Here is a 288358-nt window from a genome sequence, read left to right as displayed (position 1 = left end):
AGTCTGAAAATATAGGATGTTACTTCCAAATGCATCTATTTCTATGTATCCCAAGTGAACAACAAATATGAGTGTATACACACGACCTACATACACATGTGTTTACATGTTTATATATACATTGTGTATAAATATGTAAAAACATTTTGTTTAGTCATTTTTCAGTCATCTCCAACTCTTCATGATCCCTTTTTGGGGTTTTCCATGCAAAGATATCTGAGTAGTTCGACATTTTCTTCTCTAATTTATTTTCTAGATAAAGAAACTGAAACAAACAGAATAAGGTGGATGATAGTTTTGTTAACTCTCTGTCGAGGTCGGATTTGAACTAAGGTCTCCATCATTCCACTTAGCCGTCCCATACTCATTCATACATACAAGTATTGGGGCTACAAATACAGGCAAACCAGATAATTTTTGCTTTCTAGAAACTCACATTCTATTAGGGAAAGGAAACAGTTTTAGGGAAGATTCTTGCTCTGTGATATTTCAAGAACACTAAGTGAAGCCGTAGGACAAATAAATGACTCCCAGAATGGGAGTGTCTGGGAGTCAGGGCTAATCCTATAGGTCAAATGGTGATCATTGTTATTTCTGCCTATAGGCCCATTAGTTCTAATGTGGACATTTTTTGTTGCATCCGTAGGTTCATAGACTCACAGATTTAGAGCTGGTGTGTTCCATCCATTCCATTCTTCTTCATTTTATAAATTTAAGAAAGATGGCCACAAAGTGGTAAAATAATGGACTCAAGGTCATATATGTAATAAGCCACAGAAACCCAGGTCCTCTAGCTCCACCTTCATTGTTTTTTTCCATGGGGAGCTGGTAAATGATGGCATCTGATCAGCCTGTGCTGCAACTTGCAGAAGCAGAAAGATATAGGGAGCAGGCTTGCTTCTTCTCATTCCGTTTTGTCTAAAATTTTCCCTAATGGCAGAAAATGGGGTGGGGGTGGAAGGGGATTGCTAAATGGACCCTTGGGGAAGTTTTAAATATTAAAAACCAGACCTGGCTAGAGCCCTGCCTAGATGATGAGAGCCTGAGAGGAAACAAAAGTGCTTGTATTAATAAAATGTCACTCCCCAAGATGATTTAGACCCCAGTGTTGAAGCAAGGGGGAAAAAAGAGCAAATGCCTTCCCATTCATCACATCGGACACAGCTATTTTTGGCTAACCACAGCTCAGGGCTGGACTGTTAGAGCTGCCCCCCTGCCTGGAAGGAAATGAGGCCATGCCGAGAAAGTCAGTCAACAGAAGAAATCTTGCCGTTTCTAAGGCCAGAGGGAGAAGGGGAGGAAGCTTTGCTCCCAGGTCCCTGCACATTCCGAAGTCTGAGGTCTGTCTCTGAGTGAACACATCAAGAGTGGGGCAGAGAACAGAAGCAGCTGTTCCCACAATTAAAGGGTAGGGGTGAGGGTGGGCACGGAAGGGAAAAAAAGGAAGAGGCATCTGTGCCCGAAATAGCCAGAGGATAATTGGGGAAGGCATTCTGACTTTGGGGACAGCCCAACCCTTTATTTACACTTGTCCAATGGCATGAATGCAAGGATACTTCCTGGGGCTCAGACATTCTTTACAGGACAGAGCTTGAAAATCCTTGGCCCTCTCAGACTCTCATCCAAGAAGCAGAATTCAAATAACCACACAGATTGGGTGGTAGGCCCTTCCTAGGAAGTTCTGGATTAAAAAAAATAATTGTGATCAGGTCCCAGATCTTGAGCTCCAGCTCCTAGGGAAATGGAAATGGAGTGGAAGGTTCAGGGGAAAATTAATGACTTTGTATAGAAATTAAATTTTCCTCTTTTTTGATTTTTTTTCTCTCCTTTCCTTTCTTTATTTCCCATCTTCCTTCTTTTTCCTCCCTCCCTTCTTCTTTCCTTCCTTCCTTCCTTGCTCTCTCCCTCCCTCTCTTCCTTACTTCTTTTTTTATTTCTCTTTTTTCTTTCTTTCTTCCTTTCTTCCTTTTCCCTCTCTCCCTCCCTCCTTTTCTTCCTTCTTTCCTTCCTTCTTTCCTTCCTCCCTCACTCCCTCCCTCCATCCCTTTCTTTCTTCTCCCTCTTCCTCCCTCTTTTCCTCCCTCCTTCCCTCTTCTCTTTTTTCTTTCTTTCTTCCTTCCTTCTTTCTTTCTTTCTTTCTTTCTTTCTTTCTTTCTTTCTTTCTTTCTTTTTTCCTTCCTTCCTTCCCTTCTTTCTTTTCTTTCTATAACAATTCTTTATATGATCAATTATAGAAATGACAATAATTTGAATTTCTTCAGCAATCAAGATGGGGTATGTGACCTTCAATCCATTAACACTTTAACCTTAATTCTATCTCATTCCTATATCCCAGATTCTTTTCTAGAAGAATAACTCATTCAATCTCTGACTCTGTCCCCACCTAATTGTATATGTGTCCCATCTGCTTGTATATATACCTAACTTTACTTTGAATTCAGGTTGCTTCATTTATCTGTCTCAAAATTATAATTTAAACACAGCTTAACTAAATCTGTCATTGCTTAGTAAAAGCAGAAGTATTAATTACATATGGAATAAACAGTATTTTCCATTCAATTCCTAGATCAAGACTCTATCAAGAAAAAGAACACTTTTAAGTTGGAGTGTGCTTCCCATTTCTTTAATCTTCCAGTCACCTTGAAAGAGAGAAAGAGAGGAGAGTGAGGGAGAGAGGGATGGAGGGAGGAGAGAGAAAGGGAAGGAGAGAGAAAGGGAAGGAAAAACAAAATTAGGAGGAGGAGGGAAAGGGGAAAGGATGAGAAGAAAAAAGAGGAAAAGAATGAGAACAAGAAGAGAAAAAGTTAACACTGTTAAAAGGGCATCTAGATAGAGCTCTGGGCCTGGAATCAGGAAAATATCTTATTGAGTTCAAATCTGGCCTCTCTGAGCAAGTCACTTAACCCTGTTTGCTTCAGTTTCCTCACCTGTAAAATGAGTTAGAAAGCCAAGAAAATCACAAATGGGGTCACAAAAGAGTTTGATATGACTGATAACAAGTGAACAACAACAAAAAATTCAGTAATAAAAAAGAAAACCAATGTAACTTAGTAGATGAGAGTTCAGTACTAGGAAACAGGAACAAACTGGGTTCAAAACTATCTCAGATGCTAACTGGCTATGTGCTGTGCAAATCTTTAGTACCTTTGAACTTCAGTTTCTGTAAGTGGAAAATGAAAATAATAATAGTACCTACCTCAAGGAATTCTTGTGAAAATCAAATAAAATTATATGGAAAATACAATAAACTATTCTTCTATAGCCCTTCTATCTCCCAGTGAATGGACACAATGTGTTAATCATAATAGATTGTTTATTCCAAAAGTGTCAAACTCACTGTCCACAGGCTACTGCAAAACTCCTGAGTAGCAGGAACCAGATTAAAATGAGATTAGGAGGGGCAGGTACATGGCAGTGTATAGAGTACCAGCTGTGAACCCCAATTGTCTCACCAAAAAAAAAATGTAATTAAGAAATGCTTAGCAAAATAAATGAAAAGTATGACACAATATAGATCATGTAAATTCATGATTCTGTAAATCAATCTGCTATTCTGGAAATTTTGTATTTGAGTTTGAACCACACATCTACATCAAGATTTGAAGATGATGTGTAGGTTTTGGCTTTGTGTGTGTGTGTCGTGGGGGGAAGGCAGATGTGGGTGTGGGTGTATTTTTTTTATTCCTATGATCAAATGAGAAAATAGAGCAATATTTTGACAAGTCTAGCTAGAATCCTAGTAACTCTTTTGTGCCAGATCTGGAACTCCACCAAGGGTCTCTCCCTCCAGCCTTCAGGACCTGCTTCTGCAGGGTATGGTTCAAATGTCTCAGGGGACATACGCACAGGGAACCATCCAACTTTCACAAATCTAACATCAAAACTTCTCTTCCCTTGTCCCTGAAGGAAATGGATGTCACAAATGCATTTTGTCTCAGTAATTTCTTGCCTTTTGAAAACCTCTGTCCAGTGGCATCCATGCATTTCACATAAGCCCCTGGGAAATTTCATTCAGGACCCATGTTCCCCTTTGTTCCAAAGGATTCCAGTGATAAAGATCAGATCATATATAGAGAAGAAGCCTTTAGGTCTCCAGTCACAGATCGGTTACTCTAAAAATGCTACATATGCTATATAGATCATATCCAACACCTAGCATATCTTATATGTAAAGCACATATTTTATATGCTCCAGTTATGGGCATCCATTACTTGAATAAAGCAATACACATTACCCACATCATTGATACCTTCACCTAAAATTTGCTTATTATAGAGAATTCCCATCATCATCAAAAAGCCCTTCAGATAGTCTTATATTCTCCCACAGGAATCTATATTTTATCTATTATTATTATGTACAAAATAACTTTTCTATCCTTTTCCCTTTTGCAAGGCAAAAAGTGCCATTCCATATTGTCAAATTACCAGCCATCAGCAACTCTGCCCAAAAGGGCTCAAAATTTGGCTGGGAAAGTTGCATTGGAAAAATGTTGCTCATCAGGAGCTCAAAGATGTTTTTTATAATTAGTCAATTATCTGATTGATTCCCATCTGATGACTTGAGTACCAAACCCATTTCTATTTAAAGCAAAACTATGGGAATAGTCACATAGAAAGCCCCCAACCCTTGCTACCTCATCCACCTATAAATACAGTACAGTGTTAGGCACTATATCAGCATCTATCCCTGGATCCCACACCCTGAAATGCTCTTCCAGCTCTTTTCTAATATCATAGGGTACAAACAGTAGGCTACTTATAGATCAAGAAGATGATATGGAACAATCCTGAAGTTAGAAAAGGAAGATAGGATAGAAGGAAGGAAGAGGAAACAAGCATGTTATGTGTTCTGAGCACTTTGTAAATATTATTTCATTTAATCTCATAACAACACTAGAAGGCAAATGCTATTATTATCATCATTTTATCATTAAGAAAACTGAGGCAGAAAAAAGTTAGTTAACATTCCCAAGTTCGAACAGCTAGTAATTATCTGAGGGCAGATCTGAACTAAGATCTTCCTAACTCCAGTGTTCGTGTTGTATTCATTAATTCACCTGACAGCCTTATAAGTCCCAGAGGACACAAGTGTGGGAATTACAATTTGAAGGTTTGTCAATCTCTAATTCTTGTGGTTATTTGTTCTCTATTCTAGAGACATTGCTTCCTAGACCCATGTACCTTTACCAAAAGAGAGCCTTAGTCATTTAATGATCCCTGATGAAAGATATGAAACATTACCTGTAATATTACCTTCCTGCTCTTTTTGGACCTGAATCCTCAAATTCATTTTATGTGAGTCTTATATTATTATATCCAGTATGATATAATGTTAGTCACTTGAGAGTAGTATGGCAGTAATATGTAGGAAACCAATTTTAGTCTCTTACTAAGCCTGTTCTTGGAATTCCTTGGATGTAAAATAAAATCCCAGATAAGACACACAGTAAATAATGATATTCCATAATGGTATATTAGATGCTCTGTTACTTTTCTAATAGTTACTTCTGCCATTTGGCTAGTAGCTTGGGAATGCAAAGCCAAATCCTAAGGTGTTGAAGGATAATAAATTTAGAACTGAAAATCATTTAAAGTCACCTAGTTCGAAGTCCTTATTTTATAAACAATCAGAAATCCAAGGATATTTTACATTTACTCAGGATCCCATAATTAGTAAGCAGGAAAGCTGGGATTGAAATAAATCCCTCTGACTGAAAATCCAGACTTCTTTCCCACATCATAAAAACTTCCCTTTGATATCAGTCAGTTCATATCTATGCTTACTTCATGATGGAAGAGGCTACATAGATCCAATATGTTCTCAAGTGGTAAAGGGCCTCCTTGAGGAATTTTCTATACATAAGTTTCAATAAAAGTCAGACCATGTTGTCAACTGATGCATATGATGAATGAAGTCACTACAGCAAAGTTGGACTTCATCAATAACAGACTATGATCACTTTGCCATGTCCAGATTCCATTTCTTCCTTTAGCTCATTTATTTTCCTTCTACATCATGAAACCTTCCTCTCAACTCTGTTATTTCGGCCCCCTCCTTTTCTACAATAAATGTTGATGACAATGTCTAAGGAAGAAGCAGTGTAATATAAACAAAGCAGACTGAAAATTACTTTCTCTCTATAAAGAGGCATTCCATGGAATTGTACCATATTCTACATTGCAGATGTAATAGTTTTCTGGTTTCTGACAAAAGAGACCTTCAATTTGTCATTTTTTTTTTGTGTGTGTGTGCACATGAGATTAAAGAACGGCATATTTTAGGACCTGACTTACAAAATACCATTGTCAGGCAAGGCCATGGCCACCGAAGTCTAAGATTAGAAACATGTATCTACCATGTCTATTATAAAAGTTAACATTTCTTCTTTTCTAATTCCTTCTGGCTATTATCTGAATTAATTGATATGTTCTTGGTCAGTAGGATCATCAAGAAAATACCAAAAAGAGAAAGCACATTGTCATTATTCCAAAGAAGAAATTAGATTAGTAGAGATGACAAAAATGGTAATGACAAATGTTGGAGGTCTCATAAAAACTAACTTATTAATGCAATAATGATGGAATTGTAAATTAGTCCAACCATTCTGGAAAGCAATTTCTAATTATGCCTAGAACTCATCACTGGATAAAATCTCATGGAAAAACTCACAAGGAGTCTAACAGAAATTAGATTTAAACCAACATCTCACACCACATACATAAATGACTAATGAATATATGACTTAAATATAAAAACATAATTAGAGGAACAAGGAAGAAATAACATTATGGGTCCACAAATGAGGAAAATGTTCATGACCAAACAGATGACAGAAAATTACAAACATAAAATGGACAATTTTTATTACATAAAATCAAAAGAAAATTGCTCAACAAAATCAACACAGTTACAACTACAAAGGAAACAGTTCAGAGGGTGAAAATACCTTTGCAGTAGATTTTTTTTTTTTTTTGCTTAAGGTATTATTTCCCAGATACATAATCAGCTGATTTTTATTTATAAAGAATGAGTCATTTCACAAATGATAAATGGTCAAATGATCTAAATAAGCAATTCTCAAAAGAGGAAGTCCAAACTATTAGCAGCCATGTGAAAAAAAATGCTCCAAATTATTCACAAATGCAAATTAAGGCAACCCTGAGGTTCTACTTCACACTCAATCATTTGACAAATTTAAAAAATCACAATTGTTAGAGACACTGAGGGAAACTGGGTACTTATGAAGCATATATTTTTTGGACAGGGCTAAAGTCAAATTTTATTTTGCTGGACTCTGCATATTTGTAATTTTTTTTTCTATTTTTTTCCAATGGGGAGGTAGAGAAAATAAATGCTTAGTTGAAAAAAAAAAAAAAAACAAGAAAAAAATCTTAAGTTCTAAAGATGGGCCAACCATCTGGTTTTCACATGCAGGAAAATGTAAGTTCCTTGAAGGTGGGGTCTTTTTCATTTTTGATTTTATATTCCCAGGCCTCTGACTAATAGTAGTTACTTAATAAATGTTTACAAGATTAGATTGGATTCTCTTCATAATAAAATATCATTTTAAATAACATTGCAAATCAATTCTTGAGAGTTCTAACCTCAAAAAAAGTTGTACCTATTCCGTCTAGACCTCAGAACGTCCAGATAGTAACACAAATGAAATCAACAAAAATACAGATGGATAAATGACTAAATGATCAAAAGATTGCGTTAAAATAGATCAAGACTGTTCTAGTTTTACTGAGCCAAGTAAATGTATTTTCAGCTCCACATTTGAATTCTTTTTAAGACTTCAAACCCCTCATTTCCTTTCTCCTTGCCTCAGTTTCCTTTTTCTAAAATAAAACCCAATCATCGCCCTCCTCAGAATTATAGCAAGAAGTTCATAAATAATTATAAAAATCCTTTGCAAAAACAAAGTACTCTATAAATAATCTTGGAGCTTTCCTTGTTGTAAGCTGGGACAACAGTTCACTTGGAAAGCTGGAAGGTTCTTTGATCTTTGAAGAGATGGACCAGCTGCTGAGAAGAGGAATCTAGTTTAAACCAGGATAGTATTACAGAAGAATGTATAGGTCCATTCATTTCAACAGCCATTTAAATGTCTACTAGATATAACTAGTATTCTAAGCAAGGGAATGAAAAAAGAGCAGTCCTTGCTCTCAAGGAGCTGGCATTTTTCCAGGATAGGGTAGTGGAAAGGGGACAGGATGCAACTTACACAACAGATAAGTAAATATTTGAGGGGGAACCAAATCTTTGATTTCATTAAAGAAGAGTGCCAAATGAAAAAATGCCCTCTACAATTTGTACTTAATTCATCTAAAAATGAGGATAGTAATAGCTCCAACTTCTCGTAATTGTTGTAAAAAAGTAAAGTGAAATAATATTTGTAAAGCATCTTGTAAACTTTAAAGCCAATGTGCATGTTAACTACTATTATTACCAATGCAGAGCAGCAAGATTTAAAGTTTTGGAGAATTACTTGGGGCATTGAGCTGTCAAGTGACCAGTCCAGAATTCAGTGATTATGGATAGGAGAGGCAACTTGATCCCAAGACTTCCAGACTTAGACTGGTTCTTTAGCCTCTAGTCCATGATGCTTCTCAAACACAAATTATATACTGTATGAAGTAAATAGAGAATGATTTCAGCAACAATAGAGAACACTAACAATTTGGGGGGATAAGGAAAGGCCATGTTGAGATGGTAGCATCTAACCTGAACCTTGAAAGAAGTTAGGGATTCCAACAGGTAGAGATGAGGAAAAGAAACATTCAAACAAACATACAGAGTCTGAAAATGAAATATCATATAAGGAAATAGCAGTTAGGTTAGTTTTACTAAACAGAGAGTATGAAAAATGAAATAAACTAATGAGGCAAACCAGCAATAAGATGACAAAAGGCTTTAAATGTAAAGGATAAAATTTGAAATGTATATTTTATCCTTGAGACAATAGGGAGCCACTAATGCTTCTTGAGGAAGGGAGTGACAGAATTGAATTGATATTGTAGGATGATTATTTTAATATGTGGAAAATTAACTTGAAAAGGAAGATATTATTATCAAGATAACCAACTGGGAAGCCATAATATATTCCAGTTAAAAGATAATGAGGGTCTGAAGGAAGGTATCAGGCAAATAAGTAGAGAGAATGGTGTCAATTTAAGTTCTCATGGAGGTAAAGTTGGCAAAATTTGGCAGTTGTTGATTTTTTTCATGTATAAAGCAAAGAAACTGGATTAAATAGTATCTAAGGTCTCTTCCACCTCTAAATGTATTATTCTGTAAGTGGCTATGATAGTTAAAAGAGAAATCTTGTAGTCAGAGTCAAGAAATTACATAAATTTATTGGAGAAGTGGGTAGGGAAGAGGGAATATCAATAATACCCAGTAAGATCACAAAGCCCAAGTAAAAACTAACTCCCTGCTATTTATATTACTTCTATTTATTCTTTATGCCAATTATGCCATGAAGAATCACACTATGTAGATATGGTACCATGACCTCCCCAAGGCCTTCTCTGGTAGAGCTGGGAGTTTGTCTTGGACAATGAAGGAAAGAGAAGGAACTTGAATTAGATATTAGGAATAATGTAGAATCCAAACTGTGTCCGTGGTCCCAGGGGCATCTTTCTTACAGGAGCCTAAGCGTGCTATAGTGGGGACAATGGTGGAGAATAATAGACAGTTATGGGTTTGTGTAAGACGTGCTCACTGGACTCAATGTGAACTTAGCCCTCTAATCCTCCCTCATGTCTCCCCAGCCAGATTGGAGCAGTCTGTGGAAAAAATTCCTGTCTATTTTCAGAAACAGATAAAAGCATTCAAATTACGCAGCACAAATCTCAGCCTGAAAACAGCTGGAAAAAAGCTGCTTCTTGCCACTGTCACTGACCCTGCCCCTCATCCCCTATTCCCTTAAATCCTTCCAAGTAATGAAATTCAAAGCATTGGTTTTCTCTTGCTTCACCCTCCCTCCCTCATTTTGTGCCTCCTTTCTCAGAATGACCTCTTGGGCAAAATACTGTTCCAAGTCATTATTCTCTTAAATTGTTTATCCCACAGGGCATTAGGGATATAGGAGAAGGAGAGATTACATTTTCCTTAGTTGTAGCATATATATAAATATGCATGCATATATAAAGACATATAAAAACATTCATGCATTATCATGCATGTCAAAAAAATTAGTCAGGAGATAAGTGTCTTTCAGCCTTTCTGTCATTTCAGTTTCTTAGAGTAGATCCTTATTTTTATATGACTTTCTCTGCTTTACCAGTGAAAGATGAAAGGAGTTAGACCCCAGTCTGTGCAGCTACAATGACCTTATCTGTCCTCAAGTTCCTCAGCTGATTTCTAAAAACATGTTGATCATGCTGAAGTTAGCTATGGTCAGATCCTGCCCGCTCCTGATCTCCCCGAAATAACAGAGTTTCAAGGAATATTTATTAGTTTGTTGCTCAAGAGGTTTGGTACAAGCAGAGGGTTGGGGGGGGGGGAGAGATTATCCCAAGATTGTAGTAGATCATTTGTTTGGTTCAGCATCTGCTGCCCAGTTTACTCTTTTTTACCGAGGATTAATCGTGCTATTAAGAAAGAAGATCGTAAATCGAATACAAAAGGGCAGTACGTCACTGAGCAAATGTCTGTAATCCACAGTGTGATGGAGCAGGTCAGGACTGGCTATGTTGTGTGACGATGTTCGTGCCTTCTATTAACCTTCCAGGCGTTTGGTGCACTGATTCAGAACACTACTGAGAGGCAAGATTGCTTTGCAGAGCCCTTTTTGAATTACTACCCAGCAATCAACCAAGCACAGCACCGTGACTACCTAAAAGGGGGCACTGCCCTTATCCCCCACCATCACTCCCAATAATGGGCTAAAGTTGCTGAGGAACCAGCGGGAATCAAGTAGCTCACACTCAGGGTTAGGGACTAAAATCTCAATGGAAACATTAGCTGTCATAGGGTAAATGGGACTTCGCCTCAGAGAAAGGGAGGGAGTATGGTTTGTCCAACAGGGAAGATGCTGCCTTTTTGGAGTAAGTATTATTCCTGCACTTTGCCTAAAGCCATTCCTTCAGCCACCATCCCAGATTCCTGTCCCACGCTGTGAGCCCTAAGCCTCGGGAGAATGGGCCACTCTGTGTACCCATCCTACTTATCATCATGCAACATCATGGACCACTCCAAAGTTTTGATGCTTTATCTCAGTGGTCCTCAAAGTGTAGTCCAAAGAATTGTTGGGGTCTCTGAAACCCTTTCAGAGGGTCTCCAAATTCAAAATTATTTTTTATTTCTAATATAGTAAATAGCTATAAATATAACTCATGTGAACAAAAACTCTTTGAACAGATCTTCGATAATTTTTTTAACATGAAGATACTGAGAACAAAGGTTTGAGAACCACTGCTTTATCTTCTGATGGCTTTCATGATCTTTTCCTTCTTCTTGTTACCTTCTCCATTGCTAACTAAGGGGGTGCACTGGATAGCGTATCGGGCCTGGAGTTGGGAAGTTCTAGATTCAAATTTGACCTCAGATGTTTACTAGCTATGTGACCTTCTCTGTTTGCCTCCATCTGTGAAAGAGAATGAGAATGGGACTCAGGGTTACAAAAGCACAGAGATGGAAAATGGAATTTCACATGTGAAAAACAAGAAAAACCAGTTTATCCAAACTGAAGTATGTAAAGGGAATTAAGCATAATGAGTCCAGAAAGATAGATTGAACCTAGCACAACAGAAAGCTTTAAAAGCTTAAGAAGAGTATTTATTTAATTGTAGAATAATAAAGAACCCCTGGAATTTATTTAGCAGTGGGACAATATGGTTAAATATGTGTTTCAGGAATATTATTTTGGCAGCTGTGTGTGGATAATGGGCCTGCCACTGTAGAAGTCTATATGAAAAATTGGAAGATTTCATGCCTTTCCTTTTGTTGAAATGGAAGAGTGAGCTCTGACATCTCTGGGTCTTCCTTTCTTCAGTCCTGTACTCTCTCTCTTATTTGCCACAATCTTTTAAAGTAAAAGTGACTTTGGTTTAGCAAACCTGCCAGTTGTTTTTGTCTGTTTTTCGGTTGTTTTTTTTTTTCCATTAAGTGAGATTGTGGTTTCTCTAGATCAAGTGCCTTAACGTTTTAAAGTCAGCTAAGTTTTCTCTTAATACCTACCTGCTCATCTTGAATGACAGCCTGTAAACCATTTTCCCTCTTGTCTCTTATGATCCAAAGCAAACAGAAGCAAAGTAAAAATTGAATGGCTTTCCTATTTATTTTTTATACCACGTTCACTAAAAGATTGTCATCTGTGGCTTTGTCCTGTTTCTTCTCTCTTTATGGTCTTTCATGGCAATTTAATCCTCTCTTACAGATTTAATTATTTGTGGACCAATACCTTCAAAATCTATATTTATCTATATCTAGCTCTCATCCATCTATACATGTATTTATCTATCACTATTCCTAATCATTCTCCTTAAACTCTAGTCCCACATTGCCTACTAACTTCTGGATGTCTCAATTACCCTAATATTATATCAGACTAAGTACTTCCAAAATGACTCCCACCATCTTTTCCCTAAAACCTTCCTGTTCAACAAGCTTCCCTGTTTCTATTGAGGGAATCACCTTTCTTCTAGTCAGTGAGATTTATATACTTGGAGTCACTTCTGACTCTTGATATATTTATCTCCTTCAATACATTTTTGTGGATAGTACCCCTAATTAAAGCCTTCATTACTTATCAAATGAAGAATTAAAATATCTCCCTAACAAGTCTCCCTGCTTTTAGTTTTCCCTTTCTCCAATCTATCCTCCACATCAGAGGCATCAGTCAGTTTTCAGAAAATATTTAGCAAAATAAATAAACGTTCAATATGACATAGATAATGTTATGTGATGTTTAATAGCTCAGATTTCTGAGTCTGACATACCACTGCTGCACTTGGTCACCCAAACTAATCATCCTTGAGACAGGGGTCTGACAGGGATTTGAAATTCTTTTGGACAAAATTATTCAATGGCTCCCTATTGCCTTTAAGATATGGAAAATGTTGACATATATTGGCTGCATCGCATTATTTTAGGATAACATATAAAAATTTTGTCCTTGAAGGACCATTAATTTTTTTTATGTTTTACAAAATTATATAAAGTCTTATCTCTAGCAGGTTTTAGCAGCATTACTGTAAGTGTCTCTACAAACAGTTGAGATCTGACTGTGGCGATGCACTATTAGTGGTACCCCAGGAAGGAATTATTGAAATTTGTGTTGAGTAAATCCAAGCAACCCCGTTGTTTCCAGCCATGTTTGTCTTCTAGTTAACTAATGGGTTGGGAGAAATGGCACATACTTTCATCCCATCCCTTTATCTCTAATGTCTTTTTCCTATTCTGCAGCAATAGGGAAGGACCTGAGACACAATGATCTATCCCTCTTTAGAAAGTATACTTAAAAGATTATCTTGCTCTTATTACAAAAATCTGTCTAAAAAATTAAAATCATTGCCTGGGCAGCATTCAAAAAGCTTTTGCTGTGGGTGCTACAATAAACTACTTTTATTGAAGGCAAAGGCTGGAGTGAAGATTTTTATTTAACAGAATTTTCTGTCTTGCTAAAGGGCAGCTACAATGTAATAGAAATAGTATTATATTTGAAATCAGAAGATCAGGTTTCAAATCCAGGTTCTGCCACTTCGGAATTTGCCTTAAACTTTTTCTGCATCTCAATTTCCTCATCTATCAAATGAAGATTTTAGAATAAATATATTTCATTGTATAATAAAACATATCTCCCAGTTTATAATATGATGCCTTTTACAACATGGTTCCAACTTCCCTTTATAAGCATATTATATATTTTTCTTCTTCATGCATTCTATGGTATTTCTTATGTGTGATGTCATGCTTCTGCATACTTCTGCACAGGCTGTTCTTCCATTCCTCTCCTCTTTCTACTTCTCAGAATCTCTCTCTCTTTCTTCTTCAGTGCTAGGCTTAAAGGCCACATCCTAAATGAAGTCAGGAGGCTTTTTCTGATGTCCTCAGCATTGGTGAGTGGTGGTGTGCTCACCAAAGCTCTAGATTGTTTCTGCCCTGAAATTACCTTGTTCTCTCTCTCTCTCTCTCTCTGTCTCTCTCTCTCTCTCTCTCTCTCTCTCTCTCTCTCTCTCTCCCTTTCTCTTTGTTTCTCACTACCTCTCTCTCTCTCTCTGTCTCTCTCTGTCTCTGTCTCTCTGTCTCTCTGTCTCTCTGTCTCTCTCTCTCTCTCTTTCCCTTTCTTTTTCTTTCTCACTACCTCCTTCTGTTTTCTCTGTTTTCCTCTGCTAGAATGTAAGCTTCTCAAGGACAATTTTAAAAAAATAATTATAGCTTGTATTTGCATAACACTTTTGTTTGCAAAGCACTTTATGAATGTGTCTCATTTCATCTTCACAACAGTCTGGGAAACAGCTATTAATATCTCTCAAATTCACAGATGAAGAAACTGAAATAGAGATTAGTTAGTCACAAAGTTTAAAATCTGAGGTCAGATTTGAACTCAGGACTTCCTGAAATTCAAAGCTCTTATCAGCCCTTTTCTTTGCAATCTCAACTGTTAGCACTGATTGGTAGAATTAGCAATTGCTTAATAAAGGCTTACTAATCACAGATTGATAGATTGATAGAATGTCCCTAGAAATATGCCCTAGAATATCTGAGTTGTATGTAGGGAAGAAAGAAGGTAGCTAGGGTATAATGGAAAATAGTTGAATTTGGAATTGATGGGTGAATGGACTCCTGGAAAACACCATATCCTGGCAGCAACCCAGTATCTGATTAGGTCTCAGTGAAGAACAAACTGACTTGTTCTGACAGAATTATCATTTACAGATAGACCTACCCTATACTAATGCTCACAATTACCTTATCCAATCTGGAAGTTAAATTGTAAATGTCAGCCCCTGTCTTATATAAACAGGACCACTACGACCAACAGTTGACTTACTGATGCACATGATTAGTATAGTTTCTTTGCCACCACAAAAAGAACTGCTACAAACAATTTTACACATATGGGTCCTTTTCCCTCTTTTAATGATCTCTTGGGGATATAGACCTAGTAGTAACATGCTGGATCAAAGGGTCTGCAGAGCTTTATAGATCTTTGGGCATAGTTCCAAATTGTTTTTCAGAATGGCTGAAGCAGTTCACAACTTCATCAACAATGCATTTGTGTCCCAATTTTCCCACATCCCCTCCAACATTTATTATGATCTTTTCCTATCACCTTAGCCAATCTGGAAGATGTGAAGTGGTACCTCAGAGTTGTTTTGATTTGCATTTCTCTAATGCAAAAGTGATTTAGAACATTTTTATATGACTATAATGGACTCTGAAAATTGAGATGTACAGTTTTAAAGGGTCTTTAATCGAAGTCCACTGAAGGGATAAATATAAATATATATATTATGAAATCAAGAAAATTTAAGCATGTAGGAATGAGAGGAGTGAGGGCAAAAAGGAAGTGATAATCTGTTTTTACTGAGTGTGAACAGAGGATTTGAGAGTTGGGAACTTAGGGAAAACAGAAAAAAAGTTTGCTGCCATTTTAAAACTCTAGTATCAATGAAAATTTCAAAGTGAAAGTCTACATCTTGAAGTAAGAACCAGTACTTAATCTTTCCTGGCTCACAAAAAAAAAAGAAAGAAAAGATTCATATGAACTAAGAAACAATGAAAAAAATATTGAGCTTGATTGGAACATCTAGTGAGAATTTTAAAAATCTCACGAACTAAAGTTAACTACTGCTCAATTGTAATGTGACTTAAAACTGGTATGTGTGTTAAAATGGGAAACTTGACTGTAAAATATATGAGATTCCTATCCATTCCTACTCATAGATTATGTTTTAATCTGAATGTTAAAAATTGCCTTGTTTTTTTCCTTAAAACAAAAAGAAAACTTATTTAAGGAGATAGGAGAGAAAAATCCAAGCCATTCTGAGAATTCTCAGGGCTACAATAAGTGTGGGAAAAGAAAAGCCCTACCATTTGGGTCTGCTACTAAATGATAAGTAATAGATTCTTTCTGAGTTTGTAAAACTCAAATTTGACCTGTCATCCAGTAATCTGGATATTATTAGAGTATGAACTGAACAGCTATAGGAAAGTGGAAAGTTTAAAATCTCTTATGTTATTTCATTAGCCCTGTTAACCCTATTATATAGTGTTTTATAAATGCAATTTAGGGAAATGGGTATTTCTATCTTTGTTTTTAATTTAAAAGGAAGTTACAGCTAAGACAATTTGGCTATCACTTATTAAAGTTGTAAAATTGTTAACTAAGTTATTTGAAGTTATTGTCATCATATTAAAATCTAAAATTGTTAATTAAAAAGGAAGGAATGAGTTTTATTTGAACTGGGTCTGCTTATTCAGAGCAGTCTGCCTTGGGTGTGAAAATGTCCAGTAACCTTCCCCTCCTTCACAGAGTAGAGGAAAAAGTGTCGATGGCCCTAAGGATCGATGGGATGAACAAGCAAGCAAGGCTCAGTCCCTTCTCTGGGGTTCCTGTTGATTCCCCTTAATTTATAAACTAACCAGGTTTCTTAAAACTATCTTGTAGGTAAGGTCATCAGCCCTGGAAAAAGAGTTTGTTTAGGTAATATATTTCTCTAACAAGAAATGGGTTTATTGAGAGTCTACAAGTTTGCGTATTATATAGAAATCTTTTCTAATGATTGGTCTTGATACCAGGAAGGGTTTAAAAAGAGAAAATTTAAAGAAAAACAAATGAAAGATATTAAGTGAAATCTTGTATCTGTGTGAGTCTCGGTAAATTTTTTATTGATTATTACAATTTTATGAGAGTAAAGCTAACTGTTTGTAATCCTAAGTGTGACTAATGGAATTTGCTATTGGAGATAAAAATCTCTTGTGACTGTAACTGATATTGTTTTGAGTTTTGAATTCAGATATTATTGTCTAATGGGGCATCATGTTAGTATCCCACTATTCAAGAAAAAAATTCCATTAACTACTCAGAGGGATCTTGAACTATTAGAGGTAGAGATCTTTTTGGAAGCACAATCTCTCCACCCAGTGTCTAACCCCTATAAACACTTTGGCACATGTATCCTTGGTCACTTAAGTGTTCCACTTTCCTGTTTACAATGCTACTGTCCCTACCCTTCTCACTAAATTTGTTTCCTCTAAGCTCCGGATGATTCGCTTTCTAATGATGACCAATGTTTTCTAAGCCTGAGACTTAGCACTCCACTGGATACTGCTTCACCCCTGGAACTCATTACCCTTCAAGTGGAACTCATAAAGCAGGGCACTATGCCATTCTCAGCAGGAAACAGCTTCAGAAGACAAGACCATCACCCTATACCCCAAAAGATTTGAGGTTCTATTTGAGAGGGGAATGATGGAAAGAATGGACTCCAGAAAAAGACCATATTCCTGGCAGCAACCTGATATCTGAGGAGACATCAGTGAGAAACAAACTGACCCCGTAGAATGACCTATCCTGTAGGTCCACAATCACCTTAAACCAGTGATTCTCAAACTTTTGTTCTCAGTATCTTCATGTTGTTTAAAAAAAAAAAAACTATCGAGGATCTATTCAAAGAGTTTTTGTTCACATGGGTTATATTTATAGCTATAGGAGAAATAGTAGAAATAAAAAATGATTTTGAATTTGTAGACCCTCTGAAAGGGTTTCAGAGACCCTAACAATTCTTTGGACTACACTTTGTGGACCACCGTGCAAGGGCCTTAAAGAGTCTTAAGCTGTAGACACCAACTCCTGAGGCTATCTTGTATAATAACCACAAGCACCAATTGATTTACTGATACCCACAATTAACATAGTTAGCACATTTTCATTTGGGCTCATATCCATAATAAGTCTCACCTCTACCCTTGTTAATTATGAGTTCATTAGGAACTTGTGTCTCATTAATTGGGCTTTGCCCCTTGACCTAGAGATGGTTTGAACTTATAAATTCATTCTGGATGATCCCCATCTTTGTGACTTCTTGGACCTCATCAGAATGAGATGACCTGAGTTCAAATGCCAGGTTTATCACTTCACCTTTACAATTACCTCTTCTAGTGAATGAAGGTATATATTTTGGTATGGTGAATAGTCTAATAGATTTGCATTCAGGAAGATTTCGAATCTTACATCAGATACTTGAGTAAGCTCAGATAATTGAGTCTTCCCTTAGACTTCAGTTTATTTGTTGCCCAACTCTAAAAAAAGGAATTATAATAATAGCACAGGTTAATGAAAATCAAATATGATAGTCAAAGTTCAAAAGTGCTATATGAATGCTAGTTATTATTATTAAAAATAAAAATAATCTCTGCCTTCAAAGAGCTTACATTCTAACAGAAAAACAAACATACACATGCATACACATAGGATAAGGTGTTTTGTAAACTTTATTATGATATTGGTCTAATATAGGTCTTTCCCTGTGATAGTCTTACAGTAGGAGAACAGCTACTACAGCTATAACATCATATCATATCTTGAGTCATTTTGAATTCTAATTAAAAAAGAAAAAGCTAAGCAGCACAATGGATAGAGTGCCAGGTCTAGAATCAGAAAAACATATATTCCTGAGTCTAAATCTCGCCCAAGACACTTAACAGCTATGTGACCCTGGTTCAGTCACTTTACCTATGTTTTTTACCTTAATTTCCTTCTCTGTAAAATGAACTAAAGAAGGAGTTGGCAAACCACCCCCAGTCTCTTTGCCAAGAAAACTCCAAATAGAGTCATGAAGAGTCAGACATGACTGAAACAATTAAACAAAAACTAAACTAAACAAGTGAAAATAAACAATAACAACAAATTTTGGCTTTATTACTTAACTACCTATGTGATCTTCTCTGGGTCTCATTTTTCTCACTTGCGAAATGGAAGATTGGATGGGCTTTAATTTCCTCTCCATCTATAAATTTATGATTTTGTGGTTCTTACCCTGCTCCCCTTTCCACCTACAATTCAAATTGATTTCAACTCCACACAAGATGACTCTTCCAGGAGAAGCGGATCATCTCAGGTCTCATTGCCATTATCAATCAGCCTCCATATTTGTCGCCTTTCTAACCTATTTGCCTGACTTTCAGGACTGGAAAGTAAAACCATGAACTATGCACAAAGCTTTATAAGGTGCAAAACCTACATTTGGCATTCACTCTATTTCTACTTGCTTTGTTCAACTCCACACACAAGGGACACACCGCATGCTTCTCCTCCCTTTCTTCTCCCAGTATTTCCTTATTTACTAATTATTTTCTAATAGTCTGGTAGCTGCAAAACATTTTCCTCACAACAATCCTGTGAGTTAGGAAGTACAAATATTAAGACACCCATTTTACAGATAAAAAGACTAAAGCTCAGAGAAATAGCAGCTGAGTGACACAGCAGACAAAGCACTGGGCTGGAAATCAAGAAGATTTATCTTCTAGCTGTGTGACCCTGAAAAAGTCATTTGCCATGTGCCTCAGTTTCCTTATCTGTAAAATGAGCTGGAGAAGGAAAGTGCAAACCACTCTAATATCTCTGTCAAGAACCTCCTCCCTCCCCCCCAAAAAAGGGGGTCATGAAAGTCAGAAACAACTGAATGACAATAACCATTATCTGCTATATATTATTTGTTTGCATGTTTTCTCCTCCACTAAATGGTACCTTGGAAGCAAGGACTGACTTTTGTATCTCTTTGTGTCTCCAGTGCTTAGCACGGTACTAGGCATATGATAGGTCTGAATAAATTTTTATTGTTTGATTAATTGGAGTCTTGCAGCCCCCTTTCCAATTTATGTTTGCATATTGTCTTCCCTGTTAGATCATATATTTCTTGAGTGCAGAAAGTGGTTTTTATTTTTGCTTATTTATATACTTGTACTTAACATATTATAGGTGCTTAATAAATGTACATTCAACCGAAAGAAGCTTAATGTTAAAGTATCTTGTAGAGGAACATTTTGGGTCTGTCCAATAGAGCCACAAGCGGATCTTGCACTGACTGCTAAGTTGTCTGTCTTTGTTCATTTACATCTGCTTAGACAGTCTCGAAATAGCTGGCTAGAAAGAATTATGGCACTGTCTAAAGTGATGTAACAAGATGTCATCTTTGTAACTCTGAACACATAAAATGGATTTACAGGAATAATGAAAAGGAAAAAAACCCAAGAGCCCCAGGGAACACTTGACTCAGATGAAAACCATCGGCTTTTGTTTTTGGAATGTCACAAAGCTAAATGTTGTTTTACTTAGAAGAACATGGAAACAGCCTTGTGTTTGAGGGCTCTGGACTACAGAATCAAAGTCTGCTAATGAGGTTCAGTTAAGTTCATAGCATCATAGGTTTAGGGCTGAGAGAGAGCCTAGCCATCATGTAGTCCAATTTCTTCATTCTGCAGTTGAGGAAATAGAGAACTAGAAAGAGTAAATGATTTGTTCTGAGATACACAGATAGTAAGACATAGAGGCAGGATTGGATTTTTTTTTTATTACACTACACTGTTTTTTTATATGTCACATAAGTCCACAGAGACACGTACACAAGTACATCAAATACATGTACACTCTCTTACACACACACACACACACACACACACACACACACACATGCCATTTTATTTCTTTGAGCCTCAGACTTCTCATTTGTAAAATGGGTATCATAATATTTGTGTTTTCTAACTTACCAGCTATTGTGAGGAAAATGTTTTGCAAATTTTGGAAGTCTTACAGAAATGCAAGTTATTATGTATACATGCACACATACACACACACACACAGACAAACATGCCTCCTACATGTGCAGAGTCCTCCAGAAATGCAAAAGCACAAACACTCACAAGCCCAGTAATATGTATCTTAAGGCAAAAAACATACAAACAAATATGATGGTCCATCTTCTACCTCTGTGACTTTGTCCAGGCTACTCAAGATCTCTGGAAATGCTTTCCCTCTTCACCCTTTTCTCTCTTGGAATCCCTAGCATCCTTCAAAGCTCAGTTTCCATATCTTTTCCTTTTTAAATTTTTATTTTTTTATTATAGCTTTTTACATACAAAACATATGCATGGGTAACTTTTCAACACTGACCCTTGCAAAAACTTCTGTTTCAACTTTTTCCCTCCTTCCCCCCACTCTCTCCCCTAGATGGCAGTCAGTCCCATACATGTTAAATATGTTACAGTATATGTTAAATATAATATATGTATACATATTTATACAGTTCTCTTGTTGCACAGGAAAGATCAGATTTAGAAAGAAGGTAAAAATAACCTGAGAAGAAAAACAAAAATGCAAGCAAACAATAACAGAAAGAGTGGAAATGTTATGTTGTGGTCCACACTCATTTCCCAGTGTTCTTTCTCTGGGTGTAGCTGGTTCTGTTCATTACAGATCAATAGTTTCCATATCTTTTAAATCGACTAATTTACAAACATTTATTATGTACCTACTATGTGCCAAACACTGTGCTGAGGACTTGAAAGATTTTTGTTAGCTGCTAGTTCCCCATTAAATGTATTATGGCCCTCTTCTTATATGTATGTTGTATTTATTTATATGTATATATATTTTTCCCCACTCAATAGAAAGTAAATTCTCTGAGCTCAGAGCCTGTCATACTTTTGACTTTGAATAAGCAGTGTCTAGCCTTGTGCCTTGCACATAGTAGGCATTCACAAAGCTTTGTGGATTCATCAGTACACACACACACACACACACACACACACACACAGATACATAAAAAACACCCAGATTCGTTTTTAATACACTCAGAGCCTGACAGGAATTGCAGGAATCGTGTAAAACTAAGCAGGTGGGTAAGCAGGAATTTCATGCCAATGATTTTCTGGTTAACATCTGCAGATTTGTCACGAGCTTTTCACTCTTATGACTCGGGAATGTAATGGAAAAGACAAACTGAAAGGGGAGTCAGAGTTCAAAAAATAATCCTACAAATCTTCCCACTCCTTTCTTTTTTCCAGCGGGATCAGAATACTCTTCCAAGCCGGCCTGTCTACGGGGGTTTCATCACTCAGGCTGCAGGAATAGTCATTTCCTCTGACCCCAAGGAGAGATCACTCAGCACATGCTTGGATTGGGGTTTTTTTGTGTCAGAACTGCTTGTTCAGCTCTGTCATCCTGTGTGAGTGGTCCTGTCCTTTTCAGATAGTCTAGATCCCTGTGGGACTCCCTGTCTCTTTGAAGCCTTAGTCTTGGTGGGAGTGGAGTGTGTGTGTGTATGAGTATGTATGTGGGGGTACGGGAAGGGGGGAAAGGGGGAAAGGGACTGGAGTGAAAGAACCCAGAATCTTACTTCTCTTGGATAAATTATAATAGAAGGAGTTGTAAGACAGTTGTATAGGATTGAAAGAGATCCAATCTTGAATTGATTTCCCTCTCTATGGGTGAGTTCAGTAGGTAAACTGGATATGTCCCAAAAATGGAAAAAATACGTTAAATAAGAGGGAGCTAGAGTGGATAGAATACAAGATCTGGAGTCAGAAAGGCCTAAGTTCAAATTTGGGCCCAGAAACTTTGTGTGATCCTAGGCAAGTTGCTTAACCCCATTTGCCTCCAAAAAATAAAATGAAATAAAGTATTAGGTGGTTGTGTTGAGCCCATATAGACATATTCATTTCAGTGATGTTGCTTATCCTTCGGTGAACATTGAAGGGATGAGCTGACTTCAGGAGATCAAGAAAAGAAAGACTAGAATGTTCTATGGGAAAAACAGAAAGAAATCCAGGGTTTAGAACCTAGTTATGAAGGGCTTAAATGACAGAGAAGCTTCTATTCGATTCTGAAGAGAATTACAGGAAGCTAGTGGAGGTACCTGATTGGCGCAGTGACAGGATCAGATTTGTATTTTAAGAATGTCCTTTTGACAGCTGAGTGGAGAATGGATTAGGGAACAGACCACATCATTGTTACCTTAGGCTGCTTCAGTTAAAGAAAGAAAAGGAGCTCAGTTAAGGCTTGACTCTTTGAGAAGCCAATTTTACAAATGAGTTGGAGACAGAATCAATTAAAATACCTCATACACATGTAGCAACTTTCTTCCTCGCCTATTCTACCAAAGAATGACCATATTTTATATCTATATGGTTATATACATATATATATATATGTATATGTATATATGTGTGTGTGTGTGTGTGTGTATAAATTTGGCTCTCAAAGCCATGCATGTGTACACACACACACACACACACACACCCCTATAAGCCTATTATTATTGTCCTCATTCTACAACTGAGAAAGTTGTTGCTCAGTCATTTTTCAGTCATGTCCAAAGCTTTGTGACTTCATTTTGGATTTTCTTGACAAAATTACTGAAATGGTTTGCCTTTTCCTTCTCTATCTCATTTTATAAATAAGGAAACTGAAACAAATAGGGTTAAATGACTTAGCCAGGGTTAAACAATTAGCAAGTGCCTGAGGCCAGATTTGAACGCAAAAAGATGAATCTTTCTGATTCCAGGTCCAGTTTTATCGATTGTATTATCTGGCTTCCTCCGACAGATGAGGAAACAGGTTCAGAAAGTGATTTGGTCCAAATTTACACCACTAATCTAGTTATGAAACTCATCATTTTTCTGATTCCAGTTCAACGCTTTTTTTCCAAGTTCAGTCCTGACTGCCTAAACAATGTTATTTCCCAAAGGAAACAATGGATTCTATACTATTTACTTTTTTAAAAGCACATATTCAATATAATTAAAGTATAAACTCAATACACTAATTTCAAAACTGTACTGTTTATCTGTGTTCATTCTCAACTTTCTTATGTTCTGTGTGTTAAAAATTTTTTTTAGTGATCTTTTCTTTTCTCCTTATTTTTGATATTATTGCTATCTGCCTCCCACCTATTAAAAAATCAAAACAAATCCTTGTTTTAAAATATATATAAATATAGTCAAACAAAACTAAATGTTCGTATCTCAAAATGTTTGCCTCTTTCTATACCTTAAGTCAATCACCTCTTTGTCAGAAAGCAAATAACAAGATTCTACACATAGATCATTGCTTTGATCAGAGATTATGCATACACATACATATATGTACAAACATACATACACACATATATGTGCATGATGTACACATTTATAATCTATATACATATATGGGTGTATATGAATACACAAACATACAGACACAAATTTAGATAGTCCTGTCTCTCTATAGTTCAGTGCTTTAAATAGCAATATTTAAGAAAAGGTGAATGTTGGAAGTTAAATTTTCTCAATCTTCATTGACAAACCAGTAAATCTCACAAGGATCCGTGAATTTTGCAATTCATTTTTTAATCATATTCTTTACATAAACAGAAGCCTGGACACCTAAAAGAATGACCCTGTTTATAGTCTTCCTGGTTCCTGCCTCTCTTTTAATTTTATAATAACCACATTCATCTTGCACCTTGCCCAATGTCTATTATCTACTACCCTTTGCCACACAGTTTTAAGCAATCTGCTTGATTCCTAATATCTTGAAATGACTTTGCAGAACTGCAATCATTAGTTTCACTGCCCAATTGTTCTCACAGAAGTAAGAACTGAGGAAATTTGGCCAAGGTATGAAGAACAGCCCACAACATCACAATTATCTGACCTCACATTAATGGTAGCTGACATTTGCATACCGAGTTAAGATTTGCAAAGCCCTGTCCATGTGACATAAGATCCACAAAACAAACCAGGAAGACAGGTGCCTTTATTACATGTATATACATGTTGCAGGTAAGGAAATTGAGATGAAGAGAGATTTGCCCAGACACACAGAGCCAATATCTGAGATGGAATTTGATTTTCCCTCAGACACCTTAACCTTCTTTCTTTCTGTGATCTAATACTCCACCCCGTCTCAGCCTCGAAGGTCCTTCTACCTTCATGTTCAAGAATTCCAAATTGTCCTTTTGTGACTATCTATTGGCTTTTCACCTTTCCTTCCAAACCCTGATCTTCCAAGCATACCATGACCTCCAATTCCTTGATCCCTCAATTCTCTTCCAAGTTATCTCTTCTATACTAGCTCCTCTCTCCTCTTTCGCCATCTTGAACTCTTGTTGAAACAATATAGCTTTACATTATCATCTTCACTTAGATCCTTAGCCCTTTAGTTATTTTATCAATTGTGTTTTGTCAAGCCTGAGTCCCCCATCAGTTATCTTCACTCCTATACATATGCTGTGAAGATGGAGAAAATCATACAAGTGTTCTATGTCCACTACAATTTCTTATTACACAGCCTCAAGTGGGCCCTTAGTACTGATCATCAACTCACTATCCCATTCTCCATAGCATTTTTTCATCCCTCCTTAGTGGGAGATATAAAAGGGAGTAGGGAATCTCCCTCTCTCTCTACCATTCAACTGAGAACTTTGCCTTATATTTTACTGAAAAAAATTGAGGCCGTCTGACAAAATCCACATCTCTCCTTTTACTCATCTCTTCTTACTCAGATAGCTTCTGTCACGCTCTATCTTTTCCTTCTCTTATATCTCACATGATGAAGTGACCTTACCAAGACTAACTCCTCTACATGTTCAAGTAATCCCATTCTATCCCAGATTGTTCCTCTCTAACACTTTTTTCTTCTCTTTTACTCTCTATGACAAAACTCCTTGAAAAGATCGTCTACAAAAGATGCCTTTATTTTCTCTCCTCTCACTCTCTTCTAACTCTTTACAGTCTAGCTTCTGACCTTATTCCATTGAAACTCTCTTTCTGATTTACATGAACTAATGCTGAGTGAAAGAAGCAGAACGAGATAACATTGTACAAAACAACAGCAAGATTGTGCAATGATCAACTATGAAAAACTTGGTTCTTCTCATCAGTTCATTAATCCAAGGCAATCCCAATAAACTTTAGATGGAAAATGCTATCCACATCCAAGGGGAGAATTATGAAGACTGAATATAAATTAGCACATGGTATCTTCATTTTTTTTTTCTTCTTTTTTTTCTCATTTTTTCTCCCTTTGTTCTGAGTTTTCTCACAATTCACATAGAAATAAAAAATGAATGTACATTTTTAGCAAAAAGAAAAAAGCCATTTTACATGTAACTGGGGAAACTTAATTAAAAAAATAAAGCTATATTTGCAATAATCTTTAAAAAAAAAAAAAAAAGAAACTTCTTTCTAAAGTTACCAATAAACTCCTAATTGCCAAATTCAATGACTTCTAGATTTTTATTCACCTCAACTTTGACACTGATAACCCACTGTCCTCTTTTCTCTATGTTTTCAGAACACCACTGCCTCCTGGATCTCCTTCTATCTATATTTGTTCTTTCTCAGTCTCCTTTGCAGGCTCTTCCTCTAAATCATTCCTTCTAACCTTAGGGTTTTATCCTAGGCTCTCTTCTCTTCTCCCTCTATACTACTTGGTGATCTCATCAACTCCCATGAATTTAATTAACATTTTTATTCTCTCAAGTTTACCTATTCTTCCCCAAACTCTTTGCTGACCTTTAATCTTGTATCTTCAACTGTCTTTTAGATATCTTGAATTGGATATCCATTAGACAACTTAAACTCAAGTGTTTTCCTTTATTTCCTCTTTACCCTGTATCTAACTTATTTGTATTTGTTTCCTTGTTTTCTTCCTCATTAAATTGTGATCTCTTTGAAAACAGGAACTCTCTTCCTCTTGTTGTGTCCCCAGCACTTAGTGCCATACCTGGTACCTAGTAGATGTTTAATAAACTTTTTTTGACTAATTTTTCTTAGTTTAGCTCTCTGCTGCCTACTATATCATGCTTTTTCTTGTTTTGAGTTATTCATTACTGACTTTTTTGTTACACTTTTATACTGAAATATTTCATATGTCATATAACAACGTCTATATACATTTGAAAGATAGTGTTAAACATGAAAAAAACATGCAGTCTATGTTATTCGCTTGTTTAAGTTTTTACGTATAGATTGTAATGGAGTGAATAGGACTATAGCAAAACACTATGTCCCTAGTATCAACCCAGTATCTGAGTAGACTGCAGTGAAAAACAAACTGACTCTGCTCACAGTTCACTTATACAATATGGAGGTTAAGCTATGTATGTCATCGCTTGAGGCTATATTAACAGGATGACTACAATCATTAATTCATTTACTGATGCCCACAATTACTAAAGTTAGCACATCTTGATCTGGATACTTTCCCATAAAAGGTCCCACACCTCTCCCCTTGTTAACTGTGAGTTCATTAGGAACTTTGCCCTCTTATTAAGTGCATAATAAAGCTTGCTCCTTGACCTAGAGGTGGTTTGAATTTGTGAATTCATTCCTGGTGACTCCACATCTTTGTGACTTTGCAGTTGCATCTGACTCTTCATGACCCTATCTGTGGACCAGAGGGTTAATGCAAAGTCACAAAGGTACAACAAGTCACAAAGAATGGAGGCAGGAAAGTGTAGCTATTCTTCCAAGGAGCCTTCTTGTACTTTCAGCCTTCTAGGACTGTAATTAACCAGTACCTTTAAGGAGAAAAGGAGCAGTACAAAGATAATGGTATTTCCTAAATTAGCCTTATAATTCTTTCTTAATCTGGCTGTTCATTGATTGATCGAAGGATGCTCATAGAGGCCTCTGCTTTGCCACCTGCTTGCTGATTAAAACTCTGAGAAAAATAATTGGATTCTTATTAAACACACACACACACGCACACACACATACAAGTTTGAAAAAAGACACAAACTTGAAAACTACATTATTTCTTTGTTATTAAAATTGAATGTATACCTCAAAACAAAGTATGTAACAGAAGCTCACTATTTCATATACAATCTTCTTTTGGAAATCTTTTGAGAGTTGAAATCAATTAGTGACTGAATAAACATTGAATAAATGTCCATTCTGTCCCAGTCACTAAGCTGTTATCAGTACTTTCTGGAAGTAGGCTATCTAGATCCTAATCCAGTAAAGCCTCCAAGCTGTCCGTTGGTGTCCATAGCTCTTGATAGCCATCTTTTTATAGTTATAGAAAGGCTTTGAACCACCTTTATAGCTAAATGGTTCAGTGGATAATGTATTAGGCCTAGATTTATGGTGTTATTATTCAGTCATTTCAATATTTCTTGTCTGATTTTTTAATGACCCAATTTTGAGTTTTCTTGGCAAAGATACTAGAGCTGTTTGTCATTTCCTCCTTTAGCTCATTTTACGGATGAGGAAACTGAGATAGTGATTTGCTTAGGATCACACAGCTAGTGAGTATTTGAGGTCAGATTTGCAGTCAGGACTTCCTAACTTCAGATCTGATGCTGTAGCCACTATGCCACTTGGATGTTCTTTCAAAATAAATATGAAGTAGTTCATGAATGTTATGACAGTAGTAGTTGCAGGGGTTGGGAAAGGCTTCTTATATAAGATGATCTATGAATTGAATCTTGAAGAAAATACTCAATAAACATTTATTAAGTACCCACCAACTACCAAGGCACTGTGCTAAACTTTAGATAAGAAAGAAATTCTATGAGGTACAGTTGAGGAACAATTAGCCTTCCAAGGAAAGGCAGATGTAAATGCACAGACACAAATAATGGAGTACTCTGTGAGAGGAACAGAGATAACAAACATTTATTCAATGCCTACTATGTGCTAGGCATTGAGTTAAACTATAAAAAGTGGGAAAAGGATGTCCCTGACTTCAAAGAGCATATAATATAATTTAATTTGAAAGGAAAATAAAGTATGAAATGGGAGTAAGATATAATGAAGCTGGAAAGATAGGTTTGAGGTAAGTTAATGAAGGGTTTTGGAAGCCAAATGGAAGTAGCCTACATTTTATCTCAGAAGCAATAGGAAGAAGCACTTGAGTTTATTGAGTGGTAGAAATGATTTGTTATATGCTTAAGGAAGAACAACTAAGTGGCTCCGTGAATAGAATGTCAGGCTTGCAGTCAGCAAGACTCATCTTCCAGAGTTGAAATCCAACCTCAAATATTTAATAGCTGTGTGACCCTGGGCATGTTACTTAACCCTGTTTACCTCAGTTTTCTCATCTGTAACATGAGCTAAAGAAAGAAATGCCAAATCATTCCAGTATCTTTGACAAGAAAATCTCAAATAGATTCCTGAAAAGTTGGACAAGACTGAAATGACAAAACAAACAAATACTTAAGGAAAAGTCACTGAATAGAGAATGGAATGGGGAAGGAGAAACTTGAAACAGAAGTCTACTTAGTACCTCACTGAATTCACTTAGGGAAGTCAAGATGAAGTTCTGATCCAAGGTGGTGATTATATGAATACAAAGAAAGTATTGAATGTGAGAGATATTGTAGAGGCAGAAATGGAAAGATTTGTAATTATTTAGATATATGGGGTGAGGGAAAGTGAGGAGTACAAGCAGTAGAATCATTCCTCCAAGGTCACTTTGGTAATATTCCCATAACACTGCAAAAAAATCAGAACCTAGAAGATTGATATATTGAACCTATGAAAAAGAGGGATTTAGATTCTGTGACCAGAATTTGTAATGTTTCGCTAAAGATCGCTGAAAATATACTTTTCTGCATACAATTCTTCAAAATAAAATATTAATTCTGATAATATAAGGTTTCCTAACATAGTAACCATAAAATAATCCACAAAATGTAGGGGAAAGTAGAGGCAACTCCAGACTGGATGGAGAGGGACAGGGACAATGACATCAGAAGAACCCTGAAACCCAAAAAAAGGATCTCTTATTTCCTTTTAAACTCTGAGGTTGAACTTATTCCCAATGAAAAGTTCATTCTTCAGGATGAGTCCTTAATCCAGTCTGAGCCCTATCCCCTGTCCTAGACTAATCTACCAGTACAGACAGAAGGTGCAGTTTCCTCCCATTTTTTTCCCCTTCTGTGCATAATCAGGAATATATGCCTGGTTGGTGATATAAAAGTGAGTATGAAGTTACTAATAAAATCCCAGAAATACTTGAAGTTGTGAAAGTTAAATTAAAAAATGATGATGTACTTATATACTGAGCAAATACATTAAGATGATTTAATATAACTTAATATTACTAATAAAGCTAACAAAATAACATAAATAGGGTTTTTCATTTAGAAAGTGTTTAAGGTTCGCAAAGTTCTTTACAAATCTTATTATAACTTCACAACAGTCTTGAGAAGAAGGTGCATTTTGTTACCTTCATTTTGTAGTTTCAGAAACTGAGGGAGGAAAAGATTAAGGAAAGTAAATTTAAGGTTAGTTGCCCAGGATCATGCACCTAGAGTCTTTAATGATTTGTTATTCATCCCTGAACATGCCTTCCTGGACAAGCAACCTACCACCACCTCCCAATTAAACAGTCGTCTTCCTCATTACAATTCGTCCTAGATTATTTTGTTGTGTTGCCAACTTTTTAAACAATCATTAGCCACTGGTAATGGACATTTAGAAACACATAATTATACAAGTTGAAATTCTATTCTCCCACTGTTCCAAGCAATGAATCCTAAATTCTCATATCTCTGAATCATTTTCCAAGTTCCTGTGTAGGATGTTCTGCCAGCATGTTCTGTTCTGATCTAAGACTCAGTTCAAATGCCACTGCTGCCACGAAGTCTTCTCTGAACCTCACAGGTGAACATTGTCTCTACCTCCCCTCAATTCAATTCACTTCAATGAACATTTATACTTTAACTACCATGTGTCAGACATGATAGTCCATGTTGGAGACAAAAATGCGACAGTCTGAGTCTCAGAAAGTTTACATCTATTAGAGAATTGGTTGGTAATTACCAGATATAGTAAATATAAGTACATAGTAACTGGGGAGAAGGCATGGGGACTATTAAATGGGGGAAGCTGAAGGAAAGCCTCTTAATTGGTGGTACTTTAGCTGATCCTTGAACTTGATCTGAGGGGATCTAAAAGGCAGAAGAGGGAGGAAAAGTAGTCACTCTGTGTTCATATCTCCCTTGTGTGTTTATAATATTTATTTAAATCATGGTTATTTGTGTAACATTTTGGCAGTGTAGAATATTAGCTAGAGTACTTGACTTTTAGTGTTAGCAAAACCTGGGTCTGAATAATGCCTCTGCAATTTACTAGCTGTGTGACCACAAACAAGTCATTAATATAGTCTCGGTTTCTCACCTGTAAAATGTGTTTGATAATATTAATATTGCTTAATTCATAGGTCTGACTCAGACATCAAATGATGGGTGGGTTTTCTCTCTCTCTCTCTCTCTTTTTCTCTCTGTCTCTCTCTGTCTCTCTCTCTCTCTCTCTCTCTGTCTCTCTTTCTCTCTGTCTCTCTCTCTCTCTGTCTCTCTCTCTCTCTCTCTCTCTATCTCTCTCTCTCTCTGTCTCTCTCTGTCTCTCTCTCTCTCTGTCTCTTTTCTCTCTCTCTCTCTCTGTCTCTCTCTCTCTCTCTGTCTCTGTATCTCTCTCTCTCTGTCTCTGTCACACACACACACACACACACACACACACACACACACACACACACTTTCCTCTACCTCCTTCCCCTGTGATTCTATCAGTATAGGAAATCCAATTATAGAAATTCACTTTACTTATAGATTAGTGACTCATGTCTAACTCACACACTTGCAGAATTGAGATCACAGTAAAGTTAGCTGTCTAGTCTGTATACAAAGGTAATCTGCAGTAAGATTTGAAGAAAAGCTTCCAACTCTAAGTCCTACCCTCTATCCATTATATCACACTGATTCTCTGATTGTTGCTGTTGTTGCTACTGCTGTTGCTTTTGCTATGTATTTGTCTTCCTATCTCCCTCCAGTGTCTGTTACCATTAAGTGTTATTATAGGCAATAGATACTTAATATGTGTCATGTGATATGTTTCCCCAACCTTCACTCTCACAGATGAATCTTGGGTCCTCAGAGTTTGGCCCATGGTTCTGGGGTATTGACTGAAGGGTTCTGGAGGTACTGCCTGATTATCTCATGCCAATGACTCAAGTTCCCACTACTGTACTTCCTCCCTAAAGAATATTCAATCCACGATGGAGCCAAGATAATGGAGTAAATGTAATCACTCACCCCATCTCTCCCTCAAACCACTTCAAATTCCTTTAAATAATGATTATAAACAAATTTTAGAGCATCAAAGCACCCAAAAAGAGAGAACATTTTTCAGCTGAAGGCAACTTGAAGGCTCAGCAGAAAAGGTCTGTGACACCAGGGATACCAGCATACAGTTCCAGTACAAGCAGTACTAGCACAGACCCAGTGCCAGACCCAATCTGACCTCTGAATCAGAGGCATTACTGGTAGTTCTCAGATCTCTAAGCCAAGAGGAACCAAAGAGAAGCTCAGCAGAAAATGTCTGTGGAACCAGGGTGAGAGCCCAACACGCAATCCCAGTGCAGGCTGGGTCAATGCAGCCCCAGCCCCAGCCCCAGTCCCAGCCCCAGGCTCAGGCCCAGCCCCGGCTCAGGCCCAGCCCCTATCCTGCCTGGATTCAGCATCAGTGACGTGGGACCTTTGAATATGGCACAGTGCTGGAAGTTTCTGGGTCTCCTGGCCCAGGAACACCAGAGAGGACTCAGAAGGTCAGTGGAGAAGGTCTGTGGTAACAGGGATGGGAGCCTGATTCACAGTCCCAGTGCAGGCCATACCAGCACAGCTTTGGCCCCAACTCCAGTGGCACTTTAATATATGAGATCTTACAGCTACTGTGAGACAGGGCCACTTCTAATAGCTCCAGGACAGAAAAGAGTGCTTGTGGTCAGATACCGATCTCTGAAAAACAGCAACACAAAACCCTTGGCCAATTAGAGGGGAGGGTGATAAGAGACCGAATATTGAGGGAGGGAGTGGTCAGTAACCAAACACTTTTGAGGAGGAACAAAGTGAAAGGAAAGAGAGAATAAATGGGAGAAAAGACAATTAGCAAAAATAAAAATTTTCGAAGCAAGTTTCTCTGATAAAACCTGAATCAAAATTATAAAAACTAAGAGCCATATCCCAATTGATAAATGATTAAAAATATGAATTCATAATAAATTTGTACATATATATGAATATCGACAAAGTCATGCATATTCTTTGACCTAATAATACCATTACTAGATATGAATGCCAGAAAAAAAAAGGAAAATTATCTATATGTACAAAAATATTCATATCAACTCTCTTCTCAGGGCAAAAAAAAAATTGAAAATTGAAGGGATTCCCATTAATTGAGGAATAGCTCACTAAACTGTGTTATGTGTTTGTGATGAAATTTTATTGTTCTATGGGAAATGATGAGCAGGACTCTCTTAGAAAGAAAAAAATTAACCTGGAAAGTCCTCCATGAACTCAAGCAAAGTTAAATGTACTATATAATACAAAGTAATAGCAATGTTCTGGGATGATCAGTTTTAAATGACATATTCTCAGTAACAATCATCCACAACTACTCTGAAGGGCTAATGATAAAAAATCCTATCCAAATCCAGAAAAGGAACTGATTGTGTCTGAATACAGATTCAAGTATTCTCTCTTTCTTTTAAACTTAATTTTCTTGAGGGTTTTTATTTTCATTAGGGTGGGACATCTATGTTTTCTTTCACAACTTGACTTTTATGGAAATGTTTTACATAACTTCACATGTGGTTTCCTAATTGTAGATAAATAAATAATTATGCTTTGAGTCAAATCTTCAGATTGGGAATGTAGAAAAGAAATGGAGGAATAAAAAGCTAAGTAACTTTGTAAGCCCTTATGGCAAACAAACAAACCAAAAAAAGGAAGTTAGTTTCATTCCTGTTGTCAGTCATCAGTGTACAATTCACAATCCTTACTGGTACAAAGATGCAGGGGTCACCAAGCTCTTGTTTAGCAAACACAAAGATTTCTGAGGACCTTATCTGGCCCGAGCAGGAGAATTTATAGCAAACAACTGAGAACCAACAGTAAACTGCATGAACCTGAGCACTTGGAAATTATTGCCTGAGTAAAGGGTTACAGTTCCTTCAGTCTTTCATTTAGCCTTATGGCATTGTGGAGGGGTTTGCAAACTTATTTTGCTCCTGGCACACTTTCTTTGCTTTGAGGAATCATGGCATGGGGAATGTTTACATTGGCAGCACCATAAAGAGACTCAGGAGAATTGTTTTCCCTTAAATAAAAGCAGCAGGTTTGTTCAGTTCTTTGCAAGCTGGAGGTCTCACATGTTTTGAGATTAGTGGGTATGTTTAATAGGAGGGAGAGAACACTTTGAGCTGGGTGGATTATGAAAGGTCATGTATAGTGTCACCAGAGATGAACTTGAAAGAAGTAAAGGATTATAAAAGATAGAGAGATAAAGAGGAATATGTTACAGAAATAGGAGACAGCCTATTTGAATGATGGCAGAATGATGCATGTTGGGATTCTAAAACTTGATCACCTATCCCACACATCAGATGTGGCTGTGAATCAATTGTGATTGCTTCCAAAATTCAACTCCTCCCCATTTAACCTCCAACTCACAAAGAATGAAGATTCATTACCATAGTAGATATTCCCAAGAAACCAGCGTTAGCTTTGAAGTATAGTCCCCAAAATCCATGATATGCCCGGTAATAACAACAATATTGACTTAAGTTGTATAAGCACATAGCTGAGCACTATCTGATCTCCCTCTACTCTCAAGATTAGTATTAGAGTTTAAAACATCCACCAAAAAAAGGGCTTTATAATCCTATTGACACCCATTCTTTATGCAGACTAATTCTTGGAATTATAGAGTATCTTTCACAAAATTTCAAAGAATCTTAGACCCCTAGAAGTAGAAGAGACCTTAGGAGTAATAATCTAATCCTTGCTTGATGGATATCTATAATATATTCAACAAGTTGTCATGCATCTTCTGCTTGAAATCCTCTTGTGATAGAGAACTCACTGTTTCACAAGGTAGCCCATTCCATCACTTTAATTGTTAGATACTGGTGCTTTAATCTGAAGTAAAATTTGCCTCTTGTAGCTTCTGTCCATTAGTCCTCTTCCCTAGAGCCACAAAGAATAAAGTACAGTGCCTTATCTTCTCTGCTCATCCTTTTGGAGAAGCAATAACTGGAATGGTGAGTATAAAGTTGGTCTTGCATTCAATCTCAAAGCAGATATTTAATAGTTGTATGATGATCTATTGTAAATTTCATTTAAAATAATCATAGACCATATAAAATACTTGGAAATCTATCTGCCAAGCTGTGCACAAAAACTACATGAACACTATTATAATCACTCTTCACATAATAAAGATAAATCCAAACCATTAGAGAAATATTTCATTGTTCATGAGTAGGCTGAGTCAATATAATAAGAATGACAATACTACCTCGATTAATTTCCTTATTCAGTGCCATAATAACCAAACTACCAAAGAATTACTTTAAGGAGCTAGAGAAAAAAATTTATCTGGAGAAACCAAAGCTCAAGAATATCAAGGGAGTTAATGGGGAAGAAAGTGGAAAGGAAGGGAGCCTAGCTGTAACAGATCCCAAACTCTGCTACAAAGTTGATCATCAGACTCATCAGAACAGTTTGGTCCTGGATAAGAGACTGACAGATTAATCACTGGAACCAATTAGGTGTACAATGTACAGAAGCAAATGAACACAGTAATCTAGTGTTTGATAAAACCAAGGATCCCAGCTAATAGAGCAGAGCTCACTATTTAGCAAAAACTGTTAGAAAAACTAGAAAGTAGTCTGGCAGAAATGAGGTATAGATGTCATATCATCTACCAAGATAAGTTCAAAATGAATAGATGATTTAAGCATAAAGAGTGGTAATCATGAACATATTAGTGGAACATGGAAGAAATTACCTGTCATATTTATACCTAGGGAAAGAGTTCATGACCAAAAAAGGAGATGGAGAGATTCACAGGATGTAAAATGAGCAATTTCGATTTTACAAAACTAAAATTTTTTGGGGGGATATCAAAATCAATACAGCTAAAATTAAATTAAAAAGTAAGAAACTGGGAGAAAAAATCTTTTCAGTAAGTTTCTCTGATAAGAGAATTTCTAAGATATATAAGGAACTAAATCAAATTTATAAGAATAAAAGCCATTCTCAATTGACAAATGGTTAAGGGAATATAAGTAGGTAGAAAAGAAAGAAATCCAAACTATTAATAGTCATATAAAAATGTTCTAAATGACAATTATTAGAGTAACATAAATAAAACCAATTATAAGGTTAAAATCTCACATCCAACAGATTGACTAAGATGCCAATAACAAAAGCACAGGAAAATGACATGTTGAAGGGACTGTGAGAACACAGGCATTCTTAACAGAGATTCAAATTGATCCAAAAAAGTTCCAAAAATAATTTGGAACTATTTTCCAAAAGTTATTAACCTGTGTAGAACCTTTGGCCCAGCTATAACACTATTATACCTAGGCTCACAAGAATTAAAAGAGAAACAATATCTACACAATAATATTTGTTGCAGTTCTTTTTATGGTTGGTAAAGAATTGGAAATGAAGATGTTCATTAACTGTGAAATGATTGAACATGTTATGATATGTGAGTGTGATGAAAGACTTAGTAATTCTGATCAACACAATGACCAACCACAGTTCCAAACTCATGATAAAATGTCATTGACCTCCAGATAGAGAACTAATAGAATCTGAGTTTAGATTAAAGAATATTATCTTTTCTCCTCCCTCTCTACCTCCATTCCTTTCTTCTTTTCTCCCTCCCTCCCTCCCTTTCTTCTTTCCTGCCTGATCCGTATTTAAATACTTTGAATGACAAGGATCTTATTGGCTTACAAAGCACTTCAATGCATTATTAATTCTCTAATTTTTAGAATTAGAAATTTTTGTGGCTTCTATTATCCTCAATACACTTTATGAAACTAGACAGAATAAGCAATGTAGTAGAGTGAAAAGAGTATTCATCCTGGAGTCAGAAGACATGAAGTCCAATTCCCACTGCTGATACCAACTGCCTAGGAGATCTGTGGCAAGTCATTTAACTTCCCTGAATCTCTAAAATGAGGGACTTAGACTAGATGGTCTTTGAGGTCTCCTTGAAGTCTACATCTGTGATCCTTAGCCATATGAAAGAAGTATTACAAATATTTGAATTTAGCTAACATATTCATATTATTTTTCTTTTTTTATGTTAAATATCTTTAGTTCTTTTAACTGTTCATCATATGACATGGTTTCATTATCCTTATCTCCATTCTCTGAATGTGATACAGCTCATCAATGTCCATATCTGGCATCAAGAATAGACAACACTGATGAATACTATTGAATGATTGAACAATGTTAAATATCAATAACATTCCATATCTTCGTAAATTTTTTTTCTTTATATTTAGTATTGATTTTGATCTTTGTTGTAGCAAGTTAGTGATTTGAAAGTAATGTTTCCTATCTATTATTTGTATGATACCAGTTTTTGTAATGTTATTCAGTTTTGAAATATGGACAGTTTCATCTCATAAAGCAAAGGAAAAAGGTAATAGGTAAAACCAATTTAAATCAAACTTAGCAAGAAATGCAACTCAGTAAAGAAATCCCAAGATGAAAATGAAAGGTTTACAAACAGAAGAAAAATGGAAAAGATTTACAAAAATCAATCTAACAAATTATTTTCTTCATCAAAGATAATGGAATCATGACATATAGACCCTAACATTACAATTCCAATTGCTTATAGAAAAGTTTAAAATGGCATTAAAGAGAACAAACATGGAAAATCTAAGTATATAAAGGAAAATTGCTAGATAATGTAATTATGAGGGTACTAAAGGTTCAATTTATAAACAGGGAATATTTCATAGAGGTGAAGACATCAAAGAAATAGAAAAAAATTTAACTTTATTAATGCCAAAAATAAGATAACCAAGAAAACACCAATAACACCTAATCTGTATTATTCTCTCATCAATATAAGATTCTTGTGAGAATAATTTATACACAAATAGACAGGACCCCAAATGAGTTTGTTAGTTAGGAGGCAGGTTTCTGAAAGTGATTTTCAATAATTTTATAATTTTATTATTCTTGACTCTTGTTAAAAAGAGTTTCATGATACGTAGGCATAAGACCTAAAGCCTTTGGTTTCTCTTACTTATTACTGAACAATATTTTTTCATCATTCTTGACTGTATCTCTACCTTTGCACTGCAACAACCAAGTATTTAATTACATATTGACTTAAAAGGGTCACATGGAGTTCTTTGCAGAATTTTGTAACTCTCTTATCTTCTGTAACAGATGTTAACACATATAGAATATAATTATCCTCATGGTGGTCTTTATCATATCATAACCACTAATTGAAATATAAGATTTCCAACAATCTTATAAAATGAGGTTGTCTATTGTTTTTGGATAAATGATTAAGCTGAGCTTACCAAGAATTATTTGATTTTCTAAGGAGAACTTTTAAACAATCTTTCCATATAGCTGAAATTTTTCTTTTGCCTTCTGGTTTCATTTATTTTGAGAATGTCAAAATTGAAATGATAATGAATGATATGTCTCATTTAGGGGACAAGAGATAAATTAATGTTTATAAACAATCCCAAAATTGTATGCTCTCTGACTCTTCTTACCTTAAGTACCAAGCTCTTACCTGTGGGTATTTTGCCCAAAGGAATGTAATTTTGATTTTGATTGATCCCTCAGGATATATCTTGAAATTTAAGGGTTATATTTCTTAAGAATCAAACCTTAGCACAAGCCTCAAACCTGTCAGTGAGTTAGGGGATGTCTGCCAGAAGAACAGGTAGATGAGAATGATTTGTTCCAGCAGCCATGGAGTTGGTAAAGCAGGTGGTGTGGAGCACTTAGAGCTCAGTCAGACTGAGGTCTTCCTGATGCCAAGGTCATCCACTGCATCCTGGACCAGTTGTCTTAATGTTTATCTTGCCACTAGATACTGATAACTCTGGAAGAAAGATGATTTTATGCAATTCGGTCTCATTTAAATCCAATTCATGAAGGATTCAAGACATCATCCCAGGAGGCCATTGGTAACCGTCTTTGAAAAAGAACAAACAATGATAATGAGAAATCAGAATAGAATGTGATTAAAGAAATTATGAAGAAATATATAACAATATATTATATATAAAGAAAATATAAGTTAAAATGTTGATATTATCAACATAGTAGTATTGTTCATTACTCAATCAACCAGTATCTAAATGATTATTGTGTTCCAGTTATTGTTTTAGACTCTCAAACTGTTCCTGTCCTCAGGAAGGGCATTCTATTACATACAATTAGGAGGACATATGATATAGATATTTAAGAAAATGTTGACTACATAGTGAATAAATACAAAGCAGTATTGTATATATGCATGGGGCAGAAGGGGAAGAGTACCTCATTAACAAGTGAGATCTTACGAAGTTGGCCTGATATTTGAAAGGAGTTAGAGGTTCCAAGAGTGAAATTTAAAAATATCTAGCATTCCAGAAATGAAGAAAGGCTTAAAGAGGAAAAGGGTAAGATGTTGTATATGGGGTCGAGCAAGGAGGAAATGTAAAATGCAATCAGGTTGGAAAGGTGAATCAGAGTTGGATTGTGAAAGGACGAGTCGTTTTATTCTGAGATTTCAAACCTGTATGATTGCAAGAATGGTGATATGCTCAACACATGTAGGCAAGCTGGGGATGAAGAAAGTTTGGATTGAAGTGGGGTAGAGAGAATAATGAGTTCTATTTTAGACATGTTGAATTTGCCTATGGGAAATCCAGTTTAAAATGTCTAACAGGAGGTTGGTGATATGAGTCTGGAGTGTAGGAAATAGATTAAAGTTAAATATATCACATTGGAGAGTTGATGAGCTTCCTAAGAAAAGAGATCTTGCTAGAGAAGTAAGAACCTTAAATCTGATGTCTATTTTTAATGTTTTGTAATTTAAAAAAAATTGTAGAATTTTGCTTGGGTTTTTTTGTTTCCTTATTTGTTTTGCAACAATACAAATTAGGAAAAAAATGTCCTTTAAAATTTCAGGGCCTAGGGACCCCCATACAGTATTATTGTGATATGTATTTCTTTAAAACTCTTTTTTCTTCTGGGAGATCATTCATGAATATATATGTATATACATATTTGTATATGTGTATATAGGTATGTATATATGTGTGTGTATGTGTTTATATATAAATGTATACATGTATATTGTATTTATATATATTTATCTGTGTCTTTATACATATGGGTATATATGTATATGTTTCCATATGCTTATATGTATATATATATGTGTGTGTGTGTATGCACATTGATCTATGTATGCATACACAGCGATCTATACATATCTGTATCTATACATATATATGTATATATCCTGTGATCCAGATTTATTGCAAGCTATTTCCCTCAAAAATGGTGTCATCTAATTTAATGTATTTTTGTGATCTTTTTCTGAGTTCCAAATCTAGTTCTATAAGTGCTTTCAATTGTGAGAAATTTGCCTCATGTTGTTTTCCTTTTTAATCTGGTATAATTCTCAGTTATCAGAGTCCTCTATATAGCCTGGCTTAACCTAGTTAACTATAAAGTTGTCAATAACAGATAATCTGAGTAGGTGATCTGAGTCACTGATTAATGATAACATATAAATCTTAGCAAATATAAGAATTAGTTTCAGGATTTTAAATGAGCTCCTATAGTCAAAAAGTAAATAGAAATTTATATTGCACTTTCTCTTCTTGTGGGAGCTAATTTTTCATCTGTTAGGATTGTTTATGTTAGATTATAGCATTATAGATTCAGATTAGAGGGTACCTAACCCAATCTTTTATTTTTATTAGGAAACCAAATTTATTAGGAAAGTTTTTTTAGGTAATGCTATTAAGAAACTTATTAGGAAACTAAGTTTAATTGCTTTGTGACAAAGTCTGAAATAATTGAGGAAATAATCCCACAAATAAATAATAATAGTTATTATTTATTATTGTTATGCTTTAAAACAAAATATACCTCATTAAATATTTAAGTTATCAAATATCTGTTTTCATTATGTTCTTTTAAGAGCTCAATTCATTACAGAGAGGCTTGGAGAGACTTACATGAACTGATGCTAAGTGAAAGGAGCAGAACCAAAAGACACTGTACTCAACAACGATACTGTACGGGGATGTATTCTGACATAAGTGGATTTCTTCGACAAAGAGAAGATCTAACTCGGTTTCAATTGATCAATGATGGACAGAAGCAGCTACATCCAAAGAAAGAACACTGGGAAATGGATGTAAACTGCTTGCATTTTTGTTTTTCTTCCCGAGTTATTTCTACCTTATGTATCTAGGATAATATTATGACATTTAACAGGTATAGGACTGCTTGCCATCTGGGGGAGGGAGTGGAGGGAGGAAGGGGAAAAATCAGAGTGAGTGCAAGAAATAAGGTTGTAAAAAATTACTCTGGCATGGGTTCTGTCAATAAAAAGTTACTTTAAAAGTTTTTTTAAAAGAGCTCAATTCATAATCTAACTGCATCCAGATTAAAAAAGAAGTTACTTGATAAAATGGTTTTTTATGAGCATATCAATTTATTAAGCAATGCATGACAATTGCACAACAAATCAGAACGAGGCCTCATTAGCTTAGCATTAGTTGTTAAATGCAGGGAGAGAGATTTTTATGCATTAAAAGAAAAAAAAAACAACAACAGTGTATCAACCAGGATATAAGATTAGGTGATCTGATTCCAAATTAGAGGGAAAAGTAGGTACTTTCTAATTTGGAAGAAGGTGAATTAGTTTTGAGAATTAGGAGGAATTAGGAATCAGGGAGAGTGAGCAATTGGACTCTTTTCAGATATGAAACAGTATGTCTCTCAGATGCTTTAAACTAAGAAGATAATTTCTTTTTTTACAATTATCTGTGGATTTTTATATATAAAATTCTTAACACAATTTTGAGAATTTATTACCAAAACATAATCAAAATTCATTTATATATTTAGAAGTCAATTATATACATATGTATATAGTTCTTAGGGAAAAGAATCCCTAAAGATTCAAAACTTACTGTTCCATTTAATTAGAATATATAATTTACATTATATCTTTATCTTATTATTTTGTCTAATTCCCCTCTTAGGAGTATATCAATCCCATATTATAATTTTGCCACAAATATAAATTAAAATTGCAAGGTTTTTTTTCAACAGTTATTTGCATTCTATCATAGTAACTTAGAGATATTCTGGTTCTGTGATATCTATGGTATCAATTATCACTGTTTATATAAATTTGCTATAAAAAGAAAAGGAGAGACATAATTATAACAATATCAAGACCATTTCTCCAAAGACATAGATTGATCTGATAGATACCATAACAGAGGGGAAAACTCCCTTGGTTCTGTTTGATTCTCAGTATAAGTCGTATCTGATAGCCAGTCATGTTGTAAAACTCCTTTTTATTCACAAGGTGTCAAAAGGCAGGCTCAGGATTAAGCAGGTGGAGAAATTTTCTGTTCACAAAGGGAAAAAATACAATGGGAAAACTGAGTCAAGAGGCTATTATTGCTTTATGTCTACCAAAGTCATCCCTTCAACTTTTTCTAGGAACAGACATCCATCTGTGATATCTATGTGCAGTTGTCAGTCTCCAATATATCCCAATTTCTCTTTGACTAGTGGGATGTTGGCTTGATAACACTTCAAGCAGCCATACCTAAATCAAACTCATATCATATTATATCTATTTTCTCACTTTAAGATATTTAAGCTTCAGCACTTTAAAATTTCACATTTTATAATCCTAGATAAATACAAAGTCTCAGGCATCTCACAGATAAGGTTACTTTGAAGAATCTGTGCAACTACCTTCCCACAAATAAATAATAATGATAGTTGTTATTATTTATTATTGTTATGCTCTAAAACAAAATATACCCCATTAAATATTTAAGTTTTCAAATATTTGTTTTCATTATGTTCTTTTAAGAACTCAATTCATAATCTAACTGCATCCAGATTGGAAAAAGAAGTTATTTGATATAATGGTTTCTCATGGTATTTCTGACATTATACCTGTGTTTAAAACATGACATAAAAATTACAAGTCATACAAGTCATACAATTCAGCTGAATATATTTCCAAATTATCTTACATAAAAAATAATTTATTATCATTTTTGATATTTTATACTAATCACATCTAAAACCCATTATAAAGTTATCAAAATACATATAAAAAAACTAACAATAGATAACATTTATATAATATGTTAGACACTGTCAAATACTTCACAATTATTTTATCATTTGATCCTTGCAACAAGCCTGGGAGATGGATATTATTATTAACTTATCTTTACAGATCAGAAAATTGAGTTAAACAGAGATGACTTGCTTAAAGTCAGACAGCATGCAAATTTCTGAGTCTGGAGTATAAATCAGATGTCTTTGCATTTTCAAGCTTTTTTTTTTTTTTTTTTTTTTTTTTTGCATTTGCTGCCACAAGTAATAGTAGAACACATTTTAAATTTATTTCAACTAGGTCAATTCTGAATTTATAACCACAAAATTAAAATCTTAATTTTAAAATTTAGAGCCCATTGTTCACTAGTTTTCAAAAGTTTGAGGTAATGCTTTCACTTTTCCCCCATAAACAAATTTTTAGTTATTTTCTTTCAAAAGTCATCTAGCATCAATTTAGTTCTTTTCATGTTCATAACCTATCCCCACCCTCCCTTTTGCTAAGGTTTTTCAATTTTAGGGATGTAGGGTGTGGTGGGATGGAGGGGATACCAATAGAGATTCCAAGTGGTAGTCCCAATTTGATGCTCACAAAATTTTAAGGACTGGAAAATATGCCTCCATTCTTGAATCCCTAGCCACCTTACTATCTAACCAATTATTCCCTGCAAAGCCCCTACCTTGGATCACTCCCATTATCCACAGGTTTAGCTCCTATTATGTGCTGTTAGATGAAGGCAGAGAAAATCACACAACTGCTCTGACTGGATCCACTATAAATTCATGTTAGACAATCTTAATTGAGCCCTCATTATTGTTAGCCAATCCTACTATACCTGTTTTATCAACTCACTATTCCATTCTCCATGGTGGCTTTTCAAAATCTTTTTCTCTCTCCTCAAGCCTTCCATGACTACTCTTCCATCATCCTCTCAGCTGAGAAACTTGCCTCATATTTTTCTAAAAATATTGTAGCCACTCAATGTGAACTTCTCCCGCATTATTCATATACCTTCTGACACTATCTCCTCCTTCACTCCATCTTATGTGATAAGGTTGTTTTATTCCTTACAAGACTATATCCTCTACCTTTTCAAGAAATCCATTCCATCATGTCTTCTTCAATAGAATGCCCTTTCTGTCACTTATCTCTTATTTTCTCTTTACCTTAAATCACTTATTTTCAACCTCTGCCTTTTTATTTGTTCCTTCCCTATTGCCTACAAATATTCTACAACTCCTTCATCTTGAAAAAACTCTTGTTTATTGTTTCCATTCCCACTATCATCCTTTTTTAAAAATTTTTTTATTTAATGATTACTTTATAATGACAACATTATTCCTTGCACTCGTTTCTTTTCCGATTTTTTTTCCCCCTCCCTCCCTCCACCCCCTCCCCTAGATGGCAAGCAGTCCTCTTTATATGTTGGATATGTTGCAGTATATCCTAGATACAATATATGTTTGCAGAACCGAACAGTTCTCTTGCTGCTTAGGGAGAATTGGATTCAGAAGGTATAAATAACCCGGGAAGAAAAACTAAAATGCAGATAGTTCACATTTGTTTCCCAGTGTTCGTTCTTTGGGTGTAGCTGCTTATGTCCGTCATTTATCAATTGAAACTTAGGTCTCTTTGTCAAAGAAATCCACTTCCATCAAAATATGTCCTCATACAATATCGTTGTCGAAGTGTATAATGATCTCCTGGTTCTGCTCATTTCACTTAGCATCAGTTCATGTAAGTCTCGCCAGTCCTCTCTGTATTCATCCTGCTGGTCATTTCTTACAGAACAATAATATTCCATAACATTCATATACCACAATTTACCCAGCCATTCTCCAATTGATGGGCATCCATTCATTTTCCAGTTTCTAGCCACTACAAATAGGGCTGCTACAAACATTTTGGCACATACAGGTCCCTTTCCCTTCTTTAGTATTTCTTTGGGATATAAGCCCAATAGAAACACTGCTGGATCAAAGGGTATGCACAATTTGATAATTTTTTGGGCATAATTCCAGATTGCTCTCCAGAATGGTTGGATTCGTTCACAACTCCACCAACAATGCATTAGTGTCCCAGTTTTCCCGCATCCCCTCCAACATTCATCATTATTTTTTCCTGTCATCTTAGCCAATCTGACAGGTGTGTTCCCACTATCATCCTATATTTCCTCTGCCCCTTGTGGCTAAACACCTTGAAAAAGCTATCTATAATAGGTGTCTCCACTTTCTGTCCTCTCACTCACTTCTTTATTTCTATTTCTAACTTCATCACTGAACCAAATGTACTCTCCAAAATTACCAATTCAACCAACTGTTGAATTCAGTGATTCTTTCTTAATCCTTGTTCTCCTAGACTTCTTTGCGGCTCTTGACATTATTGATTATCCTCCTCTCTTTCATATTCTTTTCTCTCTAGGTTTTCAGGATACCATTTTTCTCCTGATTTTCTTCCTATTTATCTGACTACTCTTTATCTCTCTTTTTAAAAATAATATTTTATTTTTTTCAAATACATGTAAAGATAGTTTTCAACATTCCTTTTTGTAAGATTTTGTGTTCTGAATTTTTTCCTAAGTTCCTTCCTTAACTCCTTCCTTCCCAAGACAGCAAGCAATCTGGTTATACATATACAATGTTTTAAAATATGTTTCCACAGTTGTCATGTTGTACAAGAAAAATCAGACCAAAAGGGAAAAAAAATGAGAAAAAAAAAGCAAACAAGATGAAAATACTATGATTTAATTCACATTTAGTTTCCATAGTTCTCTCTCTGGATATAGATGGCGTTTTCCATCACAAGTATTTTGGAATTGTATTTGGATAACTGCATTGCTGAGAAGAGTTAAGGCTATCATAGTTGAATATCATATAATCTTACTATTACTACACACAGTGCTCTCCTGTTTCTGCTCACTTCACTTAGCATTAGTTCATGTAAGTCTTTCTAGGCTTTTCTGAAATCATCCTGCTCATCATTTCTATAGAACAATAATATTCCATTACATTACTATACATAATTTATTCAGCCAATCCCCAATAAATAATCTTTCTCAAGCTCCTTTCCTGAATCCTCTTCTAGATTATGCTTTTCAACCAAAAGTATCCCACAGACCTCCTTCCTGGGCGCTCTTCTCTTTTTTAGTTATACTACTTCACTTGGTGACCTTGTTAGCTTCTAGTAAGAAAGAGATTACAATTCTGCCATTCTCTACCTATTGAATGATGTAGGTGCTGTTTTTAGAACAATATTTGTTAAGTTCAAGAATGTCCAAAAGAGAGTTGCCAGAATGATAATTATAGGCTACATAATGTGAGGATCAGTTAAAGAAACTATGTGTGTGTGTGTGTGTATATATATATATATATATATATATATATATATATATATATATATATATACATATATATATATACACATATATATATGTAGTATTTAACTTATACTTTAACATATTTAACATGTATTGGTCAACCTGCCATCTGGGGGAAGGGGTGGGGGGAAGGAGGGAAAAAGTGGAACAAAAGGTTTTGCAATTATCAATGCTGAAAAATTGCCCATGTATATACTTGTAAATAAAACGCTATAATAAATAATAATAATAATAATAAATAAAAGAAACAAAGAATAAAAAGAAACTATGTATATTTGAAAAGAGAAAAAGACTCAAAGAGGACCTTTTAAAAAGTGATTATTTTTCTATTATATTAATAATCAACTATGGAATTAGAATTGAAGATTTTTTTTTTCTTTCTATTTCCTCATTTAGAGACCAATTCATGTAGATCATTCAGACAGTTTCTGAAGGACAAAATTAAAAGAAGAGATTAACCTTATCCTCTGATTTCATGCTCTGCAATCTTCCTTTGTTTAGAGTAATCTACTCAATCTAATCTAGTGTTACATTCTAATCCTAATGAATTGCACTCCTCCATTGCAGTTTAGAGTTACTCAGCTCATGAATGAATTCATTTTCTGGGTAGAAAAGAATTACTTTGTCCAGATTGCTGAAGGAAGATGTCTTTCTTTCTGGATGCTTGCAATATTTTCTTCTTGACTTTGGAGTTTCAGAATTTAGCTATACTATTCCTGAGATCTCTTTTAGAAGATGATCAGAAGACTTTTTCAATTTCTATTTTATCCTATGGTTCTAGAAGATCAGGACAGTTTCCTTAGGTAATTTCTTGAAAGATGATGCCAAGGCTCTTTTTTTTTTGATCATGGCTTTCAAGTACTACAATAAATTTTAAATTATTTCTCCTGGATCTATTTTCCAGATTAGTTGTTTTTCTAATGAGATATTTCACATTTTTTTCTATTTTTTCACTCTTTTGGTTTTGCCTTATTGTATCTTGATTTCTCATAAAGGCATTAGCTTCCATTTGCTGAATTCTAATTTTTAAGTAATTATTTTCCTAGTGAGCTTTTGTATCTCTTTCCCATTTGGCTAATTTTGCTTTTCAAGGCATTTTTCTCATTAATTTTTTGTATTTCCTTTTGGACCACTCTCAATTCTCAATTTTTCCTCTATCTCTTTTACTTGATTTTCAAAATCTCTTTTGAGCTCTTCCATATCCTGACATCAATTTTTTTTTTTTTTCTTGGAAGCTTTGGATACAGGAACTTTGACTTTGTTATCTTCTTCTGAGCATGTGTTTTGATCTTCCTTATCATTATAGTAAATTTCTAGCTTATTACTCAGCTTTTAACTCTGTTAAAATAGGGCTCTGTTTCCAGGATAGAGGGTGCACTCTTCCAAGCTTCAGGATTTTTATGCAGTCCTTTTTGGAAATCCTTCTAGGAATCTGACCACAAACACTCTTTTCTGCCCTGGAGATGTTAGGAGTGTCCCTGCCCCATGGTAGCTGTAAGATTCAGTGTGCTAAAGCCACATAGTCCTTCCTCCATGCTAGTAAAGAGATCTTCTGTGAGCTGAAGTTTCCTGGGGCTGCCACCACACTACTATCCATACCCACTCCCTCTATGCTGGTTTCCCAAGGCTCTCTCACCCTATTGACAAACTTTTCCTACTGTCTTTCCAAGTCTTTGATGTCTCTGTGTTGAGAGATCTAGAAACCACTAGTGCTACTGATGATTCAGAAGTCCTAGGCCTGTTTCTGCTTTGCTGATACAGGGCCTGACCTTGGGCTGGGGCCAGGTCTGTACTAGCACTATCTGCACTAGGACTGGGTGCTAGACTCATCTGGTTCCACAGACCTTTCCTGCTGACTTTGTAAGTTGTCTTCAGCTGGAAAATCTTCTATTCCATCTTTTTGTGTGTTCTGATCCTCTAAAATTTGTTTAGAGTCATTATTTAAAAGAAATTAGAGCAGTCCCTGCTTTCAAATAGCTTACAATCTAATGAGGGAAGAGAGCACAGAAAAGGAAATTGGAAAGGAATGGGAGCAGAGAGTACCCCAATTCAGAGCATGATGATGGTGGGGAAGAAACCAAGCTAGGACACAGTTGGTTGAACTTCTGGGTGGAATTTAAAAGGAAGTTTCAGGAAGAATTATTTTACTTTGCCCTCCAGCCCCAATAAAAATAAAAATTTAAAGCAATTTCAACAAAATATCTGTTCCATGAAATTCAAAGCCAGTGTATTCCCTGAATAAATAATTGTCATTTCCTCTAAGTGCCTCAGATATATACTTGTTATTTGGGACTTTGCTTCTAGCCATTGACTGGCTACAAAATCTGGCACTTAAGTTTCTGGGTAACAACTACAACAACTAATATTTATATAGTACTTATTATGCATTAGATGCTGTGATAAGCATTTTACAAATATTATCTTATTCAATTTGCACAAGTACTTTGCAAAGTAGGTACCATTATTATTCCTACTTTTTAGCTGAGAAAAATAATACGGCAATTAAGTGAATTGCACAATCATGTCTGACTCTGTGAGGTTTTGGTTTTTTGGGGTAAAGATCCTGATGTGGTTTGCCAGTTCCTTTTCCTTTTCCTTTTCATTTTACAGATGAGGAAACTGAGGCAAATACAGTAAGTGACTTAAACAGGGTCAAACCGCTAGTAAGTGTCTGAGGCCAGGTTTGAACTCAAATCTTCCCAATTTTAGACCTTGTCTCACTTAGTTGCTTCTATTTGCTGGATCTCTTGACCCTTTTTAACTGACATAGTTGTAGCCATCTCCAATACTCTTTTACTTAAAAGTAGGAAAGAACAAATTTGGGGTAAAGAACAGAGCTTCATATTCAAAAGTTGCTTGATAATCCAATCAACACTTAAGCTCCTACTATGTGTTCTGCCCTGTGCGAAGTACTGCACTAAGCGTTAAGACATACTATCTCCATGTGGGAAGAGTCCAATGTCTCTCTCCATTCAGAGGCTTATAGTACATCCTCTTATGCATGCAAGAATCCAGGCAGAAAAGAAGAACAGCAAGAGACTTATTGTAGACAGTTGGGACCTTTGGTATGCACCCCAGTTTCCACCATACCACCAATCAGTCAACATGAAAGCCAGAGACCAGAACCGGTTACCAAATGTCAGCAGAGGCTTAGAATTATATCCATCTTCTCCACTATGTACATCCAACCAGTTGCCAAGTCTTCGTGCTTTTCCTTTCACAACCTCTCTCCTTCAGCTCTTTCCCTTTCACTTTTATAGCTACAACTTTTGGTTCAGGAATTATTAACTCTCACATAGATTGCTGCCAAATTATTCTAATCAAGTCACACTGATGACAAAATACCTGGGGTAAATCTGACCATGTGACTCCACTATTCAATCAACTCCACTTTTACACTTCCTTCAAGGATAAACTCCTTTATTGAACTTTTGAAGTTCTATACAACCTGTTCCTCACCTGTTTTTACAGCTTCATTGGACAGTATTCCTGCTCCTGCACTCTGTAAGCCAGCTGAACTGGCCTTCCCTTACAATGCCATATACAACCATCAATTGTATCAGGTGACCATCTACATGGAACTTGCGGAGAAGGTGGGAACGTTGCTATGGGACAAAGCTGAAGTTATAAAAATCCTTCAGCATTTCCTGTGACAGATATGTAGACTGACAAGACAGGGACTGCTAAAATGCCTCTTTCTTCATGGGCTAGGTATAGCTGGTAAAAGCCTCAGCACAGTTTTCACACTTCATGTTATGCAATTTCATATATTTATAATTTATCATTTCCAAGAAAGTCCTGCTCTCTTGGTTCTTCATCATAACATGAAAATGAGTATTCTTCAAGGTTGAATCGATGAAGGACAGACACTGGCAGGTATTATGAAGCCAGAAAAGTGTCTAAAATAGGCCTGTTGGCAGACTGTACATTGTCCATGGATGAGCAGGGGAGAGTCTTCAAATTAAGTCTTAGGTTGATTTGACGGGGGTGAACCCTGAAACTGTCTCCCTTGACTTTTGGGGGGAAGCAATGGGGATGAACTCTGAAACTGTGTCCCCTTTGATCTGTAAAAGAAGGGAACTTCTGAGTCAGAATCCTGAAAAGTCTGGGAAAGCATATCTTCCCAGACAAGTTAAGTGGCTTCATTCAATTGAAGATCTTGGTCAAATCACCCTCCATTGATCTTTTGGGGGTAGCCTGATCCTCTTCAGGAAATTCCAGTTTCTGGGAAAAAGCCTTCAAAATGATTTTATTCACTTGGAGATCTGGGCCTGTTGAGTGACTTGAAACTCCAAGATAAGTATCCAGGCTTGGGAACATTGACTCTTTTCAAATGGAACCAAGCCTTAGACTTCTTATAAAAAGACAATTTTGCACCTCAAATCTTTGCAGAAGTCCAAAGTAGGATTTTATATTTTGCCAAGGAATCTCCCCTCTTGGCACAACTGCCTGCCAGGACTCTTGCCCACTGTGAAGACATTCTCTTTTCAATAATAACCTTTATTATTTCTCTGACAGGACCTCTTGCCACTGAGGAGTCTGTCTTTCTAGCAAAGCTGGCTTCTCAGTGCCAATAAAAATCCCTTTTGCCATTCAGACTTTTCGGGCTCATGAATTCTTTCACATTGGACCTGCGTTTCCAAACAGAGGGGATTCTCACATCAATTCTCTACCACTAGATCTACATCAAATTAACTTTAGGGTCATAGCAATTCTTGAAGAGAGTATACTAAGTCATAGAAGGGCTTGAGTCCTTAAAAGGGTAATTTCTCTGAAACATAAAATATATTTTAATTGCCCTATGAGTTGAGTGCCTTATTCATTGTCATGCTCTGGACTTTTGTCCAATCATTTAAGCTTCCTCTTATTCCCCTTCAGGCAGCAAGAGCTTTTAGGGGAGCTTAGAGCATAGGAAACTTTTAATGATAATATTAATATCTACTGGATATTATTTCAGTTTAATCATTTTTCAGTTTTGTCTGGCTCTTCATGACCCCATTTGGGGTATTCTTGGCAAGGATACTGGAGTGTTTTGTCATTTCCTTCTTCAGCTCATTTGACTGATGAAGAAGCTGAGGCAAACAGAGTTAAGTGATTTGCCCAGGTTGCATAGCTAGAATAAGAAGTAAACAGTAAGTAAGGCCAGATTTTAATTTAGGAAGATAAGTTTTCCTGACTCCAAGCCTGGAACTCTATTCACTTTATTCACTAATGTTGAGGGGTGAGAGATACCCTAATAGCGATGGAGGTCCCCAGGCCAGTGTCGAAGGTTTTGCAAAAAATTTGCAGTCCCAGTCTCCAAGGAGGTCTTTGGCAGAAACAGGTTTATTACACTGAGAAGTCCCTCAATGGGCTAGTTCCTGATTAGGAATAAGCAAAGATTTGAGTGTAAGGCTTTGATTTTTATTTAGCCATTTATGGCCTGGGGCTAAAGAGTGATCTCCAGACAAATTGAGGAAATGGGTGGTAATTATGCCCTAGACCAAGATCTCCAAATAAATTATAGGTAGGGATTATTGTAGGAGTTTGCTCTGGGAATCAAGTAGGAGGGTGGGAATGCTCCCAAAGGTCTGGAGGGTTGAGATTTAGGGTTTTTCCAACCCAGGTCCAAACCCTCCCTCCCCCAAAGATCAGAGGGACACAGTTCCTATTACATCACTATGACACCTAACTTCTCACTGGCTCATATAGTTATGTTATGCTCATATAATCCCTATATTTGTTATGATTGCCTGCCTCTATATTAAGAAGTTACCTGTTGTTTTGGGTAGAACTACAATTTAAATGCTATTTGGTATATTCAGTTAAGGAAACATCTATTGGTATAGATCTGCAACAGTTTTGCAATTTATAGTCTTAGAGAATTGCTGGGGGTTTAGAAAGATCTTAAGTACTTTTCTATTATATATCAGCAATAGTTCTAGAAGTTGACTCTCTATTTACTATGTCAAATTGCCTCCTCAAGTGATTCTGTAGGGAAGCAAAAGTCATCATAACATGAAAATATTCACTGATAAACTAACACCTATAAAATTTGTCCCCACTTAGATGTTCCTGCCTGCTCTGCAACTAGCATTTATTACTTGTCTCTTCCTCCCTGCCCACTACTCATCTTGATGACTTTTGCTTCTCTAGACTGATTTTGTAGGTACTTCAAAACAGAGTGATTGGAATATCAAAAGTTTGTGAGAGGCCCTTGGGGAAAAAGGACAAACCCTTGAATATCTTTACAAAAATTACCCTCTTTATGATCAAGCTGTGAAAGTTAAACATTTAATGAAGGATGTCATATAGTGCCATCATATGATTTTTGTCAGAAAAAATTGTGCCAAAAATTCAACTCCAATTGTTATTCATTCTAAGAATGAGTACATGTTGCAGTAAAAACTAAAATGTTATTAAATAATGTGTAAAATTAGTTTTCATAATTTTAAGCTTCCCATTAAACCTTTCTCCCATAATTTTATTATGAAATATTATTCCTATTTTAAATGAAATCACTTTTAAAAAATCTTTTTCAAGTACTAATTTTCCTTCTATAATTACAGCACCAGTACTTTCTATGTGTCAAGCATAGCTAGGAAGGAGCATATTCAAAGTCTTGAGTTAATATTGAAGAGGGCAAATGGGATGATGGGGGTAGGAGAAGGATATGGGTAGATATACAAAAAAGGAGATGGGTTTGATTATGAGCAGAGAACATGATGAAATCCTTCATACTTGTGACCTGTGCCTTCTTTCTCTCTGAGTATGTTGGCTGAACCATGATAGCCTAAGCAACTTCAATTATGACTCACCAAGCAAATCCCATATTCTTTATTGTATGTGTAGCACATAAAATTGTTTTCCAAGTTCAAAGTACTCTGTGATCTGCCTCCATTCGAAAACATAAGGAAGACTCCTGCTTAGATATGATTACCTTTTTATCTCTAGTCAGAGGATAAATTTTAATTAAGACAAAAAACATTTAAATGATATATTATAGTAAAAAACTGCAGTAGAATGTTCACCCTCCTAATTAATCTGGTGTACACTCTTCTACAAATATTTACAGTAAGGAGAGTAGGCATGCATTGGGATCACATATTAAGAGTAGCTGTAGGAAACAGGTGGACTTAGGGTACATGTGTGGATGATTATCTCGTGATTTCGACACTGCAGAACTACCATGTTTTCTGGTGATATCACTGTGCTGATCTGATTGGGTCTGTTCTCTGATTGGTGTGACATCTCCTTTGATTACTCTGCTCCTCTTCAGCTGGGCATTATTCTACTGGTTTCCACTGGCATCACACTGGCTAATTGCATATAGGTAAGTAATCTTTTCTTTGTTTACCAGTTTTTGGACTTCATCTCTTCAAGGTAATCTGCTGATCATCAGCTATTAGTATAGTGGCTAGAACTTCTGCTTGAAAAAGATGAACTCATAGTTCAGTCATATTGCTAAGAAAAACCTGGCATAGTATCCTCAGGTCAATATTAGATCTTTTTCTAGATGCAGAATGTATTTTCTGTCCAAAGTCTATTGGGATAGTAAAGATCAGAGATTAATAATTATAATAGTTTACATGTGCTCATGCCAGACATTGTGCTAAGTGTTTTATAATCATTGAATCCTCATGACAATCTTGGATCAAAAGTGCTATTATATCCCCATTTCACAGATGGGGTAATTGAGTCAAAGATTAAGTGACTTGTCCAAAATCATGCAGCTAGTAAGTCTCTGAGGTTAGATTTCAAGTCAGTTTTTCCTGACCTCTAGCACTCTGGACACTGCACTTCCCTCCAGAGAGGGCAGTGACTGCCTTGGAAACAGTGCTATGCTGGGGAACCTGTTTTCAAAACCTGCCTCTGGCAAGTAACTTGAGGCTCTGAGCCTGGTTTCCTTTTCTGTAAAACTGCAGTAATATATGTATTACATCATAGGATGGCTATAGATACGCTATCTTTTAATCTGTACAGGGCTCCTGAAATGCTATTGCTTTTTATAGTCTTAGCCATAGTCGACACTTAATACATGTCTTTTGAATTGAATTTAGTCAAATCCTATCATTTTACAGAAATCTGAAGCTCCTTCGGATAAAGGGATTTGACCAATATAATTTAGTTAGTGGCAGAGCTAAGGCTGAAATTCAGGGCTTTTGATTCCCAATCTGATATAGGGGAAAGAATCCTGGATTGAACCCTTTTCTAAGCCTGATTCTGCTTCTTTCTACCTGTTGATCTATTTTACTCTTCCAATCCTCTGTTTCTTAGTCTGTAATATGAGTCAGACGAAATGACCTCTGCCTTTCTTAGGGTAGCTTGGCACAGTGAACCAAGTCCTGGGCCTGGAGTAAGGAAGGGCCGAGTTTAAATTCGACCTTAATTGTGTAATTCTGAGCAAGTCATTTAATCCTTTTTGCCTCAGTTTCTCCATCTGTAAAATGAGATGGAGAAGGAAATGACAAACCACTCCACTATCTTTGCCAAGAAAGCCCCAAATGGGGTCACAAAGAGTAACAACAACAACAACTGAAATGACTAAACAACACTTCTAGCTCTAAATATAGGATCATTGTCTTTTTCCTTGATATCACAAATGCCGCTAGTCTAGTTTAGGCTCTGAATTCAAACTTTGTCTCTTCTGCAGCTGGAGACTGAGGATCTCCTTCTGTCAGAGAAAGAGAGAGAGAGAGAGACACACAGAGACAGAGAGAGAGAGAGAGAGAGAGAGAGAGAGAGAAAGACAGAGATAAATAGACAAATAGAGACAGAGACAGAGAGGAGGAAGTAGGAGAAAGAGGTTTTGTGTGTATGTGTGTGTGTGCTGGGCCTGGAATCAAGAAGACCTAAATTCAAATCCAGCCTCAGACACTTACTAGCTATCATTAGTCCTTGCTTTTATTAATATGGGGGAAAAAAAATTGCAAACCACTGCAGTTATCTTTGCTAAGAAAACCTCATGAACAACATGATCCATGGGATCACGAAGAGTCAGACATGACTGAATAACCACGTGTGCCTTATTTCAACGTTCATGACACTTCCATCACGGAGACACTTGTATATGCGGAAGACCAATTTCAATGTTCAGCTTTCGAGAAGACACCTATAAGTGAATGTGTGGGTGCATTTCGATGTTTATGAGAATTCCATCAAGGTGAGAGCTCCTTTGGTCTTCGGGCTTTTCCAAGAGAAGGTTTCATTCTACTTTTATAGGAAAGGAAATACACTCGGTTCCTTTAAGAGCGTCTGCCTACTAGCACTGAAGCGAGACTCAGGAAAAGCCTGGGGCATTTGGGGACCTGGACAATACCGTATTAAAAGGATTGTCTTGCGTCACGCTCCTCCCCAGCCAATCAGAATGGAATCTCGAGGCACGCATTACTAAGGCGACGGGAGAGACGCCTCTCGGTAAAGAGTGAACTGCAGCTTCGCCCTAGAGGTTGTGACCCCTCGCGGCTTCCTTATCTCGCCCACTCCTCCCGGTAGCCCGGGTAACAGGCCTCTAGTCCGTCCAGAATCCGCTAGCTGGAAGGGAGGTCGGAGCTGTCAAGGGCTCACGGGGACGACGAAGATGGCGGCGGGAAAGGCGGCGGTCGGGGGGACCCCCTTCTCGGCAGCCGGGAAACTATAACATGACTCCTTCTCCGCCCGCCGCGTCCCAGTCCCAGGAACTCTGACCCCGCACGGCCGTGGGCCCCGAATAACGGGCAAAGTTGGTGTCGTGGTGCTGGTGGTGACATCATCCGCTCAGGTGAGGGGATGCGCAGGGCGGGGGGAACGGGCGGATTATCCGCTGAAGCAATGTTTATAAACACTGAGTGGAGCAGCCACAGCGTTCGTAGAAATGGCCTTGGAAGCCCCTCTCGGGTTGAACCTCCTTCTCGGGCATGCGGGGCCGTGGGCTAGGCGGGCGTCCGGCACACTCCTGGCGAGGGCTGTCCAAACGCGGAAGAGCAGCCAACCGGAAAGAGATGGAGTGAATGCATCCGGCTCCTTAACTTGTCCAGACTTGCAGGATCGATGGAGCACCCTGGGCCTGGCTTGTTGCAACTGGGCGTTGTTACCTTCGTGCTGCGCCTCTCTTAAGTGCACTTTGTCCTTCTGCCCGCCCCTCTACCTCCTCAAATTCCTTCCAGACTCAAGTTGTTGTGCCATAGAGCTTCTGGAAGCCTTTGCCTGATCCCCTTAGTTGTGAGGACTCTCTTCCTCTCCAAACTAGCATTTTCGTTCAACCAGCATTTTTTTTTAAGCTTTAATTGTGCCAGGCACTTACTAGATGCCGAGACCACAAAGATCAAAGACAAAATTAAGTCTGCCCAGTGGGAGCTTACATTCTTTTGGAAACGGGAAGTCTTTTCACTCCTCCCATCCCCGTTGAAATTGTAAATTATGTGAGGGCAGGGATTGTCGATTTTGTCATAGTGCTCTGAGGGTCTAGAGCAGATTTCCTTGCAATCGGCACTCAAGTGTTTGTTGAATTTGGCTGCATGGATTTAGTTGGAAGCTTCTATCCATTTTCGAATGAGATGAATAGGATTCTGTAGAAGATTATATTCATTTTAAACTGCCTGATCTGAAGTGCTGTGGAAAATTATACCTATTCATTCTTCATAACACAATATACAAGTTCACATATACAAGGTGCAAGTGATGGGTACAGAATACAGTTGCTCAGAAAAAAAAATCTGAGGGGATTAGTGGACTGCAAGGTCAATGAGTCAACATTGTGATTTTAATCTAATCTTGCGTTAGCACTTAGGACTGCCACGAGAGAGACAAGGTGTTTAGGAATAGGAAAGTGATGGTTACTTAGAGGGCGGGATGTTTTGGGAACCAGGGCAAAACCAGTATCATATAAGGCTTCCAAATCTTTATGGGAATTAATTGGAAAACTGGTACTTTGCCTTAGAAGAAAAGACCCTTTAAGCAGAATGTAATACTTAAACATAACTATTTGAAAGACGTAGATTAGACTTGGCGATCTAGATTTGGGAAGGATCTAAATCTGTGGGTTGAACTTGTAAATAGGCAAATTTAAAATTGAGACTTAATATCAGATTTAGGGTTAATGTCAAAATTTCCTAGCAATTAGCATTCTTAGACTGGGTTACCTTAGGAGGGTGTAGATTCTCTTTTGCTGTTCATGCAAAATATTAGATGATTGAGCAATAAATAAGCATTTTATTAAACACTTGGCATGTGTAACTCATTGCAATAGTAATACAAAAACAAAATTGGAAAAGATCGCTGAAGTTTATTTTATGGTGGATTGTTATTTAGGGGTGGCTTGGACTAAATGGATTTTGAAATCTCTTTAAAGCCTTGTATTTATTCAGTGACTTAACCTGTTGAAATGCATCATTTATTTAAGAGCTGTGTCACTTAGTGTGACATCAGATGAACTTTTTTGGGTGGGACTTTAAAGGCACACACATTGGTTCCCCCATCTTGGAAAGCACTGGGAATTATGCTAAAAGATAATTAAAATGACCATACCATTTGACTTAAGAGATCCTGCTGGTAGTAATATACTCCAAGGAGGTGGAAGACATGAAGAAAATTCTTCCATCAGAGTGAAGAAAAAACATTTATATGAGCACTTTTAGTGGTAACAAGGAATTAAGGGGAAAAAAGGTAGCCACTAATTGGAATAATTAGCCAAAACATTGTAGATTAATATAATGTTATGTTCCTGGGCTATAAAATGGATATATGTAAATACATTAATCAGTGGAATTAGTATTAGATAGACAGCATACAGAACCAAATGAACTGTTAGGTAATAGTGTTCAAAAATGCTAAGACCCCTGTCAGAACTATTTGATAAAAACTATTGGGAAAATTGGTCAGCAGTTTGGCAAAAGTTTAAACCAATGCCTCACATTGTGTACCAAGATTAGTTCTATATAGACATATGACCTATACATAAAAGGTCATGTCATAAGCAAATTCCAGAGCCATAAAATATGTAGGTTTTTGCTTCCCAAGATCTGGTGTTTTTGAGATATTGTTCCTTTTCTGGGAGCTGAGACTAGAGTCTCTCAATGAATTTGACATAGTTCTAGAATCTAAAGGGATGGTTGGGGAACAGTGAGAAAAGGAAATTGTAATCAATATAAACCTATGGTCCTATAAAGAGCCACAAATCTGTATCAACAACAAGTTACACCAGCCTAACCTCATTTCTCTTTTGACAGGATTACAGCATATTTAAATCTTAGTAAAGAATTTCATAGTTTCTCATGCCAACCTCATATTCAAGATGAAAAGATCTGAGCTAAGGTGATGTTATCAATAGGAACATTCAAAAGCACTTGTATGATTAGGTTTATAGAAAAGTTATTAATGGCTGCAGATCAGCTTACAAGCTTTCTGGGGCAGTGACCCAGAGTTCTATATACTTTTCTCTCTGCTTTTTATAATTTTTAACAATGACTTAGTTGAAGATTTACTTAAAATGATTGTCAAATTTATAAACAATACATGCATTGTTAGAAGGAATACGTTGAATGATCTGAATCTTGATCTTGATCAAGGATCTGAAAAGATCTTGATATATTAGCAGAGGTCCTCAAACTTTTTAAATAGGGGGCCAGCTTACTGTCCCTCAGACTGTTGGAGGGCCTGACTACAGTAAAAACAAAAACTTTGTTTTGTGTTCCTTTAAATAAAGAAACTTCATAGCCCTGGGTGAGGGGGATAAATGTCCTCAGCTGCCGCATCTGGCCCAAAGGCCATAGTTTGAGGACCCCTGATAGCCTGAATATAATATGACATTTAATATCAAATTTTTTTCACTTATATATTTTTTTAAAAATCATTTTTACAAGTATAGTAGGGGCACTGTAACTAGATAACATCTTGTTTGAAAAAAAGATTTGGATTTTTTAGTGGAAACAAGTTTAGAATTGAGTTAACATTTCTGACTTTGAAAACAATGACAAAAAAAGTCAATGTCATCTTAGACTACATTGCAGGATATAATGTTTAGAATGAGAGAGATATACTCAGTTCTGGTCAGAGAAATGTCAAATTTGACATTTTAGGAAAGATATTGAAAACTGGAGTGTGTCCAAAGAAAGATAGTAACTCAGACCATCTGGTCAGAAAAGAACTGGTTGAGGGAATTGGGGATGATTAATGCAGATAAAAGAAGATTTATTGGGTGATACAGAATTATGACTTTAGAGCTGAAAAGGGGGTCTTAAGAGGTCACCTAGTACAATCAGTTCTCTTATAGTAATTGAAAAGTTGTCTAGTGGAAGAAGGATTAGAATTATTCTGATTGTCTCCTGAGGACAGAGCTAGGAAAAGTCTTCAGAAGTTGGAGAGGCAGATTTTGGCCTGATGCGAGGTACAATTTTCTAAAAGTTAGTATTATCCACAAATGGAATTGTCTGTTTTAGGAGGTAATAGGGATGAGGGAAAGTTTTTTCCCAATTAGATTTCCTTTGTGCTCTTGGTCTATAATGGGAGACTTGTTGGCAGTATCAGAAATGAGGATTCTACTTTAGACCTAAATTTAATTAGATTCTCTCAGAAGTCCTTTCCAATTCTAAGGATTTGTGATTCTGTATATTAGTGATAGTTGAAGTCATTATAATAGACTTTATAATAGATGAGTTCTAAAAATATAGAGTTTGAAAGCAGATGGCATAAAGCAGAGAATAAAACATAAATTCATATCCATTTATTTTTTTCCAGCCATTCAACTCTTTGTGACCCCATTTGAGGTTTTTTTGACATTTGCCAATAAGATTTGCCATTTCTTTCTCCACTCTTCTTTACAGATGTGAAAACTGTCAAACAAGGCTGAACTCAGAAGTGTCTGAGAGTGGATTTGAACTCAGAAAGATGAAGCCTTTCATTCCAAACCTAGCATTTTATCTTATGTGTCACCTAGCTACCCATCCACATTTAGAATTGGGAATTAATTCAGTTGAAAAGAAAAAGCAGTATAGCCTATGAAAAAAACAGGACTATGTATCAAGAAATCCAGTGGAAGAAATTTTCAAAGAATTAGATCTTTGATGAATACCACAGGACTCTGAGGTCCTTTCTTCTTAGGAAGTCCTCATGATGCATGGTGTGATGGTGTTGAATATTGCAAAGAAGTCAGGAAACGAAGAACTAATTTATTAATTTATTTGAATTTATTAAAATAACATTTTCCTGCCATTACTCTGTCATTGGGTATATAGACTTGTTTTTGTCTTTTGCTGTTATAAACAAAACACCCATAAATAACCCTGCACACATTTCTTTTTTTATTTTTGTGATTATAATACTGGCAGAAGGATTGTTGGGTTATAGGGTTTGAGTACTCACATCTGAAGCTGCAGGACCTTGATGACCTTTCTTTCTGAAGAGTCTTTATGATGCAGGAACAGTATCCATGATGGATGAATCTCTCCTCTATTCAATTACCCTGACTTTTTCCAAGACACGATATTTCTGAAGGATCACTAGCTCAGCTAGGTTTTCTTTTTTCTAGGGTTTGATGCCTTGGCTAGACGATCCAGTTTATTTCTGAGCTGGAAACGAGCAGCTCACTTGATAGCTGTTCTGGATGTTCACCAGGACTCTGTTGCTGTTGGAATAGGAAGGGCAATTACTGTGTAGTGATTGACTGATGGGCTGGAAGGCTACTGCCAAGATCTGCTGGACAGGTAGTTTGGATTCTGGGTTGTTCTCAGAGTGCAGTGTTTTCTCTGGTCTCTTGAGCTGACTCTTTTATTGGTAGCCTCTGTCTTTTAATGCCTTTAGTCGATATCTTTGATGGAGGATGCTGAGCTCTTTTTAAACTGGAGTACTACAGAAATCTTTCTGCTAAGGCAATAACCCTGAACTTAGGATCAGTTAGAAGCTTCTTTCTTTGAATTTTGTTTGTCACCTATAGGTAGGATATGGAAGAAGTCTTTCTATTTCCATTTGATGCAGTTGCTTCATTTTGAAGTCACATCCTTTTATAGTTCCACTTCATATCCTTTTTTTTTCCTTTCGTAGGCTCAGTAAAGTAGTATGAACTACTTTATAAATTTAAGATCTTTATAATTGATCAGTTTCTTCTGATCTACAGACCATTTGATTTTGTAGGAAATTTATGGGCTATAAATTGACCTTGAAATAGTTAGATGTCAAAATATTACAAAGGGCAAAAATAAATGTTAGTTTATTTTGTTTTATAAAGTCATTTTAAGAATCCATTATGGTTTTCAGCTTTTTGTTCTTTAGCATTTGTAAGCTTTTGCCTTGTTAATGTTTGTTATTAATTATTAAATAAATGAATTTGGTTTGTACAGTTTTATAAAAGAAATATGAAACTATATAAATTTTAAGAATGAATATGAAACAAAGAATCCAGCTCCATTAGCTTTTGGAAATGGCACTTTGCTCAGTAGACTTGTATCATGTTTAAAAACAACAACCAAAAAACACCTGGGAATGCTTTCTAATTTTAGAGATGTGCTATGGTTTCTTCGGAAATTGATTTTAGAATCCAGAAAAAATAAATTCTCTATATTTTAACTGTTTCTAGGATTATTCTGCTTAACTTTGTCAAAATTTTGAATGTCTAATAAATTACTTATTATTCTAAATAGCTAAATAGAAGCTTTAGAAAAGCTTTAAGTTTGTGCTACTTTGTAAATGAATTTTCCCCCTCTTTAAAGTATTTTATATGAATTTATGCTATCAGTTTATTATAGTATTGGAAGAATTTGATTTTTTTTTTGAGTCATGGCCAATATAGAGCATTCATAAAAATTTGATAGGTCAGCTAGATATAAATGGAAGAAAATTAATCTGTGACTTACAGTGCAACTACAGTATTCTTTTTGATTTTCACGATACATTTATAACTTGCTATCATTAGTAACAATCATGATGGAAGTAATTGGTGATTCCAAGGAACTGAGCAATTATATAATGTGTTTTCTACATGAATCAGAAAAACTACTGGTTGAATTCACAATAATTTTTGTGGGACTTTTGAAATCCTAAAAATGCAAGTTGCTAATGTCCTAAGGACTAATGCTTATGAATGAGCATGAGTTTTTGTAATTAATATAATAAAAAGTATGTTAATAAATTCCTTTTTCCCACTAATTTTCTTTGTAGTACACATCTAGAGATGTAAAGTTTCTTGAATTTTTGAAATCGTAAAACAAATATCTTTTCCGTTCTTTTCAGTAAATGATAGAAATTTGGTAGAAATGAAATCCATATAGTAGTTTTTTTTAAAGCATTCTTTTGAATGATTGTTAACAATTTTTTGAACAAAGTTTTTAGATCTGTTTCTCATGTTTAATGAAGACTTTAGAAAGAGAACAGTTAGTTAAGAGCATGACATCAGAGAACAGGACTTCGATTCTGAACTACTGTGTAAAATAAAGGGATTGACAGGTTCCTGGTCAAGGATGGAGTTTCTCTTACAAGGGCTGATAAGGATGTATTTGTCTGGAATCTTGAAAACTGAAGGGACTACTATTCTGAAAGGGAAAGGAGCTGGGAGCAAACTGACAAAAAAATGACGCAAATCTTCTAGAGTTAAGGAGTTGATAGTTCCATATTTGGGATAAGAAAGCATCTAGAAGAAGACTTTGGGGATGATGGAAAAACCTTGAGCTCATGTCATATGAGGATCATTTGAAGAAACTGGGAATGTTTAACTCTGATGAGACTAAAGAGAGACTTAGATGTCTTAAATGTATATGATGCTTTTAGGTTTGCAAAATGCTATATATATATATATATATTATCTCATTTAATCCTCACAGCAACCCTATAGGATTAGTGCTATTATCCCTATTTAATAAGTGAGGAAATTGAAGTTGAGAAGGGATTAATGACTTGATCTCTGTTCTGAGGGCCAATCTTGCATCATCAACTCCTATTGGATATTTCAGACTGGAATGTACAGATAATAGATATTTCATACGCAACATGTCTGTAAAATAATTTGTTATCTTCTACCTTCAGCCCTATTGCTATTTTCCTTGGAGGGGGTACCATCATCTTTTCAGTCACTTAGGTTGGCAACTTCAGTCATTATTGAGTTCTCAGTCTTCCTCACCCCATGTATTCATTGTCATATCTTGTTTCCACCTGATGGGGGATCCCTGAAACTCTCTCTGTTTCTCTCTGACTTTGGGGGGAACACTTGAGAAACTCCTTGAGCCATAGGAGAAGCTCTCTCCTGAGAAAGACCCCCCCACCTACCCACCCCTAGGAATCAAGATAAGTTGTTTCATTCTGTTATCCTAGAAAAGACCAGCACACCCCACCATTGATAATACTCACTGATTACACCCTTTTTTGAGTTGGAGATTAGTCCAGGGACACTCATTCAATTGGAAAATTTCTATTCAATTCACAAAGATCTTGGTCTGATTTCAATTCAAACTGCCTCCACCCCTAACCAAAGTTTCAGATTATAAAAGGGGGCAACTTGGGGCACTTCTTTGTAGAGTCCCGAAGCAGGAATCATGCCAGGCCAAGGGAGCTCCCTTGGCATAGCTGCCTGTGAGGACCCTCTTCCCACTGAGAAGACATTCTCTTTTCAGTATTAATCCCTCTTTATCTTTCTCATCTATTTCTCTAACAGGACTACACCCCTCTTTACCTCTCTGTCAGGATTTCTCTGCTAGAAGATTTCTCTGCTAGGAACTTTACCTTACCTCTAGGAAGTCAGTCTTCCTAGCAATGGCTGACTTCTCAGTTCCAACAATAAACTTCTTTTTGCCAGTCTAACTATTCGGGTTCGTAAATTCTTTTATGAAGGACCTGTGCCGACCAGAAGATTTTCCCACAATTCTGCTCTGCGCCGAATGTCATCACACCCATAACATCTCTTGTATCCATCTCTTTCTCTCAAGTCACATGTTACCGCCTTAGTTTAGGTTCTCATTATAACTTTCACTTAAGTATTGCAGTAGTTTTCTAATTGATCTCCTTTCTCAGGTCTCTCCCCTTGCTAGTCCATACTCCATTCAACTATCATGATGTTTTCCTAAAGCACAGATCCAAGCTACAGTGACTTTCCTTTACATCTAGAATCAAATCTGTGCTCTCAAGCATTGAAAGCCCTTTATAAATCATCTCCAACCTACTTTTCTAGCATTATTTTCATGACTCCTCTTCACAACCAAGCAAATTGGCCTTTTTTTTGTCCCTCACACCTGACATTTGATCCTCCTGCTTTTGCTTTAAATGAATTTTTTCCATATATATATATATGTCTCCTTTGATAGGAATGTAAGTTCCTTGAAGAGATGGAATTTATTTTTATTTTTTATCTTTGTATCCCCCCTTACTTATCACATTGCCTGGTACATAGTAAACACTTAATAGATGTTTGTTGATTGATTGTTGCCTGAAGTCATGCTCAGATTTTACCCATTCTTAAAACCAAACTAAATCATTTGTTTGCCTATGACATGTCCTCAAGCATTGTGGTGAAGTGCTCCTAACTTTTTCTTTGAAAATCCTAGTGATTTTTTTAGACTACCCATCATCCACTCATTTCTCAACTCTGCAATTTGACACCTAAGCCATTTCTTTAGTGAAACTGCTCTCTCAAAAGTTAGCTGTGACCTCTAAACTACTGCATTTGATGCCCTTTTAATCTCCTTTCAGCATACATTTGTTTTGCAATTTCCATTCTTGTTGGAAATACAGTTGTTAAAAGGTTATTGCTTAATTCTTTTCCTCCTTTGATGAGGGCCAGCTAGTGGAGCAATAAATAAAGTGCCAGGCCAGAAGCCTGGAAGACTTAACTTTCCTGAGATAAAATCTTTCTTCATGCTAATTAGCTGTTTGACATTGGGTTAGTCACTTGATGCTGTTTGCCTCAGTTTCTTATCTGTAAAATGAGCTAGAGAAGAAAAATGACAATCTACTTTAGTATCTTTACCAAGAAAACCCCAAATGCAATTCCAAAGAACCAGACCCAGTTGAAACAAGTGAAAACAAGCCTGTCTGATATCATTGTCCTTTGCCCTCATACTCTCTAAACATGAATACTCTTGGCCTCTTCTCTTCCTCCACTCTCCATGATTTGGTCAGCTTTCATGGGTTCAGTTATCATTATTTTGCAGATCATTTATTATTTCTAAGTGCTCTTATGATGGAACTCCAGTGCCATATCTTCAACTGTGTATTGAAGGTACAACTATACTCTTTGTTGCTTATATTTCTTTTTTTTTTTTTTTTTTTTGCACCTTAAAAAGCCCTCTCTTTATTTTTTTTTATTTTTTTTTTTTTTATTTAATAATAACTTTGTATTGACAGAATCCATGCCAGGATAATTTTTACACAGCATTATCCCTTGCAATCACTTATGTTTCGTTTTTTCCCCTCCCTCCCTCCTCCCCCCCCCCAAGATGGCAAGCAGTCCTATATATGTTAAATATGTAGCAGTATATCCTAGATACAATACATATTTGCAGAACCGAACAGTTCTCCCACTGTACAGGGAGAGTTGAATTCAGAAGGTAAAAATAACTCGGGAAGAAAATCAAAAATCAAATAGTTCACATTCATTTCCCAGTATTCCTTCTTTGGGTGTAGCTGTTTCTGTCCATCATTTATCCAATGAAACTCAGTTAAGTCTCTTTGTCAGAGAAATCCACTTCCATCAGAATACATCCTCATACAATATCGTTGTCGAAGTGTATAATGATCTCCTGGTTCTGCTCATCTCACTTAGCATCAGTCCATGTAGGTCTCTCCAAGCCTCTCTGTATTCATCCTGCTGGTCATTCCTTACAGAGCAATAATATTCCATAACATTCATATACCACAATTTACCCAGCCATTCTCCAATTGGTGGGCATCCATTCATTTTCCAGTTTCTAGCCACTACAAACAGGGCTGCTACAAACATTTTGGCACATACCGGTCCCTTTCCCTTTTTTAGTATCTCTTTGGGGTATAAGCCCAATAGAAATACTGCTGGATCAAAGGGTATGCACAGTTTGATAACTTTTTGGGCATAATTCCAGATTGCTCTCCAGAATGGCTGGATTCGTTCACAATTCCACCATTTGTTGCTTATATTTCAAAACCCTTTGTAATCATTGTTACTTCTTTTTCTTTCCTTGCTTTAGGTCTTGTTGATGCTTCCTCTTCCTCTAACATCTATTTTTTTTTCTCTCCATTTATATCATTTTTACTTTAATTCAGGCTATCAATAATCAGTAAACATTTTCCAGTGTCTTTTATGTACCTGGCTCTGTGCTAAGTGCTGGAGATACAAATAAGAGGAAAGAAAGACCATCCCTGCCTTCAGAGAGTTAGAAACTTATAGGGAAAGACAAAGTAATAAAGAATTTGGGGTAAAGAAGGGAGTGAAAGTACCTAACCCTGAGGCAGACAATCAATTCTGAGATGTCCCTCAGTAGTGCAGCAAAGTATGAAATGGGGAGATGTCTGAGCTGAACTCTCTTCTTAAATGGACCTTTGGCTTTCATGGCTTCTCTAAACTGAGACTCAGGAATGAGGTGGAGTCCTAAAGCTAATGTGATTTTACTGAACTGTTGGATTAATGATTTAATTGGTCTGCCTACTTTCAGTTTCCCCCATCTGTACTCCACAATTGCCCACATTTTTTCCTGTGACGCTGCTCTGTTGACATACACTGCTGTTCTCTGCCATCAATGGCTCCCTGCTGTCTTCAGTATGAAGTAGAAATTCTTCAACTTAGTTTTTTAAGGTCTTTAAAGATCTTCCACAATTGGAATCTAATCCATTTTTGTACCTTTATTATTTACTTTTTCCTTTCATACCTTTTGTTTCAAATTAAATGAGTCTTTGTGATTCAGGTAAACTCTGTAAAAAAACTGTCCGCTTTTGATCTGTAAAAGAAAGGAGATTCCTGGTTTTCTGGTCTCTTGGTCTATAAGAGAACATATTTTTCAGGCTGGACCTTTTGTAAGGCAAATCACCCCCTCTCCTCTCCGTCTTCTCTCTCCCCCTTCTCTGTACCCCCTTCCCCCCCAGCCATTAATAGCCAGATCCCCATTCAAATTTAGGCTGAAAAAGCTTTCAATGTAATTTCATTCAATTTGGGAGATCCTGGATCAGCTCAAACTGCCCCCAGTCTCCTGCCAAGATCTGCTCATAAAATAGCTTTCTGTTTACTCATTCTTTGCAAAAGGGCCAAAGTAATATGCTTTGCCTCTTTGGCATAACTGCCAGGACTCCTGCCCGCTGAGAAGACATTCTTTTCTCAGTGCCAGCCTCCAATTCCTTAATAGGACTTTACCACTCAGAAGTTGGTCTTCCTAGCAAAGCTGACTTCTCATCCTACAATAAACATCTCTTTTTGCTACTTAAACCTTTTGGGTTCATGAATTCTTTCATGAAGGACCTGTGCCGACCAGAAGGGGATTCCCACAACTCTCTAAACTGACATCAGCCTCATCATTTGTTCTGGGCTAGGGGTTGTAGGTGGGAGGTGAAAAGTAAGGAGGAAATGGGTAAAACAGGTCAGGATTACTTAGAGCTAAAAGTAGATATAAAGAAGAATTGGGAAGGACTCTGGAAAAAGAATATGAAATGTAGGAAAACATTTAAAAATATCAATTTCTATGTCTATTTATATTCCATTGATTTCAGGGATAACTTTTATCCCTGATTTTGCCACCTACAAGAACTCTTAAATAAGGTGCCTTGTTTGATATTTTTCCAATCCTTGTTGTTATTATTATTTTTTCTGTTTGCTCATTGTTAAGTGAATGGTGGCAGTTAAAGGAAAAGCACAAAGGCCCAGATCTAGGATCCTTCTTAATGGTACCAATTCTTGAGGCCATTGGATCTTTAAATTGCTGTTTTGATGGAGGGACAGACTACCAGATTCTTCACTGGGGTGGTGGAGGATATTTGGAAATTGTCAACTTTTTTTCCACAGAGACATTGGTCAGTTTTATTGATGTGGTATGTATAAGCACTATTTCTTGGTGTTAGACATAATAATTAGATTCCATTTACTATAATTAAATTATATTGAAGGCATAATTATAACTTAAATAAGCATTATAGACTGACCTAGAAACCTAATTGCCAATTTATAATATTTTTTATGGAAAATTTCTTAGAAACAAAAGGATTTCACTTGAACTTTTGCAACACAACCAGTTCATAAGTTTGTAAGCAATTTTTTTTTTTAATCTACTTTTAATGGCTTCTAGTTCTGTCACATCATGGATAGTAGATCTCAATGCTTTTATATTTTATTAGGAATGAGACTTTTAAATAAATTCTAAATTGAGAAACATTTAAGATGTAATGTGTGTATATTATACCCACATATTGTATGTTTATATATTCATAAAGAGCTTTTAAAAAAATTAATAAACCTTGAAATATCCCTACTTTAAATATCATAATCTAGTTTCACCACTAAAAGAGACTAAAACTTATTATGGTATGAAAGAACTGGAACCTGATTGTGTTAGGGTTTCAAATGGATACACTGATTATTTGGGTTAATTTTAATTTCAGTGTTATGACATAAAAGGAGCAGTATATTAAAAAAGAGCTGGGAAACCCACAATGGATCATTTGTAAGACCTTAAATTGATTTACGTCTTTGATTCTCAATTTTCTCATTCAAACCAGGCTAGAGCTAGAGCTTAGGTTAGAGCTAAAACTAGAGCTGAACTCTATAATTTATAGGCTAGGGCTAGAGCTAGACTAGAACTGGAGGTGGGCTACAGCTAGAGTTAGAGCTAGGGCTAGGCTAGAGCTCTAGGTCCATAGTCAAGAAGACTTTGTGGGTAAGTCACATAATCTCTATTTGTCTCAATTTCCTCAGCTGTAAAATGGGAAAAAAATAATAGCACCTGCTTTGCTGAGTTGTGAGGATCAAATGAGATAATATTTATAAAGTGCCTGACATATAATAGGTGCTATGTAAATGTTAATTCTTCTACTTTTGTTCTTCTCCTCCTCTTTTTTTTCCTTCAGGAGTTCCAGGGTCTGGGATAAATTTACTTGAGGGTTGGAGGAAGGTTAGGTCTAGGAGATAAGTCACTTTTAGGAGGGAGGATCATCTTTGGACACAAAGCTCCTTGGAGGACAGAGATAGAACTGGGGCTACTATTTTTGTGATCAGGACTCATGGACCTCCCCTGTGAAAGACATAATATGGATCTCCTGGAAAATTTGCCCCAGATAAGTGTAGTTGGGGTGGCAGGGAAAGGCCCTTCCCCTGGACACTCTGGGTTTCATTACTACAGCTTGGCTCAACACTGATTGACCTCATATCCAGCAACCTTTCAGTGTAGCAGAAGGCATGCCCTGGGAAAAGTATGCTACTGAGACTCTGGGATTGGTTCCTGAGAAGGAATTAGTGGGAGTGATAGGTTTGTTTAGGAAGAATGAGGCCAACTAGAGACTGCCAAGAGAAGAAATCATGCCCTTGTACTTAATACTGGGGCCTGGGACACCTAGTTAGAGCTTCAAGTGCTAACATTTTAAGAAGGATTCTGACGTTGTCAAAGTAGTTGCTATGAAAACCACTCGGAAAATGAAAGTTCAGAGGAGAGCTAAGTAGCAATTTCTCCAAATGTAGAATTCCATCTGTCCCTTCATAGCTCTTTGGCATTCTTCCTCTTGGATCTGGTAAGTCTCTATCTTGATAGGTGTTATTGTTTTACTAGACTAAGAGAGTCTCTAAATTAGATTCTTTGCATTCTGGAGGGTGCCAAAAATTATCTGATCTATAGAGAGAGTCCTTTTTTCCTCCTTTTTGTTAGCCTTCAGTATGTTTGGCCTTCTCTAGGGTACTTTTGGGGTACCATTTGCTGTTGTGCTTTGGAGAATAGTGGATAGTTTTTTTTTTCACGAAATCTAAAATTAATGCACCCAAACTGGTGTACTCAAGGAAGCTTAGTGGTTACCATCAGAATGTTAATATCACTTTCTACTCCAACCATTCCTGGTTATTTAAAAGTAGATATTTTTGCCTCTAACCCCAACATAACCTGCCCATTAGGGTTTTCTTTCTGTTCTCTGTGAGGCAGCAATGGAATTCCTTTGCATTGTACTGTTTGCACTGAACCAAACTTGTTTTCATGAGCACTCTTGACCCCCTTCCCTCCCACCCCCATTTGTACTGTATATCTAAAGAGTGTCTTAGTGGGAACCAAAGTAAAGCTGATTATTAGAAACTGAAGCAAAAAGTATGTGTTCCTTGAGGGCAAGCACTGTTTTTGTCTTTGTACCTAGTCTAGTACCTTTGCATATAGTGTTTAATAAGTTGTTGGAAATTCCTTCTCATTCACTTTTCGGCAAGTCAAACTGTATTCTGTTCTGATTCTGTCTATCCCGAATTTGCCCTCAAAATTGAATTGCTTCCTCCACAATCCTACTCTGTGTATTCTTTTGCTTGTCTAGCTACTCTTCTTGTTTTTGTTTTCTTTATTTCATTTCTTCTTCATATAGTACATCAGAGACTGTGGAGTTAGATTTTAAATGTGATGGCTTCAGTGTTATTGATGTAGGAAAAAACGAATAGAAATTTGGACTGTCCTTTTTCCATATTTTATTTGTTATCCTTCTCTTAGTTTAATCTTTGGATATTCTGGGGATTTAAATGGGGTTCCTGCCAAGCTTTTTATAAATGATTTTGCCTTTCACTGCTTCATAGTATTTTCTGAACTGCTTTTAATTTTCCTCATTCTCTGTAAACTTCAGTAAATGAGTTTATATTCTAAACAGTGTTGACTTTGGCAAAAATATCAAATGTTTGATGGTTCATGAAGCTTCTAGCTTCTTTTGGTCTTTTTGTTGAATGAATGAAATGAAAAATATTTAAGTGCTTATTATGAATCAACTATTATAAGTGATGGGGGATATTAATATAAAAGTGAGATAATCTCATCTCAAGGAGTTTAAATTCTTATGAAAGAGATAACATATATGGAGTGGCAGCCAGGAAGAAGAGTTCTGTGACTTAACCAGACTAAAACTCATCTTCTAGGCTACCACTAGTACCATATGTGTTATACTAGTAGTTTTATTTTCCCCCCACTAGCTATAATATTAAACATAGAATTCTTTAAGCCTTACTAATTAAATTCTCTAAATATTATCAGGCTGCTATGTGGTAAAAGTGGTTTTTGATAATAATTCCACTTAAGTCAGTCTAGTCTTTCAAAAATGAATACTTGAATACTTTCCACAAAGAGTATTGTGATAACACCCATCAGTGGAAAACATTAACTTCAGAAATTATCAGCAGATGTTTTCCATTTAGTGCTTGCTTCATTTGGTTTAATCTCCCCTTAGTTGAATAAATTCAAACTAACTAGAAAGATTTCAAAGTTAATATTTATAAGTGTATTTGGAACTCATTTAAGCAATGTAGTAGTGAGTGAGCCATTTTTTCCCCCAATAAAGAGAATCTATACTATTTTTCTTCTCAACTTTATGTAGTTCTAAAAAAAAGGAATATTTATTTATGTATTTCCAATTCTTGAAGGGAAGAAAATGGGGGAGCAGTGAGAAGGTATAGGAAAAGTAAATTAGAAGTAGAATATTTTAAATATTTTAAATGGTGCCTTCAGAATTCTAGAAATGTGACATCTAGATTATTTTTACATTTGTCATAGTAATCTTTTGCTGTTTGTTCATTGTTTAGTTATTCCACTTGTGTCAGACTCTTCAAATCCCATTTGAATTTTTCTTGGCAAAGATACAGGAGTGGTTTGCTATCTTCTCCAGCTCATTTTTAAAGATGAAGAACCTGAGGCAAACAGCAGCTAGTTAGCGTATGAGGCAGAACTTGAGCTAGGTCCTTCCTGAGCCAGTTTTGATGCTCTCACTGTGCTTATTGTATACTGTTCAGGCAAATATACATTTTTTAGGTGATAGGTATAACTAAAATGCAGATTTCTCAAAAATTATTACTTGGTGGGTTTAAAAAATCTTTTATCCCCATTGATTCTATAAATAAAGAGGAAAAAAAATAATAATACGTGTTGGCCATTGTATGATGAGAAGGAAGAAATTTTTTTGATTCTTATTTTTTTTTACATTTCCATAGTTTCCCCTAGTTAATCCTTCCCTATCTTTTTTTCAGAGAGCCACCCCCCCCCCCCATACTACTTCTTTAAAAAATAAGCCAAAAAAAGTTAAAGAAAAAGAAGAGGGGAAAAAAAAAAGCAGTGCAACTGATCAATATCAAAAGGAAATATTTGAGAACAGTTTGATGGTTTAAAGAATAAAGATTTTTATTCCATTGTAGTGTTGTTTCAAATCCTAACAGTAAAGTATTAGGTTTTAAAGTTTTGATTGTCCAGCTTTGATAGTTGAAATATGAAAAGCTCTGTGCCATTCACAACTCCATTAATAGATCACAATTTGACTGTGTTTTTGTAGGTAATAAGTCCTATGTGTCTGAACCACATTGAGGTACATGGCTTGCTCAGGGGTAGGGGTACAGTTGTGAGTGTTAGAAGTAGAATTTGAACTCTCAGGTCAGAATTCTGCTTATTTGGTCATACTGCCTTAACATTCTATGCATATTATAATTTAAAAAATAAGGTAATCAAGGAAAAAATGAAATTCCATTTAGTCATATATTTAGTTCTTGATGGCTTTGAGGCCCCCCAAAACCATAAATGATTTGTTCAAAATTATACAGGTAAAAACGGACAGGCAGAAATTCAGCCATGATCCTTTAGCTTCAAATTCCTTTTGCCCTGTACCAAGCTGACTGTAGTACCTTATTCTTCCCATGAAGTTGTTTTATACTAAGTACTCAAATGCTCATGTATGAAAGGAAATGATGTGTGACAATTTTTTTTAAAAGATAGCTTTTATTCTTATATTATCAATTGCTAATTGTTATTGATAGAGACCTTTTACGTATTATTTTGATATAAACTGAAATCTTTTTGGGGGAAAATGTAAACTATGTCTTCTTTAATCTGTGGGGGAAGAGTGATTCGAAGTCTCAAACTTTCCCCTGGGAGGGGCACACCTTTCCCAGACAACACCAATCCCAAGATAAGTAATCTCATTCATTTGGAAATCTCAGCCTGGGACATAGTCAACATCCTCTGTTGAGTGGCTCCCAGTTAAGTAATCTCATTCAATTTTGAATTGAATTGAATTGAATTGAAAATCATCTCTCAGATTCATCCAAAGATCAAAAAAGGCTGAAACCTCAGAAGGCTACTAAAAGGCAACTCTGAACCATGAATCTTTGCCAAATTTGTAATCAGGAGTTTGTTTGCTAAGAAACCTCTCTTCTTAGGGTGGCTGGTTTCTTAACCCACCTTTGCTAATTCCTAATCAGGAGCTATTTGCCTTTCTGGACTTAGCCCATGGGTGGAAGATATTTTTTCCTCATTGTCAACCCATCTTAGCAAAATCCTGCCAGGATTCTTTACTCACTAAGAAAGCTGTCTTCTTAGTGCAAATAAATCCCTTTTTGCTTGTGAATTCTTTCAAAAGGAAACTTCAACATCAACCAGAGGGGATCTGTTACCCTCAGTTCTTGCACCTCATCAATTTCATTTGAACCTCAGGAAAACCCTGTAAGGAGAAAGAACAAATGGTAATATCTCTTATTTTAGAGGCGAGAAATCTGAGGCTGAGATTAATTGAATGAGGCTGAGACAAATCTGATGGGGGTAAAACTGTGTCCCCTTTAATCTGTAAAAGAAGGGGATCCAGGCCACCCCCAAAAGATAGTGAAGGGTGATTTGACCAAGATCTCTAATTGAATGAAATCACTTAACTTCTTGGAAAGGTATGCTTTCCCAGGGAAAAGCCTGAGATCCCCATATCTCCCTTCTTTTACAGAGTAAAGGGGACAGTTTCACCCCTGTCATTTTCCCTTTCAAGCAGTCCCCCCAAATTCATTTGGGATAACAGGACAAAGGTCTTATCTTCACTAGCTGCTTCAAGCTGACAAAGATTGTAGAGATGTTCCCAAGTTCATTGGGGAGTGGGAACTAGAAAGGGAAGTATGAGATCTGAAAACAGCAGCAGTAGCATCTAAAGGATGTTGTGTGTCCCAGTCAGTCATCCCATGATCTCCAGGCTGAAGGAGCAGTTGAAAACTCACAATTTGAAGCCTAGAGGAAACAAGTCTCAGGAGGAGATTAAAAGTGGGGTGTCATCCAGGTGGAGATGGTGATGTTTGGGAATGGGACCTTTGCAAGAAAAAAAATGCATCAGATCCCCTCTGTGGGCTGCCTTAAGGATGCTGATAGCTCACCCAACAATGCTGAACACTCCCACTGCCCACAGAGCTCCCTAGCTGAAAGGCTGAGAAGGGATTAACTATTGGCAGGGGCCATAGGATGCTAAGGAGTTATTGCTAGTAGGAGCCTTAGAATGACAAGAAAAGTAGGAGAGAAAATGCTAGGAGTACAAGTTCTCATCCTTGGAGTGAGAAAAGATTAGGTAGAAAAGTGAGAGAGAAAGGACTTAAAAACACTTTCACCCTTCTTTCTCCAGAGTACTCACAAGAGAACTCTGAAATACCTGAGAAGTAAAAGCTGGACTATTTGTCTTTCAGCAAAGAGCTTAGGCAGGCTTAGCAAGTGCCTTGATGCCTCTAGAGCCTCCTCAGTCCTGCAGGGAAAAATTTCTACCCATTTAGTAAAGGTGTTAACAAAACCAAAAGCAGTTTGAAACCCCTTGCAAAGGGGCATTTACTAAGAGTCTATTTGCCAATCTTCCCCTGGATGTGTTCTGAACCACCTTCAGATGAGAGGGAGGTTTAACAGCTTCCTCAGGATTCACTTGGGCACAAATTGGGCAGGCTTGGCAGACTTGTCTGATTGTTTCTCGCAGTTTGTGACCAGTGAAAATGCTTTTCACAAGAGATTGAAGAGCATTTCTCCCCAGGCCTGATGGAGACCAAAGATCAGTTTCCACTGACTTGCCTCTGGGATTAAGAGTTTGTCTGAGGGCATTTGAAACCAGCCAGAGGGAGAAAGAATGGTACCCGCTTTCTTCTGTAAAGGTTTTTTTTTTTTTTCCCTGTGAACTATAGGAAGGGGTATAATAATCAGAGAGTGGAGGATTAAAGGTGCCACGGTCAGGGACAAACAAGCAGCAGCTTTAGTAGTTGAATCTGCAAGCCTATTTCTCTTGACCTGAAAAAAATCTCCCTTTTAGGGTCCTTTACAAAATATGACCTAAACCTCCCTGGGTTAGAGGACAGCTTGCAATACCTGTGAAATTACTCCTGCATGTTTAATGGGAGAATTTTTTGTTGTCAAAACACCTCTCTCTCTCCATATAGCTCTGTGAGCATGCAAAACATGAAAAGCATATTTGGAGTCAGTATAGATGTTCACTCTCATTCCCTTCCCCAGTTCTAAAGCTCTGGTTAGGGCTATGAGTTCAGCCTTGTGGGCAGAGGTCCCAAGAAGCAGTGGCTTAGTTTCTAGGGTGCCATTGGGAGTCACCCAGATCTATTTCCCTTAAGAAATAGGTGACCTGTCTGGGATTGCCCAGAGCATGTCTCTGCCTGTCAGGACTGCAGACCTAGATAAGTGTCATTAAGCAACTCCAAATCTTTTCTGTGAGTTGAAAGGCTGGATTGGAGAAATCTATTTTCTCCCAGATTTCAGAGGAAATATAGGAGAGCTTTGAGAGCAGTACAAAAAAGTCATTTGGAGGTCTTGAGAAAATTGGGTCCCCAATTTCACCATTAAATCACATCCCAATAAGGGATCAGGATAGGAGGGAATAATAAATAAGCATTTAAATGACAGGTCACTAAGCTGGTGAGGCAGAGGAGAGGTTTCAAGGCAGTTCTTGAGTTCCCCTGCAATCCCCACTCTATGGGGGGAGGGGTAAAAGAGACCAAAGTGCCAAAGTGAGAGTGAAGGAGAAGCCCCTCTTATAGCAAGAGAAATTCAATGGTCTTACCAGCCACCAGGTGTTGAGCTGTTGTGGTGGGGCGAGGTGGAGCTTGACCAAGCCCCAAACTCCTGGGGCATTGGGGAGGCAGCTTGTCCTCTGTAAGTAGTCTCCCCTCCAGTGCCCCTCCTGCTCGAACCAGGACAAGGACTGGGGAGTTTAAAGCCTTTATGGTTCCTGGAAATAGCAGCCAAGAGTAGGGACTTTTCCCCAAATCACGCTTTAATTCCATGGCCTCTCTCCTGGATTGCAGCCTGATATCCCTATCATTAAAGACTCCAACTGCTGTTTCTAAGGGAGAAATTTGAGGGACCAAATCTGGCTTCTGCAGCTTCCTCCTTGTATCTGGGGCAGATTGTTTAACATTAAAATCTCCTCAGGACAGATCAAGAAGGGCATTGGTCTTGGACCCCTCAAAAAGCTGGGTGAGGGTCCTCAGAGTACTGGCCAGGTTTTTCCTCAATCGAGGAGAGATTTGACATTGAAAGAGGCACTTCTGCTCTGTCTGTCACTCCCTCCCTGAGAGAGTGCTGCTTCTCCTAGGGGAGCAGAAGTTAAAAATCAGTATCCTGAGGCGGAGAAAAGGCTGGATGGAGTTCTCTGGATTTGGTTCAGGGGAGAGAGATAGAGTTAAAGAGATAAAGTTCTGTTCTGGAAGGGATTCAGAAGCCTCCTGATGGGGAACTGCATAGAGATGCAGAGAAGGGCTCCCTTGTCCCTAGCGGGGCTGGAAGAAGGAAGTTTGATTTCCTTCTAGCAAATTTAAGCAGCATCCTGCAATGCTGTTTTAATTTAAGCTTTTTAGTTTTGAGATCTTTCAAGCCTAATTTGTTTCTGCCTAAAGAAGGATCCTTATAACCAGAGGTGTTCTGCTTTTGCATGGGGAATCAGGAAATTTGAATTTTGGTGTTAGTTTTACCACTAATTAGCCACATGGACATTAACGGGGTGAAACTGTGTCCCCTTTAATCTGTAAAAGAAGAAGATTCATGGTCTCAAGCTTTAATTTCCCCAATTCGATAGCTCCTTGCCTGTCTCTAGATGTCTCTAGAGATGGAGAGATGACAAAATGCTCCCTGATTAAGGGGACTTTTTGTCAGAGAATGCAGGAATTCCTGTTTCAAGCATCCCCTGAGAGAATTCTGCTGGAGCCTGGGGCTCCAACAACTCAAATCTTCCCAAGTATTTGTCCAGCTATAGAATAAAACAAGAAAAGGCTTTACCTTGTCCAGATTCTCCAGGATTCCTGGTCAGGGAACCAGAAATGATTCGATTAGTGCAGTGTGGAGAGTTGTGAGAATTGGGGTGGGGAATCCCCTCTGGTCGGCATACAAGTTCAACATGAAAGAATTAGAGAACCTGAAAAATCTGAATGGCAGAAAAGCAAAGTTTATTGTTCACTAAGAAGGATTTCTCTTAGCAGAAAAAAAACCCTCGTTAGGAGTTTGTCAAGAGATGGATTGACAAATCATGATTATATGGGTTACATCTTGGGAGCTATCTGGGCTAATCAGTAAAGGACCATCAGACAGATCTCCAATTGAATAAAATCATTTTGAAGGCTTTTTCCCAGTGTCTGGGAATTTCCTGAAAGGGATCTGGATCACTCCCAAAAGATCAATGAAGGGTGATTTGACCAAGATCTCCAATTGAATGAAATCACTTGTCTGGAAAGATATGCTTTCCCAGGGGAAAGCTTGAGGTCGTGAATCTCTCTTCTTTTACAGATTAAAGGGGACACAGTTTCACCCCTGTTAATGTCCATGTAGCTAATTAGCTAAATTAGTTAGCTAAAACTAACACCAAAATTCAGGTTTCTTGATTCCCCATGCAAAAACTTTAAATCTTTAATCTCTTTAGCATGGGTACCTATTTCACAGGTACAGTCAATCAGCACTCGATCATTTTTACCTAGCCTTTGCATTGCTTGTCCATGTTTTTTCATAAATTAACCCAGTGCCCTCTACACACCTTCCTCTTGTACTTTTAACATCTTCACTGGTTCCAAGGCAGCATGTAGCGTGTCTGTTATTGCTTCTTATTCTTGCTAAATGAACAATTCAGCTTTATTTTTTTCCTATTAATATTTGTTTCAAATAATGTACTTGCTAACAAACTGCAAAATGACATGCCTAATTTCATTTCAACAAAAGTTAAGTGTTATGTGTAAGGCATTGTGATGAGTGTTGGGAATACAAAGACAAAAAAAGCCTTTTTCTTGTATGAAAAATTGAGGTAATTGGAATACCTTCTGATCTCTGTATCTGTGATAGATGAAGTTTTGTTCTTACCTTCTATTTGGGGGATACAACTCTTATAAAGAGTTTGAAACTTAATAATAAGAAAGAGAGCACTAACATCAGTAATAGGGAAAGACTCCAAGACAGTATTTCTGCTGGAATCTTGGAAGAAGATAGTGATTTTAAGGGCAGATGGGTGGTACAGTGGATAGAGCACCTGCCCTGAAGTCAGGAGAACATGAGTTCAAATACGGCCCTAGACACTTAACACTTCCTAGTTTTGTGACCCCTAATTGCCTAAGCCAAAAAAAAAAAAAAAAAAAAAAAAAGATAGTTACTCTAAGAGCAGAAGTGAGGAGGAAGCTTGTTTCAGATGCAGGGGAGTCTCTGAAAAAGCTCACTTGAGAGGTCAGTTTGGTCTGGAATATAGAATGCATGAAAGGGAATAAAAAATGTGAAATAAGTCTGGAAAGGTAATTGTGAAACCCAGATTAGGGCATTTTAAAAGTCCATTTATGGAGGCAATAAATAGCCATTGAGTACTTTTGACTAAGAAATGTGTTGTAGGAAGCTTATTTTGATTATTATGTGAAGGATAGAGTTGAGTAGGAAGAGGCTAAAGCAGGGGGGTGAGGAGGAGGGTGGAGTGGAGAATGGGTGGGGAAGGTCCATTTAGAAAACTATTTCAGTTCATCAGTGGGGATGATGAGAGCCAGAACTAGAATGGTGACCTTGCAAATGAAAAGAAGGGAGTTAAATTCAAGTGATTTTTGTGGGAAAAAAACACAAACAACAACAACAACAAACAGCAAATAGATGATTTGTTAATGGAATGAGGAAGGAGGACAAGTTTCAACCTCATCTGTGAAATTTGAGGACATAGGGATTTAGCCAAGAAATTAGTTCTAGAAGATGTGTTGTATTTGTAGTATAAGTGGGACATCTAGCAGGCATATAAGGGAGATTGAAATTTCATTGCCCCAATAACAATAACTCTTCATTTCTATAATACTTCCTTATTTTCTGAATGCTTTCCTCACAACAATTTAGTGGATTAACTGGTAGTATTTTTCTTTCTTTTTTAAACTACTAAGTAAATAGAAACTGAGAAATTAAGTGATTTGCCCATTATGGTGCAGCTGATATCTGAGATCTTGGCACCTCGAACTCTTTTATACCATGCTGCCCTAAAAAAAAGATGTTAAATGACTTTTATCTCATTTTCTGCCAGTCAAAGATTCATGTGTCCTATGTGTCAGAGCTATGTTTCCGGTTCTCACCAATGTAAGTAATGAATTTCTTTTCCTCAGTCTTTTCTTAGAAGGCTTAATTCATCAACTTCTTATATAACTTGCATTTAAAAAAAAATTCTTGTTATAGGATAAATTTAGGAATAATATTCTTAGGAAATCCAATAAGTTATGTATTGCAATAAAGTTTTTTTTTATTATTATTATATCCATGAATCGTATATATAAATTAAGGAAGCTTTATTTATAGTCAGGGAAAAATCACCAGTATCAGTGATATAGTTCCATTGCCCCAGTATTTCCTTCATGCTTTTCTCTTGCTATTTAAATCATGAGAAATGAGACATGGTTACATAATGGATAAGAGTACCTGCTTAGTTTAGAATTTTCAAATCTTGCCAGTAACACATATATTGGTTCTATGACCACAGACACTTAAATTCTGTGTTCCAAGGAACGTTGTGATACTAAGATATAAAGAAGTTGCTGACCTATATCAGTGGAAGGAGATTTCAAAGCTGATTTATGACATGAGTGCTTGCATCTATAATTTACATTGTGTTTCAGGTGTCAAGCTGCTTCTTCAAACAGCATTCTGTTGTCGTCTATCAATATTTATATTATTTCAATTTCTTGATTATCTTGTTATATGATTTTGCTTTTTCCATAGTTTTAAAAATACATTTTCATTAATTTGTAAGTCTTCATGTGGAAAATGGTGCGGTTTTTGGACTAAATGGCCACTGAGGTCCCTACCAATTCTGAATCTGAGTGAATTAGCAGTTATTCTGCATTTTAGAATGGTTCTTTAGAATATTGCCCTTAAACTATCCAGAATTGATGGTAAAAGTACATAAGCTAAGATTCAAATTTAAACCTATTTCATATATTTACTGACTGATTTTAATTTGATATGAGAAGTTTATGAAAATATACTACTGATTTGTCCATATAGTCCAAATGCCATGAAAAAATTTGGTAGCAGACACAATCATACCACTACCACATTTGTGATGAAGAGATTATCACTAGGTTCCTAAATCCCATGCACCTTATTATAAATACCAATATTTGAAATGATCCCACAAGATTATTCACTTAGAACTGGAAGGGCCTTTTAAGTACACCTAGTTTACTCCTTCATTTTATAGAGTGGTTCTATCTTCTCCAAGATTACAAAGATACTTAACTAACTAGAATCAAAAGATATTTGAATCCAGATCTTCTAAAGTCAAATAAATGTATCTCTGTTAATTCTAAATTATTGTACTACTCAGGTTTCCTAGAAACCTCCATAGGGACCTAGAGAAAAAAGAACTAATCTCTCAGATCCTAATGTGAGACTACCTAATCCAATCTTAAAAACTTCCTTTCTTCCCAACTCTGCTATTAACTGTTAAAGGTCAAAAATAATGTTGGTTTTATCATTCCAATCATCAGGATTCAGAACCTTAGTGGCAGATCTTAACTCCTTATTTGCCATGTACTCAGACTGTTGTACAGCCTTGTCATTTTCACCTTTACATCTCTCATATATATCTTCTTTTCAGTCACATAAGCACTCTCTCACTTAGTAACATTTTATTTTTTTAATTACATGTAAAGATAATTTTCAACATTCAGTTTTATAATATTTTGAGTTTCAAATTTTTCTCCTTTCCCCAAGACAAAAAGCATTGTCATAAAGCTTACATGTATACAAATCATATCAATCATTTTCACATTAGTAATATTGTGAAAAAAAAATCCAAAGAAAAAAAGATAAAAAAACCCCAAAACTACAAAAAAAATGAAAGTAGTGTATGCTTTGATTTACATTCACACCCCATAATTCTTCTTCTAGATAAGAATAGCATTTTTCATCATGAGTCTTTTGGAATTGTCTTGAATCATTGTATTGCTGAAAAGAGCTAAGTCTGTTATAGTTTATTATCAATGTTGTTATTACTGTGTACTATATTCTTCTAGTTCTGCTTACTTCATTAAGCATCAGTTGATATGTTTTCAAGTTTTTCTGAAATACATCTGCTCATCATTTCTTATAGCACAGAGTATTCCATTATATTCATATAACACAACTTGTTCAGCCATTCTTCAATCATTGAATATCTAATTCTTTGCCATTACAAAAAAGAGCTGCTATAAATATTTTTGTGCATCCGGGTCCATTTCCCTTTATAATCTTAGTAGTATTATTGTATCAGAGTATGCATAGTTTTATGATACTTTGGGAATAGTTTGAATTGCTCTACAGAATGATTGGTTCATAACTCTACCAACAACAATGCATTGTGTCCCAATTTTCCCTCATCTTCTTCAGCATTTATCATTTTCCTTTTCTATCATAATAGCCTTTCACAACCACTCATTTATATAAGTTCTCATTACTTCTTTCCAATTGATCTCTTAATTGCCCTCACTAATTCATCTCTCTAAATTACAATATGCCCTTCATTCAACTGCCAAAGTGATTTTCCTAGAGTGCAGATATGACCATATCATACTCGTACTCAGTAAATTCTCCAAGATTACCCCCAGGACCAAATATAAAGTTTTCTCTTTAGCATGTTAAAAGCTATCACAATCTAACTCTTTCATATGTGTCAGCAGTGATTCACAACTTTGTGAAATCTACATGAACATTAGTTTTATTACAAGAGAAATGAGCATGCATGTGGAACTAAAAGAGTTCACAATTCATAGAAAATTTATATAATTGTGAAAAAGAGAAGAGGAGAAAGCACAAATCTCCACCCAAAGAGATTGATGTGGGAGGGGAAAAGGTGCAGTAAGAGTGGGAAGAGGACAGAATCCCTCTTGAAGGGGAGGAGCAAAGTGACAGCAAAAGCTACATTCTTTTCCCCTGGAAAATATAGACTATGAAAATGGAATGTTTTGCTTTTTTTTTTTTTTTTTTTTTTTGTGCAAGGGTTCCAGCTGCTCGAGACAGTTTCTAAGCCTATGTAGACTGACTGGCACTCCTGTCTTGATTCCCAAGGACACTCCCAAAAAATCCAGTTTGGGATGCTATCAAATTATGTCAGTTATGGGTAGAGGGGTGCTTCTTTCTTGACATATTCAAGGCTAGTGTTTCTGGAAGGTATAGCTACTCAAAAAGGCAAGTTCAGGAGACCCCTTAATATTCCTCATCATTTGTTACCAGTCTTCTTCATATTTTGCTCATACTCTATCCATCAAGTTTGGTCTGCTCTGTGTTCTTCACATGACATTCCACCTCCCATTTTTGTGCATTTGCGCTGGACATTTCTCATGTTCTCCCTCTGATTTTTAACTTTCATGTTTTCCTTATTTTGAATCCCATTGTCTGTAAGAGGTTTTTTTCTTCCTCACTGCACCTTCCCCAGTCCCTTCCTTCTAAGGACTTCCCTTTTATTGGAGTGTAATATGTTTGATATATATATAATTATTTAAATATTCTCTCCCCAGATTAGAAAGTGAGCTTCTTAAGGTCAGGGCCTGTCTTTTTGCTGTCTTTTGTTCCCAGTGCTTAACACAGTTCCTAATACAAAATCCAAGGATTTTGAATTCTTTTTTAGGCCTTTTTTGCTTGATTAATATTTTTCTTTGTATCTAAAAATGAAGAATTGAGACTAGATAAACTCTAAAAACTCTACCAGTTCTAAGGCCTAAGATATAAATTATGATATAGTTTGACAAGTTTCGATAAGTATTTTTTTTATTAGAAGAATAAACAAAGGGCAGCCAGGAAGGTTTATTTTTTGTCCAGTTTTTATAAATTTCTACATATAGCATTTTATTGAAGGTTCTTATTAAATCTGGAAGGTAATTATAATATTAATCAAGTTCCACACCTCTTAGATGATATCTGGAAAGAGCAATGGTAAAGTAACTTCAGTTCATCTTTCAGAAAGTTTTATTTAGTTGTGTTCCACTCCTAAACTGTCTCTGGAGAAAAGTTGAGAAAAATCACCTTTTGCCCTTTTTTTTTTTTTTTTTTTTTTTTTCCAGTAGTGGAGAGCTATGGATGTTTGGATACTGTCCAACATGGCAGTTGTGTTTATTTTTGTTGAACTACTTTTCTTTCTTTAAATATATATGTATATATAAAACAAAGAATAGTTGCTAGATAGTTGAAGAAGAGGAATATATTTAGAATGGAAAGTAATAAAAAACAAAATATAAATAACAATAATAATTAAAAATCTTTTTTATAATTTGACCCTAAACTATTTTTCCCAGGCTGATACATACTACCTTCCCTTCCCTCTGTTTATTTTCTAGTCAAAACAAGCCTAATTTTTCTTCCTGACTTTCCATCTCATGCTAATGTAGAGGCTGTTTTTCAGGTCTAGAATGCTTCCCCTCCTCACCACTTCTTGGAATGCCTAGCTCCCCTCCAAACTCAGACATAATTCCATCTTCAAGTGGTCTTATTCCATCAGTTGTTAGTATTTTCTTCCTCTCTCCCCTATAAGTTATTTTATATATATCTTTTGTCCTACTAATCTCTTGTGAATGTTGTTTTCCATGTAGATAAGAACTATTTCATTTTTGTCTTTATATCCTAATGCTTAATATAATGCTTGATAATATCAATTTGTCTATATTTCAGTAGGAAAGCTGTATTTCAGTTCTAAAAATACTAACGAGCAAAATATTAAGTTCATCGTGGCTTTTCCTAAAAATCCTAAAAATCAATCTGGCTTTTCCTTTTTAAAAAAAAAAAAAAAAAAGGTGCATCATAACTCCAATCTCTTTATGCCTTCTTACAGGTTGTTCCTCATTCTTGGAATGGAACTTCTTTCCTATCTCAGGGTTGCTTTATCCTTCTTCTCTAATTACTTTGTATTCATTTACCCGTTTATAATAGTACCTTCTTCATCAAACCTCTCCCAAAAGTGTTTTTATATCCCTAGTATATCACATAGTGACATGCAATTAATAGACGTTGAATAAATGTTGAGTGTAATTGAATTGATTACTTTCATGGGAAATAGAAGGATATGAACCAAGGATATGAACTGTAGAAAGGAGTTGTGCACTTCAGATTCAGCATAGATAAATGTAAAGGCTCTAGCTACATGGGTAAAGACTTAAAATTTGACAAAATCTGTTGAGGAATTTGAAAGCAGTCTCAGAAAATATAGGATAAGATCACCACTCCAAGCATATAACATATCTAAATGGATATGTGACTTATAATTCACATCATAAAGGAACAAGAAAGAAATTTTCTTATTGAACCTATGGTAGGGGAAGAACTCTTTATCAAACAAAGGATAGAAAGGATCACAGAAAATAAAGTGGACAATTTTGATAGGATACTGTCGCAAGAAGTTTTGCATAAACAAAACTAATGTGGCTAACATTGAAAGGAAAAAAATTGTGTGTGTATGGAAGCTTTTGCTCTAGACTTTCTCTAATAAAAGTCTGATTTTTACAATAAATAGTTGATTACAAGTTATGAGAATAGCTACTCTCATGATAAATGGTTTAAGGATACAAACAAGAAATTTTCAAAGTATGAAATTCAAGCTATCCACATTTGTATGAAAAAATTCTCTAAACCATTAATTGTTAATGAAATGCAAATTAAAGCAACTCAGAAGTTCTACTGAAAGTTCATCAATTTAACAAAGATGACAAAAAAAAAGATAAATATTGAAGGTACTGTGGGAAAAGTCACATCATTGCATTGTTGATAGAGTTCTGATTTGGTGTAATCATTTCGGAAAGCAGTTTGAAACTATACCCCAAAGTATTAAACTGTTTATACCTTTTAATTCAATGATACAATGATACTCCTATAGACTTATACCCCAAAGAGATTTAAAAAAAAAAGACAAAGATCCATATATACAAAAATATTTATAGTAATATTTTTTGTAATGGATAGAACTAAAGTGTTGCCCATCACTTGAGAAATGGTTGAACTAATTCAATGTAATGGAATACTTTTGTGCTTTAAGAAATGATTAAAGAGAAAGGGAAACCTAGGATAACTTGTATGAATTAATACAGAACTAAGTGGGAAGAACCAAGACAGCATTGTGAAAACAACTTGAAAAGTCTCAAGAACTGATCATAGGCATGATGAGCTAATGAACTAACGTCCAGATGATCAATAATGAAGAATATTGCTCATTTCCTGACAATGGACTCAAGATAAGCAATAAAACATAGGTTTGGGGACATGACCAGTGTGGGAAGTATTTGGCTTGACTATGTTTGCTACAAGGATTTTTTATTTCCTTTTTTTTTTTTAATTGGTTGGTTGTGAAGGAAGAAGAAATAAATAACTGTTAATTGAAATAAAATTGCACATAGGGCAAGAGGTAAAAAAATTAAAATTATATGTAGCAAACAACTTGATTTGACCTGAAGACCCTAAGGGCGAAGAGATTACCTTTTGATTAAGAACCACACGCTAAATTAAAGTTGGCTTTGCTTTTATAATAAATTGGAGGTTGCCACCAGTGTCTCTCAATTTCTATGATTTTTTTTGCTGTCCCCAAAGTTTCCTGAACAAATTTCCCTCCATTTCTACTAACTTGTGTCCTCAGATTTTCCACATATGGTCTAGACATCTCATTTTACACTTTAGAAAACTGAGACATCCTCACCCTTATGCTGAACAATAATTCCACTTTATTTTCTTTAGCCTCCTGATTACCTATATCTGCTTTAACCTTGTATTCCAAAGTCCAAGTCAAATATTTTTTCAAATCACTGAGCTTTCAATATGTGAATTCAGTCCAAGGCACCAGTATGACTTGTAGCAGCCTTTGTTGTTTTTCTTCTAATTACTCTTTGATGAAAATAAAAATACCTGTCCAGAGAATAATCCTAAAATTTAAATATTTTATCAAAATATAGCTATTATTTTACATCCACTGACAAATACAGCTTTTTTTTATGTTTTTAGATGTTAATTCTTTTAGCTTTTCCATTTCAGTCAGTAGTGATCTAAGGATCATATGTTATACTTAGCAATAAAAATCCCTAAAAACTGTTGCAATATATTTTAGATTCATAGATTTTAGGGCTGGAAGGGACCTCAGAGGCTGGTCCAGTTCAGTCCTGACATTTTATTTTGAGGAAACTAGGACCTAGAGAGGTTAATGATTTGACTTATATATCACACAGGAAAAAAAAAATATTAGGGTTGAGATTTAAACCCAGGTGCTCTGACTTAAAAACCAGTCTTTTTCTTTTCTACCTTTTCATATTTTTTATTCTCTAAGAAGCTTTTAAGTTTTACACTCAACCTTGAACTTTTTAAAAATTAAAACAAAATATAATGTATCTTGTACTCTGTCACAAAATTTCCATTTTTATGAAATTTGAATATATTCAAAAGTTGTGATATCCTATGAAATTTGTTAAAAACGGAATTCTTTTTATGTGCCTCAGTGACAAATGATTTTAGTCTTTTCATATTAACGTATTAGGATAGGGTTTTTTTTTTTTTTTTTTTAATTTCCCAGTAGATTGAAATTCCTAAGATTTGTTTGTTCTCTTAAGATGTAAACTTCTACTTTTGTTTTAATAGAACATTCCTTATAATAGTATGAGATTCTAAGAAATTAATACTACTACATTTTTCCCTTCCACATTGCAACTTTCCCCATGGTAATTTTGGGTAACTCAATATTGAGTATCTGTATAAGAAATTAAATTAGAATTTTTTTTTTAGTTGCTGCAGATAACACATCAAAGCCAGAAGATAATACAGAAAAAGTTTAGAAACTCTGACATGCATAAAAATAAAGTATTGTATAAGAGCAACCCAAATTTTACAATAAAGTACTAAAACATCATAAAAGAAAAATTTTAAAAAATTAATATCTTTTTTCTAATACAAAGAAAAGGCAGAAATTTTATCATTTTCCAGATTATAGAGGCATTGTGCCCTTAACCTCCATGGCATGAAAGAGATAACTGGAGTCTTTAAACTATAAAACACTTCAGGGAATTGAGAATTCAAGTAGAATTCAAGTCCTTGCTTTTCAGTATTTTATGTTCTACTTGGAAATACATTTATATATATGCTTGTATATATGTATACACACATACATGCATATATACATGTGCATGTACACACATTTATATATGTGTGTATATGATTTATGTATGTATAAATGCCTTTTGTGGAGATGGCATCTGAGCTGAGCCTTGCAGGAATCTTAAGGAATAAGAATTCCAAGGGCACAGTGAAAAGTCTATCTAAAATCTCCTATCTAAAATTTTGGATCATAAGAAAATGTGTGAAGTCACAGACTTAATGCTAGACTTGGCTCTCCCCCTCCCCAATCCCTGAGTTGTGAAATTAGGTGAAAAATGTTTAAGAATCTACAAAAATAAATGTAACATCTTCAACTGTTTTTTGTGAACCAAATACAGGATTGTGTTCATATTCTGCTTCACATTCTTGAGAAGTCTTGCTTTTGTTAGTCTGAGGTGCCATGAATTAAAACAAAACAAAGCAAAACAAAACTAGTTGTAATATTGAACTAATAGACAAAAAAAAAAAAAAATCATAGGATCACATATTCTCTCTCTTCACTTAAAATGAGCTATTAAGGTATTTCTAATGGTCTAAGAATAAATTCTAGTTAAGTAGTAGTTTGGCAAAAATGCAACTGTTTTGGAAAGTAACTTGACCTTACTGAGCCAGGGAGGTTTAAAATTAACTTTAAAATGTAAAACAAAAATGATATTTTAGGAATTACTGTTTCCTGTTACCTCAGACCTAAAACTCCATGTTTTTTCTTCTGCTGTGGCAACAAGAATATGGAAACTCAAGACTACCAATAACTTGGAGTTCTGCAATCACATAAGAATCACATTATAGTAATGTGAGGTTTCTGTGTGGCATTATCTGCCCTCAGTGTTTAAAACCTGAATTGTAGCATACTGGGTTTTTGTTTTTTTTTTTTTTTCTTTCCTCATCTTGTTACCCTTGTCTTTTTTTTTTTTTTTTTAAGATACATTGTATTGGTTCTTTTTGCCTTAACATTATGTTCATCCCCTTCTCAAGATTAGTAATTCTTTCTTTGTTACAAAAAATAAAAACAAAAACATTTAATTGTCCCTTGCTTTTCTTCAGTGAGTGAGGGAGTTTTTTGGTTCTCTGGAACCTCCAGAATTTGACTTCCTTTGGTGATCATTTTAGTTATCTTACGGTTGTCATCATTATATATATTATTTTCTCAGTTCTACTTATTTACCTCACATCAAATCATTTAAATCTCTCTTTCTCTAAATTACTCATCATCATGGTTACCCTTTTTAAAAAATCATTTATTTTTGACATTAAAGTAATTTTTTTTTTTTGCATTCCAAATTCCCTTCTTTTCTCCCCTATCCTACCCATTAATAAGACAAACATGATATCCATTATGTATGTAAACGCATATAAAACGCTTCTATAATATAATAAACACATGTTTAACTTAGTGGATTGCTTGCTGTCTTGGGGAGGAGGACAGAAGGAGAAAAATTTGTAGCACAAGGTTTTGCAAAGGTGAATGTTGAAGACTATTGGAAAAATAAAATTCTAATGAAAAAGAAAAAAATATTTCTATGAGCCATATTGCAAAGGAAAACGCAAATTAAAAAAAAATAAAAACAGTAAACAAAGTATGCTTAAATTCAGAATTCATCAGTTCTTTTCTCAGGAAGTGGATAGCATTTTAAATTAAGGGTCTTTTGGGACTATATTGGCTCATTATCTTGATTAGAACAGCCAAGTTTTTCACAGTTGATTATTCCTACATTGTTGCTGTATACGGTGTTCTCACTTCTTGTTCTACTCACTTTGCAATAATAGTTCATATATATATATATTTTAAACTATCTGCTCATCATTTGTTGTAGCATAAGAGTATTCTATCATAATTATATTGCCAAAACTTGTCAAGCCATTCTCCAATTGATACATAGTCCCTTGATTTTCAATTCTTGGCTGCTGTAGCAGCAAATATTAGTAACTATTATAAATATTTTTGTACAAATAGGTCCATTTTCCTTTTCTCTGATTTCTTTGGGATATAAGACCTAATGGTGGTATTACTAGGTCAAAGGTTTTATAGCCCTTTGGCCACAGTTCCAAGTTGTTCTCCAGAGTGGTTGGACTAGTTCATAGCTCCACCAAGAGTACATTAATTTTCCTGATTTTTCTTCATCCTCTCATTCTCCTTTTCTATTCATGTTAGCCAATTTGATTGGTGAGATGTGGCATATCTGAGTTTTAATTTGTATTTCTTTAATCAGTAGTAATTTAGAGCATTTTTTCATGGGACTACAGGTAGCTTTGTTTTTTTCTGAAAATAGCTTGTTTATATCCTTTGACCATTTGTCAATTAGGGAGTAGCTCTTAATTTTATAATTTTGGTTCGAGGCCTTTATCAGAAAAAGTAAAGTTTTTTCCTCCAGTTTCCTGTTTCCCTTTTAATTTTAGCAGTTTGTGCAAAAACATTTAAATTTCATATAACCAAAATGATCTATTTTACTTCTCAAGAGTCCTTTCTATCTCTTGTTTGATCATAAACGCTTCCCTTATCTATAGATCTAACAAGTACATTTTTTCATGCTTCTGTAATTTGCTTATGATATATGTCCTTTATATCTAAATAATTTATTCATTCTGACTTTTTTGTAGAATTTTAATAAATATCTTGTCATTGATTAATAATCTGAGGTGAATTTATTGCCCTGAGATACACAGTTTGTATAGTATTAATATACATATATATATATATACACATACATACATATTTACATATAAATACACACAAAAAAATACAGTACAAACTAGTTTGGAAGGAAGGATACTTGTAATTGGAAGGGGAAAAGGAAAGGCTTCAAGAAAAAGATTTTATTTAGTATATAGTAAGCTGGGTTTTATCCTTTAGAGCTATGAAAAGAAATATCATTCCTTGGAACCTAGTTTTTAACCCTACCAATTCCGCAATTGAACATTTATTGAATTTGCTAATGCCATTGAGTTCTATGTAGGAGATTATAACAGTAGCATAGTGCAGTGGGGTCAAACTTAAATAAAAAAGGGAACCATGAAATTATATTTAAGGATCCTTGAATCACACACTGGCCCAGAAAACCACATATTGATATTATCTATGCTCTACTGAATTTTCATTTATTTTGTTAAATATTTCTCTATTAATATTTTAATCTGGCTGGGAGGCAGCACTGAGAATATTGCAGGCTTCTGCAATTTGATCTGCTTCAAATTTGATACCTCTGGTATAGTAGATAGAGGCCTTGGCACCAGGCAACTTAGATTCGCATCCCATTAATTACTCTTAGGGTCTTTATATTGTTTCATTGGGTGGTTGTGAATAAAGAACTTTATGAACCTTAAAACCTTTGCAATGACAAGATAAGACATATACTACATATAAATATATTCATATATATTACATATACATGTATTATAGAATATATGCCTTCATATGTCTGTATATATGTACAAATATATATATATACACACACATACATATATAGAAATAGAATATGCTCACTGCTTGTTAGAAGTACAAAGTGCTTTTAGAGTTCTAACTGGGGAGATTGTTGAGATGTGTAGAAACAGGATGTGAATTGCGAAATCATTGAAGGTTGCTTACTGGCATCAAAGCCTGTTAGAATTATATGAAAATTAAGTCCTATTGTTTATTTTTTTTTAAGCTTTTTTTTTCTAGCTCTTTTGGACTATACAAGATTCAAAATATGTTATGATTTTGCTTGATTAAAGAAGAATTGCTCATCCTTGAAAGTAATGAATGGCAAAAAGAAAAGGGAGCAGGATCTTTGCTCAATCACAGACCCTGGGAAAAATCTCTAAAAATTGGAATTAAGTAGTAACTAATAACCTTATCTTCTTCTGAATACTTAACACCTGCTGTAAAAAGCTTAAAATAAAAAGTGCTTCTGATCTTTATTTGTTTTTTTTTTTTTAATAAAGAAGTCAGTGATTTTATTGCATTAATAAAGTATTTTATCTCCTCTATTATAAAATGATGTGCCTTACTTTAATGCTCTTTGAAGAAATAAAGATATTGTTGATAATATATGCAGTATTCAATAGCTCTACTATCCAAGTAATAAAAATGTTTAATGAAAATATCTGTCTTACGTGGTTTGATACAAATGCATGTCATGGTAGACATTGGTTATAGATGTTCTTTTGAACAGGGAATTACTGTAGAGGTAATCTAGTCAAATTTAAATACATTAAGTGATTGGAGCAAGACTTTTTGGTAACCTACCCAGACTAGAATTTGGGTTTTCTGGCTCACATAGTGTTCTTTCTATTCCACCACATCACCTGTAATTATTCTTAAATGATCTTAAATGATCACTCTTACTTGGGCAGTGATCAAAGAGCAGAGCGTACAAATTAGTTTGAAGGTGTGATTAGAGAGATTAAAAATATGTTAACAAAATATATTGATTTTAATGTCTTTCAGAGCCATGTTGTCATTGAAGGGGATATACTTTATGATTGCACTCTTTTTGGGAAGCTTTTTCGGAAGTATTTTCATGTTGGCTCCTTGTTTACCTTTGATGTTTATAAAGCCATCCTTTTATCGCCGGATCAACAATCGCCTTGTGGCAACCTGGCTCACACTTCCAGTGGTAAGTTAATCATCAGAGAAAGATTAAAATGATTAGCATTTTCAATAGTAAGTTTAAGAGTTCTGGTTTTTAGTTATATAAATTTTTAAGATAAAATTTATATAATGATAAATTTATGTTATGAGAAGTAGCATAATATAGTATAAATAATCTGCCATAAAGCTAGAAAGATTTGGGTTCAGATTTTCTTTTTGACACATATGGGCTGTTTGACCTTGGCAGATCAGTTTAATTTCCCAGTGCTTTAGACTGGTCGTTTCAAACTCAAATAGGAATGGAAGCCACTAAGCTGTACCTAAGGATTGCTGGGGCCACATATTGATTTAGAAAACCAAATATTAACATTTATCATAGCTCTATTATATTTTTACTTTGTTAAATATTTCCCACCCACATTGTAACCTGGTTCTAAGGTTGTCCTAGGGAGTATTACTGCCACACTTGTTTTTGACACTTTCATTCTAGACAGGCCTCTGTAAGACTACAAGTTGCAGAAAAGGTCCTGACCTTAATCAGTAGGGAAAGTTTTACCAATGAAAGTTCCATACATAAGTGGAAACATGCCCAACTCCTATTCCTTTGAAAAGCAAATTGAAATTTTTATTTGAAGGGAAGTTCATATGTATATATTATTCAGGCCTGGAATTTACTCTTATAGTTTGAGAAATGTGATTAGAAATACTCTTCTAGTTTGAGAAATGTGTTTAGACTGTATTCTTACATGCCATGTCCTCCTTTATTTTACACCTTGAAAAGTGGAGAAACTATAAAGGGGAAGCTAGCACAGAAACAAGAGATAGCATCAAGAAATAGCATCAGTTTGCTAGTTCTGGAGTGAATGAAAATAATGAGCTGCATAGTCATATAACTTGCATTTATTTTATATGAGTCATGTTTCAGGTATTGAAGAGACTTCAGAAATCTCATGATATAAGTTAATTATCTGAGAATCCCTTTAGGAACTAAAGGGAAAAATGAAAACCAAAGAGGAAAAAATGTTATCTTTTTAAACAATAAAATATCGAGTTGTATTGAAATTAAAAACTGCTACAGTGATCCTTTTCATTACTCTTTAAGTTTTTTATTACTCCTTTAAGGTCAAGAGGTAGAAAAATGGATGGCTTGTATCTGATTGTTCATTTACTTCAACTCTTTATTTGGTATACTTAATTCGTTCTGATAATGATAAGATTTAGCAACTTCTGAAAATTTTTACCTACCTTATTTATTTTTTTATAATCCTCAATTGCCTATTTCTGGGTTTTTCAGTTTATATAACTATTTTCTGTACCATATTACCACTTTTGTCTCTGATCCTGCTAGTAAACACAGTCCTTTGAAACTACACAGCAAAGTGAGTCCTCTCCCAGTACTTCACCAGAGTGATTGCTTTTTCAAAAACAACCAGAATTCTCTTTCAGAATAACTAAAGACAATTTAAGGGTTCAGTAAAACCATCTTGGTATGAAAAGACTGGAGCCTATTCTTTAGTAAAGTCTTTATATAGTAGTAATGGTGTTTTTTGCTGGTCAGCTAGGTGGCACTCAGCCTTCCTTATCTTCAGAGGAGTAAAAGGTTGAATCATGTTGCTATAATACATCCCAAATATAAAGATGACAGAGTGTAATGGAAAGAATAATAGATCAGAGTACCTGGATTTTTACATCTAATAAGATGTTGGGCAAAAGTCATGGAACCTCTGAACCTTAAGTTCTTTATATGCAAAATGAAGATCTTTTAATTTCATTCTAGTTCTAAATCATATGATAAACTATGAGAATGATTAGTATATCTTCCAGATATAATTAATTGTCCAGAGCTATATCTGACTCTACAGGTTATCTGTTGGATTATCTGTCAGTCTCATCCTGTGTCATACATTTCTCTGGTGTCCTCCCTTATTCTACTTTTTCCATATAATTCTTGGTTAAATATATATTCATAGCCACCATGTTTCCATTCACTGACCCTTTGGGGGTCTCCTTTAACTTCAGATCTTCAGAGACTTGTATTCCAGGATTCATGGCCGTACCTGGAGAATATTACTGTTTAAATATTACTGGGAAAATATTGATGTTTAAAAGGTGGGCCTTTGACTTTAGGAAAAGTTTAGAGTTTTTTAAAAAGCACTATATACTTTCTCAAAAGCAACTTATCTTGTTTTTCTAATGTTGAATTTGGGATTTAGTTCATTACCTATTTGTTATGGCTATTAAAGATCCATGTAGACTATGTTGATAGACTAGTTTTATCCCTTAGTAATAACAATAGCTAGCATTTATTTATATGGCATCTGCTATGTGCCATATATTGTGCTAAATAGTTTAAAAACATTAATCTCATTTGATCCTCACAACAATTCCAAAGAGTGCTATTTTTATCTCCATTTTACAATTTAGGCAACTGAAGCAAAAAAAGGTTAAATGACTTGCAAAATCACGCAACAATAAATATCTAAGGCTAGATTTCAACGCCTCTCTTTCTAACTCTAGGCTTAGTGCTTTTTCTACTATGCCATCCAGTTCCTTATCTGTATAGGATAAATAATTATATTAGATAGATAATTGTCTACAAAGGGGAGGAACTTTGGAGAAATATACTTCAGGCTCAATATGATTGATTTAGTCCTACAACAAGTTGTTAACTCAGTGGAATTGATAAGACAATGGTTATCTAGTTTGGCATGTGATTTCTCTAGTTCAGTATGATTGATTTAATCTTACAACAAATAATGGTTCCTTAGTGATATAATGATTGGTTTATACTCAGTATACTATAATGATGTAATTGTAATAAAGCATATAAAATGGAGACAAACTCAGCCAAAGAGAGACTTCAAGATAGACACTGTCTTGGTGGCTCTCCTACATTCCTCCACTGAAACTAAGACCCATTTTGGAGGGCCTCCAGAAAACTAGCTGAGCCACAGGCAAGGAGACAGATTGTAAAGGAGACAATAAAGATTTCTGGACTTTATCCCTGGCTATTCTCATGGTGATTACTCTTCTGAAACGAAGGCTGGTCCCAAGACCTCCAGAAAGCTAACCAGAATATTACAATTATCCACTCAACTATGTATCAAAGTCCAAATAATAGATGCTTATTATGTTATATGCAGAACTCTTTTGAATGACTATGAATTTCATTTAGAAGGCTCTGCAGTATTTTAGGGCTTGATGCAATTTCCATGGAGAAATCCCTCTCTTTTTGAACTCTGCACACAGTGTATGGCCAATGTTCTCACAAGAGCTTTCTTCTTGGAGCCATCTCTTTATACTCAAAGACAACAACTTCTTGTTGCATAAGAGCTTTACATAAGCTTTTACATCCTTTTCATTTTTTACTCCTATGATGCTATGTTTTTCTGCATTTTTTTCTTTCCCAAATCCTGTCCTTTTACTAAAGTCACTAAACATCAGTAATTCAGGAGGCATATATCAAGTACTTTGTGACAAGTACTTTGCTAGGCTTTAGGGGTTAATTAAAATAACAACCAAACATATCTTTCAAGAAGCTTATATTTTATAGGAAGCATCAACATGTTAGTATGTAAAATATATATAAAATAAATGCAAGTTAATTTTTAGGGGTGGCATTAGTAGCTATGGTAATCAGGAAAGGCCTCATGGAGGAATAGGTTTTTGAGATGAGCTCTGACGGTAACTTGGGATTCCTAAAAGCAGAGTGTGAAAATACAGTTTGATTGAATTTGGAAATGTTGTTGAGTTCTTCTCAGAATGTCTTAGCCTCCCTATCTTCTATAACATGTTTGTATATAATCTATAGTTATCTTTATGACAGTCTTCATTTCTCATGTTCTTTTTCTTCGTTATCATCATCATCATCATTTATGTTCATCATCAGCATTGCAATTTGATAAGATTAAGGATCCTATGAAATAGTATTTCACATTGCCTTTGGACATGTGAGAAAACCAACTGTGTTTTGGCATAAGGCAAATAGGCCTTTATTTTTTCAAGAAGACTTTTGAACTATTCTTCTACTTAGGTGCATTTTTTTGTATTTTAATTTTAATCTGTTTGGTTTCATTTGTGGCCAACAGTACATTTATTAAATATTTATTATGTGCCAGGCACTGTGCTAAGTGCTGGGAGTCATGCTTAATTTTATTGGATATAAAGTTTTTGGTCACAATCCTAGTTTTTTTGATGTCTAATATATAGTATATCAAGTCCTGCAGTCTTTTATTATAGTCACTAATCTTGAGTAATTCTAATTGTAGCTCCAGCATAGTTGAATTGGTTGTTGCTGCTACTGCTGTTGTTGCTGCTTTAAAAATTTCTTTCTTTTTTTTTTTTTTTTTTTTTTTTTTGAAAGTTAGCAGTGATGTTCCATAAGTTTCTCATGTAGGATCTCTTTTAGGTGGTGATTGGTGATTTTTTTTTTTTTCTATCTATTTTTCCCTCTTGTTCTAACCCTTTAGGACAATTTTCTTTAATTATTTCTTGTATTATTGTATTAAGATTATTATTTTTTTTTTTGGTCATAGCTTTCAGATAATCCAATTATTCTTATGTTTTTCCCTTCTTGATGTTTTCTCCAGATCTATTATTTTTCTTGATATGTCTCACATTCTTTTTCATTTTTTTATTCTTTATATTTTGTTTTATTATTTCTTCATCTTTTGTAACTTTGCCAGCTTCCCTTTGCCCAGTTCTAATTTTCAAAGGAAAATGATAGTTCCTATGTGTAATGGGCTGAGGCTTGAGTTGATGCACTGAGGTCCCAAGCATGTGAGGCTAAATAGTCATTGGATGCGGTCATCACACTATGACTGGGACGAAGGCTACTTCCCAACCTGGCTAACCCTGTTAGTTTCAGAGGAACTAGCCTGGAGATGTTTATATTTCACCTAGGCCAAAGGGCCAAACACATCTGTTCTGGTATTTTTATGTTTTTTTTCCTAATTGCCCCATTTGGTTTTAACCTACTCTGTGTTTGCCCTGAGTTCAGTTTTGTCTTGTTTGTGGGGAAAATCTGTAGAGCTTGGATTTTCTGGCCTATTATACCATTTCCCTTGAATTCTTTCCTTGGGCATTTTGTCTGGCTCTGTCCCAAGCTTGGAATGCTCTCCCTTCTACCTTGTGATTATTGACTTCCTAGGCTTCTTTAAATTCCAATTAAAATAACATTCTACAGGAAGCCTTTTTCAACACTTTTTATTAATTCTAGTGCCTTTTCTCTGTTATTTTTTATTTATCCTATATTTATCTTGCTTTGTGTTTTTTGTTTCCATGTTGTCTCCTCCTCCTCCTCATTGTAAGCTTCTTGAGGAGGGACTATCTAACACCTCTTTTTGTATCTCCAGCATTTAGCATAGGTGTTTAATAAATGTTTATTGATTGATTGTCCATACCTATTCTGGGCCCTAGCTATTTCATAATCTCTCCCTTCATATAACCAGTTGAGTTCCAATTCCACATGATATATTCCTGTACCAAGTTTTAAAACATGTGAAAATCCTGGTTGGAGTTATGATATATCTTACAACTCTGTTGGTACCATTGTCTGCTCTGTTTGAACATAGAAAACACATAATGGGTAGGTAAAGATGGCAAGAAATGAAATATATGCCTTTTAACTTCATTATCATAAAAAGAATGATAAAATAACAATCTGGGAAAGGGGGCTCTAAATAGTATTTATCAGACTTAATGTCTCCTGGCTTAGTAGGAGACTCAGAGGATTCCACTCCATAACAAGAAGGTAGTTGAATAGATTAAAGATTTCTGTTTGATTCAGCTTCTGTCTTGATCTAAAGGAAGAAATTTTGTGTAAAGGTTCTGTGAGTGTTCTTTCTGAACCAAAGAATTCTTCTATTCTGATAGTACTTCTGTGATCAACAAATCACTTAAACCTTTATGCCTTAGTTTCTTTATAAAATGAAGAGGTTAAAATCAGGGACCTCTAAGTTCCCTTCCAATTCTAAATCTATGATCTTATGATATGTCAAATGAAGAAAAAAACAGGTTTTTCTAGTTCTTTAAGAATTGTACTCTCCTGCCCCCAACCTGTTGAGGTGTGAGAAGTGAGGGTTGAGAGATCCCCTGACAACAGTGGGGTTCCCTGGCTGGTAGAAGGCTTTGCAAAAGAATTCCCAAACCCAAATGAATATAGGCATGAGGTTTGTGACAAAACATGACTTTATTATATTAAGAAAACAACTTTCTTAGCAGGCAGAATCCTGTTAGAATTTGCAAAAGTCTGGGCACACAGCTTTTGGTTATATTGGGTTTTTTTGGCCTGGAACCAGGAAGCATTTTTTTTCAGTCCAGTAGAGGGTAGTGATTATTCCCCAGGCCAAGATCTTCAATTGAATGGGATTCCTATCTGGGAGTTTTCCCTATGAACTGGAGCATGGGGCCCCTCCCAGAGATTGGAAGGGTTTTGAGATCTTTAGACTTTCTCTAACCCAGGACCTCCTTTGCCCCCCATAATCTCAATTTATATCAGATAGACTCTGATTATCATGGCAGTTTTTTCCTGTGGAGCAAATGCTGAGGTGTACCTCCTATTTCTAAGATAGGATAGAGGTAGGACAGTGCAGGTACAGTGTTAGATTCATATTTTTCAAGCAATCACTTTGTTGGTTAGTTTTAGTTTACTTTTTTTTTTAAAGTTTAGTTTGTTTGGTGATGGAGAGATTAGTTTCATTTAATATAAGGACAGAAGATTTCTTTTTTTTTTTTTTTTTAAAGAAATAAATCATTTTTATTCTCCTGTAAATCAGAGATTTCATGTAAAATCTACACCTGAAAGCTGGATGTGAAAATTAGAGATTTGTAATCTTTGACTGTGTTTTCTTTAGGACATAGGATATAGAAGCAAAATTGGTGAAATTAGTAACTAGTTCAAGAATAAAGGCCTTCTGTCTTTTTACGTCCTGTATGAAATTCCTAAGGGTAAGGAATTTGAGAAACAATGGAATCTGTCCAAGATTGGATTACAGGAAAAGAGGCTAAAGAACTAGTCTATCTGTGTATTCCAAGAGAATGTAAACATGAATAAAAATAATTTTATACTTTGTATGTGTATCTCTATTGCCTAGGCAAGGACGAGGCACTTAATAAACAAATAACAAAATAAGCAAATAAACAATAAACAAATACTTTTATTGATTGATCTGAGAAACATTTGAAAGAAATTGAGGGTGTTTAGTATGGTTAAGGGTGGAGACATACTTTTGATAGTCTATCATATAGAAGAATGTATTAATACTTTATTTTAATCTCATATATCTGTCTTGACTTTTATTTATTTTAATTTTCTTGAAAAGTTTTCATTTACCAAGTACATGGAAAGATAATTTTCAACATTCACCTTTGGCAAAATTTGTAGTGTTCCAAGCTTTTTTCTCCCTCCTCCCTCCTCTTGTTGAAAACAAGAAATCTGATATAGGCTAAACATATACATTTTCTAAACATATTTCCATATTCATCATGCTTTGAATATGTGTCATTTTAAAAATAAGATGAAAAGGTGAAAAAAGAAAAAAAAAAGCAAATCACCACCAACAAAATAAAGTGAAAATATGTTTTGATCCATATTCAGTTTTCATAGATCTCTCTGGATGCAGATAACTCTTCTAGCACAAGTCTATTGAAATTGCCTTGAATCACTTCATTGTTGAAAACAGCCAACTCCATCACACATAGTCTATCTTTAATGAGTACCATGGTATGGTAATGTGGAGGGATGTGGCAAACTCTCTAGGAGAAAAGAAAGGCCCTCTGATGGGTTGCTTAGGAATTCATGAGGCAAATGAAAGATATCATATACATAACTGATTTATAGAGTGGGTTGGTGAGTTACAGAGACTCTATGTTCTGTGATGAGATAGTACAGTTTGACTAGAAATAAAAGTTTATGTGTTGGAGGAAGAAAAGGGAGATAATATGAAATATGAAATAATGTTGAAAAGGCAGAGTAGTAGCAGACTGTTGTACATCTTGAGTGCTAAACAAAGGAGCATGAATTGATTTGGTGGGCACCAGGCAGTCTTTGATGATTTTTGAACAGAGGAATGATGCTGCAAGATTTAAGTAGTAATACTAGCAAATCTATGTATAAAAACAACACACACTCATTCTTGCTTTATTTCATTGATCCATATTTTGATCTGGTACTCTTAAAACTTGAAAATAATGTCAGCTACAGACTATCCTTGCCCTTGCTTTCAGTCTATGTTGTTTTTTCTGATATTGGCTTATTCTCTTGCCTAGTAGAATCCTTTTTAGTTGGATAAAAGATAAACAACTTGCTTTTTTGCATGTTAAGAAATTTTACTAAGTTTTGTAGAAGAACCAAATATCTATGGATTTCTAATCATAGACATAGGACTGAAGTTCTGATCAGACAACTTGAGTTGATATCTTGGCTCTGGCTTTGTGTAACCTTGAACAAGTTATCTTATCTTTCTAGACCTCATTTTTCTTAGCTATAATATGAAGAAGTTGGACTATATGACCTTTTGGGGGTCCCTTCCAGTTCTATTATGAGCCTGTGAACCTACTATTCAGAAGTTCATAATGCCTTCCTTATGCTATTGATATAACTAAGTATGCAATTGGTCCAAAACATCCAGTAGAGAAAAGTAAGATATATTGGTTAGGAAACTGAAGTTAAAGTTATGTAACTTGATCAAGATGATGGAGCTGGGATAAATGTATTTTTCTTTTTTTTTTTCTCTTAGAGGAACCTGTTCATCCTTATTAGACTTTAAGTTGCCTATGATACTATATGTTATGAAGATAGATACATATACTTTTGATTTATCCTAAAGAAGTCGTTTTGTTTTTAATAGATATTGACATTTTGAATTTTTATATCACCCACATTTCCTTTTTTCTCTTTTTAAAAAAAATTCTGAACTTAAAAAAAAACAACACTATATATAGTTAATATTTCCATTATATGCCATAAAAAAGAAAAACAAAGTTGTACTGAATCTTTATTATGTATAGCTTAATGTCAGAAAAACTGAGGGAAGAAAGAGATTAGGTTTTTAATATTTTAATAGTGGAGAATTTGGATAGTGAAGCCAGCTGGCTGAATGGGACTCTTGTCTCAAAGCATCTAGCATCCAGCAAGTAATAAAAGTCACCCAGAGACTTTTATAGGACTCTAGTTATCAGGGAAACAAAGGCAAGGAGGGTTAAGGGGCAGAACACTAGGTGAGTGAAAACTCCAGGGAAGGACCATAATTTTTTAATTCAGACAGGTTGGAGGTCAAGAACCTCCTTGTTCAACCTTGTTGAACAGGAGTCAGATGTCTGAGACAGGAGATAATCATGCATTTGAAATAAGCCATCTGGAATTTTATGACTCATTAGAATGTGAGAGTGGCCAGAGTTTCGAGGCCCCTATTCTCTCAGTCCCAATGGGGCAAAGAAGGTGGGAGATGGCCACCAGGCAAACTGAGACAGAACAATTCAGGGAAACTGAGGTATTATAGGTTTTCTTTTGAATCATATAAAAAGTTGAACTAGACTTTTCAAAGCTATCCTTTTTATTTGTGATTCCTTCTGGCATGAAGTCATGATTTTAAATTGTTTTTCTTAGGCTTTGCTGGAGACCATATTTCGTGTAAAAGTGATCATAACAGGTGATGCCTTTGTTCCTGGGGAGAGAAGTGTTATTATTATGAATCACCGGACAAGAATGGATTGGATGTTTCTGTGGAATTGCCTAATGCGATATAGCTACCTCAGATTAGAAAAAATCTGCCTCAAATCCAGTCTCAAAAGTGTTCCTGGTTTTGGTAAGTTGGTCACATATTTTGTTAAAATAAAAAATGCATGGAAGGCAAATATATAATAATACTTTTACATGATAGCTTCACTTGATAATCGAAGTTCTATTTAGACCTTAAGATCTTTTCCATTTTTTCTGACTAATGTAGACGCTGGGAACATAATATGTAACTTTGTTTTACCTCTGGTAGACCTTTTCTTCTCAACTTGTGAGAGGATAACGGTGATTCAAGGAGACTGAGAGGCAATTGTTGTTCTCTGACCTCCTTACTGTGAGGCAATTGTGTCATCTGACCTCTCTCCTCTTCCCTCTGCCTCCATTTTCTTTCATTTCCAATCCACAAGGAACACACCTGTGTCAGTAAAGGCTGCCCTGAAACTCCCTCAAATGTCACAATCTGCAGCTGTGGAGGTCTCAGAGAATTAACCTGCCCCTTCACCCAGGCATAGTCCTTAACACGTAGAAATCTTTTTTAGATTCTTTTCCCATAGAAGATTGCTTTTTATTGTACTTTAAAGAAATCTTTAAATAGTGATAGAATAAAGTTTTTACAATTTGCCAAGTTTTAAGTGGTTCATTGGTTGATCAATATTGTTTAGAATAGCAATCAACTGTGCTTTAACTACTTTCTATATTTTCTTTTGTATAATAAGTTGGTCAGCAAATAGTCTAGACTAATAAAACTTAAAATCCACTCTAGTAATATAAAAGTCTTTAGTAAGCATAAACTCAATGTCAGATATAATTTAAAATTGTTTTTGTTTTATACAGTGTTGCTGCTGCTTTAGTCTGTATACTAAATTTTAATACCCTAAATTATATCATACTAGGAATGTTCAGACAATCTTTTTTATTTTACTTGAGGAAAATAGGACCATCCCAACACTGAATATTAAGTATAATCCCTCCTTTTTTTGAGGGAAGGGGTGCTTAAAAGCAATCAATTTGAAAAACAAAGTGCCAAATTCAGCAATTGCTATACACTGTGGTCTTTATTATTTTCCACCTATCTTACTCTTTATCTTCTCACTGCTCTATCCTATTCTGAAAATTTTGCCACAGAAAGCATTATATATTTGTTGTGTTCATCATTGGAATGTAAACTCATTGTGAGTAGGAATTGCTATCCTTGTATTTGTATCCTCAGTTCTGTGCCTTATTGATTCATTGATTCCTTATCTGTTCCAATAATTTTTTTTTCTTTTTTAAACTGTTATCAAATGGTTTTCATAATTGATTATTGGTTTGGGATCTGAAAGTGCTTTTTCCTTATGCCTCACTAATAGTTAATAAAGGGGTTTGTGGTTTTTTAAATGTTTCATTGATGGAGATATTAAAATCAGTTGATGAAAATCAAGTTTTTTACTTAACTATATGCATTTTTATTTGTTTGTTTGAAGTACAAATCTCATGAAGCAAGGTTAGCATCTTTAGATTTGGCACTAATTGTGGTAAAATACAAAGTCTCACAACCTTTTTTTTTTTTTTTTTTTTTTTTTCCCTTGAGACAATTGGGGTTGTGACTTGCCTGGAGTCACACAACTAGGAAGTGTTAAATGTCTGAGGTTAGATTTGAACTCAGGCCTAGTGCTCTATCCACTGCTCTACTTAGCTGCCCCAAAGTCTCACAAACTTGGAAGAAATATATTTGTGGCATCTTAGAACTGAAAGGGATAGAAATGGTTGACTAATTTAACTCCCTAGTCTTTGTATGAATCCTGTAAGTCAGGCCATTTGGGTATTTATAACAACATTCATGGGCGATACAAAATTATCAGCTGATAGAACTCACACAATGGGAGATTGTTGTACCTAGCTTTCAATTCATCATTGCCTGCAGTTGCTCACCCTTTCTGTAAGTTTTTGCTTTTCCTCCTATTTTTTTTTCCCTTTCCTTGCTACTCTTCTCCTCCTTTGCCCCTATCTATTCAAGTCATCAAATACTTTTAATTCTTTTTTTAGGTACTATCTTTCAATTTATTCTTTCTAGTTCTGCTTCTGCCACTCACTTCATGCCTTTTATTTCTTTAAAGATTCTAATTATCAGTCATACTCCTATCTTCTGCCCCTCTTACATCATTTAGGTGTCACTGATTTACCATTTTAGGGCTCTATTGCCTAGTTTACTCATACCTTTAAAACCTACTTGGGATTAATCTAAAATGATAAGAAATTTTTTAGTGATTACAAATTTATCCTGCAGATGGATAGGTTGCTTGGGACCTTCTAGAAAACTCCACTTTCCTAAATGGCACAAGTGGACCAGATTTTACCTCCTATAGTTCTAGCTTTCTAGACATATAATACACATGGAGCCACAGAACTCATAAAAAGGATTACCCAAATAGTGTTCCTAGCACCATCTAGAGGCCATGTCCACAAGACTGAGTTTCAGACTCAGCATTACCAAAAAACCATGAGTATTGTTTTACTACATTTTTAGTAGAATCACATTAGCCATTGACAAATACTAGTGCTTGATAGAGTCTCATTGCTCCCTTATATTAAGTCTTATTGTACCCAGAAGTGTAAAGCACTTTAGCTGGCACTGCCTTCCTCACCCTGCAGTGTTCTTTCAAGCAGAGAATATATAGCTATTTTCCTCTTATCAAAGACATTGCTGGCTGCCCCAGCTACATGCCACTGCATAATTAATGCAATCTTGCCTTATATTCCTGCCAAAACAGTCTTTCTGCCAGATTTCACACTGCCGGCAGGTTAAAATCCAAATTATTTCTTCGTGGCCTGATTATAACCTATATTCCTTCTCTTATCTTTCACTATTTACCCTTCTGCTGTAACAATTAATACTGTCCTTCAAAGTGGCTTTGTGCTTTTGTTTAAATGATTTTTATGTAAGCACGTAGCTGGTGCAGTGCTTTGGAAGGCTTTCTTTATGTGCTCAAATGTAGCCTCAGACAGTAGTAACCCTGTTTACCTTGGTTTCTTCATCTGTAAAATGTGTTGAAGGAAGTGGCAAACCACTTCAGTATCTTTTCTTAGAAAATTCCAAATAAGGTCGCAATAAGTCAGACGTGATTGAAAACTACTGTACAACAACAACAAATCTTCCTCTTATTCTTATCTCTATGAATATAAATTATAACCTTCTATATATATAGGATTCAAGATGATACCAGTTTGAAATATGTATCACCCTCTTCTAATTTCTGTATAATGTGACATCATGATAGAACAGTAATATTGCCTTGTGATCTTTTCTTTTTGTTACTTTGGCAATACTATTTGAATCTTAGATTAATATTAAAATGTTCATGCCTTCTTTTTTCTCTAATGAGATTGAAGTTCTTTATAGGTAAGAATCTACAAAACCAATCATACTGTAGGTATTTAGTGAATGTTTACTGATTTGATGGTTCATGAATGATAGGATCATACCTCTGGTTCAGGAGAGACTTTGAAGCTTGACTATTTCTTTCCCTTCATTTTACAGAGGAAGAAACTAAAATTGGGGAAGGTCAAGTGAAACTTGTCCAATATCACCTAGATAGTAATTGTCAGAGATGGGATTTGAACTTGGATCTTCTTGTTCCAGAGCCAGTGCATTTTTTTGTACTGGGTAACATTGAAGAAATGCTAAAGATGATAGTATTAATGAGAGAAAATCTTAGCCAGAAAGTGAAGATTTTTAGAGAGCCTAGAGAAAATAGGGAGTCCAAGAATAATAGGAATAAGAACAGCAAATAAAATATTAGGGCATGCTTTAAAATAATACTTAATGTGGGAATGAATGTTGAATTTATCAGAAGAAAATGAGGGAATGGAAAAAGATCTGATGCCTAACTGTAAGGTTAGCAAAATTTTAATCTTAAGCTAAATATTACCTCCAACTATCCTAGATTCTTCCAGCTATTACGTGGAAACTATTGGGGACCTTTATTGCCATTTATAACTTTTTTAGCCTATAGGCTTTACACTCCAAGTAGATGATTACATACCATGTGTTCAAATTGTAATTATCTGGTTCAATTATTAATGACTGTAAATGCTGAATTCTTGATTTATATGAACAGAACATGGAGAAGATATTAAATGATAGCATTTCAAAAAATAAGCCAAAAAAACTTGAAATTAAAAATATTTACTCGAAATGTAGGAAATAATAGAATTTTTGTATGTCAAGGTAGAAGAAAAATCATTATGTGTTAAAGCCGCAGTTAGATGATTTTGTTTATCTTCGTGAAATGTATTTTAAGGGAGAAGGGAGCATTGTTTGGCTCTTTGTGTCTCTTTTGTGTCACTGAATTTTGAAGAGAAAATTTGGCTGTCATTGACAGTCAAATTGTAGTTTTCTGAAATGTTTGCAGAATCTTGTTAAGAATGTACAGTTTTGAATTTAAGAAAATACAATTAACTTTTGCTTTGTACTCCAATAGAGACAGATACACAGACACACACACACACACACACACACACACACACACACACACACACACACACACAGAAAGAGAGAAACACAGAGAGAAAGAGACAAAGAGAATTAGTTTGAATTGATTTGAACTAATAAGAGGATAGAGCAAAATCTATTTGCTTGCTTATTTAACCCTAGGAAATGCTCTTATCATTTGCACCCACCCAAGGAATCAGTGCTTTGTAGTTCCTTTGAAACAGCCATCAATTAGTTGAATTTTACCAGCTCATCACATGTTATTAATGAACATACAAACATAGGAAAATGTTAGCATGGACAGTTCAAGCCTCTAGGGGATATGTCCTTATAGTGACCCTAATGCAGTTAGGTAGGGTCATTAGGTAAGAGGGATTCCTGTTTTGAAAGTACAATAGTGGTGCTCAAGAACTTTCAGATCTTTTTTATTTGAAAAAGCATCCTGTCCACTTAGTATTTAGTAATAGCCTTTAATAGTACATTTTGGAAAGTGGTATAACTTAATCATAAGTACAACTTAATGTCCAGTTGGCATAGATGTAATTCTTTGTGGGGTAAGAGTAGAATATGAGGCATAAATAATTAAAAGGATAGAAGTCTAGTGAGGTGTTATTTGATCATTCAGAAATCATTAATAGAGGTTGTCTAACTCTTATAATTTAGATGTATTATGAGGAAGTAAAGAAAGCATGGGAAGAAGAGTATATTAAGAGTAGGTATTGAGCATTATTTTATAATACACAAGTACAAAATGTTACAAACTATATATGAACAATCATCATGGTTGATTCTTTGTGAGAATTTAAATGAACAACTGGGTTGTTAAGGAAGTGAGGTATGGAAAAAGTCATGGACAACAACTGACTAACATATTGAAATAAAATTTCCGTTAATATAACCTGATGTCATCAAATTATGTTGTCATAATGATTCTTAAATTGTTAAACTGCACCATATGATTATGAAATCCAGAGAAATTATGAATTCTAAGGAATATAGATAATATGAGACTGCAGAGCCTGAAACATTCTGTCATTCAGTCTCAGTTTCTAAAGGCATGTAAAAGATAAGAGATGTATTTTTAGCAGTTTCTGTGGTAATCATGGTAGTGGGAAAATTGAAACTAGGTAGGAGTCTCTTCATAAAGTTAGCATTACAGAGAATCACCCATTTGCCAAAATTGTGAAGATTTTTGTTAAATTAGATTTTTATAAATTTTTGGACTTGTACTTCTGAAGTTTTTCACTTTTTAGACATTTGGTTTTAACAAACATGACCCAAAACAACTTATTTAAAATTTTTTTCAAACATTGTCAGTACACTGTAGGAAAGTTAATTATTAGTCAAGAGATAATTATGAATTAAAAAAAAAGATAATCTACTTTTGTTCAGCAAAATATTCAGTTTTATCTGTGATTATATTTGTAAAGAACTGACAATTTTAAATGTAAACAAAAATAAAACTGGAGCTATTATATTTGTAGTAATTTTAATTATGGTCTTTTACTAAACAGAATGGTATTTTCTGTGTAGAAAAAAAACCACAATTCTTATTAAAACTTTAAATTTTCTATAAAAGGAATGCATTTCCTTTCCTCACCACCTTCTCTTCATTCCTCCACACCTTTTATTGTATGTAGGAAAGTGTAAATAATACAAATTAAATTACTTGCCAAAGAGTGTGTGTGTGTGTGTGTGTGTGTGTATGTGTGTGTGTATCTTTCTGTAAATCTGTCTGTCCATATTTCCTCTATCTATCTATCTATCTATCTATCTATCTATTGTGTGGGAAGAGAAAATAGTAGAAGAATGGGAGATTACAATGTATTAGTGAGCATTAAGGGATGAAATCAATCTCCTTCATATTTCAGTACTTACAATTCTCAGCTTAGGGCAGACAATGCCCCCTCCTCTCATGGCCTGAGTAACTCTGCCCTAACTGCACCTATTGCCAGATGGTGTTCAGTGCCTTTAGAGAAAAATCCCTGTTTGCATTCTGACCTTACAAAGCAAGAACTATGTATTTTTACATTCATTAGTAGTTTTAAACACAGCAGCTTAAGGTATTCATGGGGTAGAACCATGATTTATTGAGTCAAAATCAATTATCTTAATTAGATTAAAAACCTATTCAACAGAAGTGAGTGCAAGGAATAATGCTGTAAAAAATTACCCTGGCATGGGTTCTATCAATAAAAAGTTATTTAAAAAAAAAAAAAGAAAAGAAAAGAAAACCTATTCAGTTCATTCAAGGCCTTTTTGAAATCATTCATATGCTAGGCCTCTGGTGAGTAAAAATGATAAGGGAGTAGGCTAGGGCAAGAATTGTGTGGCATTGTGATTAGAGAAACAGACCTGGACCTGGGAAGACCTGAGTTCAAATTTGATCTTTGAAAGTTACTAGCTGTGTGATTCTGGGCAAATCATCTTTTTTCCTAATTTTTTCCTTCAGTTTTCTAACTTGTAAAATGAATTGGAGAAGGAAATGGCAAATACTCCAGTATCTTTGCCAAGAAAATACCAAAGTTGAATCTCACACAAATGAAGAACAACAAAAAGTGCAGATTTTCTCTTTCAAAACTGCCTTACATTTCAGTCATTCTCAGCATTTACTCATTTCTGTGGCTTCTCTCACAGAGCAGAACTGGACAGATTAAACATGCAATCACTTAGGTAAAACCTGAATTATAATATAAAAAGAAATTAATTTAAACACGTCGTAGAATTCCATCATAATGCTATATAAATTTTGTGCTGAAATGAGCCAGCCATATGGTTTCTTGTCAGATGGTCAGCTAAATTTGGTCATCAGAGTCATGTTGACATGAATCAATCAACTCTTACCTGTAGAGGGTCACAGTCAGTGGGGGAATTCTGGATAAGGTATAAGACCCTTCAGCCCAGAGAGAACCTGCTAACAATGTCTGGTTGGGCTCCCTAACTCCCCTAAGGGATCTCAGCCTTCCTGAGAAGTCAGGAGGCAGTGACAACCTGTGTTGAGATTGAAGCAGGGTGATACTAGGTGGCAAACTACAGACAATAGCAAGTTATGTGGTCTCACGTGCTCATTGTTGGTTTTGTTACCTTATATAAAGGGGAAAGCCCTTGAAAAATAAACGGACTCCATTTTTCCACCATCTGGAGTCCTGCCTCATCACTTCTCCACTAAGAAGGTATATTTTAATCATTTCGGTGTGGGAGCTCTAGAAAACAACGGTATGTCACTCCAACTTGGGGGCTCTAGAAAGCAGACTCAATATTTTGATCACTTCAGTTTGGGAGCTCTAGAAAGCAAAACACAACACTTACCTAGCCTCAGAGATTTCCTATTGAATGTATCCATGTATGGTTGGGCTGTGATGAAATTATCAAATGAAAGAATTCATAGAATAAATACTAGTACATATAAATACTATTTCAAATAAATATATATTCTCACAAATATGAGAAAATTTTTGGACTCAAAAATAAATCAATTAGTGGGAATCCCACAAGTTACTATTTACATTGTTTGAATCTGTGCATTTTTTGTGCTTGTATATGAGAAATGAAGGAATGTTATTAACTCAGAAACTTTCTAATTCGTGTACTCCCTTCTTATTATCTCTGCTTCCTGGCTTCTCTGACTTCCAAAGAAGCCTTTTTAATTTCCCCTTAATTCTTGAAAGACATTATTGTTAGTAACTAATGATTTGGGAAGATCCAGAATTCTCTTTTCTCTATCCTTATTTCAAGACCTCAGTCTCTAAAGTTTGAGCTAACCTTCTCTTTTATACAACCCCACTCAACCTTATAAGGAATCAAGACCTTTTGTAAAAATGCCCAAGGCTGGAGTGATCTGGGTACATTGATAGTCCAGGAGTGACATTGTCCCTCTTTGCCCCTCATTATAATGTTAATTTTCTCATTAATTGTTAACCAATCAGCATTGAATACCTTCCTTTTGAACACTTTTCTTCTTGAGGACACAACAGCTATGAGCCAGCCTCCCCAATTGTCTTTGGTTTAAGAGACACCAAAGGACCATTCTTTTATTAAAATGCTAATATTATTAATAAAATTATTAAATACCCAGAAACTATATCTCTGTACCCTTTTAAAATATCGCATTCTAGCGACTTTCTTCTGACGATTATTTCCTATTTATACTACTCTTGTTTGTATGTTCATAGTTGTTTACAAGTTGTCAGCCTGATAGATAGTTCCTTGAGGGGCAAGGACTCTTTTGCCTTTCTTTGTATCCCCATACTTTTCACAGTCTCTGGCACAGGATAGATGTTTGATAAATGTTAGTTGACTGATTATTGTATTGACTGACTGATTGTATTTCTGCTGAGTATATTCAGGTCATATAGTTGAAAATAAGGTATGATAGAAGGATAGATCTTGAAGCGCTTTTATGGTCAGTTAGTCCAGTCTCTTCAATTGACATAGGTGTATGCTGAGTCCCAGAGTGGTCAAAGGATATGACCAAGATTTCACACACAATAAATAACAGGCAGTATTTAAACCCAAATTTTTTCTACCACACCACACTGCTTCTTAATTAAGATATCATCTAAATTTGTAACAGTAAGGCAATTAATTAATTAAAAAGTTTATTTTTTTAAAATTGGGCAATATGACATTACAGAACATAAATTGGTATTGATAGCAGCTTTTATCATGTCCTAAACATTGACCATGGCTGTTATGAGACTCAAATGAAATACTGAATGTAAAGCACTTTGTAAACTTTAATTTATATATAAATTTCTATTGTTGTTGTTCATTATTGTTTATTATTATCATTCTATAGTCATCATTCCTCTAGTCTGGTGATGTCTTAATTCTCTAAGCCTTTTGTTGTTCTCCTGCTGAACTCAAGCAAGCAGTATTTATAGTGCAGTACAAGAGGATACTGGCAAATATTTAACAAATAGGCTGAGGGTAGTGGTAAAAATGTGAGGAAGCATACTTTTTTTAAAAAAGATTTTATTTTATTTTATTTAATAATAACTTTATATTGACAGAATCCATGCCAGGGTAATTTTTTTTACAACATTATCCCTTGCACTCGGGGAAACATACTTTTAAGTTTAATTGCATTAACACTTGTGTAGGTTAGACAATAAAAAAATAAATAAATCAGCTTCTAATTTTCTGAGGTGTAACTGCTTCCTTTAATAATTAAAGTCAATTTACAAGGCTGTTAGAGCTGATATTGACCTCCATGTTCTCTTCATGTAATGATTGTAAATATTCTTGAGATTCAGTTTTGCCACTCATTTAACTTCTTGCAAATGTTGCAAAAATTATTGAATGAAGGGAACTGGATAGCCATAAGTTAAATGAGCCAGCCTGTAACCATCTTCTCTCTCTTTCCCAAATTTTTTGTTGACAGGAAGTTTTTTGTTTTTTGTTTTTTTTCCTGAGGCAATTGGGGTTAAATAACTTGCCCAAGGTCACACAGCTAAGAAGTGTTAAGTGTCTGAGGCCAGATTTCAACTCAGGACCTTCTGACTTCAGGGCTGATGCTCTGTCCTACATCACCTAGCTGCCCCCTTTCCCCAATTTTTTAAAAAGGAAATTGGTATTTTAGCCAGAGGGAAGGATATAATGAATTCTGTTAGAAGGACAGTATGGTATAATAGAATGTGCTAGACTTGGAGTCACTCAACTAAATCAAACCTGGAAAATTTGAAGGAACCATGATTTCATCTTTACAAGTACTACTTGTTTTATGTTTGGGTGTTCTTTTGCAGCATGCCTAATAGGGAAAATTTTTAGATGACACTGCATATATAATCAATATCAAATTGCTTGATTTCTCAAGAAGTTGATTTATCAACAAACATAATAAAGATATGTCAGGTAAAGATGTAAAATGAAGGAGATTCCAGACAGAAGGAATAGCATATGTGGGTAGAAAAATATGAGGTGTGTTCCAGAAACAGCAGTTTGATTAAAGTGAAAGAAGAAGCAGGAGGAAATACAGCTGAAAAATTAAGGCCAGAACTCTAAAATAATCACTTACAACCAAGTCATGGGGATAGCCTACTCTAGTTTCAGGGGTCCCATTTTTTTCCTTTCATTTTTCCATTCATTAAAATTCTCTTCCTGGCAACCATGGGATACTTTCTTAAAAGTTGTTATTTCAGTTGTGTCCAAATTAGGGACCATGTTTGGGATTTTCTTGGCAAAGTATCTTTTTCCTTCATTTCCTTCAGCTCATTTTACAGATGAGAGAACTGAGGCATATGGAACTAAATGACTTGCCCAGGGTTCCACAGGTAGGAAGTGTCTGAGGCTAGATTTGATCTCAGGAAGAAGAGTTTACCTACTCCAGATCTAGCACTCTTATCTACTATATCACCTTGCTGCTCCCTTTGTTTAATATTAATACCAATTTTCTACATTACCAAAACCTAAAGTATTCAGCCAAGAAATTCTGTGGCTGTAAGAGCTATATGTGGGACAGTGACCGTTAACCAAATTAAAATCAGAGACTCAAAGTAAAAAAACAAAAATAATTTATTACCATCTCATTAGAAAGGGCAGCTTCTCAGGACAGCAGAATCCATATAGGAGTGCAAAGCACAGCTGCAAAACACAGGTTTATATAGTTTATATAGTCCTTACTCCCTTTTGACCTTTTCTCTCATTAGCTGGAGTACAATTTCTAAAAATGAGGTAAGAAAACCTGAAGCTATCAAATGCTCAATCTAGTCCCTGCTCCCAAGAAACTTCCATTCTGGTAGGGGTAAGATTGCAGTGGAAAACTAGGGGCAAAGACTAAGAGATTTTTTTCACATCTTAGGCCATCACCCCTGATCATGAAACCCAGTCCTTGCCCCAAGGAACTCATATTCTTACATTCTTTGGGGGAGCTAACATTTCTTCCTCACCCCTTTTCTCCCCCTCTCAGCTCTCTGATGTCCCTGTGGATTTCAGTTTTTCAATTTAAGTTTCATTTCTCCAATTTAGTTTTTATAAATGTGGAAACCAAATAAATCCACTTCTCACAATGGAAAGTATGACATAAACTACTCGCTGTATTTTTCATTCAGATTTTGCTGATATCCTACCATAAAGAATGAAAAGGTAGATCATGCTCCCCACTGCTCTCACCTTGACTCCTGATGTACACCATTCTCTGCCCTGCTAATTTTCTTGGCACCATACAGAATGTCAGTCTTGTAATTCAGATGAAAATGGGACCTCCTTCAAGGTGTGGCAGCAAAGAGCTAGAAGAACAAAGAACACTTAAAGAAATTATTTTAAAAATTTAATTTGATGGAGAACATTTACTGAAAAGATACTAGCCCCAGCCATAGAGAGCAACAGTAAATGAGCAAGCAGATAAACATATCAACTTAAGACAACAGTTTTGTAAAAATAAAAGCTCATTTGCAAAATGTCACCAAAAAGGATAATTAGAAAATGGAAAGTGATAGATTGGTATTAGCTCACTAAAGTGAGAGGAAAATGAGCCTCTGGAAAGCTTGGTGTGTGATCTACCTAAGCTGTATCATCCTAAAAGCATTTGTAAATGAAGTGAGGATAGTAAACAGACATGAAAGGCAACAACTCCTTAAATTTTTGTAGTGATCTATCATCATCACTGAATAATTGGCAAAGGCATTTGCTAAGTTCTTACTTTGTGCCTATCACTGTGTCATGGACTAATGGAAGAAGAAGACAATTCCCCTTTCTAAGAGCTTAGATGTAGAGGGCTGAAACTATTGGGTTGATGCACTGAGATCGTTACTGCTGAGCGCTTGAGGCTAACTACTGATTGGACAATACTCTATGGGCATATGCTTGGAAAATGGTCCTTCCCGTACTGGCTCAATGATTGGTATACAAAGGATTGGATGAGGAAGTAGGGGGTGGAGTAAGACTAGCCGGGTCTTGGTGGTAGACAAGGGAAAAGGAAGGTCGTGGAGATTCTGCTTCCATCCTATTCAATCCTGAGTCTAAAACCAAGAATAAAGATGGACTTTTGCTTATTCTGACTCCGGCTGATTCTGGGGTATCCTGGGTGCTAGCGCCGTCGCTACACTTATATTCTAATTAAGAGACACAAAATATTTAGCAGGATTCAGCTTTGGACTTAATGGAAATATGCCTAGAGGTCTTAAGGCTACAGAGGCAAAGGAGATAGCAAGGCTCAGTAGTACTGAGGATATTTTGATAGAGCTCATGAAGGTTCTCTTATTAGTCTGCGGTCATTATTGAAAGAGGAGTAGACCTAAGAGTGGAGTGGGGATTCTGGGTTCATTCCAGAACAAGATGTGTGTGTGTGGAGGGGGAGGGCAGGGATCACTCTAGCCAGGAGGAGTGGAGAGGAAAGAAGCATTGTCAGAAAAAGGAGCACTGAGACAGAGGGAAGCTTACTTGGCTTGGCCTGAGTCCCTCCAGTTACTTTATTGCCAATGGGTAGTTGGTATGGGGGGAAGAAGGTGGCCCACTCATCATTTAACAAAGGCATAGATTCCAAGAATTGGTCCCCATTATGCTCAGTTCTGGGTGCTGGGGCATTGATAAGCTGGGCAATCAGGCTGCTTAAAGGTCTTCAGTTTATGTCATACTAGTAACTGGGCATGTTTAGCCTGGAAAACAGCAAGGTTATGCTAATTATACTCAAGTATTTGAGGATATGTGAAAGAAGGATTACATGCGTTCTGTTTTGCCTCCTTTTGTATCTCCAGCACTTTGCACAGTGCCTAGCACATAGTAAGCATTTAATAAACAATTATAAACTGACTGACTGACCTCAGAGAGCAGAACAACCAGGAGCAGTGGATAGAAACTACAAAGCTTTCAAATACTTTTTAGTTGTCAGGAAAAAAAATAATTAAGAGTGAAATTATTTGCTTCAAGAAGTAGGAAAAGGTAGTTGTTTCCCCCTCTTTAGAACACTTCAAGCAGAAATTTAATGATATATTGTCAATATATTATATTAATGTTGGCGACGATATTCATGAATGACACACCAGGCCAAGTTCTTTTCCAATTCTTAACTTCTTGGAATCACCAATTTGATTTCTAACACTTTAGTGCGTGTGAGAAAATGACTAATACTATAGATATGATCAGAAAAAAATATCTGCACTTGAATAAATATAATCAGTAGAAAACTAGTCTAGAGGTGACAAAATTTTGAAGATACTTAGGGACAGATTGTTTCAATATATCTTAAAAGTAGAATATGAAAAGATATTTGACATAACTTTTACCAAAACAATAGCAAGAAGATTTCTACAGCTATGAAACCATACATGCCGGCTCTGTCATCTATCCAGAATCTTCATTAAAATGGTTATACATCCATTATTATATCATTGATGAAAATATGAGAGGGGAATTTCAGATTATTTTATATAGCGGATGTTATCTTTATGGTCAAATAATTATAGGGAACATAAGATCCTACTTTTTTTTTTTTAAATGTATTTTACTCAGAGAAACAAAATGGAACATTAAAGCCTCTAGTTAAATAAGATATCTCCTGTGCATACACTAAGATTATATAAAACTGTGAAACATGATACACAGACATTAAATAAGGTTTACTTTCTGTAAGGTCACAGAAGGTGTCTTACTCAAAGTCCAAGCAAAAGAATGATTTCCAATTCAAGACAAGAGTTTTCTCTTTTCAGAAAGCATTGTAAAAATTACATTGAGCCTTGGAAAAATATAACAATTGCTTTCCCACTGAAACCCATACCAGTGCTCAAGAGATTTGTGTGATATTATCTATAATAGAAAAAGAAAGTAAATTAATATTATATATCATTTAGATTATGGTATACAGCTGGATAGGCAGATTATCTAGTTTTCATATATGTTATGTATATATGTATTTTAATGCATACATGGTGTCCACCAATTTAATGGTGAATGAGTTGTAGTAAAAAGAGATCAAGTTGGATCAGATTGAAAAAAATAGCTTCCTTTACACTGTTGTTCCCAATGCTTGGCATCCATTTCTTTCCTTGCCTTTGAATCTTAGAATCTCTTTTCTTAAAAATTCAGCACAAAAGCCACCTTTTCCATGAAAACTTTCTTAATTTTGCCAACTACTGGTGCCACTCTCAATACCCTGTATTTACTTTGTGTGTGTGTATGTGTGTGTGTGTGTGTGTGTGTGTGTGTATGTATGTATGTATATATACACCCACACATATACATACATACATACAGATATGAATACATATATATATATATATTTTGTTTCTGTTTCCAGCCTTCCTTTCTTCCCTTTCCTCTTCCTCTTCCCCTTCTCTCCCTTTCCCTTTCTTCCCACATTTGTTTGTTTCCTTCCTTTCTTCCTTCCCCTTCCCCTTTTCTTTCCTTTCCTTCCCCTTCCCTCCTTTTCCCTTCCTTACTTTCCCCTTTTTCTTCCTTCCCTTTCCCCTTTCTTCCCTTTCCCTTCCTTCCCATATTTGTTTGTTTCCTTTCTTCCCATTTCCTTCCTTCCTTCTTTCTTTCCTTCCTTCCTTCCTTCCATCTTTCTTGCTTTAATTAGTAGTTCCTTCTGCCATAATGTATAGAATTTAAGCCTTCCAGCTCATCTTTCTAGATGTTCTGAGAGAATAGTTAATAAATAGCAACCTCTCACAAATAGTCTGGCAACCAGATATATACATCATCAGGGTTTTAAAACTTGAGAGAGACGACAGATATTTTAGTTTGTGAGGTAACTTTCCATATGGCTCAGTAAAAGATTCCACTTACAAATACACTGAGGAAAGTGTCTTGAGCCTCTGGCTCCTAGTGGCAAATCACTTGCAAATTATTTTATAGTGTTTTACTTCCTGGGATGGAATTGGGTACTACATTTATTATTTGTACTAATGGAAAATTGTTAACCTATTAATGCAAACGAATGCTTAGCAGGAGACCTGAAATCCTGATTACACTACGTTTATTTTATACAATCATGACTCTTCTTCAACATTTGCTTTACACTGGTAGCAGACATATGTTATTCTGTTTGTCAAAAGGTTGGGAAATAGAGGGAAAAATAGATTGGGAAATAAGAAGGCCACTGCTTTGGAGGCCAGTGCTCTGAGATATATTGACAGATTCTCCTATTATGATCTGACTTCTTTTCAGCATTTATCTTTAATGTCAGTTCTCTAAACTCGTCGTGGAACAGCTCTGACACCTGCCTGATTTCACATATAAGGGTCCAGATTTATTATTCACAATTAATGAAAATGAACTAATTCTAATATAATAATTATACATATTATAAGCTTCAGGGAGGATATATTAAACAACAGCAGTTGGCCATATGAACCTTCAGAACCATTCTGAAGCATAGAGTTTTAGAGGGAATAGAGAGAGGATAGAAAGCAGCCTTTATTTCAGGCAGGATTATTTTTTTGGCAGAAGAAATAAAGCTCCCCAAAACTTTGCTTCTTTTGAATCCAAGTTTCTCTGTATGTTTGGGGTTTTCTGTCTTCCCCTTTTACTGTAGCCCCAGATTTTATATACAAATAAAATGTCCCCATTTTTATGTGAAAAAATAAATGTCTTTATTTTATGTCATTTTATCATTTTACATTATTTTACATCATTACATTATTATGTATTGTTTTATATATATTATATATTATATTATATATAATTATTACAAAATAATTATATTATTTTACATTATTCTACTAATGATGTTTGGGAAAATTAATGTGAATTAAAGTCTAACCAATTCAGTATTTGCTTTTGACTTTCCTTTTTGATAACAATTGTGATAATGATTTTAAGGCATTTTTTTCATTAAGCTCAACATATGTATACACATACACAAATATAACAGAAGTATTAAATAAAAGCAATTGAGGATAAACAAATAAAGCAAAAAATGAAAACAGCAATGAACTGTTTCCTTATTTAGATTTTTTTTTTTTAAACAAGTTTGTAGACTGAATTCTAACCAATTGAAATGGCCATGTATTCTTTAAACCAACATGCCAGTCAAATCTGGCACTAAAAAAAATGACCTAAAGATGGCATCATAAATAATTCAGGAATATTACAAAGATTACATGTAATCCTAAAATGAGTAATTAGCTAAATAGGTCTTACCTATATAATTATAGATGCTTTTCAGATTTCATAATAGGAATTCAGATTTTATTATAGGAATACTAAACAGAGTGATTTAAGAAAGACATTATCTTAAAGGGGATCCTGTGGAGAATATAGAGTATTTCCTGTTTGATTCTAGAGGTAATAGGTTGAAAACCTTTTGTTAGGATAAAAATTAAGTCACATGGTACTTTTTCTAAAAATCTTATGCATTACACTGACTACTTTTTCTCATGTTAATACTCATGTTTCACACTATACCAACAGGGGCAGGGCTTTGGCACTGAAGTTGATCAGCCCTTTTTATACAGGCATACCTGGGATTTTTGAGCCTGTACTAAATAAGCAGATAATTTTTTCTCAAGAGAGGGAGAGAGATATTTTATGAGTACTTGTCATCTAATGGACTTCCTAGGAAATTTCTAGCTTAGTACATACAAATCTATTAAAAAGTTTCTATAAATTGAGGATTTAATTCTCAATACTAACTGTAAATACACACACACACACACACACACACACACACACACCCCCCACATATATTATTATAATTACAAGCCCTCCTGGGTTTAGTTCAGCCTGTCTTGATGAGAGTGTGAAGATGCTATTTGTCCTTCCTTATCAGGCAGAGGAAAACCCCTACTGCCAGCCTACCACCCTCCTGTACATGAAAAAAATGATTTTAAAAAGAACAGAGACCTAATCCTACATGTCCTTCATTCCATCTCATTACTACTTGTTAATAATTACCTTCTTTTTTACAAAGTTTCTAAGCAAGTTCCCCAGAAAGTTGGAGGCAATTTAAATTAGTTTACATTTCAAAGTCTCAAGATTTTTCAGTATCCCTGAAGTTACAACCCCTTTTAAGAGACTATTCATGTTTTGAATCAAGAATATATCCTGATCCCTTAACAACCTCATTTAATTGTCCTCTCAATCCAGTCAGTTTGTAAGTGGGAAAAGAATGAACTAGTTATGTTCCCCTGTCCTCATTCTGAGAGGTTAATAAAAAATCCTGCTATGACTAAGGATAGGGAATCTGGGAGGTATGTTCTTAACTTCATCTGCCTATTTAGATACCTCTTTCAGCTAATCCCTAAATTTCACTCATTCTCCTATCCATCAGTTATTAAAAACAAACAAACAAAAAAAAACCTTTCTCATTTAACTGGGGTTTTGGGGTATTTAGTTTTTATATATGTATTCTGTGTAACATGAATTCTTGAAACAAAATGTGGGATTGTATCTCCTGAAGAATAGGATAAGTACTGTGCAGAGAACAGAATTTGTGGGAGGTAAGGAGGGTTGGGGGTTCTAGGAAAATAGGAATTTCCTTTAAAAGGAGTCTGATAGGTCCCAATTCAATGGAAGTTAATTGCATAATAGAGTACTTACTATGATTGAAAGATAAAAGAAAAACTTACCAAAGTATGTTCACATTCATTGAGAAAGACAAGTACTGGATTACTTTAAAAATTGTCAAATTTATTCTAGGTTGGGCAATGCAGGCTGCTGCTTATATCTTCATTCATAGAAGGTGGAAGGATGATAAGAGTCACTTTGAAAATATGTTAAATTATTTCTGTGATATTCAGGAACCACTTCAACTCCTCATATTCCCAGAAGGGACTGATCTCACAGGTAAGTTGTCTTATGTTGGAATAATTTGATCCAACCAATTTTTTTAAGTGCTTAATTCAATACTCTTAGGTACAAAGGTGAAACTGAGTAGAACTGCAATCTACTAAGCAGAAAAAGACAAATATATATTTTATATATTTTGCCACAATTTCAAATTTGAATATGTTAACTGAATAAGAGAAGTCAAATAGACTAAGATAAAAGAGGAGGGAAACTCTCAGAAAGACTTCATGAAAGATCTTGTGCATGAGATGGACTTTGAATGAATAGAGATTTCAACAGGTGTCTGTCAGGAAAGGAAGGAGAATAGATGGCTAAGAGAGCCATTCCTTATGTGGAAGAAAAAGAGATTCTGATTTCCTCATGAAGAAGCTGAAGCTTATAAAAGAAGTGACTTGGCCCAAATTACTATTTGTTAGTGACAAGTGCATACAGAACTCCTGTCTACCAATCAGATCTAAAGCTTACTAATTTTTCAGAATAAACAGACTGAAAAATATGACTCAATATTTGAAGTGTGTTTTAGAATTTAAAAAATTAGTAGCATATTTTAGAATTAGAGTATAATTTACTGCTAGCATGTTACAAAGTAGTTGTCCAAGAAGATTGTACCTTTTCTTTCCTCATTTTTTTTCAATATTATATGCTTACTAATCATTTATAATTTTATCTAGAAAACAGCAAGGCTAAAAGCAATGAGTTTGCTGAAAAGAATGGACTTGAGAAATATGAATATGTCTTACATCCAAGAACTACAGGCTTTACTTTTGTAGTGGAATGCCTAAGAGAAGGTAAAAATAATCTTTTTCAAAATATATTTGGTATTTTTGAAATATATACCACTAACTCTTAGAATGAAGGTGACTATATTGTATAAGCTAAACTCCTTATACTTAGTAAGTTTTGAAGAATTTCCCTAAGCATGCTTGAAAAATAAAAAGGATGTTCTTATCAAATCGCCCATTTTCGTTAAGTGCTATCAGAATAAAACATAGTATAATATTTGATCAAGACCTTGAGACGTTAACAGATTTTGAAAAGCATAAGGAAAGAATAAAGGCTTTTCGATTAGCAAAACACAAAAACACATATTGTGTTAAGAAAATTCAAAGTGTGTTTGAGAGAAGTAATTAGATCAGTTTATCTGGAGTGGAAAGTTCTCATAAGAAAAGTAGTAGTTGTTAAAATGAGAAAGATTAGACTGTGAAGGTCTTTGAATGCTCGAGTAAGAAGGTTCCATAGCATGGCTTAATAATAAGCTACAGCTTATTACTATGATTGAAAGACAAAAGAAAAACTTGCCAAAATATGTTCACATTCATGGAGAAGGACAAGTACTGGCTTACTTTAAAAATTGTCAAATTTATTCTAGGTTGGGCAATGCAGGCTGTTGCTTCTATCTTCATTCATAGAAGGTGGAAAGATGATGAGTTACTTTGAAAATCAGTTAAATTATTTCTGTGATATTCTGTGATATGGTTAGGGATTCTGTAGTGGTAATTCCTTTTGTGATATGGACTGGGCCATATGGTCCCTGAAGGTTTTTATAATTCTCAAATTCTGAGCTTCTGTGAAGAAAATGATAATTAAACCCTTAGGAAGTGGTGAGATCAACCGAGAGAAAGTTCAGGTAGATAAGAAGTCATAGGTTAAAAATTTGGCTTATAGTCACACTTAATTCATAGTTCCGAGATGTTTCAAGAAAGGAAACTGAAAAAGTGTAATCAGAGAGGTAGCAAAATAAGACAAAAACAATGTTTTAGAAGCGAAGGAAAGAGGAGGAATGTTAGAATAAGCAGTCATCTACTTTATTTACTGTTAGAGTAAGCAAGCATTCATTTTATATGACCCACAACTCCTGAGTATGGTCTGAACTAGATTAAAATGTAATTGGGAGATATTTGACAAAGTTAATAAAAATACAGTAAAACACAGATTACATTCTGTTTTAAAATTGTATCTATGCTGTCCTCATAAATTTTTGTCTTTTGCTTTAGTTTAACACTACCATTTATAGTATGAAAAGCTAAAGACAGAACAAAGGAAAAGAATAAGAAGGGATGAATAACTCAACTTGACTAGGATAAGAATCTAGGGAAAGGCAGCAAAGGTAGCAGAGTGATATGTTCGTCCCCTCTGTGCATGATGACTTAGTACATACAGATATTTAAGGAGTTTGCAATTGTCAGGTAGGGGATATCTCAATTGATCGTGTCTCTCAGATGGTGAGACTGAAAGACCAGTTCTGGTAAGTAGTGGTCAGGAACATTGGCAACTAAATGAAGTCACTAATGCTGGAATATATCCCTATTCATCACAATCCTGGGGATAGGCTGGTGCTAGGATTCAATTTCAAGGGGTGGAGATAGCTCAGCATACTTTATAGTGATGAAGACCCCTGATTCCTAACACCTTGTGGACAGTTCACTTCACTGTTCCTCTCACTATGATATAAGTGAGGTATTATGGCTGTCAATCCTGAGGTTAGGAGAAACATTTCCTTTCTTCTTTTGATGGCCATCAATAGAATACAGGTGCTATAAGTGTTCAGAATAGAAAGAGTTAGAGCAAGAAAGGCTATGTATAGAAGCTGGAATTTCAGGTAGGCCTTGAGTAGGGTAAGATTTAGCTAGCTAGAAAGAATTGACAAAGGCCATAGGCTGAGGTAACAGCACGAGAGCAGAAGTTAGCATGAGTATGGTATGTGATGAACAATGGAGAAAGATGCCTAATTGACACGGAAGGTTTGTTTTGGGTAGTTATGAGGAATAAGTTTCTGGAAGCAGGGTGAAAGCAGATTGTGAGCAAGACATTTCAAGAAGTTGGCGTATCTTAAATGCATTAATTTCTAGATCTATTATTCAATTATATCTATTCATTTATCAGTTAAGGAATATTTAACTGTCAATTTAGGAATATTATAATATTAAATTTAAAAGAGTTATGAATTTACACCAGATTTTATCTGCAGTTTAGGTACCATGGTACAGCTTCTTAAATTGTGATTTGTGACCACATTTGAGGTCTTGTCATTGAATGTGGCTATTGTGAAATTATGATTTAGTATGAGTAAATGTTTTGTTTGTATACTTGTTTTATATATCCATACCTGGAAGTACATAAAAATTTCTGGTGAAAGGGGTTGTGAGTAGAAAAAATTTATGAAGCCCTGGTTTAAAAAAAGGACATTAATAAGCTAGTGTGTCCAGAGGAGGACAGCAAGAAAGATAAAGGATAATTTAATAGTTTCTGCCATATGGGGATCAGTTGAAGGATGCACTAAAGACTCAATAGAAGAATATAATGTCTGTCTTCAAGTATTTGAAGAACTGTCATGTGGAGGAGAGATTAAATTAAATTATGTAGCTTTATTTGGCTCTAAAAATGAGCCAAGAGTGAGTTTTTCAGCAAACATATACTAAGTGCTTGCTATTTGTCAGATTCTATATATACAAAGCAATGGTTAGAAGCTGCAGAGAGGTAAGTTTAGATAGTGTTGTCAGAAAAAAGACTTTGCAACTTGTAAAGAATTATCAAAAAAGTGAAATTTGTTGCCTATTATGATGGGTATGATGGGTATACTCTCTTTGTAGGTTTTCAAGTAGGAGTTTCATTATCACTTATCAGGTATATTATAGGGATTTCTTTTATATATGGATTGGACTAGAAGGCCACAAAATCCCTTCTAACTTTCATATTCTGTGATCTGTAACTCTAGTTTATTAGTTAAAGTTACTAAGATCCTAACTGAGCTTGGTGACATTAGTAGACTGACATGAAATTGCATGTGGAGGAGTTCTGTGTTTGGCTTCTTCTTTTTGAACTGTAGTAAGAAAAGTTGTCTGTTGATTGCCTCTCAGAAAGTTATTGAAGGTTACTTAACAGAAAAAAAAGTAATAAGCCATTCTCAAATATGTATCTTTGCTGACAGCAATGTTGTAAAATGGTATGTCCTTATTCAAATTATTGCATAGTGCACAGTGCCCCTCATTGAATAATCCCATTTATTTCTTGCTTATAAGTATCATGCGTAACAGTGACTAAGAATTCTCAGCAAGAACTAACGAATGCTGTGACACACAATACATTCATCTTACTCAGTGAATCATACCTAAAATAGCATATTATTTACTTTTCCTAGCAGGTAGCATTTGGGGAAATTGAGGGGGGGGGCGGAGATGAATCTCATCTAAAATCCAATATTCTTGTGTCTTTAATACTTTGATTTGATATTTGTGACTAAAAACTATTAATAAAATAGAATCTGTTCTGTTTCTCTGAATGTTTTATACTTTATGAATAGAGCATGCATTGCTCTTTTTTCTGTCTTTATTTCTCTTTCTCCTTTCCCCTTCACTGACACTTTATCCCTTTCATTTTCTCTCCTACATATAAAAAGGGGTAAAATGGAAATAACTTCTTAGGAGCTGCTTTTAAATATAGGAAGAAATAGGATCAAATCTTTTTTTTCTAACATATATGGCTATTTGGACCCTGAGCAAATAATTTAATCTTCAGTGCTCTAGACAGCGCTCTTAAGATTGTAAGTTGCAAAAGAGATGCTGAGGTGCATTGGGAAAGGGAGCTTCCTTAGCTTGAAGTTCTCTATGTGAAAGAAATCACAAGTCTATTCCCTATCCTAATACCATAGAAGAGTGGACCCTATAAGTGGATTTGCCCTCACAATAACATTATTCATTATACTCAAACCTCACTATAGATTTGCTAAACTCCACTATCATGATATTTGATTGAATACCTATTTTGTAACATAAAAATTAATTACCTGTATAATCACATGTGGAATTGTTCCCATAGAACTAATTTGCCCTTTAATATTCCTTGACTTAATATGGCTTCATGGTTACAAATTGATGGCATTAAACATTAAAGTATTTCATTATGTAGCAAAACGTTAGAGCTGTACATCACAAATACAGATAAATATAAACATTGATCTACTGAGGTATAAAAATTCTAATTGTGTTTAAGGCAAATAATTATTGTAACACTATATTATCAAGTGGAAATTTTTTAAATACCTTACTTTACAATGTGTGAAAATTTCCCCCATTTATTATTTCTTTGAAATATTGTGTTATTTATTTCATTTAAAATATTCTGAAAATGAATTCTGGGTAATAATTTTATTTTGATCTGTTAACTTTATTCCTGACAACAGTTTAAAGGTAAAATATGTGAAATATATGGAGTTTAAAAATAAAACTATATGAAAGAAAGCCTTTTGAAAACAGTTAATAATTACCTTCATTTGTCTGTTCTCATCAGGCAATTGTTTTCTCTGTGCAGATGGCTTTTCCAGATTAACTGAGTTTTCTCAGCTTTTTATTTTAGCTATTTTAAGTGAAAATCTTTGTGAAATGCGATGCATATTTGGCTTAAGACAGACTGGAAATGGGGAATATCAAAATTTCTTATAAGGGAAGGTGATAGTCTCTCTTTGCCACTTGAGGTACATGAGTTGGGACAGAGGTCCACAGTATAGCTGTAGTGTCAGACAGAAGGGAACAAGGCACACAATTTTCCTGATTCAACTCATATTCAGTGTGCCATAAATCAAAGAGTTGATTATAAGGTACAGCTACTGATATCTTTTGTCATTCTTGGACTCACATATCTAAGAAGAGAACTGTTATGGCTTGGGGGTAAGCCACTCTGTCAAGGAGTGGTAGGTGAGCCAGGGAGGAGGGATACACACAAGGCATTATACAGGGAGATTGGAAGAAAGGCAGAAAACACATGGGTTTTTGTTGGATTTCTTCATGAGTCAAACAAGAACAGACATTGGGGGCAGAGGCACCAGAATGTTGGACAGAAAAGATAAGGGCAAATAAAATGTGTGAGGGAAGCTATGTTAAGAAAATGTGTGTTTTCATGTTTATAGAGTATGTACTATTAGTGTTGCTATTTCTTAAAGGAGGATGGAGCTAGGTGATTTAATGAATAGAATGTTGGTCTTGCCTTCAGGAAGATCTGAAGGCAAATGTGGCCTCAGATACTTATTAGCGGTATGATGCTGAGAAGTCACTTAAACACTATTTGCCTCAATCAAGGAAATGGTGAACCACTCCATTATCCTGATCAAGAAAACCCCATGAACAGTATAGTTCAGAAGATCACTAAGAGTCACTGGAAGATTAAAGCCATATACAACTGAACAACAGCAACAACAAAAGGGGATAAATCTGTGGTGTCATTGATATGGGGCATTCTCAATCAGTAAAATCCTCTTATTATTGTACATCAATCAACAGCTACAATTTATGATCTCATTAAATTGCTTAAGACACTGAAATTAGATGATTTCTTTGTTACACAACTGCTAAGTGTTTACCCTGATGCTTTTTATTCAGTTTGCCAATTCAACAATATCAAGTGCCTATTATGTGTTGCAAGGTGTATGATACTAGATTCCACCAGAAATCCAAAGACAAAAAAAATGGAACAAAACAAAACACTCCTGTTATGTAGGATTGTCTGTTCTGTTTTGCTTTATATTTTTCAGAAGTACTTAAGGTATAGTTCAAACTGATAGATAAATGAAAAGAGATGAGACAGGTTGTTTACTGTACATTATTTAGAATTGTTTTATGTGAACAAGGCCCACTATATAGTCATTTCAGTCAATTAAAATAGTTATTAGCTACCAAAATAACTAATAGCAGTTATTAATTTTATTATAAACTGTAAATCCTTTTGAGATGGTCTGTAAATAGATGGGTCAGTTTGCTCCTGCTGATTTCTTTGATAAATATATTTGTTTATTTGTACAAATGTGATTAATATTTACCTACTTTACTTTTTTTTTTGTCCAGAAAACAAACACTGCAAATACTACTAAATCATATGGAAACCACTTTTGAATTCAGAATGGTAGTGTTTATTAGAATTTTATATATAGAAAGACTGATCCACTGAGGGCATTAAAAATCAGAAATACTTCTGAGGATGCCTTTCTCTTCTCCTTCTTTCTCCATTATCATGCAACTTTCTCTTTGAAAAAGCATTTTGAAGCTGCCATTGACTTAGGAGGCAATTGTAGCTAAATAAGATTTATAGAATTATGTTCTATTCTAATCTAATTGAATTAAAATCTTGCCATTTTGAAATTCATGATTTTATGGAGTATTTCATATGAAAAAGATTAAATTTATTATCAGTACAATTCTATTTTTCTTAAAATGGGAATTCCATGGTACCATTCTGTATTTTTCTCCTTTATCCAAACAACTTTATCTAGATTTTATCATTAAATCTAGTAATTAGTAGAAAAAAATCCAAAATATAATTTTAAAATGAATTCCAACTTTTCTACTTAAAGCTGAAAGATGAATCTGTTTATTTCCAAAGTGGAGAGAGGAATGAATAGAGACATCATTTAAAAGGAATAAAGTATGTGTAATGCCCTCAAACGTACACAAAGCCTATTTAGTTTTAAGCTTTGGAGAAGGTGGTCTTGATATACTTGTTCTGGGATTAGTGAGGCATGGCTTTCAAAGAAGAGGGACTACAAACTGCTTAGAACCTTGTCATTAAATAAAACCATCTTATAACTCACAGAGTTCCAAGAACTAATTATCTGTCATTGGGTAATTACATGGAAATATATTAAATATATATATAGAAGGATAATCATGAATACTTAATGCATGCCTGAGTCCAGGTCATTTTATTTTTTGTGCAAATAAAAGTTTGAGGTATGACAGTAATACCCAATGAAAGCATAGTACTAAATTTCAGATTGTTATTAAACAAGGAAATGCATAGCCAAAATTATTTTATTTTGATTTTGCATTTACTAATGAAATACGTAACCTATAAACGGTAAGATTTCTTATTTGTGGATTTTTATGACTTGTAGTTTAATAAATTAATCTCTATATTTTTCCTGTCTCCATAGCCTCACTTTTAAAGATGTGTAGACTAGAGACATAATTTGTTGTTCAGGATTACATGGAAATGTTGAGGGCCTAATATATACTCAATACCATTTTGAACACTGTGGTGTGGTATATGAAAGATATAACTCATGACTCCTTGTATCTCAGAGTTTATAAATTTCATTTGAGAGAAGAAATCAATATGTGAAATACTTATACAGAATGAAGTGCAAGTTGCAGAACAATAACTGAATTCAACTCAGGAATTCAGGAAATACAAAGTCATACCATAATAATTGTTTCCTTTATATTGTACTTTACATTTTGAAAATGCTTTTCTTATAAAAACATGTGACATAGGTAGTAATAATAGCAAATTTTTGCGTGATGCTTTCAGTTTTTAAAATGCTTTCCACGCAAAAATTCTGTTTAGTAAATGGTGGAAATTTATTGACTTCATTTTTACAGATGGGGAAACTAAAGCTGGGAAAGTTAATTGACTTGCCCATAGATAAAACAGGCTAATAACTGAGTCAGAACTGTAACTGTGATCTACTGACTTCAAGGCCAGTACATTTTCAGATTTTTTTTCCTTTAATTAATTTATGCATATACCTTGTTTAAATAATCCATCTGCTTCTGTGGTTAACTTTCTGTTTTTGATGTATTTAAAATTCCTTTTATTATTATCTATGGAGACCTTTTCAAGGTGCCTTTCAGTTCCTGTTTGGATGTGTCTAATTTCCTGTCTACCCAACATGGTGCCATTTCATTTAACTTAACTCCTTTGAACAAAGTTTCTTTTTTTCCCCAAAAAAGCCATATTTAACCATGATGCTGATTAAAAAATGAAACAAAGTATCTCTTCTCACATAAATATGTTCCTGAAAAAAAGTTTTCTGAGTGATCACCTGGTCATTTTATTATGTATGATTGTCTTGTTTTCCTCTTTTATATCACTTTTAATCCTAACCTTTTTGTTATCTAAAGATCAGTTTCTCTTTCCCTGAAATTTTTATGTTATCACTGTGTCTGGCATTTTTCCATTTCCTTTCTCTGATCTATACCATCTTTTCCCTGACTTTATATGAAAAACATTATATTGTACCTTTTGGATTAGCATGTAGAGATGTGGTTTCATTGCAATACTGTGACTGCTTAGTTATATATATTTATTAGTTGTTAGCATTTCTTTTGATTTGTTTCCTTAACAATCTTCCTTTTTATCCTTTATTATCTCTATCTTCTCAATTTGGCTGGTTTTCTTCTCTTAAATTTTCAATACATTTTTTATAGATTCTGTTATTTTCTACTATGCTATTATTCTCTACTGTTTCCCCTTTATCACTAATTATTTAATAAGCCCTTCTCAGTATTTTTTTTACTATACAAAATATTTAGCTTATTACATCAACCTAACTTTCATAAAAAATAACACATTTTCCCACATAACACTCTTATCTATGAAACTTTTTATTTCATTAAATATTTCCCAATCATATGTAAAAAATTAATAATTATTTTTTGAGTTCCTGTAATCAAAGGGTTATAAAACTGTGCATATGCTTTGAGCATCCCAAAGAGATCATAAAAGAAGGAAAAAACCCACATGTGCAAACATGTTTGTGGCAGTCCTTTTTATAGTGCAAGGAACTGGAAACTGAGTGGATGCCTATCAGTTGGAAATAGCTGAGTAAGTTATGGTATATGAATACTACAGAATATTATATTCTGATTTCAGAAAGACCTAGAAAGACTTGCATGAACAGATGCTGAGGGTAGTAAGCAAAGCCAAGAGATCATTATATACAGTAGCAACAAGATTATGTGATGACCAACTGTGATGGGCTTGCTTTTCTTCAACAATAAGGTATGAATCAAGGCAATTCCAATAGACTCGTGATGGAAAATGCCATCTGCATCCAGAAAGATGGAGGCTGAATGTGGATCAAAGCATAATATTTCCAACTTTTTGTTATTGTTGTTTTCTTGTTTGTTTTTTCCTTTCTTGTGTTTTTTTCCTTTTGATTTGACTTTTTTTTTTTTTTTTTTGCGCAAGCATGACAAATATGGAATATGTTTAACCTATATCAGATTGCTTTCTGTCTTGGGAAGGGAGCTGGGGGAGAGGAGGAAGAAAAATTTGGAACACAGGTTTTCCAAAGGTGAATGTTGAAAATTATCTTTGGATGTATTTGGGAAAATAAAATACTATTTAAAATTTTTTAAGTTAAGATAAAAAATAAAAAAAAAAAATTTTGAGTTCCAAATTCTCTTCCCTCCTCCCATTTCTCCCTTCCTCCCATGAGAATGCAAGCAATTTGATAGCGATTGTACACTTTATTAGCTATGTTGCAAAAGAATACATTTTCTCTCCTCTCCTCTTAAAAAAAGAGAAGGAAGGAAAGAAAGTTTTTAAAAATCTGCTTTAATCCACATTCAGAATAGTTCTCTTTCTGGAAATGGGTAATATTTTTCATCATGAGTCCTTTGGAATTATTTTTGAACCATTGTCTTGATCAGAATAACTATGTCTTTCACAGTTGATCTTTCTTGTTGTTTATTCATTTCAGTCAGGTCCAGTTCTTCATGATTCTATTTGGGGGTCAAAGAAAACTTTGCCATTTCTTGGGAAAAGATATTGTGAAATGAGGCCTTTTTCAAAGGAACTTGTTATATTTTTTTTCTGGGTTCCTGATTTCCTTCTAATTTTGGATGTATTTGTTTTGTTGTTTTAAATGATTTCACATTTCATATAAGCAAAAATACCTATTTCATTTCCCATAATATTTTCTATCTTTTGTATGGTCATAAAGCCTTCCCTTATCCATAGATCCAACAGTTACATTTTCCCATGTTCTTCTAAATTATTTATAATATCATTTATGTCTAAATTAACCATTTTGACTTTATATTGATATATGGTCATTGTCTCTGCCAAACTACTTTCCAGTTTTCCCCGCAATTTTCTCAGATGTTGAATGCTTTGATCTTTTAAATTTGGATCTTTTAAATTAGATTGTTTTAATTTTTTTTATTTTCTCTTATGAACTTAAACTTAAACATTCAGAATACAAAGAATAAAAAGGAGGATCATAAATAAAACTGTTGTGCAAAACTTTTTTTTAAAGCAAGTAATATTAAATTAACATAATGGTAATAAAATTGCCTTCCTTCACTTCTCCTCCTTGTATTTCAAAACAAGTCCATACATCATAAGCTTTGCTGTATCAAGCATTTTTATTTAGGTACCAGAAGAGTGAGATCATGGCATCTTGACTAGGTAAGGAATGGTCAAAACATATTTTCTTAGGATCTTAAGAATGGTCTTTAAACTTAAGAAACTTAAAGGTCTTTAAACTGAAAAGGGAGGAAAAAGAAGTGAACTGCCCAGTAAGAAGAGATCTTACAAACCTAATTACATGGAGAATAACAGGTACAACACAGAGTTTAATAGACCACAGGTTTTTTTTTTTTAATTTAAATTTTATTTTATTTAATAATAACTTTGTATTGACAGAATCCATGCCAGGATAATTTTTTACAACATTATCCCTTGCACTCGCTTATGTTTTGTTTTTTCCCCTCCCTCCCTCCACCCCCCCCCCAAGATGGCAAGCAGTCCTATATATGTTAAATATGTAGCAGTATATCCTAGATACAATACATATTTGCAGAACCGAACAGTTCTCCTGTTGCACAGGGAGAATTGGATTCAGAAGGTAAAAATAACTCGGGAAGAAAATCAAAAATGCAAATAGTTCACATTCGTTTCCCAGTGTTCCTTCTTTGGGTGTAGCTGTTTCTGTCCATCATTTATCCATTGAAACTCAGTTAGGTCTCTTTGTCATAGAAATCCACTTCCATCAGAATACATCCTCATACAATATCGTTGTCGATGTGTATAATGATCTCCTGGTTCTGCTCATCTCACTTAGCATCAATCCATGTAGGTCTCTCCAAGCCTCTCTCTATTCATCCTGCTGTAGACCACAGATTTAATGTGGGTAAATTAATTCACTTCAACAAACATTTATCGGACAACTACTATTTTCAAGTCACTGTGCTAGGCACCAGAGAAACACAGATAAAAAGTTACTAGTGTGATTTTATAATGATTCATAGCTAATACTATCTCACGCTGAATAAAAAAAATGGCAATAGAACAAGATTTTTCCAAACTACCCCCTGGTTAGACTAAAGTGCTTATTTTTATTTCTCAGTATCATATTTGACAAAAAAAAACAGAAGACTTAGCATATCATAAAAGAAGCCATCTAAGATAATGAGAGAACTAGAGAAAATGCCATATAAAGATGAGGTGAAAGATCTAGCTTGGAGAAGAGAACATTTAGATGGAGCTTGATAGTTGTCTTTTAAGGATGTCATATAGAAATGCTATCTTGCAGGAGAGGCATTTTGAGTTCTGCTCTTTGTTTCACCTCACAGGGCCAAACTAAAAACAATGGCTTTCATAGAGGTAGGTTTTAGCCTTGATGGAGTAGGAAATGTTCCCAAATTAACAACTGTCCAAAAGTAGCTTGAGTTTTCTTAGATTTAGTCAATCAGGAATTAATTAATAATCAGGGATAATAGTCAATAGGATTAATATTAATAAATAACATAAAACTTTGAAAATGTTTATATACTCCTTCATTCAGTCTTAATAAATTTATTAAGTGACCACTATGTGCCAGGATAAGCTCTGGAGATACACAAAGAGGGACAAGACAGTCTCTGTCCCCAAGGAACTTACAATATAATATGTTTGTTCTCTTCAAAACAGAATCCGTCCATATAATGGGATTGTTTTTACAAGGGATTCTTGTTTAGGGACAAGGGGAACATCCATGGATTCTGAAATCTTCCAATTCTTAGATTCTGTGCATTGTTATGTAATTTTAATCTTAGAAGAATATTCTGTTATCAAGTCTTTAGAAGATGAGATTTTAGTTGGCAAAATCTCAAAGAAAAGGGTCAGGGAGGCCTTTCATCATTTCATAAGAGCTGAAGACTTCAGTGGGGGTTTTGACAGTGGAACTGGACAGCTGGGAAAGTACAAATGTTAGAAATATGGGAAAAGAATGAAGCAGATTTTTTATAAACTGAGTCAACTGAAACAGGATGGTACTCAAAATCTTGGTATAGCTACATGGAAAACAGAACATTAGATTGAAATTTCCTTTGTATTTAGTCCCTGAATAAGGGGACCATACCAATCTGGTATCATTACATAGTCATCAAAATAAAGCCATCACTGATAATAATCAATTTAAGTGAGAATTTCTGATAAGTTGATTTTTGTGTGATAGTATGTGTGTGTGCATTAGTAACTTTGTTACTTAAAAAGGAGAAAATGGAATAATCTAGTGTATTGTTCTCAACTGTATCTTTACCTCATCCCCATGCAAGTTAGGCTGTTTTTTCCTTCAAAGGTATTGAAATTACCCTCAAGATTTAATTGGCTCAAGCCACTAAAGTATCAGAGACATTGACATTGCTTCTGAATTGCTTGAGTGCAAAAATACCTTAAAGAATCCCAGGGGTAATCTGATGTTTGACTTGTGGAATAAGTTGGGCAGTTCATAGAAGGAAGTTTTACTCAACTGGATCATCTAGTATTCTCAGTTCATATTTTTGTAGAATATCCATCTTCTGCTATGGCTAAATAGATCTTTTGTTGTTTACTGTTGAATAATTTATGAATGTCATTCCATTCCAAAATCAAATATATCCTCCTGACTGGATATGTGTTAGACTGACTGGGATTAGGTCCAGCTTATGACATGCATGTCTATTGCATTACTATGATTAGGATTAATCAATAGTATCATTTTCATTAGTAATGAAATTTTTTAAAATGTGATTTTCCACTTAAAACTTTGAAAATGTTTATATACCCCTTCATTCGGTCTTCAATTTTATATATCTGCCTACTTGACAAGAATTTTACTTAAAATCTACAATGACTTCTTATTGCCTATTGACCAAATTATAAACTAGAAGTTGATTCACTGAGTGACCTTGGCAGAACAGTCATTATTCTTTCTGGAAATAGTGTTTATAGAATTAAGTGATTCAACTAGATGATCTTTAAGTCTTTTCAGCTCTAAATTATTGATGCTGTAATGAAATTTTTGTTTTCAAAGAAGTAATACTAATTTTATAAGTTTTAAATAATTATAATATTTTTCCTCCAATATATCTTATTATAATATGCCATACTATAATTTTTCAAATATGTTTATCACATGCTAAGGACTTCTGTAATACAATGGTACCTCGACACTTATCTACTTCGAAACTCATCAGAGTTGGTGTTTGCTGCATATGATGGAGGGAAAAAAAAAAGGAGGCTTGGACCATGTGGAGTAGGGGGAGAATAAAAAGGTCTAGATTCCTCAGAAAGCATATTGGATCAAGAAGGAAGGAGTTGGGCTCAGCTGGGCTACACTGCCTTGTTTCTCCATAGCTGGAAGTTCCATTTACTCCCTTGGGGAATTGGGTAGAGGGATGGTTAGGCTGGGGACTGGAGATATATTCCTTATGGGAAAAATTCATTTAATACTTGTCATTTTCACCATTCATCATGCCTTCTGGACCAATTAATGATGTGTACCAAGATATCACTGTCTTTCTGGGCAATATGTCAATATTAAAATGCCTTATAATTGCAGTGTAGTTATTGACATGGCAAAACAAAGTAGGATTTTAGTTTTTTCTTGACATTTGTACTTTTGGCTGGAAGATTTAAAAAAAAAAAAAAAACCAAGTCAGATTTTCATTCCTGCTTCTTTGCAGATCTTATATTTCCAGGGGGGGAAATGTTTTTTCATTTTTTTAAAATGGCTATGTAAGGCAAGATTGCAAAAAGTAATGTGAATAGTTTAGACAAAAGTAGTATAAAATACTTGTATTTTGATGTCCTGATGGTCTCTGATAACACTGTCAACAAAACAGCCAACTATACGCCTCTAAACCCTCTGCAATAGTAATCCATATTTTTCTCTAAATCTTCTACATAGGTTATATTCAACAAAGTCTATACCTAGCTTCTCTGCTTCTGTTGGAAGGTACCACAATTCTTCCAGTATTCTAGGTTCTCAATTTAGAGGTCATTCTGTATTTTTCACCCCCTCTTATTTGGTCTCCATATCCACTCAGTTGCCAAATCTTGTCAATTCCATCTCTTGATTATTTCTTATATCTATCTTTATACTCACATCCTAACCATCTTAGTTCACCTTAGTTGGAGCCATTAACAATCACCTCCCCCTTGAATTATTATAACATTCTTCTAATTAGTCTTTCTGCATTCTCTTTTCCAATTAATCTTCAACACTGCTGCTAAATTAATTTGCTACAAGAGCAGGTGACTTTGATAATTTCCTTGATTAAGAAGCTTTTATAACTCCTCCTTATTCTTAGGGAAGAATACAGATATTTTTCTTTGCTTTTTAAAGCCCTTAATAATGACATTCCAAGCTATCTTTCCAGATTGGCTACACATTACTCCCACTTACACCCTCTCCATGCTAGGCAAACTGACCTATTTCCTGTTTTATTGTTGTATTAGGTCACGTGTACGTGAGAGATGACCATCTTCCATGTTCTTTCACAAACTGTCTTTTGGTCCCAGAACTTTCTTTTAGCTTTTTGGAATCTTCTCCCTTCTCAACTCTATCAATTGGCTTCCCTAGCTTTTAAGTTCCAACTGAAATCTTATCTTCCACAGAAAATCCCATTTCCTCTTAAATTATAGTGCTTTCTTCATTTTAATCTTTCTCAAGGTCAGTTGTTATCACAGTAAAAATGACTTCTGCCATATAATCTCATTCTTGAAAGCTTACCTATTTCCTTTTCATATTTTTGCATTTTTATGCATTTATTCAGGTTTTTCCATCAACTTGTTTTTCTCTCAGTTGTGTTTTACTGTTTTATGACACTATAGTGTTCATAATCTACCCTTCTCTATTAAGATTTTTAAGACTAGTTTGTATTCTAAATTAGTGCTGCACTTGGCACCCTATCTTTCAAGACTGTTGATTAAGGCATTTTCTAGACTCATTCTCTTCATTGTGAAATTTGATTTACACTAGTTAAAAATTCTTTTAAATGGGTCTAGTATGTAAAAGTCTGTTCTTTTGTAGCCCTTCTTGTTGCTTCAGGATGGGGGGCAGACCAGGGGCAGCAGGCATTCCCCATAGCGAGGGCTTCCCCTTGGGCTCTCTTCTCTTCCTGGAGTTGTTGATGCCCCTGTGGCCCCTGGATGGAGTGCAAAGAAAGTCAAAAGCCCAGCGGGAAAGCAACTGGTCTAGGCTGGAGAGCCAGGGAGAGGGGGCATCAAGGTGACTGGGGGAGCCCCCTTGGGCTTCTTCTTGGCCCCCCCATGGCCATATTGGACCCTGCTTTCACCTGGAAGGCGATTCAGCATAATCAGCTTATAACTGATAATCATCTTAATTGCATGCCATATCTTCTCATTTCTGTTTTTATAATTTGGCAGATTTTGATTTTTTCCCCCCTCTAATTTAGGCCATGGTGTAACTACACCTAGATTTTTCAAAAATAAATTTCATATTAAGTGATGGTCATTTCCTATTCATTAGCATATAGTAGTTTTCTTTTTTGGGTGATATTATTCCTTGCTCATTATGTCCAATACCTCTGGAATATCTTCTTGAAAAAAGGATTCACAATATGTAGTTGTGAGAATTCTGCATAATCAGTCATTGACTTTTTTTATTCTTCCTCTTGAGCCATAGTCTGATTTTTTAAAAATCCCCTTCTGTTCCCATCTTCACATTGAACCAGTGAGTTCACAATATGTCAGTTTAATTTGCAAGAACTTAAATTCTTTGTAGTTCTCTATAACATGTCAGTCATGAACTTCAACTGTCTTCATGGTGATCTTTTTGGAGATACTTATTAGGGGCACAGCAGTACATGAAGAAAGAAAAAAAAAAAAGAGTAGTGCTAAAGATAAACAAATGTAAAAGTGTAAACTTTGTATTCCTGCAGTTATGATCTGCACACAAATAGTGTACCTTCGAAGAATATAGTATTGTCAAATGAGACATTCAGGCAAAGTACTTAAATTTTTTGTTTTTTAATTTAGAAGTGAGACCCCAAATCACTTGGCTAGTGAAATTAAGGAAGGCTTTATGGATATGTACCAATCTTAGCTTGGCCTTTAACAGAGAACCTCAATAGAAAGCAGCAGTGTATGTGATAACGGCAGTCTGCATGAATTTTCTTGCATTTCTTGCATGAAGTCAGGAAAGAAAAAACATTGACTTTAGGAACAAGTAAGATGTGAACTAGCTACAGTAGATAGTTTGTCTTAGTGAGTAACATGATCAATAAGCATTTTAAAATGCTTACAGAATAATCCCTATCCTCAGGAATTTATATCCTAATGGAAAAGACAACATATAAAATCAGAACAATCAAGATAAATACCTAGTAAATATACAGTAACTTAGGAAAGATATCCCTGGCAGCTGGGTAAAGCAGTAAAAGGCTCCTGAAATAGGTGGCATTTGATTGGTGTCTTAAAGGAAGCTGTGAATTTTAAGCATGGGTTTGGTAAGGAAAGTATTCCATGGATATGGAACACCCAGTGGAAAGAAATGAAGAGAGGAGGAAGGAGGAAATGTTATATTTAAGAAACCCTAAGTAAGCCAGACATGGTTAGATTGTAGAATAAGCACAAAGAGGATTTAAGATTGGAAATACAGGGGGGGGGGGGGGGGGGGGGGGGGGAATCATGTAGCAATTCTGAATGCCATCAAAGGGATTTATATTTAATCCTGGAGATAATAAGGGACTCCTGGAATTTATTGAGTGTGGTAGTGTCACACAATTAGGGCTCATGTTTTAGAACAGTGGAATGAGGAGAGAGGTGAGATAGGAAGATCAATTAAAAGCCTATTGCAGTAGTTCAGGCAGGAGATAATGAATAGAATGAAGTAGAGTGGTGGTTATAGGAAAGAAATAAAGGAGATATGTGTGAGATGTTGCAGAAAAAGAAATTTCTAGATTTAGTAAATGTGTGTGTGGGATGAGTAAGAAAGAGGAATTAAGGATAGCACTGAACTGAACCTAAATAGCTAGAAGGATGGGGGGTACTCTTTAAAAATAATAGGAAAAAATGGATTTGGAGCAGGAGAAAAAAGATGAGTTCTGTTTTAGACACATAGTTTTGAAATATTTTTGGAACATTGGGTTCAAAATAATCCAATGGAATATTTATAATATGAGACAAATTCAGTAGTGAGATTAAAATTGGATATATAGACCTGGAAATCTTCTAAATAGAGAAGATTCTTGAGTTCATAAAAGCTGATGAGATCGGTGAGAATGTCCAGAGCAAAAAGGGGTCCTAGGACAGAACCTTAGGAGGTATAAGAGAAAGTGGACACATTCTGTAGAGGTCAAGAAGGAGGAGGATCAAGAAGAAGGCTGTTAGATTTGGCAATTAAAGGTTCTTTGGTAACTGAAGAAAAAAAGTTCAGTTGTATAATGAGGTTGTAAGCTGCACTGGAAAGAGTTTTAAAAGAGGAAGTGAAGAAAAAGATTATTTTAAAGAGATCAACTGAGTAGGGAAAGAGAGAGACACAAGGACAATAACTAAGCATGGTAGGATCTAGGGAGAGTTTTGCTTTGTATTTTAAGAAGGTCAAGGGTAGACTTGATTATGTTTGTAGGCAGTAGAGAAAGAGCTAGTATTAAGAAATGTTTGAAAATTACAGGAGAGGAGATATAATGCGAGGGTGTTCTGTTGAAAAAGATAAGTGAGGATGAGGATTAAGGGTTTGTGGGAAATTGTTAGCTTTAGTAAGAAGGGCCATTTCTTCACTAGAGACTGAAGTTAGAGATAAGTGGGAATAATTTCATAATTTGTGAGGTGAAGGTAGAAAAGGCAACAATTAGCAAGTAGTTTCAATTTTGTTTTTTGGGTTTTGTTTTGTTTTTAAGTGGGAGGCAAGATCTTTAGCAAAGAGCAAAGGGAGAATATTGTATAAAAGGCTTGATAAGAAAAGACAGGTTTGGAACAACTGATCTGTGAGTTTAATAGGAAACCAAGAAGAAGCAGGATTGCTTTGCCTTAATGAAGCAAAGTTGAGATTAGGTTGCATAAGGTTGAGATTAGTTAGCATACATTTTTATTGAATTCAGTCAATACTATATGAATAAGAGCAAGAAAAAAAAAAGTAGATAGTAGCAGTAATCCAGATATAGGAATTGGCAAAGCATTATTGGTGATCATAATTAGGACACTCAAAAGATTTGAGTAGAATATAAAGCTAAACTATTTCACCAAGAAGCCAGGTTTGACAAAGGAGGAAATTATTGGCAGAACAAAGATAATGGTCTGAAATAGAACTGAGGGAGGATGTAATAGCATATCATGATGAAAACAAAAAGTAGATTTTGAAGGAGTGAAGTTTGGGAATAATGGAAATATAAAAAGTTACAATTAGAAAAAGTAAATTCAGAGTCTTTAACTTGGAAGCAGATCATTTATAGATGACATAGGTAAAATTATGACAGTCCTTATGTGTAGTTGTACTTCCTTCATTTTTGAAGAATCTCAGTGACATCACAAGGGTGATGTTTGGCATATTGTAGTTGAGTGTACTTGAGGGTGGAATAGAAGAGCTGGTTTGATAAAAATTAAGACATGAGAAGTTAGAATGTTTGAGAAAACATCAGCTTACTTAGCCTTCTAGACTAAATTATTATGGAGTAAAAATAATTGAGGTTGAAAGGAAGGTTGAGCTAAGTACTAGAGCCTTTGAGTTAAGAAATATTGTCTTCTGCTCATAGATCACAACTAGCAGCAGGTAGATGGAGTGATAAATCTGGATTGCATAAACTTAAGAGGAGAAGAGGTTGTTAAGTGATAGTGGTAGAGAAAATCTAGAAGTGTCAGTGGAAAGTAAGAAGTATTCTAGCTGGAACACTACCACTAGTAAATCAGGGTCTAAATGTAAGTGCGGTCAATACCATATTGAGTACTATAGCCACTATTCAATACAGCATTGTGTATGTTTTGATAGATTAATTTAAACATATTTTATACTTACTTTGTATATTTCTTACTAATAGAGCCTTCTAGATTTTATTATAAAGAAATGTTATTAATGTTCATGCATTTATTTTTGTAGCCTGTAAGTTTACTGAAGCCATTCTTTAGCTCAATTTCTTCCTTTGCTGATTTCCTGGAATTTTCAAACCCATCATGTCATCAACAAAGCCCTTGTATTCTAATATAATATAAAGCCTTATATTCTCTTTGCTTATCTTTATGACTTTAATTTCTTTTGTTATTGCTAGTACTTCTATAACTATATAAAATAATATTTGACTTCTATACTACCTTTACTCATTTATGTGCTCTCCTTTTATGTAATTTTGTCCCATAAAAGAAACTGATTTATTTGTAGGGTGTTTGAAGCATTTAGTCGAAGGATTTTAGTTCTTGATAATTTGAGGTGTGGTCTGGCACAGAGAGCAAAGGCTCAGCTGGCAGGCCCCACACTAAGAGGGATCCTGCTTCTACCCCCATTACGGCTGTGACTTTGGGATCTTTTTTTAACTTCCTTGGTTTCTTCATTTCCAGTGAAGAGCATAGCCTGCCTAGACTGATTTAAGAAAACAGTTTAGAAACAGGTTCAAATCAATAAATGTTTTGATTATATTAAGTCTAAAAATTCAGTGATTTCAGGTTAGCAATAAATACAAGAAATATGGATTTCCTGGAAGTGTTTTCATAAGCCTTATTCCTTCCTTACTGTTTCCTCAGCTCTGTCTGCTTGCCTTTCCTCCCTATATACACACAGAGGAATATTACCTCCTCCAAAATATAGTATAGATTTTGAACCTTCTAATCACTTGCTTTTATTGACGATAATTGATAATTGACCTTAACTCATTTCTACTGGTTAACATTACTTCTACTCACTCTACCCTTTCAGTAATTTTGAACTTTTAATTGCTGACCCCTTCTTCATCCCTAGCTGTATCTTCCCTCATTCCTTTTCATGTCAATCCTGCCCTTTCAATGGCCCATTCCAGACTTATTTGCATCTTCCTCTATGCCTTCTAAAATTCCTTATTTAGAACAAATAAATTTCCTTTTATTTTAGGCTCAGTCTTTTCTTACTCTTTCCATCTTCTGGTCCTCACTGAAACATGACTCTCTCTAGTTGATACTGTATCCCTAGCCATCCTTTCCAGTACTGCTTATATCTACTTTGATATCCTCCATCTCACCAGTCCCAGTGGGAGAGTCAGAATACTCCTGACTTCCCATTGCAATTCCCAGATTCTTCCTCCACTATCAGTACTTAGCAATCTGTTCATCTCTGAAGTCCTTGCTATTGAAATTTATCATCTGGTCTACATTCCAGTGACCATTATCTATGGGTTCCCAGGACATTTTCCCTTTTTTTCTTAATGATTGGCTCACAGTTTATTCTACCCTAACTCTTATACTCATTTCAATAAACATATCTATGTTCCCTCAAATAACCTAACTTTTCTAGTTCTTCAGTCTATTCAACTTCCATGATGTTGGGAGAGAAGAAAAGAACCTTTTCACCTCAGTCTGCACAGAGATGTTTATAGCCTCGATCTTGCAATCACCTATATATATATTACACTTCTATTTTCATGACCTCCTAAATTTCCTTATTCAATCATAATATTTCATTATTCTAACTATCCCTCACCTTACTCTTCTAACATTATTTGTATACTTTACTGTGACCTCAGGTATCCTTCAGTGCTTTCTCACACTATGACCCTTGTTCCAAATCAGTGCTGCCATAATTCTTATTTGAGAACACAAATATATTACAGTGTGAGTGATGTGTTAGAGAAAAATCTGAGTATAATGTGAATTTCACATTAGTTTATGTTGGAAAGAGTGGGTAAATGCAGAAAACTGCCTCCAGATAAATCAAAGTTTGCATACTACATAGATGCAGACATGTACACATTTCAAACATATTAGCAATTTCAGTTCAATTTGTAATATCCTACAAGGTTATATTTTGCTATTCTTTTGTATTTATATGCTTTTCTTAAAAAAAAAAAACACTATTTATCTCAATCCCATTTCTTTCTTCTTCCCTTTAAGTTCTGTGGTTCTAATTTGTGGAATTTTGCATGGTATGGTGATTTTTAGGAATCATATATTGCATTATAGCAGAACTGATGGTACCCTCCTCCATTCCTTGTTTCTACCCCTGAATGAACCAGTCCAGTTAGTTTTATGCTATTTCTGCTTACCAACTCCTTGTTTTGTCTGATACTCAGTATTGCTATCATTCATATCTATTACTTCTACTTATGTGGTGGTGAATAGAGCTGCAGGAAATCACAAAAGTCACTACAATAGCTATTCCAGACTATTTCTTCTGTCCACAAGTCTCCCACAAGACATGACTTCTCTCTCAGCAATCCTACTCCGTATCTACAACCTCTCAATTGAGAACTTCACCTCATGCTTCAAAAAAATTGAGGATATTTCCCTCAAGATCCCTGAAATGATATCACCCTGAAAGCATCCCCTATTATCTCCTCCTTCATTCTAGTCTTGAAGAAAATGTGGTCCTTTTCCTTGCCATACCCACCCTCTCTGCTTACACCCTTAATCTCATTTTCTAGCTTCTCCAACACATTGCTCCTACTATTACTCCCTTTATCTTTTTCTCTTCTCTTTGTCTCTCTTTCTCTCCTTTTCAGTTTGCTGATTTCAGTCTGCAGTCACTCTCCAATCTTTCCTCATCCTTAAAACAGCAGCAATCTTTTCTAGATTCTACCATGCCCACTTTTTAATATTTGGTAATTAAACTTGAAAAAGTCATATCTACATTCAGTGTCTTCACTTACTCTTATTTCATTCTTCTGAATCCTCACAAATTTGGATTTTGGCCTATTCATAGAACTGAAATTATTCCATTTAAAATTACTATTGAATTCTTCTTTATATTTTGTGATGGTAAATTGGGCCATTTTTTGTCTCAATTCTTTCCTAGCCCTTAGTCACTGGATTGGCATTGCCTCAAACAAACTGAGTCCTGGGAGAGAGCTTAATTTAGAAAAGTCAAAGTCACTCACTTAATCTTGGGTCGTTGCCAATCATCTTGACATTTGTCTTGCCATTGAACACCACCACCAACAACAACAACCACCAACTACTATTACTTCTTTTGTCATTCTGGAGAAGAGGTGGAGTCTGACATCTTTACTTAGCTCTGCCTCACTGAAATCCAATTTGTATGCAAGTCAAGATATCATTTAATGATATCATTGGTCCTTTTCAATAAGGAGGGACAAACAACAATCTAATAGCCTGGCCTCTTTATCCTTATCCATCTTGAATTCACTACAGAATTTCATATTATAGACCATCTTCTTTTGGCTACTCTCTCATCTCTGGATTTTTATGACATTGCTTTCTTTTTTTGTTTTTTGTTTTTTTGTTTGTTTTTTGCTGAGGCAGTTGGGATTAAGTGACTTGCCCAGGGTCACACAGCTAGGAAGTGTTAAGAACTCAGGTCCCCCTGACTTCAGGGCTGGTATTTTATCCACTGCACCACCTAGCTGCCCCATGACATTGCTTTCAAATGGTTTACCTTTTATCTTGTTTGACTGTTTTTTCTCAGTGTTTGGATGGGTCATCCATGTTATACTCACCAATGACTATTGGTATCCTGAATCCTCTTCTCTTTTTTCTCTATTCATTCTTTAATCAGGCCCCTTAAGTTCAAATATATTCTCTATACAAATGATTCATAGATCTATCTATCATCTATCATCTTTCTAGTCATAGTTTTTCTTCTGAGTTCTAAGAGGATCCATTCTGTGAATGTCTCATAGGTCCCACAGATCCCACATGTCCACATGTTATTATCTTTTTCCTTTAAACTTATCTCTCTTCCAGATTTTCCTATTATTGTCAAGAGCGTCACTATCCTTTTAGTCATCTTTGTCCTCCACCTTGATGTCTTCCTTGAGTTGTCACTGTCACTCATCCCATATATCTATTCTGGTACAAAATTTAGTGGTTTTTAGCTCCACAACACCCCTTGTATATCCTTTTCTTTCCATTCACATAATCAACACCTTGGTTCAGAGCCTCATCATTTCCCATGAACTTTTGCAGTAACTTTCTTATTGATCTCCCTTCCTCAAGTCTCTTCCATCCAATCTGTGCTCCACAAAGCTACCAAAGTGATTTTCCTAAAATTGGTCCGACCTAAATAAATTCCATTGGCTCCCCATTCCTTCTAAAATAAAAAATTAACTTATTTATTTGGCATTGACAGCTCTTCACAATCTAATCTTTACCTATAGTTCCAATCCTCAGCCATACTGGTCTCCTTTCCTCTCTCATACATACTCCTTTTCCTATATCTTTGTCTTTACACGTTTGGAATACATTCCCCCCATCACCTCTGTCTTCTGGCTTCATTCATTCAACTCCAATCCTACTATGTATTCAGGAGAAATTTCCCAGGTGCTAGTGCTTTCCCTTCTAAGTTTACTATGTATCTACTCTGTAATTATATATACATCTGTTTATATAAATGTGTTTTTTGAAGCTTAACCTATTTTCACTTTTTATTTGTATCTTCTATTGTCTAGCGCAGAGTAAATACTTAATAAATGTTTTTTGTTTACTTTAGTCACAAGATCTGAGTAACTGTTGTACAACAGAATATGTTCAGGAAAGTCTGTGGAATGCTATTAAACATTAATGCATCATAAATATAGGATTATAAACAGTTGTTTGCTTATTTGAGACTTAACGGGTTCACCTACTTGTTGAATAAATAGAGAACCTTTTTAATATTTAGGAATAATTGGCTAATCTTGGACTTTCTCATGTTAGATTTTTTTTAAAGAGGAAGCTTGTGTCTCCTCATATTTTTTGTTATTGACATACAGAATTGCCACAGTGGGACATGAATATTGCACTTAATAGTATGTATAAGATTTCAAATAGTAGCTAATATATGACCTTGGTCATCTAAAATATGAATCGGATATGTGGCTTAGTCTAGATTGAGAAAAATTAATCTGATGATTCATTATTGATTGGAATGGTTACTTCCTCTTTAAGATTGATTTTTATGAATTTCCTTTAGCATGAGTATGTAAAAGAGATGAGACAGAGGATATTGAGATATATAAAAGTTGTAATTCTTAATTCTGATTTCTTCAGCCTCAGCTCACATTGCTTTTGGATTTATGAACTGTCAACCTCAGCATAATGAACTTTTAACAGGGATAAATGTAAATGTTATATTTAGGTCCCAAACTCACTTATGCAAATACAGAATTGAGGGCACCAGTTTATTTGAAAAAGACCTAGAGATTATGGTTGCCAGGTTGAACATGAGCTAATTAAATAAGATAGTCTTCCAATTCTGGCAGATCCTATTATGACTTTTGTATGATATCTAGAGAATAGGGTGCAATTCTTGGTGTTATACATAAAAAGGTAAATCAATAAACTAGAAGGTAACTAAAATGGGTAAGGGATCTAGAAACTATCTAACATGAAAAATGTAGAACTAACTAACTATGAGAGATGTCTAACAATTAACTGGTTGTCAGATGTGGATTCGAAAACAGGATCTGTGTTGAAATCTTGGCATTATCACTTATCTCCATTATCTAGGGCAAGTTACTTAAACTCTGTAGGCATCAATTTCCTTCTTGTGAAATTAGAGTATTGGACTACCTGACCTCTAAAGGTCCTTTTAGCTCTCAATTTTGATTCTATGAAGCATGGTTGAGTTTTCTTTGGAAATATTCAAGAAAAAGCTGGATAACTACATTGCAGAAATACTACAGAGATGTCTTACCTGCACTGGATAAGAGATTAAGCTCAATAGCCTTTGTATTTCTGAGGTTTTTTTAAATCAATTAGTAAATCTGACAAATAAGGGAACTATTTTAGCATTTTCTATAGTGATTTCACTTAGATGTTGGGAAAATAGTTTAGAAGAATTAAAGCAAAAGTGAATGTATATTTTCTTTTAATATTTTAAATGAGCATTTATAGTGCCAAAACTTGAACAGTCTACTTACTAGCCTAAATATGTTTGCACACAGTTGTATCTTATTTAAATTCAATCATAGTCATCAGCCAGCCCTGGCTTAGACTAGCGGAAGGTATAAACTTCATTTTCATCTCATTAGGCCACCTGGAAGCAGCAATCAGTGAGTAGTCCTGACGTCAGTAGTCTCTCTACTTCATTAAAATGTTAATTTCATGGTTTTAATTCCCTTTGTAAAATGTGCCACTGCAGGACACTATGTGCGGATTTATTCCAAACCACATCAACCTGCATAATATGTTCTGGTATTTTTCCCTTTAGTTTTTGTTATATATTTTCTATATTAAGATATATTATTTTTGAATATATATCTGTATATATATTTAAATCCTTTGTATTTTCCTTGTTAAGAATCTTAAAAATATTTAGTCATTTTTTTAAAGATGAACCTTTTAAGTGAACTTTTTTTTCAAATTCCTTGCATCTCTGAATACTTTGCTTATCTTACCTACGGCTGAATTCCCCCTCCCCATAATATTCTAACATATGCTTCTGTGTATCTGATTAGAAAAGAAGAAATACATCATGCTACAATTTTACCAGTAAGTTAAAAAATGGTTCTTTCAGCATGGTTATATTATCAAGGTTTCTGGATTTAAATCCTGTCCCTGTTAGCCAACCCATTTGTAAAACCTTGTACAAGTCACTTAAAATATCTTTTCTCATCTATAGAATGAGGGGGCTGGACAAGATGATCTCTAAAATCCCCTCCTATCTACGAATCTATGATTTTGTGATCCCAGTAAAAATCTTTAGTGAAAATTGATTAGTAGCTATTATGAATTCCATAAACCACAGTGTTTCTTGGGCAGGTAGAGCTTAATGATGTTGCCTACAATAAAATATTGCCTACACATTTTAGATTCTTTGATACATATAGACACAAAATTTTTTCTAATTATCAGTATCTAGGAAGGAGAATATTGTGTATAAGAATCAATAAGGAGGCTGGTTTCATGGGATTGCAAAACATGGAAGAGGTAAGGAAAAAGATGGGGGAAGATTGGAAAGATAAATAGATAATTTAATATTTGGCCCAAGGGGTAATAGTTACAGGAGATTATTGAATAAGAGGATGATATGATCTGCATTAAAAAAAATTAATTTGACATTTGACAGGAGTGGGGACAGCACTGAATCAGGGAGACCAACCAGAAGATTATTGCAATAATTCATGCATTAGATTTTAATAAGAACCTGTGCCTTGCTGGTAGCAGTGTCAGAAGAGAGAAAGGGGGATATATATAAGAGACTAGCGACTAGATTATAGTAGAACTCTAAATCTCTTATTTTATGATACAATGGGTGAAAGGTACAAAAAGAGGTAAATTTATAGACTTTATGTTAGGAGGTAAAAAATGATGTTAGGAAGGTAAAAATGACAGGACTTAACAACAGATTATATATGAGTAAAGGAAATTGAAAGATTTAAGGAAGACCATTATGTTTTGAGCTTGGGTAACTGGCAGGTTAGTGATATCCTAGACAGTAATGGGGGGGAGTAGGAAGAGAGAAGGGTTTGGGGGAAAGAGGGATAATGAATTCAGTTTTGGATGTGTTGAGTTTAAGATCAGGACATTAAATTTTAAATATTTCATAGAAAAGTAGGCTTAACAAATGGATCTGAGAATCATTAGCATAGAGTCTGAAGCAGATTGAGATCACCAAACAAAATAGGATACAGAGAAAAGGGATGAAGGCCCAGGACAACACAACTTTGGGGAAACCTATAATTAGCAAGTATGACTTGGATAAAGATCCCACGAAGGATAGTGAAAAGTAGTGTCCAAACAGGTAGCAGGAGAACCAGAAGAGAATGGTGTCCTCTGATACATTGTTGGTGGAATTGTGAACACATCCAGCCATTCTGGAGAGCAATTTGGAACTATACTCAAAAAGTTATCAAACTGTGCATACCCTTTGATCCAGCAGTGCTACTACTGGGCTTATACCCCAAAGAGATATTAAAGAAGGGAAAGGGACCTTATGTGCCAAAATGTTTGTGGCAGCCCTGTTTATAGTGGCTAGAAACTGGAAAATGAATGGATGCCCATCAGTTGAAGAATGGTTGAATAAATTGTGGTATATGAACGTTATGGAATGTTCCTTATTGTTCTGTAAGGAATGACCAGCAGGATGAATACAGAGAGGACTGGCGAGACTTACATGAACTGATGCTAAGTGAAATGAGCAGAACCAGGAGATCATTATATACCTCAACAACGATACTGTTTGAGGATATATTCTGATGGAAGTGGATCTCTTCGATAAAGAGAGCTAATTCAGTTTCAATTGATCAAGGATGGACAGAAGCAGCTACACCCAAAGAAAGAACACTGGGAAATGAATGTAAATTGCTTGCATTTTTGTTTTTCTTCCCGGGTTATTTATACCTTCTGAATCCAATTCTCCCTGTGCAACAAGAAAACTGTTCGGTTCTGCACATATATATTGTATCTAGGATATACTGTAACCTATTCAGCATGTAAAGGATTGCTTGCCATCTGGGGAGGGGGATGGAGGGAGGGAGGGGAAAAATCGGAATAGAAGTGAATGCAAGGGATAAAGATGTAAAAAATTATCCTGGCATGAGTTCTATCAATAAAAAGTTATTAAAAAAAATAAGTACAAGGTAAGGTACAAACTGCTGAAGGCCCACTTGGAAACCTTAGTTGAATCCACACTCCACATGAGGAACAATTGATTTGTTATGATATCATGGGGATGAGAGTACATATTTAAATATGTATATATATACAAATGTACTGTTATTATGCTAATAAATATCTGGGTAAGTAAAAAAAAAAAGAGAGAGAGAATGGTGTCCTGAAAATCTGTAGAGAAGAGAACATCAAAGATAAAAGAGTGACAGAGACTCAAGAAGGTTGAGTATTGAGAAAAGATCATTAGATTTGTTCAAAAAGAACACTTGTTATAGCAAAGCTGACATTTAGCCTATGCTTGAAGACCTACAATGAGAGAATCCATCATCTCTTACCAATCTAGTCTTATTTTTTAACAATACCTTTATATTGTTAGAGATTTTTTTCCTGACAGCAAATCAATAAATTTACCTCTTTTTGCACCTTTCACCCATTGTATCATAGAATAATAGATTTAGAGTTCTATAACCTAGTCGCTATTATTAAAAGTAAGCCCCTTAATCTCTTAGCATTTGTATACTTTAGAATGTGAACACTTATCCCATAATTTATAATTTGATAAGGTTCATTTTTCTTTAACCTGAATTTAGGAACATTGTTGTTACTGTTATTCAATCATTTAAGTTGTGTCTCTCCATGATCCCATTTGGGTTATCTTGGCAGAAATAACTGAAATAGTTTACTAATATTTCTCCAATTTTAATCTGTACCTTTAGGGGGGAAATAATCATACCCATGAAATCACAGATCCATTGAAACCTCAAAATAAATGATTTGCACATCATAGCAATTTTTCCAATAGAAGGCTGCTAACAGAGGACAAGAACTACTTACATATCCTGTCCCTTCCAGGATTTTTCTTGGCTCTTCCCAATTTTTCCTCTGTGTCTTTTACTTGATGTTTGCAGTCCCTTTTGAGCTCTTCTATGACTTGAGTCTAATTCTTATTTTTCTTAGAGGCTTTGGCTGTAGGAGCTTTGACTTTGTTATCTTCTTCTCTGTATGTATTTTGATTTCCTTGTAACCATAGTAACTTTCTATGGTCAGAATCTTTTCTGTTGTCTGTTCATTTTCCTTGCTTATTATTCAGCTTTTAACTCTGTTAAAGTAGGATTCTGTTTCCAGGGTGGAAGATGCATTGTCCTAGGCTTCAATAGTTTTGTGCAACTGTTTTCAGATCTCCTTCTAGGGGTCTTACTACAAACATTCTTTTCTGTCCTGGAGTTGTAAAGAGTACCCCTATATGTACCTTATACATAAGAGTACTCCTTTGGCTGTAAATTCTAGTGTGCTAGAGTAGTGTGCTAAAGCACTAGAGTAGCACCTCAGTACTAGTAAAGAGACTTTATGTGAGCTGAGGCCTTCAGAAGCTGCCACTGCTATCACCACCTATGCCCACTATTGGTCTGCTGGTTTCTTAAGGCCATCTCACTCTACTAACAAATGTTCCAAGTTATCTTTGCTGTCTGTGGGCTGGGAGGTCTAGAAACCATCAGTACTGCTGCTAATTCAGAGACCAAGACTAGAACCTGCAGTGGAACTGCATGCTAGACTCCCATTGTGGTGCCATAGACGTCTTCCTACTGACCTTCTAAGTTGTCTTAGACTGGAAAATGTTCCACTCCGTCTTTTTGTGTTATGATGTTCTTAATTTGTTTTAGAATTATTACTTAAATTTGGAATACTTTGGTGGAGAGCTCGGGAAGTTTCTGCCTTTTACTCTGCCATTTTGGCTTTTCTCCCTTGCCTTTTTATGCGAGATAATTTGCCCCATTCTACTTCTCCCTTTCCCACCTCCCAGTTGTATTTTTCTTAATTTTATTTTTTTTAGATATTATCCCATCCCATCATATTAAACTCGTACTTTCTATCTGCATAATTTTTCTCTGTACATCACTTTCCCATATAGCAATATAAATATGATTTTCTTTTCCTATTTATCCTGTTAATGCTTCTCTTGAGTCTGATATTTGAAAGTCACATTTTCTATTCAGTTCTGGTCTTTTTGTAAGGAATACTTAGAAGTTTTCTATTTCATTGAATATGCATTTTTTCATCTGAAGGATTATACTCAGTTTAACTGGGTAGGTGATTCTTAGTTGTAATCCTAGCTTCTTTCCCTCCAGAATATCATATTCCAAACCCTCTGATTCTTTAATGTAGACTTTGCTAAATTTGTCTTATTCTGACCATGGCTCTGCCATTTTAGAGGTTTTTTTCCCTTTATCTGTCAGCTTGCAATATTTTCTGCTTGACCTGGGAGCAAGTTCACTGATTTTTAGAATGTAAGCACTGATTGGTATTCATTAGAAAACTAATGAAGTGCTTTCCCCACTTAGAAAGCAATATAAAGCTGTAGACAAAAGTTTGTTTTGTTCACCTGTTATCCATGCATGGTCTCATTACTAAGCTGAGTTCAGTTCAGTTAAAGGAGTTTTTAAATAGTAATTATTCTTTTTGAAGAATTGAACTACACTTTATTTTACTTCATTTCTATATTTAATATAAGACTATGAAGTTTTTATGAACTTATGACATTGATGTGTACTGAGAAACATATTCATGGACATGTTCTCATTGTAGAAAAGTGTATTCATTTGGCTAGGAATTAATTTTAATTAACTGGTATATAATGTTTGAAAGTGGCAGTAATGTCAGTGTTATAGATTGGTGAAGTAGAGATTTAAGTTTTTTCATATCAACCTTGTCACTTTATAAGATTTATATTAAAATAATATTGTTATAAGCAGTTATATGCTTTTAATTTTTAACTTTGCTTTTATTTGCTAAGATTCACTGAAATGTTCTTTTATCTTCTTTGATTAGCTAAATCATACCCATTTTTCAAGATGTAGTCCATGCTCATCTTCAGGAAAATTTTGTTGAAGACAAAATATAGCAATATAGTTAAAACCCTTTGCAAACTTCAAAAGCACTGTATAAATGTACATTATTATTTTGCATAGAAGGATGAAGAGGATAGAATTGTGATTTCTTTGGAATATGGGATATCTCAGAGAGTGGAAACTTCCTCTATCAATTCAGATAGGCATCTGATCTACAGCTTAAGAGTCTTAGAAGATTGTCCAGAGCAGAGGTGGTGGTATATGGCCCACAAAATTCTCCACTAAAACTAAATTAAAGTGTAATTGGGAAATCTTGAATAAAATAAATAAAAAATACATACAACATAAATAATTTTTCTTATTTTTTAGTTTTTAGTGGAACCAAAAGTACCTTTCATTACAGAAACTAAAGCTCATTATGTAAAGGAATTTCCCTTGCAAATTTTGTTCCATAGTTTCAATGATTATGCTGACTTCCAATTAAACATATTTATAAGTTTATACTTTTTGCTGTACTGTAATCTAGTTGCTATTATCAGAGATAAACGACTTAATCTCTTAGCATGTCACATGTTTGTATACTTTAGATTGTGAACACTAATCCCAAAATTTATAATTTGATAAGGTTCATTTTTCTTTAACTTGAGTGTAATTTAGGCAGAAAAAAAAAAATCGTGAGCTGCCAACATCCTATTTTCTGGGCAGTTTTTCTAACACTTTAATAAATAACAAAGGGATTCATAGGACATAGGCTCTAAAAGTCTCATGGCAAATATAATCCCCTAAAAACTTAATAATAAAGATGAAAAATTAAGTTGGCAAAAGATTGCAAATAAGGTAAAACACTTCTCTAGCCATTCCCATTTTTTTTTTTTCACTCTATCCTGTCCCTAAGATACTCTTCTTATGCCCAAAGCCATTAGGTCCCCAACAGCCCTGGAAAAGTCATGTGCTCCAGAAAGATCTCTCTCCTACTACTCATTGCAGTCAAAACTCACTTAGCTAAGAGTTGGTCTAATTAAAACAGTACACACAAAGGACATGTTTATTCCAAAACAAGATTATGTGAGTCTAAAATAAATTTTAATTGATAGAAACTAACAGCAACCTCATCTAATGTCACCATCTCATACTCCAGCCCAACAGACTTTTTAAAAAGTAAATTTTATGGAATCACTAATATTTAGTAGTATATAGTTGTCACTTACTCCTTTCTCTTTGCAAGTTGTTCTGTTCCCAGTAGGGTTCAGTAGTAGCAGAATCACCATGGGAAAGAGAATATAGACTATCAAAAGATATTTAAAACTCAGCACGATAAATCCTTGAAATTTGGGGGTCTCCTGTGCTTCAAGCTCTTTATTAATAAAAACTTTCAGATTTTACAGGGCTGAGAAAGAACAGTGAGAATCTGTTCTATGCTATACATGATGGGGGCTTTTGTTTTTGTTTTCGTCTTAAAGTACATTAAAGTCTTTGGATAGTTTTGAAAGATGAAAGATGACTGTGAAATATCTACATCTATTTCAGTAATTTTGGGCTATAAATCAATATATATGTTTTACAACAAGTGAGAAATTATGGTAGATAATCTTCCAATAACTTTGGAATAAACTCAAAATGCTTTAAATTTTTCTACAAAATGAAAAGAGAATAGTGCAATGTAATATAGTAAAAGGGGTTAAAGCCAAGTAGTATGAGTTTCAATATCAGTTCTATTGCTTTCCAGCACTTCTATGACCTTTATATCTCTGTAAAATGATGGGGCTGGTGCAGATCATGGGATCATGGATTTAGGTGATCATGAAAGTCCAACCTAGGTTCAAATCCTATGGTCTGATACATTTGTGAATTAATGGCTTTTTGGATTTTGAATATTCACCATTTGTGTGTGTGTGTGATTTTATACCTTCCTCCTCTTTCTCTCCTCCCCACTACTTCTATCCCCGCATTTATTTAATCTCATTCAATGAGCATACATTAATTCCCTTCTATTTGCAAGATGCTATGTTACATGCTGGGGGTAAAAAGCAAAACAAAAGCAGTCTTTACACTGAAGAAATTTACATAGAGATTGGGGGCTAAAAAAGACAGGATTTAAGTACATACAACATGTAAAAACATGTATAAATATATATGAATGAATGAAAAAGTAGTTATTAAGCAATAATCATGTGCCAATCACAGGGTGATTCAAATAGAAAAAGGTAGGCAATCCTTGTAGTCAAGGAGCTCCCACTCAAATTCGAGGAGACAACAAAAACATAAAGAAAGGATGGGGGAAGTGGCCTGAAAGTCTTCATCCAAGGATTCATCCAAGGTATAAATGGCAAGGCCTAAAGGTTCTCAGGTTACATATATACATATTGGCATTTGTTTCCTCATTGCCATCTAAAAGAATTTTAGTCTTTTAGTAGATGACATATGAGCTAAGCTTTTAAAAAGCTATGAAATTCTAAGAGGCCTAGATGAAAAAGGCAGAGAAGGACAATCTGGGCACTGATCTAAAAAAGCATTCCAGTTCAGCGAAATAATAGGTAGGCTGGAAAAATCAAGGACATATGACTAAAGGGATATTTTATGACTATTTAAGAAAATAAACCAATGAGAGCTAAAAGTTTCATTTAAAACAGAACATACCAAGATAAATCTTACTTCTTTTTTTTTTTTTTTTTTCCAACAGCAGTAATATATTGATAGATGCTGGGAAATGTCATAAATAGTTTACCTACATTTCAGCTAAGTTTTTGACAAATGGTCTTAGGGTATATTTATGGAAAAGATGGTATTCTCAAAACTAGATGAATCATTGGACCCAAGAGTAATCATTAATTATTAGATGTTTACTTCTAAGGTCTGTTATAGAATTCCTTAGGGATCTCTTCTTGGCCAAAGAGGAGTTTTTTAACTTTTCCTCTACTTACTCTTAGTATAAAATCTCTTTTCTTCATACTTTACCAAAAGGAAAAAGAAATCATCACAAACTTTTCTTCAAAATTCTGTAGTGCAAATCCTTTTAAAATTATCTTCTATTCTTTTCTTTCTTCTGTCTTAGAGGAAGAGATAGTGCTTCTTGCTAAATCTGACTCCTTTACTTACTATTGGTCCTATCTACTTTGTCCTCTGAGTTTACCCCTTCTACCATCCCTTCTCTCCCTAATTTTTAGCCACTGTTTAATAACTCATGTCTACAAACATGTCCAACTCTCCCTTTCTTTAATAAAACTTAATTCTCCTATTCCTTCAAGTTATTGTTTTATATCTCTCTTCTTTCACATTTAAATTCCTTTAAAAATATTTCATGTATTTGTTTGATTCTATTTCTTTACATCACATTTGCTTAATAATGTTTTTCAGTCTGTCATCTGATACTATCACTCAACTGAAATTATTCTCCGCAGGGTTACTGTAAGGATTCTTAAGTAAGTCTCAGCCATGTCTTTTGTGTAACTTCTTTTTTACTGAGAACATGTTTGCAGTTATGTGATAGAATGCTAGGAAAGCATAAAGAAAGGAAAACCATCCTTTCTCCTGCATTAATCAGTGAGATTATGCAAACCTTTATGGCAAACCTGTGTTAACCCCCAGAAACCTGGCCAGTTCCTTGAGTAAACATAGTCCTCTTAAAGGAATGAACAATTATTCTGCCTAATGAGCCTCTCATGATGGAGTGCCCTATACCTGGGTGGCTGTTGTGTTTCAAGAGTCAAGTATTAAATGAGAATACTTTGCATTCTCAGCCTATAAAAACCCCTTAGTGGAAAGGGGCTTTGAGAATTCAGGGTAGGAAGCCTTGTACAACTTGCTTAGCAATGCTTCTCACTTGAGACTCCGAATAGCTGTGACCATGGATTTTCCCAGCCAAAGAATTCAGATGTTTGTGCTTCCTCGTAGTGGTGATGATGTATGTTGTATATTGTTTGTTTGTTATAGTGGCCACTGTGTTTGTTAATTACTTAAAATTGTTAATTATTTTTGTGCTATGAGTTTTCTCTTTTATGTCTTATTTAAATCAAGGTTCTGAGCAGTAATAAACTTGTACCCATCCTCTTTAAGACTATGTCTGTTGAAATACTGTTTGAGGATGTATTCTGATGGAAGTGGATCTCTTCGATAAAGAGAGCTTTAATTGATCAAAGATGGACAGAAGCAGCTACACCCAAAGAAAGAGCATGGGAAATGAATATAAACTGCTTGCATTTTTGTTTTTCTTCCCGGGTTATTTATACCTTCTGAATTCAATTCTCCCTGTGCAACAAGAAAACTGTTCAGTTCTGCACACATATATTGTATCTAGGATATACTGTAACCTATTCAACATGTAAAGGACTGCTTGCCATCTAGGGGAGGAGGTGAAGGGAGGAAGGGGAAAAATCAGAACAGAAGTGAATGCAAGGGATAATGCTCTAAAAAATTACCCTGGCATGGGTTCTATCAATAAAAAGTTATTAAAAAAAAAAAAAAAGACTGTCTGTTGAAATGTGAATTCTGAACTTAGATTAATCTTTAAGACACCAAGATTTTCTTATATCCAATGGCTTTCTTCTGTACCCATTTCACATTTCACCTCCCCCTTTTCTGAATACTCTTTCTTCCGTGCACTTTCATAACTGTCATCTTGTGGTTCTCTTTCTGTTTGTTAGAGTCTTCCTAGTTCCTAATATAATTTTCAAGATCATCATTATTTGTGTACCATCCCTTATATGTAGATATAATTTACTTAATATTTATATAGCACTTACTAAGTGCTAGGTACTGGGCTAAGCACTTTAGAAACATTATCTCATTTGATTTTTAACACAGTCTTGGGAAAGGTAGGTGCTGTTATTATTATCCCCTTTTTCAGATGTGAAAACTGAGGTAAACAGAGGTTAAGAACATTAAGATCATACTGTAAATACCTAGCAAGTGTCTGAGGCCAGATTTGAGCTCAAGTCTTACTGACTGCAGTATGGCACTCTTACCTGCTGGACCAATCTGTCCTGGGTGTCCTCTCTTTTCCTCTTTTCTGTACCTTGTCTTATCAGCTCCCATGGGTTCTATCATTGTTTTGCAGGTGATTCCCGAACTTATTTTACCCTTATTTCTACTTAGATAGAATCTCAAAACATGTCCAAAACAAAATTCTTTGTCTTTCCTCTAAAATCGCTCAAATATTTATTAAGCACCTACTATGTATCAAATAGTAGGGTTACAAAAAAGTCAGGACAATCCCTCCTCTCAAGAAGCTTACAATCTAGATTTCTCTATTTCTGTCAAGGACACCACCAATCTGCTCATCCTTGAGATTCATAACCTTAGAGTTACAACCTTGACTTATCACTCTTTCTTAGGCCTTCAAATTTAGTTGCCAAGTCTTAATCAATTCTATCTCCACAACCTTTCCCTTTATTCTTGTCTTCCTTCCTGTTCTTTTGAGACAACCTCCTAATTGGTGTCCCTGACTCTAGTCTCTCTCTTCTCCAATCCATTTTCCACACAATTGCCAAATTGATATTCTCAAAATATAAATCTAACCAAGTCACTTAGCTGCTCAAGAATCTTCATTGATTCCCTCTGGTTTTAGCAACTCACTATAAACTCTTCTCTTTGATATTTGATAAAGCCCTTCACAGCCCTGATCTTTCTTAGAGCAAACATTCCAGAATTTATTTTAAAGGCTTTAATATAGGAATGGGAAGTTCTTGCCTGGTCCCTTAATAGAACTAGGAATAAAAAATGGAACTGCAGTGGTGAAACTGTAGACTTACTGGGCAGTGGAAAACATGGTAACCCAATGTAAAGTTGCCCCTCTCACTATAGATATTATATTATCTATAATATTATATGGGAACGAGATGGCCTCTGAGGTCCTTTCCAACTTAAATCTGTGAGTACTGTACCAGATTAGAGTGTGTTTTGGTCATATTCACACTTTGTCTTCCACCTACCTGTACACTAATGCAAACAATTTCATGCACAGAAGGATAAAAAGAAGACAAAATAAAGAACAGAAAAATACAGGACAAAAAATCTGAAAGAACTGGTCAAAAGACAAAGAAGAAAAGAATAGAAAAGGATGCTAACATCAAAAAGAATGCATGGTTAGACAAAAATAAATTTTTTAAATGGTGAGGAAAAAATAAGGCCAAGAAAGGAAGGAAGAAGTTCTTTAAATACAACCACATATAAAATTCACTGTATATACCTTTCACACAAATGGGCCAGGACAGAGAAGAAAAAGAGGATGAAAGTATATTAAGTAATATGGGAAGACAGGTGAAGGCATAGATTCTGTTAGTGGTATTATGCAGGGAATAAGAAAAGTTTTGCATTTATATCCCTGTAGATCTCACATTCTAAATATTATTCTAAATTATTTGGTTGCTTCAAACAATAATACATTTTTAGTCAATCACTTGGATTATTTTCATAATTAAACTAGTGAGAATTAAAATATACTTTAAAACATAATGTTACAGATGCTATATCTGATTGTTAATAGATAATGTAAGTCAGAATTAATATGTTGTGATGATAACCTGTTAGCATTCATATGATATTCAATAGAATGACAAGAAAAATTGGTTTAATATAATATTCCAAATAATAAATACTTAAGTCTGTGAATAATATGTACAAATTTGTTTGTAATCCTTTTGGTGCCAAAACCTGTTTCTACTGGACCTTGATATACAAGGATAAATCATAATAAATTCAATCAACCTAGTACTTGACAAAGATATCCTAATCAGAAAGGGATTTAATGAAAAGCCTTAGCATAGATGATAAACTTAATTATTACAGCCTAATATTTATCCACCAAGAAGAATTTGTTTCAGGATTAGTCAGGGACCTGAAGAATGTAGAGGCATCAATTTAATAATGGGAATCTCTAAGCAAATGATAATAGAATTTTAATTATAATGTACTTCTTTATACACATGTTTTTATAGTTTCTTTTCATTGCTCCTATTAAGGACACCTAAATAAAATGCAACTATGGAACGACTTTAAAAAAAGATTCACAATCTAAAACTTTATATGAAAATAGCAATATGTTTTCTAAAGACTACTGAAATTAATGTGCAAGTCTACACACCTCGTTAAGTAGATAGTGAAGACTGAATGGTCTCTCTGAGTTATTTCTAAGTCAGGAAATAAGGTGGGGTAGTCATGTCATGACGTGAGGACATATGGGTAGCCTAAGTACAATTGTAGTACTTAGAAAATATTAAAACAGAGGAAATCTTGAATTCATTGGGTAAGATTTTTCTGTGGAGGGTATCCAAGAAGAAATGGACTAGATTTGCAAAAGAAAAAGTGCGAATCAGTTTTTAATCTGAACTTTTACCCACATCTAAGATCCCTCAGATCCCTTTATTATAATAACAGCAATGTGGTATACTAAAAAGAGCATTGAATCTGAATTTAGAAGACCTAGATTCAAATTCCATCTCTGCTATATACTTCCTGTTTGATCTTGAGCAAGACACTTGTGCCTCACTTTTCTTATCTGAAAAATGAGGAAGATTGAACTAAGTGGCCCCTGAGGTCTCTTCCAAGCCTAGATCAATAAATTACCATTAATCTATGCAGACTTGAAATAAAATAATCACTTGATGAATGGAGATAGTTCACACACATAATCAAATTTATAGGGAGGGAGAGTGTTATCCCTGAATATGTTAACATTGTGGCTTTTATAGATCTCTCCACTTTCTTAACTCTCTGAATGTTCAGATGAGGCTTATAATCTGTATTCAAAAATGCTAAGGTCATTAGGGTTACTTGAAGTAAATTTTCTCAGTGACAACAAATTCTGATGTTCTCAAATGCCACAGCAAAGTTCTCACTAGCATTTTATAAATGAGTTATTGTGCTTATTCTTATTCCCATAAGTTTAAAATGCCCTTATATTTATGCTAGTAAACATCTTCTTTCAGTTTTAGTAGGCTCATAAACTAATTGAGCTACAAGAGTCCTTAGAGATACTTTAGTTTCAACTTTTTACAAGTGAAGAATCTGAGGCCCAAAGAAATAAAATCATTTCTATTTAAAGTTAAACAGAGAGGAAGTGTAAAAGTTGAGATTTGTAAAATACTGAGAGGAAGAGGAAAAGTATATGACCCAGTCTTTGCTGGAGAGGAATTTAAAATATAGTTGGAAAGAGAAGACATGAAATTATTTTTTAAAAAGAACTGAATACAAAATAAATCTAAAAATCTGTTACTTCAAGTACATAATTGAATTCAAGCAAATGAATACTCAAACTTTTTGATATAGATATTACAGATATTTTTGGCTTCATTTTATAAACAAAGAAATTTATGCTCCTCACAAAGTCTGAGAGAAGGGAAAGAAGAGAGACTGTAAAGAGTTCAGTCCTAAGAGAACTTAAAGAGGTAGGAATAATGTCCCATTACTCTTAACTCATCATTTTAAGTTTCTGTTTATCACTTATGAAGTGGTTTAGTTCCTCCTAGGAATTATTCTTCAAATCAGGTAAATGCCAGCTAAGATGTTGCTTTCATAATATGGATAACTGCATAAAGATGATTACAGCATCTAATCAATCTTTATCATTAAAAAATACTTTGAATTTTCAGCAATCTTGGTTCTTTATGTTGTGATCTCTTGATCATGGCATTACAAGAAGTAATTTAGTGTTAAAATAACTTTCCCTATAGAATTTTAGTCTATGACATTCTACCTATTCTTTCTCTGAAATGTGCTCTTTCAAAATCCAAAATTATATATTGGTTTTCCTTCTTTTTCACAGACAGTGTTCACTTCTCCATCAGGTTCCCATCTTTTTTAAGCAGAATTACAGACTTTCAGTTTTTTAGAAATCCAAGGGGCCATCTAATCCAGTCCATACCTGAGGAAGAATATATAATTTGAATATAAGAATATATATATATATATATATATATATATATATATATATATATATATATATATATATATATATATTTGCCAAATGGTCATCCAGCCATTTCTTGAAGAGTTCTTGAAAAACCCTAGGATCTTTCAAATTGTTTCTTTATCTTAAACATAAATCTACCTCTTTTCAACTTCTACCCATGCCTCTTAGTTCTGTCCCTGGTAGAATAAGCAGAAATGCCAAGTAGACTCTATCCATAGCATTCCCCTGATCTTTTAGACCAGTAACCCTGGTAAGAAAGAAAATAAGATTAGTTTGACTTAATCTATTTTTGATGGAAACTTTATCAGCTCTTTGTGATCCCCACTTCTTAAGTTCACTAACCATCCCCTCTAATGATATTATTTTAGGGATTTTTCCTAGGAGTTACAACTTTCTGGCTTGTGTTTGGTAGACTAAATTCTCTGTTTTTGTTGTTGTTGTTGTTGTTGTTTATTTATTTATTTTGGAAATCTTTTTCCTCAGTAAAGGCAGTATAGGGAATGTGATTTAAGCAGTGTGCTTATGCTTGTGCTTACTTTCTCCCCTTTCATCCCTTCTCCCTCCCACACTCCTTTCCATTATTATTCCTTATTTATTATCCCATCAATTTTAAATTGTAGTTCTCCCTGACTTTAAACCTCTTCTTTTCCCCATATAGCTAAACACAAACCCCTTTTGTTATCTGAACTCATCCTTGCTGGCCTCATCTTTATTGTCAACTTTAGCATTTCCTGTCACTCTACCTACAGGAATAGGCCGTACCTCAGTATTCAACTTCCATTATCTACTTTTTTTTTGTTTGTATTTTTAAAATTCTGCGTGTGTTGTTGACTTCTCTTTACATATATAAATCTCTTTAGATTCATTGTCCCTATTCCTCTTCTGATTGTTTTTGTTTATAGATTCAGAATTTCATCTTGAGAGCTTTTCATCCTTCTTAGATAGCCTTACTCTATAGAATTATTCTCAGATCCTATCCTTTCTCCAAACCCTTTGAAATTTGTCTTCGAAACTAGATGAACATAAGACCATAACCATATTTTTCTCCGTTAAAAATTCTTAAGATACAGTGGTGTCCCCTTACCTGCTATACTCATTAAATTTCCATATCAAAGTTACCAGTTTCTTATTGTTAGGGAAAATCAGAACCAGAATAAAATTAGTTTCTTTGTTTTCTTCACCTTTGAAGGATGAAATTAATATTAAGACTGTCTAAATTTTAGTAGTTTTTCTTCTTTTATTAGACAGGGCTCCTATAAAAGTTTCAAGTCACTACTATATCATTTCTCTGTACCAATCTTGTGATCCAGACTTTGGAATATTCATCCATTTCCTCATTGATCAGATAATCAGATGGTACTATGGCTTCTGTTTCTTCTTCTGTTTATCTTCACCTAAAATATAGTCCACCAGTCTTTTGTCCTTCCTTGATTTCTTCTTTTTCAATTTAAATCTTTTAATTATTTTTGCTGAGGCAGTTGGAGGTAAGTGACTTGCCCAGGGTCACACATTTAGAAAATGTTAAGTGTCTGAGACTACATTTGAGCTCAGGTCCTCCTGACTTCAGGGTTGGTGCTCTATCAACTGCACTACCCAGCTGCCCCTAGATTCATTCTTAACAGCCTTTGTTGGACTGTTGCCCAGGATGGAATATGCTTATTCCTTAATTGCATGCTGTGGTCCAGAAAGCCAAATCCCAATTTTAGATACCATTATTGTAAACAACTATTTATTTCCCAAGTTTGCCATTGTCTTCCGAAGTCCTTTAGACAGCACAACTCAGTGTTGCCATGTGACTGAAAAAAAATTTACCTTTTGCCAGATTTATAACTTGGGAAAAGGAGTGTGCAAGAGTTGCCTTTCTTATCAAAAGATAAGTTATGAAGCAAAATGTTGTGAGACAAATTAACAAGCATTTATTTATTTATTTTTTTGAAATAACTTTTTATTGATAGAACTCATACCAGGGTAATTTTTTACAGCATTATCCCTTGCATTCATTTCTGTTCTGATTTTTCCCCTCCCTCCCTCCATCCCCTCCCCAAGATGGCAAGCAGTCCTTTACATGTTGAATAGGTTACAGTATATCCTAGATACAATATATGTGTGCAGAACCGAACAGTTTTCTTGTTGCACAGGGAGAATTGAATTCAGAAAGTATAAATAACCCGGGAAGAAAAACAGAAATGCAAGCAGTTTATATTCATTTCCCATGTTCTTTCTTTGTGTGTAGCTGCTTCTGCCCATCTTTGATCAATTGAAACTGAATTAGCTCTCTTTATCGAAGAGATCCACTTCCATCAGAATACATCCTCAAACAGTATCAGTGATTAACAAGCATTTATGAAATGCTTACTATATATTCTAGGCAGATCAGATCAGAGAAGAAACTGTATAAATAAAAAACTAAGTTAAGGAATTAGGGATTGAGAATGGCTTCCCAGGAGATGTGACCTCCAAATTGGAGCTTCAGAGAAGCTAAGGATTTTTTAAAAATTGAAGAGGAGGTCTGTGCATTCCAGGCATGCAGAACAGTCTAGGCAGGGAGGAGGAGGGGGATGGCAGGGAATGAAGGCCAATTTCTAGGAATGGTATGTAGACCAGTTTGATTAGGACATAACAGTGTGTGGAGAAAAGCGATGTGATATTAAGCTGAGAAGATAAATGGGAGCCAACCTATGGAAGACTCTAAACAGCAATCGTTTGTACTTTATACTAGAGACAATAAGGAATGAAGAACAGTCAAGTGAATGACAGGGCCAAAACTTGATAGAAGATGATTTTGACAGTTGAGTGTAAGATAGACTGTAAAAGATTGAATCTGGGGATAGGAACATCCGTTAGGAAGCTCTTACAGAAGTCCATTGTAGAAGTGAGGATAGTCTGAATTAATATGTTGTTATGTGTGAGAATAGAAGGAAGAAGGCAAATATGGAAAATGCTTAAGAGTCAGAGGTGGCAAAGCTTGGAAAATGATTGCATATTTATTAAAACTTTATTATGAGCAAGAAGTTGTCAGAATTCTGTCTGGGAATAATACAAAGACAAAAAGCAAAAGACCAAAAAGCAAAGAGTTTCTTAGGAGCTTTTCTTATACTTGGAGGAAACAACTTGTAAACATATAAATGAATAAGAGAGAGAGTTTTAACTTAGATGGAGGGGGGGGATTGGTTAGGGCAGGGAATGGCAGAGATGAGAAAAGGTCTCATGAAGAAAGTGGCACCTGATCTGTGTCTGGAAAAAAGCTAGCAATTCCAAATAAAAGTGAAGAAGGGAACATGTGCAAAAGTTCTGAGGTAGGAAGTGAATGGCCATGGATAAGAAATAGATTAAAGACCAGTTTGACCAAAATAGAGAATGTAAAAAAGTGAATGATATGTGAAATAGAAATGGAAAGGTAGGTATGAGCCAGAAATTATTCAGAATGCACTTGTGCTTTAATGGTACCAAATTCAACAGCAGTTTTAAGACGAAGCATTAACCATTAAGGTGGATTAGAGGAAATTCTCCCCTAAAATCCATGTAAGTAAAGGAAAACCTTATTTCTTCTCTATTTAGTCAGCTTGAGAGCAAGGTACATCATCTTTACACTTCCCATAAGAGCACTAAGATCTAGCTTGCACAGGCCTCCTGCCAACTATTCAGCCCCTGCATGCATGCCTTTCGTTTGGCCTTGAATAACAGTCCAATTCACATTGTCTTGCTACCAGGAAGGATAGGTCAAATCACTGTCCTGTGATGTTACTTGAAATTCCCACGATACTGAATAGTAAAGTAGTAGTCAAGGCAAAAATTCTCTTTGTTACTACTTCTCATTCTTTAGCTCATCCATGTCAGTAGGTTTCTTGTAGAAAGCATCTTCTCTTTTTGGGTTCCTTTCATTCCATTTCATGTATTATAACCCCTAGTTGTCATTGCATCTCTGGCTACTCCTCTAGTACTGTAAATGTACCTTCTTTCATTATTCTCTAGCATGAATAATGTTGGAAGTGGGATGGGGGAGGAGCGCAGGGGAGATAGGTATGATAATTTATAATTCCTCACTTTGACTTCCAAGACCTTCTCCTAAAATCTTTACTCATTAGACTCCTTTGAGATTCATCTACTCAGACACATCTCCTTATACAAATCCTGATGACTAATATCTATATGCTCCCGAGTTATTCTCCTTTCCCTAGGATTCTCAAAAGAACCATCACTATTCTGATTTTATTTTCCTTTCATCAAAATTTCTTACTCTAAACATTGAGGAGATAAAACTATCACTCTTTTTAGATGATATGATGATATACTTCGAGAATCATCCAAAAATCTACTTGAAATAAGAGTTTTAGCAAATTTGCAGGATATAAAATAAACCCACCTAAATCATCAGCATTTCTATATGTTACTTAAAAAGCCCAGAAGCAAGAGACAAAATATTTGGGTGTTTACCTGCTAAGACAAACCCAGGAACTATATGAACACAGTTACAAAACACTTTTCACATAAATAAAGTCAGATCTAAACAATTGGAAAAATATTGATTGCTCATGAGTAGGCTGAGCTGTTCTACCTAAATTAGTCTACTTGTTCATTGCCATACAATCAAACTACCAAAAACTATTTCATAGAGCTAGAAAAACTAATAAAATTCACCTAAAAGAAGAAAAGGTCAAGAATAACAGGAGAATTAATGAAAAAAAAAATCCAAAGGATGGTGTCCTAGTAGTACTAGAATTAAAACTCTATTATAAAACAGCAGTCATCAAAACCATAGAGTGGTATAGGTTAGATACACAAAGTACAAAAACCAATGACTGTAATAACGTAGTAGTAATAACCCCCAAAACTCTAACTTATGGGATAAGAACTATGATGATAAATATGACAAAAATTGCTGGAAATACTGGAAAATGATTATTCCAGAAACTCTGCATAGATCTACATCTCATACCTCATACCAATATAAGGTCAAAATGGGTACATGATTCAGGCTTTTAAACTGTGATAATACTATAAGAAAATTAGGAGAGTAAGAGATAGTTTACCTACCAGATCTTTGGAGAAGGGAGGAACTTATGATCAAATAAAAACTGGAGAAACAGTATGAAATACAAAATGGACAACTTTGATTATGTTAAATTAAAAAACTTTTGCACAAACAAAACCAACACAGCCAAGATTAGAAGAGAAGAACATATTTAACATATATCTACGCATAGTTTTGAAAATAAAAAGCTTTAATTAAGAAAAGAAGAGAAACAGAAAGTTAGAAAAAACATTTTACATCCAGGGTTTCTGATAAAGGTCTCTAAAATCTGTAAAGAACTCAGTCAAATTTATAAGAATACAAGTCATTCTCCAATTGATAAATGTTCAAAGAATATGAACAGTTTTCAGATGGAGAAATTAAAGACATCTGTCGTCATCTATAGTCATATTTTTTTAAATGCTCTAAATCACTATTCATTAGAGACATCTGCAAATTAAGTACTACCTCATACTTCTCAGACTGGCTAAAATGACAGAAAAAGATAATGATAAATGTTGGGAAGAGGACTAGGAAAACTGGGATACTAATGTATTTTTGGTGAAGCTGTGAACTAATCCAACCACTCTGGAGAGCAGTTTGGAACTATATCCAAAGTGCTATCAAACTGTGCATACCCTTTGATCCAGCAGTGTCATTACTAGGTTTGTATCTCAAGGAAATTATACAGAAGGGAAAAGGACTCGCATGTGTAAAAATTTTTGTAGTAGCTCTTTTTGTGGAAACAAAGAACTGGAAAATGAGTAAAATGGGAATGGCTGAATAAGTTATGGCAGAAACTCGGCATTGACTCATACCTCATTAGCATCATATACCAAGATAAAGTTGAAATGGGTTTGTGATTATAATATCATTCTTTATATCTAACTCATGAATAAGTTATCGTATATGAAAGGAATGGAATAATATTATTCTGTAAAAAATGATGAACAAGCTGAATTTAGAAAGGCTTTGGAAGATTTACATTAACTGATGCTGAGGAAACCAGCAGAGCCAGAAATAAAAAAGTACACAATAACAGCAAGATTATATGATAATTAACTGTGACTGGCATGATTCTTCTCAATGGTTCTGTGATCCAAGATAATCCCAATAAACTTTGGATGGAAAACACCATCTGCATCCAGAGAGAGAACTGTGGAGACTGAATGTAAATCGACACATGCTATGTTTACTTCTTTTTTTTTTTTTTTTTTTTTTCTCCTATGGTTTTTCTCTTTTGTTCTGACCTTTTCTCTTCCAACATAATTCAAAAGGAAATATGTTTTTAAAAAATGAATGTACATGTTTAACCAAAAAAAAAAAAAATGTTGTTTTACATGTACTGGGAAAAATAAATAAATAAAATTTTTGAACAGGGAAAAATATATTGTGGGATAGTTAAAAAAATTTTATATATATATATATATATATATAAAAATTTTTTTTATATATGCTCCGTTCTTGAATTCCTATGCTCCGTTCTTGAATTCCTTATTCCTTATGTCCTACTGTGACTCATGTCTTGCCAAACCTAGATTACTTTCTTCATCTATCTTTTCTACTCCAGTTCATGCATCTTGAGTACAAGTGGAAGAAATTAATCATAATGATTGGGTCTCCACTTATCTTTTTTTTTTTAAATAACTTTTTATTAACAGAACCCATAACAGAAAAAGATAACATCATCTCTTGCACTCATTTCTGTTCCGATTTTTCCCCTCCCTCCCTTCACCCCCTCCCCCAGATGGCAAGCAGTCGTATACATATATTAAATATGTCACAGTATAGATAACAATATATGTGTGCAGAACCAAACAGTTCTCTTGTTGCACAGGGAGAATTGGATTCAGAAGGTAGAAATAACCTGGGAAGAAAAACAGAAATGTAAACAGTTTACATTCATTTCCCAGTGTTCTTTCTTTGGGTGTAACTGCTTCTATCCATCCTTGATCAATTGAAACTTACTTAGATCTCTTTGTCGAAGAAATCTACTTCCATCAGAATACATCCTCATACAGTATTGTTGTCGAAGTGTGTAATGATCTCCTGGTCCTGCTCATTTCACTTAGCATCAGTCCATGTAAGTCTCTCCAAGCCTCTCTGTATTCATCCTGCTGGTCATTCCTTACAAAACAATAATATTCCATAACATTCATATATCACAATTTACCCAGCCATTCTCCAATTGATGGGCATCCATTCATTTTCCAGTTTCTAGCCACTACAAACAGGGCTGCCACAAACATTTTGGCACATACAGGTCCCTTTCCCTTCTTTAATATCTCTTTGGGATATAAGCCCAATAGAAACACTGCTGGATCAAAGGGTATGCAGTTTGATAACTTTTTGTGCATAATTCCAGATTGCTCTCCAGAATGGTTGGATTCATTCACAGCTCCACCAACAATGCATCAGTTGTCCCAGTTTTCCCACATCTCCTCCAACATTCATCATTATTTTTTCTTGTCATCTTAGCCAATCTGATTGGTGTGTAGTGGTATCTCAGAGTTGTCTTAATTTGCATTTTTCTGATCAGTAGTGATTTGGAACACTCTTTCATATGAGTGGAGATAGTTTCAATTTCATCATCTGAAAATGCGAACACTTGTCTTGTGTGAGTTCTCTATATGTTTGTTATCTGAGTAGTGTGGCCAACCCATCAGAGTTGTATTCTCTGCCTTAGAGTTTGAGTGCTTGGCAGTTAGTTCAACTTAGTCTTTAATACCTTACCTTGCCAGGTGGTCATAAGAATCTTCCTAAGACATTCCCAGTGAATCAATTCAGTTTCTTGGCATATGTATCTATACAGTCTAGGTTATATTCTACAGTATGTAAACATGCTAAAAAGACACTAGTATTTATCCAGTCTGGGTTTCACAGGCATACAACAATAAAGTCAGCAAAATGACTTTTGCTTAATGCTAACAAATGGCAGTAGAGAATTGTGTTAACTTACTGATCTAGTCCCCTGCCAGTTTATATTTTCTAATTTTGACTGGTCCCTTACCCTCTAGTGAAACAGTCACTATTTCTACCTAATCTCTGTCACACTTCCTTCAGCAGCTGTTTCAAACCTTATCTTCTCTGTTGAAGTTTATTGTATTCCCTCTCTATATGTCTTGTCTCTAGGATACTTATATCCTCTTTCTAGGAAAAATTTCTCCTTTCTTGGTTACTATGACATTGCTGTTTCCTGACTCTTCTTATCTATTTGTCCCCTTTTTAGTATCCTTTTCTGGATCATTGTCTATATAACACCTATATAAACTTGTATTTCAAATCTTAATTCTTTTTTGCTGCCTCAGGTTGTTTATAAACATTGCCAGCCAAACTCATCTTTCTGGTAAGGAAGAGTGGCCTTTATTGAATTGAAGTACATGATCATTTTCTTCATGATACATTCAGAAGTCTGACAAAAAAAGCTTGTATGAGTTTGTGGTTCACTACAAATAAATCCTGTTCTTGAGTCCTGGCTTCAATTTGTGGTGTTCTCTCTCTCTCTCTCTCTCTCTCTCTCTCTCTCTCTCTCTCTCTCTCTCTCTCTCTTTCCCTTCCTCCCCCTTTCCCTTTTCTCCCCTCTCCTCTCCTCCCCTCTCCTTCCCTCTCTCCTCTCCCTCTCTCCTACATATATATGTCTACATATAATGCTATCTCTGGGTATTTGTTTTCTTATCTATAAAGCAGAGTTGGACTGAATGCCTTCATGTTCCCTTTGGACTCTAAATCTTTGATGTTTTCACATATAATTATATTTTAGTATTCTGGAAAGAAGACTTTTTTTTTTTTTACATTGGATTTTGCTCATTTTTCTTCATCATTCCTTTGTTTTATTCTTAGCCTAGAATTTAATTTTGAAAGGCTTTTACTAACAGAGTACAAGTTCTGGCAAGGTTTTACCATGTTTTCTTTCCCTTAGTCTTTTATCAGGTATGGGAATGCCTAATGAATCCTAGAACCTTTAAAGAATTTGCCAGCAGTAGCATTCATATCCTTGGAATCATGTTCTACTTCTACAAAATATAATTCTCTCAGGAAGAATGACTATGGCTATATTTGCTTAGTATCTTAAAGAAATTTTAACCAATGCATTAATGTAATTTGTTGTGAAATTTTATTATATTTATAATAAAAATTTTGAGCCTATTATGTTTTTTTTTTCTTCCTGGTAGTTGGTATAATATTTAGTTAAAGGCAGATGAGAAAAGATTCTGAGGAATTGTGTATCACAGGAATAAAGCAGTCATCTTTTGGGAGAAGGAATAGTTCTTGTGGTTTTTTGTTCACTAATTTCAATTTTGTTATCTTTTGTTCCATATTGTCTTTTTTTCTTCCTCTGTTAGTTTTTCGTGGTTTTTTAGGTCTGCCATGCATTTTAATCACCATTACAAAAAAAATGCTAAATTTTTTTAAGGGCTACACTAAGATTTTTATGCACAGAGAGGTAGTCTTCTCTTATCTGTAGGCTTTCAGAAACACTTAGGAATCCACAGTTTGTTAACAAACTATTGACTATTTCTTTATCTTTACTTATTTTCTCCCAACCTAGGTAAGAACCTTGATGCCATCCATGATGTCACTGTGGCATACCCTCATAACATTCCTCAGACAGAGAAGCACCTCATAAACGGAAACTTCCCCAAGGAGATCCACTTTCACATCAGTAGATATCCATTAGAAACCCTACCAGACTCCAAGGAGGAACTCCAAGTCTGGTGCCACAAACGATGGCAAGAGAAAGAAGAGCGACTCCGTATGTTCTACGAAGGTCCGAAGAATTTTGGATTCACAGGGAAGAGTGTGATTCCACCTTGCAAATCAGAATTCAGGGTACAAATGATCAAACTGTTTTCTATCCTCTACTGGACCTTCTTCCCACCTACTATGTGTCTTCTTACATATTGCTACAGCATTGTACGGTGGTATTTTTTTATCACAATTATCTTTCTTGTGCTCCAAGAGAAAATATTTGGTGGACTAGAAGTCATTGAACTTGCATGTTACCGGTTATTATGGAAACGACAACGAGTAGATGGCAAGAAAAAAGATTGAAAACAATAGGATTCACTGACCAGAAACTTGAGGGATTTTTTAAAAAAAAGTTCTACATACAGCCTTTGTAAACTGAGAAGATTTTTTTGCATGAAAATTTCAAATCTTTCTTACGACCACCATTCTTTATTAAAGACATTTTGCACTTGGTTTTGTGAAAAGGAAAAAAAAAAAAACAGATGTTGCTCTATATGAAAATAGTTTTTAATCTCAGAATGTAATTTTATTATTGTTTCAGCAAGGAGATTCAATGGTGAAATAATTCTTGCTGCATTATTAAACAATCATTAGGTTGTTAATAGGCAAGGTATACAATGAATTTATACAAAAACTCCAATGCTATCATCCAGCCAAACTATGTAGCCAAAGGAGATAGATCTGTGACTTGTAACCCCTAGCACAAATCAAGTCTCACACTGAAGAGTGGAGGTAGGTCACCTCACTTATTCAGATGAGTTGTCTTTTTTACTTTTTCCTCTGCATTGCCCTAACCACCATTTCCCAAAAGCCATCCTCATTCCAGCTTTCTCTAGGCCCCTGATTGAAACTTCTTGCCCTTCTTAGATTAGTCACAAGATTTAACAACCAATCAACACAAAAAATGTGGTAATTCATAAGAGGCTAATACTTGGTTTTTTGGTAACCTACAGACTGAAAAACCATGTGTGCCCTCTTGCCCTTAAAGGGAATCAGGTCTATAAGTGAACAAAGACTTTACCAATTTCTAAACCTCAATTTGAATTTTGCAATGAGAAATTTTGCTAGTTTTTCACGTCTTCATTTTATTGTTGTTATATGATCAGTGCTCATTTTCCTTCAGTATATTGGTAGTTTTTAATCTTTGCTCCTAAGAGAGATCTATATGAAAAAATATATACTAACTTTTTTGCCCCCCCCCCTAAAAAAAATGCAGAGTACAATCTGAAATGAACAAACTGTGGATTCTTAAGTGTTTCTGAAAGCCTACGGATAAGGGAAGACTACCTCTCTGTGCATAAAAATCTTAATGTAGCCCTTAAAAAAAAGAAAACAGCCTTAAAGACAGTTATTGGTAATAGATAAAATTACATGACAATAGAATTTCCCATCATATAGCTAACAATTCAAATGACACTTTTGACCTACTGACATAGAGCTCACTGTTCTACAGCTTGACTTCTTTTTGTCTCAGCTTACCTTTTGCCCTTGACCAGTTGGTTTAGCTAAATAAAAATATTGCCATCAATGGAAACTCCAAGGAACCAGTAACATAAACTTTCATTTCCTTTATGAAGCAAGAAAAACTTTGTATTTTCTTCCTCCTTAGCATTTGGCTTCAAAATAAGGAAATGGTGGACACAGGAATGAAAATAGGAAGGATTTAAAGTTCATTGACTGTTAGCAAATCTGTTGGCTTTGTTGCATCCTTTAAACAGCCTCCAAAGTTATTTGCTGTATTGTGTACTTTGCTCACCAGAGTTTTTACTTGTCCTACAGAAAAGGGAAGATGCTGTTTCTGTTCTGTTTGTAAAAATCTGAGTCTAATCCCTTAAAAAAAGCCTTCAGTAAAAGGCAGATATGAGTAATAGCCAAATTTTTTTACAAAAGAATTTCCTATCATATCTGACAATTCAAACTACATTTAATTAAAACATTTTGTGCTGGACAGTGGCTCCTACTGCAAATTTTAACTTTAAAGCTATAAAAACATAGTAAGTATGGCTTACTAATTAAATTCTTGTAGGAAATACCTGTTAGTCTAGAAAGAATTTGGTGGAAAATAATTTTTGTTAGAAGGCACCACAAAAAAGTGTGCCTCTTTTACAAAACTAGCCTATATTAAACTATCTTCCCTCCTCTCATTACAGCTGCTTTTAATAATCTACACATAGCTACTAATTGATTATTACATACATGTGCTGAAAGCCATCTGTTTAACTTCATGGGTTTTTTTGTTTTTATTTGCCGGTTGAAGGGAAGTTAACCTTTTTTCCATTATAAAATTGGTTTCTAATTTAGGTTTGTCTCAAACTTCCTTTGGCTATATTTAGAAACTCAGAAAGATTTTGACAGTTGGGATTTCTCAGTTGTAGGTGGGCAAGGAAAGGTTATGCTTTCAGTCATGAATGTGTTTATTTATAGTATATATTCTTTGTAAGTTGAAATCATAGCTACTGTCCATAGCTATGCCGCTCCCTGTCTGAGGAACATTTTCCATCTAATCTGATGCACTTTCAGTTCTGAATCTTGCAAAGAAAAACACTGTTTTTTTCCCCACAGAAGACATTTTTAAGATTAAATTATAAGCCTTAAAAAAACAAAACAAAAAACAAAAACAAGACTTCAGAATCAGAAGTTACAGACATTCATACCAGGGAGAAACAGTTTTTACAAGGCTCTGGGGAGGGGTTAGTGGAGAGAAAATGAAATAAGCAGTTTTTGCCTGGAGAAAGCAGTGTTCCAATTCCCCCTTTGAAATGGAGAAAAAAAAATTTTTTTCTCTGCATTTTTCATCTTTTGAAAAAAAGTTTTTATTTTAAATAAAATTTTCAAAACCTTTAAAGCAATTACTACTTATTTGTAATATCCCATTGCTTTTGAAATGACTCAGAAAAATTAATATGATAATGGCAAAGTTATATCCATATGTCTTCAGTCCTTACATCTTTCACTGTCCTCCACTTTGGTGCTCTAGAAACAGAGCTACTTGTCTCCTGGCTCCATTACAATTCAGAGGTAATAATCTCTTAACCTGTAGAAGCCTTGGAAATTGTAATAATTTACTTGTCCAAATGTTCAATTTTAAAATTGCCATTCTGTGAAATTTTAAATAAAGTCAGAATGTTTTATACAGGGCATGGACTGTGATTTCCTCAAAGACTCACAAGTAAGTTTACTAAATAAATAAGGATCCTTTTTCCTGACCTGAGTGGATTATCAGCAAAGATATGAGACAGAATACCTCGTTATTTTGAATATTCATTAATATTACATGATAATAGGATGAGCATTTGTGAACTGTAAGGGAAAGAAAGATGTATAAGAAAGACCTTTTATTTAAAGACTTTATAGCAAATTTTATGTTGCTTTGTTAGCAAAATGTAGAATGCAAAAATAATACTCAGAACACCTTACAGTTAGATCACTTGGAAATTTGGAGTCATTCTAATATTAATGTATTAGAAGCCTTAGTGTTCCGTGAGCTCATCAAAATATACTGAAGATGTGACTCCTGTTTTCTTTGCACAGTCTCTAAGCTCTGGTCTCAACAGCCATGCCATCCTTGTGCACTTTACAGCAACAGTTCCAGTAGAGGAACTTGTTGGTGGATTGTTTACATTTCTTTGTATGAATGACATGTTTTTAGTGCCTTGGTTATGGGTCTGGTTTAGTTTCAGATATTTCTGTACTATGCCCCTCAGACAAAGGTTTTTTTAATTCATTTAAAAAGAACTGTTTAGGCTTGTGGTCTCTAAATGCTTGTTACTATCGTTGGTAAACATCACTTTATGACAATGTTTAGGTAACAGCTAAACTCCAAGAAATTTTTTGATTTGTATCAGTTTTAGAAGATGCACAAACGAATTTGCCAATGACTGTGTTGCCTTTATTTTAAATGTTGTTTTCAGAAGGGATTCTTGTTTTTGACAGCTTGCTATCTTATAAGAGGATTGTATAAAAAAAATACCAAGATATGAAAACTCACAGAATGGCCTTAGTTTTCATTATCCATGAAATATGTTAAGATGTTTGTGAGCCATATATCAGTCATGTATCATACATCCCAAAATAAAATGGAATACTTAAACAATGTTTGTATTTGTGTGACTGTGCATCTTGTGTGTTGTATGTGTGTGTGTGTGTTTCTAGTTTGTTAAAAGTGAATTATAGTCTGAAAGATGGTTTTTGATCATTCTGCATTGTTTTCCAACATCTAGCCTGACCAATCTTCTAAAGTTTCTCAGAACATTTCCTGAACATACTGTATTTTAAAAAATTTCTCATGACATCCTTTTTCTTTTTATAAGCTTAACTATATAAAATTCATACTTTCAAGTGTTTATCCTTGTTTACTCTTTGTCAAAGATAATTTTCATTCTTAATCAAGTTACAAACATTTTATGATAGTTTTTCTTGAATTTACTCCCAAAAGGATAACTAATATTTAAACAAGCATTTTAAAGTTTGCAAGACTCAACTCTGTACTTTTTGAAATATGCCAGTTTTTAAAGGTACATGTATCACTTAAGAATTTAATGGGTTCAAATCCTGTCACTCTCACCCATTTACTGTTTTATGTATATTTTTGTCACTTATTTTCCTGACTTGCTCCATCTGGAAAATTAGAATATTGTTTACTCATGTCCAAATTTTTGTGACCTCCATTTGGGGATTTGATTTCTTGGCAATTCTGGAGAGGTGTGACATTTCCTTCTCCAGCTCATTTTACAGATGGGGAAATCAAGGCAAACAGGATTAAATGATTTGTTCAGGGTCACACAGCTAGCAAGAGTCTGAAGCCAGATTTCAACTCATAAGGCCTAACACTCCACTTCCCCACCTACCTGCCTCCGTGAGAATATTAATTCCTGCTTTTACCCACCCAATAGCACTATTCTGGAAGATACTGCCATGGAGAGAAAAATTGCTAAGGAAGCTTTTAATGTAAAAATAGGTTGAAGGAGTTAGAGAGTAGTAAATAGTACATAAATGGTGTAAGGCTAGGGGAAAGCTGGATAACAGTAGGAGAAGCAACTATAATAGCTGCTAAAAAGGAAAACAGGAATTTTTATTTAAACTGGGGAAAAATAGTAATAAAAAGAATGTTTTTTTTTTTTTAAAGGGACAATATTTAAAAGCTGGGAGTGGATATGGAAAAACAATCCAGATAATTATCAGGCCTCCATCTCTCTCCATGAAAGGGTATAAGGAGAGTTAAGAGGCTAAGCTGATGAAAAATAAATCTGTACTATGGAAGTGGACATAGTTGTGGTGTAATCATGGTAAAGTAAATCATTAATATTCTAACCAAAGGATGTGCACAGACTGTGCAGAAACCTGTAGTTTTAAGAATGCTTGCATTGAGGAAAACTTCAATGAATGTTAGCACAACAATAGTATTCCATTCTCAGATCAGGAATCACAGCTGTGTCTTGTATATTACTTTCTGTTATCACATTTTTGGCCTTTATTTGATTTTTTTTTTAAATCAGAAAAGCAAATTGCTTACCCCCAGTAAAATGTTAGACTTACATAAGGATCCAGAAAAACTTACAGGCTTAAAAATCAGAATACTTTTAAAGAGACCAGTTTTTTATTGAGTTCAAATCCGAGTCAGATACTAGCTGTGTGACTCTGGACAAATCACTTAACCACATACCTCAGTTTCCTCGTGTGTAATATGAGCTGGAGAAAAAGAAGTAGCAAATCATTCCAGGATCTTTGTCAAGAAAATCTCAAATAGGGTCACAAAAGAGTCGTAACTGAACTACAACTTTTAAAGACCTTATTGAACTCTAAAAGCTAGATAATCTTCCAGGAATTCTCTTCAAAATCAGTACAGGTTAGACCATGCCCTGATTGTTACTCTGGACTTCTGTGATGAAGTGGCTCAAAGTAATGAAATTTCATCAAGTCATTCTTAATCACAGCAAAACCTGTAAAGACACATTACAAATCAACACCCCTTTGGGAATTCTAGTTAATGTTATTTGGGTGGGGAGAGGGAGCTAGTACTCAAAATAGTTCATCACCATTCTCCATAGTATGCCAGATGCTTGGGGAGTTTAAGGAAACTGTAAAAAAGTCCATATAAATGGATCTGTCTCCATCCTTCTGTATTCCATTCTAGTGAGAGAAATTCCATGGTGCCATTCTGACTTTGTAAGAATTAACCTACATTATGGCTGCAAAGTCATAATGATTCATCTCCCACTGCTTACGCCCAAATTGAAGCCTCTTGCCTGAATCACTGCAATACCTTCCATTCTCTTGAGTTCCCCAGTCTCCTCAAACCTCCAATCCATTATACATAGTCTTAAAGCACTGCTCTTGTTATTAGATGAGAGATTATTAGAGCTGGAAGAAACCTTAAAGGGTATCTAGTCTGAACCCTCACTTCATATACAGATGGGGAAAGGAACCCAGAGGGGATGCATGATTTGCCCAAGATCACAGAGGTATCAGCTGCAATCTGAATTCAGGCTTGCTGACTATATGGTGATGTTAGGAGAAAGGGGAAGGGATGTTTTATCTGAAAGAGGATTAATTGTCGGGTATCGCATTAGCTGTTTGCCTGACTTTAGATCACATTGAATATGATTATGCTGCTTTTGTTATTTGTAAAATGTCCATGAAACAAGTGTCTGATCCCTTCATTATTTTCCCAAATAGAAATTAACACCTAATAAAACAAGAGCACAGAGCAGATTAGTTGCAAAATAGAAATAGTATTAGACTCCACATGTCTTCCTCTTACCACTACAGGACAGTGCTCAGCACCTGTTGTTTGCTTGTTTGTTTGTTTTTGGCGCCATTTTATTTCTCCTCTAGGATAGAGCACTGGGCTTCCAGTCAGGAAGATCTGAGTTTAAATCCTGCCTCAGACACTTAGAACCTGTATGATCCAGTTAAGTGTAAATCATTTAACATCAAAGCATGGAAAGACCTGCATGAACTGATGCTGAGTGAAGCGAGCAGAACCAAGAGAACATTGTACACAGCAACAACAAGACTGTGTGACGCTCAGTGTGATAGGCCAGCTCTTTTCAACAATGAGGTGATTCAAGGCAATTCCAAACTTACAATGGAAAATGCTCTCTGCATCCAATGTAGATCACAATTTAGTATTTTCACCTTTTTTGTTGTTTGCTTGTTTTTTTTTAAATGATATTTCCCCCCTTTGATCTGATTTTTTTTTTACACAACATGACAAATATGGAAATATGTTTAGAGGGAGTACCCATGCTTGCTGCTTGGGAAAGGAGTATATGGGAGAGGGAGGGAAAAAATTTGTAATGCAGAGTTTTGCAGAAATGAATGTGAAGACTATCTTTGTGTGTATTTGGAAAAGTAAATTTCTATTGAAAGAAAAAAAAGCACAACTGAATTTAACTAAAAAAATCATTTAACATCTATCAAACTCAGTTTTCTCATCTTTAAAATGATTAAGTTGGATTCAATATCCTCTCACTAATCCAGACTGGAAAGAACTAGACAAACTGACGTACATAAAGTACCTTACAAATTTCAAAGAGCTATGTAAGTGACTTCTTATTGCAATTAATAGCAACAACAACAACAATAATAATGGCACTAATGATAATGATACAATAATAATAACAGGGGCTAAAGCTTGAGTTCAGAGTCTCAAAATGTACCTTATGGACTCCTTCCATGGACTGAAAAATCAAAGGTTGCCAGCCCATCTCTTGTTATTTCTTGCCTTGCCTTTTTTGATTCTGCTTCAGAATATCAGCCTAACTTCAAGGACAGGGGATAGTAATGCCATCAAACTCAGTTTGAAAGTAGCCCCATTTTGAGAAAATTGCTTCCCTAGCATCTTTGTCAGCTACACTGCTATGTTTTTGTAGGAAAGGTCCAGTTCAGCTACATGACCTTCCCTTAAATATGTCAAATAAATAGATGCATTACTTCAATACTACCTGATTCTTTGGCAAAGTTCTTCCAGATCCCAATAATGGGCCACAATAGTTACTTCATGCCAAATACCATTTTCCAAAGATAGAAAATTTATGTTGGGACATGTCAAGTAAATATTAACTTTTAGCAGTGTATTTTTCCACTGCAAAAATATCTTTCTAGAACAAGGATTATTAACCTGGATTCCAAGATCAGGAGTCTATAAATTGACTTCAGGGGATCTATAAATTTGAATAGAAAAAAAAAATCTCCAATTGAAATTTATCATTTTTTTTAATGATCTAAAAACACTTCAGACAACAGATCAGTCGACTTCATTTCAATATCAAGAGTTCATCGTATACAAAAAAGTAAAGAACATCCCTTATTAGTAAGTAAAAATCCCCACAAATCTCTTCGTTATTCCTAGTTCCTAATCAATGTATTCCACCTTTTTTTGATTGATAGTATGTCTGTTTTCTAGAAGTACAGGGTGAGTTCTCAAGTGAGGTCTAGAAATGTTGAAGCCCATAGATGTGCTAATTATGTGTTAATTATAAAATGTCAGCCTGAGTGGGCTCACAGAATTCATGGAGTCTGATTCTAATCCTTTTTGTAGCTAAACTCAGCCTTCCATCTTAAGCCTTCATGACTTTGTACAAATTATTATGCATAATTACATGCCCTTCAGCCATTGTCTCTTAGAACTCTGACTTCTTTCAAAGCTCAGCTTTTGTGTTTTTCCTGAAGAGGCAGCTAAGGTGGCTCTTAGAATACAGGAGCCAGAGTGAAGAGAACCCAAGTTCAAATATAATCTAGTCCCTGAGGCAAGACACTTAGTCCCTGTCTCCTTCAGTTTTCTCATCTGTAAAATAACAGCATATACCTCTCAGAGCTGTTGTGTACATCAAAGATCGTATTTGTAAAGCCCTCAGCTCAGTTCCTGGCACAAAATAAGTACCATGTTCCTTTCCACTTTCTTATACATCAGTCACATATATATTAATCTATATACATATTGTATCTCCCTCCAGTAACATGTAAGATCCTGCCTGGAGACCAGGGATTTTACTTCATTTTTTTTTATGTGGTCAGCACCTAGCTCCATGCCATGTTACTGCCCTACTCCAAAAGCTCCATTGGCTCCCTATTACAGGAGATAAAGTCCTGTTATTTAAATCTCCCTCCAGTCCATGTCTCCAGACTTTGATATACATTATGATCCTTCACACACTTAACAATCCAGCCAAACCTGCAGTGTTCTTCACATACTACATTCCATCTCTACTTTCTGTGCCCCTCATGCCCCAGCTGAATTTCCTTGTATGTATTTACTTTGTAAACATATCTATGTGCTCACACTATTTCTTCCAATAGAATATAAGCTCTTTGAGGGCAAAAACTTTTTAAAATTTTGTCTTTTATTCCAATTTCTCACACATAATTGGCCTTTCATTAACGTTTACTATTGTATATAGGAGTGTTTTAGAGCCCCTTTGAAAAGACTTTTGAGAACCAATTGTTGAATTTTTCAGAGTATTTAGGCTTCAGCAATCTGCAAAAAGCAAATTCTAGAAATCAGTGCTTGATTGTTTTGTTGAATGTCCAGACTTAAGAAATGAATGGAGAATGGATAAGGAAATAATTGCTGTTGTGATACAGGAGCCACCTGCCAGTGGCTGCTGGAGGTCTAACTCAGACCTGTAGAATGGATCTCTTCATGTGAGAGGATGATAATGATGATGATGATGATACTGATGTGGGTGTGGTCCCTTTAAGATTCCTTTCTTTATTCCCAACCCCTCTTAGTTGATGTAATTATCAATCGAGGACCTTTTGATTCACAAATCCTGCTCCCTTTGAATTCCAATAGAAGATCCGGATCTGAGCCAACTTGGGGCTACACCCACAGGCCCCTCTAGTTAAATCTCCCATTATAAAAGAGTCAAATTGGGAACCCCTCTTTTTAGAGTTTCCAAACATGCCAACCTTATGCCTGGCATGTCAGGACTTTCTGTCCACTGGAACTCTGTGTGGTGTCCTTTTATCTCTACCTTCACCTATTTCCTTAACTAACCTTATTTCCAAAGCTCATAATAAACCTCTTTTTATCAATCTAGCTTTTTCAATAAATGATTTTATTGGGGACTCTCACACTGCCACTAGACTTCATTTAACTCAGTATCCTTGCGCTGAATCCAATGGCGTGCAGGGGAACTCTATTTGACTCCCTTACCCCAAACCTGCCACTAGACCTCAACTAAACCCTAATTTCATTTAGGTACCCCATATCTATCCCTCATCAATACTAGGAGACTGAGAGGCAGTTGCTCTTCTCTGACCTCTCTCCTCTTCCCTTTGACTCCAATTCATCTCATTCCCAGTCCACAACACCTGTGTCAGCAAAGGCTGCTTTGCAACTCCTTCAGATGCCATGATTCATAGCTGCGGAGGCTCTCGAAGAATTGACCTGCCCCTTCACCTACGTATGATCCTCAACAATTGCTCATCATCAAACAAGATAAAGAGAAGATTATGGAAAGTAAAATGAATAAATTTGATTCTTGAAATTAAAAGTTTTTGGCAAAAATAAAATTAATGAGCCAAAATTAAAAGGAAGAAAGGAAAATAAAAAAGAATTTTCATAGCTGATTTTTCTGATAAAGACCTCAAATATATGGAAACAGAGTCAGGTTTATTAAAATAAGGACCATTCTCCAATTGACAAATGGTCAAAGAATATAAACAGGTGGTTTTCAGAAAAAGATATCTAAGCTTTTATAGTTATATGAAAATGTGTTTCAAATCACTAATGATTAGGGAAATGCAAATTAAAACCACTTAAAACCACTTATCTCACACCTATTAGGTTGTCTAACATGACAGAAAAGAAAAATGACAAATGCTGGAGGAGATGTGGAAAAATTGAGACACTAATGCTGTGAACAGGTCCAATCATTCTGAAGAATAATTTGGAATTATGTCCCAAGGGCTATAAAACTGGGCATACCCTTTCACCCAGCAATGTCACTATTAGCTCTGTGTTCCAAAGAGCTCCAAAAAAAAAAAAAGAAAGAAAGAAAGAAAGAAAGAAAGAGAAGAAAAATAACCCATATGGATAAAAATAATAGCAGTTCTTTTTGTGGTGACAAAGAATTGAAAATTGAGGGGATACCAATTGGGAATGGTGGTACAAGTTGTCATATATGATTGTGATGGCATTATAAGCATAAGAAATGATTAGGAATATGGTTTCAGAAAAAAACCTGGGAAGAACTATATGAATCAATGACTAAAATCAGATCATTACAGCAATAGTATAAAAAATATTATACAAATCAATTGTGAAAGACTTAGCAATTCTGATAAATATAATAATCCAAGACAATTCCAAGACTCACAAAAGTGTAAGTCCAGAGAGAAAACTAATGAACTAGGAGTGCAGATTAAGGCATACTTTTTTCACTTACTTTTTCTTGCTCTTTTTTTTCTGAAAGGGCCAATCTAGAAATATGTTTTGCATGACTTCACATATATAATTGATATTCTATTGCTTGCCTTCTTAATGGAAAGGAGAGGTGCTTGGAGGGAAGGAATGATGTGGGAATTCAAAATGTTTAAAAATGAATATTAAGATGAAGCATAATCATTTTTTAAATAAACGGATAGAGAAAATGTTAATAATAATGCATATTACACCTAAAAGTGAGTACTGCTTTTTGAAGAGCCAATTATTAAACATTTGCCACCATTCCCTGTAATGTTCTTCTTTTCTAAAATATAATGTTTCTCTGGGAGCAGATTTCTTGGGGCTTCTGGAGGCAGTCTTAGTTTCAGTTCAAATCAATAATCACCTCAAATGCAGCCAGCTGTTAAAAGTTCAGATCCTTTATTGTCTCTTCCAAAATAGCCCAGTTAGGCTTCTTAGAGGCTTCTCTCCCTCCTTGGTTCCAAGAGCTCTTGCAGTTTGTCCTTTAGCTCTTCCAGCTTCTGCCTCTAGCTCAACTCCGACTCCTGGCTCTCTCAATCTCTCAAAAGTCTCTAGTGCTTGTCCTTTTATATGCTCTTTTAGAGGTGTAAACTCAAAGGTTGATGCCTCCTTCCAGAGTGGGATTGTGGGAGCTGTGACTTGTGAATCCCCTCCACTGAATTTGTGAATCTCATACTGAATCCTGACTTGTGAATCTTGAATGCTAATGCGTGAACTCTTAAAGGTGTGAAATGTATCAACTCTGAACTAGAGAACTGGTAAGCACGATGCTAAAATTAGACAACTCTCTTATCACTTTGTAAAAATCCTAACAATTCCCCTGATTAAATTTCAAGTGGCAGGCCCAAGATCCCACAACTAGTAAGTGTTGGAGCCAAAATGATAAATTTTGAGTTCTGAGGGCCCTTAGTTCTTAGTTTATTGCTCTTTCCACTATATATCCCATACTGTGCTGCCTGTGACAGGACATTTACCTAAAGAACAAATTAATGATGCTGGGAAAGTTTGAGTCCTTGATTGAAAAGCTCTTTAGCATCAGGCCTTTAACCTTTTAGTATTTAGGCCTTTAACTTCAGTTGTAATATTTGGCATCTGAAGTATTTGTCACATTGACTTCAGACCAGTTGTGAAATGGGATTTTCAACATATGTTAATTGATACTCATTAACCATGAGATAGATTAAGTTTAACAGGTATTATTTCTGCCCACTCAAATACAGCAATACTGTTGTGGTTTTGTAACTATGTTTTGCAAGGTGTTTTCTTTTAATGACTTCCAAACCCTTTTCGTGTGTCATTGAACTTGCTAGTATTTCATCTGTTCATCTGTGCTGCTCATTTGAACATTCTGTTTAGTACTGAGATGTTTTGGTATTTAACCTTTGGATAAAAATGTGTTTTTTCTCTTGAATCCAAGAAGATTATGAGTCTTTCAAGTACAAGGACTAAATATTTCTTCTGGATTTTTTTTTCAAAACCTAGCACATAGAAGCACTTTTAATAAAAGCAGTTTAGGATAATACAAAGATTATAGGTTTGTTACTTAGAGAATGTAGATTCAAGTTCTAACTCCAATACTTATAGGCAAAGTGAATATGAACAATTTATCATACTTCTCTAAACTAGGAGTTTCTTTTTAAAATAGAGACAATGATATTTGTACTATCTCTCACAAACTGTCATTATAAGCCAGACACTGTGCTACATGCTTGCAACATGAAGACAAAAGTGAAATAGCCCTTGCCTTTAAAAAGTTATTGGGAAAGACAGTGAGTAAATATAAATATATATTCAATAATTACAATATAATAAATGTGATGGAATATTATGATGCTTTAAGAAATGATCAAGGAGATGGTTTTTAAGGAAGCCTTTCTGAATTGATGCAAAATAAGTTGAATGAATTATACTGTAACAACATGGCAAATACAGCTTTGAAAGAGTTGGAAACTCGGATCAATATGATGATCAATCATAATTCCAGAAAATTCATTATGAATCATTCTCCCTATCTTCAGTTAGAGAGGTAGGCTGCTGTGGCCCAGTGGAGAAAATCTAGAGTTTGGTAATGGAACTTATAGCACCCCCAACTGAATTTGCCCTGGGTGCTAACACTCCTACTTATCTATTTAAACAAGAGAGGGAGGACTTTGCAGTCATTCGGATACTATATAGAGGGCTCAAATAAGGATGGAGTGGTGGAATTTACCCTCTTTACAGAAGGGGAAGAGAAGAATCTTTGACTCTTAACTTCCTCTCTCCATTTCCCAGGGTATTTTACTGAGAATTTTGTCCTCCAGCCATTGACTGCACGGTTCTCCTTAAGTAGAAAGGAATACACTTTTTCTTCCTGTTGACATTTAGGCAACTTTGCATAAACTGCTCCCTCAGTCAGGTGTATGTCAGTCTTGTAGGAGTCATCAGTTCCCGAGCCCCCTTCCTCTGCTGACTCATCATGTTCTTTCTGGCTTCCTCACTCCACAGGGCCTCTGGCCATGCTGTACTTCTTCCTGAAATAGCCTGGTTGTCTAAGCAGTTGCTTGGAAACACCAGGACACTGTGTGAATGACAGAAAAAAATGTCTTCTTCCTTTCTAGGTAGAGGTTTGGGAGAGAGGCAGAGGTGGAGTTCTGGAAATCCTCCCAAAGGGGAAAGAAGTTGCTCTCTCCATTCCTTCTTCTCATTTACCCTGTATCCTGTTGCTCTTGTTCCTATTTCCTAATCTGATCTCTTGCTCATTCTCTCTTTAGGAAAAGGGAAAGAATTGGGGGAGAGAGACAGGGATGATACATGCCAGTCTTGGGGTTAAGCATCGTGGGTTCTTGTACTGGTAACAAGAGCACACCTGGTTTTCTTATTAGTGGCGTTACTACTTCAAGGATGGACTTGGATACATCACTTACCAAGTCTAGGCCTCGGTTTTCTCTTCTGTAAAATGGGGAGCTGGATTTGATGGCCTCTAAATCTAAAGACCCGTTTCATCTCTAACATCTATAATCCTATGGTTACTATTGAGTTACAGTCACTGTCACTCACTTTAGACATTTTTTTGGTTTTGACTCAGTTTTGAGTGGATGCCTACCCATTGGAGAATGGCTGAATAAGTTATGCCATATGAATGTTATGGAATAATTAATGTTCTGTAAGAAATAACCAGTAGGATGATTTTAGAGAGGCCTGGAGAGACTTATATGAACTGATGCTAAGTGGGATGAGCAAAACCAGGAGATCATTGTACATGGCAACAGCAAGATTGTATGATGATCAATTCTGATACATGTGGCTCTTCTCAACAGTGAGGTGATTCAGGCAAGTTTCAATAGACTCGTGATGGAGAGAGCCATCTGCATCCAGAGAGATAACCACAGGGACTGAGTATGAATCACAACTTAGTATTTTCACCTTTTTTGTTGTTGTTTGCTCGTTTTGTTGTTGTTGTTGTTGTTTTCTTCTCATTTTTTCCTTTTTTGATCTGATTTTTCTTATGCAGCATGATAATTGTGGAAATATGTATAGAAGAATTACAAGTTTAACATATATTGGATTGCTTGATGTCGAGGAGAGGAGATCAGGGGGAAGGGAGAGAGAAAAAATTTGGAACACAAGGTTTTGCAAGGGTGAATGTTGAAAACTATCTTAGCATGTATTTTGAAAATAAAAAGCTATTATTAAAATAAATAAAAATAAATTTCAGTTTCTCATTCTGTAAAATAATCATGATAATACCTGTTATGCCTATTATCACAAGAACACTATAAGCTTTATAAAATGAGATTTTTGAGGATAGGGACTGGTTTTACTTTTCTTTTATATCCTTAGCTCTTAGTATTGCTCCCAGTAGATAGTAAACACAATAAATGTTTGTGAATCTTATTTGAAAATGGTAAACCTATTACTATTCATTTTTATTAAAATACTATAAAACATGATGGATTATCTTGTAAGATGTGGGGGGCAGGAGGAATTAAAAGGAGTTCATTATATTTTAAAAAACGAATACATTTAAAAATTATTACATCATTTACATGTCACAATATATCTAGTCTCTTCCCTCGCTGCAAAAGAGCTATCCTTTATAACAAAAAAGAAAATTTCTAACTAGAAAAATAGCTAGGTGGCTCAATGGAGAAAGTACTGGTCTTAGAATCAGAAAGACTCATCTTCATGAGTTCAACTCCAGCCTCAAATACTTCTCAGCTGGGCAAGTTACTTAACCCTGTTTGCCTCAGTTTCTTCATATGTAAAATGATCTGCAGAAAGAAATGACTAACCATTCCAATATCTTTATCAAGAAAATTTCAAATGGGACCATAAAGAGCCAGATATATCTGAAAAATGACTGAACGACAACTAATATATCAAAAAAGTCTGTCATAGGTTGTTTTCAGCACCCATTGTCAGTTCCCCATTGATGAAAAGAGTAGGGAGGCCCCTTCTCATATTTCTTCTTTGGGGGGCAAGCTTGGATATTGTAATTGTATCACAGTCAATTTGGATTGTTTGCTATTGTTGCTCTTTTATTCATATTGTTATAGTAACTGTTTATATGGTTTTCTGTGCTTTTCCTATTTAACTCTGTATTAGTACATATAAGTCTTCTTAGGCTTAGGTATATTCATCACATTCATTATTTTTATAATATTCCATGACATTCACATACCATAACTTATTTGGCCATTTTCCAAATGATGGGCATCTATTTTGTTTCTAGTTTTTGTTGCTATAAAAGTTTCTGCTATAAATATATTTTTTTAATATATGGAGTTTTTTTTGTCATTGACCTCCCTGGGGTATATGCCTAGCAGTGGAATCTTTGAGTCAAAGGGTTTGGCTATTTTGGTCATTTTTATTGCATCATAGCTCCCCAATAACATATTACTGTGCCAACCTCTCCTCAACCCATGTGAAATTGATTATTCTCATATTTTTCTTCCTTCCTTTCTTTTTTTGCCAATTTTCTGGGCTTGAGATGAAACCTCAGAGTTATTCTGATTTGCATTTCTCCTCTAATTAGTGATCTGGAGTATTCTTTTAGACTACTGTTGATTTGTAGTCCTTTTGAAAACTGTTCATATCCTTTGATCATTTGTTTATTGTGGAATGAGTTTTGGTCTTAAGAGAAAGACCCATTTAAAATGCAGCTGTGTAATCTGAGTGTCAAAGAGGGCTCCTAACATTCTTTAATAATGTTAAAGAATCTTAGAAGTCAACTGGATTATTTTTTAAGGACTATTCTAACAATAACAGAACTCAGCTCAAAATATCATTTCATTTTTCACCTGATGGCTCTATTTTGGGCTTCTCTGATTTTCCTCACACCCTTCTATGTACTTTCCTCATTCTTCCTTCCTCCCACTCCTCTTTTTTTTTTTTCAGCCTCCTCTTTTGCTTTTTTGTGTTATCTTCTCCCTTTAGAGTATAAACTCCTTGAGGACAGGAGCTGTTGTGGTTTTTCCCCCCTAATTTGTATGCCCAATGCTCAGCAAAGTGTCTAGCACATAGCAGGTGCTTAATAATAGTTTACTGATTTTGATTGACTTGTGTACCTACTTTGAATTTCACTTAAAATATTCAACTGACTTTGTGATCCCATTTTTGTGTATATTCTCATGAATGATGGAGAATATGTGATATTCTTTAGTTTAAAAATATGAACTTCCTTGCACTCAAGATGGTCTGTATTCATCCTTAAGATAACCTAACCCCATAGACAGGGAACTGAATTTGAAAATTTGAATTTTCTTATATACTCTGGTTTTTTGTGATTTATATTCTGAGGAAATTTCTGAAAGCTTAGGTATAATTTCTGTCTAGAATCTCCCCAAAAGAGATTAACAGAAACCCCTCTAGGAAACCAACTTAATGTACCAAATATCAAGAAGAAATCAGCTATTTATTCTCTCTACAATGAAAGAAATAGATAAAATGTAATACTTCAAAGTCTTAACAGACTCTAAACCTAAAACAATCTTTCCTGTCTAATATACTATCTGGGGAACTTCTGAATAAATAATTAATATTCACCACGTGCTTATACTGTGTATATAACTGATAGCACCCAGAGCTTCTGGTCATCCAGGCATGGCCCTTCATTCCCTTCAGGTAGGTTCTTAAACCATTCTTGCAGGATGATCCCATATCAGTAGTCATCCCCTCCTCTGAGAAGCAGTGAAGTTCCAGGAAGCATGTCTTGTTAGACTTCTTGCACTAACTCTGGAACCCAGAAACTCTTGATTCAAAAGGTAATTGACAAGGTTGGAAAAGTCCATCTCTTGGGATTGTTGTCCAGTTTACCTTTGTTCTGGGAAAGAAACAAAAAAATCAGAAGAGTAACCAGGGAATTGTTTGAACACTAACATATTCGAAGTATTATATGCTTTTAGCTGCTTTCAACCCACAAGTCTTATGTGCTTAGAAATGAGAGAAATATATTCTTTCTGTAGCTCTTATAGTCTTCTGAATAGAATGGCTCAGCTGACAATTGCTTTGATAACCATCCCAGTCTTGGGAATCAAGAATTCAATCTGAATTTTCTGGGTCATGTGTGTCCTTCAACAAGGAGTTAGAAATCTTGAATATAACTGATAAGATCTCTTCCCAGTTTTGTTATGGTATGTTCCTGCCCCATAATGAAAGCATTCTTATTTTTAGTACATTTCATTTGCACTCATGTTTTCTCACCTTAGTAGTCATGTATATCAGGTAAGGTATTAGTTTTTCAGATTTTCCCCAATATATCCTACTTTCACCTGATACCGGAAGACAAAGGGGTGCCCCCTCGATCTACTGTTCTCAGTGGTAACCTGGTACCGATTGTAACAATAGTTTTGAATATGGCCAGCTTACAATTCTGAACTGCCTCAATCATTCTTTGCCCCTTGGGAACAGTTACTTCACATAAGACGTAAACGCAATCGTTATTTTCTCCAGAGTCCAATTTACTGATGTTTCAGACTCATTATTATTGCCACAGAAAATGACCGTATACAGATGTAACTAGAAATAATTTAAGAATCAGCTTACTGCATACATTAAGATATTCAGATGGTTAGAGCAAAGGTGAAAGAAATAGAGATGAGAAAAGACCATGCATTATGATAGCAACTCTAATCCAACCTGTTTAAGCAAGTTGTTGACTTTGAAAATGGGACACACAACTATCTTCATTGTTTTGTATAACAGAAGACTGGACATTGAATCCAATGTTCTATGATTTATTCAGAGTTCATGAGCAAATTTGCCTGATGCAATTCACCATATGGAAGAGGTTGGGAGATTGTTTCTGGGAAAGTCATGATGTGTAGAATGGAGTGCCCTGAAAACACAATGAAGTATTCATAGACATTCCATAATTGGTTCTGGTTCACATGATGGCTGGCAATCTTTCTGATTAGCTGCAAAGTTGTAACTAAAATTAGATGTGCCTTCAAAAGGCCTTTTAACTTCAGCCTCTTCCTTTCTTTATTGGATTTCTTCTCTTGACATAAGACCTTGGAACAAGATACAACTAAGGTCAGATCATTCCCAAGAATATTTGTAGGTAAAACTGGAAAGAGGACAACGAATAGATGCAAATGGAAGATGTCTGCCAGCATTTTTATGCTGATATTATTTCATTAGTGATGAGAGCAACAATAGTGTCTTTCTACTTTACCATTTCAGCACTCTATGTATTATAAGAATGTAAGATGCCTTTATCTAAGGACAAAAAGGTTAAAGGAACAAATGATAAGACTACAGAGAGACATTGAGTGGGAAATTGATACTTGTAAGATAGCAAAATAATCACAAAAAGGTCTACAAAAGATTTCATATATTCTCTATGGAAGATTAATGGAAAGACAGTGACACACAAAGTTCAGAGAAGACATGGGAGGAGTTGTACCATATACAAAGAGAATGTAACAGGTTTCAAATCCATCATAAGGCTAAAAGTGTAATTTCAGAAATCATGCATGAGTTTAACATACATGGAAACATATAAAAAATATATGATCCAGATCATTCTTGATCTAAGGTTATGAATCTCTCCTATTTAGTTGTAATATCTGCCATCGTGATACTCTAGGACCCTAACAATACCTTGGTGTTCTGATCCCACATGTCCTATATTTAAATGCCTCCTTTTTTCTATGCTAAATTTTACTTTTAACATTTATTAAGAGAGTTATTTTCTTTATCCTATCTCTGCTGGAAACCATACAAATAGTTTTGAAGGGTCACAAACAACCCTTTCCCGGCTTTTACAATTCTTTTTTTTAATCTTTACTTTGAGGCAACATTCAGAATTGGGAATGAGAATGTTTTTGTTCGTTCGTTTGTTTTTTCTCTTTCTTTGGAGTTGAAATTGCATCTGTGTTCTTGTGTCAGTGCTGGACCTAGCACTGATGGGCATGATGTCAGCTATTATGACTTGAGTTTGTGAAGTCAAACTCTCCCTGCATTGAGAGGTAAATAAATAAATAAGAAGCTAGCCATAGAAGTGTATCATTAAGCTAATACTTATTAAAGTTTGAATTTTGAGACTGTGGTTTTAATTTAATTTTACCTTAGTTTATTGTCACTGTTGACCATTTTTAAGATCCTGTGTGTGTGTTCATGTGTCTCTCACAATCGCAGAGTGTTGGAGCTGCCAGAGGCATTGAGTTTTGTCTAAACAAAACTCTTCATTTTATATATTAGAAAACTAGAATACTACAGAGATGTAGTGTCCAGAAATGAGGATGATGGTTGTCTTCCTGTTCTATGCCATAATCAAACCACATATAAATTATTGTGCTCAATCCTGACCACCATAATTTCAGAATTCTATTGATAAAATAGAAAGGATCCAGAAGAGAAGGGATAGTAAAAGATTCCAACACAAGCCTTAGGAAGATTATTTAAAGAAACCCGATCTAGATTCGATTTTGTTATGTTCAATCTGGAGAAAAGATTTAGGAGGAATATGTATCTTGAATTGAATTGGAAGAACTAATCAATATACATTTTGATATCTTTTATTAGAAGTTTAAAAAAGCTATATGGAAAGATTATTTTTAAAGCAAAAAAGCATCTAACTTAAAGGCTCCATGTACATCAAAATATTTATAGGAAAATCTTTATAGCAAGCATAGAAACAGAATAGATATTCTTTGAAGGAAGAATGGTTAAATAAGTTGTGGCATGTGATAGTACTATTCTGTAGGAAATGATTCATATAAAGAATAAACAAACATATAAAGACATATGACAATACAAAATGAAGTTTATATATCTAGTGTAAATGGAAGGAATTGTATAATTGAAAAATTGAAATGATGTGAAATTATATTGTCTAATAAACTTGGCCCCCAAGAAAATATATGAAAAATGTTATTTAACCTCCTGCTTTGCATTGGTAGGGGACCATAAATGTAGAACATCACATGATGTTATTTTATATATATATATATTTTGGCTAGTTTTGTTAAACTGTTTTTTGCCCTTTCTTTTATTCTTTGTTATAAAGAATTGTTCGATGAGAGGCAGAAAGAAACACACTAGGAATATAGATAATATGAAAGCAAAAAGATGAATAAAAATAGGTGATATAAATACAAAAGATGAATAAAATTTAAAAAGCATTTAGCTAAGTGGAGAAAAATTAATTTTCAAAAAATCTTTTTTAACGAGGTATCTCTTATAAATATTTTAAGATAGTACAAGATCCCTTGATAAATACAACCACAGAGAACTCTCTTCTTTTACCCTTATATAATTCTGAGAGATATGCTCTCCAAAAGTGTTCACAAATGTCAGAGGATGTCTTTCATAATCCAGATATAAGATATTATTCTTATGTGGCAGGCTCCTATTGAAACTCTTGAGCATAGATGATATCGTGTAATTTGTGTTGAGCTCTAAAACATAATCCATGATTATACAAGAGAGCAGTCAGTCAGTCAGTTGACAAGTATTTATTTAATGCTAGACACTGCTAACCCCTGAATATGCAAAAAATGCAACAATGGAAGAAACCCCCCCCCTCCAAAAAAAAAAGTTCTTGCTTTCAAGATTACATCCCAGTGGGGAATAAAACATGCAAGTAATTTTTTTTTTTTTTTTTTGGCAAGGGAACAACATCAAAAGGAGTGAGAATGTCATGTTGTGATCCACATTCAATTCCCACCGTCCTCTCTCTGAATGTAGATGGCTCTCTTTGTAATGCTGGAGAAACTGACACAAGAGAGAGATTAGAGACTATTTAATAATTTATTAAATGGGAGAGATTTACTGGGACCAAATGGATCCATGTTTTGCTCCCAGAACTGAATGAGACTATCGTCTCCAAGAATCCAGCAAACAATGTGAGTTCTCAATAAGCTATAGTATATAAACATGGCTCAAACTCAGGGGGTATTCTGAGATAGGGACTGAGTCAGGGTACTGAGAGCGGGAATGGGACTTTGATAGGGTGGGGTGAGCCTCCCTGGAGATGAGGAGAGGCATCTTGTTAAGACTATCTGACATTCCAATAGCTTGAGATGAAGAGAGGCATTCTGATATTCTAAAACATAAGATCTTTTATCCTTATCAAATATTCTGATAAAGAGGGAGGGGGAGGTTTTGTAGGACCTTGCTGCAGCTTTGAGCTTTGGGCTGATTATTATAAACTGAAGCAGAGAAACTGAGTCAGGATAATAAGAGAGAACCGTGGCATATCTTTATGGCTCAGCTTCATCATAAGATCATTGGAACTATCATCAGTCATCTCATTGTTGGAAAGAGTCATATTCATGATCGTCGTATAATATTGATGTTGCCATTTAGAACGATCACCTCAACTTGAAAGAAACAAAGGAGTCTAGGAGTCAGGGAGAGTACTCCAGAATTGCAGGGCAGCTAGTACAAATGCAGACTAATAATAGATAAGAAAACTAATGCAATGAGCTGAAGATAGCTTATCTTAGGAGCAGGAACAGTGCATTCTGCTTGATTCATTCTTCCATGTGATTTTCAGAGCATGCGCTACTGAGTATTCAATTCATTGCACTTTTCACTGTTAAATTCAAGGACTCTTTTATGTCCATTTGCTATTGGGATAAAAGTCTTTTTTGTTCTTGTTATCTATTGAGATCCAATTGTGTTTATTCAAAATGGCATTGAACCAGCCAAAGTGCATTTGGGGTTAGAGTTAGATAACTTTGGAGAAATCCTTATTATCCATGCTCTTAAAAATAAGTAATCAAGACTCAATAACAAAGCATTGATTAAACATTTACTATATACAAAGCACTGGAATAACTGCTGAGGATACAAATCAAGTGAGAATGTTCCTGATTTCAATGAATTACATTCTAATAAAGGGGTGCTAATATATATAGACAGTGTCTTCTCCAAGTCTATATAGTATATAGTAATATATCTTTCTAAAAGTCATTTCCATTGATAAAACCACATCCCTTAATTTTTATTACATCAAATTAAAAAGGTTTTGCACAAACAAAATCAATCCAGCCAAGATTAAAAGGGAAGCAGAAAATTGGGGGAAAAATAACTTTACATCCACAGTTTCTAATAAAGGCCTCATTTCTAAAATATATAGAGAATTAACTCAAATGTATAGGGATACAAGTCATTTCCATTGATAAATGATCAAAGAATATGTGAACTGATCCAATAATTCTGAAGGCAATCTAGAACTATGCCCAAAGGGTTATCAAACTGCATATTTTGATCCAGCAATGCCATTATTGGGTCTGTATCTAAAAGAGATAAAAAAGGGAAAATAAGTCACATGTGCAAAAATGTTTGTAGCAGCTCTATTAAAAAATGAATAGATACCTATCAATTGTGGAATGGCTGGATAAGTTATGGTATATGAAAGGAATGGAATATTATTGTTTTATAAGAAATTATGAACAGGCTTATTTCAGAAAATCCTGGAAAAATATGAACTGATGCTGAGTGAAATGAGCAGAACCAAGAAAAAATTATACACAGCAATAGTAAGATTGTGTGATGATCAATTATGATAGACTTAGCTCTTCCCAATAATTCAGTAATCTAAAGCAATTCCAATAAACTTTGCATGGAAAATGCCAATCACATCCAGAGAGAGAACTGTAGTGACTGAGTGTGGATTGAAACATACTATTTTCACCTTTGTTTTTCCTCTGGGTTTTTTTTTTTTCTTTCTTGTTTTGTTCTGATTTTTCTCTCCCAAAATGATTCATATGGAAATATGTAAAAAATGGATGTACATGTATAATATAAATATTAATTTAAAATAAAGTAATTAAAAAATAAAACCATATCTATTTCTGGTGTTGAATCATTTGACAATGACAGAGACTTGAATGGTAACAAATTTTTTTTTTAAATCAGGTCTTCAGTAACTGTAGTTGCTGAGGAAGCAGGGGCTGTGGAATGTATATAGGTAGCTACATATTTCCACAAAGGTTATTAGCTTGGATGATATTTGTAGCAGTAGGACTAGAGTCAGGCCAAGAGATTCAGAGAGCTACACTTTTTCCAGAGGAGGAGGAAGGGAAAGTGATAGCAGTTCTCTTCTTCACAAGGGTTATTCCCCTTGAAAAAAAAATAGACTGTTCTACATGCTAGATTACAAATTCAGGATCTAAAAATATCTTCCCTGGTTAGAACACTAGGGAGAATCTAAGATGGGATTTAACTGGGATTAATATAAAGTCTTTGACCTGAACTCAAATATTCAACTTCACTAACATAAAATGTGAGAGATGTGGCTCAGTGCAGTTTTTGCGAAAAAGATTCTTGAGGGATGGAGTGGGGTTTAGTGAATTATAAACTCAACAACAGTCAACAGTGTGATAGGACAATCAAAATAAGTTTTTGTCCTTATATTAGATTATTTGCTGTCTAGGGGAAGGTGGGGGGGGGCAGGAGAAGGAAGAGAGAAAAATTTGAAACACAAAGTTTTGCAAGAGTGAATGTGAAAAACTATCTTTGTATGTATTTTGAAAATAAAAAAGCTATTATTGAAATTTTAAAAAAATAGTTCTTGTGATCTTTACTAAGAGAGCCATAGAGAACAGAACTAGGATGGTCATAGTTCACATATATTCTCCTCTGGTCAGACTCTAGAGGACTGTGTTCATTATGTCTTGGGGTGAGCACTGACAAGTTAGGGAATTTCCAGACAAGAGGTAACCAAGATGGTCAAGGGACTTGTCTTAGGAGTATGAAACTGAGAATATTTAACATGAAGTAGAGAAGACCCTTGGTCAGAGGGATGAGTCTTTCAAGCATTTGAAGGATTGCCTCAGAATAAAGAGATTTAACTTCTATTTGATCCTAGAGGACAGAACCAGAAGTGATAAATGGAATATGAAAGAGACTCATTCTCTCTTACTATCTTAACTATTAACTTAACTATCTTCAACTATTAGAGCAAAGCCTAGATGACTGGTTGTCATGTGAATTGCAGAGAAGACTCTTCATCCATGAAATAGCCCACACAAACTTCACCGGCTCAGATCCCATTGTGAACTTCCTTTCCCAATAGTACAATCTCTCGGCTTTTCTACTTAACTTGATACTGAACTAGGTGTACTCTGTATGTGCTGTCTTCGCCCTACAAGAAGGTAGGCTCTTTGGGATCAAGGACCATTACTTTTTATTAATAGTTTGAGGATTTTCCATAGTGCCTGGCACTTAGAATACACTTAATAAATGCTTTCCCATGACATTCAAGTATGATTTAAGTTCGATTATTCCAAATCTGAATTTCTGTAATCCACTTGAGGGATTTGTTGCTAATTGCTTTTTTGAATTCCATATATTTCCAGCTAAACAACTAACATACCAGTAGTTTATGGGGACAGGAGAAGGAGGGAGAATTGCTGAAGCTCTCCAGAGAGGTATAGAATTGCTTTACTAACTTCTCAGATCTTGATCTTATGCTGGTTCCTGGGACACAGGGAGGCTGGAAGACATTTGTCACAGAGGGTGCTAAAAGTGTTGCTTCCCCAGACCCCAAGATGCTATGTTCTAAGGAACATGCTGCTTTCTTCCAGGTTAATTAGATTTTCAGATTCATGAACCCTGGGTGATGTAGGAAGCAAAAAGAATACAGTCTGTTTCTCCTTAGAACCTGGAGTGCTTCCAGGAACAAGCACTTATGGGGTAATCAATTAGTCAGTGATGATAAGAAAGCATCATAAGTGTACTGTTTTAGAAACAAGACCTCATTTTTTTCTCTCTCCTCCCCCATACCTCTTTCCCTTCATCTCAGGTCTTATTCATTCTGTGCCTCTTTTGGTACACTGCAGAGATTTACAGATAGTTCATTCAGACTCATTTTCTCTCTCTCCCCCTTCCTCTTTCCCTCCCTCCTTCCATCCCTTCTTTCCTTTCTCTTTTCCTCTCTCTCTCTCTCTCTCTCTCTCTCTCTCTCTCTCTCTCTCTGTCTTTGTCTTTCTCTCTCTCTGTGTGTCTCTGTCTCTCTCCCCTCTTTTTTTCTGTCTCTCTCTGTCTCTGTCTGTCTGTCTCTCTTTCTCTGTCTCTCTGTTTCTTCCTCTCTGTGTCTCTCTATCTCTGTCTCTGTCTCTGTCTCTTCCTCTCTGTCTTTTTCTGTCTCTCTGTCTCTGTCTGTCTGTCTGTCTCTCTCTGTCTCTCTCTGACTTTTTTTCTCTCCAGTCTAGAATCTCACTCCTTCAGAATGATCTCCCTATCTTCTTTTTCTTTCCAGCTTAGAATCTCACTCATCAAGAATGATTTCCCCATCTCTTCCTTCCATTTCTACCTGATAAAATCTTATCCATCCTTCAAAACTTGATCCAAACTCTATCTTTCCAATGAGGTCTTTCCCTGAAACAATCTCTTCTTCCTTCGAGAAAGCTATTTTATAGTTATTTTTAGAAATTTAACATGTACTGCTTTGTATTATAATTGTGTTGCACATGCTCCAATTTGATTCAGTAAGCACTCTCTGTTGAGCACTGTCCTAGGCACAAAGGATACAAAGCCAAGAAAATCAAATGGTCTTTACTTTCAAAGGTTTTCTATTGGAGGAGAATGGGGAACAATGCATATGCAGATAAATAAGTAATTATCAGTATATATGTAACTATATAAAACTGTAAGTATATATATAACTATAAACATGATTGTAATTATATATAACTATATATGTCTGACTCTATATAAAACTGTATATAATGAAAACTATATAAAATATATGACCACATAGTTATAGTCATATAACTATACATATATTTATATATAATTATATATAACTATGTTATTATATATATAAAACTATAACTATACCTATACACATATATATAAAACTAAAACTATATATAAAACTATACCTATACCTATATATAACTGAATATATAACTATATATCTATGTATAATTATAACTATATATGTAATTATATAAAACTATATATAACTATATAACTATATATACATATAAACTATATATAAAACTGTAAATATATAGCTACATATATAACTATATATGTACATATGTATGTATATATTGCTTGTGTATTTGGTATGGAAAAGGACTTCCTGAAGATTAGAGTGAGAGAAGAATCAGAAGGACCTTGTATAGGATATAATAGCTGAAATAAGCTTTGAAAACACCTCAGAGTTCAGGAATATTCAGGGAATGAGACTGTGTCTTATTCAACTTTGCATCTTCCACATTTACTAGTCAGTGAAAAACAGAGAGTAATTGTTTTATAAATATCTTTTAAATGAATAAATCCATATTAATCTGGCATTGAAATGTATCTCTTCCTCTGCCTATCTTATCCAGGAAGTTTTTCTAAATTAGTAAGGGTGAGAATGAAAATTCTGGCATTCCAGGTTTTCATATCTCTGATTATTTTGGCATGCAGGCTTGTCATTATTCTTACCCTTTTCATTTCTTGCTCCTTCATCAATATCATGGGAAAAAGTCATATAACTGCTGTCCCAAAGTCCATTACTTTGGGACTCTCTTCTTATTGGTGGAGATGAAAGCCTTACACTCTCTTTGTCCAGGAACAGTGAAAGAGAATGACAAAGCTTCAGTTCTCATGCAATGTAATGTTCTCTTCTCTAAATTATATTGTTCTCTAGGAGCAGATTTCTTGGGGGGGTTTCTGGAGGCAGCCTTAGTTTCACTTCAGAGTAATAATCACCTCAAATGCAGCCAGCTATTAAAGTCCAATCCTTTATTGTCTCTTCCAAAATAGCCCGGTTCACTTTCCTTGGTTCTGAGAGCTCTTGTTGCTAGTCCTTTGCCTCTGACAGCTTCAGCCTTCAGCTCCTTCTGAATCCAAAAGCCTCCAGCCAGCACAATGGTGGAATATCGAATGGATCTGATTCCTCCTCTGAGAAAGTGGGCTTGTAGGAGCTGTGACTTGTGAATCTCCTCCACTGAATCCTGACTTGTGAATATCCCAACATGAATCCTGACTTGTGAATTTGCTGGAGTCTCTAGTTGGCTTGTGGGAGCTCCTTATATATGATCTCTTAAAGGTGTGTACTCTAAAGGTGTGAGAGGTCCAAATTCTATTGTGTGAGCTAATGTGTGAACTCTCCCAAAGGTGTGAACTCCAAAGGCATGAACCAAGTACATAAGCATTGTTTCTATCAATTCCAGTGATCTAGCAACCTGTTTCAAGTTCTGGCCCATAACAATGCAGTAAGTACTCTTCAAGCTGCAAGTCACTTCTGAGGATTCTGGCTTCCACTTTTGAGAAGGAAGGTCAAAGGGTTTGACCCCACGTTAAGTGGCTGAAGTTAAAGACTCTGATTAAAAGATCCATCATATACCTATTCCCAGATTGCTAGTCTACAGATTGTAAGGAATTTCCCCTTGGATGAGACCTGGCACTCTCTCTGGTGAGCTGAGTTATCTTACTCCCAATGGGAGAGCTACTTCAATCTTTATTGTCTGGTATATAGTCTGGCATATAGTGTCGTGTGTACACCTCTGATTTCTGTTTTGTTCTGATTTGGATAAATTTCTTTGATGTTTACTAAGTTTGTTCATTATGGAACTAGTAATTAATATGAAGGAAGTCAAGCTTTGGACATAGAATTTCTCCCAATAATAAGAGACAGTGATCAGAAATAAATTGAACCTGATTGTATTCCCTAGCCTAATAATATTTAAGGTAACAGACAAACATTCTTAGCCCAGTCACTGATCTTTCTGAAGAGGTCAAAGATTAAAGAGGACTGGGAAAGGTCTGTTATAGAAGTAGGACTTTAGCTGAGTTGAGAAGGGAGTAGGAGAAACTAAGAAATTGAGAGAGATAACTCCAAGCATGAGGGAAAGCTAAGATTTGGATGCTGCAATATCATGTGGATCTCAGAGGATAATAATGTTTAAGAAGTCTAAAAAACAAGAAAAGTCTAGCTTAAAAAGTGTTTTAAAAGCCAGATGATTTTATATTTGATATTAGAGGTAATAGGGAGCCAATGGAGTTTTTTGAATGGGGTGAATATTGATATGATTAGATTTGTATTTTAAGAAGATCAGTTTTATAGTTGAATGGAGGATATATTAGAGTGGGGAGAGATTTGAGGTGGGGAGACCAATGAGCAGGCTGTTGCTGGACATACTGAATTAAAGATGTTGATGGGATATGCAGTATGAGATATCTAGTTAGCTATAAGAGATTCGAGACTAGAAATTGGGAGAGAGCTTAGGGCTAATCAAGTTATCATTGCATAGACATAATAATTGTGATCCTGGGAGCTAATGAGACTACGAAGTTAAAGAGTAGAGAGAAAGAAGAGAACAGAGCCCTGGGGGAACGCTAAAGTTAGTGGATATGAATTGGATGAAGATCCAGGAAGAAGGGAACTAAGAGAGGGAAGTGCCACAAAAATCTATAAGGAAGACACTGTCAAAGAAAGGAAGATAATAGTGTCAAAGACCATGGAGAAGTCCAGGAGGATGAGGATTGAGAAAAAGCCATTCTATTCGGCAATTAAAATATCATTAGTAATTTTGGAGGGAAAAGTTTCGGTGGAATAATGATGTTGGAGACCAGATTGCCAAAAGGAAGTGGGAGCACTCTTTTTTTTTTTCCCCCCTGAGGCAACTGGGGGTAAGTAACTTACCCAGGAGTCACACAGCCAGGATGTATTAAATATCTGAGATCACACTTGAAGTCAGGGTCTCCTGACTTCAGAGATGTTACTCTAACCACTATATCAAGTAGAAACCCCTGGAGGTACCCTTTGTAAAGCCTTCTCAAGAAGTTTGGTCACAAAAGGGAAAAGATAACAAGATAGCTATGAAAGATAGGGATGTGTGTGTGTGTGTGTGTGTGTGTGTGTGTGTGTGTGTGTGTATTGTATTTTTAAAGAATTCATTTATTTAATATTTCCTCCAGTTAGATTTAAAACAATTTTTTATATTTGTTTTTAAAACTTTTGAGTTCAAGATTCCCTCCCTTATTCCCATCCCCAGCCTCCATTAAGAAACCACATGCACATGTGAAGTTATGCAAAACATTTCCATAAAAGTGATGTTGTGAAAGAAAACATAGATCTCCCACCCTAATTTAAAAAAAAATCCTCAAGAAAAATAAAGTTAAAACAAGAGAGAGAAAGTATGTTTCAATCTGTATTCAGACAGTTTCTTTTCTGGGTATGGATAGGATTTTTTTATTTTAAGTCTTTCAGAGTAGTCATAGATCATTGTACTGCTAAGAATAGCAGGTCATTTATAGCTGGTCATCTCAGAAGATTGCTATTACTTTATATACAATACATTTCACTTTGCTTGAGTTCATGGAGGACTTTGCAGGCTTTATTCTGAGAGCATCCTGTTCATCATTTTCCATAGAATGATAATATTTTATGACAATCACATACCACAATTTATTCAGTCATTTCCCAATTGATCAGCATCCCCTCAATTTTCAATTATTTTGCCCTGAGAAGAGAGCTGCTACAAATATTTTTGTATATCTAGGTCATTTTCCTTATTTAAAAAAAAATCTTTTTTTGCATTCTTACCTACTAGTGTTATTGTTAGGTCAAATGATCTGCAGAAATAGATCTTTGGGCATAGATCATATTTTTTGATCATTTATCAATTGGGTCAGTTCTAGATAAATCTTTTTTCCCCTTCTCTGATCCCAACATTGTTGACTTTCCATGAGATGCTAAAAAAAGTATTTTTGCTTTCTTAGGCCTCGGTTTCCTCTTCCCAGTCTGTATATATGTATCTCCAAATATGGTGTAAGCCTCTCGTTTTTGTTTTGATCCCCAATGCCTAGGATAGTGATTTCCTTACATATTGTGATGAAGTGGCGGGGAGGGGGAAGAAAAGGCTCTAACTGGATCTTTGACTTCACGAGTAAATGAATTTACCAAGGCAGACCTATGCCTGTCAAATTGCCAATTACAATGTTCTGCTAGTATTTCCCATCCTCAGGAATGGGATTGGGGGGTGATCAGAAGACATTCATAGCAATTGGCAAGAGTTTTGTAAAAAATTATACTCTTAAGAACCAATATGACATCTCAGTTCACATAGAAGAAAGTGACAGAAGGGAGGGGAGATATGGGAAGTGGGATAGCAGGGTAGAAAGAAACTGTGATCGGTATTAAAGAGGAAGTGAGCACATTTCTGGAACTGAATCAGGAAAAGCCTGCCTCAATCACTCTAAGGCTCAGCTTCCAACCTGAGAGGGCCACTTACGCTCACATCTGGAGCCAATCTAAGGTCCATATTCATAAAACCCAGCAAACACCTCACGGAAAACCAATGACCACTTTATTGGCTTCCACATCCTCCCCTCTGCCATACTCATCCCCTGCTCCCCATTCCCGCCTGTCCAAATGAGAAACAGGCTCTGTGACTCATCTATGAGCTGCTAGGAGCTGGAGCTCCATTCCCACCTGTTCGCTCCCTCAGCTCATGAATCCAAGACCGTTTCCACAGCAAATACTCATAAACAAGGCCTGCAGGGAACTATGATTTCAGGTGTGGAAAGGAATAGTGAGATGGGAGAGTAGAGGCAGGCAGTGAATTCTTTGGAAACTGAGAAACTCATTTCCACCCAGAGGTTTTGAGCCATAAATGGGGATGGGGTGGGAACTGAAAAGCCTAGAGGACTGCAAAGTGCATTAGGCTGAGACTTAATAAAGTGATGTCATAGTAGTGACAACAGGAGTAGGACAAATTCAGTGGCTGATACTACCTCTATCTCTTTAGTATCTTCAGCTTCCTTCAAGAAGCCTTCCCTCATCTCTCTGTCTAATTGTCTGTCTCTGTCTGTCTATCTGTCTGCGTCTCTCATATACTGGAAGAGAATATCTTTTGGACTAACCCTCTTAATTCGTTGGTGAGAAAACTAAAGCACAAGGTGAAGTGATTTATCAGGTCATAAAAACTTGGATTTAGAGATGGAAAAGGGACTTTGTGGTTCTCTAGTCTAATTTCATTTTTCAGATGAGAAAACTGAGGGCCAGAGAGGGGACATGGAATGATTCATAGGATCATAAAATCTTGGATTTTGAGCTAGAAAACTTTAGAGGTTTTCTAACCTAACCTCATTTTACAAATAAGGAAATGGAGTCCCAGGTAAAGTGACTTGCTTTAAAGGTCACAAAAATGGCATATATCAAAACCAAGATATGGACCTAGACCTTTGGATTCTATATCTAGGAGGAGTCTTTTCACAGAAATATGTAACCTTCTCTATCTTTACACAAACAGAATGTAAGCCCTTTGAAGACAGCATATATATATATATATATATATATATATATATATATATATATATATATTGTATTCTTACTGTCTATTATAATTCCTTGTGATTAGTTGTAGTTGTTCTAGATTGGTGATTCCCTAGGTTAGGGTCTGAGGCTGGATTTGAACTCAGATCTTCTTGACTCATGGCCTTTTTTAATGCTCTATCCACCGTCACTTAACTGCCCAAATAGGTTATAGAAGAAATTCTAGGGGACATCTAATCAATGGTATGCCAGTCAGTTATATTGATTCTTTTTAAATCAGAAAGCACTAAAAAGCAGAGATTGATTTATTGTTTCATTAATTGTCTAGACTTAAGGAAATGTTAATATCAATTAAACTTAAAAGTGTGTCCTATAGATAGTTTTTTGAATAGGCAATTGTTAAGCATATTTACCATTGTACTTCTGCATTTAATCCAACCCCAACATTTTGTAATTAAGGACAATGAAACCCAGAAAAGAGGCTCAGATTCATAGATCTCAGCCCTGGAAGGAAGTTTAGAGGGCATCCAATGTAGTCACTTTTCTGTCACCTCTTTTTTTTCCTCATGGAAAAAATAGAAACTGAATAATATTTTCAATTTCAATAACTTCATTTTGGAATGGAACTGCAGGTGCCTGCATAAGCAATTCTCTAGAATTGCTAGAATTGCAAAGACAGATGACAAATATATGTGTCATTCTTGGGTTAGAGCAATAATTTTTAAAAAATAATCATAGTAAACAGTGTCCATCTTTTTGAGTCATAGGGATTTAATGTAGCACCCATTCTAAAACAATCTTGTTCCTTCCCCTCATTTACCTCCTCTGCTTCCCCAGGCAGGGTGATAGTGACTCATAATATTTCCTTTTCAAGAGGCAGGAGGGGTGGGGGAGTGGATAGTGGATTATAGCATCAGTGCCCAGTCCAAAGGATATTGATGTCCTGAAAATAATTTCCTTTTGGCCAGATCAGTGGTACAGAGTGTTTTACTGAATGTTCCGTGACAAAGGACAAATATTTTCCAAAAAAAAATCCTGTCACATTAATGCAATACTTTAGTTTACACTGTTTTCCACATGACAATCCTGTGGGATAAGAAATGCAAACAGTAAGAGCTCCATTTTTGTAGGTGAAGAAATTAAGGCTCAGAAAAGTTAAATGATTTTCCCAGAGTCAGAATCCTAATAAGTATCAGAGATGGGGGTTTGACCAGACATCATGTGATTATCAGTCCAACACTTAGCAATAATAACATAACATTAATATAACACTTTAGAGTTGGAAAACATCTTATACATATTATTTCATTTGATATTCACAACAAATACTATGGGTAGGTGCTATATTTTACAGATGAGGAAAGTGGGGCTTATATAGGTTAAGCGACTTTTTTCTGATTGCACGCATCAGAAGGGGATTGGAATCCAGGTGACTCTACAAATACAACACTTTCTTAATATACTACCCTGTATCTTCTTTAAGCATGTTAAAGAGGGAAGGAGTTATAGGAGGAAAACTATACTGTTTGTGTTCCAGTGTTGATTCAGCCATAAAGATCCCCTAAAATGAAGAGAACAGCGTGGCAAATGGTGCTTGGGTGACATCAAAGTTCTACTGGAATGTTATTGGGGTGCTCAGTTCAGGACTGTGCATGCACCCAGAGGGGATAGATCTGCCATATGACAGATCACTAGACTTAAAACAGAAGACCTATGTGACTTTGTGGAAGTCATCTAGATTCACAAGTTCACTTTCCTCATCTGAAAGATGGGATTACCTTCTTCATAAGGTATGAAGGATGAAACATGAGGATAAAAGGGGAATAATGATGACAATAGGGATGATGATGATAGTTGGACTTTATATAGCATTTTAGATTTAGGTTTACAAATATTATCTCATTTGGTCCTCACAACCATCCCGGGAGGTAGAGGTTATTATTTTCATCATTTTTCAGATGAGAAAACGGAGGCAGACAGAGTTTAAGTATTTCATAGCCAGTTATGTATCTGAGGGTAAATTGGAATTCAAGTCTTTCTTGAGGCAGTTAGAGTATTGGACCTGGAGTCAGGAACAGGGACAATTCTTGTATGCTTCCCCTCCACTCAATGGCTACCTGATTCTGAAATCAGCTTGGGTCTATGGTTTCTATAAGACCAAAGCTGGCTTCCTAGAGCAGAGCCACAAAGTCCCTGAAGGAATTCCTTTATGGAGGAGGGGATTTTTGAACAAACATAAAGAATGCAAGTGCCGGTATGAGGAATAGACTCAGTGTGGCATTGAGATAGTCATTAGAAAAAATCCACCATCTTCACTGAATTGTCTGGAGCATACTCATCTGAAACTAAATAGCATCCAGGTGGTTCAAACTAAAGTGTGTTTGATGCCTGTTAAACCAGGATCCCAATAGCAGGGACATTCATTTTTTTTCCTCCTGACTGATCCTCTCCAGTTCTGGACTTCTGCCCCTAAGGACTCTAGTTTGAAGTCCACCTCACAAGGAAGGCATCCTGGGCACCGCTGCCCATATTGATCTCATTATCTATACTCTACAGGGACAGGTTTCAAATAAATCAACAAGTTTTTACTGATCACTTTTAAGTGGCAGGTGATCTGCTAATCATTAGAGGTACAAAGACAATAGTGAAACAGTCCCTGCCCTCAAGGAGCTTATATTCTAAGAAAGGAGATGATGTGTGCCTAAATAGATGCATGTTAAGATATGTCCAAAGTAGATACTATACAAGGTAACAAAGGGGAAGGCATTAGCTGCTGAGGTTGGGACCCCGAGAGTATAGAGCCAGGAAAGATCTTCCTTGGAAGGTGACTGCTTGAATTGAATTTTGAAGGAACATATGGATTTCAAGAAGCAGAAATGAGGAAGAAGAAAATGCCAGCCAAAGGGAACAGTCAATATCAACGGCTAGCATGGAGATGGAACGTGGAGAACCATATGTGAAAAATAGTAAGTAGACTTGGTCCTCAGAATGCCAGGAGATGAATCTCTTGTACAAAAATGAAAATAATAGAAAAGGGAGCTATTGAAAAGAGCTTTACAGAAAGAGAACTTCTTGTTTCATCCTATTGTGTTTTTATTTATTTTTGTTAAATATTTCCTAATTACATTTTAATTTGGGTCCAACAACACTCAGGAACTGGGGCTTTTGAAGTTTACCATGTTGTTTCTCATATTGCAAGTATTGGTAACCCAGTTTCATAGGTGAAGAAAATGAAGTTAAGAAAGCTCGTGACTTGCCCGTGATTATACAGTCTATAAATATGAGACTTGAGATCCATGTTGCCTTTCCTTAATGTGAAACATTGAAATGATAGGTAAAGGTACTAATGAATATTCTATTCTTCATAATGTTCATCTTTGATTCAATGGGCCTTGCCCTGTGTATATTATCAGGACAAAAGGAAGGATAAAGTCAAAAAGTGAGCGGAAGAGGAAATTGAAAGAAACACATTGCTGTCATAAAATTCAGGATACTTGGGAAAAGACACAAAATATAGCATACCCTAAGCATAATTAAATGAAAAAACTAGCTTTAAAGTCAGGGGACATACGGGGATTTGACTTCTACCTCTGCTGCTTACTACCTGCCCTTAGTTGGACTAGTCATAGTCTGACTAAGCCTCAGTCTCCTCATCTGTAAAAAGAGGTGATTAGATTCTCTTACTCTTTAATGATTATGGGACTCTTGAGAACTCTTTCAGCTTGAAACCTGTGAGCCTTGGAAGTTTTTTTTTTCCTTTTATGATTGGGCCATAAGCTATCACTTGTAGATGCTATCAATGTGCCTATCTCTAGCAGTACTCCCTTTTTCCCTAAATTATTACTGTGACCTACTCAAATCTGTTAGAATTATATGTAAGATAAGAGTAAAAGAGTTCTAAATGAGAACCTGGGAAGCTGTCCTATAAGCAAGGTGCTTGTGTTTTCATGTATGGACTTTGTGGCAGCTATTGGGCAGCTAAAAAAAAAAAGCCCCAACAAGCAAAGAAAAAAATCCTTGTTTTGCTTCTTTCCAGGTTCTAAGAACCATACAAGAGTTGAAATTGCAGCATATCTCCCCATTAGATGAAGTTTTATCTTACAAAGTCTCTTCAGTATTTCCATAATGTCGCACAGATGTCCCAGGCAGTCATTTCAGAAAAGGTTCTGGTGGTGGTAATGATGGGGGGTCTTCCTGAGACAACTGTTGCCACATGGAGTTTTGCATAATCAGATCTATTTTTTATACTACTACTAGAAGCAGTTTCTGCTTTTTCTGAGCTGTGAAGCTTTGCCTGGCTTGAGACAAACACTAATCCTTTCACTTGTAAGTTTATTTCCTGATCTGGCAACACCATTTTCATAGACCAATTTCTTTTGCATGCTGCAACAGATGGAGGAATCTAAATCTGGCTGTAAGACTCTCAGCTATTACTGTGTCTTGGAGAGTTTCCTCGTGTGTGCATTTTTAAAAGCAAACTCTCTAGGGACATTACCACTCTATCCTCATCAAGTTTCTGGGTTGCTATCCTATATTCTTTGCATTCTTTCCTTCTTACTTCTGGAAGACATCAGCTATATTATGAGCAGATTTCATATTCATTCTCACTTTTCTGGCTGTCCTATGGCTCTCATGGACAACTTCCAAATTCATGATGTCATAAAGGAAGTATAGGTCAGAGTGCGCCCATCTGATGATAGCTGCAGTATGTGAATATTCTTCATTATGCCCTCCCAAGCTGCTTTCCTTCTACTAGGTTTGTCAATTATTAAAACAAAATTCTCTCATATCTTCAGTGGTATCTTTCTATGTTTGATAACTCATAAGCCCTGCTGCAAGTCTGTTCTCTCCTATTTCAGTGTTTCTATAAAAAATAAAAAATGAAAACCGCTAGTGATAGCAAATGTCATCATCCCAAACTCTAGGATTCATTCTCCTAGCATTCATTCTTACCTCTCAGCTCTAAATAATAAAAGAGGCTGGGATCCACTGTTTCTTCCCTATCTAGATCCTCTTGTTATTCAGGAGGAAGAAAAAGAGACAGATGATGGGGGTGGGGGAGGGATGGGAAAACAGACAGAGACTCACATACACACACACACACACACACACACACAGAAAGAGACATAAAGACAGAAACACACATACACAGACAGTGACAGAGACAGAAACAGGACCAAGGGACAGAGAGATACACAGAGAGATAGAGAAATCCTCTAAAATGTTTCTTGGTTAAGTGATTACAGTTTTAATTATTTTATGTCTTCTTACTCACTCGTATTTTCTGAGATCAGTACAAACCCTCCAGGAGAATATGTTCAGTCTTCAATGCTTGTTCAATTTTTTCCCCTTGATCTTCACGTGTCTTTCCCCCCCTAGAGATGAAGTCAATATCTGGTTATTTAGAATATTGTTTCATTAGTTCTTCCTGATACTGCTGATATCAGAGATAGGGTGGCATGTATAGGAGGAGGAAAATAAGAACAACTTTTGGACCAAAGACACTTGAAGAACTATTTTCTTTATTACATTTCCTCTCTGTTACATTTGTAAAGGATTTTTAAAAAAAGTCTTTTATTTGCTTTTTACATACCAACTTATGTTCATCACAGCAACATTTTGAAGCATGCATATGTGCTTTCTCAGGATTTGTAAATCACAGTTTTTTACATTAGCCAAGATAACTTCAAAATTTTTTGTTGCCCTTTGAGTTAGTTGGTTTATTTATTTATTTAAAGGGGGAGGGGAGGAGGCAATCGGGGTTAATTGACTTGCCCAAGATCACACAGCTACTTAATGTCAAGTGTCAAGTATCTGAAAGTAGATTGAGACTCAGGTCCTCCTGACTTCAGGGCCAGTGTTCTATCCACTGTATCACCTATCTATCCCAGTTTATTTAGTTTAGTTTAGTGGTAAACTCCCTCTTTCCCTATGTAGGAAGTTAGAGAACACTGTATATAATGCACAGAACTTAGAATCAAAGACTTGAGTTCAAATCCAGCCACAGACACTTACTCATTATGTCAGCCTAGACAATCATTTCAACTGCTGCCTCAATGTCCTTTATGACAGTGGACCTATTTGTAAAATAGGTATAAAAATAGCACCTGACTCTCAGAATTATGGTAAGAGAAACTGAAATAATATTTGTAAAATGCTTTGCAAATCTTAAAGTGTCATTTAAATACTAGTCATTATTACTTAAAAACAAAAACAATCCTCCTAATGAAGACTATCAGATTATCTAGAATTAAAAGTTTCAAAGAATCACCTGCAGTAGTGAGAGGTTAAGTAATTTGACCATAGTCATGTAGCCAGGAGGTATCAGAGAGAAAATCATGTTTTTCCAGACTCCAAGGAGGGGCCTTTGCCCACTATGCTGGGTTCCTTCTCTAGAGTAATTTGTGGGTAGAAGCACTTCCAAATATTAGATGTAAATTCCATTGTTTTGGCAGAACGATGTAAGGATGGCTCTGAGGTAAACAAACACCAGTCATATAGAGTATGTGCCAGATTTGTAAAGCTGTAAACAATTTACTATTCCTCCAGGGCTCAGTTCAGCTTGCCTCACTGCTGAGTAAAAGGAAATGACTGTCAACTCAAGGCATCAGATGAGAAAGCATTCAGTTGTGATTTATATAGGATATGAAAATATGCTGATGCCAGTAAAACATCCGTGTAGCTAGGTGGCCCAGTGAATAGAACATTGGATATGGCCTCAGACACTTGCTAGTTATGTGACCTGGGACCAAATCATTTAACCCAATTTGCCTCAGTTTCCTGATCTATAAAATGAGAGGGAGAAGGAACTGTCAAAATACTCCAGGATCTTTGCTAAGAACATCCCAAAAGGGGTCATGAAGAGTCAGATATGATTGGAAATGATTAAATAACTATATATATATATATATTTCAATATATTGACAAATTCGGATAAAGATTATCTTTTTTAACCCAGGATTTTGCCCATAAACTTTATAGGGATAAGTAGATGCTACTGCCACAGTCCCCTATATTTCCTGTTCCGAGGTCCAGGCAAGAAGAAAGAAACTTCATCAAGTTTTGTTTTGTTTTTAAACATTTTCATTCTGTTTGTTTGTTTGTTTGTTTTACTGAGGCAATTGGGGATAAATGACTTGCCCAGGGTCACACAGCTAGGAAGTGTTAAGTATCTGAGACCAGATTTGAACTCAGGTCCTCCTGACTTCAGGGCTGGTGCTCTATACACTGCACCATCTAGCTGCCCATGCATCAAAGTTATAAAGAATAAATCAATAAGTAAATAAGGCACCGAATCCTTATATTTCTTATGAAAATGCAATTTTCCTTGCAGGTTGAAGTCTATTTTCATGTTTATTACAGAGGAGATCTGTCCCTCAATGCTTTGGCTCAATATGCAAGCAATATAGTTCATCCAAAGAATAGCAGAAGGGAAAGCCTGATACATTAGAGGTAGGAGATATAGGTTTGAATCCTGTCTCTTCTACTTCCTTCTTGTGTAAATGTGAACAGGTTATTTTACCTCTCTGGTTCTCAATCTTCTCATCAATAAAATGGGAGTGATGTAACATAGTTAAATTTAGGGTCTTTTTTGGGCTCTAAATATATGATGCTAGGGTTTTTTCCTATCAAAATGTTTTTTTTTAATGTATAATCTTTATAAATCCTTTTTGGAAAGTAAAAGCCAAGCATTAACATAAATCTCATTATCCTAAAGAAAAATTCTGAGGAAAAAATAGTAATTTAATTCTCTTAAGTTAAAAAAAAAGTTCTCAAAGAAATTGGGGAAAATGTGATTTTTTTTCTCCACCTTTTTTCCTAGGTTTTTCCATCTCTCTAGTTTGTAACCACCACATCTCTAGTCCTGTATACTACTCTTTCAGTATTCTGATCTCTATTTTTTACGTTCACAATTAGCTATTTTTTTTTAACATGTCGACTGTTAGTTGGTGCTAATATTATTGTTTCAAGAATCGCATTCTAAAGACATTGCCTTGAACAAAAAAGAATGACTTTTGGAATATGTTAGGTGGCTGAGGAAAATCTTAGATACAATGAAACTTCTTGTTCTCCTCACACCATATCATGTTAGGTCAGGCCCAGGAGACTCATTTCCTCCTATTGGCCTTTGAGTTATCCAAAGTAAATTATCCACTTTTCTAGATTCTGGCCTAGCATCACTTTAAGACCAAGGATTGTTTTTTTTTTTTTTCTTCCTCCTTTATAACTTCTCTTACATTTTCTCAGTGTCTGGTTTTCATGGAAACAAGTATTCTAAGACCCCCTCCCTTTCTACCTTCCCAAAAATTATGGGAATATGGGCAGGGTCACAATGAGTAAATATAAAATTATGAGGCAACCTGACAATGGGTTATAGGGTGCTCCAGGAGCTCTGGGGATTCTCAGGGTCAAAATTTCCCAAAGTGGAGCCTAATCTACATAGTCAAAACCATTCCTGACCTACATGTGATCCTCCTGCAGGATTTCTAAGGGAGTCAGCCATAGTTAGTGTCTAGTCAAACCATCCCTTCAGAAATTCATTTTTCAGCTTATAGCATTACAAAGACATAAAATGGTGGGAGTGGAAGGACAGTTGAGGATCTTCAGCTTCTTAAATGGTGGTTTAAGACCCCATATGGGAAACCATATCTGAATGTGAAAGTCATGAAATTATGATATATATCAATCAGAAAATGTTTGTATACCTTTTTGAAATATGTCTAAATGCCCAGGGTAGTATAAAAATTCCTTGGATAAGAAGGGATTAGAAATTTGAAACTATGCCCAAAGGGCTAGCATACCCTTTAATCCAGCAGTGTCTCTGCCAGATCTGTATTCCAAAGAGATCATAAAAAAGGAAAAAACCCACATGTGCAAAAAACGTTTGTAGCAGCCCTTTGTAGTGGCAAGGAACTAGAAACTGAGTGGATACTCATAAGTTGGGGAATGGCTGAATAAGTTATATATATATTTATGTTATGGAATATTATTGTTCTATAAGAAATGATCAGCAGGATGATTTCAGAAAATCCTAGAAAGATTTGCGTGAACTGATGCTGAGTAAAGTGAGCAAAACCAGGAGGAGTTCATGTATATAGCAACAGTAAGATTATGTGATGATCAATTGTGATGGACTTGACTCTTTTCAACAATGAGGTGATTCAGACCAGTTCCAAAAGACTTGTGATAGAGACTGCATCCAGAAAAAGGACTATGGAGACTGAATGTGGATCACAACATAATATTTTCACCTTCTTGTTTTTGTTGCTTTTTTTCTCATTTTTTCCTTTTGATCTGATTTAGTTGATGCAACATGATAAATGTAGAAATACATTTAAAATAAAATAAAAATAAACTTAACTTAAAATTTATTAAAAAAATAAAATTGATGGGGCAGGTAGGTGGTGCAATGAATAGAGCACCAACCCTGAAGTCAGGAGAACTTGAGTTCAAATCTGATCTCAGATACTTAACACTTCCTAGCTGTGTGACCGTAGGCAAGTCACTGATAATTACCTCAGCAAAATAAATAAATAAATTTGATATATTTTTTTTTTTATAAAAGAAGGAGTTGTAAGAAAAATTTAAGAAGCTTTGAATTTAACCTTTTCATTTTTGGACAGGAAAATTGAGGCCCAGAATAGAAAAATCACTTGAGGGAGTGAGTGACAATCTAAAAGTAAATCTAAGACCTTCAGACTCCTAGCTTAGAGTTGTACCAGATACTTGAGTACAATTTAACATTCCCCCCTCCCCTCACTTGGACTCCAATATGAGTTTGGGTTGTTTGGACTTGTCTTCTGAAGACATAAGACAGGACACATCTTCCTTGTACCAATTCCAAATGGCTAACCAAGGGATGATATCAGATGATGAAGGAGAAAAATTCTCTGCTTCATATGATCTTTTATAAATGTCCAGGCATGAAATAGTACAGGATTCACTGATTCATCATGGCCTCTCTTTAAAAGGACACCCAAAACTGATCAGTGTCAGAGCCATCTTTGATGCTGGTTCTAGTCTCAAGATGGGTCCAAAAAGGGGAAGCAAATGATGAGAATGCTCTTCCAGGTGCATCATCTATGCAATTATGTTTTCTTCTCTGTATAACTACACCTTCCTTCTCATTGAGTTCTCCCACACTGACTGCATAGTGTATGTAGATTTCACTTACTACATGTGGGTTTATTTACTTCCTAGCCAGCCTGTGCATCCAAAAGCCTCAGGGAGTATCTTTGTTGTCAACAGCAACAAGTTCTCACTGTTGACAGAGAGCAATGATAGCTGAAGCTGAAAGAGGGATCCCAAGTGACATGATAATAGAGCCCATCTGGTCAGGGAAGTCTCTTAAAAATGTTGACACCAATAGGCCAGATGGCTAAATGTAGTTGCTGGAAGACTTGAGGCTTATTACATGGTGAGAGCTCCCAGCTGAAGAGGCTGAGTGAGCCCAAGCTAATAGACAATTTTCTTTCCTGAATAGAAAAATTTCTTATGGCTATGCAGGGACCTCTTGGTTCATTTAGGGAAATTGTTTGTTCTAGACATGAGCTGGCACCAAGGGAGTCAGGGTTATGCTGCAAGCCAGTTCAAACTGACTTGTAAGAATTGATTATTAAATTTTTAGCATGAGCATCATTAATGTCACAGAAATTGTTAAATAGTATGAATCAAGTTTGAATGATTGTTTTATTGATTGTTTAAACTTAACAAAGTGATGAGAAAAATATTAGTAATGCATATTAAATTTTAAAAAGTATATTTTACATTTTTAGAGGCCAATTGCTAAACACTTAACCATTGCACCCCCTGGACCTAGCTCAGGTCAGTTCTACTTAAAATGCTTGATATTTCACCCAAAGTGACTTGACGGATGCTAATATGACAACCATAGAATATTCTATGCTATATTCTGTGTGAGAATTGACTCAGGATGGGTCTTTTCAGTTCAAAAATAGGACAAAATGAGACATTTATAAACAATCTAAAGAATTAGCAAAAAGAGGTTGACTTCATCAAAGCCGGAAATGGCTATGCAGAAAAAAACACAACATTGATTCAGCTGGGCATACAGCTTTTGCTCTTCTGTGTTGGTCATATTGGTCTGCCTGCCAAGACCCTGCAGGATTAGCTACTGAGTCCTTTTCAATGACTTTTTCTGCTTAGGTGGGTTAGGAAATTACCTATTACAAGTATCTCTTCAGTTTCATGAATGATAAAATGATGATGGAATGAATGGATGAAAAAGCATTAAAAGTGTTTAGGTGCTACATGGTGGGAACTGTATCCATGGGTCAGAGATCATGTAATTGCCAGGTTCTAGTCCCCTGAGACAATTAAATTTGAAGGTTGGCTTTGGTACTTTTTAAGGAAAAAATGATCTAGCTGATATGGCAGATATGACTCCCATATAGGGAGTTTGTGGGTGATCCTCAAAAAAAATAAAACAGTAGATAATATACCCCAGAAAATATAACTTTAAAAAGGACAAAGTCTGACCTCATCATTTTTCCATTTGAAGTCCAATGGTGCCCAGTCATTTCTAGGATCAACTATATACTCCTCTGTTACTCAAAGTTCTTTTACCACTTGACCTCATTTACACTTTTAGTCTAATTGCACATTATTTTTCTTTATGTAATCTTTGCTCTAGCCAGTAATCTTCTTGCTATTTTACCCCCATATATGATATTCAATCATCTGTATCTCTGCTTTTGCACAGAGTGTTCTGCATGCCTAGAAAGGTCTCCCTCTTAGCTCTAGTTCTAAGAATCTCTGATCTTTGAGATTCAGTTCAAGAACTATTTACTACATGAGATCTTTCCTGATTGCCTCAATAGTTAATGTTCTTTCTCTTTCCCCTGCTATGATCTGGCTACATGAAAAATTAAAACTAGTTACTCAGTAATTTGTTTGAACTATCATTTTTATTGTTACATTTTCAGTCTAGTATACTTTGTGAAAATAGGCATGGAATGCTTACTAATTGATTGAACAAAATTATTTTCACTAAATTGATGAGTATAGACCAATTCATTAGGAATTCAGTGATCAAGGGAATGAAACTCAAAGTTATGAAGGAAGAAACTTGTAAATGCTTATCATTTGTGATGGTCTAACTCTTATGCTTAATGCTGATCCATGTTAATGGCTATTCATGCCTAACATGGTCTTATTCATGCTTAGAAGGATGGTACTGAAAGACATCTGGGAAATCATCTGATATATCCCTTCATTTTTTAAGTCTAGAAATCAAGATCCAGAGGAATCATTTATGCAAAGTCAGACAACTAGTTAGTGGCAATTTGTTTGGGCTAATTAAATGGCTCACTTCTTCTCAGTGGTGCATGAATTATTAAAAAATACTTTACCGGTTACCTTACTTTTGCAAGCCTGTACTTATATATGTATATTTATATGTGTATGTGTGTGTGTTAAATAGAAACCATTATATTTTTATTATTGAAAGATGAAAATGCCAGTGACTTCATCCTAAATAGCAGTTATAGGTTATGTTCTTTATAAAAATATTGGCAACTTGTATTTACTCCAAAAAAAAAATCTAAAAGCATGACATAATTATATATTGGTCAAAAAGTTGTGTTCTTTAAAAGGCCAGTTTCTATAAAGAACAACTCATTATCAATTTGGTGATTTTTAAACAAATACTTGAATGTACCATGATATTTATACTACTTCTGTTGGTTATTTCTAATCCTTTGACTCAGTTCCACACTCATACCTCAGTATAACCAGTGAATATATAAAATATATATAAAATAGATCCAAACATAATGAGGAGGCCATAGTATTTTGATGTTTACTTGGAAACCTGTTTTATTTTATTTTATTTAAAACATGCCCTCAAACAACAAAGCAAAATATGACACAATAATTTCAAGAACACACATAATGCATGATATTTTCCTGGGAGACAACTTAGACACACTATGATTTTATTTGGCTATAAATCCATTTTCATTACTCCTGAATAGAACTGAGTATGATTTTCAAGCCAAAGAAGAAGCTTTGCCAAAGTGCTGTATCAAACACAATGTACATTTATGACATCAAGTTATATGACTCTACTAAAAAGTATATTAAGTAACTATTTTACAAAAACTTTTCTAATGTTATCAAAATGTCATTTGGACTTGGTAAGTGTAAAATTCTTAATATTTACTGAAGATGAACTGGAAACTGGAGATTTTGAGCATGAATCCAGAAATTAAATTGAACCAAAGGATGAAGAGAATTCCTATGAATACCATGATCTTTTTTTGGTAAATAAAACATCAGATTATCAAAGAGATAGCTGATGGAGGCTCACAGACTTCCAAAAATCAAAACTTCATGGGAAAAATCACTATTAGAGCAATTAACCCCACTGTTATTTCTTACACATTAAAATGTATAAAATGGATGCCCAAAGATCCATTCAATGTTAATAAAATATGGGCTTGTTATCCCAAGGCAGCTATAGAAAGATGAATTCTTCTCTTCATAAAAGAGGAAGAGAACTAATTAATATTATCCAAGTACATGATAAACAGATTAATATATACAGAAATCCTTTTAAAACAGACCATTTCACAAAGTAAACATAAAGGAAATATGCTTTTAAAGTTTTCAAAGGTAACTAAAAGTAATTCATCAAATAAGATTTTAAAGTGGAATACAAACTCAACCAACAGCAAATCAATAAAGAAGCATCACACAAAAAATAAAACATTTTATTTGTTTAGATAAATGAAGAGGTTTATGATAATAATACAGGATTAGATCATAAACCTGGAGTTAGATGGGACTTCAGAAAAATGAAGAAACTCAGGCTTGTGAGGATGAAGAGACTTGCTAAATACCACATGGATAATCAGCTTTCAGACTCTACTGTAGAGTACAACTCTGATTGGGCTGGTCACATTTTCTAAAGATAAGACATCCATTTGTCTACAAGAATATTTTATGGAGAACTGACACAAGGCACTGGCATAAGACTGTCCAACATAGCATGACCTCAGGAAAAAAAGGCACTGTGCTCTATGAGCAAAGGAGAACCACAGGAACACAAAAGAAACATGAAAAGTGCAAATCTAGAGACATCTCTGTCCCAAATATTTAACTGGACTTTGTGTATATTACTTGTAGTAAAACCTCCCAAGTTTGTATTGGACTGATCATCCAGAGTTGAAAACACTGTACTTTGACCTCAGTATTGATGTCATTGGTCCTCTTTGAAGATGAAGTATGAACAAGAACAAGCATTGAGGTAAAATCTGAACCCAGTCTTTCTACTCTAGAGTCAATACCTCTTTCTTCTATACTAAAATGCACTAGAATTACATGATGATTATTCTTGAGGAACTACTCTAATTGACTGATGTAAATTATGCAATGAATGGTAGGAACTATGCAAAATATCACAATAAGTTATGAAATGTAGCATATCCTGGATATCTAGAAAGGCATAATCAGGTAGTGAGATACCTGATTGGCAGGTTGGCAATCTATTCTTCAGAAACCATTAGATGATGAATTTCTATATTACAAATGCTAACCTCAAAATATTCTTGAGAATTCAACATATAGACTATATGGAAACCTAAACTCCAATACAGATACAACTGTTGTCCATAACCATGTAAATACAGAATTGATCTAAAAAATTAAGAGATGTTATTATATAAAGTTTTCATAATTTCCCAAATGAAAAGCTCTCAAAATATAGAGATTTGGTGAAAGAAATTAAAACTGTATGAGAACAGAAAAAAATTACATTTTTATCATTATTATACTGTTTGCTATTAGAATCGTCCCAAGGTATTTTTGATGAATTAATAGAAGATTAGCATATGTTGCAATAATTTTATTCAATTACCAAAAATAGATTTACTTGTGAAATAATCTGCAGATCAAATATGAAAAAAAAATAGCAGGACAATTTGTCCTTGAACCATTTCTATTGGAATCTTCCATTCCCCCATTTCTAAGATGAGTAATTATATCAATAACCACAATCTTTTATTATATTTAAGTGAATTGTATTCTATAAAGTGAATTGTATTCTATAACATCTGAGCTGCTTCCAGGTAATTCTGACTGTCATAGAAATCCCTTCAGGATTAAATTTGGTCTACTGGAGAGAAACATACCACAATAAATCCAGTACTCATGAATTTCTGTAAACTTTGTGGAATCCCTCTTCTTAGAAATACTGATGAATCATTGAAAAGTTTGAGATAAGAGTATGAGTTGTAGATCAATGGCTCTGCTTCTCATACTCTTACCCCAGACTTTTCAATGACTCATCAATATCCGTAAAAAGAGGAGTCAGCTTACTATCCATCACCTTTTTCCTTCTTTCTGCCTGAATCCCATCCAATAGACTGCAGATGTTTTTTGACCATCTGAAGTAAGTTCTTTGCTTTGTACAGTGGTTGCTTAGAGCCACAGAGCTTTGTGATGCGGGACCACAAACTTGCTTATTCATTCCTTCTGGATGTATTTATCTGATCTGGGAAGTGAATGATGATAAAGTGATATCCCCATAGCAACAAATGGTTCTTTGGTTACCTAGCAACATGAGGCAAGATGGTTTTCTCTTTTTTCCTGCAGGTGTTTGATCACAGGAAACTCCTGGGGATTATTTCTTCCCAAGCCTCTGAGCTTTAGTATTTTAAAATTCTAACTTTTCCTTTCCTTTTTTAAGGTATTTACTTTTCCTGAGATCCCTGGCTGTTATATTCATTAGTTTGCCCCCGTTTTGTTTAGAGGATTGTATGCTTATGTCATGTTAGCATTGGATGCCAATGTTTGTATTACTCTTCACTTCCTGTCTAGCACTTACTGATTTATATGAACTGCAAAGTCTCATGTCTTCTATGAAGCTTTTCCCAAACTCTGAGATCCACTGTAGTATATAGAGCTAGAAGGGCTAGATAATAGCTAGCTAGCTAGATACAGATAGAATTGAGATAGAGATATGAATATGAATAGAGATAGAGATATAGACATATGTTATATGTACATATATACATATATACACATAGGGAGAAAGATGGAGATAGCTATAGTGGAATGGTGTATGTGTATGTGTGTATGTGTGTGTGTGTGTGTGTGTGTGTGTGTGTGTGTAGAGAGAGAGAGTTGAATAAGTGAGTTATATATATATATGTCTCTTATGTGTATGTGTGTGTATGTATGCTCTTGACCTGATAGAAAAAATTTCTTCATTGGGAATTGTCCATACCAAATAAAGTCATAGGTCCAGTGTAGACCCAATCTGTGCCTCAGTTTCCTCATCTATAAAATGGGGGTAATAATAACAACTTATATCATTTGGGAGGATCAAATGAGATAACATGTAAAATGCTTTATAAAATGAAAAAATGCTATATGAATGCTAGCTATTTTTATTGCTGCTATTATTACTATTTGTATCAACAGGCATTTTTCTCTTTAAAAAAAAAAAAAACAAAACCACAACACAAAAGTTGATAATCTAAAGAGGTAGAATCAGTTTATGAAGACATTTGAATGGGACTTTGTAATAACAAGTTATGCTATAGCTAATAAACTGAAGGTGTTCAATTGTCTTAGATGAACATTTCCCCTCCTATTTCTCCCACCTCTTAATTAGCATTTAAGTCTTTGATGGGTAAAGAATTTGTTATTTACTAGTATTCTTCTTTTTTTTTTTTTTTCTGCTATAGATTTCCCTTTAGAATGTAAATCTGGTCTCACCAGACAGAAAAAGGTCAGGTGGGGGTGGGAGCTTCTGTTAGGGTCAATATAATCTTGTGTTTTGCAGTTTGTGCTTTGGGCTCCTCTACTGACACCTTGTCTGTTGGGAGTTGCCCTTTCTTACCAGATCCTGAAATGGACAAATGGCCCTCCTTTCCTCCTTGGGCTAGCAGAAGAAAGTTTGCTCAGCTAGATTGGGGGACTTCTTTTGCACTTCAAAGGGTCAGCTCAACAATGCTCTTGAGGGTATCTGTTCTGGGAGGGTGGTAGCCAAAACCCGATCTCTATCTATGTTAAAACATCTGCCCAGGTGCAATTCTCTTTTTATCCTGTAAAACCCCCATCTTCCTGTTGTAAAATGCGAATCACAGATTAAAATGTAACAAGCCGAACAGAAATGCTTATAAGGCTGTTTTTAGTTCTGTGAGACACAGAATTCGATCAGAACTCTGTCCCGAGCTCGGTACCAAATAAATTCTAAATTTTACTCATTGCAGCTGTCTTGAATTTTATTGCCTGGGCTATTTCAATCCTAATAAATCCTTTTTGTTTTTTTACCTTAAGAGTCCCTGATTTTAATTTGGGTTGAGGTCATAGCTGTTCTACACAAACTGATGGGACAAGGAGCCAGGAGCCAGAAGTTCTATCCCTGCCCCTAACTTTGCATTCTCAGTACCTTCCCTCCGAATCATATGATACTTTATTAGAAATCACAGATTCCAACTCTCTTTAATACAATTAAGGAAATTGGAGCCTAGGTAAAAAATGGTCTAATGGGAAGAGGAAACAGGTCCAGAAAGCTGGGTTTGAATCTTGACTCTGATATTTATTCCCTATGTGACCTTACTTCTCTGGCCTTCTATTTCCTTATCCATAAGTCTACAATGCTTGAAGTCACTGTATCTAAGTTCCAATAGCCTCTAACTTTCCTATGTCTCCTTTCACAATTATGTCATTTCCCAGACCAAAACTCCTCTCCGGAGGGTCCACTCTTTTATATGAATTGTCTATCCCTAACTGATTCATCAGAAGAAAAGAGACTATACACTTCTGTATTTGTATCCCCAGCCCTTGGCACGAAGCACTCATTTAATAATTGATTATTCATTCATTAACTTTAAATTTTATAATCCCTTGGCTTGCTTAAGATCATCCATAGGTCACAGCAGATAGAACTGAGAGTGAAACAAGTTTTCTTCCATTAGATTGCCTTTCTAGGCTTCAATTATGTTTACCCATAAAATAGGGGGGTTGGACTGACAGATTTCTGGGGTCTTTTATGCTTTCAGAATTCTGTGATTTGGTGACAATCTAATTCTTCTCTAATAACTATCCAGACCCAGTGCACCTGCCCTCTTCCTGAATTAGGTGGAATTAGTTCTCTGCTATTAAAGTCTCAAGGAGCTGTAAGCCAACAAAAGCCCACAACAATTTCCTTTCCAGCAGAAAACAAAGACTCATTGAAAACTGGTCTCCTCCGGCCAAACCCTTGCCAGCCCCAAGCCCCTCCCAGCAAACAGCTGCTGCTTCCTCAGAGCCTTAAGCATCTTCTTTGTACTCTCAAATTCCTTCTAAGGAAGGTCAAGTACAAAGCTGCTCAGATTTCTTCCTGTCCCCCTCCCATCCTCCACCAGCATCTTATTACAACTGCTTCAACTGCTTATAAGGAGGCTCTTCTACAGATTATGAACTTTGAAGCCAATAGGCTCCATTCAAAGCCAGCAGAACTCTTCTTCTGACAGCGGGATATAGGATATTGATTCTCAGGGCAAGTGTCCATCCCCAGTGAGCATTCTACTTTCTCCTTAGGGATGGTTGGCCTTGAATAGACTTGTGCACTTCTGCTTGTGTCTGTCTATCTCTCCTGGTGATGCTTGTTAGGGATCACTTTGGCCCTGCCAACAATATCCCAAAGCAAAAAAAGGTCCTACCTGAGGCCTCATGGTTGTCTGAGCCTTCTCATGGATGTCTAATGAGGCAGAGAATATGCTTAGCAAGTACCCAGTAGCCTTGCTATAGTGCTACCATTCCTGAGTGACATGAATGGTGGTCGTTGTTATGCTTCATTCTTGAAGAGGACCAAAATGACCTCATTATATTAGTTATATTACATTGTGGCTGACTATGGCTGATCAGACCAATGTGAGTTTGGAAGGCTCTACCACAAGCTGGGCTCAAATACTTCACGTGAACATTTGGTGTGGATCCTCAAAATGTGCACATCTTACATGTCTTTTCTTAGCTAATTCTATTTTGCACAGCACCTTCTTTGATGAGGGCATACCATGCCAGACAGTCCTGTGCCAACGTCTCATGTCCCACAATAGATTTCAGAGTTCTTTAGAGAGACCTTGTATTGCTTCTTCTGACCACTATGCGAGTGCTTGCTTTGTGTGAGCTCTTCATAAAATAGCCTGTTAGACAAGTGTACATTTGACAGTAGAATATGGCTAGTGTGGCCAGTCCATTCAAGTTCAACTTTCTGAGTAGAGCTTGAATGCTTGTCAGTTAAGTTCAAGAAAGGACCTGTCCAGAATTTTCTTAGAACAATTCAAATGAAAACAATTCAGTTTCACAACTTACTATAAATATGCCCTCAATCAGTAGGCGGTCATTCCAATGGTGGTAGACATACTAACTGAAAGGATTCATTTCTTCCTCTCTGCTAGACCATCTATCCATGACTTAAGTCAAAACCATTTCTTGGTAAAAAAAAATTTCCAGGTTCAGGGTTTTTCTCTCTCTTATCACTTTTACTTAGAATCCTCAGTTTATCTCACATTTCTGGACTACTCTATTTGTAGCCCTGCAGGTAATGATCCACCTTTCTATAATATAGTTTCTATTTTAAAGGGAATAACAATTATATGAATTAAATCCTGGAACAACATCTCCATTACTATACTTACTATGATAGGGATAGCTGACCCCTCAACCACCCATCCAACTTCCTGTTGCAGAATTCTCATTCATCCTCAATCTTATCATATCCTAAAGGGTATAATAGAAAGAAGACTGAATTCTTATTCAGAGAATTGTGGTTTCAATACCAATTCTGCTACTTATTATCTGTGGGACCTTGGACAAGTTATTTAATATTTTGGAGTCCCACTTTCCTCATCTGTAAAATAAGATTGGATTGAATCAAGCATTGTTTACAATGCTATGATTTTTTAAATCATAGGCCCATTTGGTGGTGTGATGAAACCCCTTTTCAAAATAATATTTTTTTAAAAAGTAGAATACATAAGATTACAATAGGAATTATACAGAAAAAGTTTCTGTACATGAATAAAATATTTTTTAAAAGCCATAAGAAGTTTATGGACCCAAAGTTAACAATTCCTAGTAGTCTGTTCTAGCTCTAATTTTATCTTAGCATAAAAGCTATCATTTTCATTAGTGTTGTTTTTTTCTCTTTTTCTCCTACATCTCCACTATGTCTCCACTGTCTGTGACTATCCACAAGAGCTGGAGGTTGTTCTGACTGACTTGCAGTGTAGTCTGCACACAGACAAAACCATGCAAACAACAGGACTAACTGTCACTGTGTCTTTGGAGGCCCTTGAAACTGACCGGATCAGGCTATCCTGCCATGAACTCTGACTAGGAAATCTTTCCCCTAAACTGGGAAACTCCCTCTAGCTGCACTGACACAACAAGTTCTCTCCTGGCGCATCTTCTTTCCTTTATTCCATGACAATCAGTCCTTCCGTAACAACATAGTAAGATAGTTTTTACAAATGCCAGGTATGATCTTTGTTTCTCCCCTAATTGTGTTTGTTCCTTCTCTAGCACAGAAGCTATATGAAGCTCTTGACTATAGATGCTGATGATGAATGATCAGTGTTAGGTGTGGTTAGTAGAGGAATTGATCTTTGGGGCAACCAGGCAGGAGACTGATAGAGATCTGCTTAGTTCCAAGTCCCACCGTTTGGGGTCTGAAATCCAAGTTACGTCAGTCAAACTCCTGAGATCCACCCTCTGTCCAGGTCTCTAGTAGTCTCACCTTGTCATGTCCCATCAGGAATCCCAGTCATGTCTCTGAGATTAAAATTTCCCTATAAAATATACTTATGAGCCATTCCATGGCTGCTACTTTCCTTTGGGTCAGTCCACCATAGCACTCTGCCTCATGGCGTCTTTCTCCTTATCTCTCCTCCCTGATGTGGTCTCTCTTCTAACTCCACTATGCTTCCCAATCCCACTTCTCCTTCAAATAATTAACTCTTTTAGAGTGTTAAGTCCCTTTCAGAATTAGCTTGCCAGCTAAGGGCATGGCCCAACCTCATGGGGTTCTCCCTTTCTATTGGGTAATTGTGAGTTCCACTGAGGAATTTGTCTTTAATTTTTCACATAACTGAACCCCAGCCTTGGTGCCTGCCATTAAAAAACCCCACACCATAGTTCACATCACTGACATACCACCCCTGAAACTCACTTGCCCTAGATTTCTTTTTTTTTTTTAATAGCTTTTTATTTACAAGTTATATGGGTAATTTTACAGCATTGACAATTCCCAAACCTTTTGTTCCAATTTTTCCCCTCCTTCCCTCCACCTCCTCTCCTAGATGGCAGGATGACCAATACATGTTAAATATATTAAAGTATAAATTAAATACAAAATAAATTTACATGTTTAAACCATTATTATTTTGCTGTACAAAAAGAATCGGACTCTGAAATAGTGTACTATTAGCCTGTGAAGGAAATCAAAAATGCAGGACGACAAAAGTAGAGGGATTGGGAATTCTATGTGATTCATAGTCATCTCCCAGAGTTCTTTCTCTGGGTGTAGCTGGTTCAGTTCATTACTGCTCCACTGGAACTGATTTGGTTCATCTCATTGCTGAAGATTGCCAGGTCCATCAGAATTGATCATCATATAGTCTTGTTGTTGAAGTATATAGTGATCTCCTGGTCCTGCTCATTTCACTCAGTATGAGTTCGTGTAAGTCTCTCCAGACCTTTCTGAAATCATCCTGCTAGCCATTTCTTACCGTGCAATAATATTCCATAATATTCATATACCACAATTTATTCAGCCATTCTCCAATTGATGGGCATCCACTCAGTTTCCAATTTCTGACCATTACAAACATGGCCTAGCTTTCTTACTGTGCTAAAATACAAACATCAAAATAGACTGAGCTTAGATTTTCCTCATGCTTCAGCCAAGTTTATGAGGGATGTTGTGAATTAACATGAAAATGTCCACATTCAGGGCAATGATAGTGTACAATGGAGGAAGGAGAGGGGACCTAGGACACAAAAGTTATTTTTTTTTTCTTTTTGAACCAGCATATGCTGGCAAGCATGTTAGAAAATCATTGATGAGCAGCAGTAGGTTTAGCAAGAGACATCCATCTGCCAGAGTTTGTATATTTTCACATTGAGCTCAAAACCTGCTGAAACAAGAAAAAAACATATTAATAAATTCAGACATATGTTCTTCTTTTGCTCTTATTTCAAAATATATTTCTCCAACTTTCTCTTACCATTAATTACTTTTAATGCTGGACCAGACATGTTCAGATTGTTTTAAGAACCCCATCCATAGACACTATTGATATTATTGTATTGATAACAAGGAATAGAGTCTGGAGGAGAATGGCAGTATAACTGTTAGAAAAAGAGAATGCAAATTTGGAAAAATGCTGTGGGCTATAGAGAGAAAGGATTACATAAATTTTCCCTCCCTAAGAAACAGAGAATTGACATCTTGGGGGAAAAATAACATTTTAAAAAAGATTTCATTCTTCTTTGTCTAATAATCTTGGCATCACTGAAAATTGAATATATATGTAACAACATATATCATATCACATACATATACATATGTGCATAAAATGAGTTGCATAATGGAAATATGGCCAAATCTCACCTTTGACACATATTAGCTGAATGATCATAGGCAAATCACTTAATTTCTTTTTGTTGTTCTTTTCTTTTCTTTTTATTTATTTATTTATTTGTTTTTTTGCTGAGGCAATGTGGTTAAGTGACTTGCCCAGGGTCACACAGTTAAGAAGTGTTAAGTGTCTGAGGTCAGATTTGAACTCAGATCCTCCTGACTTCAGGATTGGTGCTCTATCCACTGCATCACCTAGCTGCCCCACTTTTTATTTTTTCTAAATACATGCAAAAATAGTTTTCAACATCTACCTTTGCAAAAACTCTGTGTTCTAATTTTTCCTCCCTCCCTCTTTGCTCTCTCCTTTCCCTTAGACAACAAACAATCCAATATAAATTAAACATGTACAATTCTTCTACTAAACATTTGTCCATATGCATCATGCTACACAAGAAAAATCAGATCACAAGGGGGAAAAAGGAAGCAAAAAAACAATAATAACAATAACAAAAGATGAAAATATTATGCTTTGAACCAAATTCAGTCTCCATATTTCTCTCTCTGGATACAGATGGCTCTTTTCATCACAAGTCTATTAGAATTCCCTTGGATCACTTCCTTGTTAAGAGCCAAGTCCACCACAGTTAATTATTACACAATCTTGTTGTTGTATACAATGTTTTCTTGGTTCTACTCACTTTATTTAGCATCAGTTCATGTTAAGTCTTTTCAGGTTTTTCTAAAATCAGCCTGGTCATCATTTATTATAGAATAATAATATTCTATTACATTCATATATCATAATTTACTCAGCCATTTTCCTGCATTTCATAATGTTCTCTAGATCTTCTTTAGCCATAAATTCCTCCCTTCTTCACAGATCTGAGAACTAAACCATCCCTTATTCTCCTAATTTGCTTACAGTATCACCCTTTATGTCTAAATCATGAAGCTATTTCAACTTCGTCTTGGTATAGGGTATGAGATGTTAGACAATGCCTAATTTCTGCAATGCCATGTTCTTGTTTTCCCAGCAGTTTTTGTCAAATAGTGAGTTCTTATCCCAGAAGCTGGATTTGGTTTATCAAATACTAGATTACTGTAGTCACTGATTCTATTTTGTGCACTTAACCTATTGCACTGATCCATTACTCTATTTCTTAGTCAGTACCAAATGATTTTGATGACTGCCATTTTATAATATACTTTTTGGCCTGATACAGCTATTCCACCTTTGTTTGCATTTTCACCCATTAATTCCCTTGAAATTTTTGACTTGTGTTTTCTTTCCAATGAACTTTGTTATTATTTTTTCCAGTTCTATAAAGTAGTTTTTTTTAGCAATTTGAATAAGTAGATCAATTTAAGTAGAATTGTCATTCTTTATTATATTAGCTCAGCCTAGCCATGAACACTATTCTTTCAATTGTTTAGATCTGACTTTATGTGAAAAGTGTTTTATAATAATATTTATATTATTCCTGGTTTTCTCTTGAAAGGTAGATTCCTAAATATTTTATATAGTCTACAGTTATTTTAATGGGATTTCTTTCTATCTCTTGCTGCTATTTTGTTGGTAGTAGAGAAAAATGCTGATGATTTTTGTGTTTATTTTATATTATGTAACTTTGCTAAAGTTGTTAACTTGTTTCTAGTAGTTTTTTTGAAGAAATACTTCTTGGGAAAACTCAGTTTGTTTGTTTTTCTTTTAGTGGTGTCACTTTTATTTTGTTGTTCATCATTTTCTGACATGTCTGACTCTTTGTGACTCTATTTGGAGTTTTTTTTGCCAAGAAAAGATACTGAAGTGGTTTGCCATTTCCTACTCCAATTAATTTTATAGAAGAAAAACTGAGGCAAACAGCATTAAGTGGCTTGCCCAGAGTTGCACAGCTAATAAGGCATCTGAAGCCAGATTTGAATTGAGGAAGAAGAATCTTCCTATGTATGCATATATTGGATTTAACATATATTTCTACCATGTTTAACATATATTGGACTACTTGCTGTCTAGGGGAGGATGTGGGGGAAAGGAGGGAAAATTGGAACACAAGGTTTTGCAAGAGCTAATGTTTAAAAATTGTCCATGCATATGTCTTGAAAAATAAAACACTTTCATTAAAAAGAAAAAAAGAAGAGTACCAGGTCTGGTACTCTATTTACTGTATCACCTAATCCCTCGGTAACCATAATAGTAATGTTTATTTAAGCCTATAAAAATAGAGGGTATAAGGAAAAGGGAGGAAAAAAAGATTATGGAAAAGGAGCTCTCTTTAGTATAAACTTGGTCAACTGATTACTGAGATAGATTATGCATCTTATTAATGCATAATGCATTATATTACTTTTATAAGTGAATTTCAGAACATATCCCTTGATTATCTTAGCACCCAGGAGAATAAAGAAGGAAATGAATCAGTGACAGTTAAAAAGAGAAATAACTGCCTACTTAGGCTCTATGGGTTTTGTGTGGGAATGGGAAAAACATTCTTAATCCTGTTGAATACTTTTGTGACTTGGTACAGTTTACAATTTACAAAGAATTATAAGTGATTTTATTGTTAAGATTCCAGGCAGCAGATAGTATTGCCTGATTCATAAACTTCCTCTGATCCACATATGACAAAAGGGAGCCCAAAAAGAGACACATAAGGAAAGCCATCCAGGAATATTTTCAGAACCACACTGGTCTGCCATGAGGAGGTCTTAGCTAGTTCTTTTGCTTTTATTTTTTAAGGCAATTATTCACAGAAACACAATATGAGTGTTAATTTAACAACCCCAGATCTGAGTTTCAAGGTCCCAATCTATTGATTGTAAGCACTTTAGAACAGGGAAGACCCAGTGCTTTTGTAGTTGCAAGATATTGGCAGCAGCTAATGCTTTCCTGCCTGAACATTTCTACTCTGCTGCCACAAGTAGAAATTTTTTTTAAAAAGAATGTATATTTTATGAATAATCAGGCAGAATGGTTCCCTAAGATGATCAACTCTGTATCTACTTTTATTTACCTGAAATTGCCTTCTTGTATATAGCTTTAAAAATCTTTATTCCTAAAGTAGGGGAATGACAGTTATGCTGAATTCAAGTTAAATCATAACTGATGGTCAGTCTTTCTATCCTCATATCACCCAGGACAGCCAACCTTCTTGTGATGATTATCGATGTATTTAATAAGTTTTGTCCTTGGATGGCAGAAATATAAGCCATTACTGAGCCAATACATGAAGGTTTTCTAACGTGTAAGATCTGCCAGACCACATATTTTACTATCCTAGCCTTCAAAAACTCAGTCATCTAAATGATGAGATGAAAGAGGTAACAGAATAAGATTTTGATAGAAAAGATTGATAAGTAAAGGGGAAAATGTCTATTTTTCTCCTCTGATATGAATCTGTTCTTATCTGGTCCATTCAAACAATCACCTCTTTTAACATTCATTCTGCTTCCAGTGCCTAGTGTAGTGCTTTGTGATTGATTTTTCAGTCTAGACTTGAATCTCATCAGTGTGGAATATGTCCCATGAGGAAACTTCACTACCAATGCCGACAAGCAACTGTTGTGTAGCTTAACTTCTCAGGGAATTGCATGGATCACTGAATGTTAAATGCCTTGGCCTTGTTCACACAAGGCAATACCTCTTCCCTGGTTATATCCTATGTTGAGGATGCTTTCCTTCCTCATCTCTGCCGCTTGCCTTTTCTGGCAACAGTTCAGAAGCACTAGATGTAATAAGTACCAAATAACATCATAAAAATAAAACATTATATTCAATGATGAAAATTGATTATATTTAGACTGGTTGTTGATGTAGTAGTCATTTCTGTGTCTATTGTCTATATACATCACACAATTTATTTAGAGCAAATATCAAAATCAGTGCCAAAAAATGAGGTATCTCCAACCTGACCTATTTAAATAAGCTAATGATATTGAAAATAAGAAATGGATAAAATAATAGCTATTGGCACAGCCAATTTCCATATCTGGAGGAAGTTTAATTGACATAAATCAATCATCACAGGATTAAAAAACTCCCAGAAAAAGCTTTAATCTGCAAACATTTGTTTTCCTTACCAAATATGGATATGATAGCCAAAATCAAGACCAGATTAAAAAATCACAGGATGTTATAATTGGGATATAACAATATAAATATATGTAGATATACATACACACATGTATATGCACACTCATGTGGTGGATATATAGCATGGAATACAAAATCCCCAAAAGCCTTAGCTCATTTTCACATATACATACATATATATGTTTACATATATAATGCACATACACATATATGATCTATACTTATATAAATTTGTGTTTGTGTTTATGTTTTACATATATGTGTGTATATATGCATGTATTTATAAATATATGCATTAAGCTTCTAAATATTTTACAGACCTTTGACATTCTCTTTCTGTTTCTCTCTGTGTAGCTCTCCCTTTTCCTCTCTTGAATCATGTTTTTCAATATTTTTCACCATCTTTTTCTATGCTCATTTTTTTACATTGAACATATATGTGTGTGTATGTATGTGTGTGTATGATACAAAGTAATTGAACACAAGGTAGTTGAAGCAGGTACTAGAAGCTGAAGGGATCTGGAAATTTTCATTGTAAAAAGCAGTACTTGAACTGCTATTGAAGAGAGAAAGAAATTAATTCTAAGAGAAGGAGGTAGGCAAAAAATGTATTCCAAATCTAAAGATGAGTGTTCTGCCTGTGTGCTCAGTTAGTATCCTCTATATCCTTTATCCTTAGATTCTCCACCCATAGCCCTCCACCTTCAGGTCCTGGAATAAATTCTACCAGGCCAGAAGTGCCTATTAAGCCATACAGTACCTCTGCTAGGGATTAATGGTATGGCATGTGCCCTGTGCCAATCACTCCATGCAGCCTTCTTAAATAGCAGATCACATTTTAAGAGTAATAGCATTGATTGAAAACTCAAGAAAATACTGCATTGCACTCTTCTTACCGATTATTGTCTATAAAAAAGCATTTGATTCAGTAGAGTGAAATACCCTAAAAGTTCTTCTCCAATAAGGTATGTCTCATGCTTATGTCAGCTAATAATTAAAAAAAACTTTTGTAAAGCACTTATTATGTGTTAGGCACACTATTTCTCATAAGAGTAAAAGAGATAGATTTGCTTGATAAACCAGTGATTGAACCAGATGAATAATAAATGAGGGAACCATAGATGTTTTTCATTCTTATGGACAGTGTCTAAAATAAAGTCCAAATAGAAGACATATTTCCCACTGATAATATAAGTCCATCAGATGTTCTTTATTATGTCTTAAGTAGTATGCTGATTGAATCAAATCTGAGAACATTTTACAGTACCCTAACTGAAATTCATAATTAATCAAAAAATTAATTAAGAGTAACCATCATTCAGAGACAAAATATCTATTCTATAGACTATGATATGTAGTTGAATAGATAACCATGGAATCAATTCATCTAATACATTTTATATTGGAGAGCCACTTTGGTTGGACCACAAATTGAACTGAATACCATGAGGGTGATTGACTTTTGGGAAACTATAGTACTTTAATAGCTTCACTTCCTTGTTCCCTAAAACATAGGTTATTTTTTTTTTTAAAGTAACCTATGTTATCTGGATGTAAGAAATAGATTGCCACAGTCTATAGGGAATTAAAATTGTGGATTTCTCAAAGTTAGGAGCATATGGTGGGAATGAGTGAGCCTTAGGATGTAGTAATGAAGAACAGAACAAGAGAATTGCGTGAAAGAGATGACACATGATCACACAGAAAGTGAATTGCCATGAGGTTCCATGAAGGACAGCCTGTGTATTTCTTTGGTTAATATTGAGCCATTTAGAGGAAAGAAGGGAATCAGGGAAAAGGAAGGGAACAAATGTTTATATATTATCTATTTTGTACCAGGTAGTGTGATAAGCACTTCACAAATATTATCTCATTTTATCTTCATGAAAACCCTGTGAAGTTTATGCTGTTTTACTCCCACTTTACAGATGAGGAAACTAAGGCAAACAGAAATTTAGTGGCTTGTTTAGAGTTACATACTTATAAGCTCATCTTGGACCTTTCCTTATATTTTTCAGCTTGGGAAATACAAAGTAAGGACACTGGAGACCATTTAGTGGAATCTTCTTGTTTTACAGATAAGGCAATTGAGGTCTGAGGAGTTAGGGTCACATAGGCAAAAGCCAGCATAATTTTTGAAGCCCCTTGTAACTCTGAAATGCTCAGCTTTTTCCAAGGAAAACCTTCATTTCCTGACATTATTTCCCTTATTCACTAGGATGTGGATGGGCTCTGGCCCTCAGCCCATCTGCTTGATCAGGCATGTGCCCAGTGATGTTTTCTGTAGCTAGGGCAGAGCATGAATATAAGCTCTGGGAGAGAAATAGTCTGATATCAGATATTTCTGCTTTTGTGTATCTGACATTTATGTAATCCCAAATCACTTTTCAACAGATGAATTCCAAAAACAATCAGATGGCTCTGTCCAAATAATAAAATGTCTCTATTGTAAACACATATCACTATGTCTCCTGGCAGTACCACATAGAACTATTTTGAGCTGAACACTTTATTTTATCTCCTTTCTAATGGCTCATCTTCTTTCTAATCCATTCACAAAATGCCAAGGGAATTTATTCCCTCTACCACAGACGGGGACAATGGGAGTAAGGAACAAACTCTGTGAACGCATTGTTCCCCAAACACATTGTTCCTGAGATCTGTCCTCTTCTTCATTATCACCATCACCTTCATCTAGAGGATGAAATTGTCAATTGTCTGTGGTTCTTGATAACTCAGAACAGATGCATCCATCTCCTGAGCCTAGGATTTGGTTGGGATACTGTACTAGGATAATGATAACTGACATTTTTGCATGATCCTTTAAAGTCTGCTAAGTGTTTTAAAGACATTATCTCCAGAGAGCCAAATCATTTTTATATCGCTGATTCCTCCAACAATCCAGCAAATCCTTTCTCAGAATAAAATTTCTAATAAAACTTCATAATTGCAGAAAATATTAAATTTCATATAATTTGTGAAAATAAGATGTGGTTTCCCCCATCTAAGGGATACCTGAAATCTATTCACAAATCTCTAAGGGAAATATGAGACTTGGTTTAAGTGTATTTGATTATTTCATTTTATCCTCCTATCAACTCTTTACAATAAGCATGACAGCTATTATTCTCATTTTACACATGAGAAAACTGACAATCAGAGAAATTAAACAACTTGCTTAGTATTCTACAACTAGAAAGTATCTGAGATAGCATTCAAACCCAGGCCTTCCTGATTCAGTTTTGAGCTAGGCACACTTCCTGGATACCTGAGTAATAGTTTGGATGCTGAATTTGAAATCACAGGATCTGGGCTGGAATCCTAGCTCTGTTATTCAACTATTTTAGTGAATTAAGATCATTAAAAAAGGTACTTGGGAAAAACATAGCCCAGAATCATTTTTTTTTCCAACGAGGAAGAGAGATATGCATATGTTGATATCATAGAAGATGCTTTGATAGATACTCTAATGTTGGAGAAACTGAGGCAAGATAGAGATTAGAGAGTTTTTAATATTTTATTTGGATTTCTGAGAGGGAGAGATTTTCTGGGATCAAAGGATCCATTTTGGTCCCAGGGCTGATGTCTCAAAGTATTCAGCATCGAATGTGAGATTCCAGTGAATTATATAGGTTTCCATAAGTCAGGGAGAAAGAGGTAGGTCCAAACACTGGTAAATGGTGGGAATTTCCAGGGACTGACCCTGGGATTGGGATAGGACCATAAATTCTTGATGACTTAGGAAGAATTAGGAGCCAGGAAGTCTGAACTTAGAGATAAAGGATGCCAATTAGGTATCTGAAATAGGACATCTGGAGTTTTATCTTTTGGAATGTCAGAGTGGCCAGCTACAGCCCTAATTATCTCAGTCCTAATGGTCAGGAAGGGGGGGTTGCAACCGGGGAGATTGAGGCAGAACAATTCAAAGAACCGAGGCAGAACAATTCAGGGAAACCAAGGCAGGACAATTAGAGAATCTGAAGAGGGACAATTTAGGGAAACTGAATCTGGACAATTTAGGGAAACAGAGGCAGGACAATTTAGGGAAACTGAGGCAGGACAATTAAAGGGAACTATGGTACAACACTACAACTACAATAATACTTTGATGTAAAGTGCTAGCAAGAGTTTTTTAAAAATGTTAAAATATATGTTAAATACAATATATGCATACATATTTATAGTTATCTTGTTGCTCAAGAAAGATCAGATCTAGAAAGAAGGAAAAAACCCTGAAGTGCTAGCAAGATTTAAAGGTTCTTCTCAATGAATGACATGAATTCTTGAAAGTGAGAGCTTAGTCATACACACACACACACACACACACACACACACACACACACACACAAAATGAAGTGGGTTGGTCTATCCAGTTAGTCCTCCTCTTTGTATATATTGGACAGGCTTGTAGATGGACAGTGAGTTGGGCCTATAATTGAATATGATGACTAATTGAATGGAGTGAACTGGATTGTATTTAGGAAAAATTTTAGCACATTTAATGATCCCAAGCTACCCCTTGCACAAAACCAAATGTTTTTAATATCAGTATTCTTTCCAAGATGCTATATGACTGTGAGTCATGGGAAAATATGATTTCTAAAGAATCAAAATGGAAAGTAATCCAATGAGCAATAGAGGGACATATGGCATATATGTGCATGTGGACTGCAGAGTAATCAGTGATGACTTCCATGTGAGAAAAAGAGTAAAATATCTTATCCAGGAAATATATGACCAAAAAGGAAGTAGATAAATCATGAATTAATGATGGGTGGTAGAAAACTGAAAATTTTTCCATCTGGGATAAGCTCAACTGTGCCCAGACCAACACCCTTTGGGGTAAGGCAGAGCTGGGCATAACTCCAGTCAGAGGTTTGCTGTTCAATATTTAACAACCAGTTCTCCAGAGGGGGAAAAAATTTCTTGATGTACTTTTTAGTTTAATTTACCTTATTATCATTTTCTTAAGTCTAAACAAGTAACAAACCAATAAATCAAACCCTGATTGGTAGGTTTGTCTATTTCTGAGATATAAAATATTCTTTTGGAGTAGGTAATGAAATAATTAATTAACCCACTCAATCAGTTAGCAATCCCTTACTATAGTGCCAGACACTGTAGTAAGTACTAGGAATCTAGACATAAATTGAAAAAATCCTGGGAAGTTTATATTTTATCCCAGAAGTTATAGGAAGCTAGGGACACTTCTTGAATGACATGATAAGATCTGCACTTCAGAAATATTAATTTGGGAGCTTTGTAGAGGAAGGATGGAGATGGATATGTGTGTAGAAACTAAATGAATAAAGATCAAACACTATTTATTATTACACTCAGTTGAAAGATCAGGGGAGGCCTGAATTAGGTAGGAGTTATATAAAAAAAAGAAGAGGCATACATGAAGGATATTGTGGAATTAGAACTGACAACACGACGATTATTTGGATTTGGGAAATAAACAAAACTAAAGAATTGAGGATGACTCCTAGTTGTTAACTTGAGTGCTGAAAGGATTGAGGTGTCCTCCATAAAGGTAGAGAGGTTAGGAGGATTATTGTTTTTTGGTGAGAGGATGATTGTTACAATTATTGCTTTTGTTAAATGAGAACATGGAAGAGATTGAGCAGCCTTAGCAAAGTTAGATGCCTCACCTTTGTTTTCAGAGTGAATTGAATGGATCTTTACCCCAGGAAATAAGAAAAACCCAAAACATTGATACAACAATCTGGGAAGAGAAAAACTGACGTTCTAATGTCAAATTTCTTCTTTTCTCTTTAAAGGGCTTGCATATCTGACACACCAAAATGATGCAATACTTCCTGGTATCTTCTGGTCACTTATGGGTTCTATAACTTACAAATGAAAGGTACCTCAGAGACCTGTAGTCCAACCACACCATTTACCAGATGTAGAAATGAATATGCAAACAAAGTATTTGCCTTTATAGCATTTAGGACTTTGGGGTTTTAGGAAAAGAAGAGACTTTAGAAATATAAATATTTCTTAAACGCAGATAAAATCTATACAGCTGGGCTAAAAAAAAAATAGAATCTATCTAGAAATATAAGAATAGAAGAAGCAGAAAAAAACACAGCCAACACATGAGGAAATTTAGCAGTCAAATTAGAAACCTAGCTAGAAACTTATAAAAACAACTAAAATTCTGGAAATCTAATAAGAAGAATAAAATCAAAATAAAAAGAAATCTGTCTAGAAATAGATTTTAGAAAAACATTAAAAATACAGATTTAAAAAGAACTAGAATCCTAGGTGAGAGATGAGAGACATCAATCAGTTAATATCAGTCAACAAACATTTATTGAGTGTTGGGCACTGTGCTAAGTGCTTAGTTTACATAAATGAAAAAGAAAGACTGTTTATATACTCAAGAAGCTCACAATCTGATAGAGGAAGACAACACATAAAAAGAAATTGAAAGGTGGAGGGATAGGCAAGAGTATTAAGGCAGCAGAAAATGAGCCATAATTCTTTCTCTGATGGGAATAATGTCTCTCCATTCCTTTAGTTTCTACCCAGCTCATTCTCACTCCATCCCCTACCCCATGCAATTTACACCAACTTTTCCTTAAAAGAAATCAAAACTGAACTTCAGATTTGATTGTTTCTTATGACTAAGTCGTGAACCACTGAAATCGCTTCCTTGTTAGTGGTATCCATTAAGGTGGGATTCTTATCTTATTCTTCCAGCTATAGACCAGCAGCACCAGAAAAGTGAGGAACTATGTTCAACTAAATTAATGTTTATTTTGAAGAACAGCTAAGAACTTTGCCTCCCATTTCACCAGAAAAAGTGAGGTCTTTCACTGTAAGTTCCTTCTTTTCTTCCTCAGTTTACATCTCTATCCTCCTTTACTCTTGTTTCATGTGAAGAGATAGTCCTTCTCATTGCCAAGGCAAATACAGGTCCTTTTTGATATACTCTTCTGTCTAGATTTGAGTTTTCTTGATTCTGTCTCTCTCACCACATCTTTGTGTCCTTTTCTGAATCTTCAGGTTATACTCTGTGACGTCTAAAATTCTGCATAGGGCTATCTTCTCCCCATATAATATTTTTTCCTAATGATCTTATTAGTTCTTATGGATCCAATTATCGTCTATACACAAATTACTCAGGTTTATGTGTTTGGTCCAACCTCTCTCCTGCCCTCCAGTCTCACATTAGGACATTAAGACTTTCCCATTCCTATGAGCCTCATTGGCTCAAAACAAATAAAAAGAGAGAGAGAGAGAGAGAGAGAGAGAGAGAGAGAGAGAGAGAGAGAGAGAGAGAGAGAGAATGAATGGGAAGTTGAGACAGTCTAGGCAGCAAAAGTTGGATAAAACATAATTGATAAGATTAGAATCATACTATTAAAATGAAGCAAACTTTATCCTTTCTGACAATTACAAAAGGTATGTATAGTCAGGCATAATCACTAGTAAGTGATTTGGCTTTTTCATATACTGTAATCAGAATTTGTTTTGTATGTTTGTTGAGCAATATGTTCCATATCAAAACAAAATACCAATTAAAAAGCTCAAGGAAGCAAACATAGGTTGGAATCCATCTAGAAAAATTCAGTTCACTTAAAAAAGCCTAGAAATTCAACTGCAAGCTGGGCAGCTTCTTGGAAGCAGTTAAAACAAAACTTTATTTGTCCTCCCAAGCAGCATATGTGTATTTTCAAGATAATATTTTGGAGACATGTTCATGACATTGGTTTCCTTTTATTAAAACTTAATTTTATTTTTCTGTACATGAAGACATTCACTTAATTCTCCCTCCCTCCCCCCCATTTGTAGAGTGAAAACCTTTGAAATTAAATTATCTCAGTATGCAAGGATAAAATGTAAAACAGTCATTTAAAATGATTAATTTGTTTTAGAAGCAGTTAAAATAGCATCCAGAAAAAGAAAGGCATTAATCTGAAATGTATTTGTTCAACATAGGACATAATTTGAAGCAAATGTTGTTTTTAAATAGATTCCTCAAATCCTTTCTTTTACCTTTAAAAAAAAATAACAAAAGATTATTTTCATTTCCTCTCATCTCTCCCTCCTCTTTCCTTCTCTGGGAAAAATGAAACTACAATAACAACAACCACCATATAACAAATATAAATAGTAAAGCAAAACAAATTTTTGTATTGACTATATCCAAAATTCTGTGTCTCATTGTACATCTCTAGTAATTGTCAAGAGATAGATGACATTCTTCATCTTCTATCCTCTGGAATCATGACTGATCATTACAATAGTCAGAATTGTTAAGTTCTTCAAAATTATTTGTCATTATATTGTTGTTATTGTATAAATTGCTCTCCTGAATATCTTGTCATATTTCATTCATTTATACAAATCTTCCCAGGATTCTTTGAAACTGTTCCTTTCATAATTTTTATAGCACAATAATAGTCAATAATATTCACATCACAATTAGTTCATTCATTTCCCATTTAATGAGTATCTCCCACATTTCTAATTTTGTTCCATTACAAGAAAAAGCTGCTTCAAATATTTTTGTGCATGAGGGTACTTTTCCTTTTTCTTTGATCTTTTTGAGGACTTTTTATCACTGGGTCAAAAGGATCCAATATGATAAAATTTTGAACTACCATGCAGCACATGGGCATTGTGAGAAAAGTTCTTTATACTTCTTAAAGTGTTGCAGAAATATCATCTAACAACTAATAGGAATGTATAAGGATAAAAGCTATCTTCTAAAAGACAAATGACTAGAGAAGATGAACATTTTTTAAAAATTTATTACTAACAACTATAGGAAAAATACTCAAAATCACTAATATTAAAATATATGCAAATTAAACTAACTCTAAGGCTTTGTCTTTCACCCAACAAATTGGTAAATATGATAAAAACAATAATGATAATTCATGTTGGCAAAATTGGGGAAGGAAGATACTCTATTTCGTGGTAACATTTGGTATAATAATTTTGGAAATGTAGAATCCAGGAATAAGAAGACATCTAGGAATTCAGCCAAACCTCACTAAAATTCCCTTTTATAATTTCTTTATGTGCACATACTCCAGTTTTCTCATCATCCAAATTATCCTCTTCCAGATACCCCCCCAAATAAGTCTAATTTGTTTTTTGAATATGATGCTGCCCAAAACTAAAAACAGAACTCAAGGTGCCACCTTTTTCAGAACAATTACCTCCCCATTCTAATCAATGTATCTTATTACAGCCTAAAATCACATTAGCTTTATCAGTGCCAGACGCATGTTAATACATATTGAGATTGCATAATATTAAAAATGCTTAATCTTTTTCGCAGGAACTATCCAGCAATACTTTTCCCATCAATTACTTGTAAATTCGATTTTTTCAGCCCATGTGTAGAGTTTTACATTTACGCTATGAAAATTCTCCTTATTAGCTTCAGCCCAATATAACCTGTCAAAGATCTTATTTAGGAACCCTAAATAGTATATATACTATTCGTCCAGCTTTGTGTCATCTGCAAATTTGAAAAGCATGATTTTAATGTGTTATTCCAAGTCATTGATTATAATATTGTATAATACAGGATCATTGACATATACATGAACTAACCAATTGAACTAGGGAGTAATCTCCAAAGTGGAAGACATTAATTCATTGATAAATGATTTGGTCTTTGAGTCCTATTGTTCAACCAGTTCCCAATACAATGAATAATCATCTATTTCACATTCCTCCAACTTGTCCCAAGGATAACATAAGTAATTTTGTCAGTTAGCCAGTAGACAGACATTTATTATACATGAGGAAACTATAGAAGGGAATTTTAGTGAGGTTTGGCTGAACTCCTAGATAACTTTGTATTCCTGGATTCTACAATTCTCTAATTCTGAGAGAAGTAGTCTTGCAGGTTCATTTGATTATGATGTTTAAGAACTGGGAAGGATTTTAGAGATTATTTAGAAAGAACTTTCTCATTTTGTTAATCAGGAATCTAAGACCCAAAGAAATTAAATGTCTGGTTGTGAATTATAAAGGTAGGAAGTAGCAGAAGATCACTCTATACATAGGTTGTCTGACTTCCAATCCAGTTTCCTCCTCATGAACAAGATCATTGACAAGGATAGCATTGGGTTGCAGAGGCTATAAAACTGGATCTCTCTTTCTTTACTTTCCCAGGAAGCTTAATATTTAGATGGGAGCAGGTCATCTCCCTCATTCAGAAAGAATAAAATTTGACATCTGCACAAGAGCTGTAGGGACAAGAAGGAGATGAAATGAAGGGGGAGACAATTGGCACTAATTTTCTCAAGTATTTCTTCCTCTTTCTGTTTTGAAAGCATCCTCCAGTGACACATTTCTCTATATTTATCCATGAGACAGGGAGTATTTGGAACTGATGTAATTTTTTGGCTAGCTTTCCCTTCAAATAAGAGTTCTTCCCACCAAGAAAATAAACCCCTCATTCATATTCATTTATCTCTATTGCTCCTGTTCCCTACCATATATATATATATATATGTGTATAGAAAGAGAATGACTCAGAATAAGTTATAAAATTAGTTTTCTTAGAATTAAAATAAAATCCCAAAATAAAAGTCATATATATGATCTCAGAGGGATTATAGCTCACACTGCCAAATCTCTCTGATACTTCTATGACATGGAGATAACTCTAGGATAGTAGTTCTTTTTTATTTTTAAATTTATGGAATAAAGCATTTCCATAATATAGTATAATAACAAAGATGATTGCACATGAAATTAAAGATCTATTAGGTACCACTTGCTATTCCCTTTAAATATATAATAGTTATCCTCTAAATTTCTTTTTAATTTTTTTTCTTCTCTCCCTCATCCCTTGGCAGTAGTACTTAATCTGGGACCCATGAAATTGATAATTATATTCCAATATATAGTCTATATTTTATTTCATGAATTTGAAAACATTCTGAGAAGGAGCTCACAGGGCACAGGATGCAAAAAAAGGTTGAGAACACCTGCCATAGGGTCTTTAAGGCTATGCCAATGGAATGCAAACTTTGTCAGGTTCAAACTTAAACATCACTTGGTACTTTCACACAGGGGCTGGCATATGGTATGCATTTAACAAATTCTTTTTGCTAGCTTGAGTAGAAAGACCTCAAGATGAGGCAATAGATTGTATGTGCTTTTCAAGGATCAGTTTAAGTAAGTGAGCAGAGATAAAGTGGCTCTTCACCAACAGACTAGCTCGTAGGTGACAAATTCATTGATTAAAACAAATCATAATACACAATTTTTAAAAAATGTCCCCCAGTTCTGTTTAAAGTTCCACTGTCTTCTTCCCTGTCCACTCCCCTATCCTCCACAGCTTTTCTGCCATTTTGTTTATATAGTAACGGAAGCATTGTGGCAGAAGTCAAATTCATTCAACAAGGGTTTCTTAAACACCTATTAAATGCTGAGGATACAAAGAAAAATGGAGGGGGAAACTGAGACAGAAATAGAGAGTACGAAAGAATGAGGGTGGAGGGAGAGGGAGAGGAGAAAAAAAATCAATGCTCTTAAGGAGTTTATAGCCTAATGAGAGAGAGAAAATCAAAGATTATTTTAGAGAAAAGACATTAAAATTAAGGAGGACCAGGAAAAGTTTCTTTCTCTCTCTCTTTTTTTTTTAATAACTTTTTATTGCCAGAACCCATGCCAGGGTAATTTTTTATAACATTATCCCTTGTACTCACTTCTGTTCCAATTTTCCCCCTCCCCCAGATGGCAAGCAGTCCTATATATATTAAATATGTCTCAATATATCCTAGATACAATATATGTGTGCAGAACCGAACAGTTCTCTTGTTGAACAGGGAGAATTGGATTCAGAAGGTAGAAATAACCCGGGAAGAAAAACAAAAATGCAAACAATTTACATTCATTTCCCAATGTTCTTTCTTTGGGTGTAGCTGCTTCTGTCCATCATTGATCAGTTGGAACTAAGATCGCTTTGTCAAAGAAATCCACTTCCATCAGAATACATCCTCCATACAGTATCGTAATTGAAATATATAATGATCTCCTGGTTCTGTTCATTTCACTTAGCATCAGTTCATGTAAGTCTCCAGGAAAAGTTTCTTATAAAAAAGTGGGGTTTTATCTGGAACTTGAAGAAAGACAGTCACAAGACAGAAAGAAGATGTAAGTAAGTGGAAGGATATCTTTTTAGATAGAGAAATAAATGAATTTACTGAGTTGGTTTTCCTATGTTCCTGAAGACAAGCAGAAACATCTTGATGGGATACTTGGTCATCTTGCCTTTCAATACTCAAGAAGACCACAAGACAAAATGTACTAGGAAGATAATGACAGCTTATTTGCCAATATCTGTTGAGGGTAAGACTATAGAGAAAACTGACAAAGCATTTAAGAAAATTCTCAAAACCAAGCATGAGTCAAGAGTACTGAGGAAATTAAAAAGGTGCTTAATGGATCTTGGAAGTAATAGTGTGCCAGTGACCTCCATGGAAAGATCTAATGGGGTCCTGGAATTTATTCTAGATGCTCTTCCTTTGAAGGTAGCAAAATTGGCAGCAATACCAATATTTCTCCAAATTATCTTTCCATACCCCATTTTTCAGTTCCTCATCCTTTATCCCAAAGGAGGATCTTCTTGTAGGGGTTTCCTTTTGTCTCAGTAGCTTCTCTAACTAGTCCAGTGGATTATGTTTTAGGTTTATAAGTTGTCTCTGATCCCTTGGCTTTTATGATAGGGAATATTTTTTTTCGTAGTGGAGGAGAGGAAAAAGTTCCTCTTTTGTTCTTTATCTATCTCCATTAATCACTCCAATGGGGATTTTTGGTGGTCTCTTGATTTTTCATAAAAGGACTAATGAGATAGTAAAGAAAAGATCACAGGCAAAAGTTATAAATATGAGCAATGCCTTCTTTTTTATGAAGAGAATGGCAGCCTGGGATGAACAAATCACTGATAGAAGGCACAGTGGATGGAGACTTGAGTTAAAATCCAGCTTTAGACACTTATTAGTAGATTGACTTTGGGCAAGTCACAATCTCTGTTGGTCTCAGTGTCTTCATATATAAAATGAGTTAAATAATAAAATCTACCTCTCAGGGTTATTGTGAGTATCACATGAGCTAATTTGTATAAAGCACTTAGCATAGTGTCACATAGTTTAATAAATGCTTGTTCCTTCCCTCCCTTCCCCTGCTCTTTTTTCCTCTTTTTTTTCTCCCCACTCCTTCTACCTCTCCAAGCTGGATAGGAAGGAGTCTAAGGTCAATTTGTGGTATAGCAGTCACATCTACTAGCAGATACATTCAGCTTTCCATAATAAGTTGTTCCTTAGCCCCAAACTACTGTTGTCCACAACAACATTAAGAAATGAGAGTCCTGAGATCAATAATGCAGCCTCCTGAAACCCATGACTAGAGTTCACTGTCCAGGACCAGGTAAGATGATTGCAAGATCCAAAGATGGACTCATTTTCTTCTTTCTCTTATAAGTCTGTCTCACAAGAACAACAATTTCCAATACCCAAACTGGTGAATTCTCTCATAATCTATTTGATTACTTTCTCACATCTCTGAGGCAATAATCATAGATGTCAACATATACGCTTATAGTATGTATTATTTTCTTACACTTTCTGCACTGACACACTCATATTAGCACATCAGATTCTTAAAATACAGATGTTTGTCTCCTTGGAGGTCTAAGGGTAAACATGAGTGTTTTAGAGGGTGGCTTTTCAAGTAATATAGTTCATAAGTCCCTATAAATAGGATTCTCCTTTCCATTATTATTGATTAATTTATGTATTTGCCATCCAGACTTAATTTAACATTTAGAAAGGAATATTTATTAGAGTAATGTAGTTGGTACAAGATATCCCCTCAAAAATCAGTGATGCTTCTTTTCTACTAGGAAAGAGTCCAGAGGGAAAAGGGCTCAAACTTAGAGCATTTATGGCAAAGGGAGATAATGCAAAACTCACAAGCTTCTTTTTGTTGGAGTTTTCAATATGTTCCCATTAGATGCACTGTAGCTTTTTTGTTTGAATCCATAGAGACTCCGTTTTTTTGTTTTGTTTTTTTTTTTTAAAAACAGTATTTTTCTCCAATTACATGTCAAGATAATTTTTAGCATTCATTTCTCTTTCCCTCCCTCTCCTTTTCTTTTCCTATAATGATAGGAAATTTCATATAGATTACATATGTATTATCATATAAAACATATTTCCCATATTAGTTATAGTTTGAAAGAAAAAATAGATCTAATGGGAAAAAAAACACAAAATAATGTGATCTGTATTTAGAGTCCATAAGTTTTGTTTTGTTTTGTTTTGTTTTTTAATCAGGATGTAAATGGTATTTTTCTTCATGAGTCTTTTGTATTTGTCCTGGATCATCATGCTACTGAGAAGAGTTGAGTCATTTCTAGTTGATTATCACATAATGTTGCACAATATTTTCCTTGTTCTGTTCATTTTACTTTGTATCAGTTTGTACAAGTCTTTCTGCCTGCTTACCTACCTGTTCATTATTCCTTATTGCATAACAGTATTCTATTACATTCATATACTACATCTTGTTCAGCAATTACCCAATTGATGGGCAACCCTTCAATTTCAGATTCTTTGCCACCATAAAAATAGCTGCTATGAATAACTGTATACATGTGGGTCCTTTTATTTCTTTATGATCTTTTTGGGATACAAACTTACTAGTGATACTACTTGGATCAAAAGATATATAATTTAGTTGCCCTTTGGGTATAGTTTTAAATTGCTCTCCAGAATGACTGAATCCACTAACAGTGCATTAGTATCCTAATTTTCTCACATCCTCTCCAACATTTATCACTTTTCTCTTTTTGCATATTAATCACTCTGATAAGTATGAAGTGGTACCTTAGAATTGCTTTAATTTGCATTTCTCTAATCAAAACTGATTTAGAGCACTTCTTTTTTTTAAAAAAATGTATTATAGCTTTTTATTTACAAGTTATATGCATGGGTAATTTTACAGCATTGACAATTGCTAAACCTTTTGTTCCAATTTTTCCCCTCCTTCCCCCCACCCTCTCCCCTAGATGGCAGGATGATCAGTACATGTTAAATATATTAAAGTATAAATAAAATACAAAATAAGTATACATGTCCAAACCATTATTTTGCTGTATAAAGAATTGGACTCTGAAATATTGTACAATTAGCCTGTGAAGGAAATTTAAAAAAATATGCAGGCAGGCAAAAATATAGGGATTGGGAATTCAATGTAATGGTTCTTAGCCATCTCCCAGAGTTCTTTTGCTGGGTGTAGCTGGTTTAGTTCATTACTGCTCCCTTGGAACTGATTTGGTTCATCTCATTGATGAAGATGGCCAGGTCCATCAGAATTGATCATCATATAGTACTGTTGTTGAAGTATATAATGATCTTCTGGTCTTGCTCATTTCACTCAGCATGAGTTCGTGTAAGTCTCTCCAGGCCTTTCTGAAATCATTCTGTTGGTCATTTCTTACTGAACAATAATATTCCATAATATTCATATACTACAATTTATTCATCCATTCTCCAATTGATGGGCATCCATTCAGTTTCCAGTTTCTGGCCACTACAAACAGGGCTGCCACAAACATTTTGGCACATACAGGTCCCTTTCCTTTCTTTAGTATCTTTTTGGGGTATAAGCCCAGTAGAAACACTGTTGGGATCAAAGGGTATGCACAGTTTGATAACTTTTTGAACATAGTTCCAAATTGCTCTCCAGAATGGCTGGATGTGTTCACAATTCCACCAACAATGTATCAGTGTCCCTATTTTCCCACATCCCCTCTAACATTCCGCATTATCTTTCCCTGTCATTCTAGCCAGTCTAACAGATGTGTAGTGGTATCTCAGGGTTGTCTTAATTTGCATTTCTCTGATTAATAATGTCTTGGAGCATCTTTTCATATGGCTAGAAATAGAGCACTTCTTCATATGCCCATAGATAACTGATTTCTTCATCTAAAACCTTTCTGTTTATATCCTTTGATCATTTATTAATTGGAGAATGTCTTGTATTCTCATAAATTTGATTCAGTTCTCTAAATATTCAATAAATGAAACTTTTATCAGTAACACTTTTCCAAAGATTGGTTCTCAGCTTTTTGCTTTCCTTCTAATCTCAGCTGCATTGATTGTGTTTTGCAAACACTCCTGAAATTTAATATAATCAAAATTACATATTTTACATTTTGTAATGCTATCTTTTATTTGGTTGTAAACCTGCTACTCCCTTAGCTTCTCCTTTAAGAATTTGGATGTTATATCATTTGACACATATATTTATATATATTTAGTATTATTATAACCACTATCTATAGTGTCTTTTAGTGAAATGTAGTTTCCTTCCTTATCTGTTTTAATTAGGTCTATTTTTGCTTGATATCCATCTATTTCATTGGATCACCATTTTTCCCACTAGAAATATTATGCTTAATTTCACCTGGTAGGTGATTCTTCATTGTGGTCCTAGCTCCTTTGCTTTCTGGAATATCATGTTATATGGCCTCTAATCCTTTAATGTTGCAGTTGCTCAGTCCTGTGTAATATTGATTGGGGCCCCCTGATATTTGAATTATTTCTTCCTGGCCATTTGAATTATTTTTTCCCTGGAATTTGGCTTTAATGTTCCTTGGTGATTATTTTGGGGGAGGATCTATTTCCTGAGGTTATCTATTTCAATGCTATTATGCCATTTGCTTCTAGGATTTCAGGCAATTTTTTTTGATAATTTCTTGAAAAAGGCTGTCATGATTCTGACATTGTTTCTCCTGGATCTGTTTTCTGAGTCAGATGTTTTTCTAATGAGGTTTTTTTGGCATTTTTTCTGTTCTTTTGAATTTGATTGATTCTTACTGTCTTAGAGTCTAACTTATACTTGGCCATGTCTAACTTTTAAAAAGTTGTTTTGCTCAGTTTTTGTACTTCCTTTTCCATTTGCCCCCTTTTTACTTTTTAAGTTATGTTCCTTTTTTCCCAAGCTTTTGACTTTTTGTCTTTTTTTTAAACAAAATTATCTTGCATCACTCACATTTCTTTCCCCAATTTTTCTATGGTTTCTTTTATATGATTTCTAAACTTCTTTTTTAAGCTCTTCCATGACTTAAAATCACTTCCTGTTTTTCTTTTAAATTTTGCCCATAGATCTTTTTTTTTTTTTTTTTTTTTTTACATTATTGTCTTCTTCTGAGTTTATATCTTGATCTTTGTCACCACAATAATTTTCTATGCTCGGATTCTTTTTATTGTTGTTTTCACTGTCCATCTGTCTGTCTTTGTCTTTGTCTGTCTCTCCCTTTGCCCTTTCTTTTAAATTTGCATTCTTCTCCTCATGTGGATAGGACACTGTCTCAGGCTTCCTGTACCAAGGGCTATGGGCCTTGGCTGTTTACCTGGAGCTGCACTTGAGGCCCATAGGGGACCCTTGTGTCTGGTGCTCCACTGAAGGTGGGGGGTGGCTGTTGCTTCTAGAGGCTTATAAGGATCTGGCAGATACCTGGTGCTGAGCTTGGGTCCTAGTGTTGGTATCTGACATGTGCTGACTCTGATGAGATATTTGTACATTTCCCAGGGCTACACTGAAACATGCAGTGATCCAGTCACTTGAAGTTGGCTCTTTGCTTAGGGCTACACTGAACCACTCAGTGGTTCTCATAGCTGGAATCTGGCAATTAATTCCCTTGGCTATGATGAGACATAGGGGTGATCCTGGTGTTGGTGTTTGCCTGCTCTACCTCACTAGGGGTCAGTATCTCTTTCTGGTTTTCTAATAGGGGGTGAGTGGGTGGGCGGGCAGGTGAGTGTTTCCTGCTAGCTTGCTGGGATACTTTCTGTCCTAAATTGTGTTCCCCTTTACCTGAGACAGGTATTAATTTTCCAATATTCTTAGGCTAAAAATTTGTTTTATCTTGTCTTTTTGCTGCTTCTACTGCTGGAGCATTTGTTTTTAAGGCATTTTTAATGGTTGTTTAGAGGTGAATATGGAAGAGTTCTAGTGATTTATTGCTTGCTCTGCTATCTTGATTTCTGAAAATCATTCTCTCTACATAGATTGTTGATACTGCCTTTCTTCCATTTACCTACTTTATCCTCTCAATGTAGACACTGTCATCAGTTATTGCTGTTCCAAAGATGCTGCTAAGACATCACTGCTTTAAATTCTCTGACATCTGAAGTTGCCAAGTTTTTATCAGAGAAGAAAAGAGGAAAGAAAATTAAGGCCAGGGCAGTGGAGAGGGGAATCTCCTCCCTCATTCATGTGATTCCTTCTCAGGATCTTTTCTTTCCTCTCTAATGCCAGACACTTAAATAATGCCTGGGGGCTCTTTATTTATGCAAAACCCACAGGCAGGACAAAATCTCCTTAACCAGTTTAAGCATGCCTCCTATGCATTTTGTTTCATCCAGTAGTCCCCAGCACATCTCAATTGGTCAACTACTTGCCTGGCAGTGCCATTACTGGGTCTGTAGCCCAGGAAATTGTAAAAGAGGGAAAAGGACCCACATGTGCAAAAATGTTTGTAGCAGCTCTTTTTGTGGTAGCAAAGAATTGGAAAATGAGTAGATGCCCATCAACTGGAGAATGGCTGAACAAGTTGTGATATATGGAGGTAATGGAATATTATTGTTCTATGAAAAATGATGAACAAGCTGATTATAGAAAGGCCTGGAAAGATTTACATGAACTGATGCTGAGTGAAGCAAGCAGAACCAGGAATACATTGTACACAATAACAGCAGGAATGTGCAATGATCAACAAAGAAAGACATGGTTCTTCTTAGTGCAATCTCAATAGATTTTGGACAGAAAATACCATCTGTATCCAGAAAAAGAACTAAGGAAACTGAATGTAAAACAACACTTTTTTTTTTTTAAATCTCATCCATGGTTTTACTCTTTTGCTCTGCTTTTTCTCTCCCAACATGATTCATATGACATTGTGTATTAAACTTAAAAAAAAAAAATTCACTTGATCAAGAACTTTTTTTATATCTATATTACTACATGATTAAATAGAGTGTTCTCATCTGGTTAAAGTAATTGTTCAAATAAGGTGGAATAATTGGTAATTATTCACTCATTTTATCTGAGTGGTGTTTTCATGGAATCAAATCTATATCTTTTTGAAAGTTCCTTAATGCCATAAAGTAAATACCCTCATTTTGTAGATGAAAAAACAGACATGGAGATTAACTAACTTTCTCAACATAATATATACTCCAAAGGAAAGACAAGCATAAGGAAATTGGTGAAAGGTTTTGTTGCTGTTCAGAATTAAAGAGAGAAATGTGACCACATTTTTTAAATTACCCAGTAGTCTCAAGTCTACATATCTAGGTTGTTATCTTTAAGAGAAGCAAAATCCCTAATATCATCAGAAAAAAAATGAAACTAATGGTATCTTAACAGATGTGAAATTTCTAGTTACTGATGTGTAAGTCATTTCTGAATCCATTGTGTACTATCTGTGTTAAAACAGATCATTAAGTCTTTAAAGCAAAGACTGTGGTCAATAATTTTTCATCCCAAAGAAAAGATAAATCCCCAAAAGATATTATGTATAATTGCATTAGATCTATCCTAATCTATTTTTTAAAAGTTAGTGATGCAAGGAATCAGAACCAAATAAAGGGGAAAATATTGACAGGGTTTATCACCATCTTCTTTTTTGTTTCTTTGCTTTTTGGATTATCGCCATTTTCTATTGAAATTCTAATAATATAAAGGAGTTGACACAAAGAGAAAAATTAAAAGGGCAGAGAATCTGCTCCAGTCAGCAACAACTTACTCACCTTTCACTTAGTCAACAAATATCTATTAAACTCTTATTATATATATGTCAGACACCAGGGATACAAACCACAAAAACAAAAATAGCAACAACTATAGTCCAATTCCTATTTTAAAGGATTTCAGGGTCTAATAGAGAATCAGTATTAAAGCAACTGTATACAAATATAGTACTGTGTACAAATATGGATAAATTGGAGATAATCAACAGAAGGAAAATATTGAAATTAAAGGAGATTAGAAAAAGTTGCAGGGATTGGGATTTTAGCTAAAGCTTGAAGAAAGCCAGGGAAGCTAGGAGGCAGAGATGAAGGAGAGTATTTTAGTCATGAGAGACAGCAAGACTCTCTAGAGTTGAGAGAGAAAAGTGTTTTGTTCAAAGAAGAGGAAACAGAAATTATAGCAAAAGGCAATACCAACTTAGACAATAAACTCATTTGCAAAATCATACAAAATATGACTGAAAGTGGCCACTGGATTGGAAAGGATCACTTTTATATTACAGTCCTAAAGAAGGGCCATGCCAAAAACTGTTCAATTATATTCATTTCACATGTCAGCGAAGTTATGCTTAAAATTCTGCAAACTAGGCGTCAGCAATGTGTGAACCAAGAATTATTAAAAGAGCATACTAGCTTTCAAAAAGACAGAGGAACTGGAGATCAAATGGCCAACATTCACTGCATTATGAAAAAAGCAAGGGAGTTTCAGGGGGGGAAATCTACTTCTGCTTTATTGACTATACTAAAGCCTTGTGTAAATCACAGCAAAGTGTGGTAAGTACTCAAAGAGATGGGAGTAGCATATTTTCTTACTTTTCTTCTGAGGAATCTGTATCCAGTCCAAGAAGCAACAATTAGAACTGAACATGAAACAACCATTTGGCTCAAGATTGGAAAAGAAATATGACAAAGCTGTAAACTGTCACTCTATTTAACATTTATGCAGAGTACATCATGCAAAATGTCAGATTGGATGAATTAAAGGGCAGAATTAAGGTTTCTGGGAGAAATATCAATAACTTTGGTTATACAGATGATATCATACTGTTGACATAAAGTGAAGAATTAAGCAGCATCTTGACAAGGTGAGAGAAGAGTGCAAAAGCTGGCTTGAACCTTAAAATAAACAAGCAAACAAACAAATAAATAGGATATTGGCAACTGCTCCTATAAATTCCTGGGAAATATATAGAGAAGAAATGATCAGATTTTATATTCTTGGTTCAAAGATCACTATAAACAGTGATGAAATTAAAAGACACTCCTTGACAGCAAAACTCTGGCAAATCTGGACAGCATACCAAGAAACAGAGATATGATTTTCACAAAAGTCCATATAGTCAAAGCTATGGCTTTTCCAATAGTAATGTATGACTGGAAAGTTTCCATTAACTACATATCAGTTGGGGGATGGCTTGTGTCTAAATTTTTCTCAGTCTTCTACATGTTTGAGAAATGAGACCTTTATTAGTGATACTGTAAGGATTGTTTCCCAGCTTTCTTTCTAATCTTGCTTACATTAGTTTTGTTTCTACAAAAGCTTTTTAATTTAGTATAATCAAAATTATTTATTTTGCATTTCTTAATTCTCTCCAAGTCTCATTTGATCATGAATTCTTTTCCTCCTCATAGATATGACAGGTAGACAACCTTGCTCTTCTAATTTGGTTATGGTGTCACCATTTATGTCTAAATCTTGCATCCATTTTGAACTTAGCTTGAGGTGTGAGACATTAACCTATATTTAGTTTGTATTCTATTGTTTTGCAGTTTCCCCAGTAATTTTTGTCAGTAAGTGAGTTCTTATCCCCAAAGCTGGGGTCTTTAAGTTGATTAAATACTAAGTTATTATGATCATTGTTATGACTTGTATTTCAAATGTATTTCACTGAGCCACCACTCTATTTCTTAATCAATACCAGACACTTTTGATGGTTATTGCTTTATAAAACAGTTTGAGATCTGGTATTGCTAGGTCACCTTCCTTTGTATTTTTTTCCATTAATTCACAAGATATTCTTAACCTTTTGTTCTTCCAGATATATTTTGTTGTTCCCCCCCAGCTTTATAATATAATTTGAGATATGGTATTACTAGACTATCTTCTTTTGCATTTTTTCCCCTCAATTCTCATGATATTCTTGATCTTTTGTTCTTACACCCACACACATATAATTTCTAACTCTATTCAATACATTTTGGGAGTTTGATTGGCATGGCACTGAATAGATAGTTTACAGAGGATTGTCATTTTTGTTATATTGGCTTGGCCTATCCATGAGCAATTGATATTTTTCCAATTGTTTATATCCGTTTTTATTTCTGTGCAAAGCATTTTGTAATTGTGTTTATATAGATCCTGGGTTTTCCTTGGCACTTAAGACTATAAAGTAGTTTTTATTGTTGACAGTTATTTTAAAGGGAATTTCTCTTTATATCTCTTGCTATTGAACCTGATTGATCATATAAAAATGCTAATGATTTATGTGGGTTAATCTTAATTATTTCAAGCAATTTTTAGTTGATTAGGGTTCTCTAGGTATACCATCATATCATCTACAAATAGTGATAGTTTTATTTCCTCATTTTCTACTCTAATTCCCTTTCTATTCTAATTTATTCTGCTTCTCTTATAGCTATAGGTAATATTTCTAGTGCTTTATCAAGTAATTGTTGTGACAATGGGCATTCTTGCTTTAGCCTAATCTTCTTGGGATGACTTCTAGTTTATCACCATTACAGAAAATACTTGCTGATGGTTTTAGATAGATACAGCTTTTCATTTTAAGGAACACTCTCTTTATCCTCTGTTCTCTAGTGTTTTTAATAGGAATGGGTGCTGTATTTTATCAAAACCTTTTTTAATATCTGTTGAGATAATCATAAGATTTCTGTTGGTTTTGTTATTGATATGGTCAATTATATTGATAATTTTCCTAATATTGAATCAACCCCACACTCCTGGTATAATTCCTATTTGGGCATAATATATGATCCTTGTGACATATTAATGTAACTTTCTTTGATAGAATTTTGGTCAAAATGTTTGCATCAATTTTCACTGGGGAAATTGGTCTATAATTTTCTTTCCCTGTTTTAGTTCTTTCTGGGTTAAGTATCAAAACCATATTTATGTCATTAAAGAAATTTGGTAGGACTCCTGGAGAAGATTTTTGAGTGTCCCTTGGGCTATGAGGAGATCAAATTAATCTATATTTAAAAAAAATAATTCAGAGTATCCACTAGAAGATAAAATATTAAAGCTGAAGCTGAAATGCTTTAGCCACCTAATGAGAAGATAATTTTCATTGGGAAAGTCCCTGGTGTTGGAAAAGGTTGAAAGCAAAAGAAAAGGGGATATCAGAGTATGAGAGTGATATATGGTATCATGGAAATAATAATCGTGAACCTGGATAGACTTTGGAAGATAGTAGAGAAGAGAAAGGCTAGCATGTTATGGTCCAAGAAGTCACAAAGTCATACATGACTAAATGACTGAATAATACAAAGTATGGTGGTGGGAAATTACAAGCAATATCATCTCAAAAAAGAATGAAATAATGGGAAAAAAATGAATCTGATGAAATTTGGTGTAATATACACCTAAAGCAGCAGCTGAAGAACATTTATAGATGAAATAAAAAGGTATAATGTAGAATAGTTACAATGGCTTCTGTAACAGTCCATTTTTATCATGGGAAACAATGAAATAATATTTGGACACTAATACTTTATTTTCCAATGGGGTCTGGTTTTACTTTTACTATCTAAAAGAACACCTTCTAATTCCCCAAGATCTCCACAATTGCCTAAACCTAGAACTTTTTCCTTGGGCCTATTGCTTTTCTTTACCCAAAGTCTCCAGGCATTAGGGATCTGAGAAGAACAGTTCAAATTATTGCCTCTTCATCTGAGTGACCTAGAACCAGGGTTTCAGATGATTTCTCTATGGATGAATCATAGATTAGAGTTAAAAGGAACCTTAGAGGCCATCAAATGCAACAGTCTCATTTTACAGATGTGGAAACTGAAGTCTAAAGAAGTTAAGGGATTGCCTGGGATTTCACTCCTGAGAGTGAAGGATTTGAACCCAGGGTTTATGAATAGTAGTTACATGTATTCTACCTTTTATGTACCATTACTTCCCATCTTTTGATCTAATGATCCCAGTTGTAGGTTTGTTCCCTAGGAAGAATAAAGAAAGATCTAAGAATATTAGAAGCAGAAAATTATAAGGGGTTGAAAGGGCACTTCTTGCAACAGCAAAAAGTGATATTATATAATGAAGAGGTTACCTCCAAGAGACAGGACACAGATCCTCAAGTATTTGAAGGATGGTTACATGGTTAGATTTTTATTTTCTATTTAGTCACATAAGAATGAAAAGTCATGGGCAGCAGTTGAAAACTGATAAGTTTTCAATTTAAGGAAAAGGTTTCTAACAAGATTAACTATCTTTAAAAAAAAAAAAAAAAAAAAAAGGAATGGGATTGCATGGCAGGGAGAAGTGGGTTCCTTTCATTGAAAGTCTTAAAGTAAAAGCTGGAGGATTACTGGTTATATATATTGTAAAGGGTATATTTGTTCAAATGTAAAATGGCATAGTTATTGGGGGTCCTTTTAAATATATGATTCTGTAATTTGTTGCCACAAAAAGAGTACTGGATTTAGAGTCAAAGGACCTGGATTGGATTTTGAGCCTGATACTTTCTATTTGTATTCCATTAGGTAAAATTACTTAGTCTCTCTGGGTCTCAATTTCCTCATTTGTGAAGTGATTAGGTGGTAGCAAAGCAGGGAGAAATCCTGCTCTAAATTACTATCCTATAAACTTAGTGGTATTATATGTTTGGGCATGTGGGCTCTGGGGTCTATTGGGAGAGGAAACAAATTCTGTGAATACTGACTTCCCCAGGGGAGGAGGAAGTGGAAATAGTCCCTATTTGTAGAGTGTAAAGAATACTGTATTGTCAGGATTCAAGTTCTAGTGACCTTGTGTTCATCTCTTTCATTCCATTTTTTTTCATCTTTCTGCCTATTTTCTACCTTTGAACTCCTGGAGAAATCACATAATTTCTTTGTGCTTCAGTTTTCTTATTTGTCAATCAATTAACATTTATATTTTATTTATTTTTTATCCCTTTTCATCCCCCCCAAAGCAAGCTATAATTAAGAAAGGATATATTTATATATACATATGTAGACACACACATCCATACACACAAACACACACACACACACACACACACACACACACACACACACACGTTTATTATCCCTGCTGACCCTTTGCTTTAATTCTGTTCCTAACTTGCTTTGCTTTTACTTAACCTTCCTCAGCCCATGGGTCTCTTCCTTGTCTTCTTCCCTCACCCTTTGCTTCTCTGTATGCCCATTCCTCCCCACTTTTTTCTTTATAGATTTTGGAGGGTGCTATACTCTTCATAGTATATATGTAGTTTTGCCTGTTTAACCCATTCCTGGTATAAGTAGGTTTTCAGAACTAGGAGCTCTCTTCCCCCCTCTAATGCCTCTGTGTCTGTTCTTCCTCTGCACCTCATTTGTATGACAAATCTGCCTCAATCTTTCTTTTGAGTTGTCATGTTGCTGATGTCACTCTTAAACATATGCTATAAATGCCATGTAAAAAAATAACAACAAATAATTTGTCCATGTTGAGTTCCTTGAAATTGATTTTTGATATGGCTCTTATATGTTAAATTTTCTTTTTTTAAAAGTTTGGGTTTGATTGATAGAAAGTCCTAAAAATCTGCAAGTTCATTGAATGTCCATTTTTTCATTCAATGTTTTAGATAGTTTTGCTGCATATGACATTTTTGTCCACAGGCCTAGTTCTTTTGATTGTCGGTAGATATGATTCCAAGACCTGCATTCTTATATTGTGGCTTCTGATAAGTCCTGTATGATTCTAATTGTAGCTTCAGTATATTTGAATTTTTTTCTTGTTTCTTGCAAAACATTCTTTTTGACCTGGGGGTTTCCAAATTTGGCAATAATATTCCTATGGGTTTTCCATACCAAAAAAATCTCATTGAGGTGGTGATTGGTAGATTTTTTTCTATTTCTATTTTCCCCTCATGTTATATCACTCCAAGAAAATTTTCTTGGATTATTTCTTGCATTATTGTGTCAAAGTATTTTTTTTTTTAAATCACAACTTTTAGGTATTTTTCTCTTCTTGATCTGTTCTCTAAATCTGTCATTTTTTCTTATAAGATGTTTTACTTTCTGTCCTATTTTTTCATTCTTTATAATCTGCTTTATTATTTCTTGATCTCACATAGCTTCACTGGCTTCCCCTTGCCCTATTCTAGTTTTCAAAAATTATTTCATCTTGAGACTTTGTGTCTCTTTTTCTAGTTGATTGACTTTTTTTTTCATAATCTTGTTTTTCTTCCATGATTTTTATTTTCTTCTTCTTCTTCTTCTTCTTTTTTTTTTTTTTTTTAGTTTTTCCTCAAAGTCTTTCAATTGATTTTTAAATTCTTTTTTTGAGCTCTTCTGTAAATTTTCTCTGTATAGGAAGCCATTTCACATTACTCTTTGGAGTAGAAGCTTTTTTTTTATTTCAGTGTCTTCTTCTGAAGATGAACTCCAATCTTCCCTGTTCCCATATTATGTTTATATGGTGGGATTCTTTCTTTTTTGCCAGTAGATTTTTTAAATAAGAGATATTAGTGTAGGTGCCTCTAATCCTAGGATGGGGGGAATGGTATCTCTGGCTTCATTTCAGTTCTCTCCTCTGGCCAAGAACCTCAAACCAAGAGCTCCAACAAGCTCCCACAGTCAGCGGTGTCTCTCTCCTTGCCTCTGCATTCACCTAGTGCTGGTTCCTTCTCATCCAGGGCCTCATCACAGAGCACAGCTGAGTCTGATGTTCCTAATCAGCCTAGGTTCCATCATTTTTCCCAGACTCAAACCTGGATTCCATAAGCAGTCTGGCAGGTGAAAGTTCCTTGGATTCCTGAGGCTTTGACCACACCCAGCTAGCCCCAAGACTCCCCACTTAGTGTTTCTACTGAATTGTCCAGAGGTGTTTGCACTTCTTAGGGATTATTGTCTTTATTGAGATCTTCTTGGGTTGTTGTATCTGGAGAACCCCTGTTCTATCCCAAGTCTTCTTGATTTTTCAGGAGTCTATGTTCATCCTGTTGTATTTGTGGGGGAAATCGGGAAGTTTGAAATTTACCAATCAACTCCGCCATCTTCCCCAAATCCTCCCATCCAAGGGACATTTATTAATTACCAACTACATGCCAAGCATTGTGCTAAGTGCTAGTGATACAAATAAGGAAAGGAAAAAAAAAACAGTTTCTATTCTTAGGAAGCTTATGATCTAATCGAAGAAAATACACAAAAGAAAGCTAAAAAAATAGAGTGGCAGATGAAATAATAGAGTCTAGTCTAAGTAATGCAGTTGTAAGAATGAAGATTTGATTTGTCTGTAAGCTCTCTTCAAAGTTCTCTAGCTTTCCCTTTTTTAAAAGGGGCACAGGAAGAAGAAGTATGAATTATCAAAGCTGAAACAATATTGTGGGATGATGAGCTTCCTGGTGAAGAGGTTCCCCTGATAGTTTGGCCTCTGTGGTTTTATCCAGTTCCTTGTCTACAATCCCATAATTCTATGAGGCATTTTTGGACAGGCAAGTATATTGTTAAGTACCCTTATGTGGGATAGTGACCCTTACGCAAATTAAAATAAAAGATTCTCAAGGTAAAAAGCAAAAAAAAAAAAAAAAAAAAAGATTTATTACCATCATGTGAGAAAGGACAATTCCCCACAGAGAGGAGTGCCAAGCACAAATCGCAAAACTCAAGATTACATAGATGCTAATACAGAAGCCCCCATCTCCTTTTCTTCCATTAGCTGGGGAGTCCAGGCTCACACTCTATTTAAATATCTACCCCAGAAACAAAGAATACTAATCAATAACATACTCTTTTACCATATTAGGTACTTAAATGCTAATGAAAAGATGGTGGGGGTGGGGGGGTGACAGGAGAGGAATATAAGTTTATCTAAAATAATCAAGCACCTGCAGTTTTTAACTCAACTTGTTATTGCAGAGTCTCAAATCACAATTAGGCCATAGGTCATGGCCATATTCTCATGAGAGGTCTTCACTCAGTTTATCTCATTCAGTCCCTCTGCTTATTCATTAATTTTTGAAGACCTCTCACACCATTCTTGATACATTTCCTCTACCATATTGTCCTCATCCTTCAATCCCTCCAGGACTATTTATCCTTTTTTTTTTCTCTCTCGGGGTTCATCCTATCCTTTTAATATTCTAAGTCTAACTGGACCTCCAGGTTATTCAGTCTTTACTGTCTTGACCAAAGACGTCTGTACTAGCTTTATGATAAGCTGCATCATACAGGGAAGCAGACAGAGAATAGTATGACTCCACTTAAAGCTAAGGAGGAACCAAAGAGCCTATTCTATCACCTGCCTCTAGATCAAGACCCCAAGAGGTTTTAAATGGTGAGGACCAGATCTGGAATGGGACATGGGGCAATTTTCTGATGTCTTTGGCAATTTTATTCACTACCTGTTCATTATCATCAATTTCCATACAGCAAAAATTTTCTTTAAAAGGAAAAAGCAGGGACATTATTATAATGAAAAACTGGTCCTTTGAGTCTCAGCCAGAGAGCACTATACATGATAGGATAAAGCATCCTTAGCTCAGATTGAGTTTAGGTAATTTTATGCAATAACAATTCCACCTTATAGCCAGACTCAGGAATAATCAGGTAGGTTCTTACTCAAAGGAACACCACTGGGAAACTGTGTCAGACAAATTCTACTCTAAATGGAGGCTAAGGTTATTCTCCCAACTCTTGCCCAGATAGTAACTTCCACCTGTTAACAATTCAAAGTCACATTTCTCTGAATAGTTTATAAATAGTCCTTTCAGATGATGGATTTCTAGCTTGATGATCCATCACACAATCATTCCTGAATTGAAAACTCTAAATAATATCACCTAGAGTCTCAAGAAATTTTATCTCAAATAACAAGTCTCAATCAAAGCTTCAGTTGAATCTAGCTCTCAAGGATCACATATTCTAAATAAATATTGACTATAATCTTACATGAATTCATCCTAGAAAATGCATAGCTTATCTTCATAGCATGAAATCATGGATGGTTTTAAATTCAACATTACACAAATCATTTTACTTTAAGATGTCCAATAACTAATCTATATCAAAGCAAGTTCAGGTATTAACCCTATTCAAAGGGACACAAGACATAGATCAGTGTTCTCAGAATCTCCTTAAACAATGGGAATAGCTTTAAGAGGACTCAATACAACCAATTAAAACTCACATAGAATATAGAATATACTGTCCTAATTTCCACATTAAAGAACACTATTAGAATTAACACTAAAAATTTCTTCATCCTAAAAAATGTTAATTAAACTTCCTCCAATCAAGGAGTCCCTATAAACTTGTCTGGAAATATAAATAACAGGTACAACACCAATATTTTTTAAAATCCTCTTAGTACAATTAATCTCTCCTCCTACCAAAATATTCCTAATTGCCTTAGTACAAAGTCAATTTTAGAAGTTATAAATTGTCCTTAACAATCCATTCTTGAGATTAATCCACAGATCCTTTAACCTTGGTATTCTTAGTTTCCAGATTACAGTCTCAGTCATCTCTAACATCTGGGTTAGAGTCCTTCCTATTCTGCTTTTTCCAGGACTTAGTTTCTCCTGAAACTGCAAATTCCAAAAGTGTTATCTGGGCCAGCAATCCTTGCTTCCTGAAAGGCTGAAAGGGATGAGGACACTGCCAGCACATAATTCCTTAAAAACTTATCCTTTGTTTCAAAAGAAAATCTTTCCCTTTCTTCTCCTAAATAAAATAAACAAAACAGCATCTTATATGAAGAACATTCCAGATCACTTCTGGGAACAGTTCTAATTCTTTAACAAAGCAATTGGCAAACATTTGATACAGGGCAATTTAGTATCTAACATCAGTTTAGTAATTGGTTTCCCAAGAATCTGATTCATTTTTTTTTTTCCATTTCCCTGATGAAGTCAGATGCCCAGGTGTATGTAATTGCCCCTCAATTTGTAATCCCTCCCCATTACTTTACTTCTAAGGTTTTATAAAAAATATGTGCCATTATCAGAATCATTAGTTTTTACCAATCCATACTTAGTTACAATTTGTTCCAGTGTTATTCCACTAACTCCTCTTTAAGCAGCAGCACTCAGGGGAAGTTTCCACCCATCCTAGCAAATGGTCCACTACAACCAGTAAATCTATCAGTTTTCTCACTGGTGTCATTTCAGTGAAACCTAATTTGAATCTTTTGGAGCCAGGCTGCCTCCTTCTAGAGGGACACCTCCTCAATACCTTATTTATCTTTAGACATATTATACACCTTTCATATATAATGTGTTTTGCAATTACACATATGTCTATATGAGAAATTTTCTTGATTTTATTTCTTTGTTAAAGGATGAAAATAAGGCAAACCTTAAGATTCAGAATATAGATAATATTTAAATAACTTGGGACAAAATTTCACAAAATTTTTATTATGTATCCAGCAAGGCTGACAAAATGTTAAAATACAGCTCATACAATTTTTACAAATTGCCCAATATATAATTTAGAAAGCAACATGGTAGTTTAAATCTATTTTATCTAATTAGGAAATAAAATATGTTACTTCTTTACCAAAGAACTTTGCTTAATGCCCTAATTTTTTAAACTTAAAATCAAATCAAATACAGCTTTAAACTTCTGGTAGTAATACTTTAATATTAATGCATGCATATTTCTAAAATCTCATACTGGAATAAACAAGTTCACAATTGTAGCACACACTAGTTGATAGTAATTATCTCCTACAATTTCAGAGTCAGAATTTCAATTTAAACATATATAGCCCAAAATTTAAGATGATAGAAAGATGCTCTTTGAAGTCTATCTACAAGGGAGGGGAACTTGCAGAGCTCCCATTTCTGGCACAAGGGCTGTAAGATGGTCTTTACGAAGACCATTGGCAGACTTTAGGACCCTGGGGAAGAGGGTTGGGGAATTTTGGACCCAGGTATCTGGCTGGGATCTGTGGCTCAGTGACTAGCCCATCCTTCATGCCAGAAATGCTGAGGGGCCATGTTGAAGATATTAGGCCACCAGCACAAACCCCAGAAAAATCCAGACAATCTAGGGATACCAGTTTAGCCAGAACAGATTCCACAAGCCTCTGCAAGAGAAACATGGAAAATCCCAGAGAAGGCTCATCCCTCCCTCTCCTCCCTCCCTTGTAAACTTTAGGTTCTGGCTCTCAGAAAGCTTTTAATCATGTAAATTAGGCCTACTTAAAAAATACAACAGACTAACTTAAGTTATCTGTCAGAGAGAGACAGTGCCAAGCAACTTAATAATTAGAATCAAAAACCCCAGAATCTGCTAAAATGTTTTAATTGATTCTATAACTAACTATTTCTGCAGACTCAAATCGGCCAGTTCCAGGTACAGAGAAATATGTCAGTTTTTTTCATTTTGATGTGATAGTTAAAAACTTTGTCTATCTCAGAATTAGTCCTTCTCTCTAGCTAAAGGCTATTTGCATAAGTCCAATTATGTACAAAACAAGTACTTTTAAATCCCAAGTGGCCAATTTTTTTTCCTTTGTAATTCTGTTGACTGAGAGAAAAATAGAGGACAAAACACAGGCTCAAAACACACAAACATAAACTACTTTTCTAAATCAATCAAGCTCCAGTTCCTGGCCTCTCTTTGAGGTAAAGGCAGAGAGGGAAGTTCTGGAGCCACAGCCATAGGAGTGGCTACAGACAGAGAGGGGAGGGGCATACAAGCTGAACTGCAGTCAGCAAACACAAGGCTGCATAGTCACTCTTCTTCAATATTAAAGCTTCCTTTGAATCTATACTCAGCCCTCAGAGGATCCACAGTTCCTCAGAGTAGGGTGCCTGCCCAACAAAACAACAGCATTAAATCCCTATAAATTTTGGTACTTTATCTCAGTTTTTCCTAAAGGGCTATCTTCTGAAGATTAGATAGGTTTTTAGAGCCAGTTACCTTAGATTGTTACTTTTCCATAGTTCACAGTGCCTTGTCCTCTTTGGTGGAGGACTCACTCAAATTTAATGAAGGGAAATAGGACACTCTTATGAACTGTTACCACTTAAAGGCTCCCAGTCCCAATCCCAATCTCAGTCATCCAGGAAGCTCACCAGTTCTTGTGAAAGGGAAAGTATTCTTACTGACTCTAATTTCTTAGAGTCTCTCCCCATCCTCACCAGTTTCTTACCTACTTGAGTTGTGTACAATTTACCTGACTGATTTCAAACTTTTCTCAGCTGATTTATCTCCTGAGCCAATTTAAATCCTCTATCTTCACTAGCCCACTTCTATTTTTGCTCTTTCCAAGTGTTTCTCTTTGGGAATTTACCTGATCAGAGTGGGAGTTCCCATCAGAGAATTCTTTGGAGGGTGCTTGCCCAAAGATTTGGTAGGAGAGATACCTCATGAACAGGAAATATCCCGGATGAGCCTCTCCCCTTCTCCCCTCCCCAAACTGACAGTGATCTTTACAAATTAAAATCAGAGATTCTCAGGGTAAAAAGCAAAAAAGGATTTATTAAGATCACATGAGAAAGGGCAACTCCCAGCAGAGAGGAATACCAAGCACAAATAGAAAACACAAGATTATATTGATCCTAACACAGAAAATCCCACCCCACTTCTGACATTTTCTCCCATTAGATGAAGAGTCCAGGCTTACTCTCTAATTTAAATATCTACCCCAGAAACAAAGAATGCTAGTCAATAACACACTCTTTACCATATTAGGTATTTAAATGCTAATGAAAAGATGTGTGTATGTGTAGGAGAACAGGAGTAGAATGTAAGTCTATCTAAAATAACCAAACACCTGCAGTTTTTAGCTATAGTTCAATTTGTTATGGCAAAGTCCCAAGTTACAATTAGGGCATAGCTTAAGGCCATATTCTTATGAAAGGTCTTCACTTAGTCTATCCCTTTCATCCTGAAGATGGTGATACATAAACTAAAGGAGTGGAAGTGAAATGCCCCAAATTCCTTCTACTTCAGACCCTATTTCCAAGGCCACTTTCTGAAAGTAACTGAACTTTTAAGGGCTTCGGGTTAGAGACAATATTTAATGGGTATGAATAACCTCTTTGGTTTTTTGGAGCTGTCTCATTCCCTGAGAATAAAGACTCTCAATGTGTTACCAGCCAGCAGCAGCCTGCTGAAAATTGTTGAGGCTAAAGGGAGAAAATTTTAGAAAATAAAATGATTTAATTTCAGAGAAATTTGAACCCATAACCTTCTAGAAATAAAAGAATGTTTCATACCCTAAGGCAACTACATATTCTTCTCTGGGGTTTTTTCTGTTATTAATGTACAAAGAAGTATTTGTATGATTTATTTCTTATAGTAAAGATTCCTTTTCTGTATGGATTTGATCAGATGGTCCTTTCCAACTTTGATGTTCTGTTATTCTTCATGATTCTGCATGATCTTAGCCTTCCTAGAAATATTGCAATTGCTGACTTGAGAGCTTGTTCTCAAACCTTTGGGCAGAACTACAAGTCATTCCAAACATTCTGTGGTCAGACATTTAAGTAAGGGGTGGGAGTGGGGAGTAGGAGAAGAGTTTAGAGCAATGCAAAAATCTGACTATTAGTTGGCTTTTGATTTTCACTGAATTTCAATCAGATTGACCTAATGAAATTTAAGACATCTCTAGTACTTTTTTTTTAAACTGAGTATGTTCTCTGGATTCAGGAGATTTAATTCAATTACTTATTCTCTGTGGCCCTGAGCAAATCATAGGATTATAGAATTAGAACCCAAAGGAACCTTGGAAATCTACCCCTTCGTTTTCAGATGATAAAACCGTAGCCTGGGGAGATGAAATAATTTGTGTAAGGTCACATGAGTTAGAATTTAAATTCAGATTACAAAGACAACTCTTTTTTCACTGAGACGTGCTTCCAGTTCACTTTTCAGAGTCATTGTTCTCATCTGCAAAGTGGGGATAGAAATACCACTGCTTGCCCCACTAGGCTAGTCAGATCATCTAACAAAGCAGCATCTCTGAACAAGCCCTATAACTATTATGTACTTTGTTGCATCAGCAGTTCTTGGTCCATGTTAGCTATATTTGAATTTCTCTGTACAAGTTGAATCCTTTATCAGTAGAATATAAATTCCTGAGGACAAGAATTGTTTCATTTTTTTTTTTTTTTGTCAGAGATGATTTGTACTTTCTTTGGTATAGGTAACTTCCAATGAAGATGATCCTCTCTACCAATATATAACAATCGTTACCCTACAATTTATAGTCTTAGAAAACTGCCTATGATACTGAGAGATGACTGACTTGTCCAGAGAAGATAGCCAGTATGTCTTAGGGATGGAGCTTAAACTTAAGTCTTATTGATTCCAAGACCAGTTATCTATTCAATATACTATTCTTCCTTCTTGTCACCACTGGAGTACTTCTCCCCCTTTGTCTTTTCACCAGTCCTGGCCTATATAGGAACCATCTAGGATGTTTGACTGGTCATGGAGCTTGGAAATGTTGGAAATCACCAATTCTATCCTGCTGGTGATATGGAAGAAAATCAGGTCTCACCATCTGCCTTACTCCTATTTCCTAAGTCTAGAAGGTCTTACTATCTGTTTTTCCTCTAGGATCTTAGATATCTTGTACTGTCATCTGACCAATTATCCTAGCCTAAAGATCCTTTAGACTTGCCATCCTTCTAAAGAAACTCATTTATAATGACACAGTTAGCTGGCACAGTAAATAGAATTCTGGACCTGGAATTAAGAGGAACCAAGCTAAAACATTATTTCAGATCCATATCATCTGTATGATCCTGGACAAGTCATTTCACTTCTATCAGTCTGTAAAATGAGGATAGCACATTCCTCACAAAGTTCTTAAAAGGACAAAATAACATAATATTTGTAATGTTCTTTGCAATCTTTATATGTTCTATAAATACTAACTCTTATGTTGCTACTAATGTACAGTATCTGTAGATTACAATTTGAGCTCTCTAAGAAGAGACTGTTTTTCCCCCATAGATAATTTCAATTTAGCACTATGTCTGGCATATAACATATGCCTAAATGTTTTTTTTTTCCTTCCTTCCCTCCCTCTTTCCTTTTATCCCTCCTTCCTTCCCTCTTTCCTGCCTTCCTTCCTTTTCTCCTTCCTTTCTTTCCTCCCTCCTTCCTTCCTTCCCTCTTTCCTGTCTTCCTCCCTCCCTTCCTTCCTCCTTTCCTTCCTCCCTTTCTTCCTCCCTTCCTTTCTTCCTCCCTTCCTTTCTTCCTTCCTTCCTTTCTTCCTTCCTTCCATACATGTGGTAAGCAAGTAACAAGTTCTTATTGCATTAAATTGGATTGGAGAGCTAATGTGGTACAATGGGAAGAGAAATAGAATTGGGATCATAAAAGTCCAAATTTTGATTCTACTTCTACTTCTGTGACTTTAAGCAAGTCACTTCCCTTCTCTGGGCCTCAGTTTCCTCATATTTAAAATGAGGGCTGTTGGATTTGATGATTTTTAAGGTCTCTCTATGATTTAGAATTGAATTAGTGTCCTAATACTAGACTGTGTATCTTTTACATTTAAATCATGGAGTCACATACTCCTTTTGATAAGGTCTAGATTTAGGATTGTCAGGGAACCAAATGATGAGATTAGATTTAAGGAACTAAAATAATAAGATTAGGGTTTCTGGTGGTCAGGAAGTTAAATGATAAAGTCTAGTGACAGGTTTGGGGTTCAGGGAGCCAAATGGAGAGGTTTCACTCCCCTATATCCCCTTGAGATTCGGTGCATGGGTAGGGAGTTGTAGGAACTCCCTTCTGGCGGCATAGAGGTTCTTCATAAAAGAATTTATGAACCCGAAAGCCTAGACTGGTAAAAGAGGTTTATTATAGGCATTGGGAAGTCAGCCTTTGCTATGCATGAATAGAAAGGCTGAATTCCTTAGTAGTAAGATCCCCATAGGAAAGTAAAGTAGTGGAGGAGTCCTGTCAGAGGAGTAAAGTTTCTAGTAGAGAAATCCCGACAGAGAGGCATAAAGTCTCTTTAGGGAAATAGGTGAGAAGCTAAAGAGAGGATGACACTGGAAGAGAATATCATCCCAGTGAGCAGAGTTTTGCTGCTATGCTAAGGATGGCATGTTAGTTCCTCTGCAAAGAGAGGATTTAAGATGGGCTCTTTTTATAAGCCTTGGCTACAAGCTGGGGGGTTGCTCTTGATGGGGCTGGGTACAGCTTGAGCTGAATTTGAATAGAATTGAAAGAGTCTCTTTAATTCAATAGGAAGCTTAATCAGTAGTGAGTATTATCAATGGAAGTGGTGCCCACCTCTCAGGATCTTTTACAGAGGCCAGGATTCAAAGAGAATTTGTCCTTCAAGGAGTTTAGGAGAGTTTCGGGGCTCCCCTCATCACTTTCAGACACTTGCACAAGGATGTGATTACAGGGGCTCAGATCTACATCCTCTCTGTGATGATACTCATATGTTTGGGGTAGGAGGGAAACATCCTTGCAATTTGCACAGTATAATGGAAATTTCCCTGATGACAATGGGAATTGTATACATATTAGATTCCATCAAAATGACCTTCTACAACATCTTGCTGGGGATGGAATATATGACTTCAGTTCACTACCTAATTCTTGGTAAAGGAGTTATATTTGTATAATGGGACTTATCTCACTATGTCTTCATAGCAACCCTGAGAAAGGGGAGGGAAGAGAAATAAGCATTTAGTAAATGTGTATTTTGTTATAGGCATTATGTTAAGTGTTTTATTAATATTGTCTTGATTCTGAGAGGTAAGGATTTGTTTTTATTTATTTGTTTTTATTATATCTATGATTTTATTGATTTGAGAGATCCTACCTTTCCCCATTCCAATTCATCTTTTTTTATTTAGTCTAAGGAGTTACTTAGGGCATTCACTGCTCATGGTCACACAGCCAATATGTTCTAGAGATAGGAAGTAAACACTGATTTCTTGATTTCATAGCCATCTCTCTATTCCTCTCTGAAGATTACAGGAGTGTGTTGGAGTCAGTTTTAACTCTTGAAAGAGCCAACTGTTAAATTTTTAGTGTGAAATACCTCAGACTGCTACAAATCAGGACTTAATTTATTGTTTTGTTGATTTCTAGACTTAAGAAATAATTGTTTCTCAGACTGAACTTAAAAATGTGAATACCTATTTTGCTTGTTTGTTAATGTTAAACATTAACGCACAAGTATTCTTAGCATCTGTTGTATGGTTGAAAAAACTGAGGCTTGGATAAACTCAATTATTTACTCTGTTTACATAGTTAATACATGTCTGAGACTGAGACTGGGTCTAAACCAGGATTTCTTTTGATACTTAGTCCAGTTTTCTTTTCACTCCGATAGCTAACTCTAGAGAGCAGAGATGCCTTGAGGACATTCACTCTCCAGGTGGTCTGGGAAACAAAGGACAAATGGGAGAGATGAGGGTATGTATATGCATAGAAATGCATATATTTAGAGATCTACTCCTGGCACTTGTAAATTAGATAACTGTAAGTTCAAAAGCAGATTTGAGCACAGTTCCTCCTTCCTTTCTGGTGGGGGTAAAAATTATGAAAATAAATCCCAGTAACCATTTGCTTCTCTCAGTCTTCCTTCATGTACACAAGCCTCTTGAAGATTCAGAGAGAAATGAGGCTAGCATTCCTATACATATCATTTGCATCCTCTGGGACACATGGTACCAATGAATGTCATTCCCTTAGGGCTTTCTGGGGCATCAGGATTAGAGCACTAGCCAGGTGTGACTGCAATTGCCTTAAGGAATTCAACCAGTAAATCTCCAACCATACAAAGGATTTGATTAAATTTAAGATAAGTAAAATTCATCTCCTGACAGCTGAGATTACAGGGGCCCTGGATGAGGCCCAGTTGGGAAATAAAAATAAAAAAATCAATCTCCCTTACAATTCATTTCCCTTAATGTTTTCAAAACCTTTCCTAGAGCCCCAAGGTTTTGGAATGAAGATAAGTTTTGGATCCAGACTAGGGCTCCTTTTTCCTTCCCTTCTTTTCCTCGCCACTCCACTTTTACCTCTCTGAGTTTTCTTGAGAACTATAAGTAAACTGAATTCATAGAAATGAAATCATATCTAAGTGCACGGAGAAATCCAATAATTTTCAGCGGCTCTGCAATGTTTATGTCAAGGAAAGAATCCTTTTAGAAAGTCCTAGTTTCCAGGAGAATTTTGTACACAATAACATTACCCAAAGATCAACTGTGATTGACTTAGTTCTTCTCAATGATACAGTGATCCAGATAGAAGAAAAATCCAAAAGACTTATGGAAAATGCAATCCACCTCCAGAGAAAGAACCGGCTGAGTCTAACTGCAGGTTGATGCCTATTAATTTCATTTTTTGGTGTTTTTCCCCACTTTGTTCTGTTTCTTCTTTCACAGAATGACTAATGTGAAAATGTTTTATATGATTGCTCATATATAACCTGAATCAGATTGATTGCCATGGTGTGCCACAATTCCCTTTTAGTGTCCTGCCTCAGTTTTTCTAAATTGTCCTGCCTCAGTTTCCCTGAATTGTTCTGCTCAATCCTGCAATACCACCCCTCCCTCCTAATCATGATGATCCAGATAAGGAGAAAGTCTTGGGTCTCTCCTCATCCCAATTTATCAGAATGTACTGGGGCCTCCCCTCACCCTGTCAGAATCAGATTGATAGTCCCTTCCCACTCTCATTGCTCTGACTTTGCTCCTGCCTCAGTCTACCCCTGTAGTTGAGCCATGTGTGTATATATATATATATGTATGTCCTGGGAAGCACACATTAGAGGCTGGATGCTTTGGACATCAACCCTGGGGACATCCTGCCCCCCAGCACAATCTGTCCCTTTCAAATAAAATATTAAAAACTCTCTAATTTCTATCTTGCCTCAGTTTCTCCAGCATTACAGCCATCTTGGGGAGGGGGAGGAAAAGAAGGGAGGGAAAAAATTTGAAACTCAAAATCTTTTAAAAAAATGAATATTGAAAATTGTCCTCATGTGTAATTTGAAAAATAATTAACACAGAAGCTGATAAAATATACAAAAAAGTAATAGCTGGTTTTATGAGTTCTCTTTCTCTACTTTGGGGAAAAAAGAGAAATATCTAGATAGCTAGGGAATCAAGTAGGCTTATAGGTGTAGAATGTATTCGTAATCAGTAAGTTTTTTGATTGGTGAGAGTATGATGAGGGAATGTAGAAAGGCCTGGATAAACTTCATCCACAATATTCATTTGAATAGATCCCAAATTGTTGTGTGACTAGATCTGGGGAAATTTAAAATTTATATTAATATAGCACCCTCTAGAGGATTTGGGATGAAACCATTTATTACGTTTAAAATTACTTGAACTCCTATCCTTGTTTTTCACATTATTAAATATACCCTTTCTGATATCTCTGGGTGTTTCTTTTTTCTCTAGTGCATAAATCCTAGAAAATTCTCATTTTTATTTTCTGAGGTGAGTAGTGCAGGAGTAAGGGAGCAAAGAGAGTGAATGCCAACTAATCAATCAACAAGCATTATTTATCCTCTACCATGTACTAAACATGATGCTAGGTGCTGGGGATAGAGACAAAACTGAAACAGAAGCAGGAAACAAGATGCCATGGAAGTAGTAGAAAAAGGGAAAAGGTAATCTGGAAATTTTTTTTAAAAGTTATTGTCAAATAACTAAAACCAGGAAGCCAAGAATGTGCAGAAATTTATCAAGTTAGCCCTTAGATAACACTTTAAGATTTGGAAAAAGGACTTACAAATATTACTTCATCTTGTGCTCACAACAGTACTGTGAAGAATTATCACAATTTTTCAGATAATAAAACTGAGGCAGGCAGTAGTTAAGTAAGTTTGCCCAGGGTCCCACATCTTATAAGTAACTGATGTTTGAATTCAAATCTTTCAAACTCGAGGTCATTCAACTTATCCATTGTGCCACCCAAGTGTCCCCACATTTAAAAGATGTCAGAACTCTACCACAGGAAATAATGACCCTTATGTCATATAGCATTGACCTGTTGCGTGAAGATTAGAGATTACATGTTTGTCTTTGGTCACATAAGTACTAAGTGTGAGAGGTAGAATGTGAAGCCAGGTGTCCCTAACCCAAAGCCTTGTACCCTCTCCATGGTCCCAGACTTCCTCTCTCAGGGAGCTGTTAATTATAGCAAATATCTTAGCCTTTACTAGGTTTTCAATTCTGCAAGGACAGGAACTGTGACTTAGCTAAAGTTGGTATGGACCCATCGATTAATAGAAGGCACTCCACACAGCAAACACTTAAAAAAAAAGTTTGTTCAGTTAGATTAGTGGCAGCATGGTCTGGTAAAAAGATCATGGGCAGTAGAGATTGTGACTTCAAGTTTTGCCCCTGACATGTATTATCTGCATGACTTTGGTCAAGTCATTTAATCTTCCTGGGCCTCAGTTTCCTCATCTGTAAAATGGGAAGGTTCAATTCGAGGAATTATTCCTGCTTACAGGCTGGAAATTTAGCCAAACAGTGATAACTAAATATGAGCCCATCAGTCTACTCTTAAAACTATGTTAACTATTGCTTGGAGACAAGGGGAATATAAAATATAAAAATGAATATGAATATTAAAATATGGTTCCTAGAGGCAGCAAGATGGCAGAGTGAATAGAGAACTAGCCCCGGAGTCATGAGAATTCAAAATCTAGTTTCATTCACTTAAGAACTGATTTTGGAAAAGTTACTAAACCTCAATTGGAGATATATGGATACAGATATACAATTGCACATGTGCATATTATATGTATGCAAGTGTCTATATATGTATATTTATGTAGCGAGACATAATTTTATTTTATTATTATATATTGTATACAATTATATAGTTAATTCACATATAATTATATATAATAGATTTTCCTATTACTGAGACACAGATGCCATCTAGAGGCCATTGGTATACTGACTGCTTCCTAAAGATATTTGTATTGAAACTTTTCCCTAATTTCTTGAGATCAAAGTACTCCTGCCTCAGATTTTCCAAGACTACCTTTGTCTAGGCTATAATCATCTTCATCACACTTACCTGCTTTCCTAAATGGATAAATAAATACAATTTGAAAATAAAAAATAAATAAATTCAAAATTTATAAATTAAATTTTAAAAATTAAAACATTAACAATTTAAAATTAAGTGCCAGTTAAGTTCCTTTTTAAAAAATAAAAAAGATAACTTTCTGCTCATTAGTCTTTTTGATTCTCTTTCTACAATCTCACATCCCTCTCCTTCTCTTCATTGCTCTCTACCATTCACTCATTTTTTTTCCTTCTCTGTATTTGAATTCAGGTCTTCTTACCTCTAAGCCTGGTGCTCTGTCCACTCTGTGTGTACCTGCTCTTCTGGCTTTCTTTGTTTATGGAAGAGAATTGAACTCTATCTCTACTGCTTGTTTTCTAGGCAATTTTAGAGAGTTCTCATAGATCAACCTAATGAGCAAGGATGTACCATGTTCCATCTATCTTGAAGGCACTCTGCTTGAAGATGAAGCTATCTCGAGTATACCATGTTTCTATGATAAAAAAGATTAGTGTTCATAAGAATTTTAAAGATATTCACAGTGAGATACAACCAGAGAATACTGCAGTCAGCTGGTACATGTTCTTGGGAGTCAGTTGTTAAATTTTCAGTGCTAGTATTTATACCTTGGCAATTGGCAAATTCTTCACATCAGGACGGGCATCGAGGTAGTGCTGTAGAGAGGGGGGCCCTCATCTGCAGTCAGAAATTCTCATCTTTGTGAGTTGAAATCCAGTCTCAGACACTTTTCCTAGATGTGTGACACTGGGCAACTCAAATAGCCCTCACTTTCCTTATCTGTAAAATACACTAGCGAAGGAAATGTCAAACTACTCCAGTATCTATGCCAAGAAAATACAAATGGGATTACAAAGAGTTAGGACAAAAAAATGACTGACCATAATCAGGACTTGATTTATTCTGATGATGCTTGTCTAGACATAAGAAAATGATGGAGAAAAAGTTAATAATGCAGTTTAAACTTGAGTGTGTTGTGCATATTTATTTTCCCTGGAGCAACAAGTTGTTAAACTGAAGTATGTACCAGATACATCTACTACCTGCAGACCCCAACCCTTTGATTAATTGACATTCTTTGTGAAAACCTAGATCCCAAAGATTGTTGGCCAGACTGATCCCTGGGTCTCTCAGAATTAATTGAGGTCCTTCTTGGATAATAGCTGAAAAGATTTTCACCAAAGCCCAGTGTTCTATTAATGTTATATGATTTTTAAGAGAAGTTCGAATCCGCTTTTATAAATGTCGCTCTCAGGCTCAGTTAAAGTAAAGGTAAAATTTAATTATACAATGCACGGGATAGAATGCTTGCAATAACAACACATACAGCAAATAATACACAAGAGGCAAGGAATAATAAGGATTATGATTAGAATAGCAGAGAAAGAGAGAGAATACATTACTCAGTACGATCGAGGGAGCTTCAACTCTAATTTACGGCTGGGAAGGCCCCAATATTTCAGCCTGTGAGTCTTGATCGGGAAAGTCCTAGGCAGATCTTCATCTCCATAGGTGAGGCTTCAAAGTGGAGAATGCTTTGCCCACTCTTTATAGGGGTCCAAACAAAGAAGGCTTTGGGCCAAATGAAGACCTCATCTAAGACAAGGACGCACCAACTAGGGCTCCAGGTGGTTATAATCAAATGTTGCATTGATAAGAGGGCCAGTCCTTATCAACAGCAACAGTTCCAAGGAGTGGCGAGTTCCTGGAATCATATAATTGGAGCTAAAACACCGGTGGTACATGCCTGTCTTATAAATTAAAAAGGAAAGAGTTGAAATATATGTTCTTATGGGTCAAGGAACGGTCAGGTTTTCATAGGAGAAGGAGTTAAAATATATGCTCTTGGGGTGAGAGAGTAGTCAAGTCCTCACAGGGGGAGTCATGTCCTTCCTCGATTGGGTTCTCATGGTTTACATGGGAATTAGGTTCATATGGGGAAAGTCACGTCCTTACAATGATTTGAAACGAACTTACTGCTAATAAGGAGATTTCTTATTCACCCAGTCAGAGCTAGTGTTCCATGTCAGGGAGAACCCATGGCTGCCTTCATGCTGTTACAATGAGATGTTGGAGCTCTCCAGTGCAGGAACACTAAGAATATTAACTCTCTGTCCCCCAACATAATCTTCTTTTTCTTTTCAATATGTCTCCAATATAGAGAGTTCCCCGTAAAGTAACATAACTTTGTCATTCCCATTTTAGAAATGAGAGACTAGAGGCTCAGTATGGTTGAGAATTATTCAAATGTTTAAAATTTCAAATTTTATAATTTTTATTTCAATAAATTTACATTATGGAAATGAAAATATAAAAATTAACTGTCCATTTTCTCCTCATATTTGATGACTAGTTTTGTTGATTCAGTGTCCAAAATATTGCTCATAACTCTCTTCATCTCAGATAACTGATAACATTCCTTCAAATCATCATTCACTCACATTTTTTCCTTCTTAAGATTTGAATTCAGGTCTTCCAGATTACAAAAATATCATTATGTAAAATTTAAAATTTAAATAAAAAATTTGTATATGAAAAACTGGAAATAAACCATTTAAAAGTTGAAATAAAAATTTCAAAATATCAGAAATTTCCTTCAAACTTTTATAAAATTTAATATGGAATTTTAAATTTAAAAATTTGGTTTTGATTTTTAAAAATTAACAAATTGTAATTTTTCAAAATAAAATTTTTAATTCAAAATTTTGTAATTTAAAATTTAAAAATTTCCAATTAAAAGATTTAATTTGAATTTTAAAAAGTTTTCCTTTTTTTTTTTTTGCTGAGGTAATTGGGGTTAAGTGATTTGCCCAGTTTCACACAGCTAGGAAATGTTAAGTATCTGAAGCCACATTTGAACTCAGTGCTCCTGACTTCAGGGCTGGTACTTTGTCCACTTCATCAACTAGCTGCTCTAATTTTTTTTAATTGAATTTGAAATTTATTTTTTTGTATTTTTAATTTTTGAATTAAAAATTTTAAATTTTCCATTTCAAATTTATTTTTTAATTTTAAACATGAAAATATAGGACAAATTTTTTCAAATATCAGAATTTAAATTAAAATTTTTGAATGTCAAATTTTTAAAATTTTAAGTTATTGGTTTTCAAATTTTAAAAATTTTGAATTTGCATGATAAATTTATAAATTTGAAATCTGGTGTTTCAAAATTAAAGAGGAAACATCAATTTTAACTTCAATTTTTACCACAAAAATATCACATTTTTAAAATCTGAATTTTATAAAATATCTATTTTAAAATTTACATTTAAAAATACAAACTTCTTGTTTGGGAATGAGGATAGGAATGGGGCTATGGCTGAAAAACATTCTTCAGTTGAGGGTCAGATTTTCAGTGTGAACAAACAGTACAAGAATTAGGTGATAATGGAGCTAAAAGAATAGAATATAGAGGGACTTGAAGAAGTTTACTCAAGTCAAAATCAAAACAAAATTCAAGAAAAAAATAATCAATTGTGGCAAAAGATTGTGTGAGGTTTGGGGCTTCAGTATTTCAGTACCTGTGGCTCTGAGAAGCTCGAGCATACACAATGGCCACACTTTAATAAAACTGTTTTGGCATATGGGCCAGATTGAGGGTAATCAATAGGTCCATAGGCGATTTAAAGAGTATCTATTCCAAGTATGTGAAGATTTTCCCCAGGGACATGGGCAAATGAAAACAATTCATTTTAATGGCCATGAAGCACTTTGAACTTTGGAGCACATAAGAGCTCAGACATTCAGTATATCTCTGGCCATCACCAGTTGTCCTCACTTGGTCTTCAATGATTCTGGAAGGAAGAGTGAGTCTGATGACTCTGTGCAATTCTGCTTCATTTTATTCCATCTCACAAGGGAATCAAAAAATCACCCCATGAAGTCATTGGTTCACTTTGAAAACAAAGGACAAACAATTGGTACCAGATAATTAATTGGGAGTTGAATTACACAAATAATTATCCCAATTCACCACATTTGGTTGTATTACATGAGTATTTATATTTTTGTGATCACTTTAAGGTTTTGGTTTGTTTATTGCCTTTTTTTTTTTTTTTTTTTTGAAGTTCCTTCAGTTGGAGAGTTCCCACTGCTCCTGTCCTCCATCTTCTCTGTTTCAAAGTTCAAGCTCATAATGGCACTTGAGATCTGACATCTTGCATTAGAATGTAAGCTACTTGAAAGCAGGGACCCTATTTTTACCTTTGATTTCTCATTACTTATTACAGGACATGATACTTAGTAAGTACTTAATAAATTGCTTATTGATTGACTCTTTGCACATTGATCCATAGCATATAATCCTATGAATTTAGAGTAGATAGAGTAAAAAGTGACATATTTTTACCAGACAAGCATCTTCTCTCTGAAGTATTTTCTTTTTGATCACTATGATCCTACTCATGAATTTTCAGCAGGCTCCCTGTGTCAGAGAGTATATTTAAAAATATGACCTAAACCTGTTAGCCTGAAACCCAAAGTTTTAGAAAGAGCACCAAGTGGATATGTGAAAACTCAGATTTGAATCTTGATTTTGCCACTTTACTAGATATATACACTTTGGCAATTCATGTAACCTCTCTAAGCCTCAGTCTCCTCATCTATAAAATTGGGGAAATGATATTTGTACTACCTATCAAGGAGGGCTGTTATAACAAAAATATTTTTAAACTTCCAAGCACTATATAAATCTAAGTTTTAGTTATTTATTGGTATCCTACCTCAATTTACATGTCTGATCTTATTTTCTACTCATACCAAATCCAAGTTCTCTGCTCTCTATAGATCACTCTCCTCAAAAACATTGTGCTAACTTATGTCTCAATGATTTTGTTTACACTGTTCTTTTCTTCCGAGGGAGAATTGAACACAGGTCCTACAGACTCCAGCACTAGGACTCTGCCTCCATTTCCTATTCTGATATTCCAGATACTCCGAATTCTCCTTTCTTCATTACATCACTGATACTTGTTACCTGTGATCAAGATATAGTACTTAATTTCTTGACTTGTAAAATAACAGAATTTGATTAGATGGTCTTGGAGACCCTTTCCAGATCTATGAGGGATAGCATGGAGATGTGTGAGGAGAAACTATGGTTACAGTCAGGAAGAACTGAGTTCAAAGTCACCTCAAGCACTTAGTAATTGTCTAACTCTGGCCAAATCATCACTTTATCCTTTCTGTGTCTCAGTTTCCTCATCTGTAAAATGAGAGAGTGAGATGGAGCCAAAGTTGAAGTAACTTGTACAAGCAAGGCTAGAAGGAGGAATAAAACCCCAACATGCCTCCTAACTCCAAATTCACTGCCTTTTCTCACACAACACACCTGTATCCTTCTGCAGACAAGTCTCTTCCAACTTATCAAGGATAATATTAGTTAATTCCCTTGTATTCTGCCCATGTCATACTAGGATTGGGTTGCAGCAACTTGGAATATTTAGCTAGAAGTAGATAAGATTTAGAGAGAATTTCATAGCTATCTTTGAAGTATTTAAAGGGCTATGGGTCATGAGCAAGAGGGCTTAAATTTATTCTGCTTGGCCCCAGAGTAAGAACTATGGGCAGAAGGCAAACATGCAGAGAATTAGGCTCAACATAGGGGGGAAAAATCCAAAATGCTTCCCAACAGTTAGGATCATCCAAAATTACAATGAGCTACTTTGTGAAATAGTTTCTTTTCATTGGAGGGCTACAAACAATAGTTAGATGACCTCATATAGGGCATGAAGTGATATTTATTCAAATACAAATTGGATTACATGGTCCTTTTCAATTCTGAAATTCTGTGATTCTATGAATCTCTCTTCTTTTATCTTCCTCCTCCATTTCTCCCATATTTTTCCCTTTTCTCCTTCCTTCCTTCCTTCCTTCCTACCTTCCTTCCTACTTTCCTTCCTACCTTCCTTCCTACCTTCCTTCCTACCTTCCTTCCTTCCTTCCTTCCTTCCTTCCTTCCTTCCTTCCTTCCTTCCTTCCTTCCTTCCTTCCTTCCTTCCTTTTCCCTCCTTTCCCCTCCTTTCCCCCTTTTCTATGAAGGGTTTTGCTTTCCTGCTGGCATTCGAAGAGAGTTTGCCATGCTGCACTGATGTTTCTGACTGATTACCTCTGGCTCATAAAAAAAAAAAAAAAAATTGCTTTCATTACCACATCTGACAGTGAAACATAAGCTAGTGTGCTTAGCTAGATGCCAGAAGGGTCAGGGAGGGAACAGATTCTATTAGTTTTCCAGTTTGACAAGCAAGGAATCAAATTTTCTCTTTATGGAGCAATTGAAATAGCTTTATTTATTAACAAAAATCTATACCTTTGTATTTGATTTCCATTTTTGGCTTCACTTATCAATAATCACCCCATCATGAGTCATTTAGCAAAGATGAATTAACCTAAAATCTATTGCCTCTCCTTTCACATACCCCTTCTCACTTCCTAAGGAGCAAGAAGAATCCAATAAGGTTGATCATACATCTAAAAGGGACCTTGATATTTCTAGAAAGGGCCGTAAAGGCTATCTACTCTAACTCCCTCATTTTACAGATGAGGAAACTGAGTCTCAGAAACATAAGCATTTTTCCCAAGATCATGTAGTGAAAAGCCTGGGAGTTGAAATCTTGAGTCTCTAACTCCAAAACTACTCCTTTCCCACTGCATTATGCTGGGTGATATTCCATTAAAAGATACATTTACTTTTCCTACAGGAAAGCTCCCACTGGGATTGGGGCTCCCTTTGATTTCTCTGATCAGGAGGCAAAGAAAAATGTTTAGTTTCCATGCTCTCGTGTCAGGAAAAACAAAGCATCACCTTTATTCCACCAGATGCTATAGCTGTCATGGTCTGGGGCTCCTCAAACTGAGTAGTCTGCGAAAAGCATTTCTTCCAAAATTTCTCGGAGCAGGGAAATGCCTTGCTCCAGCATCCACTAGATGTCAATGTTTCTCTATCCATCATGCAGGATGCAGTTTCTATCAACTTCTTTGATAAAGTATTCTGTCTTAGTTATTGTTCAAAAGGGGGCTAATGTTCAGTAGAATCTGATGGGGCAAAGTTCAGCTGTTGAAGTGAATTAAAACATAAGAAAATAACTTCTCTTCCCAACTTTATTGAAATGTAAACTAATTCAATGAGGGAAAAATCCCTGTCTTTAAATATCTTATACTAGATCAGGTTAGAAAATTTTAGTCAGAGATATGTTCCTATCACAAGTGAGGACTTTTTATGTCATGGGGAAGAAGAGTTAGATTATTTTCCTTGTGTTTGAGCTTTCATTAACCATGTTACACAGATAAGGGTGGGCTAGAGATAGTTTATAACAAAATTGTTAAAATTTCAGTGTGAGCATTTAACACTTTAGAAATTGACAAACCTAACAAATCAGTGCTTGATTTATTATTTTGTTGATTGCCTAGACTTAAGAAAATGATGGAGAAAATGTTAATAATACAGATTAAATTTAAAAGTATTCTATGGGTAAATTGTTTGTTTTTTTTTTTTTCCTCCAGAGAGCTGATTGTTAAACATTTATCAGCACATCCTTGAGCATAGGCCAATCTCTTCAACAATTGCTGTACATCCTTAACCTTCTCAAACACAGACCATAGGATTTCAATGATAGAAATAATCCTAAATTTTGAGGACCTAATTCAGTCTGCTCCAATATGCTTCTTTTTGTTGTTATTTGGTCATTTGAATTGTGTCGGATTCTTCACGACCCCATTTGAGGTTTTCTTGGCAAAGATACTAGAATAGTTTTTCTTCTCTCCAGTACTCTTGAAATCAACAATTTCTGTTGACTCACTCTTCTATGTCTCATAGAAATGGTTCTTTTCTCTCTTTAAGCCCCTAAGTGTATCCTACTCTCATCCTTATAAATGACTCTATCTCCCATATCATTGAATATGCAGAGGCTCTCTCTGTGGGCAGCTTCAAGCTCCCCTCATCTACTTCTTAGCACCATTGCCCATGCAGGTATATCTTACAAAGTAAGATCATAGGACAGTACTTGTTTCTAGGGAGGAGGAGGCTAAAAAGTCTGTGAGTTTTGTTGACAAGAGTTATTCAGGCCCTCATTATTAGGACCTTGCAGCATCCTTCTAATTAATCTCCTATTTTCACTCAGCTACTTCTCCTTTCAATATTTCTTACAGATTACTTTTGGATAAATGTTTCTGAAGAATTTAGCTGATCATGTCACCTCACTGCCCAGAAACCACCAGTATTCTTAATGGCTCACATAATGGGACCCAAAGATCTAAGGTTGAATTCAGGGTGATCACAGTCTGGCTCCAACATTCAGTTCAGTTCCACTCATTTCAGTACCTACCTTCCCAGCCTTATCTCTCTCATTTCCCTTCTTATGCATTATACTCTAGCCAAATTTCCTTCTTTCTTGTTGGATTGTGGTCTTAGATGGAGAGCTGAAGGCCAGCCAGGTCAAACCCCTTCCTGCCTTTGCTTTTTTAGTTCACTTTGTTTGGAATGCCTTCTCTTTACTTCTCCCATCTCCAATGGTCAAACTTCTATTGATCCTCAAGCTTCAGCACATGTGACACATTACTCATTTCATCATTTTATTAATTTTTCAAATTGTACATAGAATGATTATAACAGTGCAAGTTCGTGTGGGGGAAATATAGAATTTACATAATAATGAGTGTCCATTTATATAACAATTTGAGGTTTACTAAGTGCTTTAAAAACATTGTCTTATTTTATCCCTACAACAACCTGAAAGGTAGGGTATTGTTAATGTCCTCATTTATAGGGGAGGAAACTGAGGCAGTCGCTGGTTAAGTCACTTTCTGATGGTCATACAAGCTAATTAATTTCTGAGTCTGAATTTGAACTCAGATCTTCCTGACTACAGATGCTACACTTTATCCACTATATCACCAAGTGTCACTAAGATAAGGCAGATTTTCCTTATTCCTTACATGTTCATCTAAAGGGAAAGAAGGGTTATGCTTTTTCAGTAACATTTTATTAAAGTTTCCTTTACCCTTAGGGACTCACATGTGCAAAAATGTTTGTGGCAGCTCTTTTCATAGTGGCAAGAAACTGGAAACTGAGTGGATGCCCATTAGAGAATGGCTAAATAAGTTATGGTATGTGAATGTTATGGAATATTATTATTTTATAAGAAATGACCAACAGGATGATTTCAGAGAAGCCTGGAGAGACTTACTTAACTGATGCTGAATGAAATGAGCAAAACCAGGAGATCATTGTACACGGCAACAATAAAATGATATGATGATCAATTCTGATGGACGCGGATCTTTTCAACAATGAGACAATTCAGACCAGTTCCAATGATCTTATGATGAAGACAGCCATCTGCACTCATAGAGAGGACTGTGGGGACTGAGTGTGAATCACAATAAAGCATTTTCATTTCTTTTGTTGTTGTTTGCTTGAATTTTATTTTCTTTCTCATTTTTTTCTTTTTGATCTTATTTTTCTTGTGCATCAAGATAATTGTATAAATACATATGCTTATATTGATTTACATATATTTTTACCATGTTTAAGATATATTAGATTACTTGCCATCTAGGGGAGAGGATGGGAGAAAGGGAGGGGAATTGGAACACAAGGTTTTGCAAGAGTCAGTGGTAAAAAATTATCCTTGCCTATGTTTTGAAAATAAAAAGCTTCAATAAAAAAATAAGTTTCCTTTACCCTTCTTCTCAGGAAGAATGGAGAATTGGATAATCATATAGCAGAGGCATTTGTAAAAGGAACACTGATGTGAAGGTAAAGAGACTGGGAAGCTGAGTGGTGAAGTAGATAGAGTGCTGGGCCTGACATCTTGAGTTTAAATCTGGTTTCGGACACTTAGTAATTGTATGACCCTGACCATTTAATCCTGTTAGTCTCCATTTTCTCATCTGTAAAATGAGCTGGAGAAGGCAATGGCTAACAATTCCAATATCTTTGCCAAGAAAACCTCAAATGGGGTCTCGAAGAGTTGGACATGTTCACTCCACAACTACATTAGGGAATACCTTGGCTGTGTTGGACTCAATACGGTGTCCAAGCAGTAACCCAAATAAGGAAGGCCAAAATCTGCAAAGCCCCAAAGCATCAAGAGCAGCCAGGTCAGAGTAGACATGACGTGAGGGGTCCCAGGGAATATCGATGGGCAACATGATGAGACCTGGCGAGACAAGGCCAGACACTCTACTTGTACTCCTTTGGTGAGTTAACAAAGACAGGCCTGTGGTCATGGCTACATTCTATTTCTTAACCAGGGATAGTTTCACTTGCCAGTGACAGATTGCAAAGACTGAAGAGCAGAATTCCCTACTATCCTGTCACTATCCATCTCCAACAGAGTGATCACTGCCGTCTGGCCCAATTCTACTGCTGTTCTTATTATTGACCGATTTGTTCAGATTATTAAGCATTTTTGACTTTGCTGGGGAATGGTTAATCAATCAACTTTTCACTAAAACGGATTCTTCTCAGGCTATTGCCTAATGAGCTTGTTTAGAAATCAATCAATCAGGACATCAGTTATCTGAGTCTGTAGGAGACATGAAAGGGAAAATTAATATGGCCAGAGAGTTGAGGTCAGTAAATTCTGGCTTTGAGGATCAGATTATATACTTCATTTAGCTAGATTTATTATTCTAACTTTCTGTCTCTATCTCTTCCTTCCTCATCCCTACTCCCATGTCTGTCTTTTTTCTTTTACTCCTATCTTTTACCTATAATATCTAATTTATTTGTTGTTCAGTTGTTTTTTAGTTGTGTCTGACTCTGTAACCCCACTTGGTGTTTTCTTGGCAAAGATACTAGAGGGGGTTGCCATTTGCTTCTCCAGTTAAACTTAGAGATAAAAAAACTGAGGCAAAAAGGATTAAGGATCTTGCCTGAGTCACACATCTAATAAGTTTCTGAAGCCAGATTTGAACTCAGGAAGATGAGTCTATAAAATTCACATATGAGAATGTACCAAATACTTTTCAAATTTAAAGAACTATAGAAATAAACAATATCATCTTTCTCCTCTTCCTCATCTCATTCTTCTCTTATTTTTCATGAGACTCAGATAGAAATAGAATTGGAATAAGTTGTTCTACTAATGTTCTATAGGTGATTGCATGGGTGAATAAAATAATTATGTATTTGATTACTAATCTCATCCTCATCTTATTTGATAGCTCATTTTTGTCTTTTCATGTTTATTGTCTAGTAAATTTTCACATGATATGTTCACTTTTGGCAAACAGGGAAAAAAATTGCATCATAAACTTATCTGTCAACTCCCTGATAGTAAAGGATTATAGCATAGACTCAATCTAGAAGGGACCTCAGAGGCCATTTAGTCCAACCCCCTTAAAGGTCTCAAGGAAACTGAGGCCCAGGCAAGATTGGGGATAGTCTACCTCTCATATCTGTGGAGAAGGAAGGAATTTGTGACCAAAGAAGAACTAGAGATCATTATTGATCACAAAATAGATAATTTTCATTATATTAAGTTTAAAAGTTTTTGTACAAACAAAACTAATGCAGACAAGATTAGAAGGGAAACAATAAACTGGGAAAAAATTTTGACATTCAAAGATTCTGATAAAGGCCTTCTTTCTAAAATATATAGAGAATTAACTCAAATTTATGAGAATTAGAGAACATTATGAAATGCAAAATAAATAATTTTGATTATATTTAATTAAAAAGTCTTTATACAAACAAAATCAATGCAGCTAAGATTAGAAGGGAAACTGAAAATTGAGAAGAATTTTTTTATATATAAGGGTTCTGATAAAGACCTCATTAATAAAATATATAGAAAGTTGACACAAAATTCTAAGAATATAAGCCATTCTCCAGTTGATAAATGATCCAAGGATATGAACAGATAATTTTCAGAAAAAGAAATTGAAACTATTTCTAGTCATATGAAAAAATGCTCTCAATCATTATTGATTAGAGAAATGAAAATTAAGACAGCTCTAAGATACCACTACACAAATCTCAGATTGGTTAAAATGACAGGAAAAGATAATGACAAATGTTGGAGGAGATGTGGGAAACCTGGGACACTAATACATTGTTCATGGAGTTGTGAACTGATCCAAACCTTTTGGAAAACAATATGGAACAATGGCCAAAGGGCTATCAAAGTGTGTATATACCCTTTGATCCAACAGTATCTCTACTGGGTTTGTATCCCAAAGATATCATAAAAAAGGAAAAAACCCACATGTGTAAAAATGTTTGTAACAGCCCTTTTTGTAGTGGCAAGGAACTGGAAATTGAGCAGAAATGAGCCATGCAGAATGTCTAAATAAGTTATGGTGTATGAATGTTATGGAATATTATTGTGCTATAAGAAATGATCAGTAGAATGATTTCAGAAAGGCCTGGAGAGACTTACACAAACTAATGCTAAATGAAGTGAGGAGAATCAAGAGAACTTTGTAGACAGTGACAACAAAATTATGTGATAATCAACTCTAATGAACTTGGCTCTTTTCATCAATGAGATGATTCAGGCCAATTCCAGTGAACTTGTGATGGAAAGAGCGATCCATCTCTATCTAGAAAGAAGACTGGAGGGACTGAATATGGGTGACTTTTTTTTCTTTCACAAATTTTTTCCTTTTTGATTTGATTTTTCTTGTGCAGCATAATAAATGTGGAAATATGTACAGCAAAATTGCACATTTAACTTATATTTGCTTGCTGTTTAAGGGAGGGTAGTGGGGGAAAGGGAGGAAGAAAAACTTAGAACATGGTTTTGCAAGGGTGAAAATTAAAAGGTATTATTAAAAAGAAAAATAATAAAGAGAGAAAAAGCCTGTCTGTGCCTACCTTATACAAGGTCATTCAAGGAGAGGTAAGGATTCAGGAGAAATTTATAACAGCCAAAATAGGTTTTATCTTATCTCTAGCAGAGGACTTCAGAAACCAAAGAAACCAATTCCCAATAAACAGTAAATTAAGTGGGAAATATTGTGCATTTGAACTTAAGTAATAAATAAATATTTTATTCATTCATTCATCAAAAAAGAAATAGCAGATGTAGCTATCACACAGATAGTCTGAAATTAGTCCAAAGGAGAGGTAACTAGTTGTATTTGGATTTATAGCAAATAACAAAAAATTTCCTTTGGCTAAATAACATAAAAGAAATCCTTTGTTGGGAATATGGAATAAGGAAGCCACTGTTTAGAATGTTATCCATCCCAACTACCAAGTCCCCTCCCTCAATCAGAGGAAGAGGATACATTGGGCCACTTCCACTTAAATTATTTGTGTTTGTGAATAATTAATTGTTTATTCACACTTGTCATCCAAGAAGCCTATTAAGGAGATTGGGGTGAGGAGGGATGGGGAGAATGGCAATATTTTCAACAAACAGAGCTTTAAGGAAAACATCTTGAAAGAAGATTTAAGCTGCTCTCTTCTTTCAGAGTATCATACTTGGTTAGATTAGAAGAGATTGAAAACTCATTCTTATACAGATTTTTTTTTTAGAAGTGAAGCTGCATTTAGAGTTAGGATTGAGGAGCACAATAAAAACTATCCTGACAAACTATTGTGATGGGATATGTTTATGAAGGAGGTAGGTAGACCTTACAATCCTTTCAAATAGAATGGAAGATGAGGCATGGAGGGACATTATAGTATTTGTCATTGGGTTATTTTCATTGGATTCTCTCCATCTGAAAGTTGAAAGTTGAAAGCTGGACATTTCTATAAGCTCTGTCTAAAACGAGTCAACTGGTTTTTAATGTCTGTTTTTTTGACAGTTAAAACTAAGTTTCACATGCATAATTTTGTTTTGATCCTCCACAAATGGATCAGCAACCAATTCTCACTGCATTTCTACTTTTAGAAAGTTATTTTTTGCATCCAGAAGGAAAAAAGTATTTTGACTGTGGTCACAGAGGCAGTAAACATCAGAGGCAGAGTTTAACTTCCCCTCTAATATTTTATACACCATGTTATATTACCTCTCAAACATGGAGCTGAAATAACGATAAAAGATATTTAGATAGTGCTTTACCACTACAAAGTACTTTGACAGACATTTACTTATTTGATTCTCGAAATCTTTTATGTAGGCTGTAAAAGAATTATTTGACCAATGGGAACATTTTGCTCAGGTTAAGTGCATGAACCAAAGACACAGATATCTTCTTTTTTTAATTAAAACTTTTTAATTTTCAAAAGATCTGCATGAATAATTTTTCAGTATTAATCCTTGCAAAACCTTGTGTTCCAGTTCCCCCCTTCTTCCCATCCCTCCTTGTTATCTAGCAAGTAATCCAATACATGTTAAACATGGTAAAATATATTTTAAATCCAATATGTGCATATATTTATATAATTATCTTGCTGCACAATAAAAACCAAATCAAAAAGGAAAAAAAGGAGAAACAAAATAAAATGCAAGCAAACAACAACAAAAAGAGTGAAAATTCTATGTTGTCACACTCAATTCTCACAGTCTCTCTCTATGGTTCTCTTCATCACAAAATCATCGGAACTGGTCTGAATCATCTCATTGTTGAGAAGTGCCACATTCATCAGAATTGATCATCGTATTATCTTACAGTTAACCTTCTTGAAGGTTTGAGGGCAAGAACACAGATATGTTACACCATGCTGCCCAGAAGGACACTTGTAGCTTATTAACCAAACACAAGACTTTGAAGTCAAGATTTCCAGGCCATGTTCTGTTATATCTGTTTGTGATCTTAAAGAAATTGTTTCCTTTATCAGATTCTTTGGATTTCACATAGAGAAAATAGAAATTCAATAAATATTTATTTAAAATCACCAAGCCTATTCATTTCTACTGCGAGTATGGAAGGTGAGAAGGTGAGAATCAGTTTGGAACTTAAAATGTAACAAAAAAATTAATTTAAAAAATTATATTTGAAAAACTATACTAAGTGCTGTGAATACTAGGATAAAAAACAGTTTCTGCTGTCAGGGAAATAGGAAAGGAGGGAAGAAAGCATTTATATAGACAAGTAAACAGAATGTTTGATTAGGGAGAATACTAAAATAAGGGGCAATGGCTATAGAAGGAAGGTGTGTGTGGAAAGTGATGCTTGATCTGAGCTTGAATTCAGAGAGATAAAAGCTTAATACCAAAAAATGAGGAAGAGATGCATTAAAAATCATTTAAACTTTGCAAGTAATTTCAGCTCTTCTATATGCTGCCTAACAAGAAGCTGGGGCATGGGATGAATGCTTCATTTCTGAGCTCTGACATTTCTCCTGGAGTAAGTTGGAAGGGAACTTTTTAATTGTTGATCCACTAAAGTAACAGGTAATTCTGTTTTCATGACAATATAGCATCATTTTCTCACAATGACCTCCCTATCCTCTGTTAGCATTTGACCATATTCATAAAGACCCACCCAGCCCTTAATGCTCCATTTAGTATGCATACTTTTAATTTTTTTCACTTCATAGTATTTTGTTATTTTCCAATTACATGTAAACATACTTTTCAACATTCATTTTTGTAAGATTTTGAGTTACAATTTTTCTCTCTCCCTTTCTTCCCTCTCCCCTCCCCAAGACAGCAAGCAATTTGTTATAGATTATACATGTACAATCATTTAAAACACATTTCCATATCAGTTATGTTGTAAAAGGAAAATCAAAACAAAAGGGAAAATAATAAGAAAAAAAGTGAAAATAGTACTCTTTAATCTGTATTCAGTCTCCATCGTTCTTCCTCTGCATGTAGGTGGCATTTTCCATCCTAAGTCTATTGGAATTGTCCTGAATGACTATATTGCTGAGAAGACGAAGTCTTGTCATAGTTGATCATCACATAATCTTATTACTGTATATAAAATGTTCTCCTGGCTCTGCTCACTTCTCAGCATTGGTTCATATAAATCTTTCATGTTTTTCATTCACCATCTCTTACAGAAAAAATAATATTCTCTGCCTTCAGAAAACTGACATTCTAATGGAGGAGACAATATGTAAATTACTGAAGGAAGGAAAAAGTGCACTAACAGTTAAGGTCATAAGAAAAATCTTTCTGAAGAAGTTAGGATTTGAATTGAGACCTGAAGGAAGAGTGAGTAGAGAGAAATGGGTGAATGATGAGAGATGATGAAGGGGAAGGAGAGATTTTAACAAATGGTCTCAATATTTTGTGAAATATGAAGTGAGGAATTCAGATAAGAAGGTGGAAGGCAGGGAGATCCATTACTTTGGGAGGCATAAGGAGAGATGACAATGTTTGGAATAGCCACTGTGGAGGGTAGGATAGTGAATTAATTAGGGAGGAATAGTGTTTAAGTTTCAGCAGTGAAGGCTCAGTTGAGAGTAGTTAATATAAATTTGCACTGAACTCAGTCAATATGTTTCTTTATTTCTTCTAATTCTTCAGTAGCATTCAAGTAGTAATGAAAGCATTGCATTTTGAGATTAGTCTAGTGTTGGGTTTTGGCGGGTTGTTGGCAGACAAGGAAGCAATAAAATCCCACATTCAAAACCTATATAGGTTGGGGTAACAATCTATTCCCACTAAAATGTTTTCAGTCATTTTTCAGTTCTCTTTGACACTTCATGACAGCATTGGAGTTTATCCTTCATTCTAGTCTAAGATGAAGAGGTGGCCATTTTCCCCAAAGTGAACCCCAATACACGAGTTCTTGACCTCATTCCCTCTCATCTCCAGCAAATTGTTCCCACTATCATCTCCATCTCTCATAAGCAATTCTTATGTACTAGCTCCATTATTGTTTCTTACTAGTATAACAATATCTCCCCATTTTAAAAAACTATCATATAATCCAATCATCCCTACTAGCTATCCTATAACTTCTATTCCTTTGTTGGCTAATTTCCTTGAAAAAATAGTATCTTTAATTTTTAAGGATCTCCTCCCTTTCCCACCACAGGAGAAATCCTTAGCTGATCCGCTCTAGGTAAGTCTCTGATCCTAGTCCTCAATCTTTGGAAACCCCCTGATCCACTATATTCTCTGGGATCACTTACATCAAACAATGTCTCCCCTTTAGACAGTATCAAGATTAGCAAAATGTACTCCAAAAATGAATGGGCAAGGAACAGATATAGAGTGTGGCTACACTGCAATTGACTGAAACCAGAGTTGACTTTAATAGCAACCAGTCCATCTGCACCATGCCTACTACAACCTGATGGCCATAGGCTGCTGGTTTGCAGCTCCAGCATTGCTGGACCTACGCCCAAAAGTTATCAAAGAGAGAGGAAAAGACCATATACAAAATATACAAAAGTATTTATAGCAGTTCTTTCCATTGGAGCAAAAACAATTCACAAAAAACATAGAAACTAAGAAAATGCCCATAATTAGGGAATAGTTAAAAAGGTGATATAAGAATGTGATGAAATACTATTGTGTTATAAGAAATAAGGGAAAAAATGATTTCAAAGAGGTATAGAAAAACTTAGGAGTTGATGCAAAACTAAATGAGCAGGATCAGAACATTTTCTACTAAGAAGAGTCACACTCTCCTCGTATCTTGTTATATAACTCCAGGATGCTTAAGCTTTAAATCACAACCAGTTTTAGTCAGAACTGGCTGGTGAAACTCTCCATCAAGTTAGCTGCTGTGATTTAATTATGGTTTCAGTTTACTCATCTTGGGCAGGCTTTCCTGCTAAGATTTTAGAACTCTTCTCCTATTGCAATTGTATCATTTCCCTGATCCTATTTCCTCTTGGATGAGGTGACAACTACCAGGGGAGACCCTGTCTGGAAATTTTGTGCAAATCCAGATCCCATGTGGTTTTCTTTGCCTGGAGAATATATTCAACCACTGGTTCCAGTTATCACCCAGCAAGAATGTTGCCCAAAGCTACAATA

At 35.2% G+C, this 288358-nt stretch overlaps 1 protein-coding gene across 1 annotated transcript; it reads left to right on the top strand.

Moving 5' to 3' along the window:
• The first annotated feature begins 55326 nt into the window (after positions 1–55326).
• Positions 55327–174774, top strand: LCLAT1 (lysocardiolipin acyltransferase 1). Its single transcript, XM_051976200.1, has 6 exons — positions 55327–56286; positions 92391–92559; positions 102142–102340; positions 120317–120463; positions 121138–121254; positions 170482–174774. Exons 2-6 carry the CDS (start codon positions 92395–92397, stop codon positions 170982–170984), a joined length of 1131 nt encoding a protein of 376 aa, XP_051832160.1. The 5' UTR covers positions 55327–56286; positions 92391–92394; the 3' UTR covers positions 170985–174774.
• Positions 174775–288358: the final 113584 nt, after the last annotated feature.

Source organism: Antechinus flavipes, chromosome 2, assembly GCF_016432865.1.
Source record: "Antechinus flavipes isolate AdamAnt ecotype Samford, QLD, Australia chromosome 2, AdamAnt_v2, whole genome shotgun sequence".
Taxonomy (NCBI): Eukaryota; Metazoa; Chordata; class Mammalia; order Dasyuromorphia; family Dasyuridae; genus Antechinus; species Antechinus flavipes.
This window is presented reverse-complemented; position numbering and strand designations above follow the sequence as displayed.

Excerpts from the sequence above, each read along its gene's own strand:
- LCLAT1 (XM_051976200.1), top strand. The coding sequence starts at position 92,395 with ATGTTGTCATTGAAGGGGATATACTTTATGATTGCACTCTTTTTGGGA. Across the intron at positions 102,341-120,316 it reads CAAAAGTGTTCCTGGTTTTG|GTTGGGCAATGCAGGCTGCT; the intron begins GTAAGTTGGTCA and ends AATTTATTCTAG. Across the intron at positions 120,464-121,137 it reads AGAAGGGACTGATCTCACAG|AAAACAGCAAGGCTAAAAGC; the intron begins GTAAGTTGTCTT and ends AATTTTATCTAG.